This window comes from Diceros bicornis, chromosome 23, assembly GCF_020826845.1.
Source record: "Diceros bicornis minor isolate mBicDic1 chromosome 23, mDicBic1.mat.cur, whole genome shotgun sequence".
NCBI lineage: Eukaryota > Metazoa > Chordata > Mammalia > Perissodactyla > Rhinocerotidae > Diceros > Diceros bicornis.
The window spans coordinates 24,880,736-25,129,688 of NC_080762.1; the positions used below are offsets into that span (position 1 = coordinate 24,880,736).

The 248,953-nt window shown below is 38.2% G+C and overlaps 3 protein-coding genes across 11 annotated transcripts; 2 read left to right on the plus strand and 1 right to left on the minus strand.

The window, feature by feature from the left end:
* The first annotated feature begins 19,085 nt into the window (after positions 1-19,085).
* Positions 19,086-116,559, plus strand: METTL24 (methyltransferase like 24). Its single transcript, XM_058566463.1, has 5 exons — positions 19,086-19,403; positions 50,092-50,190; positions 56,456-56,595; positions 65,520-65,748; positions 113,992-116,559. Exons 1-5 carry the CDS (start codon positions 19,086-19,088, stop codon positions 114,304-114,306), a joined length of 1,101 nt encoding a protein of 366 aa, XP_058422446.1. The 3' UTR covers positions 114,307-116,559.
* A 10,890-nt stretch (positions 116,560-127,449) lies between these two features.
* Positions 127,450-173,210, minus strand: CDC40 (cell division cycle 40). The gene is made up of 15 exons (XM_058566464.1): positions 172,991-173,210; positions 160,427-160,513; positions 153,624-153,753; positions 147,892-147,975; positions 146,259-146,398; positions 144,783-144,879; positions 143,282-143,421; positions 142,122-142,196; positions 140,183-140,228; positions 137,267-137,368; positions 136,153-136,268; positions 135,762-135,895; positions 130,374-130,450; positions 128,731-128,875; positions 127,450-127,719 (listed from the first exon to the last, which is right to left on the minus strand). Exons 1-15 carry the CDS (start codon positions 173,177-173,179, stop codon positions 127,542-127,544), a joined length of 1,740 nt encoding a protein of 579 aa, XP_058422447.1. The 5' UTR covers positions 173,180-173,210; the 3' UTR covers positions 127,450-127,541.
* A 499-nt stretch (positions 173,211-173,709) lies between these two features.
* Positions 173,710-242,031, plus strand: WASF1 (WASP family member 1). 9 transcript variants are annotated; one of them, XM_058566470.1, is made up of 10 exons: positions 173,710-173,845; positions 220,378-220,542; positions 221,146-221,306; positions 228,393-228,527; positions 233,598-233,751; positions 234,881-235,025; positions 236,494-236,666; positions 238,287-238,466; positions 239,596-240,224; positions 241,165-242,031. In XM_058566470.1, exons 3-10 carry the CDS (start codon positions 221,174-221,176, stop codon positions 241,320-241,322), a joined length of 1,707 nt encoding a protein of 568 aa, XP_058422453.1. In that variant the 5' UTR covers positions 173,710-173,845; positions 220,378-220,542; positions 221,146-221,173; the 3' UTR covers positions 241,323-242,031. The 9 variants fall into 9 exon arrangements, with proteins under 9 accessions (XP_058422453.1, XP_058422454.1, XP_058422455.1 ...); XM_058566471.1 differs by lacking the exon at positions 220,378-220,542 and having other exon boundaries at positions 173,710-173,840; XM_058566472.1 differs by lacking the exon at positions 220,378-220,542 and having other exon boundaries at positions 173,710-173,824.
* Positions 242,032-248,953: the final 6,922 nt, after the last annotated feature.

The following is a 248,953-nucleotide window of genomic DNA, read 5'->3' on the forward strand; positions in this document are numbered from 1 at the left end:
GGAAAAGAGTGATGAATGAGACAAAAGTCTTGTCTTCATGGAGCTTATAGTCCATTGGGGGAAACAGAGTACATATGTACAGACGCTAATGTTAGTAGGTGTTTAAGCGCTATGAAGAAAAGTTTTCTAAAAAATAGGGAGGATCTAAGGCTGTTATTTTATATAGAGTGGTTAGGCCTCTCTGAGCAGGAGGCACTTGAACAGAAGTCTGAGTAAAGTGAGGGAATTATGATCCATGTAAATATCTGGGGGAAGAACACTCAGACAGAAGGAACGGCAGGTGCAAAGGTCCTAAGGAGGGAGTAGAGTGTGCTTGGTATGCATAAGGAACAGCAAGGAGGCCAGTGTGGCTGGGTGCAGTGAGCAAGAAGGAGAGTGGGAGATTGGGTCGGAGATGTAGAGCCAGATCAGATTCGGGGCCGTGGTAAGGATTTTGGATTTGTACTAAGTGCAATGGGAAGCTATCAGAGAGTTGAGGACAAAGGAATGACATGATCTGACATTACTCTGGTTGCTGTGTGGAGAATAAACTGAATGGACGGGCAACACAAAGGAAAGCAGTTCTGAGGAGGCCATTGCAATGATCCAGGGCAAGAGGAGAGTGGGTTGGACTAGGGCGGCGGGGGTGGGAAGAAGTCGCTGGATTCTGTGTATATTTTGACAGTAGAACTACAGGATTCGCTAATAGATCTGATGTGAGATGTGAAAATAAAAGAGGAGATAAAGCCAACTCCAAGGTTTTCTGTCTGAGCATCTGGATGAACGAAGCTGCTATGTTCTGAAATGGAGAAGATTGAGGGGGGAGATGGTTTAGTTGGAGGATGGGAGGTACAAATAATCAGAAGTTTTGGGCATGTTACATTTGAGACACCTAGTAGACACCCAAGTGGAGATGTGGAGTGTGCAGTTGGATAAATGGATCTGGAGTTCAGGGACAGGACCAGGATGAGGCAGAGATTTGGGAGTTATCAGCATATTTAAAGTTATGAGAGTTGGTGAGATGGTTTGGGAAGTGACTATAAAAAGGAAAAGAAGAAACCTGAGGGCTGAGCTCTGAGGCCAGTCAGCATTGAGAGAGTGGGAAGATGAAGAGGGGACAGCAAAGGAACTTCCAGTAAGGTAAAAGGAAAGCCTGGAGAATATGGTGTCTCAGAAGCTAAAGGAAGACAGTGTGTCAGGAGCGAGGGAGTAATCACTTGTGTCGAATGTTGCTGAGTAGTGGAATAAAGCAAGGCCTGGGAATTGACCATTGGATTTGGCAAAGTGGAAATCACTGGTGGCCTTGAGAAAAGCAGTTTCTCTAAAGTGGTGAGGGAGAGAGTCTGATTGGAGTAGGATCAAGAGAGAGTGGGAAGAAAGGATGCGGAAATATCGAGTATGAGACAACTCCTTTAAGGAATTTTGCAGAGAAGGGGAGGAGAGAAAAGGAGCAGAAACTAGAAGGAGTAGCTCAGAGAAGTTTGGTGGATGTTCTCCAGCAGCCCCCAGCAAGTAGAGTGGAAGATTAGACCAGTTCGTGGCTGGGGACCATAGGATGGGTGCAGCAAGGGAACTGGAGGCAAAACCATCCAGGGTGCTGCTCAGAGTGGCCAAAGTGAGGCCCCTGGGACTGGGTTGGATGGGCAAGGAGACAAAACCATGACCCTTAGGATGAAAGAAGCGAGGCAACCAGAGAGATCGACACTGTGGTCAGAGAGGAGTATACGAAAATTTAAGATCAAGAAAGTAAAGCAGTTGATGTCAAGATCCACTCTGCAGCACAGAGAATGGCTTTCTTAATTGGAATGTGATCCCAAGATAAATGAGGAAGAACAACCAGGAAACAAGAATTTTAGAAGAAAAAGAAATAGGGGAGAGAGAAAGAAACTGACATGTATGAGGACCTACTGTGGGCTAGATGCTTTTCACATGTGCTATCTCTTTAAAAATTCATAAGTTTGGGATATTAAAATTCCCATTTACACCTGGGGAAATTGCAATTCAGAGGTTAAATAACATGTCACACAGTTAGCAAATGGTCAGAATTTGAACTGGTTCTGCCTGGCTCTGAAGCACGTGCACTTTCATTGTCCCTCCCTCCCTCCTGCCCTCCTTCCTTCCTTCTTTCCTTCCTTCCCTCCTTCCATCCTTCCTTCCTTCCCTCCCGCCCTCCCTCCCTCCCTTCCCTCCTTCCTTCCTTCCCTCCTTCCTTCCTTCCATATAATTTCTATACAGTAAAGTGCATAAATCATACTTGTGTAACTTACAAATTACACCGACATGTAATTATCACCCAGATCAAGATATAGAATATTCACAATACCCCCGCATGCTCTCTCATGCCCCTCCCACTTTACATCCCTCCAAAGATAAGCACTTGTGATAGTTAATTTTATGTTTCAACTTGACTGAATCATGGGATGCCCAGATATCTAGTTAGGCATTATTTCTGGGTGTGTCTATGAAGGTGTTTCTAGAAAAGATGAGGATTTAAATAAGTAGACTCTGTAAAGTAAATTGCCCTCCTCAATGTGGGTGGACATCATCCAATCCACTGAGGGCTTGAGTAGAACAAAAAGGTAGAGGGAGAGAGAAATTGCTCTCTCTCTGCCTGACTACCTGACCTGGGACATCAATCTTCTACTCTCAGTGCTCCTGGTTCTCAGGCCTTCAGACTGACGCTGGAATCTATACCATCAGCTCTCAGGCCTTCAAACTACACCACTGGCCTTCCTATGTCTCCAGCTTGCAGAGTGCAGATCGTGGGACTTTTCCATAATCATATGAGCCACCAGCCAGAGTAGGGGCTTATGGAGGTCAGGTGATCAATAGAGCATTAGCTCAGGTCTGTCTCACAGTGGGCCCAGGGGGTCCCCAAACCCATCCTGTGATCATCTCCCCACTTGTGGAATGTATTATTGGAACAGATATACTCATGAGCTGGCAGAATCCCAACATTGGTTTGCTGCTCTGTGGAGTGAGAGCTATTATGGTGGAAAAGGTCAAGTGGAAGCCAGTAGAACTGCCTCTACCTAGGAAAATAGTAAACCAAAAGCAATACCACATTCCTGGAGGGACTGCAAAGATTAGTGCCACCATCAAGGACTTGAAAGATGCAGAGGTGGTGATTCCTACCCTATCCCCATTCAACTCGCCTGTTTGGCCTGTGCAGAAGACAGATGGATCTTGAAGAATGACAGTGGATTTTTGTAAGCATAACCAGATGGTGACTCCAATGGTAGCTGCTGTACCAGATGTGGTTTCTTTGCTTGAGAAAATTAGCATATCCTCTGTTACTTGGTACACAACTATTGAACTGGCAAATGCCTTTTTCTCCATCTGTGTCCGTAAGGTCTACTAGAAGCAGGCTAGTTTCAGCTGACAAGGCCAGCAGTACACCTTCACTGTCCTATCTCACGGGTATATCAACTCTCTAGCCCTATGTTATAATTTAGTTTGCAGGGATCTTGGTAGCCTTTTTCTTCCACAAGATATCATGTTGGCCCACTGCATTGATGACGTTATGCTGATTGGGCCTGGTGATCAAGAAGTAGCAACTACTACAGATTTGTTGGTAAGACATTTGCATGTCAGAGGGTGGGATAAATCTGACAAAAATTCAGGGGCCTTCTCCTTTAGTGAAATTTGTAGGGGTCCAGCAGTGTTGGGCATGTCGAGATAGCCCTTCTAGGTGAAGGATATATGTTGCTTCCGGCCCCTCTTACAAGCCAAAAAGAGGCACAATGCCTAGTGGGCCTCTTTGGATTTTGGAGGCAGCATATTCCTCATTTGGGTGTGTTACTCTGGACCATTTACTGAGTAATCCAAAAACACTGCTAGTTTTGAGTAGGTACCAGAATAAGAGAAGGCTCTGCCATAGGTCCAGCCTGCTGTGCAAGCTGCTCTGCTACTTGGGCCATAGGATCCAGCAGATCCTTTGGTACTGGAAGGTGCAGAGGCTGATAGGGATGCCATTTGGAGGCTTCGGCAGGCCCCTGTTGGTGAATCACAGCACAGACCCTTAGGATTTTGGTGCAAAGCTCTGCCATCCTTTGTAGACAGCTACTCTTTTTTGGAGAAACAGCTCTTGGCCTGCTACTTGGCCTTAGTAAAGACTGAAGGTTTAACCATGGGCCACCAAGTTACCATTTGACCTAAGCTGCCCAACATGAACTGGGTGTTATCTGACCCACCCGGCCATAAAGTTGAACATGCACAGCAGCATTCCATCATCAAATGGAAGTGGCATATATGTGATTGGGTCCAAGCAGGCCCTGAAGACACAAGTTACATGAAGAAATGGCCCAAATGCCTATGGTTCCCGCTCCTGCTACACTGCCTTCTCTCTTCCAGCCTGCACCTGCGGACTCACGGAGAGCTGCCTGCAGTCAGTGGAAGAGAAGACTCAGGCCTGGTTTACAGAGGGTTCTGCACAATATGCTGGCACCACCTTAAAGTGAACAGCTGTAGCACCACAGCCCCTTTCTGGGACATCCCTGGAGGACAGTGGTGAGAGAAATCCTTCCAGTAGGCAGAACTTTGGGCAGTGCACCTGATTGTTCACTTTGCTTGAAAGGAGAAATGGTCAGTTGTGTGATTATATACCGATTCATGGGCTATGGCTAATGGTTTGGCTGGATGGTAAGGGACTTGGAAGGAACATGATTGGAAAATCGGTGATAAAGAAATCTGGGGCAGAGTTATGTGGATAGACCTCTCTGAATGGGCAAAAAATGGGAAGATATTTGTGTCCCATGTGACCTTGGCAGAGGAGGTTTTTAATAATTAAGTTCATAGGATGACCCCTTCTGTGCATACCAATCAGCCTCTTTCCCCAGCCACCCCTGTCATCGCCCAATGGGCTCATGAACAAGGTGGCCATGGTGGCAGGGATGGAGGTTATGCATGGGCTCAGCAACATGGACTTCCACTCACCAAGGCCAACCTGAATATGGCCCTTGCTGAGAGCCCAATCTGCCAGCAGCAGAGATCAACACTGAGTCCCTGATATAGCACCACTGCCTGGGGTGATCAGCCAGCCACCTGATGGCAGGTTGATTACATTGGATCACTTCCATTATGGAAGGCGCATGTTTTGTTCTTACTGGAATAGACACTTACTCTGGATAAGGATTTGCCTTCCCTGCACCCAGTGCTTCTGCCAAAACTACCATCTGTGGACTTACAGAATGCTTTATCCACCGTCATAGTATTCCACACAGCATTGCATCTGATCAAGGAACTCACTTCACAGCAAAAGAAGTATGGCAATGGGCCCAGGCTCATGGATCTCGCTGTTCTTATCATGTTGCCCACCATCTTGAAGCAGCTGGTTTGATAGAACGGGGGAATGGCCTTTTGAAGACTCAGTTATAGTGCCAGCTAGGTGGTAATACCTTGCAGAGCTGGGGCAAGGTTCTCCAGAAGGCTATGTATGCTCTGAATCAGCGTCCAATATGTGGCACTGTTTCTCCAATAGCCAGAATTCACGGGTCCAAGAAGCAAGGGGTGGAAATGGGAGGGGCACCACTCATTATTACCCCTAGTGACCCAATGGCAAAATTTTTGCTTCCTGTTTCCATGACCTTATGCTCTGCTGGCCTAGAGATCTTAGTTCCAGAAGGAAAATGCTTCCACTAGGATACACAACAATGATCCCTTTGAACTGAATGTAAAGACTACCATCCGGCCACTTTGGGCTCCTCAGGCTCTGAAAATAGGCAAAGAAGGGAGTTAGAGTGTTGGCTAGGGTGACTGATCCTGACTATCAAGGGGAAATTGAACTACTGCTTCACAATGGAAGTAAGGACGAGTACATCTGGAATACAGGAGATCCCTCAGGGTGTCTCCTAGTATTACCATGTCCTGTGATTAAGGTCAATGGAAAACTACAACAACACAATCCAGGGGGGACTACTAATGGCCCAGACCCTTCAAGAATGAAGATTTCACCCCACCAGATAAAGAACCACAACCAGCTGAGGGACTTGCTGAAGGCAAAGGGAGTACAGAATGGATAGTGGAGGAGAGGAGTTACAAATATCAGCTTCAATCATGTGACCAGTTACAGAAATTAGTACTATAATTGTCATGAGTATTCCTCCTTATTTTGTCATGAATATGTTGTGTGCTATTTGCAGCACAGTAATTAATGATTATGGTTAGGATTTGGGGTCATTGAGAAAAAAATAAACTGCAATTAGTCTTTTTTTTTTTTTTTTAACTGAGGCTTGGAAAAGTGGAAAGCCTTGAAAAAATGTTCAACAGAAAATAGTTAAAAGAAAGTGTTTTAATACTTCAAGTTTAGTCTTCAGTTTTGTTGGAACTTCACTCAATAGGAAGACCATGTCGTAGCCTCTGAATGGGTCAACACTTATTTCAAACTCCTTATAATGTGCCTTTTTGTACTGTAGAGTCTTGAAAGCTAAAAACTACATTTCCTGGACTCTCTTACAGCTAGGGTTCAATATGTGATTTAGGTGCCTTTGGACTGATGCATTTGCATGAAACTTGGATTTGGAACTGAGTAAAGCATGGAAAGAGGCAGGGCCAGAAACATCCACTCCTGCTGGAGCAGATGGTGGCAGAGGCATCGTGGTTCAACATCAACCAATTCCTGATTCTGTTCATCCAATAGCAATGACAGCTGCTTCCCCAACAATGGCAGAGGCAGTTGGGAGTTGTTCTCAGTAGCTCAGTCAGCACCTGTTCCTCTACTTTTCCATGATTTAGGAAACCACATAATTGGAAAGAAATACCTTTCTCTGTACATTAACTCAAGTGTAGCATCTGTTGTCTGCAACTGAATGCTATATACCAACCATGCAGGTGAGACACCCTCACCATCATCTCCACCACTCAGTTCTCAGTGCCTGGTACCATGCAGCCCCATAATCAGGGTTGGGTTAGCCTGTAGGTAGAATAGGTAGCACTCAAGTAGAGTGATTTCAGAAGATGCTCTCTGTTCCCTGAGTTGACTGTCCTCAAATTTCACTGGAAATTCCACTCTTAGGATTTCAGTTCTTTAATTTAAGGCCTTTTTCTCCTTCCTCCAAACTGTTCCCAGGTACATTACACCCCTGTTGGACTATCTCTTGTTATATACAGTGATTTTTAACCGTAATGGAATTTCTCTTCTGCTCTGCTCACTGTGGGTAGGTTGTTGGAGAGAGTATGCACGAAGGGTGGGGAGGGAAGGTGTATCGCAGTCCAAAGAAGAGGCATAGGAAGTAAAAATATTTAGGAACATGTAGCTGCTTAAGCAGACACTAGTGATTTACACCTTAATGTGAATGTGTTGCAGGTCTCAGTTGAGAGTTGGTTTTGATAATGTAGAATTGGGGGTGCGGAGGGTTGTGGAGGAAAAGGTGGAAATGTTTGGGAAATCCACATATAATGGGTCTGTGCTGGAGTTGGAAGTGTTTGTTGCCAAGTGTGGTGGTGTGCAGAGCAGGGGGGTATTGAAGATACGTTTTGCTGAGGGTGGGTCATGCGTTTACCCGTTAGAGCTTAACTGAAAGAATAGAATACAGTCACGTGTCACTTAACAAGGATACCGTCTGAGAAATGTGTCTTTAGGTGATTTTGTCATTGTGTAAACATCATAGAGCACACTTACACAAACCTAGATAGTATAGCCTACTACATACCTAGGCTATATGGTACTAATCTTATGGGACCACCATCGTATATGCGGTCTGTCATTGACCGAAACGTTGTTATGTGGCGCGTGACTCTATGCTAATATGTACAGTTGTGAGAAGGGTGTCTAAGCCATTGCTAGTTTTTATATTTGGAAGGAGACAAAGGAAAATGTGTTTAGAGGATAAGAAAGGAGAGCGTAACAGGAATAGTTTCACTCCTAGATAAGGCAAGACTGCTGGAATTTCTCTTCTGACTAATCCAGAAAGCATTTGGAGGGGTGGTGCAAATCTTTTTTTTTTTTTTTTTTTGTGGTCAGTCATGTATTAAATACTTTTGGGCTCCAAGTGGAATGATTTTAAAGAGCTACTCAGAGACAAGGGAACTGACTGTGTGGTCAGCAGAATCCTGGGCTTTTAATGGGAGGAGTCTGTGAGATGGGATCATTACAACTGTTTTAAAGTTCCCAAGAACAAGGTTATCCACAAAGCATTTCTCCAGTCTTTCCTGGGAGAATTAGAAACACTTTCACAACTATCTAATTTTAATCTTTCCAATATCCTGGTGAGGTAGGTAAGAAATATTCTTACACTTTTTTTTTAACAGGTCATAAAATTTCATGACAAGTAGTTTCCAAAGAAACCACGTGGAACCAAAGTGTGAAGCCAGTCAGAGCAGCCTGTCTTCTGAGAGCAGAGCTGTTATTCTTATTACTGAAGCATTTTTAGTGTGTCCTTTCTTCTTTCTATTCTGATCTTATGGCTATTGATGGCCTTTAATGTAGTAATACAGGGCTTAGCACTGACCTGTAACGGATTCATGAGTGTTAAATATGAAGGCTTTCCTATGGTTCTGAGAGTGGACTGTGCATATAATATGCTTTTTTATTTTATTTTATTTTATTTTATTTTATTTTATTTTTTTTGTGAGGAGATCAGCCCTGTGCTAACATCCGCCAATCCTCCTCTTTTTTTTTTTTTGCTGAGGAAGACGGCCCTGGGCTAACATCTGTGCCCATCTTCCTCCACTTTATATGGGACGCCGCCACAGCATGGCTTGCCAAGCAGTGCGTCGGTGCGCGCCCGGGATCTGAACCAGCGAACCCCGGGCCGCCGCAGCGGAGCGCGCGCACTTAACCGCTTGCGCCACCGGGCCGGCCCCTTATTTTATTTTTTTGCTAAGTGCTTAGAGAGGTTTCAGATTTGCAGAAAATTTCCCTGATACATGAATCTGTTGAATTTTAGGAGCTGTCTTCTGTTCAGGAACTGAAAATGCCTTTCCTGGAACATAAACTGCTAATGAAAGGCAGAATTTTCTTTAAAAAAGACATTGCCAATAATTATCTTCCTACCTTCAATTGTCTGAGGAGAGAAATAGTCCTATTGATCTGCCCAGCTAAGTTTTACCCCTGTCAGTAACAAAGACTCAATTTCTAACAATGGTGGATGAATAATAGAGGAACAGCCAATTTACCCTAGGATGTTAAAGGCTGAAAGATAATGGAACTTCTCTCCCTTGTTTAACATGGGATTTGAAACAGGCTACATAGAAACAGTTGTATTTCATTAAAGCATGGTGGTCAAACCTTCTTTGTGTTAAAGAAGGTTTCTCTGTTTTAAAGAGATCTAATTGTGACAGATTGTGGATTTAGTTTTGATCTTTATTTCTTATCAATGAAACCTTTAAATATTTCATTTTCATATTTAATTTCACTGTTAAAAAAAGCTTAGGGCTGGAGGACGCTTATGAAATCAACACCATTTTGCTTTTAAACCAGAATTAGGCAAAATGAAGGATTTGATTGGTCATATAAATGCCCAATGCTCACTAGGTGTTCCCTTACGCTGGAATTAAATGCTGGGAGATGACTGTGTGGCTGGCAAACTATTTTCATTATTGTCTGCCAAACTTAGGAAGGCTCTCATCTAATGTAATAAACACACAAAATCAAGATTCCCTTAAAATTTCACCAGTGTATCTTTTAAGAGCTTCAAGAAAGACACGTTAGACGTATTTTAGCAGACCTGCGAGTCTCTTCTCAATGCCTTTGTGAGGTTGCAGAAAAAGTGAGACAATGTATTCTGAAATAATTATGCTACACCATTATCTAATTTTGTGTGAAGAACATGCGTAGTTGGACAACGACCACTTTGTTAAATCTCTGTGTTCAAACCTTTTAAAATTCTATAAGTTTCTGGGAGCATGTTCTGCAATAAAGAAAGAGATCCATTTCAGTCTTGGGGGGTCAGGAGAAGTGGAGAAAGGCCTGGAAAAGGGCTCTTTTGCACTCAGAATTTTACATTCAGAAGATGTAGAATCAAGCTTTATCAATGTCAGCATATCTGATGTTTTGTGTTTTAACGTTTGGTACTGTTTTTATTTTGAAATATAGAAGGTGGGGTTTGGGAGTGCCACATCTGCATTCTTAGGGTCTATAAAAGTCTTAATCAGGCTCTACCTTGAATTACGCCAGGGTCTTCTGCTCGAAAACCATCAATGACTCCCCATTGCCCATCAACTAAAATCGAAACTGCTTAGCTTGCTCTTTTCCAAACCTGCCCAGAACCTTCCCATCTCCAGGACAGAGCATAGTGTTCCTTTCAGGCAGGGAATGGCATGAGCAAAGGTCCAGAGGCAGTAAAGCACAGTGAGTGTTTGCGGTACAGCCATTGGCGGCACCTGACTGGAATGTGGGGTGCCTGAAGGTTGGGTCCATATATACCAAGCCCAGCATCGCAGTGTTCTTGAAATCCTCGGTTGGACAGAGGATTTTACTGAGCTTCTCTCCACACCAGAGACCGGTTACCGCAGGAGGCAAACATGAACAATTCACATCCACATCCCCATCCCCGCATCTGCTGTTTAGGCTGGTAAACAATGACGCAGACGCAGTCAAGTGCGTGATAACCGAGGGACCAAAGTTATGGCAATAATGGGAATTTGTTTCCCGATTTTTACATACGATTTCCCCACATTAAAGGCCAAATTAAAAACCCACAAAGACATTAAAATAAGAACGGCAGCTATTAAAAACCTATTCCGGTGATCTCATACTTTGCGGTTGAAGCAGCTAATGGCAGCCACACACCCGCAGTGTTAGCAAGACACAGAAACTCATCCCCATTCTTCTTTGTCGTCCAGCCTAGAGCCGCTCTTCTCCAGGTCGCCCTTTGTGACGGGGAACTCTTTCTCCTGCTTCTCTCTTAGCAACAGCAACATTCTTTCAGTCAGTGCGTCTCCCTCTCTGAGCAACCCCCTCTAAGTCACTGGGGAAGGTGGAGAGGGCCGAGGAATGAGAGTAGCTGCAGGCCTCCTGTGCCCCTCCGGGAGGGAGCCGCTCTCTGGAAATTCCCAGCAGTCTTCCGCACTCTGAACATTCCTGAAAGGGGTGTTAGGGGTTGTGTGCTCTGCGACTGGGGTTGTATCTAATTCTGACGGTGCAAACTCACAGTCAAGTGATTAGGGCTGTGGCTATTCTAAGGGGTGGGTGGAAAGGAATCAGAGGTGACGGAGCTGGCACAGCATGAAGAGCATGCTTTAAAGAGCAAGCATAAAAGGGAGCACAGCAAAGAAGAAGAGAGAGGGAAAGAAGAGAAAAGCGGCGTGGTTACACGGCACACAAAACCCCTAGAAATCAGAAGTACAGGGAAGAAAGGACATGGTTTAGAATACTGAGGGTCAAAGGGGGAAGGGAAAGATCCGATCAATGTGCTTTCCCAGAAATAATGGAAACCTTAGTAAGATACGTCCTGACATGTGATGAGTCTAAAGGAAAAAGAGTATGGGCTCAGCAATCACACCAGAAGCCAAGACGTGGTTTCCATTTCCCCTCTAATGTCAGTCAAGTCAAGACCCAGTAAGTCCAAGTGCCAAACAAACAGTTCAACCTGAAGGCAAGAGGAATACAAACTAAAGCAAAACCAAAACAAATGTCCTTTCTGACCTACAGCGAACAACAAGAACACATCACACCTGATGACACACGCAATGGGCCAGGCCCACTACTCGGAGTTCTTTAAATACATTGACACGTTTAATCATCACAACAACTCTTGAGGAAATTACTGTTATTATCTCTGTTTTACAGATGAGGAAACTGAGGTTCAAAGAGGTAAGGTCACTTGTGCAAGGCTGCACTGCTAGTGAGTAGTTTAAGAGGAGCGAAGCTTAGACTAGGCTCTTCTGCTACGCCTGACCTTTTGGCTTTGTTTCCTTAATCTGCCTTCCCAAGTCCATGTCTCCTTAACATTCTGGGGTCCTTTGGTGAGCTGAAGGGCGTCACATCCCAGGGAGCACTGCAGATTTCCAGGTGGTATTACCTTACTTAGAGTAAACGAGGAGCAGTGCTGGCCATATGATATACCTGTGGGAAACCCCAACTCCTTCCCTTTCCATTCTAGAGCTCTGGGAAATTCCCAGAGCAGATAGAAGAAGGAGGGAAGGGAGGAAGGATGGGAGGGAGAGAGAGAGGAAGGAAGGAAGGAAGGAAGGGAGGGAGGGAGAGAGGAAGGAAGGAAGGATGATCTCCTCTTCATATTCCCTTCACCTTACTGTCAAGTATCATGGGGAAGAAGAGAATGGCTGCCAAGTGGGCTCCTGAACTTTTGAATATGAAGACCCCTTGTTAATGCCTAAAATGTTGTTAGTAATTGTATTTAGAGGATTGAGATAGAATGTTTGCACCCATGGATACATGTACACCTTGTAATGACTGCTTCCTATATCCCTCCCCCCTCAACCATCACCATGGCAGGGGAACCTCTACACCAAGGCTTCTATAAGTTTGATCCAGGACCACCTGAAACTTGTTAAAATAAAGATTTTGGGGACTCACCTCTGACAATCTCTGGAGGTGAGGCTTCTGAATCTGCATTTAAAAAACTCCCCAGGTGATTCTTATGCACACAAGTTTGAGAGTCCTGGCATTATGATCTGAAAATAATATAGTTCTTATGCTTCCCCTGGGGCTAGAGCAGTAATGTGATGAGAAAGCAAAGTGGCTTTTGACCTCAAGATTTTTAATGTATTCATGAGCTAAGTTGAAATGACAGAGCCCTGAGATTTGTGCCTTTGGGCATGCTGTGCTTCGCTTTATCCTGTCAGTTCCCTGGTGATCTTCTCTGACCTTAAAAGGTTTTTTTTTAAGCCCTTGACTTTGGCAAAGTTTCAACCAGCAATGTTTTTGACTTCAAGGTGATCTATAGCTGGGAGATTATTTCTGGGATGTGTCATAATGATAAGACGAGTTGAGGGTGAGGGAGGGGAACGCTCCATAGGTGGTCCTATGAAACAGGCAATGTTTTGATCATTCTTAACCTAAGCTGCTTTATAGTCATAGAATCCAGGAATGTCTCACCGTGGGAGTTAATGTCTGTAAATAAATCTATCTAACAACGCCTCAGGTGTGTTTTCAGAATCCAGGAAAGTGTGTGTGTTGGGGCCTCTTTTACGAATTTCCTTTCCAGTCCTAGGGTTTCCCTAAGAGCTACCAGCCACCATAATTTTCACCTTGTCTGTGTAGTTCTCTCCGCACTCACATCTTTCACCTTAATTCTTTTTTCCCAATGGCTTGTGTGAAGCATTCTCTGATCCTTCCCAAGTTCCTTGAGGGAAAAAAGGTACCAGGTTGGAGATATCGTCTGTGAGCCATCCAATACAGGTTGGAGTATGACTTTTTTGGTTAGGATGGATGAGCAACATAATCTGCTGGAAGAAATGTACTAACTTGGGTCTGACTTCAAAGGGTTGGGTGTGATGTCTGTTTGTCAGCAATTCCAGAGACATGATTGACACCCATCCCATGCAAGGCATTGCAGGGGATCCGGAGATGAGTAAGACTCCATCCCTATGCTTGAGAAACAGCCCGTTAGAGGAAGGACAAAGCAAGTCCACAAATGTTACAGTAAGATAAACACCAAGAATGGAGAACACAGTATTAGGGGATTCAAAAGAGGCAGGAAAGGCTCATGCTCTCTCTCAAGCAGGCCGGGGCATGAAGACATTCCCCAGGCATTTTCCATAAGACCAGCCCAGAGCCAGCTTTATTAGGTTGTGGACTAGGCAGTGGTGTGATTCTAGGCAGGGCTCCCAGCCCCAAATAGCAGTTCCAGGGTCTGTTGTTCTATTATAACTTTGTTCTTCTAGGTCTTGAAAGCTCTCATCTTGGTAAGGTCTTCCTTTAACACGGATACTTCTGATGGGGCCTTAAGTCAGGTTGAGCTAGTATCTTAATATTTAGCTACATCCTTAGGGTGGGGCGGAGGAAACTAATTGACAGTCCAGTGAACACAATTCCATCTAGAAATTCTCATCTGTGGCTTGCGATGAGCATTTGAGGGGAAATCAAATGTGAGTTCAAGTATAGTGATAGAAAGGGTAGGAGGGAACTAAAAATAAACTGCTTAGTTCATCTGTCTGTCAGAGGCTGGCTCAAGCTATCCTTTGAGGGTTCCTACTGATAACAAAGGAGTATTTGATGGGCTTTAAATGGGATTAATACAGCCTTTTTTGGTGGACTGAGAAATTAATACTAGCACTTCACACTGAAAGACTTACAATTTTTCCTCAATTTAGCAATTCTACCCTTAAGAATTTAACATGATGAAATAATTATGAATGCACACAGATTTGATTCATTCTTCACTCTTTAATTCAACAATTATTTATTATGTACGTACTACATGCCAGGTACTGTTTTAGGAACTGGAATTACAGCAATAATCGAAGCACACAAAGTCCCTGACCTCATGGAACTTAACGTTCTGGTTGGGAGAGACAGATAATAGACAAGGCATCGTGCTACCAATCTCATGGGCAGTTTTCAGCCCACATTTTATTAGACCTCTCAGTCTCTTCCTTCTAGAAATGTTTTCTTCACTTGTTTTCTTCTGGGACACCACATTCTCTTACTTTACTATCTATCTATCTTGGTAGCCTTTGTTGGATCCTTCCTATTTTTAAATTGGTGGACCCCAGAGCTAAGCCTTCTAAAAGTTCTTCCCTCCTTCACTCAACATCAACATGCTGATGATCCAAATTTATGTTTCCAGGCTTCACTGCTCCCCTGAATTCCAGTCTTTTAAATCCAACTGCCTACTTGACATCTCCACTTGGATGGCTTCCCAAACTTAACATGACCACCAAAATCAAATTCTTCCTTTTCTACTCCCAACTACTCTTACTTGAGTCTTTCCTTTCTCAGTTAATGGCGATTTCATTCTTCCAACTATTCAGGAAAAACTTTGGAATTATCCTTGACTTCTTTCTTTCTCTCACAGTCCATATCTGATCCAGTAGATTTAGCGACAAAGATGTCCATCACAGCATTGTTCATAAAATGAAAACTTGGAAATAATCTATTGTTCAAGAGTGGAAGATTGGTTAAATCATGGTACATGTGGCCATTAAAAATAATGTTGTAGCGGGGCTGGCCCAGTGGCATCGTGGTTAAGTTCATGTGCTCTGCTTCAGTGGCCCGAGGTTCGCAATTTCAAATCCCAGGTGCAGATCGACACATCACTCATTAAGCCACGCTGTGGCAGGCATCCCACATACAAAATAGAGGAAGATGGGCACAGCTGTTAGCTCAGAGCCAATCTTCCTCAGCAAAAAGAGGAGGTTTGGCAACAGATGTTAGCTCAGGGCCAATCTTCCTCACCAAAAAAAATAATAATAATAATGTAGATTAATAGGTTACTATTTAATGAAAAATGTTAAACAACTTAATGATAGAGAGCTGTGAATCCTATCACTCGGCTACAACAATTAAAAACTCATGGCCATTCTTGCTTAATTTATAGCCCTAGTTCTCGCCCACCTCCCCCATGGGATTGTTTTTAAGCAAATCTCAGGCATCATAGTATTTATTATGTAAATTATATAATAATATATTATGTTACAAAAGCATATTATAAAGAAATACATATAATATGATTTCATTTTGTAAACTATATATATGCACAGAAAAAACTCTGACAGGATAGCTGTCTCTGAATCGTGATATATGAATGATTACTGATATCTTCTTTTGCTTGTGTATATTTTCCACAATGAACATGTATTACCTGGAGAAAAGATGATGGGGGGTTGGAAGAAGATGTTGATGCCAGACATTCTAGGTCTATTCCTTTCTAAATTTGATTCCTTTAATTCAGGCTGGGTACTTCACATCGTGAAACAGAAATAACCTCTTCATGGAGGTGAGGATCCTCGACTGTCTGTTTTCTCTTTGGTCAGTCTGTAATCAAAAGTTGCCAGATTAACGTCTATGGTTATAGCACGGTTTCTCAATTTCAGCTCTATTGACATTTTGGGCTGGATAATTCTTTGTTATGGAAAGCTATTCTTGGCATTGGAGGATGTTTTGCAGCATCCCTGTTCTTTACCCATTAGATGCCTGGTAGCATCCTCCCCCTACCCTCACCTTATAACAACCAAAAACATCTTCAGAAATTGCCAAATGTCCCCCTGTTCGCAAAATTGCAAAATCACCCCCTTTTGAGAACCACTGCACTGTAGCATGTGTGCAAATTGAAATGTATGGTGTCTGGAAATTAGCAGTAAAAATATTCTTTCACTCATTTTGCTGGCTGAAATCTCAAGGAGAATGTAATTTGTGATCTGATGAAAGCTGCTTTTGTGGTTTACTGACCTGCACGTTTAATTAACCAACCTATGACTCAGCGGTTAATGATTATCTGCATTTTTGAAACATATCCAGAAACAACGGAGACAAGTTCAACTCTATGAGAAAAGCAAAGGTCGTGAATGAAAGATTGCTTGTCGGCTACCACAGTGATCAGCTAGATTTGCCCCTCCAGCCTACCAACTGACCCAGTTCACTACTTATTATCATGCATGACACAGGGAAATATTGTGTGGAAGTTAAAAATGGGAGGTTTCTTCCTAGAAAATTAACACTGCTACATATATATAAATAGTTCCTTTTTATTAGTAATAAACACATAGAGACAGTTGCAGAAGATAAAGGGGCATTTAAATATTGCATTTTATTTGGATTTTTTCCCCCATAATGGAAACATTATTAGAGAACCATAGAAACGAGATAAGAGAAAATATGAGGTCATCTTGCCCATTCTCTTCAAGAGCTACACTGTTCTGTGTGCCCCACCCTCTACTCCCAGTCCAGAGTCTTATTAAATATCCCCATTTTAATAATATATGATACTCCTCATGTTTACCCCCTGGAGAGTAACTCAATAGGTAAGCAGAGGACATAACATGAGGAGTATCATAACCTTCAAAAGATTACTTAGTGGCACTGTGTTGGTTGCATAGAAAATAAAACTCCTAGTAAAGTCTACATAAGACATCTGTGATCCAGGTTTATCAAGCACAATACAAATCGTGTCTTAAACAGCTTTACACAATTATACAACTTAATAGAATGCATGTGTGGGATCTTGAGTCTCAATGGTTGTTTCTTGCAACTGTTGGGTACTCCTACTTCCAGAGAACACTGTAGAAGATATTTATAAACATCCTTATACTTTCTCATGTTTACCTACGTTGGAGTCAATGCTTAAATTTTGTTTTTTATGATAACATCCACAATTTTCTTTAATGGTAAATAATAAAAATAATTACGGTCATGCGCCACAAAACAACATTTCATTCAATGATGGACTGCATATACGACGGTGCTCCCATAAGATTAGTACCGTGTAGCCTAGGTGTGTAGTAGGCTATACCACCTAGGTATGTGTAAGTACACTCTATCATGTTTGCATAATGATGAAATCGCCTAACGACACATTTTTCAGAATGTATCCCTGTCATTCAGGGACGCAGGACGGCACTATTAATTGAGTACTTTCTGTTATTTCAGGTATTATTTAGGTACTGAACATATAATATTTTATGCAATCTTTGTAATCCTCCCAGACACACAGGTCTATTGCACACGGGAAAACTGAGGCTCACAAAAGTTAATTAGTTTGTCCAAAGTCTCACAGCTTCTGAAAGGTCTCACAACTTCAACACACAGTTCAAGTCTGACACCACAGTTCCTGTTTAAATAGTTACAAGATGGGAGGTTCTCCTAAGAGTTTGCGTCAGGAAAAACGTACTTGCTTGGATTCCTTAAAACAGAGCCCATCTGCAGTAGCCGGAGGGCTGCGTCTAAGAAAAAACCAGAAGTCAATCATAACGAAACACTGAGGAGAATGGACTAGATTGGGTTGAGTTTTGTTACGCGTGGAGAAATAGCCCAAGTGCTTTGTACAGTGACGAAGAATAAAGTGGGTCTTTCTCAAGCCAGGGGGATTTTAGAGAGGAAGACTCCTTATGGAAGATTCCGGAAATTCAAGCAGGGAGTGGGGGAGCGGGGCTCCGTATTTGGTCTCTGTTGTCGTACAGGCTGCAGGCCGTTAGGGGGAGAGGGTGGGTCAGTAGGGGTAGTCTCACATAGGAGCGCGGAAAATGCAAGCGCGGAGCAAGAAAAAAATGTGGCACACCTAAAGAAAACAAACCTACACTCAAGCCCAAACCTACAACCCGAGCCCAAACCTCAAACGGGCTGTGGGACAGAATTGTACCAACAATTGAAAACGGAACAGCTAACACTGGACTTCAGGCTGTGAGCGTTCAGCCTGATTAATTAAGGTCAAGGTGGCGATGGAAATACCAGCTGGGGAGCATTTTGCCGAGAGATAAATTTGTCCCTCTGTATCTCTGCAAGACAGCAGGGAGGTGTGTGTTTGGAGCTAAATTGATTTACATCATGCCATGGTAACTTCTGTTCTCTCTCCCTGCTGTCAGCTGTCTTCGCTGGCTTTTTCCCTCTCCTCCTTCACCCCCACACATTTCATAACACGGAGAGAAAGCACGGATGGGCTTCAGGCGGAATTTAGAAATGGAATAACTCTCATTTGATTATTCTGCATTGAGCACTGGTCTCCCCTCCCCCTCCCCCTTCTTTCTTGAGGGAGAGAAGTTGTAAACCAGAGCACAAGCGCGATGTATTTTTATATCGCGTTTAATGGCGCAAACTGCTTGACAATCAGGACTTGTTCCTTGTAGCAAAATCTGGCAGCTCACCTAGCCTCCTCCTGTTTCTTCAACAATACTAATGCTAGAAAATGAAGTTACGGCCCAGCATCCCGTTAGGAATGCGCTTTTTCTGGCCTTGTAGTTTTCAGCTCCGCCAGGCTCTGGAGGCCCGGGGGGAGGGCGCTGCTCAGGGACCCCCGAGGTGGGGCTGGGCTGCGGTTCTCGCCCGGCCGAGCCGCCCGCACAGCCGGGCCCCCGCCCGGCCCGCCGCCCCTCGCCCCATCCCGCGGCCGGGCAGGATAAGGTTACGCCGAGGCCTGCTTGGACGGGAGGCAGGGAGGCGGGTCCCAGCCCGCGCCCCGGCCCGCGGGGGAGTTCGCACAGTTGGCAGCTCGGCCCGGAGGGGCCGCCTCCCTGCTGCCGGCCGCCGAGCGCACCCCGGGGCCGGCCCCGCCATGGCGCGGGAGCGGCCGCCCGGCAGGGGCTGCGGGGCCCTGCGCCGGTGTCTGCTCGGCGCCGCGCTGCTGCTCGGCCTGCGGCTCTGGGCGGAGCTGCGGCGCGCCGGGCCCCGGCCGCCAGCCCGCAGCGCCCCGCCGGGCACGGCCCCCCGGCCGCCCGGGCCGCACCTGCCGCCCGCGCCCGGCCCGCCGCGCGGCGCCAGCAGGAGGCAGGTGACCTACGTGCGCAGCGGGCGCCGAGCGCCGCCGGGGGGCGGTGGGAGCGGGACGCCGGAGCCGGGCTGCTGCGCCCCGCGCGGGCGTCCCCGACGGAAGGTCAGTTGCAAACCGTGCCGTCTTGGGCCTTAGACCCGAATCCTCCTTCCCGACCGCGGCCGCCCCGCTGGGACCTTCAGAAAAGTCGACCGCTTCTCTTACCCCTGTGCTGTCTTAGGCGGCTCCACTGGTCGCATCCTTCAATGCCCAGATATGATGAAGCGGGACTGAGCAGAGCTCATTCAATATTAACCAGCATAGGCCGAGCGTTCACTGTGTGGAGGCCCCCTGCTAAGCGGGCATATCCAGCAGTGGAGGACAAAGCCCTGCTCTCACGGGGCTTACATTTTAGTGAGGGGAGCGTATGAGTGATGGGCAGGGAAAAGAAAAGAAAGGAGGTGTGTGTGCTTCTCCCAGTTTTCTCCTCGAGGCCTGGACAAAGCTGGGTGGGTATCCACTGTGAATTGCTTTTCTACTACCCTCGTCGCGGTGATGAAGATCCACCCTCCAGCCCAATTTCCCTTGAATTCCACCGCAGACGTTGGCAGGGTGGCGGGCGCAGGGTGAGAAGTCGAGCCCCCAGCACAACTTAATGGGAAGTTAATTGAAACTTCGAGGACTAAAGTAATCACCTGGGTTTGTCTTACAACCCTCGACAGTGTTGCTCTTCCTACCTCGTTAACTTCTTGGCTCAGCCCTCACTGGGTAATCTAATTTTAACCTCTGATTGTTAAGCCTCTGGCCTCCTACCCTCCTTCTGGAGCTCAGTAATTTACTTGGTACTTGGGAGTGGGGAGATTAAGAACTGCAGGCAAGAGCTTGCCTGGTCCTCACACCCATCCCCCCTAACCGCATCCTCTGGGGCAATTTATTTCCGTTGCCTGGCTTTTCTTTTTTTCTTTTAAACATCCCTCCTCCTTCTTTCTCACTACTGTATCTCTTGGGGAGAGAGAAAAACTCTCCTTCCACCCTGCTGCTTTCTTTAGCTTCCCAGTTCTACCTTACTTCTCAGTATCACACCCCACCATTTCCTCCCCTGCTTTCCTTCCCCCTACTTCCTCTTTGAGCCCTGCTGTGTCTTTCCACACCACTGCTGGTCCTGTCTAGGCCATCAGGGTTATCTTCCTGGGTAAACTCAAATACTTTTTTCTATCTCTGAACCCTCACTTCCTATGTAAAGTCTTAATTTGCTCCCCCAGAAGAATGCACTTCCTTCTCCATGCTCCTGATGCACTCTCCACGATATCATGTTATGCATCCAACACTCTTTTGCCAAGGCCTTACCAGGTCCCAGATGCTGCATCAGGTGCAGGGGACACAAGATGAGTTCAAAGTCTGTGCGGGAGGCCCTCGGCACAGGCCTCCAGAAATGTGACCAGTGCTGTAATTATGGCCTTGAACTCTCCCTGGGGAGTCAAGAAAGGCTAACCGAGAGGGGGTGTTGGACCTCGGACTTGATATTGCTCAAGAGTTCCGATTCTTTTGGCCTCTGGATGTCCTCAGATGTCCCCTCCTTGATACCCTCAACCCCACCCTGCACTTTTCCTTTCACATCCGCTCTCAGCCTCCGTTGTTTCTGTTGTCACCTGTCCAAGAATCACTCTTCAATCTTAGTCTCCACTTCAGACAACAGTACTGATAACTGGAGCCTGTCCTGCAAGTGGAAAGTTTGGAATGTCTAGACTCAGAGGGTCACTGGAGGGGATGTTCACGTCCGCCCCTGTGAGGAGGCTGCTGCAGTGATTCAGGCTGGAGATGAGGTGGCTTAGACGGGGTGGTAGAGGTGGGGGTGTGAGGAGTGGTCCGATTCTGGGTATATTTTCAAGGAAGATGAAAGAAGTGGTTTTGTTGTTGTTGTTTAGTTTTTTGTTTTGGGGGGAATGGATGGAAATCAGGACTTTGGTTTTCAAGATGTTGAATTTGAGATATCCTTTAGCCATCCAGGTGGAAATGTCAAACATATGAGTGTGGAACTGAAGGAAACGTCCAGGCTGAAGATAGAGACGTGGGAGTCATCAGTGTGCAAGTGGCACTAAAGCCGTGAGCCTGTAGGAGATCAACTGGGGAGTGAGGATGGCTGACAAAGACAAGAGAGCCAGGTTTTATTAAACTTAAGTTAGAAAAAAACAAAAGGAAATATTTGCGTAGAGTCTGGCATATCGTAAGCACTCAGTAGTGGTAGTTTTAATTTTCACTAATCTGTCCTGAGTCTTTAGTGTCAGCTGTCCCCCAAATGTAGTTTGTTATAACCTATTTCCATTTGGCTTATGCTGGTTCTTTTGCCTTTGAGGCCCCATCCTGCTTTCTGTGATTCATGCCCTTGCCATCCTTGAACATTCAGGTCAAGGATCATCACCTGGAAACCTTCCCATAGCAATCCTACTTCCGTGCCGATCTTTCCCCAGTTTGGGATGACAACAGAAATGCATTCTGATTTGTGAGTTGCTTTGTACGTGTTGCAACCTAGTAATCCATTTCAGATTGAATGTTTTGTCTCTGCAGTTGTTCTTGATGGAAAAGATCTCATTTCTCAAAGTGACCCCTGGGAAACGCTTACTGCCAAGACACCAATATGTAAAAAATTTAAGAATCTTACTATTTCAACCTATTATATGTAACTCTAAATGTCTTTGGTTAAAAATATGTAAGAAAGAAGTGAATGAATTTATTGCTATTTTTAAAATATTAAGTTTTTAGCCTCCTAGGGAAAAATTTCCCTGGATTTCCTTTTCCCTAGCTATTTAGTTCTTTATTTACTTATTTTCAGGATGTATGGTCTAACTTGCCCAAATTCCTAGATAGTGGAATCTTGAATTTGTTTCATTTTCCCATTATTTCACAGCTGAATTAAAACATTCCTGAAAACTGGAAAGACCAGTTATCTAATCTATTCTCCCACTTCTGGGAACAGAGCTCAATTCTATTATTTCTCTGGGGACAAATCTTGTTCCTTTTTAGCCTCCCATCAAGACCTGATGAAATATGAGCTGAATGCATGGTTAAATAATTGATATAATTAAAGTTTGGACGTTATGTGTTCAACTCCTTGGATCTTATTTTATTTGAATTTTGTTTGTTGAGAATCATGATAAACATGATTTATTTAGGTTCTTGGTTACTTTGCCGTAGCCACCTACCAGATTGGTGAAGGAGAGAAAATTCCAATCTATTTTGAGGATGGCTTTCTGGGTGGATGAAAACCTGCATGAAATCATTGGGGTGCCGAGTGTTTCTTGTCAACATGCTTCTTTTGCAGGTGTTAGAGGCACCAAAATTCAGCAATTATATTGCCACTTTAATCACAGCTTACGCTTCTCTTAAAGAAAATAATCTACTGTAAAAAAGAGAAGTAGGGGCCGGCCCCATGGTGTAGCGGTTAAGTGAGCGCACTCTGCTGCTGGCGGCCCGGGTTTGGATCCCAGGCGTGCACCGATGCAGCTGCTTGTCAAGCCATGCTGTGGCAGCATCCCATATAAAGTGCAGGAAGATGGGCACAGATGTTAGCTCAGGGCCAGTCTTCCTCAGCAAAAAAATAAAAAAAAAAAGGATTGGCATGGATGTTAGCTCAGGGCTGATCTTACTCACCCCCCCCAAAAAAAAGAGAGAAGTCATATAATTCTTTCCCGCTTTTCTCATCCCCTTCTTTCACTGAACCATGCAAGAACTAGCTCTAAATATTAAATCCTCTTTCACATCATGGGTTCTAATCCTAGAGCATTGTGAAATGAGGGCGAATGATACATGATGGGTAAATACTGCCCTTTTTTATTAGGACTGCCCTGGAACCCATACATTTTGGTATGTTACAGAGGATTTAAGCATTCCATCAGAGCTTAGTCTCCAAATTCTGCACACTGCAGATGCATAAAAATATCACTGTAAGTCCTTTCCTTTCCTCTCTCTTTGTTTTCTGTGTTTCTTTCTGTTTTTTTCTTTCTTAAACAGGCATGCATTTACTATGGTTACATGGGTAAGTTCTTTTTGGGAGCTTTTACAGAGGAGTAAGATTTGGTCTCCATGATTTGTGCTTCTGTATGCAGCCTTGGGTAGACGTTTCTCTTACAGGTTGGCAATCCACCTAAAAGACAGCAGCAAAATATACGGCTTATTTGCACAGGAGAGGCACTCATATAGGAGCCAAGAGTCCAGAAGAATTTCTTCTCTCTTATCGGAGATATTTTACTTGACATTTAATACGTTGGATAGAAAAGTGACTTCTGAGTCACAAAGCCACGGAACCCAGCCATGTGCTGGCTTGGTTTGTTAATTACAGATCCTTTGGAACAATGTGTCGGGGAAAAAAAAGCTGTTTCCTTTTCTCCTGAAAAACCATATGGCAAAATTTGGTCTTTCTTCATCACTTCTCATAGTCCTCTTAGTTTTCTAGTTCTGTGATTGTCATCAAGAAGAAAGAGGAAAAATGGTATGGTATGCCCCTCGCTATATCCAACTGCCTTGAAAGTCCTATTCTTTACAAAATACTTGAAGGTAGCATTGAATTGCCTGTAAAATACGGCTCAGCAGTTGTTTCTAGCTTCTTAGGGTTTTGCTGTGTACCTACACTTCTGTCCTTTTGGGAACAGCATTAATCAATCCTCTCACACTGTCCTCAGGCGGCAAAGCATTTTCATTTTAAACAGAGTCATTGAGGGTAATTGCATGCGCTCTAGCAACATGTGGGTGTGAAACAGCAGTTGCTTAGTTTCACAAAAAAAAGCAGGTTTTGATTAAAACTTTGATGAGCTTTAGATGGAGAATAGGCCTCTGTACTCCTTCCAAATCCCGCAGTCCTCAGAGAGCATTCTGTGGGCAAAGGAACGGCTGGTGGAGGCTCCATTGTTTTTCAACAATCGGTGGTGGAGATTTTAGGTTTTTGTGTGCAATTTGTCCAGTCCATTCTCTCCAAGGAAAAGAAAGCTTATCAATTTTCTCAAATTGGATTTCCTTTTTAGTCTGTGAAGAGAATCGGAGCTGGGTGGTTAGACTGGAGACTGTTAAGGGTGGTAGGCATTTGTGCTGTGACACTTTAGGAGTCCTTGTGTTTATGAGGAGTTTGGCTCTTTATTCTGTGATCATAGAAAGTAACAGGAGGCTGATTCATTTACCACGCGGCACACACTAAGGCAGGAATCTACCAGCATTGAGAAGCTTCTTTTGAAAGCAGCCCCTGAGTTCTCTAGTTGCCTCGCATTGGTCCCATTTAATGGCCTGTGGAGTTTTCTGCTAAAAAAGGGTGGGAAAATTTGCTGTCCAAGAAGCATTTTTGTCCTGCTCAAATGATTGAAACAAAATTGAGTTTTTTGAGCCTTACAGTCGAGGACCATATGTAATTTAAATAATAGCGAGCTGGGTTGTTAGTTGATGGTTCAGGAGGTAACTTTGGCCCATGAAGAATTTTGTTTGAGCCACACGGTGTTTTAAGTATTTGAACAGAGATATCTTTAGATCAGCCTTCGAGTGTCCAGTGGACCAACTCAGCAGTCTCCCCTTGCGTCACCTGTCCGATCTCTGAAGGTGTTTGAAGTTGCAACCCCTGAGCCACATGTCAAAGTTAACAATTGTTTTTCCTAAAAAGTGACAAGTGAGGTTAATGCTGCTAAGCTCAATGGCAGCATGGCACATAAATACCAGATACACAGAAGCTGAGGGTCCTTTTAAGTCATTCCCAGTAAAGAAAGATGAGTTACCTAAGGCTGGAGTTGGATATTGTGGAGAGTAAGATTCTAGGGGAGTACACTTAGTTAACGTAATGTTGTTTTGGTTGTAAACAAGAAAGATGGACTCTGGCCTAGCTTAAGCAAAAAAAGCCAAAAAAAAAAAAAAGAAAGAAATTTATTGAGAAAACTTGAGAATGTCTCACTGAATTGGAGGAAGAGTTAAATGACCATGTCATGTGGAGGAGACAAGGAATAGAGCTACTCTGGAAATCCAGCTTTCGGCATTCCATGGCCTTCTCCCTCAAGTGCTACATAACAAGACTTACTTCCCTCAACTCCTGGGCTTTGTCTCTTAGATGTTCACCCCGGGTCAGCCAACTCTAGCCACAGGCCACAGACATAGCCCAAAGGCCCCTCTCCCTGTCCAGGAAGCCATTCTTAGAGAAAGGGGAAACTTTCTCCAAGTTACCCCAAGAGTTCAAGTCCTTGGCAGTCCTTAACTATCCAGTATCATTTTTGTGCAGTTTTGCCCTTAGGTTTTTGTTTTTCTCATATTTTATTCTATTATGTCAACTAGCCCATTTCAGGGATCTTGGACCTGAGCACCTAGAAACAGAGTTTAGGTTTTCTGTTTTTTTAAAAAATAATCTCAGAGCCTAGCATCTGTGCCTCTGTGTGTGTGTATTTCTTTATTGGTTAACTATTTCTCTATCTAGATGTGTTAGAGATAGCCTTATTTCCAAGTGGCATTTGGCAATAAGTTGGCACCTTGTGCATACTTTTGATTTTTTTAATTCAGTTTGGTATATGCCCGCAAGACCTATGTATATGCAATATTTTTCTTCTCTTTTAAAGTTTATTTTTATTTATTTATTTTTTTTGTGAGGAAGATCAGCCCTGAGCTAACATCCATGCTAATCCTCCTCTTTTTGCTGAGGAAGACCGGCTGTGAGCTAACATCTATTGCCAATCCTCCTCCTTTTTCTCCCCAAAGCCCCACTAGATAGTTGTATGTCATAGCTGCACATCCTTCTAGTTGCTGTATGTGGGACATGGCCTCAGCATGGCCGGAGAAGCGGTGCATCAGTGCGAACCGGGGATCGGAACCCGGGCCGCCAGCAGCAGAGCGCGCCACCCAACAGCTAAGCCACAGGCCGGCCCCCTTCTTTTCCTTTTTTAAGTAAGAAGTTATTTGTGAGGACTTTTAGGAGAGAAGGCAAATATCATCAGTATTTGGCCCATGATCCCAATTAAGGTTCTTGAACCAAAGTTAGAGTTTTATGTTCTGTGTTTGACTTTTTTTCTGTCAATGCGGAGAGTTACTTTGCAAAAAAAAAGATCTGAAAAATTCTTCAGAGCATCTGAATATTTACAGCCTCGTTTGCAACTGGCGAGTTTGGGATTCTTTATTGTATGGTTACTCCTTTATTAGGACTCTTTGGGTTGCAAGTGACAGAATCTAAGTGAAACTTGTAAAAACAGGGGTTCATTGGAAGGGTACTCAGGTGGGACTGAAGGAAGAGCTGCAGACAGCAGGCAGGCTCTGGGAACTTGACTGTGGACTGAAATGAGCACTGAAGACCTTAGTTATCCAGATCACCCGTCATCACAGATGTAGTGGGTATTTATCATTCTTTTTGACCATACCTTTGAATTTGCTTCCTGTTTTTGAGGAATTCTCCACCTTTGTAAGAAAAAAGCCAAAAAATAATTTTCCCACTTTTCCTTGCACCTAAAGTGCATTCGTGTGACCTGCATGAGAGTTTGAATTGTACCTTAGAGATTCGAAGAAGCAAGTGGCACGAGGACCGTGGGGTGGCACGGTGGCCGAGGTTCTAGAGGAGGCATCCAGTGCCTAGGATTGGGAAATGAGCCATGGTGTCTATGCCCAGTGGTGGGGCAGTGTAGTCTACACTGGTGCGTACAGTGGTGTTCCTGCCTTTGAGATTCTGTAAGCTAATAAATCTTTAATCAATTCCTTTTCTACTTAACTAGCCAGAGTGGTTTCTATTGTTTAGAGCTAAGAACCTTGGCAGATCAATAAATTAGAACTGGCAGTTCAGAAGGTTACAACTGTAACTTTCCCTCTTCAATTTTGCTTGGTCTATTTAATTCAGATTTTGGAACGTGATGATTGGGGTCCAAGTGAACTATGGGCTGAGGGACCTTTTCCTGACAAGATAATAACATTTAGCTTCAGATACCAAATTACGCAAATCTGCTAACTTATCACTAGAGACACCAAACCATTTTTCATGGTACCATTTGTCTGGGGTATAGGGCAGGAGGGGCCAGTTTGTGCTGTGATCACAAACAACTCTCATATCTCAGGGCTTATACTAACAAAGGGTGTTTTCTTGCTCTGCTGTGTATCCACTGCTGGTTGGCAAGGGTTGGGGTGCTGCTTTGTGCTGTCCTCATCCTCTCTCTGGACACCAGGCTGCCAGTGCAGCCACCATCTGGAACATTGCCTGTCACCTTGGCAGAGGGGTGAGGGCTCTGGAGGGTCTTGCATGACATTATTAAATGCCCTGGCTAGAAGCCACACACAGCACTCCTGCTCACAACCCAATGGCCAGAGCTGGTGGCTGGGCCCTACCGAATGCAGGAGGCTAGAGGCCTGCCATGTGCTCAGAAGCCAGAAAGCTGGAAATGTTTGATGAGCAGCATTGATGGCCACCACAGTATGATAACCCTTCAGTCATCCATATCTAGATGGGCATGATCTAGGTCATGGTTCAAGTTTGCTGATTTGAACGCCTTGCTGAATACCCCCATTCGACAGTATTGAATAAAGCAGGAGAGGCTCTTTTCCGGGGCCCTAGATCTAAAATGAAGCAGACATCCAAATTTAGCAGAACAGTGAAATAAAACAAAACTCGATTTACATCGTATAAACAGTGCTGTGGCGTGTCCTGGAGTTTGTTAAATACAGTGATTCTCTTGGACATTGCTTATGTTAGATTCTTTGCACAGAGCAGTGACGGGATGATGGTCTGCAGGTCTTTTTTTCTGGGGGGAAAAAAAAGCAAGTTATTTGAATAAATAAAGCCATGAGTGTAAATGAGCCAAAGACTTCTGGTGAGATGAATCAAACTCTACGTTTAAATCCATCTTCATGGTGATCACTTACTCGTTTTTAGTGGGAGCAAGTTGAAAGACTTCCAAACGTGTTTTCAGAATCTGGCCACAAATCAGAGGCAATATTCATGTTGTATAGTGTTTGCTATTGTGCACAATATGACAGCAAGTATTTTTAGTTTATTTTTCATCTATTCTGAGTGGAGCACAACAAATCACTTAAAAATGCTAATTAGTAAAATACATGCCCATTGAGCACAGATTAGATCACATGTGGAAGGAGGCTTCGTCATTCAGCAGTTTTGGGGGAACAATATAGAAAAAGCCAGTGGAGGTAACACATGAGATCCCTGGAGACCTACTTACAAATGTCATGAAAATACTTCATGATGATGCAGCCCCACTTATAAGACGGGCTCATCTGTTTACACTTGAGGTCAGAAGTTTAAATTCTGCTGCTCTACTCACCGGATGTGGACAAGTGCTATACCTTGTCTAAACTTGAGTTTCCTCCTCTATAAAAAAGTAGTAGGGGGGCCGGCCTGGTGGCTTAGCGGTTAAGTGCGCCTGCTCCTCTACTGGCGGCCCGGGTTCAGATCCCGGATGCGCACCGACGCACCGCTTCTCCGGCCATGCTGAGGCCGCGTCCCACATACAGCAACTAGAAGGATGTGCAACTATGACATACAACTATCTCCTGGGGGTTTTGGGGAGGGAAAAAAAAAACGGAGGAGGATTGGCAATAGATGTTAGCTCAAGGCCAGTCTTCCTCAGCAAAAAGAGGAGGATTAGCATGGATGTTAGCTCAGGGCTGATCTTCCTCACAAAAAAAAAAAAAAAAGTAGTAGGACTTAACTCACAGGGTTGTTGTGAAGATTAATCGAGAGCATGTAGGTGAAAACAGCTGGCCTGTGGGAAGAGCTCCCTAGATGGAGATTGTCTCTGTTCAACCTTGTGTTACGGGCTGGGATGCTGACCTCTGAGCATCAAAAAGGCATGTGTGTCTGTAGGGTGCAAAGCCCAATATTCATTGGAATTTTTAATATTTCTTTTATTATTCTTGAAATTTAAAGCATATATAATATGCTCAGTCATCAGAGGTGCTGGAATATTTTTTTTTTTTTTATAATTTATTTATTTTTCCCCTCAAAGCCCCAGTAGACAGTTGCATGTCATAGCTGCACATCCTTCTAGTTGCTGTATGTGGGACGCAGCCTCAGCATGGCCGGACAAGCGGTGTGTCGGTGCGTGCCCGGGAGCCGAACCTGGGCGGCCAGCAGCGGAGCACGCACACTTAACTGCTAAGCCACGGGGCCGGCCCTGGAATATTTTTTTAAATCTTAAATAAAAGCTAGCAGTAACTAGTAAATTTTTGTTAGTATTTTTATTATAAATTTATTCTCTGTATAACTCATTTATTATAAAATTGTTAAGGCCTACCTGTTCACATCGATTTGTGATTTTTTCCCCCTCAAAACTAATTACAAATATGTTTTACAACATGCTGTAAAATAATTTTGGTGCGTGTTAGGGTTGTATAAATGTTTCCAAGCTTTCAAAATATAATTTTCACTCAAAAGAATGTTTACAAATCTCCTATTGACTGTGCCACTTACTATAACTCTGTTACTTCTCCAGTTCAAGGGAGGCCAGCAGAGTAATCGTGGTTTAAACAGCTAATTGCTAAATTGTTTTTTGGGTCTTGTTTTCCACATTTTAGTCAATTAAGTGCATATTATTATACTTGGTACTTTATATGCATTTTAAAGATAAACTCAGTTTAACCAACACACTAAACAAAATCTAAGTACTGATCCTGGACATGGTATTATGGAGACCATGAGGCCTCAAGAAGGTTACTATTTAAGAGTAGGGTGAGAGGGGCCACTGAGCTGGGGGAGTTGTATATATTCTTTCATTTAATTCTCACAACAAACCTGTGAGATAGGAATTGTCCTCACTTGGCAGACAAGGAAGCCGAGGCTGAGACATTAATCCATTTGGGCAAGACAGCTGTAAGGAACGGAATGAAGGTTTAAACTCGAAATCCATGACTTGTCAATTTGCCCACTGGGACGGGCAGCTGACAACTATTTCTCACATCAAGTAGATTATTTACCAGATATTTGCCAGCTAAAAATTAAAATCTTGGAAACAAAAGACACCACAAAGTTAAAAGACAAGTCACAGGCTGGGAGAGGATATTTGCAACGCATACCATCAATAAAGGATTAATATCCAAAATTTTAAAAGAACGTCAACAAAACAATAAGAAAAGACAGACAACCAAACAGAAGAATAGACAAGGAATTGACCAGGAATGAACAGAAGAGGAAACCTGAAAGACGAAATATATATATATGGAGAGAGAGAGAGTGTGCAGAGAGATGATGAGGCCTACCAATAAGCAGGGAGGCAAATCGAATGCAGTGGGATTTAATTTCACCCCATCATATGGAAAAAATACAATTTTTTTTGGATTTGGATTGATAAGAATGCTGAGAAAAAGGAACTCCTGAGTAAACTACTTTCTCCAAAGCAGCTCCCTATCCCAATCGCTCTTCTAACACCTTCTCTTATTTTCTCCACGGTGCTCCCACTCTCTGACCTTCTTTTCTTTCTTTAACTTGTTTGCAGTCTCATCCCCTATTAAGGTAGGGAGTTCATCTGTGCTACTCCCCACTGTATCCCTAGTGACTATGATAGCACCAGTGCATAGTAGGTGCTCAGTAAATACTGCCTGAAAAAATGGTTGTTTCAATCACTGCGGTACTTGACTGTTGGGTTTGAGGAACATCTGAATCTTTGAAGAGCTACTCCAAAGTCACTTTTAGGTGTCCAATTTCTGAATCAGGGTTTTACACAGACTCTTGGAACGGAGCACCCAGCATTGACTTTGCCTCAGACAATGGTGACTACACCACAGAGGTCATGAGCCACATTTGGCCTGTACCCGTTTTTGTATGGCCCATGAGCTAAGAATGGTTTTCATAGATGGATATTTGCAATTGATTTCATGTTAGGAGACACTAATTTTGAACCCCAATGAAGCAAAATGCTATCCAAAAATAAAATTCCATTGTTCTCATTAGCAGATCTATACTACAAAAAATTATGCACAAGTATTATTATATTTTGAATTTCATAATAAAAATGTTGTGGAAATTTGTCTTTTCTCTTGTTTTATAAGTACCTACTTAATATCTTTTATTTTTCTTCTTGGCTCACAAACATCATGCTAAGTGGCTATCCATCTGGCTCTTTACAGAAAACCTTTGCCAAGCCCTGCTGTGGAAGTGGCCTCAGGGCCACCTAACTGTGACTTTTCCAAGTGGGGGGTAACCACTGACCTTCAGTGGACACAATGAAGTCCACGAGACTCTTGTGCTACAGTTTTCCCATCTGCAGCCTGAGAAGAATGGTCCTAGACTTCCAACAGAGACACAGAAAATGATTGGGTCCTCTCTAACCATTCATGGGGATGTCAACATAAAGTCTTCAAGAGCCAGCCCTGATGGCCTAGTGGTTCAAGTTCAGTGCACTCCACTTTGGCAGCCTGGGCTCGGTTCCTGGATGTGGAACTACACCATTCGTCTGTCAGTAGCCATGCTGTGGTGGTGGCTCACATAGAAGAACCAGAAGAACTTACAACTATACACAACTATATACTGGAGCTTTGGGGGGAAAGAAGGAAGAAAAAAAGGAGGAAGATTGGCAACAGATGTTAGCTTAGGGCGAATCTTCCCAGGCAAAAAAATAAATAAATAAAAAGCCTTCAAGGTCTTTGTTTTGAGGCCATTACCACACAATGAATGTTAAAGTGCTTTAAATCTTGGTGTTTGCTTACTACTCCCTGTTACTCACCTTTTCTAACACAAGTACAGTCATGTGCCACATAACAACGTTTCAGTCAGTGACGGACCGCATATACAGCGGTGGTCTCATAAGATTAGTACCATGTAGCCTAGGTGTGTAGTGGGCTATACCATCCAGGCTTGTGTAAGTACACTCTATCATGTTTGAACAATGACGAAATCACCTAACGATGCATTTCTCAGAATGTGTCTCCGTTGTTAAATGCTGCATGACTGTATAGGATTGCTGGGCAGATTATATTATGACAGTCAGATGATCCCACCTTTTCCAGCTTCTAGGGTCACCCTTTACCTTCATACTTAAGTTGAAATGGCTTGAGCCTTGTGCTATGAGAGGTCCAGTACTTTTCCTCCCCTCAAATAATCTGATAATGTCTGGGGCTTCCATTTTCTGGGCACTTTCTGTGAATTCCTGCTCCTAGCTCAGGGTTTCGCCTCTGGCCACTGCTTTCCCTTCTCCTCCCTGCACTGCCCACTTCTTTTATCTGCCAGAGTGACACCAACACAGGCCTTACTGAAGGTCTTAGGGTAATCGAGGGAGATATCAATGCAGTTCAAAACAGAAATCAACTTAAAATTGATTACTTAAAGTTTTCTTGCCTTTTGGGGATTTCTGACTGGCTGTATTTTCTTCTTAGACTCCTGCCTTCTCTTATCTACACATCAATCCCTTTCTTCCATTTTGAAGCCTTCAAACCCCCACTGCCCACCTACTCTCTTGAGCTTCCAGCAAACAAATCCCAAATATATGTCATTTTCTTACTCAGGCAATTTAGCTTCCTCTGTTTTCCCCTCTCCTTCCAGGTCTGGCCTGGAGATGAATTATGCCACTCTGGTAGGAAGGCACAGTTGGCTGCAATCAGTGTTTATTTTCAAAAATCGTGTTTCCGCATCCTCTCTACCGTTAGACAATACATGTAATGTGCTCAGCACAGTGCTTCAGATGTAGTAAACACTCATTACCTATTGATTGTTCTTGTTATTAGGAGGATTGTACCAATTGAGGTCCAGCGCTGGTCCCTCATTCCAGCTATGGTTACTGCTGTCTTATGGTAGAGAGGAAATATATTGTTAGAGCATTTTGGAGGCAGCAATATATTGCTTCACGCAGAACCCCTTTTTCCTTCATACATGTCTTCATTTCCTCCTTTGACTTTTGAGATTCCTGGTGAACTGTATTTCCTTCTGTCTGCCATGGAAATGAGTTCACACAGAGGGTGCTGACATGAACATTAGGGTTCAAGAGTGCCTGGAAAGGACCCAGCAATTGCACTCCTATGTATATACCCAAGAGAATTGAAAACATATGCTCATACAAAACTTGTACATGAACGTTTATAGCAGCATTATTTATAATAGCCAGAAGTTGGAAACAACCCAAATGTTCATCAGCTGATGAATGGAGACACAAAATGTGGTAAATTCACATGATGGAATATTATTCAGCCACAAAAAAGAATGAAGTCCTGATACATGCTAATGTGGATGAACCTTGAAAACGTTATGCTAAGTGAAAGAAAACAGTCACAAAATGTGACATATTGCATCACTCCATTTTAATGAAATAACCAGAATAGGCAAATCTGTAGAGACAGGAAGGAGATTAGTGGTTGCCAGGGGCTGGGGAGAGGGGAGAACAGGGAGTGACTGCTACTGGGAATGGAGTTTCTTTTTGAGGTGATGAAAATATTCTGGAATTAAATAATAGTGATGCTTGCACAATCTATGTATATATAAAAAGCCACTCAATTGTTCACTTTAAAATGATAACTTTTTTTTAAAATTTTATTTATTTATTTTTTTCCCCCAAAGCCCCAGTAGATAGTTGTATGTCATAGCTGCACATCCTTCTAGTTGCTGTATGTGGGACACAGCCTCAGCATGGCTGGAGAAGAGGTGCGTCGGTGCATGCTCGGGATCCCAACCCCGGCCGCCAGCAGCGGAGCACGCGCACTTAACCGCTAAGCCACGGGGCCGGCCCAAAATGGTAACTTTTATAGTATGTGAATTATATCTCAGTTAAAAAAAAAATGCCCAGAAGCCCACGGAATGAATGACAGGTGTGAAACTACATGCTTTGCTCTGTTTAGGTAAAGAGGAATTAACCGCAAGAGAGCCCTGGGACCCCAGCCTGATGGTGCTCACTAATGGGCATGCGCGTGTTCAGCACAAGTGTGGAGGCCACGTGTTTGCTTCTCTAGGATGCACTAGGCTCGGCCTCTCAGCACTGGTCACCCGGCTACTGGTCAGACGCACACAGCCCTGCATTAGGAACCCAGGAGCTTGCTGTGTGCCAAATAAGGGAGAACCTCACGCTGTGGTCACTGTGAGCTTGCTGGCCTCCTAGTGCATCAGCTTTCAGCTACAGCACTGACACAGAGCACCAGGGGTTTGTCAAAAGATGTGGCCAGGCACCTGTCAGCCCATTACACCTCTTATATGAGTGGGTTTTTCTTCTGCTTAGGACTTCAGCCACCTTGGTTCATCTTTCTTGCCTTCATTCTCACCCGCATGACCCTTGTCACCTCCTTCATAATGACTCCTGTGCAGGGAGCATCCTATACATTTTGGAGGGCATTTGTGTTAAAGGGAACAGTAATTATACCAATACCTTGCTTTTATACAACCCTTCCCAGCTTACAAAGGCTTGCTCTGTTGTCATCCCAAGTGGTTCTTATAATAGCCTTATGAGTGAAATAGGTGTTATTTCCATTCCACCAAGAGGGAATCTGTTAAATAATTGGTTCAAGGTGAATAGAAATTATAACCCAGGTCAGCTGAGGTCATATTTCATATTGTTTCCAGTGTATACTATGGCTATCTCCATGCTGAAATCTGGATCTCAGATAAATATGTTGATTACTATAGATTTTAGGTTTGATATTAAGGCTTCTTAGACATTTTCTAAGTCAACTAATATATTTTAAAGCTTAATTTTAGCTATTTTGTCAGGTTGGAATTTCAAGCATGCCTTACAGTGCTTAACAAATTTGAACTGATTGTATAATTATGATAGGGAATGTTCTTTTGAATAGTGAATATTCATTTTGTACAGAAATAGTAAAAAATGACTTATTTAACTAATGTGCACTTAGAGGACATTAACCTCAATCAGGAGCAGACAGCTGTATCAGTTTTGAAATTGAACTGCTTGAATCTATTTGGGTACCCTGGATACAGCGAATTGTTTTGGAAAATCTGAATGCCTGGTCCTTACTCCTGCACAGGGAATGTTCTTATTTATAAAACCAAACCACCAGCACAGATTGGAGCCTGTTTAACACTTACAACATTGTATCCTTCCTTGTTATGGTGATATGTTAAGACAAGGAATAGGGAAGAAAGAATACTATATCTATAATTTGTTATTTTAAAAAATATAGGCAAGCCAGGATGCTGATAACTAAAATAGAGGCACTATGTTTGGTCAAGTCATTCACTTAATAGGAAAAACAGATCAAAAGTGCCCTTAAGGTTTTTTAAAAAGATGTTTTAATAACAAAACCATATAGGAATGGGAGAAGGGGGTAAGGGAAATTGGAAATTTCATTTTCTGTGTCTTTTATCTGAAGAGTTCTTAGATGATAGTTATTTTGAAACCAAAATTTTTCATCTTAAAAATAGAAGTGAAGAAATAGGAACAGATTGGAGTTTGGAGGAAAAAAAAATCAGAGTGAGAAAGAAAGAAATACACCAGGAAAGCTGTGTATGGGGAATGTTTATGTTAGCTTCTTCTCAGATTTTCTCTGGACTGTGTAGACAACCAGGGTGGTGAAGACTTGAACCGATTTCAGAACAGTAATTCTTCACATTATTTTGAGTTACAAAAATTTGATGAAAACAATTTGATGGAAGCTATGGACAAGCGTTCCAGAATACTGAACATCTGTTTGTGCACACATTCATTTGCAGGTGATTTCAGGAGGTTCGTGGACCTCACGAAGCCCTAGATTCTTAATCCAAGAGTGGATCACAGTCACTCATAGGAGTTTTCAGAATACAGATGCCTCAGCCTCCCCGACCCCAGGTCTCTTGTGAAGGACCACTCAGGGAGGCTTGAGTGCTGGGTTAAGACACATCAGTTATGATGGGGGTGATTGATTCCTAAACTTGGAGTAGATGCTTCAATAGCTAGTGTTCACCTTTAACTGAGCGTTGCCCCAGTTTGATGGGCTTGTCTCTCCCGGAATCACCTCGCTGTTAGCTGGGCTGAGCCCTCAGGTGGTGGAGCCCAGAATCTTGGCCAACAGCTTGTAGAGTCGGGACCACCCCAGGCCTGGCCCAGTGCTGAGATGTGGTGCCAAGATGTGCACTCCTACTGGTGGCCAGTTCTGCTCTCCGTGGTCTCCTGAAGCTACACGTTGAAGAAGAGCCGCGTTTTGTTTTCAGAATAGTAGCCAATGGTTCCTCCTTGCTATTAATTTTTATTTCATTTGTGAAAATGTGCTTGTTTTATGCTATAAAAATGTTGAATGCTAAGAAGAAAAACTGTAAAGGCGGAGAAATTCATAGCTTCTTAAGAAAATAAACATAAAGGAAGTTATGGGTCATCTCTTCCAGTCTCCTGCCTTGTCCACAGTCCTGTTTCAGGTTGCTATTTCTCCAGCTACGCACCGACTTTAGTCAGCATCTAAGCTGATTGATAACATTGCACTGTCTCTAACCACACTCTGTGGAATCTCTACTACCATATAATTAGCGAGTTGAGTAGAAGCCTCTTATCCAAAATCACCGATTCCCAGTAATTGGTCAGTTACGTAGAGGCAGTTAAAATAGCAAATCGCAAAGAGTATACACACAGTCTATTTTAACTTAAAACATAGGCCTGTACATTCGTTTGCCAGTCTTTTGTTGTGAGTATGGCCCCTGGCTGGAGTTCTGGTCTTTCTGGCAAAAACCCATCTGAAGTGCATCACCCACCATTTCCGGTTTGAGCTTCTTCAAAGTGGAGCAAGAACTTGACACTTGCAAAGCAATCTGAGTGCAGAACACCTCCAGAATTTAGTGATTTTGTGATTCTCTTTTACAGTTACTTCACCGATACCTAACACAGCAGTATTCAAAAATAGCACCTAGCTTTTAATTGACTTGGTTTTTATAGAAAAGAGAACCTGCTTTTTTCTGTGCACAGATTTCATCGGTTCACCTAAATTTTAATTAAATTATAAAATTTCAATAACTTGTACAACTGATAGAAGCTGGTTTGGGAACAAACCAAATGACTCTTGGTGAAAATATGACTGAACTGGTAGCATCAGGAGTACACAGGGAGAGAAGATGCTGAGTGTCAGTTAATCTGACAAGTTGGTTTTGTAGAGACAGGTTGAGTGCTTCTATTGTAATACATGTCAAAGAAAATCAAAATTTTGCACCATGTTTTAAAGAACCTTGGAGTTACTTTATTTTATTTGTAAAATAAATTTTACAAGGAGGAACGCATACACTTACCTTTAAGAGAATCTGCACAGCATTGTTGTACAGATGGAATGAGTAGAACTAGGTCAGGGCAGTTGTGATCAGAAAGTCAATCTCTACAAGGCATTGTGGGATTAACCTTCCATGGTAAACGTAGTTTCATCTCTTCCTGAACAATTCATTTTTCTGCATTTAACAAATAAAAGTTATAGTAACAAATATTTATAGTTTCAAAATTACATGCCAACAGCCTTTGGAATTATGAAAACAAACTTTCAATGTTATATCAAAGCTCTGTACTCTTCTTAACAAATAGATCTGGATAAAACCTAACTTTGCAATTTCAAGGTATAGAATATGTACAGATTTAGCTTAAATTTTACAGCTGGCATGTAAATATTTTTAACCTTTTTTTTTTTTTTTTTTTTTGGTGAGAAAGATTGGCCCTGAGCTAACATCTGTGCCGATCTTCCTCTATTTTGTATGTGGGTCGCCACCACAGCATGGCTGGATGAGTGGTGTATGTCCGTGCCTGGGATCCAAACCCACGAACCCCAGGCTGCCAAAGCGCAGAGTGCTGAACTTAACCACTACGCCACCGGGCCAGCCCCAACCTTTTTCTCTATCAAAACACATGTTAATTTTGAATAAAATGTTTTAAATTCTCAACAATGCTTTCTTACAGTTTCTCTCAGGGTTCCTGCTAAACTACTTGTCATCTCTGGTTTTATTTTAATTTGAATAAAGCTGGATCAAAGACATTTAAGGTTTGTAATAATTTATTTCCACCTAAATAAATAAATGGTATTTACACTTAGCTAGATTAAGGTATTACTATAAAGCCCAGCTAGTGAATTTCCCTATTTCCTTCCAAAGTAATAAAAAAATTGTCCTCAATCCCAAGAATTATATCATGTTCTTTCCTCCTTGGCATTTAAATCAATGTAAAAATGTGCCTTGAATCATTTCTGTGGGGGACTGTCAAAGAAGTGCGACACATGGTGTCCTCACAAGTCTTCTAGTCTGGTTAAAGAAACAAGATTGCCACATTTGAAACAGATTATTCCAAACATTTGATTCAGTATCAAATGAAAAGTACAAGCAATAATTGCTGAAGCACCTGCTTTGCGTAGTTTATTTTGTGCACAGTAGAGGCTTGAGTGATTAGGAAATTTGGGGGAAGTCTGTGGGGCTAAAACCGGACCCTGAAGAATAAGTAGAATTTGAACTGACCAGTGAATAAGGGAAAGAATTCTGGGGGGGAGGAAAAAGCCTGGCACGGTATGTCAGGGGTAGGATGCTTTTAGGAAACAGACCAGAGAGTAGGATTTGTTTTGTAATCAGAATGTCCTTATGGTCTTTGAGCACTTCCTAACTACTCTGGGTCTTATCTTGGCAGTGAATTGTCTTTGGTTACACTTCTTTTCTTTCCCTATCCGAGAATCTTCATAGGACCAATGGTCTATTCTGGCCTACCATCCAACCTCTGGTGGTGTAACATTGGGAAATTTCTGTGAGGATGCGTTTATGCTAATGATAGCCATCTTTTACCCAGTGCCTTTGAGGTAACTTTATCAGTCAGGATAGGCTAGTAGTAATAAACATCCTAAAAATATCAGTAGATTAAAATAAACTTTTATTTCTCACTCGTGCTACGTGTCCAGTGTGGGTTGGTGGGGGTGAGAGGCAAGATCTCAGCTTCTTGCTGTCATTCAGGGACTCAGGCTGACCCTGCCTCAACTTAGATATACCACTGACTTTGATCAGACAGGCCTGAATCCTTTCCCCTGACACATTCTAATCCTCCTTTTTAACTCACTGAAGATTCGTCATCCGTGACATTTTCAGAGCCACTGGTGAACTTTTTAGTGTATTCCACATCTTATGGATAAAAAATTTATTCAATTTCATAAATTTTTTAGTGCATTGATGAATGTGTCAGTGCAAGACAGCCATTGTGGTTTTTACCTAGGAATCTCTTCTGAAGTTGCTATTGGGCATATAATGTGTGTATTAACAGGAAAACTAGGTATGGAGATGATGAAACTCTGAGACCTGGGATGGAGGCAGCATGATATGGCAAAGCAAGGATGCGACTAGCTAGAGGTCTGGGTCTGAGTCACATCCCTGTCTCCTCCGACCTATATGACTTTGGTATGTCATTTCACCTCTCTGAGCTTCACTCTCTTTCATTATAATGTAAAGGAGTTGGCCTAGATCGTCCTTAAGTTCCCTTTGAATACAATGATTCTCTATAAGCATGAAACAAGTAAAATTTAAAGCTAGAAATAGTTTCTGTCTTCTGGATTCTATAACCTGCTTGTTTTTTAAGCTCTTCCTTGTGGAAGGAAGTTTATTTTTCTTTAATGCAAGGAATGTTAGTCCTCCTTTCTCATGCAATTAAGAAATATGGTCAAAATTTTCATCAGCTTGGATCTGCTATATTTATGTGCAGTGTGTCCTCTTTACTCTTGTTATTTCCAGTCTGAACTGGGGAAAGGGGACTGGGCCAAGGTCAGCTGCCACTCTGGCAGCTTCACTTCTAACCTTGGAGAGTCTCATGCTCATTCACTCAAGAACCCTGAGTCCAGAGAGTTACACAGCGGCAAACCCAATAATGATTGACCTTGGCAAAGGTCTGCTTCCTTCTGCAATTCTTCATGGTCCTGAAAAGGACCACTTAGTGATAAAGATTGTAGATCTTTCCTCCCATTTAGGTTTGAGGCTTAAGTGCTTTTGGTTACCGAGCTGTCCAGCCAGCTCTCTCTGCCTTGTTTTACAGTGCTGGCAGCTTCCCACAGAAGAAAAAGAAACATTTACTGGGCTGCTTCTGCGTGTCAGGCACTATAACTTATAGTGCATTCAGACAGGAGAATGTTCTATAAATATAAAATCATGCGAGGAATGTCCCAGAACCAGAGTCTTATCTCTAATGGTCAGTAGGATTCTCTCAGGCAGCCAAATGCTTTATCACAATCAAAAGGGCCAGAGACCTGGCAATATGGACAATATGAAAATGACAAAAGAGTTAGTTACTAATGAGTAAATGCATACTTAAAACTGAGAAATCCATGCATACATAATTGTGTGCAAGCATTTCTAGAACTGAAATACGTTCCCTGTGAAACTGCTCAGCAGCGCTGCGCTTTACCATCGGCAGGCTTTCTGCTCAATGTTGTACGATAGAACCTCCTTAGAGGCTCTAGGACTGAGAGGATAATGGGGTGTCTGCATGGATGTGACAGGCAGCCTCAGGACCACTCCTTGGGGAGTCTTGTGGTTTGGCATGATGTTTGGGGACTAACGTGGGCTGAGAGCCACCAAAGAGGCCCTGGTACCCGTTATGGACAACCCTGGGTCCCAGGTGAACTTCGGGGAAGATATAGATTGCTATGCAGGTATTGGGGAAGCATCCCCCTCTTCCTCTCATGCCCCCTTTTTTTCCTGTTTCCCTTCTCCATTCCTCTGTCTCCATCACGGTAGTTTTTCTGCTCTCCCCACCCTCTGCTAACTCCACTTTTCCTTTGGCTTTGGTAGCTACTCAGGTCCAAAGATCTTTGAAATGGTTTATAGGGGTGCTGCAGACCTTCCATCCCAAGAGGCTGATAGTTTGGGAACTGGTAAAGGTTTGGGGGATGTTAACTGGCTGGAGTTTTCTATCTGAAGTAAGTCTATGAACTCATAGTAGATTGAGGTTGATTGAGATTGATGTTGATTCAGATGATCTTTTCCAGGATTCTGAGTCCCAGAAAGTCTGGGTACCTTATATGTTTTGAATAGGGTGTGCATATACGTGGAGATGTGTGTGTGTGTGAGAGAGAGAGAGAGAGAGAATCCTTAAAAATGTGGTTAATGCTGTTTCTAAATTCCTATTTGCTTTCTTAGGCAAACGTTCTTATATAATCTCACTTTCATAAGACAAATGAAACCCCTCCGTCCTCTCGTGGTTGATGTGTTACCCCAGTGAGATCTATGATTTGACATTTGAGTGCCTACTATGTATGCAGATGCTATGTGTTTCTACATCATGAAAACCTCTGCATTTCACCGGATCTACTCCAGAAATTTGGCCTCTCTTTCTACTGTCTATGATAAAAACCTAAAATACAGTAAGTTTTATTCTCTTCGCCATCCCCTTGTGTGTTTCATTCTCACCCAGACTTGAACAATTTTGACACACACAGAAAACGTGGTGAATTTAAAGTCAGTTTAAGAACAAAAAGCAACTCAAATTTGTTTGGCATTTCTTTCCAACTTACCAGGATAACTTAGAGAATAAATTTAGAGCTGAGCGTTTATTCCTCCTTGTCTTTTGGTTTTTTTCTTCTTTTCTTCCTTCCTAAAAGTTATCCGGGCCTGCTTGAATTATGGTGCATTTTTTTCTTGTCAGAGTTGATTTGATTTCTGGTTCCCTTGCCTCCCAGCCTACACTCTGTGTAATGATGCAGAGGCGGCAGATTGATGGGGGAAGAATTCAAAATGCTGCTCTGGATTTAGGTTTCAGCATGCATGCTGTCTACTGCCAGAGACATTTAGCAGATGGACTTGGAGAGGTGGGACTGGGCCTTCACAGGGAGGGAGCTTCAGGGTTAGAGGGCCCCTATGGGATGGGCTGGCTCTGCCTTTCCCAGCTAGCCATTTTGACCCTGGACCACTATTGAGTCTATCCCAAGACTAACAGAGACTCAGCTTTTCATCGTTGTCATCCTTGGTTTTCAGTAATTTGATTCTGATGTATATGGCCATGAATTTCTTTGAGTCTTTCTGTTTGGGGTTTGCTGAGCTTCCTGAATCTTTAGGTTTACGTCTATGGTCAAATTTGGGAATCTTTCAGCCATGATCTCTGTAAATATTTTTTTCTGCACGGCATTCTTTCTCTTCTGCCCCTGGGATTCCAGTGACTGAGTGTTAGACTTCTTGATATTGTCTCACAGTTCCCTGAGGCTCTTTTCATTTTTTTTTTTTAATGATTTTTCCTCTTTGTTGTCCGGATTGGATACATTCTGTGATCTATCAAGTTCTGACTCTTTCTTGTGTCACATTCATTCTGCTATGGAGTCCATCTACTGAAATTTTTATTTTGGTTATTGTATTTTTCAGTTCTAAAATTTCCATTTGGCTCTTTATACCTCCTGTTTCTTTGCTGAGACTTTCTACATTTCCATTGGTTTCAAGAATGTATGCCTTTACTTCTTGGAGTAATAGTTGCTTTTAAGTTTTTGTCAAATAATTCCAACATCTGTGTCATGCCTGCATTGGCATCTGTTGATTGTCTTTTCCCCACACTAATTGGGATTTTCCTGATTCTTCATATGCTGAGTTATTTTGGATTGTATCTGGACATTTTGTATATTATATTATGAGACTCTGAGTTGTGTTTAAATACTATAGATAATGCTGATATATTTGTTTTCACAGGCAATTGACCTGGTTGGGTTCAGGCCTCAAGTTCCAGCCAGGCTTCTGTGGATTGTGATTTCAGTATCAGTTCTGCTTTCAAAGCCTTAGCAATGTTTTTCAGATCTGTCCCACATACATGTCACCCAGTGGCCACTCTGGGATCCAGCTGGAGGTCTGTCTGTTAGCTTGGTGCTTAAAGTCTTTGATGTGCTAACCAGGATCAGGTCCATTTCCATGCAGTACAGGGGTGAACCCAGGACTTCATAAACCATTTTATGGGGTTACTTTCCTTTTCCGTGATTTTCCCAGTATCCAGTTCCTTGTGGTATCTGAACCTCTGGCCAGAAAGGTTGGGCTTTAGTTACCCCTGCTCTGCCCATGCTTTGTCGCTCACTTCCCGTGACTGTGCCTGAGTCCCTGGCCAAGACGCAGGAGAAGAGAGACAGAAAATACTCATGGGGGGTTCACTCCACCCTCTTGGGGCCAGAGCCTCAGATCGGAGAGGAAGCTTCCCTTCTCTCAGAGTTTTAGGTGTTTGTACCAGCTGTGGCTTCCACTAGCCCAGGGGGATTGCCTAGCAGTTGTAATGCAAGAATGGAGAAAAGGAAAAAAAAGGAGGGGAAAATGGGGGACTTGCGCTGCTCTCTGTAAGCGTTAGGACACCCCTTCCCTCCTTGAGCCTGGACTAGAGGGCTTCTCCTGGAGCTCTCGGTTGGCGCCGATGGCCACTTCCAGTGTGAGGCTGCCAGAGTCGGGGGCAGGAGTGGGGATTGGTTCAGTGGTACTTTGAATTCTAGTTTTTTCCCCTAGTTTGCCTGCTAGTATTTACTTTTCTGATTCCTCAAATAACTGCTCTGTGCATTCCATCCCAGTTTCATTGCTACATTCAGAGCGAGACACAGAGTGGGGGTGTGCTTATCCATCTCACCCAGGACAGCAATCCAGATTCTCTTTTTTTCTTTAGTGCCATTTTTGCATGGGGTACCTAAGTTTTAAATGTCACCACACCACATGTGTAACTGATGCTGCTCTTTTTGAAGCAGGGCTGACACTGAGAAAAAGGCCAATTACAGGAGCACGCTGAGGGGAAGGCATGTCAGCTTCCACCCCAGAGACTCTCAGAGCCCTAGTCTCACTCCAGCAAAGGCCTAGAAACCACGATTATCTACGGGTATTACAGAAAGGTAGTGGCTGATGCTCACACGCTCTCAGCTGAGCCTGGATTCCTGTTTTGCTTGGGGAACCATTTCGTGCCTCCTCCTCCCCCATCAACTTCCACAACCCCCCCTTCTAATCTAAAAAGGAATAAACAATTTCCTTCAATCATTGTTTCCTGCCCACAGATGCTCTTAATTAGCACAAAATTGCAGCAAAATTGCTAAATAAATATATTTCGCTTGCTTTGGGTTTGTTTCTCCCAGAAAGCTTAGGCTTCCCCAACATCAACATATCAACACACGCTCAGCAGATTGTTTAATTTGAGTCAAGGAGTCACAACCTGGTTCTTTTCCACAGGCACGACCATAATGCAGAGAATCAGTTGTTAGCTATCTCTCCCAACAGAAAATTGCTAGTTCTAAAACATCTCAGGAGTTTGCTCTCTGTGGGAATGCGCATTTGGGGGTATTGAAACTTTATAAAAATATCCCAAACACTCTACCAATTATCCATCAAAATAAAGAAACTGATCATTTAAATCACTCATCATATGATTTCATCCCCAAAGAACTGTAGCTGTGAAACACAGAAGAATGGACCATTTGACTCCTTCTTTTGGCTTATTTTATATTTGGTTTCTATACCCCCCACCAAAAAAGTAAAACAGTGCTTGTACAAAACTTGCTTATACAACCGATGGTGGCACTGTTCTTAGTTCGACGATTTCTGTGTAGGCTATGTGAGGTCATTCATGGATGTGGGGGAAACTGCCTGTGAAGAAGGAAGCTGTTATTCCAAATTTCAAGACAAAGAAAGCTTTTGCACAAGGCAGAATCGATGGCTCTCTTTTCTAGGTCATGGGTGGGTCTGCTTTTTTTCTATAATTTTTTTTTTTAATGCAACTAGTTTTGCTTGGGGCTATGGTCTCGAATTAATTCTATTATGTGAGTAAGGGGAGGCTGGTAGGTAAAAGTATTTTAAAAGATTAGTTTGTTTTTAGCATTATCTTTTCATAGTAAAATTTTGGAATTCAGTTTCTTTGGCTTGGAAGAATCATTTTCTTTTTTCAAGAAACAAATTTAATGCTGAAATCATAAATTATAAAAATATCCGAAAGCCTCATGGCTGTGCTTGCTGCAGTCTTTTTGAGCCAGATCCATTATCTCTGTGCACCAGCTTAGACTGAATCCAGGATCACTTTTTTACCCTTTGGGAAGCAGAATGTCAGATGTCTGCAAAATAGCCCCCGAACAACATGAGTTAGTTGTGTGTAGAATATTTTGCCGTCATTAATCTTAATTTTTGGAAAATTTTTTCTATGTGATCAAAACATTTGCCCCTCGTTAGAAGAAGCCAGCTCACTTTTCAATACACATTTCCTAGAAAAAGTGCCAGATAAAGCCTTCACAAACAAAAGGGGGGCTGCTTCCTTTCCTGAGAAATTTGGGACTCTGCCTTCCCTGAGATGCTCATCCGTGCTGGGGGAGGGGCTCCTTTGTATGAGTGGCCTGGTGGTTCAGGGGGCAGGATGACAGGTTGCAAAGGAGTAGAAGGGCCCCTGTCCCTGCAGGGGCTCAGGAGCATGGCTGCTTCTCTGTGGTAACTCATTGTATACGCTGCATTTGACATTTCAGCTCATGCCTGCTGGGGACAGGCAGACCAGCCCCAAATGACAGTACCTCCACCGCCTTCTGCTTGAGCTGCTCTGTCCCATCTGAAGAGGAAGTGGGGGCAGCAGACAGCACTGGAAATCCACATTCCCATCTTCCCCTGGGAGTCATGGGGGTAGCATCATTCTGGCCACTTGATATTTGCAGCACATGGATAATAGTGTACTCTGGCATTTAGGGAATTGTTTGGGGTAAAATCATAATGATAATTTTTTTTTAAGTAAAAGATGTTTTTTTGCCTTGTTCTATTAAATACCGGCTGTTAGTGTTTTGAGGTGTTCAGATAATTCTGTTTGTGGGATTTTTGGAAGGACAAGTATTGATGTGTGCACTAGAGAATTAAGACAAATGATAATTGAAAGAGATGATAAAAACTAGTGGTTTCCTTGGCGAAATAATCACAAACTGCTGTCAGACTGATTCCAATAAGAACATTGCTTTATGTGAAATGTTTTTTAAACAGCTCAATCAAAGCATTAAGCCAGAGCACTTCTGAGAGCATCTCTTTGCTGTGTGTTTCTATCATGTCCCCATCTGAGACCCCTCAACTTATATTGTGCTCTATTCCAGCTGCCGTGTTTAGCTTCCTCGTGGTCAGTACTCAGTTGGAAATGAGAATTATTAGATTGCAAGAAGGATATTTTTAATGGATCTTTAAGATAATTCTGTAGTTTCACCATATGGATTCACCATTATTGATCTTTGAGGTTACTTTTGCATGTTAGCCCAGGTTAAGTGCTTTGATTGTGTTCAAGGTATCTCTTTAACGAAGTTTGTGGGCTTCTTGCAGTGGAGACTGCTTCCCACAATCTGCATTTGTATTTTCTGGCATTTATTTTGGAGTAATACTTGAGTCCTCCATATCTTTGTGATCCCATTGTACCCTACAGAGATTTCTATCAGAGCCCTTATAGCACTTCATTGCGTTTATCGGTTTACAGAGCCTGGCGCGAGGCACATTGCCCACTGAATGAATGAATGACTCCCTTGACCAGTGGTCAAGTCTCACTGCCTCTTTCCAAAGGATGCGGTGCAGGAGACCTTCCATTTGCCTCTCGATATCCACTCTCAACCCTGCTCCCTCTACTCTGCACCCAAGGAGGCTGACCTGCATGGACCAACCATAGCCTCCCTCTTTTCTCCCTTCCCCTTGGGTTAACAGTTAGGGTGGGTATGTAATAGGACTGGATGTGATAGGATTGGCTGTGTTCCTCTATTAAAGGCCTTCTCCATACACTTACTGTCTTGGGTTTCACAAATTCCTCCTCTTCCTTGCTCCTTCAGGCTTGGAGTTTGAGAGGGCTCTCTGGTGTTACTAGTCACAGGTATTGCATTATTCCTTACAGGTTTCCTTAAACCCTGCCCACACCTTTGTAAATAACCTCTCTATTAAATGCTTTCCAACTTAGCCAGTTGGAAGGAGCCCACTGTATCCTGCTGGGACCCTGGCTGATATTTGCCCAAGTCACCCAGATAACAAAGTCGGTTATAATCTAGATATCATAATCTGTCTCTCTTGCATTACTTCAAGTAAACACTCTCTTTTAGGCCGGTCTACTCCAAATTAGAATCAAATAGAGCAGGGGTCAGCACACTACAGCCTGGCGGGCCAGATCCAGCCCACTGCCTGTTTTTGTAAATGGAGTTTTATTGGAACACAGCCATGACCATTTGTTTACTTACTGTCTGTGGCTGCTTTTGAGCTACAGCAGGAGGCGAGGAGTTACAACAGAAACTGCACAGCCTGCAAAGCCTAAATTATTGGTGTTTTGACCCATTACAGGAAAAGTTTGCTGATCCCTGATTTAGAAGAAAACCGTAACGGGTGAACTTTATTATTTTCTTCAAGAGGCTCCTGGACCAGATACTGGGGCACTTGTGAGTGGTCCCCCGACAGTGACATGGGGAGCTTTAAACCCCAGGCCTAGACAAGCTTGCGTGAAGCATTGTGCTGCTGTGCTGGCAGCAGCAGCAACCTGGGAAGGCACTCTTTGTCATTTGACGCAAAAAGAATGTGACCAGGCAAAACTAGGAGGCGTTTGTCTTTAAATGTGCTTATAATTTATGACTTCATAATTAAATAGTTTCCCAAAAAGAATGGCTCTCCCTAACGTTTCAGCATTCTTCTATCAAAGTTATTCTGTAGTGTCCGTCTCCTCCACCAGGCTGTGAGCGCCTCTGGGGAGAGTCCAGGTTTAATTCATGTCTGTGCTGACCAGTGCCTGGCACAGAGTGGCTGATGCTCCATAAATATGGTTTGACCAAATGGTAATCAACATCTAATTTAGAGAAGGAAAAAAGAAATAGGGGGTGGAAGGCGTTAACTGGGAAGATAAATGAGTTAACGGTCTCAGGCTCTATCTGACTAGAGTCTCTTGTCTTTTCAACCTTCACAGAACAAGAACAGCTATCTGAAAAGGTGGTTTTCCCAGAAAAGGTGCCCCTTAGGGCAGACTGACTACATAATTTATGGGGTACAGTACAAAGTGAAAATGCAGGGCCGTTGTTCAAAAATTATTAAGATTTTCAAGATAGTGTCAACAGAGCATTAGGGCAAGCACGGGCCCTTCTAAGACTGAGCAGGTTGCATGCCCGTGAAACTGGCCCTGCCTTAAGGATTCCTGAGAAAAAGGCAGCCTGTGGGAAATCCATGAGGGTTCTTTAAGTCTAGAGGACTGCAGGGCGCTCAGCTGCTACAAGGCAGGACAGACCTGTCTGGACGCTAAGACTGGGTTGTCGGGACAGTGATGAGTCTGATAATGCCTAACCTGGAATAACCCTCTATCACAGAGAGTTTGCATTTACCTCAGACCCCCACGCCAGAGCGTACTCCTCCTCCCCAAGCCCACACACCTGGCTTCACACTGACTAACCTGCTTCTCCTCACTCCTCCTTGCCTTCGGTTCAACCCCGAGTCACCTAGGCCACCCCATCCAGGAGCAACAAACCACATTTGTCTCAGGTCTAGCCTGTTTACATGGTTCTTTTTTTTGGTTGACAGTTCATGCCATAATACCTGTCTTAGTCCATTTGGGCTGCCATAACAAAATACCACAGACTGCATGTCTTATAAACAACAGAAATTTGTTGCTCACTGTTCTGGAGGCTGGAGGCCCCAGATCAGGGTGCCAGCATGGTTGGGTTCTGGTGAAGGCCATCTTCTTGGTTGCCGACTACCTTCTTCTGGCCATGTTCTCACAATCTGGCGGAAGGGGCAAGGGAGCTCTGTGGGGTCGCTTTTATAAAAGCACTAATCCCATTCATGAGGGCTCCACCCTCATGACCTAAGCACCTCCCAGAGGCCCCACCTCCTATATAGACACCTTGGGCATTAGGATTTCAACATATGAATTTGGGGGAACACAAACATTCAGACGATAGCAATGCCTAACTGAAGAACAATGTGTATACATGAACAGTCCCTTTATCTTGTCCCCAGAACCCTCCCCTGCCCCCTTCCTCGCCATAAAAGGGGGTTAGGGACTCATCCCAACCACTCTGCAGGAACCCCATGTTCCAAGACACCCAAAGTCTTTCCTGATACTAGACATTCACCCTGCCAGCTGCTGGGGCTTCTCCTGGCCCCAAGCCCTTCCCCAGCCTACACCCTGAGCCCTACTCTCCCCTTGGAATCACAGTGTGCCTCCAGGAGGTTTCCAGCTTGTAACTTTGAGCTCTAGCAAGGACTTCATGACTAGGGCTTCCTTTTGACTGGAGGTGTCCCCATTTCGGTTTCTTCCAGACCACTGCCTTCCCCCAACCCTTCATCCATTCCACGACCCTTGCTACAAAAAGAGGCTTAGGGCTCATCTCTAACCACTCTACTCATGGGAGCGCCTCATGTGCTCAGCTGAAAGGTGGGGGCTGCCTCACAGTGCTACGAGGCCACTCTTGCCAGCCCTGGTGGCGACAGCTCCAGGGTCCTCGGCTGCACGGGTGCAGTCCCAGAAGCCAGGAGATCTGGAACTCCGGGTGGCGCTGCCAGGTTGTCCCGCCGCCCATTTCCCTGTGTTGAGGAAGGTGCCCAAGTGCCCAGAGGATTTCAGGCATTACGGTACTGTGACAACAAAACCGGTCCTTAGGGAGGCACATATTTCTGAAGCTCTAAGCTCTGGAAAGCGTAGTAGTAGACAGGGGAGTGTTTCTTCCGAATGGGGAAGCGGCACCGTGTAATACAAAGCCTGGGTTGAGAGCCTGATGGGGTCAAGCAGAGTTTGCCTTTGATCAGAAGCTCCCCTCAGACATCCCCAAGCCTTTGCAGTCTCCTGCTTAACCTGGTATCTGGGCTTTCTCAGGCCTCATTTGTCTCCCTGGGACTGATGTGGCCTTAATGACAGCAGCTCCAAACCAGCTCCCTGCTGGTGTGCAGATGTGTCTGTTTTGCAGGTGGCTAAAGCAGTCTCACCCCTTGTCTGATAACTCTACGTCCTTCCCGCCCCCGACCCCAAGCTCCTCCTCCTACACACCGACCTATGTTTTCTGTCTCTCACAGGGTCCCCGGCGGCATATAGATCTCCAGCCTTGGGCAGGCCCTGCTCAGTCCCTGGATGAAGAAGCCTTGAGATTCCTGAGATATATCAGCACCACCCAGGTTGTGGGTTTGGAGATGATGTAAAAGATCCCGATGGCCTCTTTTAAAGAAGGATTTGTCACCAAGAGGGTGGAGAGCTTCCTGATAGGGACTTGATAGGGACGTGGTTTCTGAGGCCTTGCTGCTTAAATTCATCCACTCACTTAGAGGCAGATAAGATGCCTTCCATTTGCTTCAGCATCTGCTCCCTTCCAGGAGTATCGGCATCCTGAAACGTTTTAATGATGCATCCCGACGTGTTTTAAAGATCCACTTTAGAAAATTGCTTTGGAAAACCATTTGAAGCGACAGATTCGTGCCCGTGAGTAGGCAGTCAAGCGTTGTCACAAAACAAAACAAAATCTGGAGGTTCAAGCTCCGTTTTGTATTTGGAGGAATCTGCTTTTTCCCTTTTCTGCCACAGATGCTTGGTGGACTGGGACGCGCCAGGCCAGAGAGCAGGGGAGACGTTGCAGGCAGTCTGAGGAGAAGCTAGTGAATCTGAAGGCTCTCTGTTCTTGGGGCACTCTAAATCACTCCTGAGCACCGGCCTTCATTAGTGACTTAACGCACTGTGGCAGCTCGTGCCCAGCTCCGCAGGCTGAGTCAGTGCCCCGAGCAAGCAGAGAGGCCGTCCATTAAGGAGAGTCTATGGCTCTTGACACATTAATCAGGAGGTTCTATTCTCCAGTAGCCTGATCCTGGGCAAAGAGAGACAGAAGAGGAAATCAAGGCCCAAGGGAAACCTCACCCTGAACTGAGAGGTGCTAGTAAATTAACAACTCAGACTGCTTCTGAGGCGCACACAGCCCCACTTGGGACACTGCTCTGTGGAGCTGGTCTGACACTGGGGATCCTGGGTTCTTCTGATCTCCCTTCAGCCCACTGGCTCTTGGCATCCCACTTCTCCTCCCAAATCTCTCTGGCAGCAAAGCTCATTTTTCATCTGCGGGAGAGAACATATTTCTAGATCTGTAGAAGGCTGGTTGAGGGGTACAAGAAAGTCCCATTTCTCATACGATGCAGTCAGACAGTCAAGGATTTCAATACTTGTCACCTAGGCACGCAAGTAAAAGCTTGTTGAATGAATCATGAGTAATAGGATAAATTGGTCCCTGTACTTTATAATTTCTTCTTATTTTGCTGCTGCAAATTAATTTGGTAGACTTACACAGACTTAATTAAAATACTGAAATTTTAATTTTATAGTTTGGTTTTACAGGAAGACTAAGAAGCTGGACCTCTTAACTGTGACTTTAAGAAGACCTTAAAGGCCCCAGAGGAAAATAAGAGGTGTTAAATTTATGAGTTGAATTTGAGGACTATAGGCTCCCTCCCCAAAATAAATTCACTCAGTGAGACCCTCCAAATTCCATTTTACATGTATTTCAGGTTAATGTTCTGCACCTTATAAAAGGCATATTTACTTCGAAGAAGTTCTTTAGGTGTGAAAGGGTCATTTCAAGCCCCCGTTGGAGCTTTCCAAAGATTTATGAGCTGAGAGGATAAAAATTCTAAAAAAAAAAAAAAAAAAAGAAAAATCATCCTACGATGTAGTCTGATGTTGTGACCCTGGGCAATTTATTTTGCTTCTCTGGCTCTCGCTGTTCTGATCTTGAAAAGGAAGATGTATAAATTATTTCTAAGGTCCCTCCTCGTTCTCTGAGCTTATGCTGTGCTCACAGAGTAGTGTAGGATCATTATTAACCAAGTATTTCTGAGTACCTACTACTTTGCCAGGAACTGTGGTAGGCCCTAAGGAGACAGTCTCTGCCCTCAAGAGCATAACAAACTAGTTGAGAAGGCAGAGAAATGGACATAGAATTATTATTCAGCTTGATGAGTGCAATAACAGAGATCTGGTTGTTAAAGCTCACTAGTTTCTGTCCTCCAGAAATGAGGAGATAAAATTCCAGACCTCCCCATCAGGGATCGTTTTACCTGGGTAAAGTCCTATGCTTTTATGTACTTCCGGGTGATTAGGAGGCTAGCAGGCGGGAGCTTATCAGAGATGACACTAATTGGTTATTAATCAGAATCTTTTACTAACCAGTGCTCCCTCCCCCTTTCTATGTAACTCAGAGCTTTTTGGCTGCTTTGGGGGCTTCTGCCTCATTTAGAACTCACTTGACAACGAAAGCCTACGAAGCTGGCAGAATATTAAAGGCACTATTACCTAAAATTTTCACAGTTAGCAGTAGTGAGTCATAACGGGCAAGGAAAAAAAATAAAACCTCTGAAGCTACTGAAGCAAATTCCACCCCCACCCTATTATGCTGCTTTTTAAAATTAAAAAAAAAAAAAAATGTATTTCCCTGAAATTTGTGTTCAAGCTTGTACAGCGAGGCCCAGTATTCGATATGCTCATCATTGATTTATTCATTCCTCATTCAGCAGGCATTTGTAGAGCATCTGCTTTGTGGCTGGCACTGTGCTGGGCACTGACTGGGATATCAAGCCTGAATTAAATACTCAAACACACTGCTAAACAGCTGGGGTGCAAGCGAGTTACGTGTTCTCTAACAGGGTGGACAGACGGATGGGGAAGCTTCCCCAGGCCAAGGGAGCTCGGGAACAGAAGCGCAGAGCATGGGACAATGTGGCTTTAGACTGCAATGGATATGGCACCCCTGGACTTGTGCACCGTGGAGACCCTGATGGCATGGTTGGGGCCCTGCATTTTTTAATGAAACACCAGAGAAGACGGTGTTTGGGTAGAGTGTGCAGAACAGCAAGCTCTGTTTAACTAGGTATTGTTTTCTAATGTGAAAGACCATGATTACATCTCAGAGTTCTGGAGTCGATGATACGCTGTCTGCTGCTAACAAGAAACAGTTAAATCATAAACACAGTGCTCTGTTCTCGGGGAAGGCTCCAGATCCAGCTTTTTATGGCAACCCCCGAACCATATGCCTCCAGGAAGCGTGTGCTGCAGTATAAAATTAATCTAAGCAACGGTTGCTGTTTTAAAAAAGAAAAAATGTGTTTTAAAATCTATCTTCTATCTATCTATCTATCTATCTATCATCTATCTGATTATCTGCCCATCTATCTATTTTTAAGAACAACACAATAACCCAAGCTCTGGAGATACAGACTTTACAACTTTATAACAATAGTATCTATTATATTTATTGTTGCACACACACATACACACAAATTGGGACAAAAGCAACAAATACAAAACAAAAATACAACTCTTTCCTTGAGATTGTACCTTTCAAAATAATGGTATTACAGAAGCATACAGTTGATCACTGCAGTGATTCTTGCCAAAAGTCCCAAAATTTTAAGGGCTCCCTTTGCCAGGTTCTACTTATGGGTTGGCAGAAATGCTATTCAAGCTTTTGGGATCCAAAATAAAATTAAAATAAATTAGATCCCTTTAAGTTAAATAACTCAAAATCAATTCAGAAAATATTTTTTTCTTGGAGTCTATTTTCCTTCGTCCAGGCCTAATTCACTATATATGGCTAAAATTACGAGGAGAATTAGAGAGAGAGAGAGAGAACATCATTACCGGAGTTGGAGCTTAGCTAGGAGTTACTGCCCTCACTTATTTTGCTTGCGAGAGAGTTTAGTGAAGCCCTGGCCATAAATCTTAACAAGAAAGTTTGAAAAATCAATGTTTAATTAATTTTTAGGAGCTGAATTTTACCAAGTACTCCTAGTTGTTTTCAAAAGCTAATGTCTATCAATGAGATGGTTAATAAGTGGTTAAAATGGAAAAACTGTTGCTGTATTTGTGAGCTAGGAGAGGAAAGGGGAACATGAGCAGAGAGATTGAATGGAAAAGAATGTCTTTCCAACAGGGATAGATCTGTGCAAGAAGAAATCTGTGGAAGAAGAAGAAATGCTTCAAGTGTCGTCTTTAATAGAATAAAACCCTACTCCTCAATGTTGGTCAAGGAGCAGCTGAACCTCCAAGCTCTGAATCTTGACCCTAAACACTTTCCTGACTCTTGGCGGCCTCTGGCTAATTGCTCTGCCTGCCTCTCTGGCTCTTTGTTAAGGATGTGGTTGGAGGGGCTACTGTTTTCAGCTTAAAGCCCTGGCCCAAGTGTAGCCTCTTCTCTCAGTTTGCTAAGGCACAGGTGAGGCCGGGCTGGGACATTTCAGTGGGGCTTTACAAAAGGCTGCCAGGAAACTCACAGGACCACCTGCATAAGAATCACCTGGTGAGAGCTTATTAAAATGCATGTTCCGAAGCATCAGCCTCAAAGATTCTGATTTTACAGATATGGAGTGGGACTCAAAAATCTTTTTAAGTGGCCCCCCAGGTCCATCAGAGTGTAGGTGGACCACACCTTGAGAAACACGGTGGGAGAGGCAAGAGTTAGGTTTTAATGGCATTAGGAGGAAATTATCAACAAGAACCTGTGAATGTCCATATCCTCATCTGTCATTATGGAGGTTCTTAGGGAGAGGTACACACAAAGAACAGTAGCAAATTGGAATCATCATACTGCTTGAATAAAGATACTCCAGGAAGCTGCCCTAGAGTGTATGACTCAGGCTTACTAGGTCCAGGCTTGCTTTAGAGGCCCATAGAACTGCCCTGGCTTAACTAACTAACTGTAGGAGGCAGGCCATGGAACAGAATGCCAATGAAGGTGGGGATGTTTAAGGCACAGTAACTTGCCAACTAGTAAAACAGGCCCAATGAACACAATGAGCTTTGACTAATTAGATTAGCAACTTCTCCCTTGGTGGGTGAGTGGGGCCTAGGAGGTGGGCAGGCAGAGGCATAATTTCTGTTTACCTGTGGGATAATAGTAGGAAATGAATTAACATGTTGATGCACCCAGTTAATAAATGTATTCTGTACTAGTTGCTTGAGAGAAGATTCAATTCCATTTATTATTACAATTATTTTTTACCTTTAAACAGTGGTTATGGATAAAGAAGTAGAATGATACTGGGTTGAGGGAAAAGAAAAAATATATAGAGTTTCACTTTTTAAGCTTCCCTCTAGAATTCCAAATCCTAGCAGAAGACTCTCTCATCGTCACCGACAAATAGTGCTAGGATGATTTGCCAGGCCCGCCCTAGATTATAGCAAGAGTAAGGGGGATGTTGTATTCGTTGAATAGGCTCCACATGATATGCTCTTTTTGGATTAAAATTTTGGAAAATCAGTTAAATAAAAGCATTGGGCAAGCCTAGAATATTTCAAGAAGAAAATTATTTACTGTTACGTTTTCCAATGAATCAAAGCAACGAACCTCAAAACACCCTTTGCATCTGGAGTGGTCTGTTGTCTGTGACGTGACATCGAGAGCTGCTACATGATTCATGGAGCAGCGTGATGACTATGAGAGTTTTGAGGGATTAGGGGGAAATACTGTGCTCAGTAAGGTAAATAATTTGGCCACTGAACTTGTGTTCTTTGGTTCCAACAGCCTCAGCTGTGCACCTTATGCCGGCCTCAAACACAAGTCAGAAGTCCTTACAAAGTATGTTTACTTGATGTGCATTTGAAATTAGAGACTTGCTTCTGCTAGATTTAGATATGTGTTCCCTTTGGTTTTCTTATCTAATTTTGATGGATGACTTAGAAGTGCTTTGGTTAGCTCAGGGAGAGCCTCCTTCCTGCCTGGGGCTCTTGCCCTTCTCCCTTGGGGAGGAAGCTCATTAGAACAGTGTATCACAAGGAGGACTGTCTTGTTAGCAGGGGCTACAAATTAATTTCACTTGACTCTGATCAGCTGTTTACCATGGATAACACATGCTACCTTTCTGGACCATGGTGGCCCCACCTTACCTATCTGAGATAAGGAATAGATCATATTGTATCCTTCTGAGATCTATGCCCACAATCATATCTCCCAACTTCTAGTAGGAATGTTGTGGGTAACGGACCTCTGTTTTGTCAGTACTGTTCTCCATGTCTGGAATGCCCTTCTTGGTCTCAGCCTCTTGGTCAACTTCTGTTCATCCTTCAAGACTATGACGTTTCTGCCAAGCCTTTCCTGACCCCTCCTCCCGCCATCGTTGCTCCTGACTTGTTCTCCTCTGCATACTCTGTGCGTGTGTCTATAGCAGCTCTTAACTTTCCCTCCAACCTGCCTATACTCTCCACGAGGTGCTTTATAATCTGGTATTTGGAATTCCTCCGAACATTTTACAGCACTCTTGTGTTTCCCTGGGGAGGGGAGTAGTTAGCAGTGGAGAAGGACATAACTCTCCCCTTATGGTTTCCAGGGACCAGGGAAGCAGAAAGTCCCTATCTGCCATTTATCATCCAACGCTTTAAATTATTCACATTGATTTCCAATCCTTGCAGATTGCATGTGATCACATGAGCACCGACAGCCTGGCTACCGACTCCAGCCCTGCAGAGAAGCCCTGGTCAGTCTGTCTTGATGACAGGTTTGGCTTAGCTCATCAAATCCGCAACAAGCAATGCTGTCTCTACTCTTTAGGGTAAGTACATTTTACGCCAGAAGAAACAAAAACGCTCTTGCAGGCGGCCAAGGCGTTTTCAGCGACACAAAGTTATGCATGGTTGCAGTGTGTGCCATCGTTTCAGACTCATCTGTCTGTTATGTAACTGTGGGCACTTGCAGATCACCAAAAGTAGCCAGGGCTGCTTTCTCTCCCATTCTGCTAGTAGTAAGTTGGCAACTTCAATTTGCAGCATGATGGTTAGTGCTTGGTGAAGCCAGTGATTTCCAACTAGAATTAGAGCATCTTTATTATAAAGACAGAGAAGAATATGAAGAATTCACCCAGAAAAGAAACAGTGAGCATATTAGAAATTTTATATGCGGTTATGATGAGTGACCCAAGACAAATGGCACTGTTGGATTTTTTATGTTTTGTGCCCATGGTAAATCTGTGTATACTTTTACATTAAAAAAAGAAAGAAAGAAAAGGGAACTCTTATGAGAACCACGTCATTTTATCAAAACTGTGGGAAATATTGCTATTCAGTTATTCAGGCTGAAAATGACCTAAATGTACAAATGGATTTAGAGATCTTTTTGTAAAAGGGTGAATATAAAGTAGTGAGACTATTTCACCCAATACACCAGTACTCATATAAACAGTCCTGACCTAACAAATGCCTCAAAAAAGGCAGGAGAGAGTTATTTTTGTTTGGAACACCCTGTTCTGTAGATTCTTTGTAGAAGTTGTGTGGTCAGATTCTCAGGCAAGATCCCTGAAGTCCTTTACAAAAGTACTGGAGACCCTAACAAGTGTCATATGCTTGTTCCTCACCAGTAGGTTTCATCACCTCTACACTTTACACTCAGGCCCATGAGTGACAACTGCCAGCCAGAATCCTAGATGGTACAGGTTAGGGGCAAACATTTGGGTTATGTGGAAGCCTACTCAACGCTGTCAAACTTTACCAAACAAGAATTCTTAGTTATAGTCATCGTGGATTTTTTGTGAAAACAAAAGGTTAAAATAAGAGTTTCAGGATAATGGAAACAGTCTTCTATGGGTTCAATGAAGAGTGATGGTATCTATCAGTGGAGCTTGGTATACAGTAGGCACTCAATATATATTTGCTATGTAAGTGATTGCTCATGGTAAGGAGACTAGGGAGGGAAGCTGGTTAGGCTATGATTTAAACTAGGAGGCTGAGGATTAGGAAATTAGTTGCTCAGCCAGTTGATTAGAACAGAGCTCTCTGGGATCCCACCAGCTATGCTTCAAGATTGTAGGAAGAATGGGAAGTTGTGACAGTGGAGTTTGTTTTATATTATATTAAAAATGCATGAAAGTAGGTCATAAAAATAATTGCATAGTACCACATGCAAATTGGAGATCTCAGCTTGGTCCTATTTTCTTGCTCTGAACTGTCTTTATATTTTCTGTAATATTTTACACCCTGGAATAATTTCATTTAAAGCATATAAGTGAGTAAAATGAAACTGGGAAAGCTGAATTTGGGGAAATTTTTAAAATTCTCTTTTGCTTTCCTTATACTTCTGAGCCATTAAATAAGATAGTTCTGCTGTAAGATTTCAGATTATTACAAGTAAAAAGGTAGTTTCTCATTTTCATTAAATGTTCACACTATTCAAAATCAGCTTTGTAAAGAGCAGATAAGAACAGTTGAACTCCACTGGGAACAGAAATGAATATGTTATAAGGGCCAACATTTGATTAAAAACATGAAAATGCTTAATTGAAAACTGGAAACTAAAGAAAATATTTCTTATGGCTAAGAAAAGGATGATTTGGGTTGTGGATGTACATGTTGATTGCTCTGTTACTGAGGATTGAGGATCCGACAAGCATCCTTCCTTCTCAGGTGACTTGCTTGCCTGGGGGGCAGGTAAATTTAGCTGGCTGACAACATTTCAATTGATGCTAAGGGAAGAAAGAGACCAAGGCCAGAAGTAGTGGTCCTGAAATGAGGCACGAAAACAGGGAATGTGGGCCCTGGATTCCCAGCGTTTGCGAGTGTTGGGATAGTGGTGAGATAGGCGAGGAGGGCAGGTGGCAGGTGGGTCGTGGGGCCCCTACACCCAGGCAGTATGTGCTCCAAGCCCCAGGGCTGTGGCAGCAACAAGACCATGCCACTGCTGTGCCCAGTCATTCCCAAGCAAACCCAGGATGATGGAAAAAGCTGCAACTGGGGGTAACCATCCTGGAGGGAGAGGAAGGAAGGGATCTGAGGACATAAGGATCAGAAGACCAAGGCTGAATGCCCTTCCTTCTGATCTGTTTCCTACCTTCCCTCCACCTACAAGAACTGAAGCAGGTATCACCTCCTCCTTCTCTGATGTCTGAAACTTCTTAACTAGGAATCAAAGCTTTTTATTCCACAGTTAATGTAAAAGATATTTTTGTAGGAGAAGTTCAGATGAAAATTAAAATCGGATCCTTTTCAGTTTTGAAATGGGGTAGAATAGAGCAATTAAGATGGAGAAGGCGCTGAAAGAAAGGTTATGTTATGGAGAAGGGGAAAGAGAAGAGAAAGGAGAGGCTGTGAGTTCAGATGATAATATCATTTACCTCACAACTTCAGATGAGGCCTGCCCTGGAATCTTCTTGTGTAGTGGAAGCGTGACGGTAGGGTGATGGTGGGGAGACGGTGGGGTGATGGTGGGGAAATGGTGGGGTGATAGTGGGGTGATGGTGGGGAGATGGTGGTAGCTAAAGTGAATTGGGAAAAATTGCCTATTTTATCTTTCCTGTCGAAGATTGTATTTCAGGGGTAGGAGTGAGAGTGGAAGAGAAAACTTGAGAAGGGAGAATACATAGGTAAATATTTTCCGTCTCTTGTTTAGTTCTCTGGTAGGTGGCACCATTTGGTTTCAAGACATAAATTCTCAGCGTAAGACTGAAGAAAATTTGATAGATGACACATGGTTAGGCAACAAGAGTCAACATCTTATACAGAAAATCTGGGACTTCTGGTTGCTGTAGCATTTCAAGAGGTATGAATGAGCTCCAGAGTCAAAAATTTTCATCTTATAATAGTTTAATGACCAGAGCAGGAGCTCATAGTGTTATGAATGAGGATCAAAAAATCATGGACCCAAGGACCCTTTTTAGACAATTTTTTCCAATCGCTCCCCCCATTAAATTTTAATACCATAGATACACTGTATATCTATTTATGTAATGTATGTATCTGTGCATCATATGTAAAAACAGGAAGGTGTTTTTGTCCCCAAGAATCGATTTTTGCCCCTTAGGGGTGATATTATCCCTATTGAGAATATATGTTTTAGATGATATATAGGCATTTCATGCAATGTTACTTAATAAAAATTAATAATTATGAAATATTTTTTATCCACTATTCAGTGTCATTTGTAATAATTTTAATCGCAATAATCATAAATCATAATAATTTAATCAAATTATTAATTTAATAAATAAGCTAATTATCTATTAGATATCATAATAGATAGTCATTTGGCCAAATTCTCTGGTTCCTGCTGGGATGAAGACTTGACTACTGAAACTCCTGGTGAAAACACTAATTGCCTTACTTCTTCCAACCTTCTGCCTTCAATGGTGAGGGTTAAAAACTTTCCTTGTATCTGCTCTGATTTTATTTTAGTTTTTTAGTTTTTTTAACAACTAACAGTAAACTCAAGTTTGTTGATATATAATTCATATACTACACAGTTCACCCATTTAAAGTGTATAGTTCAATAGTTTTTGGTCACTACAGTCAATTTTAGAACATTTTCATCACCCCAAAAAAGAAGCCCTGTACCCAGTAGCCATCAATCCCAATTTCCCTCCAACACTTCTCCCTCATCACCCCCTAGTCCTAGGCAACCACAAATCTACTTTCTATCTCAATAGATTCATCTACTTGGACATTTCACATAAATGGAAGCATACAATATGTGGCCTTTTGTGACTAGCTTTTTTCATTTAATATAATGTTTTCAAGGTTCATCCATGTTGTAACATGTATCAGTACTTCATTGCTTTTTATTGCCAAATAATATGCCATTGTATGAATATACCACATTTTATTTATCCACTCATCACTTGATGGACATTTGAGTTGTTTCCACTTTTGGCTGTTATGGATAATGTTGCTATGAGAATTCATGTACAAATTTTTTGTGGACATAAATTTTCATTTCTCTTGAGTATATATCATTTTACATTCCCACCAGCAATATATGAGAGTTCCAATTTCTCCACATTGTCGTCAATACTTATTATTGGTCTTTTTGATTGTAGCCAACTTCCTAGATGTGAAGTGGTATCTCATTATAGTTTTGATTTGCTTCTCCCTATTGGCTAACGATCTTGAGAATTTTTTCATATGTTTATGCTCTGAGTTTTTGATTCCTGGGGAACATAAAGGACACTCACCTAATACTCTCAGGAATATTTTTAAAAGAATAACCAAGGACCTGAAACAGTGCCACACTCATCCCTTCTACCCTTCAGTAGCACTAAAGGGCATGCAATTGTCAGCACTCTAGCTAGTCCAAAGGATACCTTTATATAACTTGGGAACGACCCCTTCCCTCAAGAACTGTTACTGCCATCTGCCAAAAAATCATCGTTATGGTGACTATGGTGTGAGTGGTGCCCTTTAGAGTTATTTAGTCCACAACCCACACAACCACACTTAGGGATCCCGGTTGTTGCTCTCTGAGACAACAGAGGGCCAAGATGGTTACTCTGTTATTCTATTACCTTTCAAAATTTAGCCCTGTAATTCACCCTCTTCCTATTTCTTCAATAAGTCTTGCAGATTTGGTGGCCCTTCTTTGCCAAAGAGTTTGTTGTGATCTCAAACCTCTGCATTAACATATGCAGAATAATATTCATAATCATGAGTTACATAATTTTCTCTTTCTCCCATATAGAGGGATCCGTTACAGTCTTCATGGAGGCTTATACCTTTGACTATACATATTAACTGCTTACCTATTTCAGAAATGGGTTACAACTGAAACTGCTAGTTGCCCCCCAATATACATTCTCCCCTTCTTTCTTGGGTGACAGACTCTTGAGTTGAGCAGGGCACATGGCCACCTTGCTGAAGACTGCGTACCCTAGCCTTCCTTGCAGCTACAAGCGGCCACATGACTAGCTTTGAGCAATGAGAGATGAGGGCAAGTGATGTGTGCATCTTCTAGGCCATGCCCCTAAGAGGAGAGGATGTGACTTTCACTTCTCCTTTTACTTTCCCTGATGGCTGGAATGCAGATGTGATGGCAGGAAATGGAGCAACTATCTTAGATTTTCCACAGTGAATTCTTTTTCCAGTTAAATAAGAGCAAAAAATGGTTTCATTATAGACTAAATACATTTTTGCTATAAGTAATAGTTTATTTTGGTTATTTAGTTATTTTACTATAGTTATTTGTTCAAGTCTTTCTTCATTACTACTCGTGAGCTTCTTCATGTCAAGGATCATGTTTAATTTACCTATTTGCCTCTGGTGTCTAGTGTAGGGCCTTGCACAGATAAAGTGCTCTATAGATATCTGTTTATATACATGAACAAGTCAGTGAAATGTAGCCCATCCGTGCCTTGTTGGATGTATATTCTGGGACTTCCAGACCCTACCTAATAGTTTTCTTTCACTAAGGGCAGCATTTCGTAGATTTGTCTGTCATCGTTCATCTATCTACCCAGTACTAGGGATTCAGAAATAAGCAAGATCGACACAGCCCTTTTCTTCATGGAGCTTTACTGAGTAGTAACTGACAATTTCCTAGATCCTCCGGATCACAAATGTTCGTTCCATGATCCTGTGTCCTGTGATCATTTGTGGTGAGCTAGAGTGTGAAGAGCACGTGCTTTGGAACTACATGGATTGGATTTGACTCCTGGCTTTACCACTTTGGGCCAAGTTTGCAACCCCTGTGTACATGACACGTGCTCTCCCTCTTGCTTTTCACACCTACCACAAACTTGACTGATTTAAACTAAGCTTGAACAAGTACCGTTCTGAATAAATGAAAGTAAGAATTACAGACACTGATTAAATGAATACAGTTTATTACTTTCCAATATAGTACGTATTGTGTATTAAGATTAAGTGGATTTTATTTGAAAAAGTAACATAAGTTAGCCAAAAAACCTATAAATTTCAGTAGTTTCATGTTATTTAGTATATCATACAAAATAGTTCTTCACTATTTAATGATTAACTTATAAATTTATGTGCATGCTTATGATATTTCAGAACACTTGTACACGTGTAGAAATTTTCTGGACGGATACACAAAGACCTGCTAACTGTGATTATCTTTGGAAATTAGTAGCTTAAATTTCTAGTGGAAGAAAACCTTTACTATTCATTTTATATACATCTTACAATTTGAACTTTTTCTATATGTATTTGTTATTTTTTAATTATAAGAAACTGGTTTAAGTTGAAAACGTATCAATATATAATAAAGTGCATTACTAAAAAATTCATTACAGAACTGGTTAATTTAACTCTTAAATTTTTTTGAGATCTTGATTAAAATACTTATGTATTAGAGTAGAGAATGTTTTTTTGAAAACAGTATTCTGAAAATTCACAGAGAAAGAATTTATTTACATTTCTTTACCTAGAAAGTTTATATACAAATTATATTTAGTGAGTACTTTTTTGACATAGAGTTCTCTTAGTACAGCTACAAAACTGCCATTCTCCATTGGATGACCCATGATAACATCGGTTTGCTCATCCGAGTTTCAATAAATTTAGTTAAGTGAAAAATCCCTTGGGGCAGGTGAATTCTACAACCTTCTGATCTATACAGAAACAAATCTGTCTACTAAAAAATGCTTTGTAGTTTTTACTGCAGCTCTTGGATTTATGTTTAATGCCAAGTTTATTGGTTAGCTATTGCTGTGTAACAAATCACTCTAAAACTCAGTAGCTTAAAACCATTATTTATTATTGTTCATATGTCTACAGATTACCTGGGCTTCAGTTGATCCAGGCTGAGCTCAGCTGGGAGACTTTACTTCAGGCTCAGATGGCTAAGGGCAGCTCTGTTTTTCATAGAAAGCCGGTGGATTGGCTGGGCCACCTCTGTTCCTCATGTCTCTTTTTTCCTAAGACCAGCAAGCTATCCAGGGTCCACTTTTATCATGATGATGGTAGAAGAGAGTGAACAGAAGCACTTAAAGCCTAGGATCAGGACAGGCATACTGTCACTTCCTTCCAAAGAGGAAGTCACATAGCCATGCCAAAATGTCAAGGGGCAGGAAAGGATACTCCACCCGTGATGAGCATGGCAGTAGAGTGGATGCAGGGGTGAAGAATTAGGGCCAGCAAGTCAATCAGCCACACCAGGTGGTGGAAAATTTGGGGGAAAACTAGAATAGAGATTACAATGGTCTGAGCCTGTGGGTTCAATAGTAGGCAGAAAATAGGAAACAAGTTTTCTTGGGCAGAAGGAACGGGAACGTTTGTGAAAAGAGTGCTGAATCTTTTTCTTGCCAAAAGGGTGTACAGAATTATAGCTGAGGGACAGCAGAGAGTTGACATGCCGTGGGTCCAGTGAGGAAAAAAGCAGTGTCGTGGGAGTGAAGGGAAAGAACAAGGCAAATAAGAGTATTAAGAATGTCAAGGGCCGGCCCAGTGGCTTAGTGGTTAAGTGCGCGCGCTCCGCTACTGGCGGCCCAGGTTTGGATCTCAGGCACGCACTGACGCACCGCTTCTCCAGCCACGCTGAGGCCACGTCCCACATACAGCAACTAGAAGGATGTGCAACTACGACATACAACTATCTACTGCGGCTTTGGGGAAGAAAAAAAGGAGGAGGATTGGCAAAAGATGTTAGCTCAGAGCCGGTCTTCCTCAGCAAAAAGAGGAGGATTAGCACGGATGTTAGCTCAGGGCTGATCTTCCCTCACAAAAAAAAAAAAAAAAGAATGTCTAGATGGAGGATATCCATACTAAAGATATATTTTAGTTAACTAAAACCAGATGAATAATTGTTACCCAATGAGCTTGTATATTTCCAAATTATGAAATAGTCTGGAATAGTAGAGTTTAAGAGAATGAAGCATTTCTGCACTGAGTTCAGGTTTGGCCAATGTATTATAGATACTCTGTGAAGTTTTGGTATTTAAATCTCATCTAATTATAGTATTTTGGGCAGAGAACCTATAACCACCGTTTAAAAAAATCATCCTCTTGGTTAATTGCATGTTTTTCATTCAAATTGATGCTTTAATCAAAGTGATGAATCTTACACCACTAAATAAGGAATATTTCTGAGTAAATTAAAAATGTTCCATATGATATGCTACCTACTGGTTGCTAAAGTATAATTAATTAATAATTCCTTGCTCCTATCGATGTGAATTTAGGTGAAGTACCTCTTCTGCTTCTTGAGTACTAGATCCAGTAGAGCCACATACATTTGCCTTTTTTCTTTAACTGTACTACTTTAAGATACATTCCATTTCTAAGGAGATAGCTATTGTCTTTAAGTCAAACTGCATGCACAGCATCATGGCCATTAGAATACAGACAAGTTGTCTATTAGGAGAATGCACCTCTCCCAAAGGGAACTGATCCTGGGGCTTATATTTTTGACACATTCTGAGAAAACCTCTTAAGACTACTGGATCATCTTTGTTTCATTGCTACTGTGGTTTATATTTTTTTAAAAAATGATTTTGATATGCTTCTACATGTTTGAGCATATGATTCCCTGGTCTGCATTTAGCAGATAATTTCTCTACTTTTTTTAATCCAGAAGCTTTTAGCTATAATTCTTTCTGTGAAAGAAGGTTTATTGCATGTGTACAGTTAGCCAAGTGTTAAAACAGGAGCAGGCTTGATATGAATAAGAAAATTGGCTTTGGAACTGTCACTTTTTGTCAATCCAACACTTTGTGCTTCATTCTATATTTTTGTTGTTGATTTCCATCCTCTTTCTTTACAGGCTGGGAAGTGATGATACCCATTTTGAGGTTCGCATGGCCAACAATGGATGTGAAGTACATCGTTTTGATCCTAGCATTAAGTCAGCTCATGTTCTGGAGAGTCAGCGCCTTTGGTTTCACCGCTTGTCCATCGACTGGCGGGACCCCCATCCAGCTGTTGCTGCCCAAAAACTGCATAGCAACACCAGAAAACTGAGATCCATTTTGAATGAATTTGGGCATCACAAGGTGAGATTTTTCACTTGATTTCATAATTAAATGAAGTGAACAAACTCATAAACAGTTTTTTTAATGCAAACTAAGAGTTGGATAGTTGAAGATCCAGTTTTAACCTGGATCACCCATCATTATTTATAGAGTCAGCTCTGTAGACATAAAATTTTGGCAAGGATAGAGCTATTTAAATTGATTTGAAGATTTTAGTTGCTGTTGAGTAGTGCTAAGGTTTTGGCCAAGACTGGGCAAGGAGACTAAGAAACCTACTTCTGGCATAGACTCAAGAGTACTATTTCCATCTGGCAATCGATTTACAATGTCCAGACAGAGCAAACTACTTATGTCAGCCTCAAATACAAAAAGTAATCGGAGCCATGTTTATCTTTGATAAGAGATTGCTTGTGTATCGTATTTCTCACTGTTGTAACAACTATTTTGAGCCTCCAGGCTCTTAAAGGTCAGAAAATATGTGTAGCTTTGATTAAAATGTACTTCGTCAAATTGAATGGACATTATGTGTGTCGCAACTGATATAATGATGTCAAAGGATGTCACATCTCTACAAATATTTTATGGTGAATGGATAGCAAAAAAGAAACTCAATCTTTGAACTGTGTTCCTTGAAAGCAATTTTTAGTGTAGACCTGAGATAACTGCATTCTGTAGACAGATACTAGAGAAAGTCTCCTAAGTATAGTTGGCTTGCATTTGATCTCCAATCCTTCTTGGGCTTGGCCTATCTTGGCCTATCATATCCAGCCAGAGATGGCATGTAATTTAGCATACGCCAGAATGGGTGTTTCTGAGAAACAGTGTACATGGAACTCAATTGTTGGCTGCTTGATCTTTAATAAAATGGCTTCTCCTCTGTATTCTTCTTCTTCCTCTTCCTCTCCTACTTCCTCTTCCTCCTCCCTCTTCCCTCCTCCTCTTCTTCTTCTTTTTTTTTTTAAAAAAAAAACAAAACCTTTAATTGGACAGCAGGAGTTTCTTCAAGACCAGCTTCAAAGAATGCTTCTCTTTTAACATGTGGTTAACCATTGATTTATATTTTGCTTTGCCATTGAGAGTAACTAGCATTTAATAGGAGCCTTAATGAAACATGTATGGGATTTTTTGGGTAAAATCTCTGAACAGAATCTGAAGAAGTGAGAGCATTTTTCAGAACTTTATTTTGCTTTTGCCACTCGTTAGCTTCATAGACCTGTTTTTTTACAACTGAAAATTACAGACTTGATTGTCTAATATGTCAACTCTAGATTATTCAAAGAAGTAGCTGCTGATTCTTGTATTCATTTAGGAGTCTTATGGCTTCTCCTTAATGCTCTTTACATCCTGGCCCTCTCCACCCCCACTTTTCAAAGAAAAGATTGAGTAGAGAAAAGAGGTGAAACTCAAAGCTATTTTGCTTTTTCTATAATATTTTAGCAAAAGATTTGGTAAATGTGAGGATATAATAAGACTTTAGAAAATGATCTGTGGAAATAATTTATCTAAGCCACACTTCATATGGAAAATGCATTTTCAGATAACCAGGTATGCACCTGAATTGTGCTTGTTTAACTCCATGGGAGCTGCAGTGGGCAAACCTTTATGCTGAGGATGAAGCCTGAAGCCTCTTACAGCACTGCTCCTGAGACTGCAGAAATATTGACAGGGATACCGAAAAAGTATAAATGTTTTAAAGGATTTCTTATATTCCTAAGGCTACTTATTTTTATTGAAAAGACTAATAATCACACTTTAAAATGGTTAACCTGGTAATTTTGTGTTATGTGTATTTTACCACAATAAAAAAAAATTAGGAAAAAACCCATTAATAATGAAAGTGATCTGGGTCAGAAGAGCCAGGTATGTATTTGCCCCTTTAAAAAAATCCCTTGTGGAAAAATTTAAGAGATACTGATATTCTTTCATAGAGGTTTTTTTAATAAATGCTTTAAAACAAAAACTAAACCCGTCAGTGAGTGATTGCTTCCTTTAGGAACATGCTTCTAGGAGCTATGGGGTGCCAGATAAAAGGAAACCTCGTTTCTGGCCTGTATCAAGCAAGATCTGTTTTCATTTTCTGCATGTGTACAGACACGGGTAAATAGGATATGGCTCTGGCGGGGAAAGCAAATAGAAAAAAAATATATACTAAAAACTGTCAGTGCTTTTGTGCCTGGTCTTCTTCACTCATTTTTTCTGAAAGCAACTATAGAAACCAAAGGAGTTGTAGTTGTTTCGTTTTCCCTTCATGACTTTAAAATATCTCATACAGTTTTGTGATGTTTTCCATGTTAAGCTGTTATTTTTCTTCTTCTCTTTATCCATACCTAGATTCCAACCACTCAGGCAAAAATGTAGGCAAAAGTGAAAGGCAGTATTCTGACATGGTGACAGAAAGATACATATGGCTTTCGTAATGCCTTTAAAACTCTTTGGTAATTTTAACTTCAAACTGTAAATCAAAAAATCCTTCTAAAGCATCCAACCAGAGCAGCTGCATCAGCAAAAGCGTGTGATCCAGAAGCGCAGGCTGCCGGGGGATGATAGCACCTGGATCCAGCATTATTTGAAATGATTAACTGTCCTCTCTGTGCTGAAGTGCTTATTGCTGTAACTACGCATAAGAATTTTTCCAGAATGTGACTAGAAATATCGAGTCTGAAATTTCTGCTCATATTAATCATAATGTATGCTTTTTTTCTAAAGTCTTGATTACACAGAGTATCTTAAGTGATCTAGGCTGGTTAATGAGAAATTATTATTTTCAGTCTTAACCATGCTGATGATAATATGAATAACAGGACTGCGTTAGTGTTTACCTCTATAAGCTCATTAATCTAGGTTTGAGACATGGGTCTTCTTGTCAGTTTTTTATTTGGGGCAAGCTATTTAACCTCTCTGGCACTCAGTTTGATTGTCAGTAAAATGGGGACAATGAGATGGCTGTCCCCATGTCCTAGTGTTAAGTTCGGCGCCTTCCACTTTTGGGGGAGGGGTTTGGTTCTGGGTGCGGACCTACACCATGCTGTGGCAGCGACCCACATACAAAATAGAGGAAGACTGGCACAGATGTTAGCTCAGGACCAATCTTCTCAGCAAAAAACAAACAAAAAAAAATGTGGGGACAGTGATTCTACCTAAATGGATTATTTTTGAGAATTGGATCTGAGAACATAGTGTGAAAGGCTCCAGCAGAGTGCCTGGCAGGAATTAGTCATTCCATTGCAAATTCAAAGAATTTTTATTAACACTTTCAGTTAGCTTTTACTAAATTTTATAGAAAACATTTTCTTTTTATTCTTTCTTTGTTTTCAGGGAAAATATCTCAGAGATTTCTCTAGAAATTGCTAACTGCACTTAATTCTAGTCAAGAGTTTTTAAGGAAAGCTTTGTGTGAAACGGAAGGGCAATTGGTTCTTATTGTTTGCTGCCTGGGGGCACCGAACAGCTTTGCTGGCCATTTTATAGAAAGTAGATACTGTGCTGTATATAAATTAAGTAAGCTGCTGGGAATTAACACAGAGACCAGGGAGGCTGGGGTTGCTGGACAGACAACCCGGGTGGAGTTGGACTTCCCGCCCGCTCAGCGCCAGGGGGCGGGTCCTCCTCACCCGGATGCTGCCCCCTGTCTGTGGCTGAGCGTCCGCATAGACCCTCAGAGGATGGGCAGTTTCTGCTTCCCTGGGCGAGAGGGGCTCGGCCCTGTTCACAAAACATGAGTTCTGTTGGGTGGTTCCTGCTGTGTTTGAGAGAATGCAGGCTTTGAAATTAAACTACAAAAAGAGTCCTTGTTCTTTTTGCTTATCAAACTGGCAAACATAAACGAGATATTGATACTGCCTTACACTGGAATGCTTGTTGGGAATCATACGCATGCTTTGCTGCTGGAAATGGAAAATGATAGACTCTCTCAGGAAGAAAATTTATCCATATGATGTCACTTTTTGTTTCTAGAATTGTTTTTTGCCTTAAATTCTGTTTTGTATGATATTAGTTCTGTCATACTAGCTTTTAAAAAAGTAAGTATTTATATGAAAGGCCATTCTAGATTTCTTTAATTTCCTTTTTTTGATATAGTTTTAATTTATGTGTAGCCTGTAAGAGCAACATATTCGGTATGTGCTTGGATCGTATTTTTAAATCCACCTGTCTTTAAACAGATGTGTTTAATTCATTTATGTTTATATTTGTTGTGATTACTGGCACATTTGGACTAATTTCTACTCTTTTAAATTGGGCTTTTTTGGTTTTCTGTACTTTTTCTCTTCTCACCAAAGCTTGCATTTTTATTCTTTGTGGTTATCCTTAAATTTTAGATGTATATTATTAACTATAAAATTTTAAAACAACATGAAATTATTCAGTATTTCTGTATTCCTCGTAAACACTACAAGGATCATAGCAAGTTAACTACCCATTGAACATGAGTTCTCCCACATTGTTATCATCTGAGGTTTTAGTTTTACCTTTTTTTTACATTTTCTTTTGAAAAAATTTTAAACGCAAAAGTTGCAAGTTGCATGAATAATACAATGAACTGTCATCTATTCTTCCCTGAGATTCACCAATTGTTAATATTTTGCCATATTTGCCCCCCTCTCTCTCTGATTTATACAAATATATATATTTGTATTGAGGTATTGTCTCTGCGAGTAAAAAAAAAGACTCAATGAAAATGAATGGATGGATATTTCCATAGCATATCTATCTGTATATGTGAGTGTAATCCATTTACAGGCATACCTTTTTTACTGCACTTGGCTTTATTGCAATTCACACATATTGCATTTCTTACAAATTGAAGTTTTGTGGCAACCCTGCATCGAGCGAGTCTATCGGCACCGTTTTTCCAACAGCATTTGCTCACTTTGTGTCTCTGTGTCACATTTTGGTAATTCTTGCAATACATCAAACTTTTTCATCATTAGTATATTTGTTATGGTGATCTGTGATCAGTGATCTTTGATATTACTGTTGGAATTGTTTTGGGGCACCACAAACCATGTCCACATAAGACGGCAAACTCAATTGATAAATGTGTGTGTTCTGACTGCTCCACCCACTGGTGGTTCCCCATCTCTCTCCCTCTCCTCGGGCCTCCCTATTCCCTGAGACACAACAATATGGAAATTAGGCCAGTTAATAACCCTGCAGTGGCCTCTAAGTCTTCAAGTGAAAGGAAGAGGCACTGTGTCTCACTTGAAATCAAAAGCTAGAAATGATGAAGCTTAGAGAGTAGGGCATGTCAAAAGCCAAGGTAGGTCAAAAGCTAGGCCTCTTGCACCAGACAGCTGGCCAAGTTGTGATTGCAAAGAAGTTCTTGAAGGAAATTAAAAGTGCTACTCCAGTGAACACGTGAATGATTGAAAGCAAAACAGCCTTATTGCTAATAGGGAGAAGGTTTTAGTGGTCTGGATTGAAGATCAAACCAGCCACATTCCCTTAAGCCAAAACCTAATCTAGAGAAAATCCCTATTCTCTTCAATTCGGTGAAAGCTGAGAGAGGTGAGGAAGCTGCAGGAGAAAAATTTGAAGCTAGCAGAGGTTGGTTCATGAGGTTTAAGGAAAGCAGCTATCTCAATAACATAAAAGTGCAAGGTGAAGCAGCAAGTGCTGATGCAGAAGCTGCAGCAAGTTCTCCAGAAGGTCTAGCTAGGATAAGTAATGAAGGCGGCTGCACTAAAAAATAGATTTTCAATGTAGATGAAACAGCCTATGTTGGAAGAAGACGCCATCTAGGACTTTCGTAGCTAGAGAGGAGGAGTTAGTGCTGGCTTCAAAGCTTCAAAGGACAGGCTGGCTCTCTTGTTAGGGGCGAATGCAGCTGGTGACTGTAGGCTGAAGCCCATGCGCATTTAGTGTTCTGAAAATCCTAGGGCTCTTAAGAGTTATGCTAAATCTACTCTGCCTGTGCTCTATAAATGGAACGACAACACCTTGATGATAGCACATCTGTTTACAACACGGTTTACTGAATATTTTAAGCCCACTGTCAAGAACTACTGCTCAGAAAAAAAGATTCCTTTCAAAATATGACTGCTCATTGACAATGCACCTCGTGACCCAAGAGCTCTGATGGAGATGCACAATAAGATTAGCGTTGTTTTCATGCCTGCTAACGCAACGTCCGTTCTGCAGCCCATGGATCAAGGAGTAATTTCGACTTTCAAGTCTTATTTTTTAAGAAATACATTTTGCAAGGCTATAGCTGCCATAGATTATGATTCCTCTGCTGGATCTGGGCAAGGTCAATTGAAAACCTTCTGGAAAGAATTCACCATTCTAGATGCCATTAAGACGTTCATGATTCATGGGGAGAGACCAAAATATCAACATTAACAGGAGTTTGGAAGAAGTTGATTCCAGCCCTCTTGGATGACTTTGAGGGGTTCAAGACTTCAGAAGAGGAAGTAACTGCAGATGTGGTGGAAACAGCAAGAGAACTAGAATTAGAAGTGGAGCCTGAAGATGTGACTGCATTGCTGCAATCCCATGATAAAACTTTAACAGATGAGGAGTTGCTTCTTACGGATGAGCAAAGAAAGTGGTTTCTTGAGATGGAATGTACTCCTGGTGAAGATGCTGTGAAGATTGTTGAAATGACAACAAAAGACTTAGAATATTATTACATAAATTTAATTGATAAAGCAGCAGCAGAGTTTGAGAGGATTGATTCCAGTTTTTAAAGAAGTTCTACTGTGAGTACAATGCTATCAAATAGCATCGCATGCTGTAAAGAAATCGTTGGTGAAAGGAAGAGTCAATCGATGAGGCAAACTTCATTGTTGTCTTATTTTAAGAAATTACCACGGCCACCCCAACCTTCAGCAACCACCAGCCTGATCAGTCAGCAGCCTGAGGGCAAGACCCTCCTCCAGCAAAAAGATTATAATTGACTGAAGGCTCAGATAATGGTTAGCATTTTTTAGCAATAAAGTATTTTTTAATTAAGGTATTTACATTGTCTTTTTAGACATAATGCTATTGCACCCTTAATAAGCTACCATATAGTATAAATATAACTTTGATATGCATTGGGAAACCAAAAAACTCATGTGACTTGCTTTATTGCAGTGGTCTAGAACTGAATTTGCAATATCTCCAAGGTATGCCTGTATATTTATCATGGTTGCTGATACAGTTGGATGAATTGCTTCTTACTTTGGTATATTTCAACCCAAGAGCTGGCATCAGGATTAATGTGGAAACAATGGCAATATCCTTATTAAAGTCAAGGAAAAATAAGGATGTCTGTCATTATCATTTGTAAAAACGGAATTAGAGCTCTTCAAAAAAAATAAACTTCTTATTTTGGGACAATTATAGATTCATATGCAGTTGTAAGCAATAATACGGAGATTCCATGTGCCCTTTACCTAGTTTCCCCTGATGGCAAACCTATAGAATGATATCACAACCAGGATATTGACAATGATACAGTTCAGATACAGAACATTTCTAGGACCATAAGGATCATGTTGCCCTTTTATAGCCACACCTACCTTCCTTTCCCACCTCTTTCCCTAGCCCCTTGTAACCACTAATCTCTTTTCCATTTCTATAATTTTGTCATTTCAAGAATGTTATATAAATGGAATCATACAGTGTGTAATCACCATTGTTATTTCACATAGTTCTTAAGATAATAGCTAACATAATTAGAAAAGGCAAAAATTTTAGGTATAATATTTAGGAAGAAGGAGGTAAAAATTTTACTATTGTATGCATATGTATTATTTATTATTATTATTGGAACACTCATTGTTGGCAGATAATATGATTGCATACTGGAAAACTTAAGAGAACCTAATGAAAAACTATCAAACGATTAGAGAATTTATTTATTTATTTGTTTATTTATTTATTTATTTTTGTGAGGAAGACCAGCCCTGAGCTAACATCTGATGCCAATCCTCTTCTTTTTTTGCTGAGGAAGACTGGCCCTGGGCTAACATCCTTGCCCATCTTCCTCTACTTTATATGGGATGCCGCCACAGCATGGCTTAACAAGTGGTGCATCGGTGCGTGCCCGGGATCCAAATCAGCGAACCCCGGGCCACCGCAGCAGAGCACGTGCACTTAACCGCTTGCACCACTGGGCCAGCCCCCTAGAGAATTTAATGAGTTGTCTGAGTGCAGTATACAAAAATTTAAAACCTACACTTTTATGAATAACCAGTTGGAATATATAAAGAAAGAAAAGACACCATTGCAAAAGCAACAAAAAAAAAGATAAAAATAAACTTAAGACATGTGCAAGATCTACAAGAAGAAAAATTTTAACTGTTCAAAATTTAAAAGAAAACTTGAACAAATTCAGAAATATAGCATGTTCTTAGATAGACTTATCATAATGACTTAATCTTTCTTACATTAGGCTATTCATCTAATATGATCCCAATAAAATTGCCAGTGGAATTTTATTTTATTTATTTATTTTTTTTGTGGAACTAGATAAGCTGATTCCAGAGTTCATGTAGAATTAACAAGCAAAAATAGCCATTCAAATTCTGGCAAAGAAGAGTAATAAAGGAGGTTGACTAGCCCTATGAGGTATTAAAAATTTCTTGTAAATCTATAATAATTAAAGAAAAATGGTGCTATTGCATTAGAAGATTAACTGATTAATGGCCAGAATAAACAATCCAGAAGTAGATCCAAATACGTGCATATTTGACAGACGTTAAAGTTGTCATCTCAAATCAGTGAGAAAAGATGGATATTTCAGTAAAAGTTTTGTGGACAACTGGGTGGGCATTTGTAAAATAAATTAATCTTGATCTATATTTGATGGCTTCTACCAAAAAAAAATCCAAACCAATCATATAATAAATATTTTAAAAAACTGATACTATAAAAATACTAATAAAAATTGTGGGGAATTTAAAAAATAATCCTGGAGTAAGAAAGTCATAAAAGAAGGAATGATTAATTTGATTACATATAAACACAAACTTCTTCATAGTACAAGTACCAAAAGCAAAATTAAGAGACACATAACAAACTGGGAAGATATTTACAACTCACTTCATAAGCAGATATCTAATTTCACTGATATATAAAGAGCTTCAACAAATCAGTAAGTAAAAGATTAGCAACTTAATAGAAAATTGGATAAAGAGTGAACAACCAGTTCACAGAAAAGGAAATACAGATGTCTTATATGAAAAGGTACTCAAACTTGCTCATAGTAAGAGAAATGCAAATGAAACTTCACTTAGATACAAAGTTTTCACCATTAGATTATCAAAGATAAAAAGTGGCATGAATGTAAATTGGTACAATCTTTATGGGCAAGTTTGGCAATATCTACTACATTGCAAATGTAGTGTACCCTTTGATCCATCAATTCTACCTCTATGAATTTGCTGTATAGTCATACTCCCATATATGTGAACTGATATATGAATAAAGTTATTATTCTTGCCTCACTGTTTGTAATAGCAAAGGATAAGAAATAATCTACAATATCTACCACTGTGGAAGTGTTTAAATACATTATTGTACATCTTTCCGTGGATTACCCAGAATGCTCCATGATAAAAGGAAAAATCAGATCTTTATGTACTGATATGAAACAATTTCTGAGATATATTTGTAAGAAAAGGAACTTGCAATGCAAAGCAATTGCTGAACAATTTTGAAAAAGAAGAACAAAGTTAGACGACTTACACTACTTAGAGGACTTACACTACTTGATTTCAAGACTTAATGAAAGTGACAGCAATAAAGAGATTATGGTATTGACATACATATAGAAATATAGATCAACAGAACACCAAGAAAATTTGCAAATAAAAACACAAGTGTGGTTAATTGATTTTTTACAAAGATGCCAGCATAATTCAAAAGGAGAAATGCTAGTCTTTTCAACAAATGGTGCTAAAACAACTGGATATATGTATGGAAAAAATGAATTGACTTCTATCTCATATCATCACAAAAATTAATTTGAAATGGAACATAGAACTAAACATAAAAGCTAAAATTATAAAACTTCTGGCAGAAAATGTAGGAGAAAATCTTCAAGACTGTTGACAAAGAGTTGTTAGCCGGGATACAAAAATCATAAACCAAAAAATTTTTAAAAAGATAAATTGGACTTCACCAAAATTAAAACATTTTGCTCATCAAAAGACACTGTTAAGAACATAAAAACTGGGAGAAAATATTCAACACAAACATATCAGACAAAGGACTTGTATCCAGAATGTATAAAGAAATCTTAAAACCAAAAATGAGACAAACATCTCAATTAAAAAATGGGCAAAAGATTTGAACAAACACTTCACCAAAGATATATAGATGGCAAAGCACACGTGAAAATATACTCAGTATCATTAATCATTAGGGAAATGAAAATTAAAGCCAAAATGCAATATCACTGTAAACACCAAAAGGGCTAACATTGACAAGGTTTATGATACTAAGTGATGGCGAGGGTGTGGAGTAACTGGAACTCTCAAACATTTGTGGTGGAAAGGCAACCTCTTTGAAAAAGTGTTTAGTGATTTCTTATTAAGTTAAATGTACATTTACCAACTGACCCAGCAAACCCACTCCTAGATATTTACCCAAGAAAGTTTAAAATGTATGCCCATACAACGACTTGTACTTTAATGTTCATAGCAGCTTTATTCATAATAGCCCCAACTGGCAACAACCCTAATGTCCATCAACAGGTGAATGGGTAAAGAAGTTGTGGTATGTGTGTACCATATACCATTCCATCCGTATATGATGGAATATCACTCAGCAATAAAAAGGAGCAAGCTTAGTGATACATACAATATGAATGAATGAATCTCACAGACTTTATATTGAATGAAGGAAGCCAGAACAAAAGGCTATGTATTATATGATTCTCTACTTAAGTGAAGAGGCAAAACTATTCTATGTGATAGAAATCAGATCAATGGTTGCCTGAGGCAGGTGGCGGGGGAATAGAATAAAAGATTTACTGAAATGGTCACAAGGGAACTTTTTGGCGTGTTGGTAGTTACATGGGTGTATACATCTGTCAAAAGTCATCGACCTGTATACTTAAAATGTATGAATTTTATTGCATATAAATTATACCTTAATAAAGACAAATTGCAGAAGAATGTGTGTGGATTTCTACCATCCTACCATTCACGTAGGTAGGTTGACCCTAGGAAGAACTGGGTGGCTGAGGAAGGGACTCTGCTTTCTGTATCTTTTGTACCTTGTGAATATTAAAAATATCAAGATATTTTCAACTGCTTCTCCTCCATTTCCTTTATTCTCTACTTCTGGAGTTCCTTTTAGGTGGAGACCTAAAAGGAACCTCTCAGTCTATCCTCCTTGTCTCTTAATTACTTTTTCATATTTTAAAATGTTAATCGCTGTCCTGCTTTTGGGTGAATTCCTAAGTACTGGCTTCCAATTCCTTAATTTTCTTTTTAACTATGTCCAGTCTAGAGTTTATACCATTTCTAGATATTTTTTAAAAATTACAATGACTATATTTTTCACTTCCAAGGTTTTTAATTGGTATTTTCCCTGTCCATCTGTTCTTTTTTAGTTCTGCATGCTTTTATTTCAAAATGTGTTGCCACTGCTTGTGTTTGTGAAAGTAGATATTTCTTATTGATTGCTCTGAGCGTCCTAAACATACTTATTTTAAACTTTTGTCAGACTGTTCAACAAAAATATGTCGGAACAAAGTACTGTTCCAATTATTGCTTTGGTTGGCTGTTTCTCATCATTTGATTTCTGTGTGTATTTTGAAATTTTGTTTGCTAGCTCATTTTCAGTGGGAGGTGTTTGGTTTGGTTTTGCTTTTTTCTTTCCTTTTTGGTTCACTCTTCTCTGCCTGGTGATTTTATAGCAGCCCTCAGGGCCTGGTCTTGTATAAGCATTTGGGGCTTCCTGCTTCTCCCAGTGATATTGGGAATATTCAGTTACTGAGCCATCTGGGGTCTGGCTCATTTACTGTTTACAAAGGTGAGTCTTTCTCCTTCCATTTCCTAGGCCACTGGCTGGTTTTAAGCAATAGCCCCAGGCAGCGGTTGTCAACGGTTTATTTCAGGCTCCTTTCTGGACCTAGAGAACTCCATCCAGCCCTTGGTTTTAATCAATGAATGCAGCTCGTCTGCTCTCTCATGGGAGCACTTTTAGTTCCTGTTCCCTGCAGGAGGTGTACTCCCAGGACCACTGCCACCTGCTTTAGGATGGGAGCCCAGCAGGTCCTGGCTTCAGTCCTGCTCACTGCTCTGTGTTCCGGTCCGTGGAGATGTTCATCTTGTTTTTGAGCCCTGTTTGTCCTTTTTGTTTCTCTCTCTCTCTTTTAGCATTCTTTCCTTTTGCTTTGTTTTTGGCATGAGGGGAGTGCATCTTGCCTTCCTGCTTTTCTTTAAATCAACTTTCAATTGATTCACCTTTCCTCCTTAGAATTATCTGGAGTGATAATATCCATGGACTCATGAGTCAACTGTCCTAGTTATATTTTCTAATACATATTAAAAAATACCTAACAAATGAAAGGTTTTGAAATGTTTATTTATATTGCTCCAAATCATATTCTATACCAATATTGCTCATATTTAATGTGTTCATATTTAACCTACAGAATCTAATTAAAATGTAGATGTTGATTTAGGAGGTTCGGGGTGAGGCCTGAGATTCTGCATGTCTAGCAAGCTCCCAGGTGGTGCTGCTGCTGCTGGCTGGGGAACCATACATTGAGTAGCAAGGTCTGTACCACAGTCTGAGAAACACAGAAGCAGAGGATATTAATGGTAATTGGCAATGCTGGCACTTGAGCCTGGGTGGTGTCCCCCTAGAGGCCCAGCACTGAGCCACTTTGTGCTCTGCTGATGTCCTCCACACTCAGCCTGAGTCCCTAGGAAGGGTGGTGTGAGGCACAGATGCTGTGCTGTGCTCCAGGGCATTTTTCCATTCCTGTGTCAGCCTATTGCACCCGATTTCTGTCCTAGACTTGCTGTTTTCCTGGGACAAATTTTTTCTCAGGAGGGACGCTCCTTTATAAAAATATCCCCTGGTGGTCTGCCACACACCCAGACATGCCTGAGTCCTATCTAGGACAAATGGTTTTACCCTCCAGCTGGACCCCTGCTTCTCAAATGTGTGTTCCTAACTACGATGTGTGTGGCTCAAGGCCAGAGACCTTTTATTGTATAGAATCCCATCCCAGCTACCCAGCGAAGTGCTGACAAAATATATGACACTTGTCTACCTGACTTTCTCCCCAGTACCTTCCTAAATAAAATGTGCAGCATATCAAAGTTTGAATACTTTGTCTTTTCATACAACATACTGTGGAATTAATAGCATCAGCTTGAGCATCCAGAGGCCCTAGTCACGGATATTTCGGAAGAACATTTGGGTGGAAAGCTTCATGGAGACAAGATATTCTGTGGTAAAGTTAGAGAAGTCCAGGTGATTCTTTTAGGACCCAGTGCAAACTTCTATTTACACTTGTTTATATTCCTTTTCAAAGAGAAGTATGTATCTTTCTGTGTATTTGAAGGCAATCTCGTCTTGCGGAATGGCTATTTAATCATGACGGTGCTGTGTTTCTGTGAAATAAGCTAGTGACAATTTAGGACTAATGAGTCATTCACGGTCCTGAATTGCAATTTGAAATGCAGAGACATCTTTCGGTCTCCATCGACCTACAGTGGACCCTAAAGACAAAGTCATCTTGAGAACATGAGATGAGAACTGGAGTCAAGAACTTGTGCACTCCACTTTTAGGAAATGAGTTTTGGCTTTTTACCCTATTTACTCATGGATAATGGTGAGCTTTGCTGTGAAGCAAAATGTCTTGGCTCTTCTTAATGATTTTCAGCCCATTCAGTATTTAACTTAGCGTGTAGACACAGCAGATTATAAAGCCCATTTGAAGAAAGAACTACATGCTTCTGGATTTAGCTACAGTTTTTGTTTTCTTTGATGTGTTGTCCCCTCGGTTTTCCTTGGGCAGAAGCCATGACTGGCAAGGTTGTATGCAAAACGTGCTGGAGATCCACTCCCACCTGTACAACCAAGTGGTTCTCAGATTTCAGTGTTAAAATTTGCAACACCGGAAAACAAACCAAAAATAACAGCAACATACCACAGAATCCAATCCCCTAGGGAGCTTGATTAAAATGTCAAACCTAGGATCCACGTCAGAGATTCTGATTTAGCTGGTCTGGCATGGAGCCCAGAAACCTGCATTATTAACCCACCCCACCCCACTCTAACCCAGGTGATGTGAAGATCACCTTTGAGGAACCTCAGTGCGTAGAGAGGACTTCAGTGGCTCAGCCTTCCATTTGCAAAATCCCACTTCCCTTGCTATGCATAAAACCCTTTCAACAAGGAGAGGATCCCAAGCCTGGCTGTCAGCTTCTGCAGCCTCCCTCCCTGTCTCCTCACCAAGTCACTGTGTCCTCTGTGCCTCGTTTATAAGCTGTGTGATACGAACCCCTAACATTTGAGAAGGTTGTACAGGCAAATAAACTCATGTTGGTGAGAGAAATGAATGAGGAGTTTTTGTGAGACCAGAATTGTGATTTTCTATAAAACAAAGCATTTTGACCGACTGTAGCTTCGAGATTTTCAAAGGTACCTAGTGTTATTATAAAAGAGGAAGATTTCCCATATGGAGGAAATTAGCCTCCAGGGAGCTGTCATTTGTTTTTCTTCGTTGCTGTGTACCGGGAGTGGGCGTATTTGTCTGAGAATCTCTCCATTTTGACAAAGTTTTGGGAATGAAAGCCATGTGAATCCTCAGGGCGCAGAGGGGCTGTTTGTTCCAGGTGTCCATAAAGGTTTGTCTTTGTGTGACTTCCTTTCCTAGAGGAGACTATGGGTCGATGGAAGGATGTTATGTTCAGTGATCCGCAGCTCAGATTTGCCAGGTCATGCAGCTCTGCAAGTTCCTTTATAGGTGTTAAAAAATGCTTAATGCCTTTTGACAGTAAGAGCCCCCAGAACGCGCTATCATAGTAGTGAATCTTCTGAGGGAATGTAGTCCTGAGCAAATCCTGTGCGGTCACACCCGGGCCGGCCATTTCTGCCTGAGCCATGCCAGTTCTCTGAGATGCCCGTGCATAACAACCCCCCAATGAAATGGCTCCAGGTGCTTGGGAAAAGGTGATCATCGTTTCATTTGGAGGTAAAACCAGATTTATTTTCCAGCCAATGAAAATATCAGAAAAGAAAGGTTTCATTTGCCACTTTTTAGTTAAAAACATAAGGACTTTTTAAAAAACACAAATTTCCTAGCGTGGAGTGGCGTTCAACGGTTTTGCAATTAAAATGATAATAAAACATTTCTTACAAGAACTTCTCTTTAAAATCAGTGCGGTGGGTTCACAGCACACCATTAGAAGGAATTATGTAAAGCAGCCTCTCTGTTCCAAATTTTATTTTAAGGTTTAATTTATTCCAGATTCTGCAGGAAAGAAATTGTCCATGTGACAAGCCTGCTAACAGATGTCAATTTAGTTTTATAGCACATGCCTACACTTCAGAGTCAGAAAATGGAGATTATTCTTTTTGCCTGCTGTTTATTACATGACACAGCTTCATAACACTATGCCCCAGAGGACAGCTGATTAATAACCTGTGGGCAAGCCAACTTATCACTGCTTTCATCTCCTGCAGTGTTGAGTGTAAACTTCATTTAACATTACCCTTCTGAATTAAGAGAAGTACTGGAGGGTGGGCCCCGTGGCTTAGTGGTTAAGTGCGTGCGCTCCGCTGCTGGCGGCCCGGGTTTGGATCCCGGGCGCACACCAATGCACTGCTTCTCCGGCCATGCGGAGGCCGCGTCCCACATACAGCAACTAGAAGGATGTGCAGCTATGACATACAGCTATCTACTGGGGCTTTGGGGGAAAAATAAATAAATAAAATTATTTAAAAAAAAAAGAGAGAGAGAGGTGCTGGAAAGAACAAAGGAGTCAGAAAATGGATTTCTCTCTGTTTTAATAACATCTAGGTCAGAAGACAGATTATACTCTAGATGAAGGGAAATAAGGGAAAAAATAAGAATTATTCAACTAGATAGAACTAAATCTATATTAAAAATTTTTGTCGTGTTGGTGGGTAAAAGAAAGTAATTCTATATGATAAATATTATGTCAAAATCAGCCATGACAAGAACTCTTCACTTCTTCATATTCACAGGGCCCATTTCTCTGTGTTCACATGGCATAGTAGTTATTGGTTTAAATGTTTCTCTTCTGTTCACGTTCCCATCTGTCTGTCTGGTCTGTCCATCCATCTACCCATCCATTCCTTCATCTATCTATCTATCCAATAAATATTTATTAAGCATCTTCCATATGCAAGGATTTGTGCTTAAAGAATAAAGATACAGGGATAAACAAGTCTTTTTTTAATTAAAAAATTTTTAATTGTGGTAAAATACATGTAACATAAAATTTACCATGTTAACCTTTTTTAAATTTTTTTATCTTTGGTGAGGAAGATTGGCTCTGAGCTAACATCTGTTGCCAATCTTCCTCTTTTTGCTTGAGGAAGATTGGCCCTGGGCTAACATCCGTGCTAATCGTCCTCTATTTTTTGTATGTGGGATGCCACTATAGCATGGTTTGACAAGGGGTGTGTAGGTCTGAGCCCGGGATCTGAACCCGCGAACGCTGGGCTGCCGAAGTGGAGTGTGTGAACTTAACCACTATGCCACTGGGCCGGCCCCTGTGTTAACCATTTTTAAGTGTGTAGTTCAGTAATGCTAAGTATATTCACATTGTTGTGCATCCAATCTCTAGAACGTTTTTATCTTGCAAAACTGAAACTCTATACACATTAAACACTAATTGTCCCCTCCCCCTAGCCCTTGGCAACCACTATTCTACTTTCTGTTTTGATAAATTTGAGTACTCTAGGTAGCTCATATAAGTGTCTTTTTGTGACTGGCTTATTTCACTTAGCATAATTTCCTCCAGGTTCATCCATGTTGTAACGTGTGACAAGATTTCCTTCCTCTTTATGGCTGAATAATATTTCCTTCTATATGTATACCACATTTTGTTTATCCATTCATCTGTCAATGGACAATTGGGTTGCTTCCGCCTCTTGCCTATTGTGAGTAATGCTGCTATGAGTATGGGTTTGCAAATATATTTTCAAGACTGCTTTCAGTTCTTTTGGCTATATACCCAGAAATGGAATTGCTGGATCCTGTGATAATTCTATTTTTAATTTTTTTGAGAAACTGCCATGCAGTTTTTCATAGTGGCTGCACCATTTTACATTCTCATAAATAAGTCTCTTAAGATTTAACATGTAGCTAAAAAGACAGAAATGTGATTCTGCATTGAGTGCTACAGAGAAGAAGTATGATGTGCTGTGGAGGTGTTTAATAGAGAAATCCAATCTAATATGACATTTATTTTTGTATTCCTGATGCCTAGTCCATAGGGGGGACTCGATAAGTGTTGGGTGGGTGAGTGAATGAGCCGTCCAGACCCTTGGTGATTAAGACCCCTTTCCTTTGTTTCCTTCTGGCTGTTCAGCTGCCCTCTATTCTACAGGCATGGCACTGGAAGGCAGTGAGAACACTTGTTAATAGATTACTAGCTTTTCTTTGGTTGCCTCTATTGATCTCTGGCGAGATTATGGAAAACGTCTTTCCAGTAATGTTCTTCTTCTTATTCTGTATATCATCTAATATTCAGAAACAGTGAGATATTTCCACCAGATATGAACCTGCCTTTTCTTTGGGGGGAGAAAAAGGAAAGCTGCCTGCAGATACAAGATGAAAGTGTAGTGATAGGGAGTCGTGGGGGATTCAGGGAGAAAATGTTTTTTCTATTCTTAGAACACTGCCTCTATTCCCTGAAAAATTTAGTTCTATAAAGATAGCAAAAGGGCCTCTTGCTCATTTTCTCATTTGGCTTAAATCAGTAACATTTTGCTCAATTCCATACTATTTAGAGATTTTTAAATTGAAATTTCATTCTTGAGATTTTTAAAGGGAATTTCAGATATTTAAAAGATATAGGCGTTATATTCAGAGACTTAAACTTCTTGTTCCAGTTTTATAAAAGGCATTTGTTTATCTGATCCCCAGACCAATGAAAGACATAGTTATTATTCTGTCCAACTTTTTCTTTTGCTAGCAGTTGAGGCAAAGAAAGAGGCTGGCCACAAAAATATCTGGCACAGCTCTTTCCTTAGAAATTTTTATTGGTTTTGCTCTTTGCCACGGCATTATTATTCTGATCCATTAGAGAGATCTAGTATCTGTCTGAAAGGAGTCCCCAGGGTTTCTCACAGTTGCTCTGATCATCATATTGGCACAGGAAAACAATATTGATGATATTTTCAGAAAGCTGTTCATGGGGCAAGTGGCAAGCATTGGGCCATGTTGCCTAGTGGAAGGGTCACTGGCTGTCAGCCAAAAAGATCCTAAATAGCAGCTTTACCTCCCGTTAAGTGTGTGAATAGCATGGGTGAATTAAGCCTTCTGAGCCGTGTTTTATTTTTCTGTAAAATGGGGATGATAATACTTTTTGTGCAAGACTGATGAGATTAAAGACAAAAAGGTCTATGAAGAACCTAGCACAGTGCCCGGCCAGTTGCTCCCCAGATGGGAGCTGTTTATTAAATAGTTATTGGGTTGGATTGATTTGAATTGTTATAGGCCGATATTCAAATACATGAAATGGAGTATTATGGTATGGACCATTTTACATAGTTTATTGCTTTTCTGCTTTTTTAGTGATAGCAGGGAATTTCCATTAGGTCAACTATTTACTCCAGAAAATGTTAAAAAGTCATTATGCACTGAATATTGGAGGTGTTTAGAACAGCAGCAGTGTAAGTCTGATGTCCAGACACCCCTTCAATGTCCTTGGGATCAGTCCTTCTGCAGTGACAGTCATAAATATAATTGGTGTGCATTTCAAATAGTCCACCTGCTTCACGGCCTTGGTAGAAACCTTGTAATTCAGTCCTCTTTCCTGTGTCCGTCTCTTGAGCATAAGTACTTAAAGAGTTTAAGCTTTATTGACTATATTGTTGTGAAATCATTTGGGTGGTGAGTATTGGTGTCTTTGAAGGTATTTTATATAGTAATAATTCTTTTCTTTTTTTTTTTGTGAGGAAGATTAGCCCTGAGCTAACATCTGTTGCCAATCCTCCTCTTTTTGCTGAGGAAGACTGGCCCTGGGCTAACATCCGTGCCCATCTTCCTCTACTTTATATGGGACGCCGCCACAGCACGGCTTGACAAGCGGTGCGTCGGTGTGTGCCCGGATCCGAACCGGCGAACCCCGGGCCGCCGCAGTGGAGTGTGCGCATTTAACTGCTACGTCACTGGGCCGGCCACTAGTAATAATTCTTTAATATTTTTCACTACATTTGCTTTATGATATTATAATTCCTCTAGGATGAACTTTCTCTCTGATACTCTCTGTTAGATAATTTTGACTCCTTTTCAGAGACATGTCAAGTATAGTACCAACTGTTGGTGGAATTAACTGCTCAGGTATATTCTGGATAACTAAATTTTCAGACTAAACGAAAGAAGTGCTGTTGCTCACCTCTGTCTTTATTGTTCCTTTCCTGTGCTACTTAACTGTGTTAAGTACAAACACCTCGTCTGATGTGCAAGGTTTCAATTCAGTTTCCTAACCTCTTTATTTTCCACCACTATCCTACAGATATTTTATGCTCTAACCTAACTAGACGGCTTTACTTCCAACTTGCCTAAACTTTCTCACCCCATGTAGTTTCAGTCACAATTCCTTTTATCACGAATATTTTCTCTGTAGCTGAACAAGTCAAAATTTCACCTATTCTTTAAGTCCTATTCCGAATGCTGTCTTATCCACAAAGCCTTTCTTAAAACCGTTTATTTTAATGTTTTTAATTATATAAGTGATATATGTTCACTGCAGAAAATTTAGATACTTGAGAACACAGAAAGTAAAAGGATGAAAATTAAAATCTTTTGTAATTCTACCACTAAGATAACTACTATTAATATATATAGTGTTTCCTTTAAGACTTTTTCCCTCTATGGTAAATATATTTTGATGAAATTAAAATGACATCATATTGTATATGCTATTTTATAATCTGTCTTTTTGTTATTGACTTTATTTTTTTAGAGCAGTTTTAGGTTCAGAGTAAAATTGAGAGGAAGGTATAGAAATTTCCATATACTTCCTGCCTCCCCGCTCCGTGCATAGACTCCCCCATTATCAACGTGCCTCACCAGAGTGGTACATTTGTTACAATTGATGAAGCTATGTTGACACATCATAATCACCCGAAGTTCATAGTTTATGTTATGGTTCACTCTTAGTGGTGTACATTCTATGGGTTTGTACAAATATATAATGACGTGTATACATCATTATGGTATCATACAGGTATTTTCACTGCCCTAAAAATCTTCTGTCTCCACCTGTTCATCTCCCTCCTACCCCCAGTTCCCCAACTGCTGGCAACTATGGATCTTTTTACTGTCTCCATAGTTTTGCTTTTCCAAAGTGTCGTATAGTTGGAATTATACCATATGTATCCTTTTCAGATTGGCTTCTTTCACTTAGTAATATGCATTTAATGTTCCTCCATATCTTTTCAAGGCTTGATAGTTCATTTCTTTTTAGCATTGAATAATATGCCATTGTCTGGATGTACCACAGTTTATTTATCCATTCACCTACTGAAGGACATCTTAGCTGCTTCCAAGTTTTGGCAATTATGAACACAGCTACTATAAACATCCATGTTCAGGTTTTTGTGTGGACATAAGTTTCAGCTCCTCTGGATTGTATGCCAAGAGCATGTTTAGTTTTGTAAGAAACTGCTAAACTGTCTTCCAAAGTGGCTGTACCATACCATTGCTGCATTCCTGCTAGCGATCAATGAGCATTCCTGTTGCTTCACATGCTCACCAGCATTTGGTGTTGTCGGTGTTTCAGATTTTGGTCATTCTAATAGGTGTGTAGTGGTATCTCATTGTTGTTTCAATGTGCATTTCCCTGATGACATTTGACATGGAGCATCTTTTCATATGCTCTTTTGCGATCTGTATATCTTCTTTGGTGAGGTGTCTTTTAAAGTCTTTGGCTCATTTTTAATTGGGTTGTTTGTTTTCTTATTGTTGAATTTTAAGAGTTCTTTGTATATTTTGGATGACAGTCCTTTATCAGATGTCTTTTGCAAATATTTTTTCCTAGTCTGTGGCTTATCTTCTCATTCTCTTGACATTGTCTTTCACAGAGCAGAAGCTGTTAATTTTAATAAAAGTCCAGCTTATCAATTTTTCTTTCATTAATTGTGCCTCTGGGTTGTATCTAAAAAGTCATTGTTAAACCCAAGGTCATCTAGATTTTGTCCTGTGTTATCTGTAGATATTTTATAGTTTTATGTTTAGGTTTGTGATCCATTTTGAGTTACTTTTTGTAAAGGATGTATAAGGTCTGTGTCTAGATTCATTTTTTTTTTTTTTTTTGCATGTGAATATCCAGTTGTTCCGGCAACATTTATTGAAAGACTGGTTTTTCTCCACTGCTGTCTTTCGCTCCTTTGTCAAAGATAAGTTGACTATATTTGTGTGGGTCTATTTCTGAGCTCTCTATTCTGTTCCATGAATGATCTATTTGTCTATACTTTTGCCAACAGCACACTGTCTTGACTACTGTAGCTTTATAGTAAGTCTTGAAGTTGGATAATGTCAGTCCTCCAACTTTGTTCTTCTCCTTCAATATTGTATTTCCTATTTGGGGTCTTTTGCCTCTCCATATAAACTTCAGAATCAGTTTGGTGATAGCCACAAAATAACTTGCTGAGATTTTGATTGGGATTGCATTGAATCTATAGATCAAATTGGGAAGAACTGACATCTTGACAATATTGAGTCTTCCTAACCACAAACCTGGAATAGCCAATAAATATCCATTTATTTAGTTCTTCTTTGACTTTGTTCATCAGAGTTTTGTAATTTTCCTCGTATAGGTCTTGTACATATTTTGTTATATTTATCCTAAATATTTCATTTTTGGGATGCCAATGTACATGATATTGTGTTTTTAATTTCAAATTCCACTTGTTCATTACTGGTATGTACGAAAGCAATTGAGTTTTGTATATTTACCTTGTATCTTGCAACTTTGCTATAATCACTTGTTAGTTCCCAGAATTCTTTGGCCCAGAATGTGATCTGTCTTAATGAATATTCCATGTGAGCTTGAGAAGAATGTATAATTTACTGTTGTTAGATGAAGTAGTCTATAGATATCAATTATATCCAGTTGATTGATGATGTTGTTGAGTTCAACTATGTCCTTACTGATGTTCTGCCTGCGAGATCTGTCCCTTTCTGATAGAGGAGTGTTGAACTCTCCAAGTATGATAGTGGATTCATCTATTTCTCTTTGCAATTCTATTAGTTTTGCTTCACATAGTTTGACACTCTGTTGTTAGAAACATACACATTAAAGATTGTTATGTCTTCTTGGAGAATTGACCCCTATATCATTATGTAGTGTTCTTCTTTATCTCTGATAACTTTCCTTGCTTTGAAGTCTGCTCTGTCTGAAATTAATATAGCTACGCCTGCTTTATTCTGATTAGTGTTAGTATGGTATATTCTTATCTATCCATTTACTTTTAATCTATATGTGTCTTTATATTTAAAGTGGATTTCTTGTAGACAGCATATAGTTGGGTCTTGTTTTTTGATCTACTCTGACAATCTTTGTCTTTTAATTGATGCATTTAGACCATTGACATTCAAAGTGATTAGTGATGTGATTGGATTAATATCTACCATATTCATTATGTTTTCTATTTGTTATCTTTGTTGTTTGTTCCTATTTTTGTCTTCCATTCTTTTTCTGCCTTTTGTGGCTTAATTGAACATTTTATATGATTCTACTTCCTCTCCTTTCTTAGCATATTGATTATACTTCTTTTTTTACTTTTTTTAGTGGTTTCCCTAGAGTTTGCAATATACTTTATAACTAATCCAAGTGCACTTTCAAATAGTACTATGCCACTTCCTGGGTAGTGTGAATTCCTTACAATAATAAAATAATCCTAATTCCTCCCTCCCATTCTTTGTATCATTGCTGTCATTCATTCTACTTATATATGAGCATATATATATATCTTTGTTAATATTGTTATATATATGTTATATATACATAAGCATTCATAATCAAATCCATTGTTGGTATTATTATTTTGAACTATTGCCTGTTAGATCAATTAAGAATAAGAAAAATAAGTTTTTATTTTACTTTCACTTATTCCTTCTTCGATGCTCTTCCTTACTTTATGTAGATCCAAGTTTTTCTGACGTGTGTTTTTTTTCTTTTCTCTAAAGAACTTCTTTTAACAATTCTTGCAAAGTAAGTCTACTGGCAACAAATTCCCTCAATTTTTGTTTGCTTGAGGAAGTTTTATTTCTCCTTCACTTTTGAAGGCTTTCTTCCTCTGTAGGTAAGGTGTTTTTTTCCTCTGGCTTCTTTCAGAAATTTTTCTGTATCTTTAATTTTCTGTAGTTTGAAAATGATATGCCTCGATGTCGTTTTTTTTTTTTTTTTTGTATTTGTCTCTTCTTGTGTGCTGAAGAGGGCTCTTCTTGTCTGCTTAATCCATTAGAGCCCTTAGCATGTTAATCATAGTTGTTTTAAATTCCCAATCTGATAATTTCAACATCCCTGCCATGTCTGATTCTGATGCTTGGTCTGTCTCTTCAGATTGTGTTTTTTGCCTTTTGGTATGCCCTGTAATTTTTCTCGATAGCTGGATATGATGTTCTGGGTAAAGGAACTGTTGTAAATAGGCCTTTAGTAATGTGGCAGGGAGAGGTGGGGGGAGGGGAAGCTGTCTATAGTTCTATAATTAGCTCTCAGTCTTTTAGTGAGCCTATGCCTCTGAACTGTGAACTTCACAAGAGTTTCTCAGTTTTTTCCCTCCCCTTAGGTGGGACAGGGTGGCTAGAGTGGGCTGGAGTCAGACGTTTCTCTTCCTCCAGGTCAGTTAGGCTCTACAAATACTCCAACAGGTTAGGCTCAGGTTAAGTAGTTTCTCCTGAGAGCAGGCATTGTTAGGAATAACAAAATGCTCTGGTATATTTTAAAATGGTTCCTTTTCCCCCCGCCCCCTGCCGGAAGCCTGAGGGGGTTTTCCTCTGATATTTACTGTGGGAATGTGGTTGAACTCCTAGGGGTAAAACTCACAATGTTGTGGGAGTCCCCCATGACTGGGTCCCCCTAGAGTTTTTAACTCTCAGACTCATTCACACTGAGCCTCCAGCAATTTGCCAAGTACAGTTCAGGTTTTCCTGCCCTGGCACCCGTTCCTGCCGTGATTTCCACTCCTGAGTCTCTGCTCTGGTCAGCCAAGACTCCCCGTATTCTCCCTGTATTTCCTGTCTCTCCATTCTTGGGGGCAGCGGCTTGCCGGGTGTCCTCTCCTCTCTTATGGATCTAAGAATTGTTGAGTTTTCAGTCTGTTCATCCTAACTTGTTAGGATGGGGGTAGCGACTTCCAACCTCCTTACATGTGGAACTGGAAACCAGACATTCATCTGCCTTTATTTTTACTTACCAAAATATCTTGAATTTTTTGTTTTTCTGTTTTTTTTTTTTTGGGGGGGGGGGGGTTGAGGAAGATTGGCCCTGAGCCAGCATCTGTTGCCAATCTTCCTCTATTTTGTGCGTGGGAACCACAGCATGGCTTGATGAGCAGTGCATAGGTCTGCGCCCGGGATTCGAACCTGCGAATGCTGGGCCACTGAAGTGGAGCGTGCAAACTTAACCGCTACACCACCCGGCTGGCCCCAATATCTTGAGCATTTTTACATAGTATTAAACATTTCATCTAGATATGTTGCAGCATTGTTTGTAATAGCAAAATTCTGGAAACAATATAATTGTCCTTTAATAGGGAATTGAATAAGTAAAATATATTTAAAACCCATACAACTGAGTACTCTCTGTTAAAGAACATGCTATAGATCTATATTTTGCTGATATGAAAAATCTCCAAGATAAATTAAGAGCCCCAAATGAAGTGCCAAACAGTGGGTATAGTGTGACGCCCACTATTTGAATAAAAATAAAGAGGTGTACATACAAATATATGTTGTGTGTACTTTGAAACAGTGATGTCTTTGGGGAAAGGTACTGGGGGTTCTGGGGTGGGAGAAAGACACTTCATTGTCTGTCCTTTTGAAAGGTTTGAACATTTTTTTTACCATGTGTATTTTATATTTTTTCCATACAATCTTATGAAATACCTATCTGCAATGTAATTTTTAAGAACTGCGTATAGTCTAGTGAATGAATGTATCATAGTTTATTTAACCACTCCCCGAATGTTAGACATGTAGATTATTTCCAGTTTTTAACTACCGTGAACTGTGCAGTCATAAGGCTTTTCATACACATTGCTAAATTACCCTCAAGAGAGTTTGTACCATTTTACTTTACTGGGCTTCTTCCAGTGAATGTATTGCTTACTTCTTTGAATTTCCATAAAGAAATTCATGTTTGCATGTCTTTTATGGAATATAGCTAGTTCCTTGTGTCATAATTACCTGGTACTTAGTGTATGTCTGTGATAACACTTTGTATCTCTATGATACACTATGAAATTCCTGAGATAGTGCCTTTGTCATATTCGATTTTCTCCACTGCAGCACACAGCGTAGTGCCTGGCCCATGTGAAATGTGTAGTAAATAAATACCAAGTGCAGTGAAATGTGTTAGTTTCTCATGTTAGTGAGCATCTTTCTAAAATGATGGTAGTAAAACTTGTTCAGCTGTCTGAGTATCCTGAGATCATAGCCCTCCTTATCAACCACTATACTCTTTGTGGAACATCATGAAATACCAATATTTGTAATTGAATGATTTGAGCTAGGGATGATTTTACCGGGAGAAAATGTGACTATTTATATGTATGTAATATAAAGTCACAACAAAGACCACGTGTAACCAAGCTGTAGGACTAAGCAGAATTGACTACTTCAGGTTTCCCCATTAATAATTGGTTGCCGCCTTTCATTTATTTTTCTTCTATTGGCCCTTGGTGGCAGATAATTAGCAGACAGTATGAAGGCTTAAGAAACACTGATGAGTTTTGTCATGTGGGAAATTTTGTTGCTGCAATGTAGCTTCCAAATATACTACCAGGTAAGCTATCCCATGGGTTATGAATCACAAATTAAGATGCTTGAATCACAGGGTTTATTGAATCAATTAAAAACACATAGTGAGAAGTAAGGGGAAAGAGATGGAGTAGGCTTATATACTTAGGATTGCGAACAAGCTAGGTTGAAGGAGTACGCTACATGAGTCCTGGTCAGCTGCTCAGTCTCCCTCTCCCTCCCCTTCTATTCCTTCCTCCTCCCCCTCCCCCTCTTCCTCTCTTATCAGCCTTCCCTGCTGATGGTGTGATTATAAGGAACAGAGTTGAGGTTTGGAGCAAGGAGGCTCAATTGGAGAGACACAGGGACAAGTATGTCTGGCCACAACTGTAAGCTCACCAATTAGTCTATGAGCAGCTATGGATTTTATATGGCAGAGCATCTGTGGGGCCAGGATGGCTATAACCAATGGGTGGCCAATTTAAAACCTCATAAATGTTAAGTGACTTGTATACCTCATGTATATTTAATGTTTAGTGACAATTTTAGTGTTTACTCAGCATTTTTATCCCTTTCTATGTTCAGCACACATATATACTACTTATTTTATTTATGCCTAATATGTCTCCTATGTTACTCATTTATCTATACTTAGCACATCTTACAAGTTTCACCTATCCCATTTGATTTTTCATTTTGTATTGTAGAACTGAATATTCTCAAATGAAACAACAAATGCACATTACCAGTTTAAAACTTAAAATTGGTGAGATTGTGTTGATTGACTTTGTTTTCACTGTTAATCCACTTCAGTGTTCAAACACCCCCATCCAGTGTTCCACTGGAGCCTACAACAGTCGTCAAAAGGTCCTGGTTAATAAAATACAGTGAGCAAAGGGAGGCATTTGACAATCCTCTAAAGTCATTCTGACCTTCCCTCTGATGATACAGTAATTAGCTGTAGAAGATAGAACTGGGTATGCTCTTATCTGAGGACCTTTCCTGGAAATTGTTTTCATTTTTTAAAAACAAGATTTCTTATATGAATCTGTTCTCTTATCATTCAACTCCCTTAAAATTGATCCACAGAAAAAAATTATTTTGGCATATTTTTAAGCTCCACAGTGCCCAAGACAGTGCTTTATGACAAGTAGTAGGAATTTTTCTCCTATGACAAGTAGTAGGAATTCTGGTTAATTGAGATTTAGTTATGCAACTAGTCTATCATTTCAGAGATGGTTCTACTAGAAGATACGTATTTGAGGTACAAAGTCTCTGCTCTCAGGCACAGGACAGCCAGGGTCCTAAAACAGAAAATTAAACTCACCAAATCACATATTACCCCCTCTTTAGCCACTGTTCTCAGTTTCTTCCCCTGATCTAGAGTTTTGCACAGGCTGTTTCAAAAAGGAAAGTGAGGAGATAAAGTTTGGCCTCTTCTAGCTTCCTTGTGAAAAGTGGTAATGTGTAGAGAAGCCAAAAGCATTAGCAAGGAATATAAACAGAAGGAATATTCTACCCACTGTAGTGTCAGCTCTTGCAGTGCCCTTTTTTAAATTAACAACACAAGGGGATGAGAAATGAAAGACTTAGCATGTTCAGTGAAATAATTACTTTGGCCTGATCGAATTACAGGAAGTAGAAAGGATAGGAGTTTGGTGAGCAGTGTTGTTTTTATATAAAACAAACATGTGCTAATATCATTGATGGCCCTTTCAGTAAGCCTCCCCATGACGGTTACCCAAACTTATCTCCCTCATGGTTGGGCCTATAACAGGCAAAAGTTGAAGAACATTTATCATGTACAGAAAGCCAAATATCATTCTTTTTGCTTCTTACACACTCTGTTATCAAGGATAGTCTTTCATTTACGCTTAGGAGAAAGTCAGAATAATTTTACATGGCTAAGTTCAGACTAGAATATTCCTATTTATATTTTTCGACATGCTAAGATGAGTGTGTTTAATCAAGACAAATTTACTTATTTATAGGAAGACTCCACATTCAGTAATCAAAATGAAGACTAAGTTATTATGGATAAGAAAATCTCCTATCCAAGTAGAAGAATGTTAATGTATTAGGACAGCAGGAGATGTTAAAGGAGCTTTAGCTTTCTATAACATTTTCCTGACAAAGATTCCTGTACTATAACTTAAACTGCACTTTTTGAAGAGCTTTTCCATTTGGAGTGAATTTAACAATCATAGATATAATTTAGGGTAGCAATTTCCAAGATTATTGGATAGCAGAGGATAAATGACTGCTGTTCCCTAGGCAACCACATAGCCTTCCATATAACATCCCTCAAGCTCCTAAAATGAAGTCTAAAGTTGCTACTATTTTTGGTTTCGGCTTCCTCTGAAAATGGTTTTTATCCCTTGAAATTATTTTTTTATATAATGAAGTTTGAGCCCTTTGCTACTCTTCTCTCTGTAACATTGGTCTTGTATGTAACAGCCTCTCCATCCTTTGATCTCAGCATGTGTGGCTATAAGAGGAATGCCCGCCCTGGAAATAAGATCAAATTGGGGATACAAACTAATATCATGAGAAGCGAGGGGCGAGCAGAGACATTTCCAGCCATCCAGTAGGCTTTCATGATTTCAGGAAGAAAAGTGCTCTGCGGTTTTCTGGCTCACTCACTCATTGTGAATTTTTTTTTTTTTTTTTAGCAAGTTATGTGGACACTTAGCTTCCTTAGGGGAAAAACATTTTAAATAGAAAAAAATGCTGGGATGGGTACATTTCTGATTCTTTCAGTAGGCTTTTTGTGTGAGCCCATCTATTTGGGCATTGTATCTTCTATGTGGTTCCCCCAATATTGACACATCTCTTCTCTCAGCCTGTTTTTCCTCCTTTCTCTCCTTGCCCTAATTCTGTTTGTTTTTTAGTGATTTCTTTCCACGAGGCCAAAAGTGTATACCCTGAGTGATTGTGATCCTCTGAGTGCTGTCCCTTTAAGGAAGGGGCACTGGGGAATCCCTGCAGACGTGCCAGGTGTGGGCAACCTTTCAGAAATGGGGGGTCTGGTTGCTGACACCATCTTTTCCATCTTGGGGCTGGTGGTATCTAGTGACCCAGAAAGTCCAGGGGACTTCTAAAAGGCCTTCTAATAAAAATATCTCTTCAGTGTATTCTGCAAATTAGATTCATTTGAGTTAATTAGCTAATCTTTTAAGAAGATATTCCTCTCTGGAGGATTGAACTTATTCTTGTCTGAGCATCAACTGTTTAAGTCATACAATCTTGTTCCTTGAGTAGATGTCTCGTGATACTTGGCTGACGAAGCAGAAGTTGGCCCAAGTGGAAAAGGGGGACATTTTTGTGTATGGCTTGGTGTACCTTCTATCATAAGGAGTGTTGGCCAGCCAGAGGGCATCTGAGAGTGAACGTTGTGGGTGCGAAGACACCGGAGGTGAGACAGGACAGCAGAAGGAAGATGGGAAGGAGAAACAATTGGGTATAGTTTGCCTTCTTTGCTATTTCCACTGAGGCTATGGAGGTGCCGCCCATAGAGTTTCATGGCATGCTTTCCTTCTACAGGTCAGTCATAGGTTGTTAATGCTGGTTAGGTACTAACTACTTCAAATATTTCATATTCCACGCTACAGATGAAGAAGACAGACTGGATTTTTGTTGTTGTTTACTTTTGCTGGATACTATTGAATGCTCTTTAGGTATTCAGTAAACTCTTTTTGAGAGCCTCCTGTAAATCAGGAATTCAATCAATGACACGGAAGCAATGCTGAAGGTCTTTGACCTCACATACATCATAGTCTACAGGGGGAGACAAACATTTTTACAAAAATCATAGAGTAATGTACTAAGTGCTCCCACAAGAGAAGCGGAAGAAGAGTAGCTCCTTTTTCTTGGGGGGTCAAGAAGGTGGCAGAGAGGAGATGATATTTCAGCTGGCTCTTGGAAGCTGAAAAGTTGATCAGAGGCAGAGGGAGAGGAAATAGTAGATGCAAGGATGCAGATGTGAGAAAGACAATCGCAAATTCCAGAAAGGTAAAGAATTCAGTGTGGCTGGCACAAAAGGTGATTTGTGGAGAGAGCAAGGGCGTGAGGCAGAAAAGGGAGGTCGGGCCCAGGCTGTGAGGACCTGGGGACCCCTGTGAAGGACTTTGGATTCTGTTGTGTAGCTGTGGGGGGCCAGCAGAGGCCCTGAAACAAGGGACTTAAATAATTAGGTTTTAAATTAGGTGGATAATTCTGGAAACATTGTGGAAAGTGGACAGTTCAAGGCTACCATCTCTTGAGGGTAGGCATAGTTTTTTAGAAATATTGGGTGAGCAAGCATTAAAAAGATTGGTAAGAGCCAGTGTTGGCGAAAGTGACATTGGTCACCGTGGCATTCTGGTAATAGCCGTCACATCTATCAGTCTCTACCAAAATTTAAAGTGTGTGCAGGAACAAGGGACTTTTACTTTTCATTTTATACATTTCTTTCCCAGTTGCATTTTTACAACCAACTTTTTAATGAAACAAATTTATTTTTTAAAAAAACTCAAATCCCACTGCAATAAAATTAAAGCTACAGCACAAAACATTTCCAACCTCTATTTAATAATTTATCTTAAAAAGAAATATTCACTACTAAAACATTTTAAAGTTCCTCTGGGGCCTGAGATAAACAAATTTGAACTGGGTTTTTGCCTACAAAGAGAACAGAAATATGTCACATTCCCCAGAAAGAATGAAAGCTGTTTTTGCACCATCAGCAATTTATTATTTTCCTCCAGGGATCTAGTTAATCCAAATTGTAGATGACTCAAAATAAATATTTGATATTTAGCTGTGAACCGTGCACTTATAACTGCTTTTGAATATGGGTTTGGAAATTACCCCATAGATAACTGAGAATTGACTTTTTAAGAAAATATAGACTATATAGATTTTTTACATGGATTATAGACTCTCTTTTGTTGCTCCTTCCCTGTAAATTGTTTTTTTCAAGTTCAAATGTGTGTCTGGGTGACAATTTCCAGCACATAGATTAAGAAGCTCAGAACTGATACAGTCTAGTTCACCACACTCAGTTTTTTGGAAACGACAAATTGAACTCGTAACGATATTCAGAAGCTGTTTTCAGCATGAATTCATTAGTTAAACATCCAATTACCAAGGAACTCCACCAAATTTGGCAACTCACTTCAGAAGAACTAAGATGGTGCTGCTTTTCGTCCCCTTATTAGAAACAAGACAATTAAACTTGCTGGTATAATGTCTTGCAAGAGATTTGGCTTTTCAGGAAGTTCAGATGTCATGACGTTATTCAGGGACAAAGCTGTTAGGCTGGGAGGTCACAGTTCTCTTTCTATTTGACATAATTCAGAGCTATCCCTGGTGCCTGAAAAATGTCTGCCTGAAGCCACCCACTCCCTGAAATGTAGAGCATCCATTTTAGGGAAGGTGTTCATGGCGACAGGTTAACAACGGACAGGCTGCTAAGCCCCATAAGCGGTGTATGCACGTTAGTGAAGCTGCGTCCTACCCCTTGTTTCTGTTGAAAAAATACCATCTGGAAAACTCCTCCAGCTCCCATAAAACTGCATTGCCTGGTGGCTGAAGCCTCCCAGGCATCAGCAATTCTTTTAAAGAAGAAAGATGAACAAGAGGATAGAGAATCCTGAAAACCTCAATTTAAAAATTATAAGAACAGCCACCACTGAAATCAAGCAAGATGATGAAGTCCCTGGTTGACAACCCATAAAACTTTCATGATTACCTCCACTCTTTCTATTCTGGGCCAACATACAGACTTAAAAAAGAAAATCCATTAAGCATATTGATCTCTATGATTCGGTTAGAAGTGTATGGATTTGGATGATTTTCAATGATAATTATTTGTCAAAACTCCCACATGTCAATTCATATCAAACTAAGCAGTAAAAGTATCTTTTCACTTTAGCTGTTGGGCAGCCATCCGACGGCCATCCATTTTTGCTGTGGGACTGAGGAATTGGGTTTTGGGCAGTAAGAGAGGAGAAAGCTCAACCAGAGTCCTTTCCCAGGCACCGGGCAGTCGGAGGGCTAGCTGAGTCTCCTCTTCTGCCTCCTCCTTGTCAAATGAATTTTATCTTGTCAAATGAACTTTTATCTTGATAAATATCTTAATGACTCCTCCATATGTACTACATCCCTTCCTTTCTTTTGATTTGCAATCTTTCCTGCTTGTGCAATTCAGAGGTTGCCAGGTGTCAATCAGTAGATGTTGTGAAACATGAAAAAGATACAAACCTCACTGAATTCCCAATAGCATGAAAATATAACGACAATGCATATTTTTCAGGAAGGTCAGCTTTCATCTTGTCATGTAGCTCTGTGTTGGGTAAATTATGTGGGAGCATCTTCGCTACTATGGGATCAAAAAGACCCAGGACAGCCTACAGAATTATGCCTGAGGGAGGGTTGGGCTGTTTGCAGATGTCTCTAGAATGCTCAAGTCAAGATGCTGAAATAATCTTTGCCTGAAAAATAAGAGAGCTGTACGTGAGTATTAAGTAGATGGTCTTTTAAAGTGAAAAAAACAAAAAACCCCCACTAGAAACAGATTTCAGATATATATGCACTATTTGATCTCAATTATTTTCTAAGGTAGATAAAACACTGCAAGAAATGTAACCAAATGTTAATAGTCATTTCCTCTCGGGATTAGGATTTTGGGCAATTTTTTTTTGTTCTTCTCTGTATCTTTTTGTACTTTCCCAATTTTTAACAATTCCCTGTCTTTTTTTAATAAACAGAAACAAACAAACCCACAGCATCCCAAATTGTTGTCCCCTTCTAGAGAATGGAGAGGCCTGGAGTGGGAGAGGGATGTCATATATTTGTTTATTGGTACGTTGAGTCTGAAATAATGTTTTTCTTTTTGACAATTTAACACGTGGTATGGTGTTGGCTGTATCCCTGGCCCCTCCAATTGGACCTGAACCTGAAATTAGAAATTGAAAGGAATACCTAATCCATTTTTGGTGTGGAGGGGATGAATTAGTGGGAGAAAATCCTTTTATAGCAAGAACAGGCCGTTATTCCAGCCTCCACAGATGCAAATGGTGGTTTTCTTCTTATGTATTCGTATTAATATATACATGGGACTTTATAAAATATGAAGTGGCAAAGAAAATGTCCCAGTCCCTAATTGTGCCTTTTGGTCATACAGAAGCTATGAAATGGATGTAAATGACAATGTTATTATTCTAGAAAAAGTAGATGGAACAAAGAAGAGAGGGCACTAGTTCCAATGATCAAATAAGCTACAACTGCTAACGTGTGTGTGCCTTGTCGGAAGGCTGGCCTGACTGCTGCCTTTCACCCCCAAGAATGGCAGCAAGTGGGCTGTGCACATGCTAGGAGCTTAACGAAGACTGAATAAATTAATAATTAGTCCACATTTGCTTTTCTCCCATCTGTCATTTTTGCAAAAGGAACTGTAAGTCCAGAAGCCCTCGGCAATGTCATATTTTGTGCTTAGGTCTCTTACTATCGTGAGGGTATAAGAACGTAATGTTAAGAACGGATGTGTTGAAGTCAGACCCAGTTAGAATCCTGATTCTACCGCTTAATAGCTGTGGGATCTGGGTTGGTTGGTTACCTTCTCTGAATCTCAGGTTTCTATGGAAACTTCTTGGGTTTGGTTTTGGCTTCATCTCTCATAGGCTATGTGAACTACTAGGCCTCTGTAGTTTCCCCATCTGTAATGTGAAGATGATAAAACACTTATTTCATTTGTTTGTTGGGGGGTTAATTGGGGCATTGCCCGTAAAGGGCTTACCGTACTGCTTGGCTGGACACACAGCAAGTGCTTAATTCAAGTTGGCTATTAGTTTTTTATTGCCAGTAGATACAAGATAAAAAGATAGATGTTGTGGTCTGAGGGATGGTGCATCCAAAGCAAATGTTAGGAACTTTTAAACAATATTCAGTGAGAGACAATGAATGGTTATTTCTGCAAGTCATTGTCTTAACACTTTCCATAAAATGAGGTTTTTAGATATAATCTATATCTGACTATCTAGCACATTTCTTTGAATATTTTATGGGTGATACCTGTACGTGGTAGTCAGTACTGATCTTTTTGTGTGTAAAGTTTTTTTTCTCCCCCCATTGTAAATTAAATATTAAATGTTAAATAAATTTAACAGGAGGTTCAAAGCTGGTACTACTTGTATTTTTTCTTGCAGGTTTTTAAGAAAAACTCTTTTCACATTTTTCTTATTTTCTGGCTTTTAGCCATACGTCTGTTTACAGTTTGCTTTCACTTAATCATCTCTTTTCTTCTGGGTTGGGATTTGTGCATATGTCTTGATTATAAGCAGAAGTGATTTTACCTAATTCTGTATTTGTAATTTTGTATTCTTTTTCTTAAAGAAGTCCCTCAAATTAAATGAGCTTCAAGCTCCACAAAACCTGGATCTGCTCCAGTTATAAGTTACATTTATTTTGCAGGTGAAAGGCTTGATGCATTCAGCTTAAAGTTGTCTAAAGTGAATGTTATTATGGGAGCATTATGAGACGGAAGATATTTTTATTTTCTTGTTCCACTTGAGGCCTGACTGAATTTTGCTTTGCTTCTTCAAGAAAAAGCATCCGTGCTTTCAGTAAAAATATATAGACATGTAGAATTCACTGAGTGGTCAAAATAATGTCAGTATCTGGCTTCTTAAGTATATACTAGAATTTCAAATGTATGGAATAGATAAATAAGAGCCAACTTCATTGACATGATGCCTCAAACCTAGAGTTTTCAGGCTAAAGGAACTGACCTAGTGTGATTTTGCAACCCCATTTTGTTAATGCATTGTAAATTTCTGGGCTAAGAAAGGGAGGGAGGGTGCAGTGCAGTGGTCATGAGAATTCCGGTAGGAGAAGAATTGCCATGGCTCTGGAGCAAAGGAGGAGGAGGCAAGAAAGAATGATAAGGAATCTAGAGGAAGAGTAGCGATCTCAGAATTGGAGAGTTGCTTACCAATTCAGGATGTGCTGAATAAGAGCAGTGAACTTTTAAGTGGGAACTTGAACTGCCAGTAGGCATGGGTTGCTGGTCTATTGCACTGCCACTAACTACTTCTTCATGGAAGGCTTCAACTCTGAATAACTTTTTCAGTAGGGACACCACTCTTTATAACTAGTTAAGGATACTAGAATATGTTGAATATATTTAAAATTAGGTTGAGTTACATGTGAAAAAAAATTATAGTGGCTTAAACAATGGAAAATTTTTCTTTCTCTCACATAAGAGAAATCTAGAGGTAGGTGGTACAAGTGTTGTACAGAGACTTCATAGTCATCACGGACCCAAGCTCCATCCAGCTCTCCTCTCTTCCATCCCTAGGGTATAATCCTTCTCCTCATGGTTCAATAATGCTGCTGCAGCTTCAGCCATCCATCCTCACTCCAGGCAAAGGGATGGAGGAAGCAGTAGATACAACCCTTTCCTTTAAGGAAGCTTCCTAGAAATCCCACATGACACTTTTACTTATATCTTATTGGTCAGATTTTAGTCACGTGGCCACACAGCCATAAGGGAGACTAGGAAATATGGTCTTTTATTTCTGCAGCAATATCTAGCAATGATCATCTAGAAATCAGGGTTTTGTTATTGAAGAAGAAGGAAGAATGGATATGTGGGAAAGCCATACCTCTGCCATGCTACATTTGCCTTTAAACTAAACAATAGTATATGTTGCTATTTTCCTCTTCTAAGAACCAAGAATTTTATAGGATCTGAATTTGTATTAATGTGCTTAGTGGTGAACCAGTATTGATCAGAGGTAAATTTAGAAAACACCAGATTGTGCTTTTCTGGGCACTTCTGGTACAAAGAGATTCTTGGCAGAGAGGGATATTGGGAGAGGAAAAGGATCATGCTTCTTTCTCAAGTATCCTAGCAATCCTTAAATGGAACACCTCGCTAGGCCTTGCGTCTCAAGGAGAATGCATCTTAGAGTTGTAGACTTGCCTCAAAGCTGTATTAGTATGTGATGAATGTTAATGTGTTGTGTGTGTATCTAAGACTCAGAGCAGAGGAGTGATATTGGAGATGTAGGATATCGGCCACTAATGAAATAATTTGTGATTTTGGGCAAATCATTTAGCCTATTTAGGCCTCAGTTTTCCTTGTCTATAAATTAGGAAGCTGAAGCAGGTGTTCACAAAGTCCCTGCTGGCTCTAATCTCCCATAACCTGGAACCTGGGAGGTCCATTTAACCATCTTCCCATCCATCCATCCACCTGTCCATCTATCCACCCATCCACGTATCAACTATTTTTGTTAGAGCCTGCCAGTGTGCCCCTTACACCCCAAAAATAAATGTTATCAAACCCCGGAAATAAAACCTCACATCTACAGGCAGCTAATCTTCGACAAAAGAGCAAAAAACATACAACGGAGAAAGGAAAGTCTCTTCAATAAATGGTGCTGGGAAAACTGGACAGCCACTTGCGAAAGAATGAAAAGTAGACCATCTGCTTTCACCACACACAAAAATTAACTCAAAACGGATCAAAGACCTGAAGGTGAGACCTGAAACTGTAAAACTCCTGGAAGAAAATGTAAGCAGTACACTATTTGTCATTGGTCGTAAAGGGATCTTCTCAAATTCCATGTCTACTCAGACAAGGGAAACAAAAGAAAAAATAAACAAGTGAGACTTCATCAGACTAAAGAGCTTCTGCAAGGCAAATGAAACTAGGATCAAAATTAAAAGACAACCTACCAGCTAGGAGAAAATATTTGCAAACCATATATCCGACAAGGGATTAATCTCCGTAATATATAAAGAACTCACACATCTGAACAAGTAAAAAACAAATAACCCGATCAAAAAATGGGCAGAGGAAATGAACAGACATTTTTCCAAGGAAGATATACAGATGGCCCATAGGCATATGAAAAGATGTTCAACATCACTAATCATCAGGGAAATGCAAATCAAAACTACACTAAGATATCACCTTACACCCATGAGAATGGCTATAATCACCAAGACAAAAAATAACAAATGTTGGAGAGTTTGCGGAGAAAAGGGAACCCTCATTCACTGCTGGCGGGAATGCAAACTGGTCAGCCTCTATGGAAAACAGTATAGAGATACCTCAAAAAATTAAAAATAGAAATACCTTATGACCTAGCTATCCCACTTCTGGATATTTATCCAAAGAACTTGAAATCAACAATCCAAAGAGGCTCATGCACCCCTATGTTCATTGCAGCATTATTCACTATAGCCAAGACGTGGAAGCAGCTCAAGTGTCCATCAACAGGTGATTGATAAAGAAGATGTGGTGTATATATACAATGGAATACTACTCAGCCATAAAAAAGACAAAATCGTCCCATTTGCAACAACATGGATGGACCTGGAGGATATTATGTTAAGTGAAATAAGCCAGACAGAGAAAGACAAACACTGTATGACCTCTCTCATGTGTGGAATATAAACTAACACACGGACGGAGAGAACAGTTTGGTGGTTACCAGGGGGAAGGGAGTCGGGGGATGGGCACAAGGGGTGAAGGGGCACATTTATATGGTGACTGACAAATAATAATGTACAACTGGAATATCACAATGTTATAAACTATTATGACATCAATAAAAAAGAAACAGCCTCCCTCCCCCAAAATGAATGTTATCAGTCTTCATGGAGCTAAGGCACAGGAATATACCTCTTGTCAGATGGAAATGAGGTTGAAGAAACTCTTGTTTTCAAATTTCCCTGCTGATGTGCTGTATGGAGATGGTTCTTGGCTATCAAGTTTGAAATACTTTTGTATATTTCCTGTACCAAATTTTAATTCTGCCCCTGAGTTATCTCCCAAAACATAGCTGCTAGGGTGCAGAGAAGGCACATTTTGATATTAGCTTAAACAAAATAATCTTAATTTTGGGGGGGATTACGGACCTCATTGAGAACTGGTGAAAATAATAACAGCCAAAACTGATGGGGCACTTGCTCTGTTGGGCTCTGTGCGTGGTGCCTTATGTGCATTCCTCTTTAACCTCAAGATAGCCCTGTGATAGGAGTTCTGTTGTTTTCCTCTAAGTCACTGAGAGACTAAACAACCTGCCCCAGACCCATGTGATGAGACAATCGGCCCCAGAACCAAGGTCCCAGAGACCACAATGTTCTTAGAAAAGTGCTCATGGACACAAACCCACATTTTTGCACACAGTTCCAGGGAATACAAGCCTCACAGACACCTTGGTAGTATGTTTAGGACACTTTAACATAACCGTATCCTAATTAAGAAAATTAGGTGGTTAGAAAACCACCATATACCTTCCCAGGCCAAAAATTACTAGTGTGTAGATACTTTCTGCATCTGCTCATAAGAAGGGAGAGAACCCAGCCTGTACTAAGACTGAGAGTCCTGTGCATACACACCATAAAAACCTCACCCAGTCTCATCAGCCAAGGCCAGTGGTTCTCAAAGTGTGGTCATTGGACCAGCAGCGTCATCATCAGCTGGACTCCTGGTAGAAATGCAAATACTCAGACCTCACTCCAGATCTACTGAATCAAAAGCTGTGTTCATAAGCCCTCCAGTTGATTCTGATGCATGTGATATTCAGAGCACCGCTGTCCAATGGGACGTTGTATGATGATGGAAATGTCCTATGGCTGCACTGTCCAATATGGCAGCCACTAGCACAAGTGGCTATTGAGCACTTGAAATGTGGCAAAGGAACTGAAATTTCAATTTTATTGGATTTTAATTAATTGATTTAAATTTAAATACCTACACATGGTGAGTGGCTATGTATAGGAAAGTACAGCTCAGCTCCATGCATTCCTAAACATTCCTATGCCTTTACATCTGAACAATTCACTACATTAAACACAACACAACAACAAGACTGAATGCCATATATAGAATTATGTGTTGATATTATCTATTTCCTTATTCCAATGTTGATATCACTAGAAAATGTTTGAGATGGGAGCCTTGCAGTTTAATGCCCATGAAATAGTTCATAAGAGAAAAACACTTTGTACACAAGTATTTCCAAGTTTTGTCAGAACTTCTGGTAAGTAGCACTTTCTTAGAAAATTATTTGTGCTTTAGATCCTGAGGGTAAGAATTTTAGAATAACCCCAACGACTCAAGTTTCTTAAACAAAACGAAATTCAGCCAGTACTTGAAGGACAGTTGTGGTGCTCTATATGTTGGTAGAGGGGAGAGGTGGTGACTAGCAGAAATTTTTGGTGTTCTACACAGAAGAAGTACCATGAATAAAGGAACAAGAGCAGGAAATTTCATGGCATTTTGAGGAATAGCAAAGAATGACATATGGCTGGGGCCGGCCCCGTGGCGTAGCCGTTAAGTGCGCATGCTCTGCTGCTGGCAGCCTGGGTTGGGATCCCAGGCACGCACTGATGCACCACTTGTCAGGCCATGCTGTGGCGGCTTCCCATATGAAGTGGAGGAAGATGGGCACAGATGTTAGCCCAGGGCCAGTCTTCCTCAGCAAAAAGAAGAGGATTGGCATGGATGTTAGCTCAGGGCTGATCTTCCTCACAAAAAAAAAAAAAAAGAATTACATATGGCTAAAGTGTAGGGTCCATAAAGTGTTGAAAATCAGGACCCTGACACCATTTGTGCAGAGTGAGATGATGGACTTCAGTGAGCTGTCCTCACTCCTAACTTCCAACCCTTGACCCCTCTCTCCTCCCTTTCAATCAGTGAGGTCTTAAGCAAGATGATCAGGTGGTGGATGTGGAGGGATAGAAAGGAGGGCCAGGTATAAGATGTTACGGAGGGGCCAGCCCGTGGCTTAGCGGTTAAGTGCACGTGCTCCGCTACTGGCGGCCCGGGTTCAGATCCCGGGCGCGCACCGATGCACCGCTTCTCCGGCCATGCTGAGGCCGCGTCCCATGTACAGCAACTAGAAGGATGTGCAACTATGACATACAACTATCTACGGGGGCTTTGGGAAAAAAAAAGGAGGAGGATTGGCAATAGATGTTAGCTCAGAGCCGGTCTTCCTCAGCAAAAAGAGGTGGATTAGCATGGATGTTAGCTCAGGGCTGATCTTCCTCACACACACACAAAAAAAGATGTTATGGAGGCACAATGGACAGGACATGTTATCTGATAGGATATTACACCCACTGCGTGACAGGAACTCGCATAGAAACTTGATACCTGAAGAGGAGTTAGGTCCTGGCCTGAAGGAACTTACAGCCTAGGTAAGGTAAGGGAGTCAGACATGTCAACAGGTGAGTGCAAACCATGGTATATCCTTCCCTAGAAGTCTGCACAGGGTCCAGCAATGGAGGACATCAAGGTGACTGACATACAGCACACACCCTGAGACCTCTTACTGTTCCCTCATCGCTTCTCGTTTCTGGCTTCTACCACTTGACTTCACTCACTGCTGATTCTTTCATAATTTTCACCCCTAGGACAGTGTTCCTTCTCACTCATATATCAGTATATTAAAAAAAAAATAACTGAACAACCCAATGAGTTTATTTTGTGTTTCTCTACATTAGTGCTTTCTTTTTGCATTTGGACCGTGTTTTATGTAGCCTAAGCCACATTGCTGGCCCCTCCATGCTCTGAGATGGCCTTAGTCCCACATGTAAAGGTAAATATTCTCCTATTGAACCTCAATAACATGTCTAGCTGAAGACTATTTTATTTGGATGTTTAGTTGGTTATTTATTTGTTTGTACATCTATTCACTTAGGAATAATTTATACATGTTTGTGTTTTATGTTCCCTCTCTTTCCAGAAATACTTGAGAATGCTTGCATAAATACAATAAGGCCAGAAACATAAATGAACCAGGTGATGTAGCTTTAAGGCACAGAGTTCTGATCTAAGGTGGTTTGCAGCTGCCCAGGGAAGTGGGGTCTAAATAAAGAAATTAGAGCAGCTGCCTGACGCTGTCCTTGGTCCTGCCACTGCCTTCCTGCCTGACTCTGCCCTTGGTCAGGTGCCTCAATGCTGCCTAAATTTGCACTTCTTGGTTCCTTGCTGTTGCATGTCACCAATAGCCCTGCTGACTTCTTAACCTGTCGCCCGCTCACCCACCACTTGTTCCTGACCTAGGTTTCCAGGGCTACATATTACATCACCTCACCCAGCCCTGAAGATTCTTGCCCAGCATCTTCAGGTTAGATTCGTTGGAATAGGCTGGAGATCTGGCAAAAAAGTCTTTGTTTGTAAATGTTTCCCTTATTTCTTTTTAAATTCATTGGCAGAGTGTTGCTCCCTGCAGAGGTCATTTCTGTGAGCTGATTACTACAAAAATTATTGTCTTTTATTATTAGTTCTGAATTGGTCCTACATTAGCTTAAAGTGACCCTTCGTATTTCTCATAATACACAGGGCAAACCTTATCTCCCTCTCCCCGGTGGTAGCAGAAGTCTTATAATGTTACATTTCTGCCAGCCAGCGGTGATAATGGGGCCTGATTTAGTGTGTTTAAAGTCTAAGGCTCTTAAAGAGACTTTTAATCCTCTTGTTCATTTAAGGTAGATTAATTTCTTCAGTATTTTTACAAAACTAAGATCCTCTTTCTTATGTGTTCAGCTTTTAGTTTTGTAGGTGCAGATATATCTTGCTTTAAGTAGACTTGATATATAAAAGCCTGGATTTACTTCACTTGAATCATTAAATAACAACTTTTTGTAATTAAACAAAAAAGCAGGAAGAAGTTGTATTGATACAATTATTTTAAAATTATGACTGACTATTGACCCAAACTATAATGAATATGGAGAATGAATATAGTTTGATTTATTGGGGTAGTAGGTAATTGATGATAATATAATTTTTAAAATATTCATAAATGACTAGATGAGTCAAATAAATAATACTTAAAAAATATAAGTCTAATTACAAAACTCAATTTCCACATTTCTTTTCAGGAATCTTTTACATAATATGAGCTGTAGCAGTAAGTGCTAGATAGTGTATGATTCTGGCCCAAAATCCAGACAGCTGATATTGAGGCAAGCAGCTGTGTTTGTAGGTCAATTACAGCCTGAATGGGAAGCCCTTTGTTCTGTGTTAGTTCATTGATAAGTTGGATGGTTAATATTGACATTGTATTGGCATTACTTATGTAGCTTTGGCTCTTAGCCAGGGATTTTGGTTAACAAGCTTTATAATTGATGGTAATAGCCAGTTTTAAGCTTTAATACACATTTTCTGGGTGGAAAAGGAATCTATATCCTTTTAAAGATTTAATATAGAACAATAGATAAAGCATTTTTATTTATTTTCTTATTTTTTAAAAGTTTTTATTTCTTCTTCTTTTTTTTTTTTTTTTGGTGAGGAAGATTCACTCTGAGCTAACATCTGTTGCCAATCTTCCTCTTTTTGCTTAAGGAAGATTCGCCCTGAGCTAACATCTGTGCCAATCATCTTTGTATGTGAGTCACCACCACAGCATGGCTTTATGAGCGGTGTAGGTCTGTACCTGGGATCTGAACCCCGGGCCGCTGAAGCAGAACATGCCGGACTTAACTACTATGCCATGGGGCTGGCCTGATAAAGCATTTTTAAATGTTTTAAATAAAAGTCATATAAAGACAACTCAATGTGTACTTAATTAAAACTGATTTGTCTTCTTTACTCTTTCTTTAAATGGCATGCAAGTTTTTGTCTAATCTAGAGAATCGTTCAGACATAAAGGCATAGGTATGTTTAGGAATATTCCAGAGTATCATACAGCTTCGGGGTAAGAAAACAAGCAGTGTTGACCTGGATGGTGACAACGGAAGAGCCTTTTGTGGTGCATCTGCACAGGGCTTACAGCCTTAGCACGACCTGGTTTGTCCTGTTTCTCAAGAGCAGAGACAGGAAGGGACTACAGGCTAGTAAAATTATTAAAAGTTATAAATGGTGCCTATCCTTTGAACCTGCTACTCCACTTCTAGGAGTATTCTTATTCTAAGAAAATAATAGAACACACTTAACTATTTAGCTACAAGTTTGTCGATCACATCAATTTGTAATATCATCCAATTGGAAAGAACCTAAATGTCCATCAGAAGGGAGATTGGTTAAGTAAATTAAACCAATATAAGAGTTGTTAGAAAACAAGTTATAGATGGAGGCTTTCAAACTTTTTTTCTTAAGCAAGAAAGCTCTTTTTCAAGCAAAAATTTGTGAGGGATTCCAAATATATAAAAAAGAGAAAAGGGGAGCTGCTCCTGTTGAATTGAGGTGGAGGATCTGGGGTCTCACCCACATCTCCCTCACTCCTGCGGGGCCCTCATTCACCTTGGTCACATTCTTATGAAAGCTCCGAGGGACATTGGTAAGGAGAACATTTTAGATGAAAGTTTATTGGCCTGGAAAGATATTTATGGTCTGTTACATTAGAAAGCAGATTTGAAAACACAGTGTAATTCTAATTTTGTAAAAAACGTGTGTTTGAATTATACCCGTGTATGTCGTAATCTATGTGTTTTATGTGTGTGTGTGTTTATGGCAAAGAAAAATATTTAGCAAAAATACACCAGCTGTTCAAGAGTTTACTGTTTTTACACTCTGGATTATGGATATTTTAATTCCTTTTCTTTTTGCTCATCTGTAGTTTTAATTTTTAAATAATGATCGTGTTTTAGTTTTTTAATAAGAAAATATTTTTGGTAAAATATAGATTAATTTCTAGAAATCACAGCTTTGGAATATATAGTATTTGACACTATAGAAGTAACTTTTAATTAAAAATATTCGCATAAACAGTACTTGGTCTCTGTTCTAGTTATCTACATAATGAGTCACCCCCAAAACTTAAGTTTCTTGAAACAACAACAATGGATCATTTTATCATCTCTCACAGGTTCGGGGGGTCAGTGTCTGGGAAGGGCTTTGCTGGGCAGTTTTGGTTCAGGGGCTCTGGTGTGGTTGCAGTCAGATGGTGGCAGGAGCAGCTGGGATTGGCCAGACATCTCTCTCTTCATGTTGATTCAGGGCCTCTTCATGTGTTGTCTCTGCTAGGGCTAGTTTGGACTTTCTTACAGCATGGTGGCCTCAGGGCAGTCAGACACCTTGCGTGGTGGCTGAAGTTGTCAGCAGTGAGTGTACCCATGACCAAAGTAGAAGCCACATCACCTTTTATGGCCCAAGGCAATGCTGGGCCTGGTTGTGTGGCTGAGAAGGAGCCCAGGGAATGGATCACAGGGGTTTCATGGTGGTGGCTTTAATTGGCCTTGGAGGCTTGTTGACTTGTCCTGGGCTTGACACTTAGCAAACTAGAGCTGTCAGTGTTGGCTGATGTAGGGACTAGTAGGACAACATCCGTAATTGCCTCAGATAGTTGCTGGCCCTTGGATCTCTGGTACAGGACACTTTTCCTAAAAAGGCCTGTGTATTGGCTCCCCAACATACAGACTGCCTTGAAAGCTCTATTGAGATAGCTACCTTGAACACTGTTGTGGGTTGAATTGTGTCCCCCCAAACTTCATATGTTAATGTCCTAACCCCTAGTACCTCAGGGTGTAACCTTAATTGGAAATAGGGTCATTGCAGATGTAATTAGTTTAAATGAGGTCATACTGGTGTAGGGTGGGCTCCTGGTCTAATATGACTGGTATCTTTATAAAGAGGGGAAATTTGGACACAGACATACAGGGATAACACGATGTAAAGATGAAGAGGGAGATCAGAGTGATGCAGAAGCCAAGGAATGCCAAAGACTGCCAGCAAACCACCAGGAGCTAGGAGAGAGGCATGAGACAGATTCTCCCTAATAGCCCTCAAAAGGAACCAGCACTGTCAGACACATTGATGTTGGACATCTAGCCTCCAGAGTTCTGAGACAATAAATTTCTGTTGTTGAAGTCACACAATTTGTGGTACTTTGTTACAGCAGCTCTAGCAAAGTAATATAAATGCTGAGGCCCCTTCCCCCCTTTCTCCTCATCTCTGCAGTTCTGGGTGGATGAACACAGGGATAAACTTGTGCCCATGATGAGGCAGCTGCCAGATGGCTTCACATCTTAATCCAGTTAAAATTAAAATTCTCTTTTCCTCAAAAAGCTCTGTGAAAGGTAATTTATTGTATATTTCAGGAACAAGGAAAAGGAGATAATTTTTGATAGGAGGACCCCTTTAATATCTCTGATCTTATACAAAATAGGTTGTTTCATCTACCTTCTTTGAGACCCTTCTGCCCAAGAATATGCCTTCAGTTGTTCCCGAGTTTACAAGGAGTTAGCACTTAGTTGTTTTTCTCAAGAAACCTGATTTAACCTAACTGTATTAGAATTGGCACTTGATTATTCCGATATAATCATTTGCATGATTTTTAGTGCCTTAATTGTTGAAAGCTGATATAAGAATCATAAAAGTGGCCTATCTTATGCAGAGATGTTTAGTGCCTTATAACAACAATAATATTGGGTGCCTCATGCAGTAATAATGGAAATTACATGTGCAAAATAGTTGTGGTAGTAGCACCTTCTGAAATGCAAGAAATAGAAAAAGCACAGTGGAAAAGAAAACCATGTTTTATTCACAGCATCTTGGCTGTCACTGCTCTCAGGCCAGAAGGCGGGGAAGAGCTTATATGCCCCTCAGAGCCGCAGCACCTGGGCTGCATGATTGAGATGAACTTATACAATTCTGACTGAAGTGAGGAATTTTCAGTCCCTGGAATCAAAAGGGGGTGGGCTGTTGTCTTGTTTGAAATCACTTTTTGCTCTTTAGATAGGATAGCATTTTGTAAATGAAAATTGAATTTCCAAAGAAAGCATATTATTTGCTATGATTTAGCCTAATAACTTGGTTCTTTTCCAGTTGCTCATAACTTCTGATTGATAGCTTATTTAAAAAATATGTTTGGAAAAAAATACGTAAAGTATATTGCACTATTTTTAGGTCAATTTTAGGCTACCTTTTCCCTGTCCTTTTAATACATTGACTTATTGATCACATTCAACATACGCAAACTCACAGAAAACCGTGGGAAAAGTGGATCTGTAAGGAACCCAAGAAATTCTTGACTATGTGAAGTGACACAACAAATGTTGATTTTCAGTTTTGGATAGTTTCTGTACCAGTTAGAAAATTTGGTGAAGTTTTGATTAAGTATTCCTTTTGGTAGCTTCATTACGCTAATTCAGGAATATCTGCTTAAAATTTCGAAGATCGAACAAAGCCAAGGAAGTGCCAGGGCAGCAGAGATGAAAAGAGCGTGAATTAATTCCACTGTGTCCAATTCACAAGACACGTTTCAGCCTTGTTTGTGTTCACATGGCGCCTACCTTTGCTCAGTTCCTTTCAGAAAAGAAAGTTGTTGTGTTTTGTTCTTTTTTTGTTTTTACTTTTTCTCTTTGATTTTGGAACCGTTGAGCCAACAGACTGGTTTATAGGTACCTGGCCTTTTCTGTCCTCTTGCTGTTCTTGGGTTGTTATCATCCCTCTTTCCCTGGTGGACCAGGGGCTACTCTCCAAGGCAACAGAGTGAAAGCATCTCCCACAGGATCTCAGGACACTGGGCAAGGACCATTTTCTTGGAGTGATTGTGTGTAAATTCTCTGTATCTTCTCCTCCACCCAACTCTGAACTCACACAAGGAAAGTTACCGTTGCCCTGAGAGCATCACATCTCAGCCGCATATGAGAAACTTATCAAACAGACGTGCCTTGAGAGAGGGGAGAAGCTGGGGTGGGATTAGCCTGAGTGCTTATCCACCCTTCTGAACAGGCAAAGATACTTCACTTTCATGGGCAGCATGTTGGTGACTTCAGTTGGCAGCTTCCTGAAGAGCTGTTGAGGGTTCTGCTGTCACCTCTTGGGAACTACAGCCTTGGCTCAATCGCAATGATTCCCTCCATCCTAATTATTCCACTTTGTGGTCTGAATGCTGTCAGCCTTCCTCTATGTGGTCAAAGTACCTCCACCCTCCTCACTCCATTTCTTGGCTGCAGAAAGTCATTTTTACCAAATCCTTGTCTGCCTATGGGTCTGTTTTACTGAGATTGTGTATGTAGAAAGCAATTCTTTAAGCTGGAAAGTGCTCTGCAGATATAAAATGGCGATATTGATAACAGTACTTCTACTCACTGACCCTTATTCACTCTCCAATAGCACCTTATTTTCCCCACCAAAAGCCTTTTAGGGACTCTAAGTTACCATTATTCCTCTTGCGGTTTATGGAGAATGAACATCGTGTCGTGGTTAAGAATATGGACCATGTAGTTCAAATTTCACTACTGTCTCTCCAGCTGTGTGACTGGGGATGGGTTACTCTCTGAGTGTGGTTTCCTAAACTTTAAATAGGGATACTAACAGAATCACCCTTGCAGAATTGTTGAGAGGAGTAAATGGATATTGCAAGGTGAAGCACTTAGCAGGGTGCCAGGCGCATGTAACTACTCGGTAAGTAATTAGCTTTCATTGCTTTCTGGAGGTATTTAGGGTTCTGTTATTCTAATGGATTTTGTGCAAAGCCAGCAAAAAAGAGCTGATTCTCATAACTTAATTAATTACAAAATCTCTCCCATCCTGCTCTTCTTCCTATATTTCATCTCATCTGGAATGTGAACTTGTAAACTTGTATTCATTAAATGAACAGAGAATGATGTTGCTTTTTTTTTCGTTAGAATGCAGTGATGGTAAATATTTTTTAAAGAATTCATGGCATCATAATAATAATAATAATAATAATTTTTTTACAAGTCCAATATTCGGATACCTGAGAACTCTTTCCCTGGCTTCCAGTCCTGATAAAGTTGAAGGGGAGTAAGGTTTATGAGATGGTCCTTGCAGGCAGTGACCTTCTGTCAGTCTTTCCCTGCAGGCCACCATTCTGTCAGGACATAGCGGGCTTCCTTTGAGCAGTGTACAGGTGGCTGGGGAGAGGCTGTGGGCACGGAGCTCTGTAATATACACACTCCATCATCTCCTTCCCCAGCATCCATTCCCGTTGGGCAGAAAGTAAGAGGGTCCATTATGATTTCGACTGGAATTTCATTATTTGTATATTAACATTTGGTGTGGAGTGAGGTTAGAAACTCATGTCATAAGTGGCCATTTGAAAAAGACCTGTAACTCTAAAATTTGAAAAATTCTTTCTTGGGAGGTAGTTATACAGTGATGCTCCTGATATCAAGACGGTATTTTTAACAACGTTTATTGAATCTGCTAATCTTGTTTCATCATTTTGTTACAGATTGATGTTCTCAAAGCAGATCTAGAAAGTGCAGAATGGAAAGTTTTGGAAAATCTTATTCTGGAAGATGTTCTTGAACAAATTGGACAGCTCATCTTTGAGATCCATCTCCACTGGCCCGGGTTCGAGGTCAGTGGCAGCGACAGCAGTGTTGTGCGGTTCTGGTACAGCCTCCTCAAAGAGTTAGAACTAAAGGATTTCAGGCTTTTTCATAGTTACAAAGATTTATCTAAACCTCAGCTATTCCTGAAGAAAGACATTTTCAATGCAAGTAGCTCTTATACTCTGAGTTGGGTGAATACGAGATGGAAATAGGATGCAGAACCTCATCAAGAACTCAAGGAAATATTTGCAGAATGGAGCATGTCCATGATTCTAATTATCGGTTTACTTGTCCAGTCTCCCACTAGCCTATTACCTGCTTGAGGCCGGGATTGTGTTACTGCCTTTGTAGTGCATGTAGCCTGGCGCCTGCCACATGGAAGGGGCAGAATTAATGCTTGTTGGACACGGGAGTGCCACAGGAATCCACCTCCATGTGCCCACAACCAGGCCCTTTGCCTGTTTGCCTCTGACAGCGTGTGGATGCTTCTCCTCCTTCATTTTAACTTGGAAGACAATCTCCCACTTATCTCAGTTTTCTCTCAAATTCATTTTGTATCTATAATCCAAGAATTCACCAGCATGAAAAAGAAATTACATACATTTTCCATTTTTACTGAGCTGATGAGATTCTTAACTTTGTAGCCTCCTGTTTAAAAAAGCGCCCTTCATTTGACTTGTACTCACCTCTTTCAAGGTTTTTCTTGTTCACCTTGTCAATAACATTCTTTACAACCTTGTAGATGTCAATCATTCCTCTTCAGCAGAGGCTGAGGCCATGCTGTAGCTTTATAGGAACCATTAATTTGGTTTCTGGGAACTCAGACACACCAAATTCTGTCACTATGTGTAAAAGCCTAGACTACCAAAAACTTAAACTCAGGATTCTTTTCATACTCAGCCTTGAATCCCCTTCTGTTCCTATGAAACTAAGCACAGAACAGAATTTGGGTGTCTTTACTGTTGCCTTTTCTGACTTGAAACCTGATTTCTCAACCACAGACTTGCCTATGCTGTCAAATCTTTTTTGTTGTTTAATACATTATCACAGAGATTGAGTTTTTCTTTACTGCCAGTTGGCATTCGTTACACGCCTGTGACCTGAGGGCCAGAGTCTCTTTCTTTCCTGGGATGGTTACACAGTGTTTCAGTAGTGCCAATCCTTTTTTATATATTTTTTTAATTAAGTAAAAAATGCAGGTTCTCAATAGTTCAAATGATCTCTATCATTTCTATTTACAGGATTATACATTTACCCCTATAAATGATTTTCAAAAATCCTATTTCAAATAAATTAATTAAATAGTATAAAAATACATCAAATTATTACCTCATTATAAATTAAGTATATTTTCTGGCATTTTTTACACCCTGAGAGAGCGGGAAAACTATACATACACTGTTTGTTCAAGAAATTTGGGGAAAGAATTGAATACTGATTCCTACTAGACTTTATTCCTTTTCTCCATTTTTTACCTCTTTCTACCCCAGAGATTCCCTGGGTTGGCTTTTTGTTTCTTGCTGTGGTTTGAAAATATGATTCCTCACGTGAGAAACCAAAATATATTAGAGTTAGATGGTCTCATTAACTTGGGTTCAAAAGGGAACAAGACTTTCTGAATTAGTGGTGATGATTTTTTAACATATAAATGAGGTTTTTATTTTAAAACTCATAGTACACTAATAAAAGTCATTGAGGTGGGTGGACCAGCTTGAATAAGTGTGACTTGAAATAGCAGATCAGTTGCATTCAATGTCTATAAGTATTTCAAAAGTCATAAGGGTCCACAAAACTCTAAAGTGGTTTATACTGTTAGTTTGCATGGTGTAGCCTCCAAAACGAAGTTAACATTAGTCCAGTTCCTGTTTGGATTATATCACAGATTCTTTCTCTTTTGTTTTTTAATAAAAATTTTATGCACTGAAGTATGTATAATAAACCTTTTTATACAGTAAACCTTTTAAGCTTTCTTATACACTAAAGTATGAAGTGTACTAATCTGCTCAGGTTTTAGATATGTACACACCCATATCAAGATTTTTAATTCATGAGATTGAAGATTTATGGCATTCCTGAAAGCCCCCTTTGTACAGGGCAAATTACCATTTATTCCAGACTGGTGGTGCAGAACATTGACTTCATCACACTATATATATCTGAAGCAAGAATGGGTGTACCGTCAAGAAAAAAAAAAGACAAACTCAAAATAAATCACAAACACACCCACCCACACCCACCTACTAGGCAGCCTGTTCAATAGTTATTTCTACTTATTTTATGCTTATTTCTAAGACTGTCCTTCACTCCCTTCATGGATTGAAATGTATGACGAATATTCTGACTGTTGCTATGGTTTCCCTGCCTCTAGAATTTATTATGCTTATTGTGTAGGCCAGGATTTCTTAACCTCAGCACTGTTGCCATTTTGGGCTGGATAATTCCCAGTTAGGGGAGGGAGGGCTGTCCTGTGCATTATAGGATGTTTAACGCCAGGAGCACCTCTCCCTCCACCTCCCTCAGTTGTGACAACCAGATGTGTCTCCAGACAGTGCCAAATGTCCCCTTGGGGGCGAAGTCACCCGCTGTGGAGCACTACTGGTGTAGGCCAAGGGCAAGGGTCTAGGCTACCACAGCACTGGTGTTTGGGGAGATCCTGCTGGTGAAGGGCAGGCAAAACAACAACCATCACCACCATCACCACCACAAAGCAACCCAAACAAAACACAAAAACAAACAAAAATCAAAGGCTACTGTTTATTGAGAGCTTACTATGTGCCCCACATGTGCATAGATTATTCCTAATTCTCCCAACGACCCTACAAGGAAGTGTCATTTTCCCCATTATACAGGTAAGGAAACTCTGAGAGGTTAGGTAGCTTATTTAGATTATTCAACTAGTAGATGGTGGAGCAGGAATCCACATCTCCCAGATCCAGATCCCAAAGCCCCTGCGGGTCCCCTCCACAATGCTGCCTCAGTAGCCTCTAACAAATGTAAGATGCTCCATCCAAAGGACATATTTTTCCTCACTCTTAGTAAATGGGGGGGAAAATACCTACAAATGTACTGAGACTTGCAAAGCTGTTAGAGTTGGGATCATTTTTGTAGCATGCAGGTTTAATTGAAACAATCTACTTAATTAAAATATGCCTGCCAAATGGAGGCTTACTGAAAAAATATGAGGACCCAACAACTTCTCTGTTAATATATTCAGGGTGTCAGAAGAGCTCTTGCGAGGCCTGGAAGCGACTCTTGGCCACGGCTTATCCCAATACACGGCACTTTCCTCTGGGCTTTTAGAAAGGGCAGTCACTTAAAGTGCAGTGTGAGTTTCCTTTGTTTTGAACTAGTCTTTGACCTGCAGACACGTGAGCTCAGACGTGAATATCTGTGACATACATCTCTTAATTAACTCTCACCAAAGCGATGCTCATAAATGAATCTCAACAAATTTAATAATCTTCTTATCAAATGATACAAAAAACCTGTTCTTTTTTAGGTGAAAGACATACGAGGATGTAAGAGATTCAGAGGTCACCTTTTAGCACAAACTGTGTCACAACTTGAGATTAAAGTCAACGAAAAACCATTTTCCCTTTCGCCTATTCTTAGAGTGATTGTATTTGATGCAGTTATAATAGGTTATCATATAAATATTTGTAACTATTTGAGAGGTTCAAATGAAGACAGCCAGGGAGAAGTAAACACATTTCGGTTAGAATTGAGGGAAGGTCCACTAATATTTATATCTACAGGGTAGAACAAAAGTAAATTCATGAATTTACAGTGTTTAATCCAAATCAGTTATTCATGTAAGCATTTCTGCCTTGGCTATAAGATTTTAGTATACAGTAAATACAGGACAAGATTTGCATTTCCTAAGTATTCCGTGTTTGGATTTTGCAAAGCTTGCATTAGCACCAGGGAGCCAGCCTCATCATATTTCACCAGATTAAAAATGAAGGCCTCATTTAAACAGATTATTATACCTGACAATATAATAGTGCCTCCAAGCTCAATTAATATAATTGTTCTCTTTTGCTGGAGATAGATTTATGTTTGCCTTTTAAGCAATAACATAATTCTTTTTGTACTAGCCAGTTGCTGGTTATTGTGAATTCAGTATTGCATTTAACCTTATGCTAAAACATCTTCCTTTTTCTTACATTGAAAGAGGTATTTGAACTTTACTTATCACATGAAATTGTAGACCAAAGATTCAATATATTGTTAAACTGCGTAAATTTAGAAATTATTGAAATTCTTTAAATTTTATTGTATTTGTCCTTAAGAAAAATAAATTAAGTGAGCTTAATGTTGTCACACTTTATGTTTAGCACAATATAGAAAAATGCTAGTTCTTAACATTCATTAAAATTAATGCTTTGTCACCATGTCTGACCGGGCGAGAGAAACAATAGAAAAAATAAACAAATGGGACTACATCAAACTAAAAACCTTTTGCACAGCAAAGGAAACCATCAACAAAACGAAAAGACAACCTAACAATTGGGAGAAGATATTTGCACATCATACATCTGATTAGGAGTTAATATCCAAAATATATAAAGAACTCATGCATCTCAACAACAAAAAAACTAACAACCCAATTAAAAAATGGGCAAAAGACCTGAACAGACATTTCTCCCAAGAAGATATACAGATGGCCAACAGACACATGAAAAGATGTTCAGCATCATTAACTATCAGGGAAATGCAAATCAAAACTACAATGAGATATCACCTCACGCCCGTCAGAATGGCTATAATTAACAAGACAGGAAACAACATGTGTTGGAGAGGATGTGGAGAGAAGGGAACTCTCATACACTGCTGGTGGGAGTGCAAACTGGTGCAGCCACTATGGAAAACAGTATGGAGATTCCTCAAAAAATCAAGGCTAGAACTACCATATGATCCAGCTATTCCACTGCTGGGTATTTATCCAAAGAACTTGAAAACACCAATTTGTAAAGATACATGCACCCCTGTGTTCATTGCAGTGTTATTCACAATAGCCAAGACTTGGAAGCAACCTAAGTGCCCATCAAGGGACGAATGGATAAAGAAGATGTGGTATATATACACAATGGAATACTACTTAGCCATAAGAAACGATGAAATCCAGCCATTTGTGACAACATGGATGGACATTGAGGGTATTATGCAAAGTGAAATAAGTCAGAGGGAGAAGGTCAAATACCGTATGATTTCCATCATTAAGTAGTAGATAATAACAACAATAAACAAACACATAGAGACAGAGATTGGATTGGTAGTTGCCAGAGGGGAAGGGGGGAGGGAGGAGGGCGAAAGGGATAATTCGGCACATGTGTGAGGTGATGGGTTGTAATTAGTATTTGGGTGGTGAACATAATCTGTAATCTAAGCAGAAATAGAAGTATAATGATGTACACCTGAAATTTATACACTGTTATAAACCAATGTTACTGCAATAAACAAAAAATAAACAACAACAAAATAATAAAAAAAAAACTAATGCTTTTTAAAACTAGCAACTTCACAGTCTCATAAAATATTTTAAGTTTTTCTTAGTGATTGGTTTTGCACAATAAGATAGTCTGAAATAATAAGGGATTTTTTTCCTGTCAAGTTTGATTCTAATCTAGACTATTGCAATAGAGAAGCCCAGTATACATAAGACAGATATGCAACCAATGTGTACACGTGAGCTATAGTGGTTGGTAAATGGCTGTGGTCCTGAGTCCCCTAGTGGTTGTCCTCCACTGTAGCCCCTCCCACAGGACCCCCAGACCTCCCCAAGATCAAGCAATTAATGCACAGCACAACAGGCAGCCTCCAGGACCCTGCCCCAGCACTATGGTTAGCTTCTATTCTAACTGCTGTGTGTCTTGCCTTACCAGGCATTGGATATTTTGATATCATTCTTGGGTGGCTATATATAATACACAAAGGTCCAAGTGGGTTCTATAACATTAATGAGAAACCACAATTATGTATCAATAAAAACAAGCTATTAATTATTTGCACAAGAAAATATGATATCTCAAGGATTGATGTCAGATTAAACATCGTTCCCTCAGGGACCCCCCTACTTAAGCCCCCAGCTATGTGTCCCTATGATGCATTCTATTCTCTGCACCTTCACACTCCTTATATTTAAATGTATCTGCTTGTATAATGGCTGTTTCCCAGCAGACTGTGAGCTCTATGAGGGTGAGGGCCAGGTCTCTAGCCCCAGGGCCTAGCAGGGAGCCTGCTGGGTAAAAGGTGCTCAGTCAATATTTGTTGAATATGAATAAAGAAAGCTGTTTCACATAGGATTTTTCACTGAAATTATTTCATCGTCATTTGTTATTGTGATTTTTTCTGCCCTAAAAATATCTTTGGAATTTAGATGGCTCACTGTCTCTCATTTTGGTTAATTTAATTTTAGGCACAATTTGTCCTTTTCTTGACATGGTTGTTTATTGCACTGCTTGTGGTAGCCCTCATTCCTGATTAAAGGATGCTAGCCTGGAGATCTTACTTGACCTTAGGGACTTGACAGGTATATAATTATTGAATCGAATAAATACAATAATAATTGGAGGCTCAATTATTATTATAAGATATCCTAGTATATGCAACCTCAGTATTCCTTTCTCATTCCTCATTGTCCTTTCTTTGTGCCAATTCCCAGACAAGCCACTTTTTAGAGTCAGTATATTAAATCACAATTCATAGTAGCATGGGGAATATTTTTCAGTGTACGAAAGAAGGTGTGATGATGTGAGGCCATTTCTTTCATTTGGTATTTACAAAAATGATTAAAACCACATTGTTTTTATAGGACAAAATAATACAGTTTTTCAAAGGGTAAAAACAAGGTGAGAAAAGGTATTCTTTTCTCAAAACTATTTTATTTGAAGTATGACCAAAAAACGTTCTCATGGGCACAGTTATGAGAGAGAGAGTGACGGGGGCCCAACTCTAATGGAAGAGGCCATGAGAACGTCTTTAGCTACAGTTTCTGTTTTACTAAAGGATGAAATAAACACGGTCCAAATAGCTGAGTGTTTCTTTTAAACTACCTACCTCAGAGAGAGCAAGCTGGAAGCCACAAAGACTATGACACAAATCTCACAACTTAAAAAATACACGCTTAAGTGGCATTATGTAGAGGAGGCAGGAGAGTAGGATGAAAGTAGAAAGATTTTGATACTGCTGCTAACTAGCTGCGTGATATCAAGCAAGTCATCACCTTTATTGGCCTATTTTCTTAGGTCAGAATATTTGATTTCTAAGATTTCTTCTAGCTTGAAAATCTCATTATTCTAAGATTTTTGTGATTAGCGAAGGCTTAGACAGTGGTAGGATAATTTCTTGATTTGTGTGCTATAAAGGGATGTCTTAGGATAAATTCAGAAGAATCCAAATGATGTACTTATTCAGAAGAAAAGGCCCAGATGAAAGATGAATCCATTATAATGGTTCTCCAGTCATCAAGTGAAGTGCCCTGAGGAAAAGCATCTTTTTGGATAACACAAACTCACATGGTTCTAAAAACCAGAATGTTTCAGACTGCAGTCATTTATACTTCTGTGTTTTAAGACTATCCTGACAAAGTGGCAATATGTGAAGATAAAGTATATCTATATCTATGGTGGTCCTTCTGTATTTATGTGTGTGTGAATATATATGTATGCATATATATATATAATTATGTGTGTATGTGTGTGTATATATATTTATATATATATGAACACCCAAGAAAGAAAAATCTTCAGACACAAAAAACTAAGAGGGAGCCAGACCTGGTGGTCTAGTGGTTAAGATTTGGCGCTGTCGCTGCCATGGCCCGAGTTCATTTCCCAGTCGTGGAACCACACCATCCGTCTGTCAGTTGTCATACTGTGGCGGCAGCTCACATAAAGAACTAAACTAACAACTAGGATACACAATGTACACTGAAGCTTTAAAAAAAAAAACCCAAAACCCCAAAAAATCAGAGGGAGCCTATGTGTATGTGTCTGTATGTACACATAACACACACATACATACATGTCTATGTATGGCTGAATGCCCAAGAAAGAAAAATTTTAGACACAAAAAGCTCAGAGGGAGCCTAGAGCCAGAGAGGTAGACAGGACTCTACACTGCTGTAGTCCTAGGAGTTCATACCAGTGATGGCTAGGGGCCTGAGCACTACAGATATGGTCTGTGTTGGGGGAGAGGACTGGGACTACCTGCAGCACTGTGACCCTTGGAGGGCTACAACCTCAATGCAAAGGGTCCTAAAAAATCTACCGCCCAGCACAAGGAAGCCTATCGTTGCTGTAGGTCTAGGAGAAAATAAAAGTTTCTCATGAGAATTTGAACACTGCAGCCTATATAAGGGGTTGAATTTATACTAATCATATGGTGAGGCAAACCATAAGCTGAGAAATGAAGATAAAAAACTGGTTCTAGGGGTATCAACCTCAGGGGTACATGGCAGAGCAAATGTAAAGCCACTCGGAAGGGACTCTTCAACTCAGGCTACAACAGATTTCCTCAAAAAAAACAAGATGAACTCCTAATAAAAAAATTACAGCTGACAAGGAAACAGCCCACCATGAGGTAGAGTTAACAGACACAATAAACACTGGGATTTTCAGCCCAAGAACTTGAGATCACAGAATACCAATCTTAAGGAAAGTATAATATAAATTGTTTAAAATGATTAAAGGCATAAAAGACTGTACAGAAACCATAAGAAAATAAGACATATTAAGAACAGGTCGATATAAAAAAGTACAAATAGACCTTCCATAAACGGAAAATAGACATTGGAATAAGTTTAATGGATTAAACAGATTAGACACAGCTGAAGGGTCTGTAAAGTGAGTCGGAAGATAAACCGGAGAAAACTACCCAAAATGTAGCACAGAAAAATATGACCATTTATATTCTTTATATGAGATATTTTATGAGTAGTTTGAACCTTAGAATGCCTTTCAGATGAAGCAGTCAAGTTCAATATTTGAGCCACTATCTGTAAAAAGTGGTACCAGAACTCTATGTGCAATATGGCAGCCGTTAGCCACGTGTTGCTATTGAGCACTTAGAATATGGCTAGTGTGACTGAGGAATTTTAAATTATAGTTACTTTTAATTAATTTAAATTTTAAAAACTTACATTTGATTCAATTATTAGGAAACTCTTAGGTATGTTTGGAACAACTTGGGCATGTAAATCTACTTTGTGTGGAAGTAGATAAAATATTTGATGAAAATTTAGTGTCTGAATTGAGATGTGGTGTTAAGTAAAATATACACCAGATTTCAAAGACTTAGTATGAGAAAAGTAAAATGTTAATTTTAAAAATAATTGAATGCAGAAATAATACTTTGGCTATATTAAATGAACTATATTAAAATTAATGTCCCCTAGTTTTTTTTAATGTGGCCACTAGAAAATTAAAAATTACATATAGGGCTCCCATATTTCTATTAGCACTATACTAGAACATATACTTAAATCAAAAATGTTTGAGATTTGAGTTAGTCCCTCAGATCTCAAATGCTGAAGGTTGGAGAGTAGGGCATGGGGAGCTAAAAATTTCATCTGAAGACAGCTACTGCAGTTATAGGAAGCTCTACAAGCAAAGGAGTTACCTCCTTCTTTCTCACTAAAAATAAAGCCACTCCAAGTATTCTGCCTGCAAGTCGTGACTTCTTTTCCCTTAAGTTCCAGATAAAATTGCAGTGTTTAGGTTGAGAAAGTTGTTTCTACAATTATTAAAGTGACTATGAGCATGGAAGGCATACATATAAATATATAAAATGTGTATAACATACATATATTTACATACATACATGCATATACATACATATATACACACACATGCACACACAGGTGTACATATTTTTGGTTAGCTAAATTTCTCTGAGTTTACATGTACTAAACAGTGTCGTTTCTGAAATACTCAAGATAAACTCAGATTCTACTTCATTCATTCTCATCCTTAGCCTGCATATGATCCAGGGACCTTGTTAAGAGTGCCGACTTTGACTCAGTGAATGAATGAATGAATATATATATATCTCTCTCTCTATAAATTGCAATCTTTTGGGCCGGCCCCGTGGCGTAGTGGTTAAGTGCGTGCGCTCCGTTACTGGTGGCCCAGGTTCAGACCCTGGGCGCGCACCGACGCACCGCTTGTCGGGCCATGATGAGGCGGCGTCCCACATACAGCAACTAGAAGGATGTGCCACTATAACATACAACTATCTACTGGGGCTTTGGGGAAAAAAAGGAGGAGGATTGGCAATAGATGTTAGCTCAGGGCGGGTCTTCCTCAGCAAAAAGAGGAGGATTGGCATGGATGTTAGCTCAGGGCTGATCCTTCTCACAAAAAAAAAAAAAGGGCTATAAATTGCAGTCTTTTGTTAGTTCATTCATTTTATTTACCCAATGATCAAATAAACATTTGATAACGTGAATTTTGAGCCAAGTGTGCTGTGACAGAACCTTCTTTCCATTGGATCTTCTCCTTCTTAGGTCCCTTGGTATTTGCCTTGTTTATACTATATTTCATCAATTATTTTATGATCCACTAAGGAAGAAAGAATGCTGCCAATCAAATTATGACACATCATTGATTTTATGATGTAGTCCTATTTCAGAGATGTCAAAATGTGAAAAACAAGCATCTTTGGTGAAATACAGCATCAGCGTTCCGTAGATCTCACTTTGATACCCAAATGTTAATACTGCTGCTGGCTATCTTGACCTGGATGGCACTTCACACTTCCCTTCCCCATACCTGAATTCATTATGGCTCCCCCAACTAACCTCTACTTTCTTCTAAATTCTCTATCTCAGTAAGTGACACCATCTCCAGGTGATTCTGATGCAGATGGTTCTCAGTCCACACTCTGAGAAACACTGTTCTTCAAGGAGAGCCTCGATAATTATTGCCAGTGTTGGCAGTCCTTACAGCTGCCATTCAAATGGGTTCGATATTTCACTGTCAGTGTTTTCTTTCAGGTTATAAACATGCTAAGGACATCAATTGGCCTCACAATGCTTCCTCAAGAATCACTCTATACTTTTCTACTTAAAGAAGTGCCTGTTTGAGGTTACTCTCTGTTCCTTATCTTAAAACTGTCTCCTTATTTAGGACAAAATATTTCCAGCTTGTGCTTCAATATTTAAATATTCATTTGATTAAAACTTTCACTAAAGCATCATTTTTATTCTAACTTTTAGGAAGGAAATCTGTCCTGGGTGTGACATAAAGGTTGCAGTGAGGAAAAGGAGCCAGATGATAACCACTAATTCCAGTAACATGACCTTGAGATTTTTTAATGCTGGAAAAAACCCCCATTCATTCATGTACCTGAAATGGGTACAATCATGACTCAGTGCCACCACTAAGTGAAAAAATACGGAATGTGTTAAACTTAATCTGTGCGCTCTGAGGGCACTGCCCTGTATTTTTATTATTTAATTGGAATAAACCTATAAATATACCATACCCACCTTTAAAGCATCCTTTCTCCCCATAAAATCAAAATGACCCATTTAAAATCTGCAAATGGTTTAATTTGGTGTCTCAACAGAGTTAAGACTTAAAAGGAGACTAAGAACAAAAATTTTGATAACACTTTCTACAAAAAATGCTTTATTTAAAAATACCTTTTTAAAAAAGAGACAATTTTTATATACAGTTACTTAGTTTAGAAACAGTCAAAAACACAATAAAATAAACCCAGATTTCGAATTGATTTGTAATATACACAAGACTGGTGCTGAGCAAGATAGTTTAAATGTATGATTAATTCTTTTTGTCCCATCACATTTCAGTAATTCACATTTGTTAAAACCAGTGGTTGGGACTAAAGAAAAGGTCTTGTCTGAACTCTTTCCTCTTCAGGAAATGGTGGCCATCCTTCCCAGCAGACACAGAAATGGCAGCAGCTGGGCAGTGTACTCTTATTTGAGTGGCTCCTTGATCAAAAATACATCTCTACCACTTTTATTCTCTTCTTCTATTTTCTTCTTTGAAATTTATTTATATGTGGCTATAGTGCCTGGTCATCTATACCACGTCTTTTTTTTTTTTAATTTAAAATTTTAAAAATGAAAGTTCTAAGGGCAAGAAGCATGAACTGCTATTGATAGCACAGAACTCGGCATAAATGCCCTTAGGATATCAATACTCAACATGATTTTGGTCTCCAAGTCAGCATTCTGAGCACTATGAACCAATCTTTTTTTTAGCATGGTACTGAAATATTTCAACTCACATTCAAACATCTGATACAGATTTGTAATAAAACAGGAGAAATGGCTTGTCAAACTAAAGTGCCATTAGCTACTATATTCAAGAGGCTATCTTGATTTCACAATTTGAAGTTTTTAAACTTTTTTTTAACCAACCACAGACATTGCTTCTCAAACTGGGGAACCCTAGCCATTTTCCTAGAGTGTCAATTTTACTCAAAGATTTGGAAAGAAGTTTAAAAATTTTCTAATCTTAAAAAGTTCTGTCGAATATATTCACAAGCAAAATCAGTAATTTTAAAGATAAACCATACAACTTCAAAGAAATTGCAAGTTGACATTTTGGACTATGCCCTCACACCCTGTCTCCTATGAGGAGTATCTCAGTAGTAACATCTGTGAAGCAATGACCTAGGAGATCCTGATTTCTGAAAGTGTAGCCAGGTCCTTACAGATAGTAAATACTAATAAAATTCCAAGTCTTGACTCATTCTCTTGAGTTCCATCTTCAAAAATAATGTAATTCTCTGATTGTATATAGTCCTGTCATACTGATCAGGAAGACAGTCAACGAAAGAACTCTGGACTGATTTTTATTTTACATTGTTTAATAATTAGAGGAATGCTGCAGTCAGAGAAGATTGCTGGCTTACAACTAAAAATATACAACATATGTCATAAAAAATAGCGGAACTCCTGAATCCAAAAGATGAGAACTTGACCCACTGAAAATAATGGGAACAGTAACTGTGGGTAGTTTTATCCTTCTTTCAGATTCACATTTAATTACATCATCCCTGTTCCTTACTTCCCTCTTTGTTGAAGAGGTAAATACATGGTACCCTTCTGAGTTATTTGTCATTAATTATATTACCTCCTTTAGAACCCCAAACCCACTTGGGATTCTTTCAGTATGTCATGGGGGTAAACCCAAACTGCCTGCCAACAATAACTACTTGTCAATTAGAAAGTCAATGGTCATTTTCTGTATAAATAACATCCATAAAGAAGAAAGTGAAGTTACCAATGAAATTATATACGCCAAATTTACAAAGGATTTTTTTTTTTAAAACAATTGGTCAACTTCATAAGGCCATGTAAGGAAATCATAATCTGTAAATCAAGTTGTCATCCAACACATTTAATAATTAAATATAGTTAAATATGATATTGGATCAAAAATGATCCTAGATAGTTTAAGGATTAATCTCTTTAATCCCACAATTTAATGAGACCATCCCAACCACATGTTATGACTTTAGATGTTTCATGAGGATGCCATACTGCACCTATACACACTTTATCATGAGCTTTAAACCGACTGTAGAGTTTTGTGGTCTTCCAGTCCCAGATATTTAATTTTCCATTTCCATCTCCTGAAATCACATAGCTACAATGGGAAGAAAAATAAATTCAAATTATTCAAACACCTTAAACTGGTAAAGTGAACGAGGAACAGAAAGAATTTATCTTTTTCATCTTAATATAAAAAAAAATCAATGTGAACATACAATACTCAGTGAAAATAACAAGGTAGAGCGTACAGCAGTCTATAATTTAAACTTCTACCCCAAACTCTCCCCATTGAGCTACCAATCTACGAGTAAAAATTTATTTTTAACTTGCAACATTGGGAGACCCAGGGGCCACAATGAATGCAGTATCACAATTAATCTCTAGATAGAAACAGTGTAGATACCAAGTTCATATAAAGCCAGAGGACACATTTAGACCCATTCTACTGTATTAGACTCTACCACCTTCATAATTATTTTTTGGCTCCACCATCTTCTGAATATGTCTAAGACTGACTCAGAGGTAGGAGTCTAAGGCGCAATTACCAGGCTAAACATACTAGGTTACAGGGATTTCTGAATTATTTCTACCTATATATTTTAGCTAAGAAATGGGGAATGAATGCAGTTTCATTCTTAGAAAGACTCTGGGGATTCACAAATCTAGTGTGACCTAAAAATATTCAGAAGCTGGATTTGAGGTGCCAGCACAAAAAAAGCTATAGTGAAGTTGTTAACTTCAACAATGCAATACAGAATGAATTCTTCTGGAGTTCATTCAATCACAGCCACATAGTGATTACAGTCCTCCTAGCCTTGCTTAGAAAAGCAGAGAGAAAATAAGGCATTGCCTATATAGACAGGAATTTATTATGTGGGTAAAGGCACAGGACCAAGCAATATAAGGAGATATACTGAAGAACTTAAAAAAGCAAAATGTAGTTTTCGTAACTTGTTTTTGCCTTTTTATCTGGTATTTTGACATTCTGCACAGTTCTCATACAATTACATATGGGAAAGTGATTTGTAAAGTGGTGTTATTTGTACAAGAATAGTTAATATTATCATATTTGAATATAAGAATACATGAGAAGATTTAAACTTACCTCATGTCTGGTGAAAAGTCCACCTGACAAGCATAGCCTGCTACCATATGGCCCTTAAAGATTTTTTTCTTATTTAATCTAAATCTGTTCTGTGCTCCAAAAATTAAGATTTGGTTGTCCATTGACTGGCATGCTAGCCATTTCCCTGCAAATTCAATAAATGATACATTTTAGAGAAAGACTGAAAATTTTAACAAGATTTTTTATTTTAAATATGTTCAGTCATTAATATTTTGATCCCAACTATTTTATAACAATAGGAAAATGAATTTACCATGCCACCTGTAAAGTGTTACAAATATGTCACTGGCAAGAGGTATTTATACATAAAGTAATGAATTTTGCCCATACAAGCATATAGCATTGAGCACTCTCTATATAAAAGCTTTTTTTGTTTAAATAATGATATACAGAAATTCTGAGTTTAGCATTAATAGAACTAAGCTAAAATTTTAGGAAATGAAATTAGTTTGTAGTAAGTACAGACAACAGAACCATGGGGAGAAAGAGACTTACCTATGTTAATTATGGGAAAAAAAAAAGATTAGGTGAGAAAAACTAGGATTATTAAATAAAACTGTACGAAAAAAAGAGATGATTAAAAAAATTATAGTAACTGTTGCTGAAAGGCCACATTGCCTTTATCTACCCAGGATTCACCAAAGCCCCTAGAGCCTACACTGCAGTATCCTCTTGCATCCTATATACTTGTAGACATTATTAACCAAGGGAATGATCCTAACAATGCTCATAGTCTGAGCAGGTAAATGGCCTTGTTCAAGATGGGCACAATGTTTGTAATAGATGATTTAAAAATACACTGCATGAGGTGTAGATGCACAGTGACAAATGTGACAAAGTATACAAGATGGTGATTATCAAAATAGGACCCAGTTAGGTTGTTCTTCTCATAAAAATCACAGGGCATTTGACAAATGATCACTGATTTCCCTGTGGCAGATGCCCTGATGGAAAAGCAAACTATGTCTTGCCTCCTCTTCCTTGCTCCACATTCACAATAGCTACGCAAGTTAATTGCCTTTACGACAATACTGCCCCAACATCAGTTCCTCTACTTTAATACCCTCATGTCAAGCTACAATTGTATCAGTATACTGTCAGTATGTCTTCTGTACAAATTACCTTGTACTTAAAAGGCAATGGTTTATTGAATAGAAAACAGTATTAAATAGATTTATCTTTTTTATTTTTGCCTGAGAAAATCTTTTATAGTGAATTGCTGAGGTGTTCTCATTATGGCGAATCAGACCAAAATTTTCTATCTCCTGAATGAAAAAGAGCTCACAATAAATCACTAAATGAGTTGTTGAACATGATTCTGTTGGAAGGAGAATTATTAAAAAAAAAAAAACCTGATTCTCAGATGCGAATCCTTAGATGCTCAATGTTAGTTGCAAATCATTGTTTCTTTCATTTTTATTTTTTTTAAAAAACAAGAGAATGGGTGAGGTGACTCACATATGAAAACCAGTGATTATTTCTAATATTGAAAAGATTTCCTTATATAAGTACTGCCCACTGACAGACTTCCCCGAGGAGGGAATGGCCAAGGTTCTTTGAATACAGAAATCACACCATGTCCTAGAAGCGCATTTAAAAACACATGCTATCTACTAACTCACCATTTGGAGACAAAGTCACTGCAGGCATTGAGTGCATACTGGGTTCTGCTATATACTTGAAATCCACAGGGATATCCCTAAAAATTAAAAATAGCATATCAGAATAAGTAATTTTAAAAAGTACCTTCAGAAGAATTATCTTTGAAACAAAAGTGATACTCTTGAAATTATACATTTATTAAAATTTTCATGAAACTTCTTGGAGGAAGGACAATCACAAAATGACCTTCTATTGATTATAAATCTTTTACTTCACAAATGACTTTCCATGACAATTATAAGAGTGTCAGTGATTTAGTTTTCTAACTCTATTTGATTTAAACTTTGACCTTTATGTTGAAAAAAAGTTTGTTACTGGAAGTTCTTTAATAATGATCTCATCTAAAAATGTACCATGGTAGGCAGAAGCAAGATGTCTGAGGCAAGCCTACAGGGAAGTATTCCTATTTTACCTGCCAGTCAATCTTGTTACTATGCAAGCAGGTGACAGTGCTAAAGAGCCTTCAGCAATGCAAGTGGATGGCAGGCAAAGCTGTAAAGGGATCTGCAAGCAGATCGAGCCCATCCAGAAATCTCAGTATTTCTGGACGGGTAAGAGAGATTAAGTGCTTGGTACCTGGACATCTTCTGTTTTCAGTTTACATGTAAAATATTCCAAATGCGTACAGTGCAGGAGAAAGAGCATTAAAAAAATTCTCATGTGAGTAATACAAAGGAATAAGCAAAAAGAACAAAAATCCAATGCTAGTCACTTAAATCTAGAAGCATCAAAGGTTGTAATTGCCTTTTCATTTTTAGTATTGTCCATGATAAAAAACTCTTTAGTAGTTCTGAAGGATTTTGGTCTTGTTGCTCTTCATTAGAGACCAGAAATGTTTTTTACAGAGTAATGTGTGGGAAATGTAATCTGATAAATAACACAGAATACAAAGCAGCAATTTCAATTTCAAACTATGGTTCAAGTTCTAGTACTTTGATTAATTGGAAAATAATAATAATAATAATTATTATTATTATTTGCCTTTAAGTAAAGATTTTCTCTATCCATATATCCATCCATCCAGAAGAAGGAAGAAATGGTTAGAAAAAACTTCCATCAGGGTCTTGGTTAGAGGAAAAAAATTTCAGGTATAACCCGGGGAACAGTATCATTTGTCAAATCTTCAAACCTTTAAACTTCTAAAGTACCCATGAGAATTGACATTCAGAATGACCCAGATATACTGAAAGGACCCTCAATCTGAAAAATTTTTTCCCTCCTCATATTTATTATTAGCAGCTAGTAGTTTTATAACATGGATCAAAACATAAGAACATTTTCTAAACTAAATGAACCATAGTCCAGGTTCATATCGATCAATGTTTTACTAAAAGTAAACAAAAAATTTTAAACAGATCCCTTATTTCAAGGACACTTGGTACAATGAGCTCCAGAACAAGAAATGAATTTGAACACCTTGTGAACGTCATTATTTTTAGTAAAAATGTCTGCTAGGCATAGTTATATTTAATAAACACAACACTATTTTTTAATTAGAAACTGTAATTCAGTATAATAAGCTAATAACTTATATCTAACAAATAATCTTCAGTCTGGAAATGAAACCATTGAAAAAACCCTAACAAAAATCTATGAAATTTTAAAGATAAAAGATAAATAGTAGTGTCAACTGCTGTAAAATTTTCTTTTAAAAATATTTTAACAAAATAAATACCTTTGGGAGAAAACATGTCTATGACATGTCATGAATGTAACCGATGAGAATACCAAAGGCTGCTCAATATCTAATTATAATCTCTTAATCTCCTTTAAAATTGTATAATAGTTTTAGTTTGTATAGTAAAGCTTTTCCTTTAAGATCAGGAACAACACAAGGGTGTCCACATTCACCTCTTGTATTCAACATAGTACTGGAAGTCCTGGACAGAGCAATTAGGCAAGAAAAAGAAATAAAAGGCATCCAAACTGGAAAGGAAGACATAAAATTGTCTCTATTTGCAGATGACATGATACTATACTATATATAGAAAACCCTAAAGACTCTACCAAAAACCTGTTAGAACTAATAAATGAATTCAGTAAAGCTGCAGGATACAAAATCAATATACAAAAATCAGTTGTGTTTCTATACACTAATAATGAACTACTGGAAAGAGAAATTAAGACATACAAATGGCCAACGGGTACACGAAAAAGTGCTCAACATCACTAATCATCAGGGAAAAGCAAATCAAAACCACAATGAGATATTACCATACACTTGTGAGGATGGTTATTATCAAAAAGACAAGAGATAACAAATGCTGGTGAGGATGTGGAGAAAAAGGAACCCTTGTGCATTGCTAGTGGGAATGTAAACTGGTACAGACACTATGGAAAACAGTATGGAAGTTCTTCTAGAAATTAAAAATAGAACTACCATATGATCCATCAATCCTACTTCTGGATCTATATCCAAAGGAAATGAAATCACTATCTCAAAGAAATATTTGTACTCCCATCTTCAATGCAGCATTATTCACAACAGCCAAGGTATGGAAACAACCTAAGTGTCCGTTGATGGATGAATGGATAAAGAAAATGTGGTATTTATATATACAATGGAATATTATTGAGCCTTAAAAAAGAAGGAATGCTGCCATTTGCGACAACATGGATGAATCTGGAGGGCATTTTGCTAAGTGCCCTTAGCACTTAGCAGACAGAGAAAGACAAATACTGTATGGTATCACTTATGTGTGCAATTAAAAAAAAAAAATAGTCAGGGGCCGGGCCCGTGGCATAGCGGTTCAGTGGGCGCACTCCACTGCTGGTGGCCTGGGTTTGGATCCCGGGCGCGCACTGACGCACCGCTTGTCAGGCCATGCTGTGGCAGCGTCCCATATAAAGTGGAGGAAGATGGGCACAGATGTTAGCTCAGGGCCAGTCTTCCTCAGCAAAAAGAGGAGGATTGGCATGGATGTTAGCTCAGGGCTGATCTTCCTCACACACACACACTAAATAAATAAATGAATAAATTAAAAAAAAAAAAAGTCAAACTCATAGAAACAGTAGAATGATGGCTGCCAGGGGCTGGGAGGGTGGGAAAATAGGGTGAGGCTAGTAGAAGGGTACAAACTTAGTCGTACGATAAATAAGGTCTGAGGATCTAATGTATAACATAGTGATGATAGTTGATAATACTGTATTGTATAATTGAAATTTGCGAAGAGAGTAGAACTTAAGTGTTCTCACTAAACAACAACAACAAAAGGTAAATATGTGAGCTGATGAATGTGTTAATTAACTCATGGTGGGAATCTTTTCACAATGTATATCAAATCATTATGTTGTACACTTTAAATATATTACAATTTTGTTTGTCAATTATACCTCAATAAAGCTGGAAAAAAAAAAGAACTCAAGCTTTGGAATCAGTTTGATCTGAGTTTGAATTCTGGCCCTTTCACGTCTCATGGAACCTTGGGCAAATTACTTAACCTATCTTAGTTTCCTTATCTGTAAAATGGGAATAACAAGCATACCTATCTCATAAGATTGCTCTGCATATTAAATGAAATAGTTCACTTAAAATGTTTAGCGTGGCTTGCACATAGAAAGGGCTCAATAAATGTAACATTATTCATAATTATGACAATAGTGATTTCCTTAGATATTCAGTGCACACTATAAGCCAGGCACTGTGCTGGTCCTGGGGACAGATGGAGAGCATGACTGACAGTTCTTTCTCTCATCGTTAAGAACTTGTCAGGGAAGAGCAACAAATAAGCAAGCCCTAAAAAGCTGTGGAAAGCAAAAGGTTGTGTGGGATGATAGAGAAGAGTCCCCTATCCTCATGTGAGGATTGGTTAGGAAGGCTGCAATAGCAAGTGAGCATTAAACCGAAATCTACAGGATGTCATCATTTATAATAAAACAGTATTACGACTCAGAGTATTTCTTAAGCTCTGAGAAGGAAAGAAAAAGAAACATGCTAACATCACTCTTTGATTCAATCAAAATATTTTGCTGACCACTGCTCTATTTTAGAAAACACACACAAGTGTTCTTCAAGTCCTATAATTGGTGCTTCATTTAAATATTTACCAATTTCTTTTATACCACTCCAGATTTTAAAATGGAGCTAAAATATCATCTGAAGATAGAAACATCTGAAAGTTTAAGTACAATCAAATCGTTAAAGTATAATTAACACAAGTATATATATGTTTATTCTCTGGAGTATTGTGCAAATGATCTCAGGTGGCTCATATAAAACTTGGTGTCCATATCAGATTCTCTGCATGTAACACAATTTCCAGAAGTAAGAAAGATCTTAGTTATAAGATAGTCTTAAATCATGGACCTTAAAGATGATGCTAAGACTATATATAAAGTATAGTCATCTCTCCATTAATTGGGGGTAATCTAAAGGGTGTACTGGTGGTGAGTGTGGAAGAAATTATAGTTAAATTACATTATACCTTTAGTTACCCAAATTGCCCTGACAATGGTTACGGACCTACTCAGCTCCCCAAAGTGACTCAGTTTCAGAAGGAAATTACTGGCTGTAGTTCAAGGCTTCCCACTTCTTAAGGCAGAACAAGTTCTGGAGGTGGGAAGACACAGTTTCTAGTCCCTGCAAGGCTGTAACTATGGTTGAGCTGTGCTTCATAACTGACTATAAAAACAAACATTCATTTAAACAAAAAGATTACTATGTACTTTTTTGTAAATAAATTATAAAACATGATCTATGATACTTGGTGAAACTAGCTTTAGTATTTCTTCACTTTAGAAAAGTAGTTTTTCTTTTCTCTAGGAAAGCAAAATTAACCAATATATTCTGATTATATTCTACAAGTAAAACATGTGTTTTTCACCATTATGGGCTATGAATGGCAGGAGACAGGGGTGATGATAGGGGGCAATTTTCAGCACTGAATAATCATAATGCAGACATTTAAAAAAGTAAGAGATTTTTCAGTATTTTCTTTGGGTTGGTTCTGAGGCCAGGATCTTATACTGAATCCCTGGAGTAACCAATATAGTCTATACATATGTGGCCTGTACTTCTCATCAGCCATTTGCAAAGACATATAAGATACCTAGTAAAGAATGTAAAACAACACAATACAAACTTTTCACCACTGCAAGAAAAATGACTCAAAATATATATCCTTTAGATAGACTATCCAAAGACTATGAAAGGTAGCGTGAATATAGAATATAGAATATAGAATATTTCTATATTCTGCGTACTTAAATAGTTAAACAGTTTGACTGGCAAGCCAGAGATCACAGTTGTGAAAATATTCAAATGGTTGCATATTATCAGGCTTTGTCTTTGGCTACAAACTTTTAAATTGCTTGCTATATATAAATCAGATTTTCTGATAGAAACTCACCATTCCCAAACCCTTAGGCTCTTATCATCAGATGTGCTCACAAATCTCCTGTTCTCATCAACAAAAACAATGGTGTTGACAGCTCCCAAATGTCGATCATATTCCTGCACAATTTCTCCACTTCGAATGTCCCACTGTATATCAAACAAGAGAAAAGGTAAAGAAAGAAGTGGAGCAGATTTATGAAAACGAACAAAGATCATAATTATGGTAAGTGAAGAAGGAAAAGATCTCCAATATCATATTTTTATGAATTTACTGTTTTCTCCCAAGAATAGAGCATCAGCAGTCCCTAAAAGTAACAAACATTACATAAGTTACTATTCCTTATTCCATCCTGACACATCATAACGCTCAGGAATCTTAATGAAAATACTGGGAAAAGACTTACTTGCACAATCTTTTTATCAGACATCCCAGCCACAAAGAGATTTTGCTTATCTTCATCAGGGTTAAATTTGACACAATAGGGTACTTTTCGGTTTGTAAATCTTGATATACACTGTCCTAAAACCAAAGACCCAAGTTAAAGAAGGTAAAATAAATTTAAACACTTGAAGATTAAGATCCAGAGACCATCTGCTTAATAAATTTTGAGGCTGTAAGGGCAGCCTGCTTGTTCTTTATTGTAAATGACATTGTTTTCTTTTCAGGGATTTTTAATGATTAAAAACAGTTTTTTCAGAAGTAAATTTGTGTCCTCAACTGCAGAATAGATGCAGCTCTCCAGGTGATTACAATGTGCAGTTAGAGTTGAGGAGCACTGCTGAAGAGGTTAAGGGAATGGGCTTTGGCCTTAGAGAGACCTTGGTTTGAACCCCCTTTGACCACTTACTAGTTGTGTGACCCTGGAAAAGTTACCTCTTTGAGCCTCAGTTTTCTCATCTATAAAAATAACAGTACTCATCTCATAGGGATATTTAAAGGATTGAATGAGATACTGCACATAAGTGCTTAGCACAATGCCTGGTAAAAGTAAGCGTTCAATAAATATCAGCTATTATTTTTACCCTTAAAATTCAGTAAGATGAAAGATGATTCTCTATATAAGATTATATTAGCCACAGTGTACTGATTAACCTGTCTGTGAATATGTAAAACCAACTGGCCCACGGAACTTGAGACTGACAGTTTAATCAATTTGAGAAATTAAATTTAATTCTGTTCATCAGACATTTATTGTGCTTCTATTATGTGCAATGCAGTATGCTGGGTGATGTAGGGAAACAAAAAGATCAATTAAATGGTCTACGGAAGATTTCAAATTTGCTTATCTATCAATACGTTTGCTTTATAAATCGTATTTGGTGGAAACAAAGTTTCAGTGAAAGAGCTACTTATGTAGCTGAGTTTCAACTCGACATTTTGATATTAGCTGACAGCCAATGGTATGAGAATTAGCTGTTAGAGAAGTTACCATTTTGCCACAGAAGACCACTCACATTGTTTCATTTATAAACGATAATTTATAAGATAAACATGTATGAGTAGAAGTGAGCTCTTACCTGTCTCAGTGTCCCAGAGCTTAAGATACCTGTCATAAGCTGCACTGAGGAACTGTGTTCCTGCAGTATTAAAGCAGATGTCCCTAACAGCCTTACTGTGACCTAAAGGCAGAGATGACAGAAATAGAGTTGAGGCGAAGTATCTTCTCTTAAAACATATGAGAAACAGCATGAAACAATGGTTTTCAAGCTACTCTATGAGTCAAAATCACTAGAACCCCATTCCCTGATTTAATGACTCAAAATACATCATGTGTGGGCTTGGGAATGTAGGTGGTTCCCCCCCAACCCCCTTCAAAACGCAGCTCAGGTAATTCTGATGCATAACATTTAGGTAAGAACACAGAGAAAAGATCTAACATTTTCTTTTTAAAGTCTGTTGTGGCAATCTCTTAATATGTAATACATACAACTGATGACTACACAGCCAAGAATTTAGAAAACATAACAGGCCAATTATTGCCAATGAAAGAGAAATGACTGCTGACATTTTGGAGGTTCATTCAGATTACTCACCAAGCTGGAAGTGAAAACAAAGTGACCTTAACCTAAAGTTCATGAAAACTGTAGTCCTTGTTCAATAACTGTATATTTCTGTGATCACATTACCAAATTTCATAGAAATGGATTTAGAATCTCAGAGACTAAACCTTTTTTTTTTTTTTTTTTTTTTTAATTTTTTTTTTTTTTTTTTTTAGATTTTTATTTATTTATTTTTTTCCCTCCAAAGCCCCAGTAGATAGTTGTATGTCATAGCTGCACATCCTCCTAGTTGCTGTATGTGGGACGTGGCCTCAGCATGGCCGGAGAAGTGGTGCGTTGGTGCGCGCCCGGGATCCGAACCCGGGCCACCAGCAGCAGAGTGCACGCACTTAACCGCTAAGCCACGGGGCCGGCCCGAGACTAAACCTTTTTGAATACAAATATTAACTTCTATTTTAAGATAGCATTCTGACAATAAATTAATTTTAAGGTGCTTTGCTTGGAAATCAGTCTTGCCAGACCAATCAACTCTTTAGAAAGGTTGCTGTTTGTTAGTGCTGAGAAGTTGATTCTGACTCCTAGCGCCCCTGTGGACAGCAGAGTGGAACTCAGCCCGGTCTTTTTGCGCCATCCTCTCACTTTCTGGTGCTGTATCAGACAATGCTCCGGTGCTAATCACAGGGTTTTCACGGCCAATTTTTCTGGAAGTGGGTGGCCAGGTCCTTCTTCCTAGTCTGTCTTAGTCTGGAAGCTCTGGTGAAACCTGTCCACCATGGGTGACCCTGCTGGTATTTGAAATATGGTGGCACAGCTTTCAGCATCACAGCAACAGGAAGCTGCCACAGTGTGACAACTGACAGATGGGTGGTGTGGTTCTCTGACCAGAAATGAACCTGGGTCGCAGGAGTGAGAAGGCCGAATCTTAACCACTAGACCACCAGGGCTGGCTTTTGAAAGTTACAACGACAAATAAAATGTGGCTAAATGAAAGCAAAAACTTTCCTATTTTTTACCACCCCACCATGACCAAGACTGCCCAGTACAATTGTGCATGGCACAAACTGTCAACCACACACGGCAGCCCTGAACAACCACCACCAAAGAACTCTAGTCAGGCAGTATGTGCCATGGCAATTAGGCATTCTTTTCTACAGCAGGAGTCCCGGTCAGAGCTGCTATCATCTTCCTAAGCAGGAAATTTTCAGTTTTCCACTGAAAAACTGTCTGCCAGTATGGGGGAGACAGATGGGGATCAAATCCACTCCATCTGCAGGAGCCATTTTGTTCCCCTGGACCTGCTGAGAGCCTTCCCACAAGTGTTCCTGTGGGCTGCTACAGCGTCTTCGGCAGTATTTGTGCAGTGAGGCCCTAAAATCATAACGAGGCCCTGTAGAATGGACTCCTGTTTGAATCTAAAAACAGAGCCACTCTGATTCACAAAAATAGTATTTCAATGTGATACAGTTAAGCTTAGAAACCTAACTAGCCTTCACACGAAATCTGACAAAGATAATAAACTATTCTCTACTGAAAAGCCTTGCCTGCCACAAAGCTGTCCTCTCTTTGTGCCTCTTCTTTCCTTCAGCAGTTCTCTCAATCTCATCCTTTTATATGCTTTAGTTGCCAATTCTCAACCTTTCTTCAAAGCTTAACATCTGGCTATCTAATTGCTTACTGGACATTTTCATCTCAATATCCCAAAGGCAGCTCAAATTCAACGAATCTGAAACCTCCCCATCCTCTTATGCTCCCTCTCTTGGTGAATGGGACCACCATTCATCCAGCCACCAGGGCGTCACCCTAGATTCCTGCCTCACTCTCATCCCTCACATCCAGTTACTCAGTCCCATTGATTTTAACTCTTCATTGTTCTTTCCTTTCTATCTCTGCTCCTGTAGTTCAGGCTTTCATCATCTCTAATCCAGACCAATGAAATAACCTTGTAATTCATTTCCCTGCCTCCAGGCCTGCCACACCAAAGCATCCTCCATACTGCCATTGTGATCTTTGTAAACTTCAAATCTGATTATGTTGCTTTCCTGGAAGAGCTATTTAGTAGCTGGCCTCCCAAGGCCCTCAGGACAGAATCTAAACTCCTTATTAATGACACACAAGTTCCTCCATGCCCTGCCCCCACTACTTTTCTCCACTTTCCTCTCTCACCATCTCCCATACCCTGGCAATTCTGAAATATACGTGGCTCCACCAGAGCAGCATGCTTTCTCATACCACTTTTGCTTTTGCTCTGCTGCTGTCTCTTCCTAGTTCTCTTCCTTCGTCTACATGGGGAGACTTACTCCCCCTTCAAGACTCAGCTCAAGTCTGAGAAGACCTTCTTTCATGTCAGTGTAGTGAAATTACTGTCAATGATATTATCTTGGTTTAACAAGTCTTTCCAAACAGATTTATAGCCAGAGAAAAAAGAAGTATTACCAATAAATGTTCGCAGACAGCGCCTGTCTCCATAAACCTCCCATAGCTGGGGAAAAAAACAACACATGGAAATATAAATTTAATATAAGTCTTTGATAAAATCACAACTTTCAATCAATAACAACAGTCATATGCTGGCTAGGTGTGTGCATATCTGTGTGGGTATAGGGGATTTAACGAAAGGCATTACACATCATTAAACGTGCTGCTAGTCTGTGTTGCACTATGTGGATCACACACACACAAACTAAACTTTGAAATCTGATATTTAAAGATACATCAAAATATCAAGAGAACTTAACTTAGATGGAGCTAATACAGGTGATTTTCATTTTCTTTATGTTCTTTTCTGTATTTGATATATTTTCTATGATGAAAAGTTTCTACTTATGTAATATTATGAAGTACTCAAAAAATTAAATGTTATTAAAACTGCCATGTTTATAACATTTTGGTACTAAAAGGTTTTATTTTTAACTTTTCTGAAGTAACAAGTATTATAGAAGCTGTATGAAAATGATGATCTAGACTAAAATGTAACAGGCTCACAATTTTCTTCACATCTAAAAAGAATTAATACAATAGCTTCAAAACCTTCATTTTCGCCTGCCTCAAACCCAGCCCTCAACAATGTTGCTAGTGCTCTCAAATAGAAAGCATTTCCCAGCGCCAAGAGGATAAAGTCTCCGTTCCATACCAGGCAAGGACCTCCAGGACCTGGTTCCCTGCCTATGACTATAGTCATTCTGTGTCTCTCAGATTTTAGACTCCAGCAACCACAAAACTTGTAGTTCTCAGCACAACCATGCTGCTTCATTCTCTTGACTCTTTTCAGACATACTCCACTCTCTATGCGCCCCCCACACCCCCCTTTACTTAGCCTTCCTGTTAAGGTAGATTTTTTCTTTGAAACCAGAACACCTTGTGCCTGCCTCTACAAAGATCACTTATACCATAATGAAATGATCACCCTAAGGGCAAGGGTAGTGTCTTAATAATTTTTTATCCTCAGCCCCTTACACATAAAATGTTTATAGAAGTGACCTAAATTGAATTCTATGCTTTGTTTAACTGTTCAAAGAGAGGACCATAATCTCAATTAACAAAGTGAAAGTCAATGGAAATAAGAGTTTTTACTCAAAACTGTTGGCCTGTCATTTTAAGCTACTAGACACAAATGCCTAAATGGCTGCTCTCATAAAAAGAAGCTGCCTTATTTATATATTGTTAATATCCATGAATTATTTACAAAGAATAAAATTTTAACGATTCAACCTTCCAAGCTCCACCAGCACTATAGGGTTGATATTTATTGACCATCATAACGATGTGGACACAGAACACACAAAACAGATAACTATTCTTCCAGATTTAAGATTTTTAAAAGGCTTTCTCCATATTCAAGTTGACATGCATTGGCAACTGAGTTTTTTCTATCACCCACTCTATGGCTGAACATCAGCTAAAGGTAGAGCTTCCCAAGACTATAAAAAGTGGGAGACGAGCCCTAGGAGCAGCTCTACTTGGTGCCTACTTGCATTTAGAAGAAAAAGGATGACATATTATCTACTCTCTAAAAATGGGGTTTCTATCACACGTCCTCTCTACCTCATAAGGTTCTGAGGAACAAACGAACTCAGTTACATATTCAAAGCCTCTATAAAACGCATTATTAGTGATTAAATATTTATGTGTCTAAAGCCAAAGTGATTGATTACGTTGTGGAAGCTTACAAAAGAGTGTAGCCAATTGGACCACAGAGCCATATTTTGAATCAACATGTCTGGAAGCAGTTCATAAACTACTGCATTCACAGGGCCTAAGAGAAAAAAATTAGCCTCTAATTGCCTAACAAACCCAAATTTATATATAATTAACCAAATAGATTTAACCAAAGCACTAGCTTTGCAGCACTCCTACTCTGTTACTGAAAACTCACCTTAATTTTACAGTCCATGGAACAAGACAGCAATAAATGGCCAGAAAGAGGAAATAATCTGACAGCACTGACGCCCTGTAAAAAGGTATTAGTTATCAATCAGAAGCATTCTAAAATCAGCTGAAATTAAACATAAGAAAGGGCAGTATATTTTCAAGCAACTTAATTTACTATTTCTTCTTTCCAAAACACATGCGACAGAATCACCTTCATTAGCAGTCTTAGAGAAGTCTTTATTGACATTAAGCTTTTGAAGATTTTTTTTTTAACCTTTAATATTGACTTCCTCGCCCAAGGGAATTCTTAGTCAATCAAGTTGCTAACACCCCCACTCCTCTCCTTTTTTTTTTTTTTTTTTTTTTTGTGAGGAGATTAGCCCTGTGCTAACATCCGCCAATCCTCCTCTTTTTTTTGCTGAGGAAGACGGCCCTGGGCTAACATCCGTGCCCATCCTCCTCCACTTTATATGGAACGCCGCCACAGCATGGCTTGCCAAGCAGTGCGTCGGTGCGCACCCGGATCCGAACCAGCGAACCCTGGGCCGCCACAGCGGAGCGTGCGCACTCAACCGCTTGCGCCACCGGGCCGGCCCCTCCTCTCCTTCTTTTACTTAGTCCCTTTGCTCTCTGCTAAGAGCTGGAAATTGTCAGTTGGAATAGTGCAGATGACAAAGAATGTCAACATCCAAAGTCTTCAAGTATCTTGTCTCTGCATTAGTTTAAATATTACCATAGTTTATAAACCAGGGAGCATCTAATCTTCTTTGAAGTGTGATAACCCCAAGAACTGAGGCAAAATTACTAAGGCTTTGGTGCTAGTACCAGCACATTATTCACTGACTTGGTGTCCAAGGGTGGCAAACTGTAGCAGAAACTTGTGGGGAGAGGCCTGGGCTACCATAAGGAGTCAGGACACCAAATCATGAATGCTTATGTCATGGCCAATCCAGATGACCTTGAAGACTGAGTAGTCACTTGTGACTGATATGTGTGAGTACCTCCAAAGCCTAACTCAGGTTTACCTTCAATTTGGCTTCCTTGCTCTACCTTGACTTCCCCACATCTTTACCAGAAACACTGAATGTTCCACAACAATAGCTGAAACTTTATGTTGGCTTCATTATTATGCATTACAACACACAAAAACAACCAATTGCTTACTTTTGTGTGTCCAGACCACACATGAATTTGTTTTTTGGGAAGATAACACTTCTCAGGTGGCACAGTTGACCGTAGATTAACACCAACATCCTGAGGTATGTGAAGATAGGACCTGCCTTGATAGTCATACATTTCTTTAACTGAAACAAGAAGGTAAAGGAAAGCAGTGAACAATACAAGCCATAGTCATGAAATCTATATTCTTAAAATGACAACAAACATTTTATTCTTAGGGCTATCATTCCATATCAAGGTTTAGGTAATAACACTCTGATGATAAAACCAAGAGTCCGTTAAAATTTAGTTGCTTGAAATCATTGCTATTATTTACAATCAGAGACAGTATTTTGGAATTCCTAAATACCCAGAGAATATCAGACCCAAAGAATATCAGACCTTTAAATAAGATCTATACTTCTTTTACTCTATTACACATTTTAGTGATATATAAAAAAGACTTGACTGCAGCATAATTACAGCGACGGAAGAAAAGACAATACTTGGGCCTCATGAGTCACTGGCAAAGAATCAGAAGCAAAATAGGATAAGAAGGAACTTAAAAGAAAAAACACCAACTATCCTTTTCCCCTGCTTTCCTCTTTTCTGCTCTTCTAGGTTCATTTTCCATTCTATTTTCTACTTTCAACACAGACTTTACAATAAAGTCACTTGTGGGAATGAAATGACATAGTATATATAAAGCATTTAGTAGCATGCCTGGCACAGAGTAAGTCTTAATAAATGGTCGCTGTTATTGTTATTAGGGCTGCAAGCACCACAGCACTAAATACACTTCTTGAAGATAAAACTGGAGCTTGAGAAACCAAATACAGCCTCATCAAACCCAAATATTTGACATGTGACATTATTAGAATAATCAATACTATCAGTGCTGAATTACTCTTTACAGTTTCAGATAATCACTACACACTTTCCTAAATAAAACTATTTATTAATGAACCAGGTACATTCTAGAATATTTATAATTTATTTTGGTGAATATGCATTTATTTCCTTCCACAAATCAAAATAAGTATGAGAGTCTTAATCTCCAATCTATTCACATGAAAAAACAAAGTTCATTCTTTTGAAGTATAATTTAGTCACAGTTATCAACTGTGAGGATACCTTGAAAATATTTCATTTGGGTTAAAAACAAAAGGTTAAAATGACTAGAGTACTATTAACACACCGAAAAAGTCAATTTCATCTTAGGAAAGAACATGTGGACCATTCAGGTTTCTTCTTTATCATTTTTTTTAATTCTTCAGCACTAAAAAAATTATCTGTGGCTATCATTAATTATGTGATTTTCTCTCCTTTATTAGAACATAGAAGAGTTGGCTATAATTTCTTTGGGATCCAAACTGTCCAATATAATTCTTAATATAATGAATTATAGCAGCTGATTAGTAAGGACAATTGATATTATATGAAGAGAGGACAGAGTAAATATCTGCAAGTTGACCATAAAAATCAAGAAGTATAAAAAATACATTACCATGTAAGATGGTCTTTTCCTCTCCAGGTTTCTCTTCTTCCTGTTTGCCTTTTTTCTGCCTCTTTGCTGTAATTTCATCCAATTCTTTTTGTTCTTCCTAAGGAAATTAAGGAGTAAACTTTAAAATGGATGTTCTAGAATGCCATCATTGCCAAAGTTGGTTATAAATTTTTTATAATGAGGTCCACTTTTTGGCGAAGTAATATCTTCAAGTCAACAGATGATGTCTCAGGATAACAATCTCAACTTTTCTATAGATCACAAAATGGCATTAAATACATATGGGTACTGGTTAATACTTTTCAACTCATTTTACACAAAATCTATCCTTCTGGAACACCTAGAAATAAATTTAACATATTATGCTAATTATGCAAGTGAAAAGACGAGGCAATTAGAAAATCTAGTACCAGAAAGGAAACTAAATTTTAGTACACAAGGTTGTTCTTCAGTAAATAGCTTTCACATATTCATAAGGATATATGCAATGACTATAGATTTGTGACACAATTTTTATGGGAAGAGCAGTGGAAGGAAGGTGGGGTAGTAGAAAATATCATTTACAGCAACAAAGAAGTCAACAGATGATGTCTAAAATAAATAGCAGCCTATATATATTATTGAGATATATGAATATAAGATACAGCTAGAATATAAGCTTTCATGAACACAGAATTTTCTTGATCTTATCCATTGCTGTATCCCTAAGACCTAGAACAGTGACCGGCTCAGAGACAGTGGGATTAGGAGGTGGGGAGGAACAGGATAGGGTTCTATAGTTTTACTTCATATACTTCATGTTATTTTTTTTTAAAAAAATAATATAGGGGCCGGCCTGGTGGCGCAAGCGGTTAAGGGCACACGCTCTGCTGCTGCGGCCCGGGGTTCACCGGTTTGGATCCCAGGCGCGCACAGATGCATCGCTTGTCAGGCCATGCTGTGGCGGCGTCCCATATAAAGTGGAGGAAGATGGGCATGGACGTTAGCCCAGGGCCAGTCTTCCTCAGCAAAAAGAGGAGGATTGGCAGATGTTAGCTCAGGGCCAATCTTCCTCACAAAAAAAAAAAAAAACAACAATATAGATATATTACTTTGTTAAAATTTTTAAATAAATTAATCAATAAATAAAACCATGAATTCTAAAATCACAGACAGGCTGAGTCTATAGCTACTATCTGAATATCTGGTATCAGAACGGCAGCTACCATGACAGCTTAGTAGCATTATCAAGGTGATTTTTATTAAAGATTGTTCACTATTATATTTTAATATAAATGTATGGAAGAAAATAAATCAGAAAAAATATAAGTAAAAATATTCTAAAGAAATCTTACTGTATTTTCTCAATCAACCAAAGCAGAGAAATTTTGATGAGTCATTTGGTTCTCTAAGGAAATCTCAAATTTATTAATAGAGATATCCTTCATAGAGATACAGCATACACCTGAATTGACAATGAAAAACATCAAAGCTTACTTCTGAAGGTTTGGCTACATCTTTTTCATCCACATATTTTGCCCACGGTCCCAAGAAACCATCAATATTAGAGGCATCATTTTCTTTGAACTTTTTCCTCTTTTCTATTTTCTTCTGACCAGTTTCAAACACAGTTAAACCTACATGAAAAAAAAATCCAGAGGTCACAAATACAGATTTTTCTAAAAAAAAAAGCAGCATATATATAATTTTATTTTATATGGTTAGAGAAAGGTGATTGTTTACTTGACCAAAGATTTATTAAAAAACACAAAATAAAATCTATATGAATATGCCAGATACACCAATGCATGTTATACAAAAAGAGATTCAACCTTTTGGGCAAAGAAGTTTTCTATTGCAATATTTTGCAAATTCTAATATACATAAAGAAAAGACCTAGCTATATAATCCTGCAATGGTATACAGTCCTTTTAATGAATCATAGACCAGATCAGTGAATTTTACCACTTTCTAAAAGAAACTTAGCAATTTAGTATTACTAAATAACGATAAAGCTACCTCTGAAAGCGAGAACAAAAGAAAATTTATCATCTAAAAACTGCATTAGATTAAATTACAATAAGTAATAGCTTATCTCTGATTTGCTTGTAATGCAATAATATATAAATGAAATACAGTTCACAAGAATCTGGTAGTTTTTCTAAGTGATCTCAAACTAAACTTGACCTCTAATATCATAAAACTTAACAGTAAGAAGAAAAGAGGAAAGAGGATGTTTCTGGTTGAGATTTTGACTTGATCAGTAGGAGGTGGCATACTGTGTGTAGTTGTTAAATTGGAAAAAGAAAGGTTAATGGGAGTCATAGTCACAACTTAACTGTTAACTGAGAATCTAGCTACATAAAGATGTGGCTTGTAGAAGTCTAACTTAAAGAAAAAAGCTTACCTATGTGAATTCAACTCAGTTTCTTTTAGGCTGTGTGTTATAACAAAAGCTTGTTAAAATGCCATTTTAACAATATTCTAGTCTATACATCAAAGGCAGCTTGATCATACAGGGTCTGTAGCTACTAAGGGTTCTTGTACAAACAGCATATTCTGTTTTTAACGAGCATTCTATGAGTAAGAGTCCAATGGGCTGATGAGCTTTGTGACAAGTTAGCATTTAAAGTATGATGCTTTGTCTTATAAGTACAAAATGAATATGAGCACAAACATATATTTTAAAACACATATTCAAACTCAGTCTTCAAAGCAACCCTTCAAAGACAATCTCCACAGACACGCACAATGAAATCTTTTTCTGCTCTGTTAAAATGTAGCTTGACATCAGTATTGAGAAATGCACTGCTAAAATTAGCTATACATTAATCATAATTTATTGAATGAGTTCTATGAGGTTGGCCTCATGCCAAGTACTCACTACAACCCCTGAAAATAGGTAAGACTACCTTTCCTACCAGGTTGCACACCTAATAAGTGGCAAAAGCAAGTTCTAAACGGTAATAGTTCCAAACTATATTGTTCTAAACTCTATCACTATTGTCTCAACTTAAAAAAATCAAGAGCTAAATAAAATACTAGTTTTTTCCTACTGTCTAAAGTCAATCTGTAAGACAGTAATTAAAGATAAATATATATACGATATTAAATATTTCAAATAAATTACCTTGATTTTTTTCAGCTTCTTCTACAGAACCAATATATTTAGTAGACACTTGATGATTATCTAATGAAGGGTCCAATGCATAACCTGAAAGGAAAAAAGTACAAATTATTCACTCAATTTTTGCCATTTACAATTCCTTTTAATTCTATGCAAATATACTCATTTCATGTTTTCCTTCCCAGATGTTGAAAATGGTCTCCTTAACTTAGGACCAATCCTTCTTTCCTGAGCTTTGTTTCTATTTAGAACAACTAACCTAAATCTCAGGCTTCACCACGAATGACTTCAGCAAAATAAGAAGAATATTATGGGATGAATCTGTATACTGACATTACATTACTAAGAGCCTCTCTGGCCAAGATATCAAACTGTAGTCTTAAATTTTGTAAGAGCTTAAAAATATATACATTAACATATAAAAATATGCATTCAGAAGCTTAGAAACTGTTTTCTTTTTCTTTTTAAGAGATGATACATGGCTTAGTTTATCAAATTATATAAACTATTAAATAATAAAAAAATAGGGTAAGAAGAACTAACTAAAATCTAGCTATTATTTTGAAAATGTCATTCTCAGTAAAGACAGTCTTGCCTCCCAATTTTAAAATAATATATTTCTCCTTCATAAATCATTATTTATATTTCCTTGGTAAGAGAAGTAAGTAAGGATATCTACTAGCATATGGATACACTCCTTTAACTAGTGAAAGAATATGTAGCTACATATAAATGTGGTTTTCAGTGATCTATGGGTACTTAAGGAAAGAAGGTATATATTAAATCAGTTTTTTCTCAAGTGGAGTACAAGCATGATAAATGTTTGATAAAATCACTTTTTAATAATAATACAGCACATTCACAAAAGACAGCTAGATCATTAGTCAGTCTAGGGCCTACAAACCACATGAACAATCATGGAATACATAAAAGTATTAGCCGATTTTTTTTTAAGGGGCATATCCTAGTGGATATAGTTAACATTTTAATTTTCCAGCTAAAGATTAAAAGGAACTTCTTTTGGGGAACAGAAAAAGATTTGTCATCAAACATACTTTTCAAACGAGCTAAGGATGTAGGCGCTCAACTCACCCTTGTGATATGCTACAATAGAACCAACCACCGGCTATTAGCTCATTTGCATATAGTTTTTTTCAGTATTAAAATATGTTCTTAGCCAGAGGAGAGAGCCTGATGGCAGAAAAGCAGCTTTGGAATAGAATCTCTGAAATCACAGGTTCAAATCTCATGAGTTATTTTATCTTTCATCTCTTTGATATACAGGAATAGTGTTTTATAAATGATTTTTCTTAAATGAGACTATATAAGGCTCATATAAAATTTAGACCAAAATACCCTGTTAAAAATTCTCATCTCAACCATAAAAACTTATCTAATATAATTCGATCTTGAAGGAGATTCCTTTCTATATAAATGGCATTGCATTGTGCGTCTGGAGAGAGGGATAGGAGGCAGAGAGTGAAGAGAGATCCCTGGTCCTTCTGGTGTTATCTGTGTGAGCACCAATTCCCAACTCAGCTGGCCATAGTCTTGTTTCTGAGGAAAGGAACTTACGCTCTCCTCTTTTCCCACATCCTCTGTGGTAAAATCTTTACTGCCACTATCACCATTACCCCTGCTGTCTTCCACCCCAGGTAATTAGGGGATAATAGTATTTTCCCTTTACAAATAAGAGCAGTTAAATATTTAGCTATATGTCCTACTAGAAGTCAGCCAGTGGCAGAACTAGATATAACTCCTAACACTACAGAATTTCAGTCCAATTAGTTTTCTACTATTCTATGTCTCAAACAAGTGAATACATCTGCATTTTAGTTCTGAAATACTCTCATCTATCTTTCTGAAGCTTATTTTCCATTTTATCTGTTTAATGGACTTAATGTCTACTTTCTTCCTTTGTAGTCCTATTTGAAATAGCTCTAATAATATCAATTTTATTATTAGCTCCTTAAGATTATTAACACTAATATCCCAAAAGACAAATGAAAAGAGACTATAAACAGTTTGCAAAAGAATGGTCACAAATATATGGAAAAACCTTCAAACTCACTAGAAGTCCAAAAGAATAAAATTAAAATAAAGAGATATAATATTTTGATGATCAAATAAACAAAGGAAAAACAATCACAGATCTTGAGTAAGGACAAATAGGACTTTCACACATGGTGGTAGCCGTATAAGTCGGCAGAATGCTTTTGGAAAGCAATTTGACAATATATAACAAAAGCTTTAAAACATTTATATTCTTAGACCTGCTGCTGGGAACTCATCTTAAGAAAATAATGAAAAAAAAAACCCCACAAAGTTATATGCACAAAGATATTCACCGCCACATTTTAAAAAACATTTTACTGCAGTTTAATATATACTTCACCACATTTTTAATAATGAAAACCAGAACCAACTTGAAATCTAAATGATATAAGAAATGTTTACATAAACTACAACATCTTCAGCAGAGTATTTTAAAAAATTATTTTAAAAGGTTAATAAAGAGTTTCTAATATTGAAGTTAAAACTCAGTTAATGACTATGGTAAAACTAAAGGTGTTTACTTTAAATTCTATTTTTCCTGGTATAAAGAAAATTCTGGGTGAAAGTAGAACAAAGGGAAGAAACCTCATTGAGAAGCCCCAGTAAGACCAGCAAGGGAGCAGGCCAGGAACCCATGACAACAAGGGAGGAACACAGGACAAAAGAATTCACACAAACCAACGAGAGACGGAGAAGTCGGCTGAAATACCATAAATAGGAGCTAAAAGCAAAACTGTAGAATAAGTAAACGGGATGATACAGCAAATGTGCCTATCTTCACTGATAAGGACTCTACAGGCGAGTTCTCTGATAAAGTAAACGTACTGTACAATATAAATCTTCCAGAAATAATACACTTAGATTATAACATTGTTACAACTACTTAAAAATGGGAAGAGTGTTTGTTCTATACCCTAGCAGAGTTACACAGTGATAAATAGGAGACCGGTAAAACTGTATTCATGTGCCCTCTCCTTTATGTCTTGTAGGTAACACTAGTACAAGACATAAGGTTTGCTCTCTGGTACTCTGCAAATGAGGGAAGGTAATAGAAAGTTCTCATAGCCTTACCTTCCACATATAAAAGTCAGAGAAAACTCACTCACTTGCTGAAAAGAATCACTATCTGAAGTTAGACAAGAACTTTCTATGAGAAAATTTTAAGACTTTTAATTAACAGTAGCTATACTTGCTTAGTACTTGGGGGTAAAGACAAAAGAGACTGCTAAACCTGAGGCTGGTTAACTAGTTTATTGATTTAAATTCAAACAGATTGCTCTCAGTTCTAAGATTATCATAAGGGAGACAGACCACTATTTTCTTAGTTTTGCAACTGGCCACTCCCTTTATTCCAGGCTGCCTAACATAGTATAGCCTCATAGTCACTTTTTGTCTTTCACTCACTAAATAGTTCAGCCTCTGTCCCAGCCCACCACCTCCTAACAGGAGAGGCAAAAAAACATTGGTTATTAAAGAAAAAGCCCATTTCTGAACCCAAGTCTAAATTTCATTGGACTGGAAGTGTCACTGAAGTCTTTTAGGTGATTTTGGAGTACAGACTCAGCTGTGACTTTTGGTACAGAGTAAGTCAATTATAACCTTGCCATGGTGAAATGTGACTTAATATATGACAATCTTTTTAGAACTAGTTTCCAAGAATAGACTGTGAGAAATAGCTAAGACTATTCGTACTAAACCTCTAAACTAATTTACAGTGAATCAATTTGCATCACTCACTAAAAATTAGAAAAAAGTAACTTTCCAACATTAGATTATGTAAATTATGATACAACCAATCAATGGATATCATATAGCTCTTAAAAATGAAAAGCTTTCAGATTATAAAGTAACACTAAAAAGTGTTTATGATAAAATATTGAATAAAAAAGTGAGATGCCAAATGTTCAGTTTAGAAAGAGTAAGCTGTGTAATACAAATGTGAATAAGAAAAAAGACTTGGAGTGACAAAGACCACAATGCTAAGAGTACATATTTTAGTATAGTGGCATTATAGGTAACCTTCTCTCTTTCCTAAATTTCTAAAATTTGTTTATATTACTTTTTAATGAAAATAACTATTATTAAAAAGTATCACTTGGGGCCGGCCTGGTGTCATAGTGGTTCAGTTCACATGCTCCTCTTCAGCGGCCTGGGGTTTGTGAGTTCGGATCCTGGGTGCTGACCTACACCACTCGTCAAGCCATGCTGTCGTGGCAACCCACATACAAAATAGAGGAAGACTGGCACAGTTGTTAACTCAGGGCTAATCTTCCTCACCAAAAAAAAAAATAAAAAAAACTAATCAAACCAAAAAACACCATCACTGAACACATACTATTTCACATGATACTGCTTTCTTAACTTTTTTTGATCCTATCATATAATAATGGAAATTAATGGTAGAGAGGATAGAAAAATTTATTTAAAACTTAAAAAAAATTCTACCATAAGAAATAAAAGGAGAGAGGTATTGGGGCTGGCCCCGTGGCCTGGTGATTAAGTTTGGTGTGCTCTGCCTTGGTGGCTCAGGTTTGGTTTCAGGTGAGGACCTACACCATTCGTTAGTGGCCACGCTGTGGCAGCGACCCAAATACAAAATAGAGGAAGACTGGCACAGATGTTAGCTCAGGGCAAATCCTCCTCAAGCAAAAAAAGAGGAAGATTGGCAATGGATGTTAGCTCAGGGTGAATGTTTCTCAGCAAAAAAAAAAAAAAAAAAAAGGAAGAAGTATTAGAATTCTAATTGCAAAGAAAACTAAAGCAAAAAAGAGAGAGACAACACTGCTGATGTCCAAAAATGTGATTATTAAATCTGTTGTAAAAAACAAATTCAGTTTTCTTTTTCAATTACTCTTTTGAGAAAGAAACATTAGCACAAGTAATTAATTCATAAAGAAGATCACAACTACAACAGGCACAAAAACATTCTCCTTTACTTTGCTCATCCACCCCTACCAAAAAGCTCTTTAAAGCAGAAGGCGATCAGTGTGTCTGTCTACCTACAGATGTGGATTATAGGAAGAAAAATGAAAGGCACCACCAAACATGGACAAATCTGATACAAGTGACCAGACCAGGACCTATGATGGGTGGAACTATTTTTAAGGACGTTATAAAGACCATCTTCTTTTAGAGGGGATTTCCAGCCTTGTATGCATATTAACTTTCTTATATTCTGCCATTGATAGGATGTAATTATTTTACACAATGAATCTGTGGCCATTCTATTTACTGATTCCCCTTAGTGATCAACAGAAAACTTTTCCATGATAAGATTTGAGAAACAGTAAAGTCAACTAGTCTATAAGATAGAAAATGTAACCTCTTTATCTTGCCATTTACTAACTTCAACAGCAGTCTGCACATGATGGACATTCAATAACAACTATTCATTACCAAGTACAACAACAGAGAATATTCTGTTTTTGTACCAGAATATTTCTAGTACTCAGAAATCATAGCAGATTTAGAATGACAGCTAAAAATAGTAGTTCACCTTCCTATTTGTATAAGTAGCTATAGATGTGTATAAGAAAACACATTACCCTTTTTGAAGGAATCTAGATTAATAAATTAAAAAACCAGAAGATAAAATAAATCACACATACACACACACACACACACACACACACACACATCACTTCTAACAAAGTCAAATTTGAAACTGTAAGTCTTCTCACCGTATGTGGCAAAAGTTCTTCTTTGCTGTTCAAACATAAAATCATTGATATGAGCTGGTTCAGCATATCCAGAAAGCATATTTCTAGGAGCAGCCATTTGCTGTGTCCGAAAGGGATTTTCTGGTCCAAACTGCAGTGTTATAAGGGGGGAAAAAAACAAAGAAAAACTTAAATTCTGAGTGTATAAAGCTTGAATTACTAGAATAATATATAATGTACAATGTATTTTCAACTCTAAATCATCAGGGGCTAATTAACCTATCAGGGAACATGCTCACCTCACATAGTTCAGACGAATTGGGCTGATTAGGACTGTTTGTCAGCCCCTAGGACAGAAGGAGAGGAACGTAGTTCACCCAAGTCTACATGTAGCTATTTAAATTTAAGTTAATTAAAATAAAATATTCAGTTCCTTGGTCACAACAGCCATATTTCAAGAGCTCAACAGCCACATACGGTTATCAGCATCTACATTTCCATCGATCAGGAAGTTCTATTTGACGGTGTTGCTCTAGATAATTGAGACTTACTATAGTTTTCTCTAAACCATGATTTGGGGGATTTTGTGTGACTTTTATTATCGATAACAGCACCATGATGTGATTTTTTAAAAAAATACATGTTTCTCCTCTACTAGATTATAAGTTCCTCAAAGGTAGAGACTTAGAATCCTCAACACTTACCATAGTGCTTGGCATATAGAAAGCACCAATGAAGGAAAGATTAATCAGAATCCCATGGGGGGCAGAAGATAAGAAAATAGAAAATAAAAGCAAAGTGTTGAAAAAGTCCCTAGGAAAGACATTAAAAATGTAAATAAAATTTCTCCACTCTGAAAAGTCACACTATGAAAGTCTTACACAAAACAGTACCACCATTATCTATTTGTTTCTAATGCTTTGAGTTTCCAGAACGGCTTTCCAAATGTTATTTAATTTGATCTGCACAAAAATCCTGGAAAGTTTAAGACGTATTTTCCTTTTCATGTTAGAAATGAAGGTAAAAGCCAAGGATGATGTATTTTACCTGCCTTAGAGTAAAAAGATCTTTTATTTAGTAGAACCAAGGCTAGAACAAACCCTAGTCTAACATTCTATTGCATCATAACATTCCTTAAATGCACAATTATAGTCTGTAACTTTTTAAAAAATTGGGTAAAAAAGTACTCGAGTATATTGTGTCAAGTGCTATTAATTTAATGCTATTATAAAAGGTATTGGGAAAATCCAACTCTTTTCTTTTTCATTTTAAAATAAAAAATAAAATAAATTTCCTACTTTGGAAATAGTGGAATTAGATAGGATATTTTTATTTGAACTCTGGAAAGTCTACTGTCATGATGAAATATTTTGACATTAGAACATCTTAGGTCACTACCATTAGAAACCATTTTTTCTATGATACATTTCCAGAGCCATAAATATAAATTATTCATCTCTTACCCAGAATGCTGCCTTCTCTAGATATCAATATTATACTATGCATGAAAATCTGAATTTAAACGTTAGATTTGCCTTACATTTTTTTCTGCTTTAGAAGAAAATAAATTACTGCAATATTCCTTTCTGCCGACAGTTTCCATTTCTATGTTTAAAATGATTCAATCTTAAAATATCTGATTTATACATAAAGCTCTTATTACTATTTATTCTAAGTTATAATAAAGGACAGTACAAGACTTTGTAGCCCACATTAGTTCTTCCTGTGCTGATGGATGGAAACGTAGGAAAAAAATCTAGATTGCTGAATGCTGGAAGTTACAGTTAACTTCATTCAGTCATGAAATTTTTTATAGAAACAAGGAACATCCATAAAGTTAAATATAATAAAATGATTTAAAAGTTTCCTAGATGCTCTACCTGCTATAGTCAGCTACTATCTGCAAAGCAGCATCTGATATTTCTGGGGGGAAGAAACCGAAAATGATAAAAATCGCCATTGCCCTTATTGTCACTCCTATCACATATAATAAATTAACAATCATTGTGCTTATACTTTATAAATTAAAAAAGAAAAATATAATTTCCATAGTCTTATTTTATGAAGATATTACAAAAAGAACAATTCTTCTATAGGCCATACATATTAAATGTATGGTCAGCTCCAACTTTTAAAGAAAAATTCTCAGTATTAAAGAGCTTTGATTTCTACATGAATACAGATCCATAAATTACAGCTAAGTATATTTTATATACGGTGCTGTTCCTAAGGCAGTCTAAAAACTTAAATGTGCTTATGTTTTATAGAGATTTAAGCTGAGACAACAAAAAAATCTTCTAATGATATAGGAAGCCGTGTAGGGGGAAGATCCATCTACTTCCCTCTCAACTTAACTGACCAGTTACTGGCAGCTATTGGAGCTGACCTCAAAGACATTAAATGCCAACAAAGAAAGGCAGACAAGTTATTCAGCAGAACTCAGCTGAATTACTCAAAAAATGTCTCCCTGATGTTTCTGGTCCCTGTGAATATGCACCACTTTTAATTCTACGTTAACTATTAAAAAAAAAAAAAGCATATTAAAAAAACACACAAACTGATTTCCAAATACTTCTTTTAAACTTTTGATAATTAAGTTTAACAGTAAATTTGTATTCAAGTGATTTTTAAAAACACATATTCAAGTTAATTAGGTATAAGTATTTAACAGTTTTTAGCTAAGACAATATTGAAGTACACCATGTCAATTACAACTGTAATCTCCCTATATAAAATATACACAATTAAGTATTAATTCAGATCCCTGCACTCAAAAGAATGTATGATGTTCCTGAGAGAGGTAAGGATCCCGACATCTTTAACCTGAGTGAAGCAGTCATTTATTTATAGAGTTGGGAGAAAAGCATTTTTAATTTGTTAGGACGTTGGTCGATAAATCTAAAAGATCTGTGGCAGTGGTTCTCAAAAGTCTTCTGTAGGTAGAGTACTTGAGGGTCAATCTCTTAGAAGTATATCATAGCATCACAGGAATTAACAAAATTTATACTAGTAAAAACTGACTATATGAAATCATAACCATAAGTTCACATATAGAAAAAAAACTCCCAAGTTATTGAACTAGTAATTGTATTATACTTCTTATTATTTTTTTTTGTGAGGAGATCAGCCCTGTGCTAATGTCTGCCAATCCCCCTCTTTTTTTGCTGAGGAAGACTGGCCCTCGGCTAACATCCGTGCCCATGTTCCTCCACTTTATATGGGACAACTCCACAGCATGGCTTGCCAAGCGGTGCGTCGGTATGCACCCAGGATCCGAACCGGCGAACCCTGGGCCGCCGCAGCAGAGCGCATGCACTTAACCACTTGTGCCACCGGGCTGGCCCCAATAATTGTATTATACTTAGACCGCTGGTAAGTTTTTCTTTAATATTTATTGCAGTCATCAATGTTTAAAACAGTTACAAAGAAATTTTAAGGTGAGAAGAGTCTATTGATTAACTTAATTTTATTTCCTACAAATTTGGAAAAGACCACCAACATTCAATTTTATTGGCAGAATACCTCAATCTTGTAAGACATAAGCACAGTTTAAATATTACCAGTATAAGAATATTTTTTTAGTGCTGGTTCTATGACCTTGAGCCTCAGTTTCCTCATCTATAAAAGAGCTGAGCTATGATTTCTGAAGTTCAATCTAACATTTATATTTATAGCAGTCTTTATAGCTAGATCTTTTAACAGTAAGTAGCATTTTTTCCCTCAACTTTTATATTTTTTTATTCCTGAAAGTACTACTATTTTAAGGAGTCTGAAATTCTCCCTGAGGTTTATGGGTTTTATATAAGTCTAGAGAAGCTAACAAATACACTTTTCTCTGAGTAGATCCAAAAAGGATTGAGTGAAATGAAGAAAAGCACTAAACTGAAACAATGGCTATTCCATCTTCAAGCTCCATCTGTAATTTCAGAAACCTTATCTGGTTATCTATAGCTAGGTAGACTATTCAGGAAAAGTCCTTGGTTGAGAGGGAGAAACAATATTTTATAAAATAAAATAGCCAATTCAGTTAATTTACTGAACTAGCGAAGTCAAAGGCATAAGGCTGTACCCTGAAACTCCACAATGGCCTCCAAACTGGTCTTCCAGTTATACAGCGATTGTTGAGTGATCTGGACTCAAATCCCCAAATATGCCACTTGCTGGCTGTTTAATCTGAGACTTGGTTTCCTCGCTATAAAATAGGGCTAAGGTACTTACTTCATGGGGTTGTAGTGAAGACTAAAGGAGACAAAGTATATAAATATGTAAATCCCTCCGTATGGTACCTGGCATACAGTAATAAAGGGTATTTTTATTTCATTCGTCTCTATCCCCGATCTTTTCCATTGTGTAAACCCTTACCAAATTCCCTTCCTAAAAATTCAGCTTTGATTATGTCATTTCCCCATTAAAGAACCTTAGAAATCTATTTATCATCTATCAAATCTACACCAAACCCTTCACCTTGGCCCCCCGAGCCCTGTGCAATATTATAGAAAGTACCATTCTAGTCATTCTAGTCCTACCCTGTTCTCCCCTACTGATAATGATAAAACATTCCTGTTCTTCAGCTCTTTTATGACTTGGCTTATGCTGTTCCCTTCTGCCTGGAATTTTTCCTCATAAAAGCCTACCCAGCCATCAATGCCAATAATATTAACATAAATACCAATAAGGGTTACCATTTATTATATGCTTACTCTGTGCCAGAGAGCTTCCTAAGCATATCACACATTATCTCATTTATCCTTATGACTCGGTAAAGCAGAAATTACCTTCATTTTACCTATAAGAAAACTAAAATAATCCAAGGTCACACAAGAGCTAATAAGTGGTCTGTTTAACCTCAAATCTCATGTTCTTAAACTGCATTGTATTGCTCATTTCAAATACTACTATTTTCCTAGAACTTTTTCTTATCTTTACAACCAGATGCAATCTCTCCTTAAACTTGAATAGTAATTTAGAGGCATTAAAGGAAATAGTCTGCTCTCTATCTTTTTAAAAAATACACTTAGTATAGCCTCTCTGGTAAACACCAGCTTGAGGAAAGGGATTATATCTTGTTTCTAACAATGGATTCTCAAAATATGGGAACTTGAATTTCATCTAGCAAAGCTCCTGGTAACGTCTTTCTAGACTTTTCCAAGTTACACAGATCCAAGTCATAAAATTCTCAGTTAATAATTTGTTGTATCACAGACAATTCATTTGGCAACCAGGAAAAATTGTAATTTTTCTTCACTTTTTAGTCTCATCACTTTTTGTTAAATTGCTGACCACAAGCATCGAAGTGTTCCTAACATAAACTAGTTCATATATTTAATGTGAGGCTTCCTAACATGGGAAAAAAAGAACAAAACATAAAAGGATTGATAATCCCACAAAGATGGTGATAGGCCTACCGCCTTGTCAATAGCACCACAAAGATTTTTGATCTTTTAAATTTTTCTTGAAAGTTTTGAAACTAATTACACAGCAATATATTAGATATGCATAGGATCTAAAAATTTAAGAAAAACAGATCTCATAGAAAATACACTGACACAGGAATGATTCACACTGCACTACTTTCAAATTTTCTTATTTTCTGGATTCAGTGGCTCTATGTTACTGAAGTGTTTTCATTAAAAAAAAATCATGAAGCATATATATATATAACATACCACATCTCTTCAATGTGCTGGCTAAAATAGTCCCAAGGGATAAAAGACAGCCTATTGTTTGACAGGCTAGAAGGATTTAAGAAATAATGGAATAAAATTAAAAATGTGTCACAGTCTCAGAGGATGAGAATGAGATTTTTACTTACTGTTCACCCAGAGAACAGCCAGAGCCCTGTCTGGACACTAACACACACTGGCTGTGCTACACATTTCAATTGCCATATTTTAAGTGACTATGGAAACCTAAGCAGGCAAATAACATGAAATAGTTTTATGATTCTGATACATCAAAAAACAAACAATGACAATATGCTAAAAAATGAAAAACATTAAAAAGTACTTCTTTCTCCACCAAGATGCAGCTCCCCCTCATCTCCATCTAATGCTCTTAAAGATCCCGCTACTGAAGCTTATTTTTTTTTTTCTTACGGTGACCATTTTCTGGCATCTCTACTTTGGCAATCAAGGATTCTTTTCTTTTTTTAAAAAGCAAAACATTTAGAAATTTAATCTTTTCTATAAAGACTTTCTTAAATGGACAATTTTCACTGTCTGTGTTTTTTTTCCTTCTTTATCTTTTGTAATGCTTCCATTGCCATTTAACAGCAAAAGATGTCTTACTCAGAGCAGGCAATGAACACTGCAACCACTTTCAAGCACTGACCACGTCAGTACAGCACCTTTTTTTAGCGTTCAGCACAGCAGCATCTGTAACTAGATGTTTCATAATACACTATACATTGATGACGCTAATAAACCAAAATTTTTTTCCCTTATGGTTAATTTGTAATACTCCTTTATCAACACTGAGAGGAAGATGTTAATTAGGTTCACATCTAAGAATCAGATATTTTAAGATTTCCTTTTTCAAAAGACATAGTTCCATGCTATCAGATAGTTGTATGTAGGTAGATAAACAGCTAGTGAATTTTTAAAATATTGTCACAGGAGCATACTATTTAAACTTTTGGAGGATAAAAGAATATATTTTGTTTTTTTTAATTGAGATATAATTGACATATAACAGGATACATTTTCTAAAAGTTTAAATAGCATACTTTTGTGAGAAAACTTTGAAAAATTCACCGTTTATCTACCTATGTATAATTTAAATACTTTAACAAAAGGCAGAATCTTAAATACAGTATGTTTTCTTACCTCAGGAGCAAACATCGTCTCATAGGTAGGGTTATACTGAACCTCTTTGACAGCAGGATCAAGGTGAACTCCAGTCTCCAAATCTTCCTAAAAGAAAACCAAATGCACATTAAAGATCTGACAAGAAATTATTTTATTTTAGGAACTACATTAAGGTCACACTAGCCATTTTAACACCAATTTAATGACTATTACACTAGTGCCAAATGATTAATAATTCTAATAATCAAAGACTAATAAAAGTAATGTATATGGTTACAGAAGTTAGAATGCATAGCAAAAATTTTTTCCTTTCAAAATACCGACTTTATCCCATCTGAACAAATCACAAATTTCTAAATAAGTTAACACTACTCAAAGCCTTAACTTAAGAGAGTCCTATTCTTCTTGCTTATTAACTCAAAAGACCTGATCTTCTGGTCCCAAATTCAGGAGAAGCACTCCTCTGTTATTCAGCAAACCTTACTAGATATGTATCCAGAGGGTACCCGGTTAGGGACTGTGGAGGAAACAAAAGGAAGTGGCAGGGCCCGAACCTTCAAAATCTAAAGTCTTATAATCTACGTCAATGTTTCAACCTTCCTAAATTCATCCCCCAGGGTAATGAACATAAAAATCTCATCTCCACTAGAGAATCACTGATAGGCTATCTTCTGTGTAGCTCCACCACTTACAAATGTAACAATTCCCTAATTGGCTTCTCTAGCCTGAACCTCTCCCTGGAACTCTGGAGACTTACATGTCTATGCTTCAACTTGACATCTTTTCTCCCAAGATGTCTAACAGATGTCTCAAATTTAATATATCCAAAAGGGAACTTCTGGGCTCCCCTTCCCCAATGACTCCTTCCAGTCTTCTCTATCTAAGTTAATTCCAATTCCATCCTTATATTTGCTCAGGTGAATATTCCCAGAGTTATCCTCGACTCCTCTTTTTTTCACATTGTATATCCAATCCATCAGCAAATCCTCTAGCTTCTATATATATCCAGAGTTCAACCACTTCTCAAGTCCTCTCTTCCTAACACCTCAGTCTAACTTACCATCTGGCACCTGGATTATTCTAATAGCCTCTTAACTGGTCTCCCTGCTTCTGGCCTTGCCCACCCACAGCCTCACTCCACACAGGAGCCAGTGCAATTCCTTTAAAATGTTAGATTACGTTACTCCTTTGCTCTAAACCCTCTGATAGCTTCCCACTTGGAGTAAAAGCCAGATAAAGGCTTAAAAGACTCATTATTAGTTGTTCTCAAGAAGTAAGTATGGTTCCCTAGGGTGGCTTTACAGGGCATTTTTGTCTTCCTGTATTGTCCTGCCTGAGCATTTACATATTAAAAACATGTTATTCATACATATTTAATTTACATATTAAACATGCTATAAATACCTTTCCTTTAATTTTATTAGGGCATTCAAGTTACATTTTGAAATTTTTAAGGAAGCTATATACCATCTATGAATTATATTTCAATAAAGCTGAAATCACAAAATTGCTGTTATAAAATGAGGAAGTCGAATCTAATTGGTTCAGGATTTAACCCTCCATCATCTGCCTTCTGCAGCCCCCAACCTCCATCTTCATCTAGCCCTGGGCCTGTGCTCACTTACTGCAGCCTCACTGGCTCATTTACTATTCCTGGAATTCATCAAAGGACAATCCTGCCTTAGGGTCTCTGTACTTACTGTTCCCTCTTCTTGGAATGTTCTTTCTCTGGATATTCACATGATTGTTCTCTCTTCTTTCAGGTCTCTGCTCAGTTTTTCTACTTTCCCCTTACCTTGCTTTATTTATCTCCATTATATTCATCATCATTTGACATATATATTATCTACCTCCCTCTACTAAAATATAAGCTATATATGTTGCATTTTGTATACACAAATGTGTTCTCAACCCCTAGAACTATCCCTATCCTATCACCATATTTATTCTGTTGGCCTCTTGCTGATGGCTGGATATATCCGTCAACATAATGCAAAGACAATGTAAAGTAACATTGCAAATTTTACAAAACAGGTGGGATATCATGACGTTGACAGTGATGTTGGAGAAAAAGCAATGCCACTGACAAATGAAGATCTTTTAGAATTAGACCAGCTAATGACCAAAGACCAGAAAATTGACAAGAAAAATAATAACACAGACACAACTTATTGTTCCAAAATTTTAGCACTTTTAAAACACCCTTCACCAAAGCAGACAACTTAGTTTCTTTACTTCTCAAAGATAGAATCCTTCAGGTATGACTCCCTTAACTTCCTTCCTCTCTAGTTTCAAAACTGTCCATATCTTTAATTTATCTCATCCTTCTCATTTAATTTCCACCGCCAATTTTTATCTGCAGCCTCGACCACACTTCTGGCCTCTGGATCCACATATTTAACTGCCAACTGAACTTCATTATATGGAGGTTCCACAGCATCAAACACTTTGCTATGTCCAAACAGAAGGTTTCATCCCCCATGACTACATTTTCACTCACTAACAAATCAGGGACTCAGTCTTCCTGATTCCACCTTGGAATTATTTCTCTGGCAACCCTACTCCCACCTTCCCTTCACATCCCAGCCACTACTGTCCTACTTCAGGCTTCATCATATCTTACCTGCTCTATTATAATACCTCCTTATGTGGTTTAATATAGCCCCACTTTTACCATCTTAGACTAATTGCTGATTTTAAAAATATCAAGCACTTTCATGCTTTCCATACTACTGGCAATGTTACTGTCTATGCATATCCGTTTACTATCTGATAATCTGTTATCTTCTTATCTTCCCTGATACCTTCCCTCCTCCTGGCTCAAGAAAACTGCTTTTTTGTCCACAGTCCTACGGAATGTTGTACCTAACTCCTTACAGCAACAGTAATAGTACATTATTTGTTGCACATGACTTTTAACTACATTTTATATTCTCACTGCCTAGTAAAATGCAGGACATTCAGTGCATGTTCAATAGATATTTGTTAAGCTAAATTGAAGAAAGAAAAGTCAAATCCATAGAGCAATTAAAAGAGGACGAAGGCTGACCAAAGATCACTGAATTTGGCAATTATGTCACAAAAAACCCTTCGCCAGAGTGATTTGGGTAGTGGCGTGGAGTATGGAAAGCCAGTTGCAAGGGGCAGAGGTATAACTGAGGATTTAGAAAACCAAGACAGTAATAATTTTTACTCTTTCAAGACATTTGGCTATAAAGAAGAAGAAATGGGATGCCAGACTGAAGGGTTTTCAGTGTAAAATTAAGTCTGTTTTTTTCCATCCTTAAGAAGACTAAGCCAAAGATTAGTCAACCATAAGCTACAAGAAAGGATCGAGTAGGAAGAAACACATGAAAAGAATGAGGAGATAATCAAAGGTATGGTTATCGTGGAAGAGGTGGGAGGGGAGAGAACCCAGGACACAGTTGGAAGATCAGCCTCTGAAAGAGGAGAGGTCTCTCTGAGCTGAAATAGAGATGATGAAGACAAGAATGGGTGACAGGCGAGAGATGTTTGGAGTGGGTGGGAGATGCTGGGAGTCACAGTTGATCTTTTTATTTTCTTTGTGTAGTTAGGAGCATAAGCATCTTCACAAAGCAAGTATGGTAACTTCAGATTGATTTATTCATTCAAGAAATATTGACTGGATGTCTACTACGTGCCAGGCACTGTTCTAGGCCCACATAAATAGACAAAACTCCCTGCCGTTGTGGAGCTTATAGTCTAGTGGTGGAGACAGACAATAACCAATATAATAAATTAGTGATTTATAGAGTTTGCTAGAAGAGGGTAAGTGCTATGAACAAAAATATTTAACAACATTAGTTGCCAAGACCAGGGTAGATACATTATTTATTATCCTTACAACACCTCTGTGAGGTATTAGCAAGATTAAGTCACTTACTCCAAGATACTAATAGAATAAATGAGAAGGGGAAGAATTTAAAGTAACCATAATGAAGGATATTAAAAGAGACCCCATTAGCAAAAAACAAAAAAATTGCTGGCAAAGTATCAGTCAGGATTTTTAGTCGCAAGCAAATGAAAGCCTCCCACACTGATTAAAGCGCGTTGAATCCTTTTGAGTTTCTTTTAGCATTGCCGCGAAGGGTGGAGAATCAGCTTGGGGAAACAGGCAGAAACAAAGGGTGAGTATACAGATGGAATCACAATTCAAAATCAATCATATCACAGAACCAGCCAGTGAGGACAATAGTTCACCATCACTAAACTCCTGTGGCTGCACTGGATGCTGCTGTTGAAACTACTGGCCCGAGAAACTAGATACTGTTGGCCACCACTGCCACTTCAAAATATTTCCTTGCTTCTTCATGGATTAGCTTTAGATTACAATTTAGGTGGGTACACTTGTCTAGCTGAGCACAAGTGACAGTCCTGAGCCTCAGCTGATAGGGAGCTGGGAGAATGAAAATCTGGGTTTTCAGCTTCTGATGGTAGGGGGCAGGGAGGGATGCTCTTCCTTCACATTAAGACTCTTAGGGAAAAGGCTTCAAATGCTGGGCCACCTAAAAGATGACACATATATATTACCCTAGAATGCACACTATAATCTTCATTGATTAGAAATAATATCTTGCCTAGGGCTCAGTCGCAAAACCCAGTACCATAAAGTTAAAAGGTTACATACAAATTTGCTTAAACTGCATAAAAACTAAATTATATGCTTTTCTCTCCTTCCACTCCTAGCTATAAACTGCTTAAAATAACAAGAAGCTTAGCCACATTCATACCTCCCCAATGGATTTTACAGAATACAGTTGCTAGAACCACTTTATAATATGGCTTGCCAGATCTTTCTGATTAAGGGTGTTTTAAATATTCTAAATTTGAACTATTTTGAACAGAGTATCATAAGACACCACATTTTAAACGCAAAGTACAATTTCAAAAGAATCACTCTTTATATAAGCAACAGTAGCAACTAATAAAAAATACAAATAGGTCCCAGTCTAGCTCCTGCTAAAATTCTAGAACAAACTGAACAACCCTCCAGAAAATGAAAGGTTATTAATTTTACATTTAATTAGAAAAACTTGGACAATACCACAACCTTGTTTTAATACTCACGAGAGAGGAGTTCAATAACAATTAGGTATGCAATTGAAATTACCACAGAATTACAAAGGATTTCTATTCAGTTTTAATTATCCATAAAAACGAAAGTGCAGTAAATGAAGGGCATCCTATGGGTCAAATAAGTTTAAAAAGTTTGCCTTTTGTTGATTCAAAAAATTTGAGAGTAAAACTAAATAATATTTACTTTTTAGTCCTTTTCACAATTCTTAGTGTTGTACAAATAAGACAACAGATGTGAAAGCACTTTGTAAACTATAAAACAGAACACAAATATTAATCATTATTATAAACTATTTATCAATCCGTGGTATAGTTTTTTTTCCCCAGAAAGTAGAAATGAATGAACTTCCTAAAATGGGAGTCTAGGTGGATGAGATAAAAGATTAGACATTCATGTAAAGATATCCTTTGAGTGTGGCCCTTAAGAAATGCAGAGGAAAACGGTGATCCATTTGAAACTCACAAGTATGAGACAGGCTGCCCAGGAAGAGGGAACTTAAAAATATGCTCAAAATCACAGACAGAATTTTCATTTTACTTAAGTTGGCTATGCTAAAGTAGAGAATACGTTGGGGAAAAGTAACATAGTCACTGAGCGGAGTAAGAGAAAGCCAGGTCTGCTTTTATTTTTTTAACTTTAGAGTCAATTAATAAGCAACTCTTGCAACCCAATAGGGTTCATTACATGATTTCCCAAGTGCCAAATCTGACAATGTTGCATTAAAATAAATTTTTGTGTGTGTGTGTGTGTGTGTGTGAGTGTGAGGAAGATTAGCTCTGAGCTGAGCTAACATCCGATGCCAATCCTCCTCTTTTTTGCTGAGGAAGACTGGCCCTGAGCTAACATCCGTGCCCATCTTCCTCTACTTTATACGGGACACCGCCACAGCATGGCCTGACAAGCGGTGCATCGGTGTGGGCCCGGGATCCGAACCTGCGAACCCCGGGCCGCTGAAGCAGAGCACTCACACTTAACCACTGCGCCACCAGGCCGGCCCCTAGAATAAATTTTTAACCAGAAAGTACTCAATCATTGTCATATATTAACGAACACAAATATGTTTAATTGGAATTCTAGAATAAGAGAAGAGAGAACAGGACCAAAGCAGTCTGTGAAGAGATAAGAACTAAGAACTTTCCAGAAATGTTGAAAGATCTATACTCCAAACCAATCAAATCACAATTAAAGAAACCTAACAAATTCTGAGCAGGACAAATAAAAAGAAATCTACCCCTGTGTATCCCATAATGAATAAAGAATGAAGCTACACCCCAAATAAAAGGGGGTGGGGGTAAAGTGTCTTAAAAACAGTCAAAAGAAAGGAAAACAGCTACACTGACAGCTGACTTATCAGTAACAATGATAATCAGAAGATAGTAGAATACTTTATTTTAAATACGCCGAGAGAAAATAATTGTCAGCTAAGCAAACTAAACCCAGTGAAAATATTCAAGAAAGAGGATTAAATAAAAACAGTTTAAAGACAAACTAAAACTGAAAGCAGGGGCCACCAGTTAACCATCACTAAAGGACGTTCTCAAGTATGCACTACAGCAGAAAGAAAGCAATCTCGAGTAAGAGATGCAAGAATCAGCATCATTCACCACCATCTTGTGAGGTTTAAATATATATAAAAAACACAGGACAATTATAGCTAAAGTAGGGGTGGGAGATGTCAATAAAATTGAAGTGTTCTAAGGTTCTTGCACTGTTCAGTAAGAGGCAAAGATATTGATTAATTCAGACATGTTTCAATTTCTAGGGGGAACTTCTTAACAGAAACTGAGGGTATAATTTATAAATGAGCACAGGAAAAGAATAGAATGATAAAAAAATAATCAATCCAAAAGAATGGATGCCTAGCATACCAACTTTCTGTCTTTCTTTTCTACTGCACGTATTTAAGACTATACTTAAAAAAAAAAAAGGAATGCCATGGCTGCACGTCACAAGTTCTGATGAAAATTATTTTCCTTATTGTTCACTTCAAAATATTTTCTATTACGTTTCTTTATTTTGGCCCATGGGTTACTGAGAAGCACAATTTCATAGTTTTCAAAAGTGGCAATTTTATAGTTATCTTTTTGTGACTGATTAGCTTAGACGCACTGTGGTCAGAGAACATGATAACATGATTTAAAATTTATTGAGACTTACTTTATGGCCTAGTATAGAGGCTGGCAAACTGTAGTTTGTGGACCAAATCTAGCCCACGTCTGTTTTTGTACCAACAAGCTAAGAGTGGTAGTTACATTTTAAAGGGTGTGTTTAAAAAAGACAGACAGACAGACAGAAAGATGATGTGACAAAGACTGTACGTGGCCAGCAGTCTAAAATATTTACTATCTGGGCCTGTAACGAAGTTTGCTAATCTTTGGCCTAGTATATGGTCAGTTTTTAAAAAAATGTTTTAGTAGTGCTTGAAAACAATATTTTGCATTGAGTGCTATATTCTTTATACCCTTTATTTTTTAAAATTTTTTGTTTATTGCAGTAACATTGGTTTATAACATTGTAAGAATTTCAGGTGTACATAATTATACCTCTATTTCTGCATAGATTACATCATGTTCACCACCAAAATACTAATTACAACCCATCACCACACACATGTACCGAATTATCCCTTTGTACCCTTTAGATAGAGTTTGCTAATTTGGTTATTTAAATTTTCTGTATCATTACTGATATTTTTTGCTTCTTCTATCAATTATTGAGAGAGGTATATTAAAATCTCCGACTGTGATTGTAGACTTGATAATTTCTCTTTGCAGTTCTATCAATTTTTGCTTAAATATTTTGAGCTTACATTATTAGGTGCATACGAATTTAAAATTGTTATGTACCTCTTTGTGAACTGAACATTGTATCATTATGAAGTGACCCTGTTTCTGTTTTAAAGTCTATTTTATTGATCTTAATACAACCAGTGCCACATTCTTTTGCTTAGAATTTGCCTATTATATTCTTTTTCCATCTTTCTATTTTTGATTTTTCTGGAGATCTTAGCAAGCATGACAAGGCAAGAAAAAAATAAAAGAAATAAAGGTTGAAAGAAAGAAAAAAATACTGTCATATTTGCAGCTAATATGACTATGTAAGGAGTAAGATCAGTTAGAAAATTAAAGAATCAGAGAAAATAATGCTATTTATTAATATAACAGCATAAAATTAAGATGCACCTAGAAATACCTACAACAAAACTGTATAAGATATTGATGGAGAAACTTACAAACTTTGGAAGAAATTAAAAACCTAAAAAAGACCTAAATGAATGAATACATGTAACACTGTGTCCAAGCTACTGAATCTATGATTCAATGCAATCTTCAAACAAAATCCCACCTGGGTGTTAGTAGTATTTTACAAGTTAATTCTAAACTGTATATAGAATTACAGGGGCCAAGAATAGCCAAGATATTCTTGAACAACAACAACAAAAAGAGGGGAGAGGGAAGAGCCCTACTAAAGATCAAAGCATATTACTAAAAATGTCCACCCCATACACAAAAATTAATTCCATGTGGATTTATGACTGACATGTAAAAAGCAAAGACATAGTGCTTTCAAAAGATAAAATGGGAGAATATTTTTATGATTTTGGGATAAGAAAGGATTTCTCAAACAAAAAACAGGAACCACAATCTGTAAAAGAATAGTTCGATAAGTCTAGACTAAATAAACAACTTCTGTTTATCCAGACAGTGAAGAGAGTGAGAAGACAAGCCACAAACTGGAAAAGATATTTGCAATACACATAGTTGACAGTATCCAGTTATATAAAGATCTACAAATCAAAAGGAAAAAGATAACCCACCAGTTACACTAATAAAAAAAAAAAATCAAATCACCAATAACATATATGAAAAGCTGCTCAGTCTCATTAGCGTTCAGGGAAATGGATTAAAAACACTGCATAAGTTTATTCTCTGCCAAAATGCTTGCTATTAGTCACAATGCAATTAGTCACATACAGACAGACGTATCTGCATGCTTCACATCTCCTCCCTTGGTCATTTTTCCACCATTACATTTACTATGTGTAAGCTTTTTTTTTTTTCTTTTTGGCATATAAGCAGGTTTTGGTTCACAAACTAGCGGTGATCAACGTCCCTTACTCTCTCATCATAGAACCTAGATCACTGGGGGGTCTAGCCCCAGCTCTGCTTCTAATGGACCTCCAGGACCTTATGCAACCTCTCCTTCTGGAGTACCTTACTTATAACTTGAAGTAATTGAACTAACTGAGTTCTAGAGACATCCCCCACCCCTACCCAGTCAACGTACACTGATTCTCTATGTACATGCCGTTTCAAGACTTTTTCACTCACTCTTTCATTCGTTCTCTCACCAAATATATTTTCCTTAATCTTGTACTAGGCTTTGGAGACATGAAAAGGAATAGACACAAGAATTTCTGGTCCCCAAGGTCTCTCAACAGTCCAGGGGAAAGAAAAAAAGTAACAAATGACAGCAATGTGGCAAGTGCTAGAAGAGAGGTGTGAAAAGGGGGTTAAGGCAGACAGAGGAGGAAAGTGAGACTGGGGACAGCAGAGGTTTTTTTGGGGGATAGAGGGGGCGTGGCGCAAGGGATTCCCAGGCAGAGAGACTAGTATGGGCAAAATCTTGAGAGGAAAAAAAGAAAATAAGGCTTTTGGGGGTTTGTAGAGAGTTCAGCATGAAAGAATGTCAGGCCTGACCTGTTACATAAGGAACTTAGAAATTACCCAGGAGGCAACATAGTGTCTTTGGGCAGGGAATCGATATGATAACACTGGAAATGAGAAAGATCGCTCCGGGGGCATTGTGAAGGAAAGAATGGGGTATGGAGTGGGGAGACAAGAAAGGAGGAAGCAGAAAGGCGAGTTAGAAGGTTATTATATTTGTCTTGAAGAGAAATGGTAAGGATCTGAACTAAATGGTGGCAGCAGAAAAGGAAAGAGAGATTTGATAAATATCACTGTGTCACAATGGACAGGTCCCACTACCTGGAAGTAGAGGTTAAGGGAGGAAGAAAAGTCAAGAATGACCCCTGGGAGAAGTAAGGAAGACAGGAAGTAAGGCTGTGTCAGTGAAAATGGAGAGGAAGGAACTGATTTGAGAGAAATTAATGAAGTAGAAATGTTAGAACCAGCTGAATGACTGGCTTCAGGGGCTGAGGAAGAAGGAAAAGGAAGACCTTTCTGTTTTTGGCTGGACTAATGGGTGGGTTGTGGGATCATTAATCAAATGGGAAAAACAGGTGAAGTGGATTTTGAGGGAAAGAAAATGTGTTAATTTTTCAGCACACTGGATTGGAGGTATCTGAGCACCAGCCTGGGAAAGAAGTTTAATAGTTCCGGAGCTGGCAAGGAGTTTAGAACTGGGAATAACAAGGATAGTGTGCCTGGCACTGTTCTAAGTGCTTAACATGCTTTATGACAAGTCCTTAACTCCATGAGATAGGTACCAGTGTTACCCCTACTTTACAGATGAGAAAACAGGCACAGAGCACTTAGGTAACTCAACCAAGGTCACCATTTGGGTAAGTGCTGGAGGCAGGATTTGAATCCCGGCAGTCTTGAGTGTGAGGGCGATCTGGCTGCAACATCTGTCAGCCCATTGATCGCCAGGGTTGATTCGGCTGATCTGGCTGGCTCCCTCACCGCTCCATGTGCATCCCTCCCGAAGCTGCACGCTCGGTCGAACAGGACGACCTTCCCCGAGAGAGGAGGACTGTTCTTCGGTCAAGGGTATACAAGTAGCTGCGCTCCCCTGCTAGAACCTCCAAACAAGCTCTCAAGGTCCAGAGCCTGTGTGAACCACCTCACGGTGTTCATCTGTGAGTCATCAGAAGCATAGACTGAGGCTGAAGGCATGGAGAGTATGAGGGGTGCAAAGGGGACTCAGGACAGTGTCCCAGGAAACACCAATATTGAAAGTGAGGGAAGAAGAACAGGGGATCAGAAGACTGAGGACGGCCCCTTGGAAGCCAAAGGGAGACAAAGTTTCAAGAAACAACTATTTAATGGCATCATTTGATGCAGATATTCAAGTCAGACGGCAGAACTTGACAACTGGAAGGCCAGCGACATTACTCAGGGAGACTAAGTAGTCTCCCATGAGGCTTGGGCCAGGCTGCATGGATTGAGGAGAAAATGAGATGAAGTGAGAGAGCTCCAAAAAGCTGAGCTATGACAAAAATGAAGACTCAGGAGGTTGCTGGAGGGATGTAAGTTTGGAGAGTTTGTTCTGTTATAAAGATAGAAAGATTCTAATCATTCTTTCTTACCAGATGCCGTTTAGTAAAAAGTAAAATTCATAAATAGCTCACTAAAAACCTGTAGATGACTTAAGTTGTAACACTAGTCTTGGGCCTATACTACCAATTGGTGGATGCTCTCATGGGGCTCTAGACACACCAACCTTTCCTTAGTTCTTCAAACACATCAGGCTCTTTGCCATCTCAAGGCTTGCTGCCTCCTTTGCCTGGAAACTCTTGCTTTAGTTTGCACATGGCTGGCTGCTTCTTGTTCTTTAAAGCCTCTTTTTCAGAGAGCATGTTCCTGACAAACCTACAGAAGTCATGCTACTACCTCATTCTCTATAACCGTACTCTGTTGTTTTCCTTCCCAGTACTCAGCGCAACCACTTTATTTTCTCATATTTTACTGGCTGCCTCTTCCAGTAGAATGTATGCATCATGACGGCAAAGATATCTGGCTTGTGGGCCTCTGTGACTTCAGCTCTTAGAGCAGTTTCTGGCAACTAACATGTGTTCAATAAATACTTGTTAAATGAACTATATAATCCAATTTCTCCCTCTATCACATTCCTCAACTGGGATCATGCAGTTTCTTGATTCCAAGGCCCTTTTCTTACTTATTATGTATGTATTGACTTATCTAATCACAAGAGCTAACTTATTAGACACCAGGCTCTGTGCTATATATAAGCTTTATTTGTATGATTTCACTTAATTTTCACAATATCCTTTCATAGAGATAGGTGCTTTTAAAATTATCTCCATTGTACAGGTGAGGAAACAGAGGAACCGGTATAACTTGCCCAAGTTCACACAAGTGGTGGAGCCGGGATCAGAATCCAGTTCTGAGTTCAAACCAAAACAAAGCCAGGCCACTGCTCACTTAAGGGAGCGCACATACTCTAGCTTGGGAAGTCCTGATCTAGCTTTATTTATGTTCTGAGATTACACTTGTTCTATCCACACCACACCCCAATCCATAAATTCGAATTTCACCCCCTCTTCCCACTTGCTTTCTGACGGCGGGAGGCAAGAGAAGGGAGCAGTGGACGGCTGTCCTGAACTTCCAATTCTCAGCTTCTCCGGAGGAAGATGACCGTAGAAAGGAGAAGTGAACCAAGAGTTAGCAACTTATTTCACAGCACTAAGGAAGAGATAACCCAGGGTCTAACAACTGACTGCCGGATTCCGGGGCAGAAGCCGACAATTCCCGCACCGCATCAGCGGCCGAAGCGCTTACCTTAACTGCCACCTCCGGAGCTGAGTCCACCGCCACCGCCAGAGAGGGCTTGGCCGAAGGAGATTTAGACAAGTGCATGAGGGAGTCGGCGGCTGGCAGCGGACACCGTCCGCCCTCACTGTCCGAGTCTGATTCGGACCCTGAACCCGAACCATAGGAAGCTGCCAGAGCTGCAATCGCAGCCGACATGACGGCAACAGATCCTCTGCGGAGACCAGGCCCCGGCGGAAGAAGAAGGCTCCCAGGTCCTGGCCGGTTGCCACGAAGCACATTATTTACTTCCTTACAAGTCATTTATAACATTTCTAAACAACCAGTTAATTAGCATTAGAATAAGTAAAACATAACTGAGAATTTGGAAACACTTATCTAGGGAAATAGAGAGAATTATAATAGCTTATAACTTTCAGGACCTAGTTGGCTAGATTAAAGACTACGAGTCCCGAAATACCTCGAGGCCATACACTCCCGGCGTGCAGCGCGGTGGGAAGTGAGAGAGGCATTATGGGAAGTGTAGTTTGGAGCGAGGGGGAGGGGCAGAGAGGACAGTCCTGCCTTTGACCCCGCCCCTGAATGGATGGTTCATTCAATTGGCTATCATCTTCCCTCATTCCCTGACCAAGCACTGTTCTCTCCGTCCCCCTCCCCCAAACTGAGGATTGGGCAATACCACAAAACCTCAGGAAAGGGGGGGAAGAGCGATATTCCTCCCCACGGATTGGTGAGTGGGCGGAGGCTGAGTTTCGCACCGCGGTTGCACCTGGGCCCTGGGGGCTGAAGAGGAAAGCGAGAATCTTCAGTTGGAAGACCCTGACTGTCGGGGAATAGCTCCTGGTGGGAAAGATGGGAGGTTAGGTGGCGAGAGTCCAGCAGTCCCCCCTGCTTCAGGCGCGGGTCCCCGCGCCCGGTTGTGGAGCGTCGCTCGCGGGGAGGGGGCGGTGGGGGGCGGCGGCAGCGCGCGGTGTTGTTCGCTCGCGCGTCGAGCACCCGGTGGGTCCGGCGACCGACGGGTGCCGCAGGCGGCGTTCCCCGTGGCCGGGTGCCTCGGCCGCTGCCCGGAGCGGGTCCCACTCCGGAGCCTGACGTTCCTGGAGGCTCTAGGTGGAGTCCCGGGAGGTGAGGGGGACCGGCGGCCGCCGCCGAAGCATGAAGAAGGGGTAAGGCAAGAGCCCCCCAGGATCTCACGGTGAGCGCGAGTCCCTCAGGAATGTGTTCGGGGGGAGAGGTGATGGGAGGAACTCCCTCCCTAGCCGGGGCGGAGAGGGGTGCGTGCGGAGCTCCGGTCCGGCGGAGCTGGCGGGCATGGGCGCGCCTCCCCCGCCGCGGCCCCCGCCCCCATTCGCAGGTGCCGGAGCTCCGGCCGCCCACCCGCGCGCCGGGCTGGGAGCCGAGGAGACGGCGTCCGGCGGGCGTGCCCGGTCTGGGTTGCGGGGACCGCCCGAGGCTGCTGGAGGCGGGGGACTGCGGGTCTCACCTGAGGTGCCCCGCCTGAGCGGCTCCGGGGGGCTGCAGGACCGGGCGGCCGAGCCCCGGCTCCGTGCCGCCGGCTGGGGCGTTTGCGTGTGTGCGCCGCGCGTCCGCGTCCTCGGACATAACGGTCCAGCGAGTCCGGGGATCCCTTTTTTCGCTCGAAGAGGAGGCGAAGCGCGGCGGTCGCCTCCAATGCCTGTTAATGGGGTGGGGGTACCTCGGGCAGAGTTAGGGAGCCGCGCGCTCGGCTCCGATGTCGGCCGGACTCGCCCATTGTGCCACCGAGATAATTATTCAACTATGCAGCATCCATTGCACCTTTCCCATTTTTCTTCTCCCCTTGCTACAGCGTGCCCCCTAGCTTCGGTCCTCTGACGCCTTCTCTTGCACTTGCGGGTGATGAACTGGAATAATGATGAAAAGAAGGCACATCTGAACATTCGCAGCCTGTCCTATAGCCGACTAATTAACTAATCCGCAGCTAGACTAGATACTTTAATACGACTCCGTCTAATCCTTTCCTTTTCTCTATAAGGTGTGTCTTGGATTATGTTTTAGTTTTTTGTCCGGTGTTAGATTCACGTATTAACTAAGTCTTATTTCTGTCTGGTAATGGATGTAATTTAATTGATTTATTGGTTATTCAACGCATCTCATGTTCTTAAATTTAATTTGAGTGGTAGGTAACTTTCGTTTTTCTCATCATCGATAGCACCATATCATAATTACAAATGCAATCTCGGTCTTTGAACTCTCAGGAACAGTTTTTCCATTATGCTCTAAGTTTCTGTTAGGAAAAGTATTTTTATTTATATCGAAGATTTGAATAAAGTACTTGATGTAAAATTTCTGAAGTTTTGAATAAGAAAAGTTTTGTGTTTCTTCATTTTTCAGTCACAGAATGTTTGGTTGCTAATCATAGGCTTCAGTTGAATGAAAGGAAGCATTTAATATTTAAGATGGGGTTTTAACTACCATAACGAGCATTCTCTAGTTTATCTAAATTTTGTTTTTTTTCACTTCTTTACTTTGTAATATCATGTATTTAATTACTTGTTGCAAATTTTTTTCTCATTTTTCCAAGTTCTGCCTACAAGGAAGGGTAGGCTCCAATTTTGCATGATCTACCTGAAAGATGAAATATTTTTTGAAAACGGAAGAAACAACTGTTGGTTACTTATTATGTTGAAAACTGTTTACATCTCATTATTTAAAAATAAATGATTCACTACCGGAAAGAAGTGTTTTCCTTTTCTTTTCGTAATCCTCCCTTTCCAGCTTTTCTTGTTTAAGCTCGTTGCCATAACCCTCTTGATAGAATGGAAATGCACATAGGCATTGCAGAGGCAGTTGTTTTAAGGTACGGTAATTGTTTTATGGCACTTGGAAGTGGCGCACATATAATATAACTTGATGGTGTAGAATCAGTTGCTTGGTTAGGAAATGACCTTGCAATTTACAAAATGGACACCTTTGTGCCTTGGTTTCCTTATATGTAAATGGAGATAATACCCATTTATACCATTAAATAGTATGCATAAATTCAGTAAAGATGTTTTCAGAATGCTTTTAAAGAAAATTTAAATATTTTAGCTGATGAATGTTGAAAATATTTCATTGTAAAATACAATGAAAAAATGTCGTTAGGATTTTCCGGGGCATGTTAGAATGGCTGATTTACATAGAATTTTGCTTTGGAGACATATGGCTCTAAATTGAAGAATGTTTCTCATCCATCAATGGTTTTTAATAATTGCAAATTTAGTAGGTATTATAGTTAATAGCTATATGTAGTTATAAATATAGGTAGAGTTAACATTGATGAAAAAAGTTATGAGTTGGTAATAAACAAGTAGAATATTGAATTAAGTTTGTGAAAAATAAGATCTTCAGAAAACATTATAGCCTTTTTCATTGAAAAATTTGCAGATGACAATCCAAAATACGTAAGTGTCATCATTTGTAAGGTATGATATGGACCTACTTTGTTTATTATTCAGGTTTGTAAATAACCATATATTCAGAGATAATGTATTAATGTTGTATAATACTATATTTAATTATACAGTTTGCTTTATTTTCAGAATAATTTAAGGTATCATTTCCAAGTGCTTGATTTTCATTATCACAGTAGATAGTAGCTTTTGATTTACTTATTGGAGGATTAACTCAGTTAATTTTCATAGCAAAAACTGCTGTTAAAATATTAGACTATTAGAACTTTTACCAAAACAGTGCTTTTGGTTGCTTTGTGGGGAAACTTCATATAGATGATGAGACTATTGAAATGTCTTTAAAATTACTATTGTATAGTTTCTTTTTTTGAGAGTTAATTTGATTACATTTTTTTAATGTTTTCTTAAGTGACCGACTAAAATTCAACTGGCATTATCACTTTGGTAAATATAGTTAACTCGAGGCTTTTCCAAGTTCCTTGAGGATGGCAACTGACCTGATGCTTATTGTCATAAATTCCAAGTTACTAGCATAGTGTTTAGCAAATAGTAGGAGCTCAATTTTTTTTGTTGGACAAATAAAATGAGTGAGTGAAGAATATCTATTGATTTAATGTACTGAGTAGAAATTTTTAAAAATAGATTTATCAAACATTAATTTTAATTAGTGAAACATATAGCTTTATCTCAAGAGAAAAAAGAAACATGTATTTGGAGGTTTGAACTTCATTTACCTGTTCAGATATAATTCCTTTACCCACACACTTTTCAAACTAGCACTAGATACTGTATAATGTATACATTGTCAGCCTTTCATTTATGAAATAATTTTCTTACCTCTGACAGCTCACATCATGAAAATGTACATTAAAGTTTTTTTGTTTTTCCTAAACTAGATGAGTATAGAAATGTTTGATTCTTTTCGACTTACTTTCGTTTTCTACTGAAATATTAATAAAAAGATGTGTGTAAATCATATTCTGTGCTAAATGTGCCTGAATACCGAATTTTAAAAGTAACCCCTGAGGTGGAGCTTTTTATAAAATGAAGATTTTTATGAAATGTGTTTTTAGTTTATCATATTCAGTTTATAATTTTGAGTCTTTGTGTATTGGTAGTTCATAACTTAGAATGGGATTGATTATACTTTAAAAACTTGTAAAATGGTTTAGAACTTGGAACTTAGTTTCTCAGAAACAATATGCTTGGTGGTTAGATTCGCAGACAGCCCACCAAATTTAACCCATAATATACCTAAATTAGAGGATTCGGCTAATAATACTAGAGAATTATAAAATTATATTAATAATAATTAGTATAAATGTTATATTGAAAATACCTATAATACTGTGCACAACAGTCTTTCTTTCTATGGGAAAATCAATCCAGAATCTACCTTGAAATACTGGAAATACATTTCTCTTGTGTTAGACATGACAATATTATTAGGAACTTGTCTTCATACCCACTGGACATGAAGAGGAGGATCTTTAGTTCAGTGAGTGTTGCAGCCTTACGTCATCTGGGGCAAGAGGTCAGAGAAGGAGAGAAATTGGAAGGAGCTAGAGTCATCTGTGTAACATTGGGCAAGTCATTTTGCCTCTCAAGGTCTTTGGTTTTCTCATTTGTAAAGTGAGAAGGTTGAAGTAGATGACCTCTGAGTTTCCTTTTACTTACAAATAAAATTCAAAGGCACTTCGAAGCTCAGTGTAACCCCCTGTTTTTTTCTGAGAGTTCATTTTCCCTTTCTGGTATTACTGCCTATCAGTATAGTGCCTAGTATACTTCCTATCAGGGAATTTATCCTTTCTGGATCCACCCCTGAAAAGATTATAGTCTTAATCTTTTTCTCACATGCCTATTCTTGGAAGCAAGACTTTTTAGGTTTTTAAAGGAGTTTTCTTGTTATGGTGATTGTTTTGTTTTGTTTGTTTTTAGTTTTATCCTTTTTTTTTTTTTCCAACTTCCAGCACCACCAAGAAACAGAATTAAGATGATTTCTTTTGTTTTCCTCTTTTCAGTTTTTTGCTGACAGCCTATAAGTAAAATCAAGGTAGATTTTATTTATACTTTCGAGAAAGATCATACATACCCAGTGACTCTCAGAGAAATTTTTTGATAAGGAAAAATGTTGGAACTAAGATTGTGCAATGGTGTATGAAGGTAAAGAAATGGAATATGGCCTGGGGATAGGGTTGGCAGATAATGTGTGGGGTATCTTGTATTTTTATTTGCTCAATCTGGCAGCCTTACCTTGCATGCTGTGGAACTTTGGGTATGGCAGGAGTATGGGCATGGTGGGGTTGGAGGCAGAGTGAGAAAGTGAGTTTATGAGCTCCTTGAGGACAGGGACAGTTTTATTATTGTTTTGGTTGATTGATTTGTTTTGCCTTGCTTCATTTTTGTGTTTCCAGTATTTGTTCTTATAGTTTAAGCTAAACGGATATTTGTTTGGATACAATTACTGCAGACTAGCAGGTAAGTAATTCTCTTAGGAAGGTGAAAACATCAGGATGCTGTAAGAAAAGGGGTCATGAAAACAGCTATGTTTGTCACATATATTGGAGTATTTTGTAGGTTTTTAATTAACTCCTTACTTGGAGGTTAACATTCAAGAATAACAGGTAACATGGTATCCTAAGAGGAAAAGAAGTAACATTGCATGCTTGCTATATGTGCAAGTCACTGTATAGGTACTGTAAAATTTATTATCTTATTGAATTGGTATCATAGTCCTATGAAGATTTTATGGGAGGAGGGGGTTAACTAAATTAAACAAGTTGCTTATTCTCAGCAGAAGCACAGGTTCTCTGGGAACTACTTGCTCTTCCCAGTAAGTTACTGCTGGAGCAGACATTTTAATAACTTGATAACAGTAATTCTGCCTGCCTGCTACCCTCCCCCTCCTCTGCAGTTGGTCCATCTAGTGGTGATTACCCCCATCCCATGCTAAGCTGTTATTCATTCAGCACATAATTATTGAGGGTCAGCTAGGTGCTAGAAGGATACAATGGGGAGCCACACAGATCTCTTCTCTTGGAGTTAACAGATTCTAAAAGACACACATTTATAATTAGAAATTGTGGTGAGTGTTATAAAGGAAGAGAATGGGGAGCCTAAGTTAACCTTGAGAATCAGGGAGGGCTTCTTTGAGGAAAGATTAGTAGAAGTTAACTAGAAGAAAAGAGGAGAGAGTGCAAGCAATACGTGTAAAACACTTTTGAGGTGGGCAAGAGCTTGGTAGGTTCAAGGAACTAAAAAAAAGGCCAGAGTGGATAAAGCTCAACTCTATGGCGAGCAAGAGGGATTGTGGCTTGATATGAGGCTGAGGGAGGTAAACAGGAGCCAGACCATTGTAGGCCCACATTAGTTTTGGTTCAATGAGGGTTATGGATTTTAGTGTATTGGGGAAGGCCATGAAGGATTTTAATCAGGTTAATGACTGGATCAAATCTGTCTTCTAAAAAGATCACTCTGGCTTGGAGGGAGCCTGGGAGATCAGTCATAATTCTGCCCATTTCTGTAGTTTATCGGTCCAGTTCTAGATACCTGGTGCTAAGCCAGGCCGCTCAGAGCTTTTCTTGGATGCTAAGTGCCCAGAGGGTTGAATAATTTGTTTGCTCTCCAATGGCTGAAGCTATAAGATATAAAACTCAGAAGCTTAATGGCCTTGTTTCTAGCCATGTGAACTAGATAAGCAGGGGCATCTGGAAGAAAGAGCAAGAAGAGAAGAGGCACAAAAAGAGTCCTGACTGTATTCAAATGTCTTTGTCCATGGTCCTGAGATTGGGTTCCACGCGACACCCTAGTATCTTTGTAATAAGTTGTCTTTTTTGCATAAACTAGTTGAAATTGTATTTCTGGTACTTGGCAACCAACCAACAGAGTCTTCTCATAGATTAAGTAATTTGTAGATGGTCACATGACTAATAAAAATGATAGAGGTGGAACTTGAACACAGATATCAGTATCCCATGTTTTCTTACTACCCTATGCTACCAAGATACCACTTCTTGAACGGGTCTAAAGGAATTCTAAGGAGGTGGGTGTTGGGTGTGGTAATACCTATTGGATGATGATGGCAGCAGTGCTTTATTTTGGGTATGTTTAGCAATGGTAGAGCTTCCTGCCATTCTTTCCTCTTGAGTAACAGTTACTCAGGTCTACTCTAATAAGTTAATGTTTCTATATTGACTAACTCATTTGAAAAGAAAAAGAAAAAGCTTGCATGTCAGGGCATGGGTTAACTTATTTGATTCCTCCACTAAAAAGTATGAAGTCTGTCATGTTTTCACATTATGCTACAAAAGTAAGCTTTTTTGTTTACCACTCTTTAATAAGACATCTGTTGTCCTATATCTGTCTTTTTTTGGGTAAATTTTTGTGACATACATCTACTAGAGATCATGCCAGAGAATTGTGGAAAGGTTAAGCAAAAGGGGAGGAACAGGAGAATCATTTCGTATTTTGGTGAGGGTGAGGACTAGCACTTATTTATTTTAAAAACCAAAACAAAAGCTTTGTGTGATACATCATGATACATGGCTAGAAATTTATCAATTTTGTTGATATTTTCAAAGAACCCTCTTTTGGTTTCATTGATTTTCTCTGTTGATTTCTTGTTTTCAATTTCATTGATTTCTGCTCTAATTTTTTTTTTTACTTCTGCTTGCTTTAGGCTTATATTCCTCTTCTTTCTTTAGTTTTCTAAGGTGGAAGCTGTGATTATTGATTTTAGATCTTCTTTTCTAATATAGGCATTTAGTGCTACAAATTTCCCTCTAAGCACTGCTTTTGATGGATCCCACACATTTTGATAAGTTGTATTTTCATTTACTTCAAAATACTTAAAAATTTCTCTTGCAACTTCTTTGACCCATGTGTTATTTAGAAGTGTGGGTGTTTGATCTCCAAATATTTGGGGATTTTCTAGCTCTCTTTCTGCTGTCACTTTCTAGTTTAATTCCATTGTGGTCTGAGAGCATACACTGTATAATGTCTCTTCTTTTAAATTTTGGGAGGTGTGTTTAATGGCCCAGATGTGGTCTATCTTGGTAGATGGTCCATGTGAGTTTGAGAAGAATGTTCTGCTGCTGTTGGGTGAAGTACTACATAAATGTCAGTTAGATCCAGTTCATTGATGGTGGTGTTCAGTTCAACCCTATCCTTACTAATTTTCTGCCTGTTGTGTCTATGAATTACTGATAGAGGGGTGTTGAAGTCACTAACTATAATAGTGAATTTGTCTATTTCTCTTTGCAGTTCTATCAGATTTTGCCTGACATATTTTGGTACCTTGTTGTTAGGAGTATATGCATTAAGGATTGTTATGTCTTCTTGGAGAATTTACCCTTTATCATTATGTAATGCTTTTCTTTATCCCTGAAAAATTCCCCTGCTCAGAAGTCTGCTTTCTTTGAAATTAATAGAACTACTCCTGCTTTTTTTTTAATTAGTGTTAGCATGGTATTTCTTTCTTCATCCCTTTACTTTTAATTTACCTGTGTCTTTATATTTAAAGTGGGTTTCTTGTAGACAACATATAGTTGGCTCTTTCTGTCTTTTTTTTTAATCCACTCTGACATTCTCTCTCTTTTAATTGGTATATTTGATCCATTCACATTTAAAGTGGTTATTGATGTAGTTGGATTAATATCTACCGTGTTTGTAACTGTTTTGTATTCATTACACTTGTTCTTTGTTTCTCTTTTTAAAAAAAATTTCTCCCTTTTTCAGCCTTTTATGGCTTTGATTGAGCATTTTATATGATTCCATTTTTCTTTCCTCTCTTAGCATATCAATTATACTTCTTTTTAAAATGTTTTTCGGTGGTTGCCCTAGAGTTTGTGATATACATTTACAACTAATTGAAGTCCACTTTCAAATAACACTATGCTGCTTCACAGGTAGTTCAGGTACCTTATAACAGAGAATTCCCAGTTCCTCCTTTCTGTCCCTTATAACAAACATTGAGGCCATTCATTTCACTTATCTGTATGCTATAATCACCCAATACTTAGTGGCTGTTATTACTTTGAACAAACAGGTATCTATTAGAATCAGAGAGGAATAAAAAAAGATTTTATTTTACCTTCATTTATTCATCCTCTCTAGCTCTTCCTTTATATAGATCTGAGTTTCTGACCTATATCATTTTCTTACTGATCTACTGGTGACAGATTCCCTCAGTTTTTATTTTTCTGAGAGTGTCTTTATTTCTCTTTCACTTTTGAAGGATAATTTCTCTGACTTCAAAATTCTAAGTTGGTGATTTTTTTCTTTCAATGCTTTACATATTTCACTCTGCTCTCTGGTGTGCATGGTTGCTGACAAAAGTTCAATGTAATTCTTAGCCTTTTCCCTCTATTGGTCAAGTGTTTTTTCCTCTGGCTTCTTTCAATATTTTCTCTTTGTCGTTAGTTTTCTAAAGTTTGAATATTATATGCCTAGATATAGATTTTTTAGTATTTTTATCCTGCTTGTTGTTCTCTTAACTTCATGGATTTATGGTTTGGCTCCTGTCATTAATTTTGGAAAATTCTCAGGTATTATTACTTCAAATATTTATTCTACTCTTTTCTCTCTTCTTTCTCCTTCTGGTATTTCCATTATGCATATATTACACCTTCTTTAATTGCCCCACAGTTCTTGGATATTCTGTTCTGTTTTTTTCATTCTCTTTTCTCTTTATGATTTAGTTTGGGAAGTTTCTATTGATACTTCTTTAGGCTCACTGATTCTTTCTGCAGCTGTGTCCAGTTTCCTGATGATCCCATCAAAGGCATTCTTCATTTCTGTTACAGTGCTTTTGATTTCTAATATTTCTTTTTGATTGGTTCTTTGAGTTTCCATTTCTCTGCTTACATTACCCATCTCTTCTTTCATGGTGTCCATTTTTTTCCATTAAAGCCCTTAGCATGGTATTTATAGTTATTTTAAATTCCCAGTCTGATAATTACAAAATCTCTGCTGTATCCGAATCTGGTGCTGATGCTTTGTCTCTTCCGACTGTGCTTTTTCTTTCCTTTTAGCAAGGTTTATAATTTTTTTGTTGAAAGCCAGACATAATATATAGGGTAATAGGAACTGAGGTTGTTTTTGTTTCCCTTATTGTCTTTGAGTTTTCCTAGAAACATCTTAAATAAAGTCTGAACCTTGCAGTTTTTTCAGCTATAGTCTTGTTATTGTATAGGAAACCTGTTCATGTGGTGGTAAGGTATGAGGGGTTGGGAAGTGGTCTATGACCTCCCCCCCGCCCCCCCCCCCACACACAATATAGGTATGTCAGTAAGGCTAGAATGGGCATGAATTGGGTAATTTTTCTTTCCTCAAGTTAGGTAAGACTTTGGTGAAGTCTTTTCCTTTGCTGAATAGGCTTTTGTTGTGGAGCGCTCTCTGGACTTACTTCAGATGGGTTACTTTTTCTCTTTGCTGGCCAAATAGGAGATTTTTCTTTGATCGTCACTGTGAGAGCCCCATGGGGCATAAAACCCAGGAAATTGTAGCAGTTCCCCTTAGACTAGACCCCCAGGAGTTTCTAAGTCTTGAACTAGTCCACAGTCAGCCTCCAGCATCTTGTTGAAGTTGCCTTTTAAGTGTTCATACCAGGTTTTGGCTCCTGTGGCTTCTGCTTCAGTTAGCTAATCTGTATTCTCTGTATTCACCATTCTCTCTAGTTTTTTGGGTGACAGTTTGTCCTGTGACCTCAGTCTCTGATGGATCTAAGAAAAGTCCATTGGTTTTCAATTTGTTCAGCTTTTCTCTTGTTGTGAGAGAAGGAGTGATGACTTTCATGCTGTTAGAGTGGAACCTGGAAGTACCTAGATGACTTCCATATGTCGAAGTGGAACCTGGAAGTACCATATTTAGGGGAAAAAACCCTGCATAGTATCCCATTGTATAGATATACTCAAATTTATTTCACTTGTTCTCCGCTGTTAGATGTTTAGGTTGCTTTCTTTCTTTTTATATGACAAGCCATGCTCTAATAACTCTCTTTGAATGAACTGCAATTTTTATTTTAATGACTGTTTTCAGTTATCTATATCTCCTCCTGCCATGTACCCAGGAATTAATTAGGAATTGACTGTATTTAAATCAGAGGACTGGTTTTAATTCTTAGTACTTTCACGTATTATGTAATCTTGGACCATTTTACTTCTGATCAGTTTTCTTTTTTGTAAAATGTGAATGATAACCACCTTGAAGAGTTGTTGTAAGGATTAAATCCTATATTAGAAGGCATTTGTAAACTATAAAGCACTATATAAAGGTTAGATGATTTAAATATATTAAATTGTGATATAACCTATGAGGCTTAGTAATCAAGCACCTTGATAATTAAATAGCTTGAGACCAGGCTGCCTAGTACAATATTTTGAAAGAAGAGATTTTAAATTATTGATAATTGTGAGAAAGGGGGCATAGTTGATTCTGAGGGAGATAGCAGAATAACAAGTAGACCTTAAAAACTTAATTGAGGAAATGATATGTTGATAGGAACTGATATAGAACACTGTTAAACTTATGATAGAATACATTAGGTTTTATGAAGATAAGAACTCAAAAGAATAAAGCCGTTTTTACGTAGCTCTGCAACTGGGCAGTCAATATATGTTCTAAAACATTTGATAAGACTGTTAATCAGGTAGAATTTAGATTTTTCATTTATTTCAGTATTCTTCTCCAAAGTGGTTTAGTGATTTTTGAGGTAATATAGTCTTTCGTGCATCAGTACTCCAAAGTGTGATCTGTGGGTGCTGGCCCAGTGGCGTAGTGGTTAAGTTCGTGTGCTCTGCTCCGGCGGCCCGAGGTTCACAGGTTCGGATCCCAGGTGTGGACCTACGCACACTCAAGCCATGGTGTGGCAGCATCCCATATACAACATAGAGGACGATGGGCACAGATGTTAGCTCAGGGCCAATCTTCCTCAGCAGAAAGAGGAAGATTGGCAACGGATGTTAGCTCATGGCCAATCTCCCTCACCAAAAAAAAAAAAAAGTATGATCTTTGGACCATAGTGTCAGCATCATCTGAGAGCTTGGTAGAAATGCAGACTGTTAGGCCTACCCCAGACCCACTGAATCAGAATATACTGAATCGTTTTAACAAGATCTGTGGGTGACTGGTATGTACATTAACATTTGAGAAGCTCTTACTTAGTGTACATAAATCTGGCAGTTGAGGAAGACGTTTGTCAAGGTTTTCGGCTGTAGTCATGTGTTGTTTAATGACGGGGATACATTCTGAGAAATATGTCCCAAGGCAGTTTTGTCATTTTGTGAACATCATAGAGTATACTTACACAAACCTAGATGGTTTAGCCTACTACACACCTAGTCTCATGGGACTACCATTGTACATGCAGTCCATCATTGACTGAAATGTCATAATGCAGCACACGATTGTACATAGTATCTCTGAATGGCTTATGATTCTTAAAGGGAGAAATGGATATTGGGTTAAGTGTAACTTTACCGGTATTGATAGAAATTGTGCTAAACAGGGGGATGTACTAATCTATTTTTAAAGTGTTGCTTAACAAAGATGAGGATGGGCTGTTGGTAAGCCTAATGATCTACAGGTCAATAATGAAATTTTTTTAAAAGAAAAATTAGGTTAATTTTTAAACTTATGAAATGTAATAATGGTTCCTTCATCTGACTTTATTGGGAATTGAGAGATTCCATTTACATGTCTTTTCCAAAAAATTATAACTTCTTCTTTTAAAAGTAAAACTTGTATTTTAATTACTTTCCATGGAAATAGTTCTAAAAATGTTATGCAGTTCTCTGCTTCCTTAAACAAATTATATGGGACATAATTTAAATTTTTCTTAATGATAAAGATTCCTCTAGCACCTACCAAAGCCTTATACATATATATAGATGCTCAAACTGATGAACTGACTTATTATGAAGACCTACTGTTATTGTTGTTTGTTGTAATACAAAGGTGTTGATTATTAAAGGATATAGAATTGTTGATCCGTATAACAAATGATCCTACATTGTTGGCCTGCATTACTGTGTTTGCTATTTTGAATTTTCTCCATCTTTGTTTAGTTGACAGCTTTCGGTATTTATATGCCTGCTTCTAGCAGCTTCCCTATCTAATTTGTTGCTTCTGTTGCTACTGCACTCTAAGAAACCATGTGAGGTTATACATCACATGGGGGTCTTGGTCTCTCCATTCATTCATTAATTAGTATTTATTGAGCACCTATTATGAGCAGAGTATTCAGTAGAGAACAAAACAAAATCATGTGAAGCTTACATTCTAGTGGAGGAGATAGGCAATAAACAAATACCTATGTAATATAATGGTGGGTGGCAATAAATGCAATGAAGAAGAATAAAGCAGGCTATAGATACAGAAAATAATGGTAGGAGCCACTACGTTGTCGTTTTGTAAGGGAGAGTGAGGGGAGGAGAGACCTGAATGAAGTAAAGTGAGATATAATATTTTTAAAAGAAGGGTGCATAAAGTTAGTGCATAGACTGTGGCTTCTACTTTGCCTAGAATCCTTGGGTGTTTACTTAAGGTATAAATCTTAAGTATTTCTGCAGAATGCAGCACATTTGCATTTGAATTTGTTACATAACATGGAAACCAAAAGTATGGTTACTATCACACCATCTCAGGACTTTTATGCTAATTCAAGAGATAAAAGGCAGGCTGAAAGATGAGGTTTAGATGGCAAAATGTGGAATTTTTGGAACATTTGAATGGTTTGAAAGAACAGTGGAACAGAATCAAAATTAGAATTGTTCTAGAAAATTTGGGGCATAGATTGCTTTAAAATAACACTGTAACAAAGATATGCTGTAAGCAGTCCCCTGGAGAAGCAGAATGGCTTCACATGTGGCCATAACTGCTCCTGACTTAATGGTGGCACCAGTAATAACAAATAGCACCGTTTTTTGAGCACCTGTTATGTGCTAGGCCCTGTACTAGGCATATGTGGTGTAACCCTCCAACCTTGTGAGGAGGTATAATTCTCATTTTTATGAGGTGGAAACTAAGCTTTAGTTTAGACTAAACTAAATAAAATAGACAAGTTTATTTAGATAAAAAATAGACTAAATATAGACTAAAATAAAAAATAGACTAAATAAACTAATAGAGTGCTACAGAATTTTTCACAGTACTAGCCAAAATTTAACTGCCCAGTCTCTTATGCTTACTCCTGACACAAGCTTTCTCTAGATAAAGGGAAAAAATGGAATTATTTTGATTTACTTGTTAGGTAGCAAAACTAGAGGTATGTGCTGGGGGTTGGTTCCAGATTTAAGCCATGTGCAGAGTAAAAATAGTGTACCATCAAAGGAGTTGAAAGAAAATGGTTGCATCATATCCTTTTGATGAGAATGCAGTCATTTTGCCAGCAGTTTTCACACAATCAAAAGTTTACTGAATTGATTAGTAGAGAATGCAGTAGTTTGCTTTAATTTAAAGATGCTCTCAAATCCTAAGTGATTTGGTGCTGTTACTAGAAATAGAGAAGTCCAGAGAAGGAGTAAATTTTCATTTTGGGGAGAGTGGGGAGTCGTGGATGATGAGTTTGATTTTTGGATATGTTTTGGGTTAATGAGACATTCTTGTATTGCTGTCTATCAGACTGATAGCACAGGACTAAATATTTACAGGGATGTTAGGGTTGTTTGTATAAGTAATTTAGAGGTGATAGTTCAAGATTCTGGAAACAGATGGATTTATGAAGAGAAGAGAGTGTAGACAGAACTGGGGTATAACGAAAATGTGGACTCCTGACTTAATAGTCTCAGAGTGGGAGTTAAAAGGAGAGCTGCAAGAGGATGCTGCAAGTGTGATCAGAGAGCATATATGTGTTGCATTCTGATAGGACTGTTCTTTTGGGACCAGGGAGTAAGGCCTTGTGGTCTGGGGCAGTTCTCCTTTGAAGAGGAATCTGAAATGCTAGTGAGGTAGGAAGGGAAGCAAAGCCAAAAGTATGTTGATGGTTTTGAAAGTAGAGGAGAATGAAAGGATTACAGGAACTTGGTAAAGACAAAGAAATTTTATAATGAGGAATTGTAGGGGTAGGATAGACTATTTAGGTCAGAAAGGGACATTTCTCCAAAGATGGAGTTCTTGGAGTAGAACTGTTTGAGTGTACAGACACTTGGTGTGCTTAGTAGTAGAAGAAACGTGCTACTCCTCAGTCTTCAGGGTTGGAAGTACTGATGATGGAGCCCTCAAGAGAGGTGGGGTGCACTTTAAAAAGCCTTACTCTAGGTCTCTATGCTTCTGACATTTGCCCTGGGGTCATCGGGCAGTACATGCCACATCATTTGAGGTAGGAATCTTGGAGGGAGGAAAGGGGTCATGCATTACTCATGAGTGCTCAATTATAAATGTATTCTCCTCCTTGCTTCCAAAACTGAGTCTTTTTCATTGTGATAGAGGCAGCCAACAACAGCGTACCTCATATATAGATCAGTGTTAATATCATAAAAATCTTCATTTTCATTGTCAGTCTAGTCATAGACGTAAATAAAGCATGTTTCTTAACTGATGTGTATGTAAAGGATTTAGTTTCATTCATTAGCCTTAAAAAGAAAATGTAAATTTCTTTTTTGTAATGTTATACCTAAGTACAGAAAGATGACATTAATGACCTGTCATCAGTTGAACCCGAATTTTAATATATATTTCTTGTAGTAGGGATGGATTTATGAGTTCTCCAATGAATTTTAAATTCATTGAATTCACTCATTAAAAGCCTGACTGTTACGTGAGAGGTCATATTAGGAGCAGACACTGCCGGTTAAAATAGTATTTACTGTAATATCCTATGGAGTCTTTTTTAGGATTAAATGAGATAATTATTATAAAAAGGCTTTTGAAACAAGTCTGTATTAATATAAGATGTTACTGTTATATTATAGGCCCACGGGACTAGGACCATAAATAACGCCATGATTTACATTTTTTACGAACTCTTTAGTGTGGTATTTAAATGTTTTTAATGTAATAAATGACTAGAATAAATAGTAAGTATTTGTTTTGGTATTCATCAATTTAGCTTTGTTATTTTTAATTTTTAAGTAACTCCCTATACCAGTAATATTGAACTTAAACTAAAGAAAGATGCTGATGATTTATTGAAAGTTAAGTCACTTATTTTTCTTTTTAACTTTTTTGTTTCTGTTTAAATCTGTTTTTCATGTGCAGCTGTGTCCCCAAATTATGGTAGAATTATCTATAATTAACTGTATTTGAGGATGACAGTGAAGCAAACAAGTTCAAGTTAGCTATAGATGTATGTCACTTGTAGAAAATTGAATATGAATTCATTAATGGAGTGAGTACCAATAAAAATAAGAAAGATCCAAAGCCTAAGTATTGGAGTACTTGAAGATTTAGAGGTACAGAAGATGAGGAGAAGGAAGTAGGAGGAAGGCTAGGAAATTGAGGTCTCTTGAAAGCCAGTTTAAGAAAGTGGTTTCAGGGAGTGAACAGCTGTGTCAGATGCTGTTAAGAGGTTGAGTGAGAAGAGGCCTGAGAATTAACCACTGGATATAACAGAGCTGACCTTGGTGAGATGGTTTGGTACAGTGCTGGAAGTGAAAGCCTGCATAGGACCGATTTAAGTGAGAGTTGGAGGAGAGAAATTAGAGAACTCATTCAAGGAATTTCATCATAAAGGAGAGCAGAGAAATCAGGGGGTGGGGGGTAGAGTGGCTGGAGGGAGAAGTGGGTCCAAGAGAGGTTTGTTTTTGTTGATGTTAGTGTTTTGTTTTTTTAAGATGGATGAAATTATAACATGTCTCTATGCTGATGACAGTGATCCAGTAGAGGGAAAAACAGTGATGCAGAAGAAAGAAGATAATTAATACCTACTGCTTAAATAGGATTTGGGAAGTGGCCTGGAACTTTGCCACCATGTGAAATGGTTTCTGTGGAGAAATTTTTGACTTTGATAGGCAAATTACAAATGCCTAATCACCCAGCTCATCTACTATTTTATAATTGTGAATTATTTTTAGTGATGGGATGGGAATAGTTAAAGCCACATACCAGTTTTCCATTGTGATAACTACATTTATTTTCAAGTCAAGAATAGGATTGTAATGTGTTGACAGAAGATAGCAAAGCTCACTGATTTATCTGAGCTTGTCTGAATTTGCATTATGTTTTAATCAATTAGTCTTTAAGATTTTTTGCTTGCATATTTCCAGAAAGATGTTTGAAAAACTGTACCCTCTTGCACATTGAAGTTGATGTCTAACATTACTATCATAAGTTTAAATCATTTCTTTTTTGGTCACAAGTGGCAGAAAATAATAAGCATTTTATAGCATAATGTGAGTATTGATTATATTGAAATAAATAGTTAATGCTGTTTAAGTGGATTTTTGAGAGTTTTATTGAAATATAACTGACATACAATAAATTGTACAGTTGGATAAGTTTTGACATAATGGATGCACTCTTGAAACCACCATGGCAGTGAAGATAATGAACACCCCCCCCCCAATTTCCTAGTCTTCCTTTGTAATCCCTGCATCCTACCTCTCCCTACTCCGTCTATCAATCCCAGCTCCCACCCAGGACAACCACTAATCTACCTTCTGTTACTATAGATTAGTTTGCATTTTCTAGAACTTTATGTGAATGGACTCGTATAGTATATACTCTTTTTGGTTTGGCTTCTTTCACTTATCATAATGATTTTAATTTACCCATGTTGTCACATCCATCATTAGTTCATTTCATTGCTGAATACTATTCAATTGTATGAGTACTATTCCAATAGATAACAATTTTGTTATTCATCTGTTGATGCCGTTTGTGTTGTTTTCAGGTTTTGGCTATTACAGATATAGCTGCTCTGAGCATTCATGTACAAGTCATTGTTTGGACATATGCTTTCATTTCTCCTGAGTAAATACTTAGAAGTGGAATGTCTAGATTGTATAATAGGCATATGTTTAACTTTATAAGAAAGTACCAAAGTATTTTTCAAAGTGGTTGTGCCATTATATATTGCTATAAGCAAGGTATAAGTTCAGTTGCTCCACATCCTTGCCATTCTAATTTTAGCCATTCTAATAGGTATGTAGTGGTATCTCATTGTGGCTTTAATTTGCATTTGACTAATGATGTTGATCTAATAGTCTAAGACTAGTCTAAAACTAATGATGTTGATCATCTTTTCATATGCCATTTGTGTATTTTCTTTTGTGAAATATCTGTTGAAATCTTTGGCCATATATCTATTGGGTTATTTGTTTTCTAATTGAGGTTTTTTTTTTTTTTTTTAAAGTTGGACTATTTTTTCCCCCCCTTTTTCTCCCCAAAGCCCCAGTCGATAGTTGTATGTCATAGTTGCACATCCTTCTAGTTGCTGTACGTGGGACGCCGCCTCAACATGGCGAGACAAACGGTGCGTTGGTGCGCACCCAGGGTCTGAACCCGGGCCGCCAGTAGTGGAGTGCGTACACTTAACCACCAAGCAAGGGGGCCGGCCCCTCTAATTGAGTTTTAAGAGTTAGATACATGTGCCTTATCAGATATGTGATTTGCAAATATTTTCTCTCAACCTGTGGATTGTCTTTTCATTCCTTTAACAGTGTCTTTTAAAAAGCAGTTCTTAATTTTGATAAATTCCACTGGAACGATTTTTTCTCTTATGGATTGTGCTTTTGGTGTTATTTCTAAGAAATCTTTGCTTAACTCAAGGTCACAAAGATTTTCTGTTTTCTTCTAGAAGTTTTATAGTTTTACATTCTACATTTAGGTCTATGACCCATTTGCATAGGGTGTGAGGTAAGGATTAGAATTTTTTGGTTTTGCTTTTTTAATGTAGATATCCAGTTGTTGTAGCACCATTAAAAAAAAAGAATATCCTTTCTCTACTCAATTGCCTTTGCAGCTGTGTCAAAAATCAATTGACCGTATATGTGTGGGATTATTTCTGGACTCTCTATTCTTTTCCATTGACTGTTTGTCTCTATTTACACCAATACTACACTACCTTGAATAATGTAGCTTTATAATAAGTACTAAAGTCAGGTAGTATAAATCCTCTGGTATTGTTTTTATTTTTCAAAGGGCTATGTATTTCTTCTTGAGTGAACTTTGGTAGTGTCTTTTCAAGGAATTTGTCCATTTCATTTAAGATGTTTAATTTATTGGCATATGTCATTTATAATATTCCCTATTTCAATATCTATAGAATCTATGGTGATATCTCATTCCAGATATTGGCAATTTGTATCTTTTTTTTTTTTCGTGATTAGTCTGGCTAGTGGGTTTATCAGTTTTATTGGTATTCCCAAAGAGCCAGCTTTTGGTTTCATTGATTTTTTTTTTCCTTCATTATTTTTGTTTTCTATTCCATTGATTTCTGCTTTCATCTTTACTATTTCCTCTCTTTTGCTTACTTTGAATTTAATTTGCTTTATTTTTTCTAGTTTCTGGAGGTGAAAGTAGTTGAGGCCATTCATTTGAGACCTTCTTTTCTAATATAGACATTTTAGTGCTATAAATTTCCCTCTATGTACTGCTTTAGTTGATTCTTTCAAATTTTGATATATTGTTTTCATTTTCACTCAGTTCAAAATAACTTCTTTCTCTTTTTATTTCTTCTTTGACTTGGGGTTATTTAGAAATATGTTTTCTATATTCCAAATATTTGAGAATTTTCCAGATATCTTTCTGTTATTGATTTATAATTAGATTGTGGTCAGAAAACACACTTTGTGGGACGTGAATCCTTTTAAATTTATTCTCACTTGTTTTATGGCACAGAATATGGTCTCTCTTGGTAAATATTACTTGTCTTAAAAAGATGTATATTCTGCTCTTTTGGGGTAGGATGTTCTATAAAATTCAATTAGGTCAAGTTGATTGAGGGTGTTCTTCAAGACCTCTATGTGCTTATTGATTTTCTGCCTACTTGGTTCTATCAGTTATTAAAAGAGCGATGTTAAAATTTCTGACTATAGCTGTGGACTTTGTTTTTTCTTGTGGTTCTATTAGATTTTACTTTTTTGAAGTTTTTTATTCATAAGGTGCATAAACATCTTAGATTGTTGTCTTCTTGATGAATTGACTACTTTATTATTATGAATGATCCTCTTTATCTCTGGTAATATTCTTTCTCTAAAATCAACTTTGTCTGGTATTAATATAGTCACTCTAGCTTTTTTCTTATTAGCATGGTATATCTTGTTCCATCTTTTTACTTTTAACCTATTTGTGTCTTCATATTTAAAGTAGGTTTAAATATGTAGGCAGCATGTGGGTGGGTCATGCTTTTTTAAATCCAGTCTCACAATCTCTGTCTTTTAATTGGCATGTTCAGATCACTTATGGTTAATGTGATTATTGAAATGGTAGGGTTTAAATCTACCATTTTGCTATTTGTTTTCTTTTTGTTTTAATGTTCATCAATTCCTTTTATCTCCTTTTTTTCTTTAAGATTTAGTAGTTTTTTTAATGTTCCATTTTCTCTCCTTTGTTGGCTTAATAGCTATAACTCCTTGTTGTGAAATTTTAGAGTTTGCTTTAGAGTTTGTAGTGTATACATCTTTAACTTGTCTTAGTTTGCATTCAGGTGGAGTAGTGAGTTTTTCACAAATTAGTTTGTTCAGCTTTCAAATTAAGGACTTAACATTATGTCACTTGGGGCTCATACTCATTTGGACTTTGGAGTCATATCCACCTGGATTCAAATCCTAGCCATGCTACTTACTCACTGTAGGATTGCTTATACTTTCTATGCCTTAATTTTCTCATCTATAAAATGGAGTTAAACTCTTTCATAGTTTTTTGTGAAATATAAAGCATTTAGAATGTTACCTGACACACAGTAAGCGCTATATTATTAAAAATCACGTTGATGAAAATGTGTTATGGATTCTAACTATCTTGGCATCATTCTGCTTCTCCCACCACCCTGAAGTACTTATGACTTCTTTAGATTAGTCACTGGTATGCTACTCTTCGGCCTTTCCCAATTTGAATCAGTCCTCCTGCCAAGTTAATCGTTCTCCATTGTAACACCAATCATTTCACATCATTTCTCTGTTCAAAACTATTTCCACCTGACTGCTCACTTCCTCCAGGATTATGGCCAGACTTCATCCTGACAAGCAACATTGCCCATTGTATCTGTCCTCAATTTATCTTTTCGTTCTTTTCTTTCACTGTTCTACTTTTACTCTGTATAGTTCACTCAAACTGCATTTCTCTTTCTTCCCCAAATATGTACTGTAGTTTCCTGTCTCCGAATTTGTTGTTTTTGTTTTATATGTCTGTGAAAAGTTTTGAGAACAAGCATGTCTCAGAATTACCTTTTGTACTAGTGTTTGCCTGTCATAATCTCTTGCATCTTTGAAGGCTTTCATCAAATACTATCTATTTCATAAAGTTTTTCCTTGTATTTAGCTGGTTGTGGTCTTTCCATTCATTATATAATGAATTATCCTGTGCTGTTCGTATGTTGCTGGCCTTACACTACCTTGAGTTATACAGGTCCAGAATTCCTTATCTGTAGTTCTAAAGTCCAAAGGACTGAAAACCAGAAGTTTTTTTGTTTTTAAACTTATTTGGTGGCTATGGTGAGCAGAATAATGGACCCCAAAAGATGTCCCTGTCCTAATCCCTGGAACCTGTGAATGTGTTACCTTACTTGGCAAAAGGAACTTTGCAGAGGTGATTAACGTACTATAGATGAAATTAAAATGGCATATTAGGTCCTTTCAGATTGTAAACAAAAGAAATGCTCAAATTTTCTTAAGCAGTGGAGGTTTACTCCGGAGTAGACCTCTAGAGCAGGAAAGTAAAGAGGCTGAGCAGACATAGAGCCCCTGGGTCCTAGTGCTTACAGGATAAGGATTTACATCAGGTTGTTCAGAATGCAGTTTTAGTGACCAGTTTTTCAGTGTTTATATTGCATTCATATTACCTAATAAAGGGGATTTGAGTTTGTCACTATCTTCCATGAAGTTGTTTACTGGGGCAGAATTTTGTGCCATGTCATTTTATAGGTGATAGTCCTTTCCTGTGTCTTGTCATATGTGGTTGCTTTTAGATCAAATACCAATCCAGTGGTTGTGATCAGATTAGCAGGTTTGATTTAATTGAAAGCAAAATAGTATAACTCATTAGTTTTACTCTATGCAAAAATAATTTTATTTCTTTAGAAAGAGGTTGTGGGCTTGTATCTGTTATCTCTTACAGGATAATAAATCAACCCAAACCTTAATGGCTTAAAACAACCATTTAATTTGTTCATGATTCCGTAGGCCAGCAATTTGGGCTGGGATCAGCTGAGCAATTCATCTGCTGATCTTGTCAAGGTCACTTACATGGCTGCAGTTATCTGGCGGCCCAGCTGGGGCTGGATAGTCTAAGAGGACCTCCCTCATTCACATGTCTGGCATTTGATTGTGGATATTGACTGGGCCATGTATCTCTGGAGGCTAGCTGAGCTTGTCTGTGGAAGAATTCTAAAAGAGCAATTATAGGAGCTTGAGGTCTCTTGAAGCCTAGACTTGGAAGTCACACGAGTGTCACTTCCACCAAATGATATTGTCAAAACAAGCCACAAGACCAACCCATATTCAAGGAGATTGGAAATAATGTATTAAAGAATTGCAAAGAATTTGTCGCCATTTTTAATCTATAGGTCCTGAGGCACTTAAGGTTGCATAAATTGGATAATACCTGTGGGTAACAATGAAGAGGTATTAAAAAATTACCACAAAAATTTGACTTGGGTTATTTGGTAGACTAAGCAAGGGAGTCATAGCCGTGGGAGAATGTGGAAGGTGATAAGAGGATGGAGACTAGGGTTTTTACTTTCCTTAAATGGCGTGGAATAGCGCAGAGAAGTGTTATTTGAAAGAAAGGAGCCTCACAAAAGAATAGTTTTACAGTTTTTATCTTTTTTAGAGGACATTACATGCAAGTGGATGTTTATAACTCTGAAAACTAGATCTCTTTTTTCTACCCTTCTTCATCTTTTGGTATTAAAAAAAGGTGAAAGTGTATCACTGCCTTCTTACTTTATAGCCTCTAAGGCAATTTAATTGAATGTACTTTTGGACTCTTAGGAATATAGACACAAGAATAAATGACTAAGATCTGCATTTTTATAACAGAATTGCTTCTTGTGATACTGTGATATAATAAGAAACATATAGTTGTCTTTGTCCCTGGTTCCTGGCACAGAACTCCTAAAACCTTTGAATCTCATAGTGGTGAGTGGCTTTTTTGTATGCTAATGAATGACTGGTGCCTGGGGTTCCCTAGATACCTTCAGGATATTGGATGGTGGCCAGAAAGACCAAGACTGACGAGAGGCTTGGAACTTTAAGCCTTACTCCCCAACCTCCAAGAAAGGAAGAGGGGCTGGAGATTGAGTTTTTCGCCAGTGGCCATTGATTTGATCAATCATGCTTATGTGATGAAACCTCATAAAAACCCCTAAACTATGGGGTTTGGAGAGCTTCTGGATTGGTGAACACATCAAGGTGCTGGGAGGATGGTGTCACCAGAAAGGGCATGGAAGCTCTGCACTGACACCCCCCACCCATATACCTTGCCCTATGTATCTCTTTCATTTGGCTGTTCTTGAGTTGTATCTTTTTTTTTTTTTTTTAATTTTTTGTTTATTGCAATAACATTGGTTTATAACATTGTAAAAATTTCAGGTGTACATCATTATACTTCTATTTCTGCTTAGATTACATCATGTTCACCACCCAAATACTAATTACAACCCACCACACACATGTACCGAATTATCCCTTTCACCCTCCTCCCTCCCCCTTTGCCCCCTGGTAACCACCAATCCAATCTCTGTCTCTATGTGTTTGTTTATTGTTGTTATTATCTACTACTTAATGATGGAAATCATACGGTATTTGACCTTCTCCCTCTGACTTATTTCACTTTGCATTATACCCTCAATGTCCATCCATGTTGTCACAAATGGCTGGATTTCATCGTTTCTTATGGCTGAGTAGTATTCCATTGTGTATATATACCACATCTTCTTTATCCATTCGTCCCTTGATGGGCACTTAGGTTGCTTCCAAGTCTTGGCTATTGTGAATAACGCTGCAGTGAACGCAGGGGTGCATGTATCTTTATGCAATGGTGTTTTCAAGTTCTTTGGATAAATACCCAGCAGTGGAATAGCTGGATCATATGGTAGTTCTAGCCTTGATTTTTTGAGGAATCTCCATACTGTTTTCCATAGTGGCTGTATCAGTTTGCACTCCCACCAGCAGTGTATGAGAGTTCCCTTCTCTCCACATCCTCTCCAACACATGTTGTTTCCTGTCTTGTTAATTATAGCCATTCTGACGGGCGTGAGGTGATATCATTGTAGTTTTGATTTGCATTTCCCTGATAGTTAATGATTTTGAACATCTTTTCATGTGTCTGTTGGCCATCTGTATATCTTCTTTGGAGAAATGTCTGTTCAGGTCTTTTGCCCATTTTTTAATTGGGTTGTTAGTTTTTTTTGTTGTTGAGATGCATGAGTTCTTTATATATTTTGGAGATTAAGCCCTTATCAGATGTATGGTTTGCAAATATCTTCTCCCAATTGTTAGGTTGTCTTTTCGTTTTGTTGATGGTTTCCTTTGCTGTGCAGAAGCTTTTTAGTTTGATGTAGTCCCATTTGTTTATTTTTTCTCTTGTTTCTCTTGCCTGGTCAGACATGGTGTTTGAAAAGATGTTGCTAAGACCGATGTCGAAGAGCATACTGCCTGTGTTTTCTTCTAGAAGTTTCACAGTTTCAGGTCTTACATTCAAGTCTTTAATCCATTTTGAGTTAATTTTTGTGTATGGTGTAAGGTAAGGGTCTACTTTCATTTTTTTGCATACGGCTATCCAGTTTTCCCAACACCATTTGTTGAAGAGACTTTCTTTTCCCCATTGTATGTTCTTGGCTCCTTTGTCAAATATTAGCTGTCCATAGATGTGTGGGTTTATTTCTGGGCTTTCGATTCTATTCCATTGATCTGTGTGTCTGTTTTTGTGCCAGTACCATGCTGTTTTGGTGACTATAGCTTTGTAGTATATTTTGAAATCAGGGAGTGTGATACCTCCAGCTTTGTTCTTTTTTCTCAGGATTCCTTTGTCTATTTGAGGTCTTTTGTTGTTCCATATAAATTTTAGGATTCTTTGTTCTATTTCTGTGAAAAATGTTGTTGGAACTTTGATAGGGATTGCATTGAATCTATAGATGGCTTTAGGAAGTATGGACATCTTAACTATGTTAATTCTTCCAATCCAAGAGCACGAAATATCTTTCCATTTCTTTGTGTCTTCTTCAGTTTCTTTCAGAAATGTTTTATAGTTTTCGGTGTACAGATCTTTCACCTCTTTGGTTAAGTTCATTCCTAGGTATTTTATTCTTTTTGTTGCAATTGTAAATGGGATGGTATTCTTAATTTCTCTTTCTGCTACTTCGTTGTTAGTGTACAGAAATGCAACTGATTTTTGTATGTTGATTTTGTATCCTGCAACTTTACCATATTCGTTTATTACTTCTAAAAGTTTTCTGGTGGATTCTTTAGGGTTTTCTATATATAAAATGATGTCATCTGAAAATAGTGACAGTTTCACTTCTTCCTTTCCAATTTGGATCCCTTTTATTTCTTTCTCTTGCCTGATTGCTCTGGCTAGGACTTCCAGTACTATGTTAAATAGGAGTGGTGACAGTGGGCATCCTTGTCTGGTTCCTGTTCTTAGAGGGATAACTTTCAGTTTTTCACCATTGAGGATGATGTTAGCTGTGGGTTTGTCATATATGGTCTTTATTATGTTGAGGTACTTTCCTTCTATACCCTGTATCCTTTTTAATAAATTAGTAATAGTAAGTAAAGTGCCTTCCTGAGTTCTGTGAGCCATTCTAGCAAATTATCAACCTGAAGGAGGGAGTCATGGGAACCTCTGACTTAATAGCTTGTTGGTGAGAAGTATGGGAGGCCTGGGACTTGCAGCTGACTTCTGAAGTGGGGTCAGTCTTGTGGGCGTGAGCCATTAACCTGTGGGGTTGTGCTAACTCTGGGTAGCTAATGTCAGAATTGAATTGACTTGTAGAACACCCAGTTGGTGTCTACAGAGAATTGGAGAATTGCTTGGTGTGGAAAATCTACACATTTGTTATCAGAAGTGAAGTGTGGGTTAAAACAGATCATAGAACTTCTGTTCTGCTGGGTCTTAAACAAATCTGAAGGTTAGTTTTTATCGATTATGTTAAAGACCAGAACAGTCTGTCTGAAGATTGAACAGGGGACTTTTCTACAAGAATATACATAATGGATTCTGTGGTCATGCTAAATAGTAGGTCATAGAAGGGAAGGTGGCAGAAATCCAGACTACTGCTGTTCCCTTTTATTCAAATATTGTCTTTTAAAATGAGGGAAATTCCAATTATATAAAGATAGGGTAGCCCTCTATCTTTGGAAGATTCCTCTTTAAGAAATACTTTCAAAATTTTTTCACACAAATAATAACACTTTGGAGTCTTATTGGCTATGTTCCAGGCCTTATGCTAATCACTTTATCTCATTTAATTATCGTAAACAACCCAATGACGTGTAGGTAGTATTAACCCCAGAGGCACAGAAAGGTTCAAGTCCTTAGCACAGTTTGTAAGTGGCAGCGCCAGATTCAAACCCATCTCCTCTGTGATCAGACTGTGCTCCTAACACTATAGGGAACTGCCTTTTAAATTTTACAGATTAAATACAACTAGCAATATTTTTCCTAGAGGAAAAAGTAAATAAAAATGTTTCATCCATTGCTAGAGTATAAAATGCCAGGATTAATGTATTATTTTAATAATGTATGTGACACTAAAATTGAAAGAGGTTTCATCTCATGTTGGTTTTCTGGTGTCTCTGGTTATTCTCTGAGCCTTGCTTTCCATAAAAGAGGAAGCTAACTATTCTCTCTTTAATCTGGATATTCTCTGTAAAGACTGTCCTTTTGTTCTGTAATTGCAAGCTGAGAAGGACATTGGTATTTAAAAACATTATAGTCTTAAATCTGTTCAGGGTAAAAGGGTTCAGAAATATTTTGGTCAAAATGGGGAGAATTCAGAATAGGAGAATTATTGTAGGGCATCATTTTTTCTCATTAGTAAACCCTCTTTTTAGACATTCTCCCTGGTTTCCTGGTCCATCAGACTTTTTCTTTTCATAAGCGTTCATCTATTTTCCCATTTTCCTTATTTCCTCATAATGACTTATCCCATTTTGGCTCGGTATACCACCAGTTTTTCTCATGAATGTTTCTCTTTTCCCAACTACACCCTTGATGCCCTTTTAAATTTAATTTTGTACTACTGCATCCCTACCCCTTCTCCTTTTATAAAAACCTGGCCTATCCATTTGACTTCTGTTTTACGTTGCTTCCTTTATTCCTAGAATTCATGCCTCTCGCCAAGAACCTAAAGGAGGAGGTAGAGGGGGTGCATAAGAGCCAAGTCTTCCAGAACACTGTGCTCATACTTTATTGTGCATCCTAATTATCTGGGAATCTTGTTAAAAAGCAGATTCTGATCAGAAGTTTTGGGGTGGGACTGAAATGCTGTACTTCTTACAACTTCCCAGGTGATGCTAATGCTATTCCTGATGCTGGTTTAAGGATCACGCTTTGAATTAGCACTGCTGTAGAAGGTCTAAGCCAGAAGAAAGTAGTGAGAAAAAAATATCACCTTAAAGGAGACTCGTTCTTAAATGATGATGTGATTATAAAAGCTGTCTTGCTTCTTCCGTCATGCAAGGACACAGTGAGAAGAGAACCATCTATGAACTAGGAAGCAGGTCTTGACGAGACATCTTGATTTTGGACTGCCTTGATCTGCCTTGATCTTGGAGTTCCCAGCTTCCGGAACTGGGAGAAATAAATTTATGTTGTTTATAAGCCACCCAGTCAATGATATTCTATTATAGCAACCTGAACAGACTAAGACAGTAGTTTGAGTAAGAAGAAATGGAGAAGAGACAGACATCTGAATAGAATACCTTTGTAGTTCTTAATATGGCTAGAACCCTCTTATGACTTTTTGAAAATTGTGGTAAAATATACTTAACATGAAATTTACCATTTTAACCATTTTGAAAGTGTACAATTCTGTGGCATTAAGTACACTCACATCTTTTATGACCTTTTTTAAGGGACTTTTTAATAGCAGTTTTAGGTTCACAGCAAAATTGAGCAGAAAGTACAGAGTTCCCACATACCCCCTCACCCTACACCTGTACAACCTCCCCCGCTATCAACATCCTGCACCAGAGTGGTACATTTGTTACAATCAATGAACCTACATTGACATATTATTACCATTCAAAGTCCATAATTTACATCAGGTTCACTCTTGGTGTTAACGTATTCCGTAGATTTTGACAAATGTATGATGACATGTATCTGCCATTTTAGTCTCATACAGAATGCCCTAAAAATCCTCTGTGCTCTGCCTATTCATCTCTTCTCTCTCCCTGAAACCCTGGCAACCACTGATTTTTTACTGTCTCCATAGTTTTGCCTTTTTGAGAATGTCATATGGTTGGAATCCTACAATATGTAGCCTTTTCAGATTGGCTTTTTTCTCTTATTACTATACATTTAAGGTTCTCCATAGCTTGATAGCTCATTTCTTTGTAGCACTGAATAATATTCCATTAATTGGGTGTACATACTTTGTTTATCTATTCACCTGCTGAAGGACATCTTGGTTGCTTCCAAGTTTTGACAATTATGAATAAAGCTGCTATAAACATCCATGTGCAGGTTTTTGTGTGGACATAGGGTTTCAACTCATTGGGTAAATACCAAGGAACACGATTACTAGGTCATATGATAAGGGTTTGTTTAGTTTTGTAAGAAACTGCCAAACTCTCTTCCACAGTGGCTGTATCAGTATACATCTTCACCAGCAGTGAATGAGAATTCTTGTTGCTCCACGTTCTCATCAGCATTTGATATCGTCAGTGTTCCAGATTTTGGCCATTCTAATAGGTATGTAGTAGTATGTCATTGTTTTAATTTGCAGTTTTCTAATGACATGTGATGTTGAGCATCTTTTCAAATGCTTATTTACTGTCTACTGTATATATCTTTTTTGGTGAAGTATCTGTTTAGATCTTTAGCCTAATTTTAAATCAGGTTGTTCTTACTGAGTCCTTTGTATATTTTGGATAACAGTCTTTTGCAAATATTTTCCCCTAGCCTATGGCTTGTCTTCTCATTCTTGTGACAGTGTCTTTTGCAGAGCAGAAGTTTTTAATAAAGTCCAGCTTATCAATTATTTTTTTCATGGATCTGGTGTTATATCTAAAAAGTAATCGCCAATCCCGAGGTCATCTAGATTTTCTCCTATATTATCTTCTCGGAGTTTTATAGTTTTGCATTTTACATTTAGGTCTGAGATCCATTTTGAGTTAATTTTTGTGAAGGGTGGAAGGTCTGTGTCTAGATTGACTTTTTTTTTTTTTTTGCACATAGATGTCCAGTTGTTCCAGCACCACTTGTTGAAAAGACTGTCTTTGTTCCATTGTATTGCCTTTGCTCCTTTGTCAAAGATCAGTTGACTGTATTATGTGGGTCTATTTCTGGGCTCTCTATTCTGTTCCATTGGTCTGTTTCTCTCTACTTGTGCCAGTACTATGCTGTCTTGATTACTGTAGCTTTATAGTAAGTCTTGAAGTCAGATAGTGTCAATCTCCCAACTTTGTTCTTCTTCAATATTGCATTGGCTCTTCTGGGTCTTTTGCCTTTCCATATAAATTTTAGAATCATTTTGTTGATAGCCACAAAATAACTTGCTGGGATTTTGATTGGGATTACATTCAATCTGTAGATCAAGTTGGGAAGAACTCACATGTTGACAATATTGAGTCTTCCAGTCCATGAATATGAAATCTCTCTCCATTTATTTAGTTTTTCTTTGATTTTTTTTTTTAAATTAGAGTTTTGTAATTTTCCTCATATATATGTTGTATGTATTTTGTTTTTTTGGATGCTAATGTAAATGATGTGTTTTTAATTTCAAATTCCAATTGTTTATTTCTGGTATATAGAAAAATAATTGAGTCTTGTATATTAACCTTGTATCCTGCAATCTTGCTATAATTGCTGCTTAGTTCCGGGAAGTTTTTTGTTGATTCTTTTGGATTTTCTACATAGACAATTATGTTATCTGTGAATAAAGACAGTTTTGTTTCTTCCTCAATCTGTATACTTTTTAGTTCCTTTTCTTGTCTTATTGCATTAGCTAAGACTTTCAGTATGATGTGGTAAGAGGGTACATCCTTGCCTTGTTCCTTATCTTGACAGAAAAGCTTCTAGTTTCCCACCATTAAGTATGATGTTAGCTGTAGACTTTTTGTAGATTTTTTTTTTTATCAAGTTGAGGAAGTCACCCTCTATTCCTACTTTGCTGAGAAGTTTTATCATAAATGAATGTTGGATTTTGTCAGATGTTATTTCTGCATGTGATATGACTGTGTGATTTTTCTTCTTTAGCCTGTTGATATGATGGGTTACACTAATTGATTTTCGAATGTTGAACCAGCCTTCCGTAACTGGAATGAATCCCACTTGGTCATGGTGTTTAATTTTTTTTATACATTGTTGGATTCACTTTGCTAATTTTTGTTGAGGATTTCTGCATCTATGTTCATGAGAGATTGATCTGTAGTTTTCTTTTCTTGACAAGTCTTTGGTTTTTGTATTAGTGTAATGCTGGCTTCATAGAGTTAGAAAATATTCCTTCTACTTCTACCTTTTGTTTTATGACTTTTGGAGCAAGAAATATGCTGTCTGCCTGACATATCTTAGTTTATATCTTGCTTGTTTTGAGAATACTGTACATTGAAAAAGTTAAAATGTGATTAGGTCAGAGTAGACTCTCACAGAAGAGTAATCATGAAAAAAATAGGGGAGGTGAAGCAGAATTCATCTCCTTGTGTTCTAGGACCTGTCTCCCAAAATGGAAAGTTTTTTTCATAAGTAATTGTTTTTGATGTTCATATTACTTTTGCTCTTCAAAAACACTTTGAGTGTATATATTTACTGAAGTGCCCAATAACAACTTCAGGTAGGTCAGTGAGACAGGTAGAATTCTGAATTTCACCGCTTGTGCTCTTTCAGACTTCTTAATAAACTTTAGATTTATTAAGCTCAGTTGGTGGTAACAAAGTCTCCCCCATTGTGTGTTTTGTTTTAGACCTCTTTTCTTTATTTGCTTATGTGTATAATACTTATCAATAGAAGACTTCCCATATGGGCTGGGTTTTTGCTGAAACGTGGTCCTTCCATAGAAGTCAGGTTAAGGCTGGGCCATGGTTCTTGCTGTCACATAGCCGGTTCATAGATGACAAAGTAACTTTGGTCATTGTAGTAAATAAGAAATCTGGAATGCAGACATCTTTGTAATAATGCATTGAAAATGCATTAAATGCAATTTGTATGATATTGTGTTTTATTAAGCATATAGACAACAAAATAAAAACATTGAAAGATATATTGGAAAAAAAGTAGAATTTAGAAAGAAGAGACTTAAGTCTCTGCCTATCAATCCGTCTTCCTTGCTATCAAACAGTTTGTAGAATCCCACTTTCACTAACATTTTTCCAGATACAGAAGAGGAGATTTCACAGCTTTTCCTAAAATTTACTCTTGGAACTCAAATGAATTTCTCTCCTGTTTTTGCTCCAAAGTACCTTAATTATTTGCCTGCCCCCACCCCCCACCCCAGGCCCTTAAAACAAACATATATGTTCTTTACCCAAGAAGAACAAAAACATATGTCCACACACAGACTTATACAGAATGTTCATAGTAACTTTATTTGTAGTAGCCAAAACCTGAAAATAACTCAGATGTCCATCAGCAGATGACTGGATAAATTGTGATACATCCATACAATGAAATACTACTATTCAGTCATAAAAATGAATAAATTATTGATATATGCAACAACATAGATGAATCTCAAAATCATTAGGCTGAATGGAAAGAAGGCAGGCAAAGAAGAGTAAATACTTTATGATTCCACTTATGATTCCACAGTTCTATAACAAGCAAACAAATCTATAGAGACAGCAAGTCAGTGGTTGCTTGTGGACATGGGTAGAGAGAGGAATTGCCAAGGGGTACAGAGAAAATTTAAGGGGTGATTGTTGTGACTTCTAGTGTTAAAACTGTTTTAAAACTGACCACTATACGCTTTAAGTATGTGCAGTGTATTAATTTTCTGTTGCTGCTTACTGAGTTACCACAAATTTAACAGATTAAAACAACTGTTATTAATTATCTCACAGTTTTGTAGGTCAGAAGTCTGGATAGCTTGGCTGGTTTTCTGCTTAGGGTCTTGCAAGGCCAAAATCAAGGTCTTGACTGGGCTACATTCCTTTCTGCAGGCTAAGGGAAAAATCAACTTCCAAGCTCATTCAAGTTGGCAGAATCCAGTTTCTTGCAGTTGTAGAAGTGAGGTTCCTGTTTTGTTCCTGGCTATCAGCCAAAGGTTGCTCTGAGCTCTTAGAGGCTACTCTCAGATCCTTTCCAAGTGGCCCCCTCCATCTTCAAGACAGAAATGATACAGTTAATCTCCCTCATGATTTGAATCACTGACTTCCTCACTTGCTTTCAGTTGGGGAAAACACTCTGCTTTTAAAGGGCTCATGTGATTAGATTACATATAATCTCAGTAAATTAAGGTCAGTTCATTAGCAACTGTAATTACATCTTCAAAATCTCTTTTAACATCTAATATAAACATAGGAGTAGCACTAGGGGCTGGAGATCTGGGGGCCATGTGTAGTATATTGTGCTTCAATTATACCTCAATAAAGTTTATATATATTTTTTCTAAAAATAGGACAAAAAGACCTAATAATAACAATAATGATATTAATAATAAATGCTTGCAAAGCAATGATTGTGAGATTCAAATAAGATATAGATTCAGTGTTCTCACTGGTTTGATTCAGCATAGCATTTCCACGTCCAAGTCAGGGAATGTAACTAAAATGTTAATAATATACTTAGCACCTTTTCTACATTTGTATTTTTGTTCACCTGTGATGAAAGGAAACTGTAGAAAGGTGAGGAAGTAACTAAGAATCAAACATAATAGAAAAGAGGTGATTTTGTAAGTTTCACAAGTTCTTGACTCAAAATTGTGATTAATGAATATTGTGATTTAATATATCTACAAATCTAAATTTAATATTTTTAAATCCCTATTCATTATTTAAACTTGTACAATAGATGAGTTAGTGTAGCTGTGTATTTCATTGATCTCATTATTTAGACCAATCTTGGAATTCTTGAGTTTACAGAATTCTTACATTATGGAATATAGGGAATACTGTTTCTGTAGCATTGAAGAGGTTTTATCTACTCATCATTTACTTTCTAGAAAGGATTAAATCAATAATAATTCACTTAATATTTTATTATAATTACTTATTATTTAATGGCCAGAGATTTTAAAAATTAAAATTTTTGATAGGCTAGATGAAATTTTAGAATAAAATTTGGTTAGTTTTGCTTGGCTCATCAAATTATTAGTGTACAAAACTAAGTGTTAGCAAGGATGTCACACAACTGGAACTCTCATAAATTGCTGGTGGGGGTGTAAATTGGTTCAAGCACTTTTCTAGAAAACTTTAGCAGTATTTAATAAAGCTATACATATGTATCTGTATATATTCCCTGTAACCCAGCAGTTTACGGTTTCCACTTGTCCCACATTTACTCCGTAGTAAACAGTAAATCTCTTTAAAATTCTTTAAAATCAAATGTTTGTGATCTCTTACTCCTTAAGAAGATTCATGTCTTCATTGAATATCAAAGTTCAAAATCTTCATTTTGATTGCATTCTTTGTTTATCTTTTATTTCTACCTTCGTGTTCCATTCAAGCAAGTTTCCTTATTTTTCCTCTCTCATTCCTGACTTGAAATTCTTGTCTCCTTGTCATTTTATCCGTTGTGGACATCAGTGCTGGCCAATAGAAATTTCTGCAGTGAGATCTGTAAATCTTTGTTGTAACTGCATTGTCCACTGTGTCAGCCACAAGCCACCTATAGCTATTGAGCAGTTGAAATGTGGCTAGTGTGACCGAAGAACTGATTTTTAAATTATTTATTTAATTTTAATTTAGCTACGTGAGCCTAACAGTTAATGTATTGGATAGCACAGGTCTATATCAGTATTGTCTTCCTTAACCTCTTTAGCTTGTTTTGATATCATTCTTTCTGCGTACCTAATAATTTGTCTTATCCTACTTTTAGACCTTAGCCATATGTTAATTTTTATTGTTTTTAAATTTTTGGCATATATCCTTCCTTCCTCATCTTGTGAGCTTCTGGGTAGTGAAGGTGTTTTACTTCTTTTATATCTCTTTCACCACCTATCTTTTTATCAGAATATGTAATCTGAAAATATTTGTTGAAGGAGGTAGTCATCTGGGAATTGAGGAGCTTCTAAGATACCACTGAAAATCTTTTAGGGTATTGTGAAATTTGGGAGGCTGATTTGTCAAGAATACAAAATGGAGTTCAAATATAGTGACAGATTAAGAGTAAAATAGTAGATTAAAAACCTGGAAACTAAAATCTAGTCTTAGCTCTACGTTAATTGTGTGAATTTAGACAAGTTTCTTAACTTTTTCAGATAAGTTTGCTCATCTACAAAAATGAGAGGAAAATTAGTTGATTTTTAATATCTGTTCCAGCTTAAGGTTCTTAAAATAGGTAGGCTTTTCTGAATTGAAAACTATTAACAGTGGGGATTAATGTTGCTACTGGTTTTATTTTATATTTTTAAAGTGTTCAAGAAGAGAGAAAGTACATGTTGAAATGCCCAGGTTTGAAATGCCAGAACACTCCTCTGTGTAGTGAAATGCCAAGAAGAAAAACTATGTGAAATTCTCATGAGACTATGAGTGGACGGGAAAATAGCAAATGAGCTTCTTTGTAGCAAACAGCAAATACAACTAAGGAAAAATAAAGCTATATTTAAATGATTATGTATTCCAAATAATTAGTTAACAAATCCAGGAATAAGATTTAGGAGAAAGTAACAACATGTTATAATGAAGGAAACAATGAATTGGAAGTCAGAACTGAGATTATTATCTCTGCCAATACTTAGCTGTATGACAACATGTGGTAGAGTTTCAAAGAGTATTTACTTCTGTGTGACATAGCATCGTCTCTTGACACCTTCAAGACCATAGCATAAAGGAAAGGGAGTGCCCCTACTCTTTCAAAAGACCTAGAAATAATTCCATTATGCCTCTTATCACGATTTATCTGAGTCAACTGGCAGAAGTACATGTCTTCTTTGTTTTCTGTTATCTTCTGAACTCACATCTTCATACTGCTTTGAACAACTCCTCATTTGACCCATTTCTCCAGCTTTCCCACATCCTTCCACTGTGTTCTGAAGAGCTTCTGCCCTGTATATAGTTATTTTGATCCTCTTCTCCAAACTTGAACCTTCCCTCTCCTTGCCTTAACTGATAACTGGCTGGTCTCTAAAATTAGTTTCATTCACTCCCCTTATGTGCGAGTGCTACGTACATCCATGTATCCCACATATATTAAGTTTGGAAAAGATATGGGTCGGTATCTTCTTTGCTTCCTAATGCTGCTTCCATATCATTTTTTCCCACTTTAAAATGAGTCAGAGAGTACTATCAATTCTATCTCCTTACAATGTTGGTGAGAAATCATCATAATAGTAGTAATATTTACTGTGTACTGACTGTGTGCTAGGGACTTTTTTTTCCAGCTTTATTGAGGTATTTGACATATAACTTTGTGTAAATATAAGGTGTACTACAACATGATGATTTGATATACATATATATTGCAAAATGATTACCACAATAAGTTTAGTTAAAACATCCATCGCCTCACATAATTACCTTATTTTTTGTTGTGAGAACATTTAAGATCTACTCTCTTAGCAACTTTTGAGTATATAATACAGTATTGTTAACTGTAGTCACCATGCTGTACATTAGATCCCCAGAACTTATTTGTCTTATAACCGGAAGTTTGTACCCTTTGACCAGCATCTCCCCATTTCCCCCATCCCCTAGCCCCTGGAAACTACCATTTTACTCTCTGTTTCTGTGAGTTCAGCCCTTTTAGATTCCACATATAAGTGAGATCATACAATATATTCCTTTCTCTGTCTGACTTATTTTACTTAGCATAATGCCCTCAAGGTCCATCCATGTTATCAAAAATGGCAGGATTTCCTTCTTTTTATGGGTGAATAATATTTCATTGTATATATACACCACGTTTTCTTTATCCATTCATCTGTCACTGGACACTTAGGTTGTTTCCATGTCTTGGCTCTTGTGACTAATGCTGCAGTGAACATAGGGGTGCAGATATCTCTTCGAGAGAGTGATTTCATTTCCTTCAGATATATATCCAGAGGTGGGATTGCTGAATCATATGGTAATTCTGTTTTTAATTTTTTTGAGGGAGCTCCATGCTGTTTTCCATAATGGCTGCACCAGTTTACATTCCCACCAGCAGTGCACAAGGGTTCCCTTTTCTCTACATCCTCACTAACACTGTCACCAACACTTATCTCTTGTCTTTTTTTTTTTTTGGTGAGAAAGATTGGCCCTGAGCTAACATCTGTTGCCAATCTCCCTCTTTTTGCTTGAGGAAGGTTGGCCCTGAGCTACCATCTGTGCCATCTTCCTCTATTTTGTACCTGGGTCACCACCACAGCATGGCTGATGAGTGGTGTAGGTCCGCAACTGGGAACCAAACCCACAAACCCAGGCTGCCAAAGCGGAGCATGCTGAACTTAACCACTGGGCCACGGGGCCTGCCCTCTGGCCTTTTGGTAACAGCCATCCTAACAGGTATGAGGTGATAACTCATTGTGGTTTTGATTTGTATTTCCCTGATAGTGATGTCGAGCATCTTTTCATGTGCCTGTTGGCCATTTGTATGTCTTCCTTGGAAGAATGTCTGTTCGAGCCCTCCGCCCATTTTTAATTGGATTGTTTGTTTTCTGCTCTTGAGTTGTATGAGTCAAGTGAACTCAAGTTACAGGGTATGGAGAATAAGAACAATGTAGGGAACCAAAGAAAAGTGGATTAAAGATTTCTCCTTTGGGGCTGAAGTAGGTAAAGTAGGCATATGTCATATAGGAGAATAATGAAGTATAAGGAAAAATAAAAAGAGAAGAAAAACAGAAAGCCACTAAATGCTCTCTTACTTTCTCAATTAGTCTTGGCTTCAAAAGCCATCATTCCCCCACAACCCTCTGCCCCAAAATACCATTAAGTTACTCTCTCCATGATTCCAGTGACCTGGTTATACTTAACTATGTTGGTCATAAATCTCGTCCTAATCCCATAGATTTTCTGGATAGGGAATAATATATTGATGTAATTGATCTGCTTCAGAAATAATTTTGAGTTTTTGGCTGACCATAGCAAGTTTCTTATGCCAAGAATTTGGGCCTCACCCCTACATCTAATCCATCATCAGTCCTGTTGATTATGCCTTCAGGATATATCTTGAATTGACATGCTTCTGTATCACCATCACCTAGTCCAAATGACTGCCTTCTCTGTCACCTGGATTACTTCAGTCATATTCTAACTGGATCTTCTAACTAGTCCACCTGCATCTGTTCTGCCATTGCCCACCCTCTAAGTTATGCTTCATAGAGTGATTAGAATGAGTAGCCATTTGGCTTCCCATTAGGTTAGCATTGAAAATCTTCAACATGACCTTCAAGGACCTACTTGGTCTGATCCCCTGCTGCCTCTCAGTCTCTACTCATTACACTTCTGTCCACTGGCCTGCTCTCCTCTCTTCCAGTGCATCAGGCCCCTCCCCAGTTCAGGGCTTTTGCATATGATGCACCTTCTGAGTTAGAATGAAAACACACACACACTCTCCAACTTCCCCAACCTAGCTAGCTAACACCTAATAATTCTTTTGGTCTCAATTTAAATGTCATTTCCTTAAGGAAATAGATCTTTTTATAGTGCCCAGGACTTTTACTTCATTGCACTTATCATAAGTATAATTAAATACTAGAGTCTAGTCCATGGGAGACTCTTTTTGCTCACCTCTTTATCATCAGTACTTAACGCAGTGCTTGAGTCGTTGTTCAATAAATGAATGGCTAGATGAATGGATGGATGGCAGTGTGTCAAAAGTGCCATTTTTTATATAAAGTACAACATATTTGATAGGTAATTATTGTTTTTAGAGGTATTACTTTTTAATAGTAAAAAGAAGAATTGGTCTTTTTCATATAGTTTAATCTGCATTTGTAGTTTACATACCTCAAATTTCAAATTAACATTCTTAAACCACTAAAAATAACATTGGAGCGATATTATGCGAGTGTAATTTGGCAATTAAGTTTCAGTAGTGGTTGTATTAATTTAAGAGAAATATATATTTTCTTTGAGAATAAAGTGGAATCACATAATTACTACTATCTAGTGGATCTTATTACTAACTTGATCATACTGAATCTCATTTCCAGTCTATAGGTGTTGAATGCTATTTATTATTTCATTAGTATCCAGTTTTCTTCTTGAATCTAACAGGAATGTCTGTAATGAATTGCAGAGTGGGTGGCTTATTTCTTCATTCCTTTTGTACTTTAGTTCATATAGCAATGTGTTCTTTTCAACCTTAGCCTATCAAAATGTAATAGTTTGCTATTGTGCCTTGAGATGAAAGATACAATTATCTACCTATTTTTTTTTTTTTTTTTTGGTAAAGATAGCACTGTTCTTCGGGCAAATTCTTTAAGCAAGGGCCAGAATACCTCAAAGCAATCAAATAACTAAAGGTGTTCAGCGTGATTAATAGTTCTTTAGTCCTGTGAGTGGCTAATTTGGCTTTGTCATCAGTTTGTATGTAGAATTTTAAAAATTCATGAGTAGTGAGTAGTTTTAAAGTTTACTGCTCATAACAAAGGGAAAATTTATTATTTTTATATGTTCTTAAGATGGTTTTGCACAAGTTTATATTGTTTCACTGGTAAGTTCAGTTATTTTCTATTTCAGTTGTTTATTTACAATAGTAAAACAGCTTGGGATATATGCATTATAGATTTGGGGGGAAGGAGATTTTTAAAAATTCTGGTTTTGATATACTTTTAAACAATATCCTTTTTTATATTTTTTAAATTAAATCACTTTATTTAAAGACCTATAGTTTTGCATAATTGAAATAAATATTTTTTAAAAATTAGATTTCATATATTTGTTAATGTGAAATTCTTATTAGAGTATTTAAAATATTGAAGTTTGTTTTTATTAGAATATTTTATTCTAACCTGTTCCCTTAGGTCACACATATATGTAGTCTCAATTTGAATCAAACAGAAGACATTCTTAAAATAACTTAGAGAACGTATTGATATTAGCAATAGTCACCAAAATATATTTTTGATTTAGAATTCTATCAAACATTTTGCTATGGTTCGATTTCAATAGTTTCATTTTCATTACTCTTTTAAAAGAGGGCTTTCTTTTTTTTTTTTTTGTATTGTGGTAACATTGGTTTATAACATTGTATAAATTTCAGGTGTACATCATTATACTTCTATTTCTGCATAGATTACATCATGTACACCACCCAAATACTAATTACAATCCATCACCATACACATGTGCCTAATCATCCCTTTCATAAAAGAGGGCTTTCAGTATACTAGTTTAATAAACATGATGTTTTAAGCACTATTGTAGCTAATTTTACTTTTAATTTTAAAATCTATATCAAGATTTAAAATTAAACTCATGAAAAAGTTTTTTAAATTAAGAAACAGATTTATTGAGATTTTATTTAAATTATTTTATCTTAAGAAATAATTTTAAAATCTGTCTCTTTAGAGGATATAGTCTGTAGTTCTCATACTCTAACAGTGTCTTGATGTTTGCTTCAATAATTGACAGTTTAATTGCTAAGAAACCAGGACTATATGAAGAAACCTAGGAATTCTTTTAGTTTTTTTGCATTGCTGGCAAACTCGATTACTTTTATAACCACACAGGTTATAAATAGTTGGAATATTTTTGTTTGTTCTGATAGTATCTTTTGTTGTGACCTAAGAGAACAGATTAACAATTTTATAAAGTAGTTATTTTATTTTTTAGCATAATGTAATTTAGCTTTCTTGCTAAGTAAAAGATTTTTACCCTCAAATGGGCAGGTTAGGCAATGGTGGATTAAACGATGTTAAAATATATGTAATTGGTTCATTCTATGCAATATTTTTTGATTGCTTTTAAACAGAGAATGTATCGTATGCAGTATTTAAAAATATTGAAATGAATTTGATTTTATTTTTGCTTGCTAAATAAATTATAACTTTTAGCATTTAGGATGTTTCTTTCACCCTTTACGGATCTGACAAAGGATTCTATTTTAAAGATGGTGCTGGCAGCTCTCTAAAACAGTCAGAAATCAGGCAGTTTTCTCAGGATTTAGGAGATGAGGTTGTTAGGCTTTATTTTACTTTTTGCCACTAAGACTTTGATAGTTGAGTTAGATAAATGATCATTAGAGTCACCAAGGAGTAAGACAGAGAAAGAACAAAAAGAATCTACTGTTGACATCAAAGTGAAAGGAAAGAATGAGGAGAGTTTTTCTCCAAAAAACTTTTGTTTTTTACCTAAAGGCACTATTTTAATCACAACAAAAGCCATTTTTCTTTTGAGATCAGGATAATATTTTGAAGCTACTTTGTATGCTGTGCAACATTCCTCTGATCAATATTTGTGTGACTGCTGTACCCCAGACACTGAGCTAGCCACTAAAGATGCAGAAATGAATAAGATATGATCCATGCTTTCTCTTGGGAGAGCAAAACAAGCAAGACCTGTGATTCCACAATACAAATAGTAAGGTATTATTTTTCACAAATGTATTCCTTTTCTGTGCAGATAGAAAAGAGCAGCACCTTAGAATCATAATTAAATAGTTGATTTAGAAAGGTAGGGCTGTGTGTGTAGGGGTGTGTGTGTGTGTGTGTGTGTGTGTGTCCCCTCTCTGCTCAATAACCTAAAGAATTTTTTTTTTACCTCCTTACAGTTCATGGATTTTTCCCCCCTGTATTTATCAATCAGCTATTGAACATCTACTGTTTTCTAGATCTTGGAAACACAAGCTGAGTAAGGCAAGATTTTTGCCCTCTAGGAGCTCTCATTCAAGCGTAGATACGTAAACAGATGGGTACAATACAGAAGCTTGTAATTGTTGTATTTAGGTAGATGCATATATGGGTCAAAGTTGTGGGCCCCAAAGAGTAGATGGTTACATCTGCCTAGGAGATTCAGTAATGCTTCAGAAAAGAGGTAATGCTTTAGTCTAGTCTTGAACAGTTAAGTATTCTCTGTGAGGACAGGAAGAAAGGGAAGGGCATTCTAGACAAAGAACAGCATGAGAAAAGACAGGACTGTAAAACAGCAAGGTGTGTTCAGAGTGATTAGAGTATAAGGTAGGAGTGTAGTGAGAAATGAGGGTAGGAGACATAGGGAGGGGCTAAATCCCGAAGAACTTGGTATGTCATGTTTGGACTTTTCCTGACAACAGGGAACCATTAAAGTGTTTGAATTTGCTGAATGACATTATCAGATTCAAAATTTTGATAATATTCTTAAAGCTGTGGTGTGGGGTGGATTGGTGAGAGTGGTGATACAGATGGAATGGCAAGGAGGAGCTGTAAGACTCGAGATAGAAGGTCTAGTCTAACCAAGTGAGAGATGACCAGGGTTTGAATTAAAGCAGTAGAAGTTAGAATAGAAAAGGAAGGTTAGAATGTGAGAGATGTTAATGAGATAGAATTAGTAAGCCTTGATCTCCTGTTGGATATAGATAGGGAGGGCACAATTGAAAATGATGCCTAGATTTAATGAGAAAATATGATGAGTTTAGTTTTGAACATACGGAGTTTGAGGGATCTTATGGAACTTCCAAGTACAGATGTCTAGGAGATAGATGTCTGTCTAGTCTCCAACTTAGGAGAGAAGTTTGAGCCGGAGTTAAGAATTTTTGAGTTATTCAACAAGTATATGTTGAACATGTTTTTATATGCCAGGCATGTACCGGGCACTCAGCATACTATGAGGAACATAATAAATGAAAAAGAAACACCTAACTGTATGCTATGAAGTGACATGTCTAAAACACAGGGATACAAGAAGGTTGAAAGAATCAGGATGGGAAAAGCTATATCTTGTAAACAAAACCAAAAGAAAGCTGGTGTAGCTATATCAATATCAAAGTAGACTTTTAAGCCAAAAAAACACAAACCCATATTATTAGAGATAAAGAGGAAACTTTATAGTGATAAATGTACTTAATAACATAGTCTCAAAATATATAAATCATATGGAGAATTTGACAAATCTGTAGTCATAGTGGGAGACCTTAACATGTCTCTAATAGAAGACCAAAAAATCAGTAAGGCTGTAGAAGATTGGGGCACAATTAGCAAATCTAACTAATGGACATATGTAGAATATTGCAGGCAACAACAAGAAAATATACATTCTTTACATATAATTGACAATATGCTGGGCAATAAAATAAGTGTAAATAGATAAATCTTAAAGGATTGAAATCATACAGAGTGTGTTCTCTGACCACAATACCATTAAGCTAGAAATTAGTAACAAAAAGATAGCTAGAAAATCTCCCTGTGTTTGTTAATCAAAATAATATACTTCTAAATAACCCATGAGTCAAATAAAAATTACAGTGCAAATTAGAAAATATTTTGCAATGAACAGTAATAAAATTATTACATATCAAAATTTGAGAGATACAGTTAAATATATGCTTAGAGGGAAATTTATAGCTTTAAACCCATATGCTTTAAATGAAGCTGAATATCAATGAGTTAAGCATCTATATCAAGGGATTTTTTAAAAGAGTAGCATATTAAACACACAAAGCAGAAGGAAAGAAATCAGCAATAATGAAATTGCAAGCAAACATAGTGAAATTCAATAAAACCAAAAGTTCTTTAAAACGATTAGTAAAATTGATAAACCCTTTGTGATGAAGGAAAATAGAAATGCAAAATTAATCAATGTAATAAATGAAAAAGGATATTTTATAATCTTATAATCATAGGAAAATCATAAGGAATTTTTGATGTCAATAAATTTGAAATTTTAGTTAAGTAGATAAATTCCTAGAAAATACAGCTTAACAAAATTAACAGAAGTAGAAAATCTCAAAAATTCTATGGCAATTAAAGAAAGAATCCATAATTTTAAACCATCCCACAAAGAAAACTTGAGGCTAAATGGTTTCATAGATGAACTACACCGAAGATTTAAAAAAAAATAACGTATATCTTATACAAATTCTTCCAAAGAATAGTGAAAGAGGGAACATATCCCAACTTGTTTTATTAGGCCAGCATAGTCTTAATACAAAGCAAACAAAAAACCTCTCAAGGACATAACACGAAAGGAAGAGAATGGACCAATTTCTCTCATGAACATAAATGCAAAAATTACTAAACATAGTAACAAATCAAAACCAAATCCAGCAATATATTAAAAAAAGACATATAATCTCTCTATTTTGAGGTCAGCTCATTAGCAACCTTAATTACATTGCTGTCTTAATTTCCTTTTTTCATGTAATATAACATATTCACAGATTCTGGGGAATAGAACATGGATAGCTTTGGAGGGCCATTATTCTGCCTACCACATACATCTCAATCAAACTGAGTTTATTTCAAGTATGCAAAGTTGTTTAACATAAAAAAGTCAATCAATGTAGTTCACTACCTTAGCAATAAAAGAAGAAAGTCACACGATCATCATAATAGATGTAGGAAAAACATTTGATAAAATCAGTGTCGTTCATGACAAAAAAAAAGTCTTAGCAAACTAGGAATATGTAGGACCTTCTTCTTCATCTATTAAAAGATGTCTACAGAATAAAGCAACAGTAAGGACAAAAACCTTTATAGCAGGCATCTTGTGAAATGTTGAAGGCGTTCCCTTTCAGTTCAGGAAAAAAGACAAGAATGCTTGCTATCATCACCTCTATTTCACATTATATTAAAGATTCTAGCTAGTGTGATAAGGCAAAAAGAAAAAGAAAAGATATAAGGATTAGAAAGATAATCATTATTCACATATGATAGATTATGTACATTTAAAAGAAATTAGAAAAGTCTCTGGAAATAGGGTCAGTATACAAAAATCAATTTATTTTCTATATATACAATAAAGAGAAAATAAAACAAGCAATTCCAGTATTATCAAAAAATAATCACATACATACAAATAAATCTAACAAAGGATGTATAAGACTTCTATTCTGAAAACTGTAAAACATTATTAAGAGACATTTTAAAAACCCGAAATAATTGAGGGACACATTATGTTCATGGATAGGAAGATACAGTGTTCTGTAGATATCAGTACTCCCTAATATGATCTATAGATTTAGTATAGTACGAGTCAAATTTCCAATAGGTGTGTTTGTGTGTGTGTATATAACTTGATAATCTGATTCTAAAATTCACCTCGAAATACAAAGGGCCAAGGATGACCAGGACATTTTCAAAGAACCGGGGGCAGGGCTTGCCCTATTGGATATCAGGACTTATTGTAAAGCTCTGTTAAGATAGTGTGTGATTAGCTCTAGGTAGATAGGCTAGTGGAATACTATAGAGCCCCAAAATGGATTTAAAAATATATAGAAACTTGATTTATGACAAAAGTGCCACTGTAGGGCAGTGAGGAAAGAATAGTCTTTTCAATAAATGGTGCTGAAATAATATATAAGAAACTTGACTGTTACCTCACACCATTCACAAAAGTTAATTCCACGTCAATTATAGATTAAAAGTGCAAGGCAAGACAGCAAAGCTAAGAGATAATGTAGAAGATCATATATGTGATCTTATTATAGAAAATGATTTCAAAACATATGCTTTGATACTAAACCTAAAAGGAAAAGATTGATAAATTCCACCATATTGAGTATAAAAGCCTGTTCATTAAAAGACATCAAGGTGAAATAGCAAGTGACACGAGAAGATGTTTGCATCATATATAATCTTCAAATGGTTCATATCTAGTGTTCTACAAATCAGCCCTAACACAACAAATGATAAATAGAAAGTGGGCAAGAGCATTGAATAGGCACTTCTCAAAAGAGGAAAATCCAAGAGATCAATGAATATATGAAAAGGTACTTAAACTCCTTAGCAATTGGGGAAACAAATTAAAACTATGATAAGTTACCACAGCATACTCGTAGGAATCTAGAATTTTAAAACTGACAGTATCAAGTGTTGTGAGGATGTGGAGCGGTGGCAGCGTCTTAAACTGCTGGAAGGAGTATGGATTGGTATAGTCACTTTTGGAACAGTTCGACATCTACAGTTGAAGCTGTGCATGTCCTTAACCTAGCCGTTCTCCTAAAGTATATTCCTAACAGAAATGTATACACTAGGACAAATGTATATGAATGTTCATAGTAGTGTTTTTCATAATAGCCTCGAACTGGAAACAGCTCATGTATATCAACATTAGAATGGGTAAGTAAATTGTGGTGTAGTCATATAGTGGAATATTACACAGCAATCAAAATGAACATCCTATCCTACATCTACACAAAGCAACATGGATGAATGTTATAAATGCAATATTGAATAAAGAGGGCAAGACAAAATAATAATACATACTGTATAATTCCATTCACATAAACTTCAAAAAGCAATCAAAACAAAACTCTAGTTTTAGAGTTACCTGCTTAAGTGGTGAAAGTATAAAGAAAAACCAAGAAATGCTTGTTATAAAAGTTAGAATAGTGGTTACCTTTGGGGAGGAGGAAGGCAAGGGTGATTGGAGAGGAGACCAAAGTGGGAGGGTTCTGGGGTCCAGGCAGTGTTTTATTTCTTATGTGGGGTTGCCTGAGTGTTTGCTTAAATCATCAAGCTGTACAATTTTGCTATGTATGCTATGTATGCTATGTATGCTATGTTTCTGTGTTTTGCTTTGTACAATTTAAAAAAGGTTTCAAAATATAAAAATGCTGAACAAACAGGTAAGAAGAGACAAATTTCATGCGAAAGTTTGTTGTTAAAGAATATTGATAAGTAATACTTCAATGCAATTAGATTTATCCAAAACTTTTCATTTGGTAGTCATTAAAGCTCAGTAAATAATAAATTACTTGCTTTAGTAACCATTTTTTAGCAGTAGGTAACTATAGGCAGTCCTCACTTTGCGTGGTAGTATGGGATCCAAAAAATGACCATACAAACTAAAACTGTGCAAAACAATCTTAATAATCATTGGGAAAAGTTACAGTTGTTCCATAATCTTTAAAAAATTTTGTCAAAACGTTAAAAACTCTACTATGTTAGTTATAAATGTATAGGGAAATGAAAAATTAATAAAAGTAATATTAATTTAGTACAATGTAGTATAAAACATTAGAAACAGAATTAGTGTTTTATTTCTTTGTAAAAAACTTATCAGGAGTAGTTTGAACAGTGCTTTGCCTTCTCCTTGTATAACTTAGAATAGCAGGGCTAGCAGTGAGCATCTATTCTGTGCCATTGCAAATTGTCTTACTCCTCTCTACTTAAATTTGGATCAGTTTTCAACATTTCATGCTTTGCACTTTCAATGTCCATGAAATGTCTCTGAGAGTTCCTTTAATGTGAAGTTTTCTGTTGGCGTCACTTCCTCTGGGATATCTTCCTTTTTGTCACAACTACTTTCCTCAATTATGTCAATAAGTTCGCCTTCACTAATTCCTCTAGCATTATCATTTTTTGTTCCTTTTGTTTCTTAGCATTTCAACTTTTGTTCAGAGAAAATTTGTAAAGTTTCATGTGAGTTTGTTACTTATTGGCAAGAAGGTAACCGAGCTACATGCTTTGTGGTCTGTAGGCAGTTGAATAGCAGCTGAGGAGTGACCAATCACCAACCGACTTTGAAAAGAAATGACGTGATCGGTCACTGATCATGACGTGCATCTCTAATTAACATAGTGATTTGCGGACTGAAGTGCTAGCAAAAAGTTTGTGTTTATGCAGTTATTCACAGTTAATATACTGTGGTAAGTGAAATTGTAACCATGTTGTTGGGGAACTGGTGTTATTTGTGCATATGTGAAGCCTGGGATGTGAGGACTGCCTGTAATTCAAAGAAGGTTGAACTCTTTAATCAATTAAATAAAGGTGTGGTCGGTTTTGATGAGGTTGAGAATGTAGGGCTACTTGGACTCTTTGATCTCTGAGCTATTGAACGCCTGATACATTTTTATGTGGAAATATAAATTTGATGCTACTCTTTTAGCTTCTTTAATCCTCTTAGGCACTTCCTTAGAGAGGACCTTTCACACCAGCTCCCTAGAACAAAACCTCTAGTTGTAAGTAAAAACAGTGGTTTTAGGAGAATAATAGTGACGGTGATAATGAATTCATCATGAGGCAACTGACATTGAAAGTAGGTGGTTTTTTTAATGTTTTATGTAATATTGACATGCTAATAATTAAAGATGAAAGAAGGTTAGTAAATAAATTTTGATTTGTTCAATCAGGTGATTTCATTTTCATCATTTTACACTAGCAAATATTTTATTATTAAATGTGGAAGATAAGGTCTGACTCTGTGTTGGTTGAAATTGAGTAATGTTAATTTATTGTTTGATTTCCTTTAGGTGAATTGGCACAGAGGTTAATCTCAAGATGCCGTTAGTGAAAAGAAACATCGATCCTAGGCACTTGTGCCACACAGCACTGCCGAGAGGCATTAAGAATGAACTGGAATGTGTAACCAATATTTCCTTGGCAAATATAATTAGACAACTAAGTAGCCTAAGTAAGTATTTTTATATCAACTAAAATTATTACTCCCAAACCAGAATATTATGCTTTAGAGTATTAAGAAGATGTTCTTGTGATTAATTTTTTTGGGGGGGGCTTATATTTGGCGAGAAGAGTAAAAAATTATCCTGAAAATTTAAGTAAAATTAATGAGTTTTAGAATCGTTTCTTCTTCCCTTGCATGTTTCCTCTGGAAAAGGAAATATGGACAGAGTCCTTAGGAACAAAATCACATGATGGATAAGAATTACTGAGATTGTTTTTAAAATATGATTTGATCTATGAAAAGTAGGGCCAGAGTTGTGCTTTTGCCTGCTTGTTATTGCTGTTTACTTTTTTAGAGGCTTCAACTATTTGTGTTTTGGGACACTAGTATCTCTCTCTTTACATATATTTTATTAGCATAGGGAAATATTTTTATATTATCAAATATTTAAAAGTGAAAGATGTGGGGTAGTCACTAATCAGAGGACTGGGTTGGTCAAGTGAGTTGTTTAAAGGACATTAGGATATCAGTCAAGAGTCTGATATGCACCATGATGTGAACCTGGCTTCTGACAGACGAAAGGCAAGCAGTTTGGCCAGATAATAAAGGCCAACGGAAGGGGCAGGTAGGGGAGGAGACAGGCAGTGTGTTCCCATTATAAGATTACAGAACAGAGCTGCTAGGTTAAGGAATTAAATAAATTATTTCCCATTATTCTAAATTTAATGTTAGAAAATTAAAACAATACATCTAGTCTATCTTTTGAATTGAAGACGTAGCTTTTTAATAAGACATTTATATTTCATTTTAAGGATAAAACAAGATGTTCTTCGCTTAGATATATTCTGTAAGTGGTCTTAGATTTATCTTCTCATCCATACCCTGCCACATAGATTGTCTTTATAGGCAGGACTGGCTCTTCTTTTTAATTTTTGTCCTTTGGTGTTTTTTTTAATGAAATTAATTTTATTAATACATTTTACTTTTTTGGTGAGGAAGATTGGCCTTGAGCTAACCTCTATTTGGTATGTGGGACGCTGCCACAGCATAGCTTGATTAGTGGTCTAGGTCTGCCCCAGGATCCTAACCTGTAAACTCAGGCTGCTGAAGCAGAGCATGCTGAACTTAACCACTGCGCCACCGGGCCAGCCCCTGTCCTTTCTTTTTATAATGGAGTACTTAGCACACGATAAAGAGAGGTTGTTAATCTAATTTGTTTTAAGTGAGAGAATTTGGACATACACATATATAGCTGGAGCAACATAAAAATTTACATTTGAATGCCCTTGATGAGAGCACTGAATTTCTACATTGCCTGTGAAATTTGTAAGAATAAATTAAAAGGCTGTTTAGAGACCAGCACCGTGGCCTAGTGGTTAAGTTGGATGTGCTTCACTTCAGTTCCTGGGCGAACTTACACCACTCGTTGGCAGCCATGCTGTGGTGGCGACCCACAGACAAAATAGAGGAAGATTGACACTGATGTTAGCTCAGGGCGAATCTTCCTCAAGCAAAAAAAGATGAAGATTGGGGGGGCCGGCCTGGTGGCATAGTGGTTAAGTTTGCATGCTCCACTTTGGTGGCCCAGGGTTCGTGGTTTTGGATCCCAGGCATGGACCTACACACTGCTCATTAAGCCATGCTGTGGTGGCATCCCACATACAAATAGAGGAAGATGGGCACAGATGTTAGCTCAGTAACAATCCTTGTCACCAAAAAAAAAAAAGAAGGAAGATTGGTGGCAGATGTTAGCTCAGGGCGAATCTTCCTCAGAAAAAAAAAAGATTGTTTATTTGAATTTAAGTGATTTAAGTGTATTCCTTGCCCCTTTTGATGGTTCTTTTTTTTAGGTTAGTTGCTGGCAGTGAATCACTAACATATTATATTGTTTATTTGTTTCTTCCTTGTGAAAGTCAATATAGAATGTACTTGAGAGACAAGTCAAAAGAGTCCTAGATATTGTATTAACATGATTAACTATATTGTTTAAAGACATTTGCTGACTTTTTTTTGCAGTCTAGCACTAATTGAATCTAACATGTGAACGACTTCATATAAAATTTACATATACTACACGTACATGAGTATATCAGCATGTTAATATTAAAATACACGTTAAGAACATAGAAATGACATTAATAAATTTGGTTAAAATATTTCTTAAAATTAAAATGAATTTTGGGTTTAGTACTGGCATCTTGTTTTAGGTATATTCCCAGTATAGAATTTAGAACTAATATAATGATTAAGGCTGTTAATTTGCAGTACTAACTCATTTCTTACATAACCTAAAGGTGAAAATTTAAGGAATTTTCAAGTCTGATGGAGTCCATACAAGCACCATTTATCAGCAAGCACATGGTCATGTTGTAGCTAAACTCTGAAAATAGAAATACATTGTAAAAATATGACTGAAGTAGGTTTTGGATGCTCCACGTTTGAAATCAGACACTATATATGGGCATTTTGTAAGCAGTTTGTAGAGATGAGAAAACCCATAAAATATTGTAGCAAGGTGTAACAATAGTTTACTGCCCTGGAATTAAGCTCTCTGGCCGCTTTCCCACTTCCCATAGTTGAGAATCGGGAATTAAATTTAAAAAGCCTCTAGATAGCCAGAATAAACAAGCCCATGCGCTAAAGACTATGCACATAAAAGAACCGATTGATCCCTCTCTCAGAGCATGTTTGCTTTTACTTTGATAGTTCATGCAGGTTTGATGATGTGGTTTACAAACATTTATGCTTCAGAGCATTTAAAAGAGGAGGTTTGAGGAGAGATAACAGGGGCAGGCATTACTGAAGCCAGCCAAAAGAAGTAGTTGATACAAAGGAAGAAGTGACATAAGGGAAGAAGCAACATAAAAACTGGAAAGAGGCTATTTGTAATGTAAAAGCAAATATTCTTATACATTTCAAGGTTGTTTTCTAGCCTAGGACATTAATTGATTTTCATAACCAATTCATGACTGTGAATCCTCAAGAAAAGTTAAAATTAAGTTTAATTTTGCATTCTACTTAAGACAGGGAAGCTTAGAATAGATTTTATATCCGTTTCCATCCAAAAGAGTTAAAATAATAATTAATGCATTAAATAATGTCTGAATTACTTTGAGAACTTGGCTTTCAAAAATAGTTCTAGGTAATTGAGATTTTTACTTTGGTGCCATTAGCACCAGAAGTGCTAGAAAACAGAGCAATGAAGGTAAACCGCAGGACTCAGCATTGCTTGAGCCTGAACATCCTCCTGACCTCTTCCTCAAAAAAATTTACATCCCAGTTTTTTTTCATAGTAGAACACAATCTGTTTTATAATAGATAACTACTGAAAACCTAGAATTCACCTTATGTAAATTTCTTCTGCTATACCAAGATTCTTTCCCATTTTATTTTTGTCTTACTTAACAACCATTGGGCCTCTAATTACCTGAGGGATCTCTTAACCATTCTCTCTTCCCAAGGCCTTCCTCTTGTTGAGTATAGTCAGTTCATGCTGCCAAGATGAGCTGATAGAACCTACTTCTTGTTCGCAAATGTAATAGATAGACAGCAAGGTAGATGGGTAGGAGGATGGATAAATAGATTGACTCGATAAGACATTAGATACATAGACAGACAGTGGACAGATAACGCTGAATACTTTGCTGTGTGATAAAGCTTACATGGTTCTTGTCCCAAAAGAACATACCCCACTTAGTTGAAGAGTTGAATATGATGAATATTGAAACAATTCTGAATAGTGTGAGCGTGTATATAATTAAAATCATGAGTTTTAGATTATAGGAACTGAGAAAAGAGAGAGAAACATAAGATGAATTCATTAGAGGAGGGTTGCTGAGTGAAATGTGAATTGAATTGGGCCTTTAAAGGAACAAAAGAATTTGGAAAGTGGAGAGGGAGGAGGAAGGAAGGCATTTCAACTTGCTTGAAGAATTAGACAAATAGAGGCAAAAATAAATATATAAGGGGGATTAAAGCGACAAACGATACTGGATAAATATGGTGGAGACTGATTATGGAAGACACAGAATGTTAGATGAGAGGATTTAGATTTCAATGTCATAGATAATGAGACCTTGTAGGTTCTTGAATAGAGAAGTAATATAATAAATTTAAGATGAGTTGAAATTCAGATACATACACAATCAATTTTACATTGCAAACTTTCTTCTTGTCACCTCTCTCTGGGAGGGAAGGAGGAGGTACATTTGGAAAGTAAGAAGGGATATGAAAAGAGAAAGGATAGGATGTTTATCGTATCCATTGAAGTACTTTGGCACTTAAACTTGTGGCAGGGGGTGTATAGACTTTTTAAAAATCTATTAAAAAACTATGGGCCCTCTCTCCACAAAAATGCAAATGCGTTTAAAAATCCACATATAATTTCAGGTGGTATACAGACTATAATAGGATCCCTGTTTAAACTAAGCTCTTTTAGGGATGAAATTCTCTCTACCCTCTCTGTATCCCTAGCATTTGTATCCCTAACATTCTTTGAATAAATGAATAACTTTATATCTGCGTTTTCTTCCACTTAGGTTGCGTCCCTTATCTGCCAGAGACACTGTGTGCCTCTGGAAGTATCTTGAACACCATCCCACACCCAGAAGTTAGGTGCTTCTATCTCTGTGCTCTGTGGCTCTTACTTCATATTGTAGTAAGAGCCACCTGTTGTTGAGCTCCTTCCCTGTATCATGTGCTCTACCAGGCCCGTTGTTCACTGTGTCTCCTTTTCTTATACAGTCATGCATCGCACAACGACAGGGATAATGTTCTGAGAAATGTGTTGTTAGGTGATTTTGTCATTGTGTGAACATCATAGAGTGTACTTACACAAACCTAGTTGGTGTAGCCTACTGCACACCTAGGCTGTATGGTACTGAACTTATGTGACCACCATTGTACATAACGTCGTTATGCGGCGCTTGACTGTAACTTTTCTTTGAAGCAGATATTTTTATCCCTATTTTACAGGTGAGGAAATTGATACCAAGGTCTCAAAGAAAATGGAGCAAAGATTTGGACTTATTTATTAAATTGCTTTTCATATTTGTTTAAATATCTTTTTCCTCTATTCAAAACTCATCAATGGCAGAGACCTTCTTCTCATGATTTTTATGTCTTCAGGGTCTGGTACAGTGTCTAGTACATAAGACGTTTTCAGTTCGTTTTCAAGAATATATTTGAGTGAATGAGTATATATGAGTATATATAAACTATCTTTTTTCTCCTGATTCATTATAGAGAGATGAAAGTTCTGATTTTTTTTTTAAAGATTATAAAATCTTCTAGAACAGGAGTTTTTTATGTTTTACTTTTTGGTGTCTTGTAGGTCATACACCTACCTACCTGGCACAGAGTGAGCTCTCAGTAAATGTTGGTTGATTTAACTGATAATATATTGAAATGCTTTGAAAACAATGCAGCATTATTCAAATATAAACTGGTATGATTAAGGAATTCATTTAACAAATGTTTATTACTTCTCTGTCACAAGAACTGTCTCAATAGAGATTACTTTTGAGCTAGATTTAACCTAGACAGTATGCTTGGGTCTAAAATGTCTTGATTTAGGAAAACCATCAATTTTTTTTAATTCAAAGGTATAGATAGTAATTGACTCATTTTTATGTTTTATGTATGCGTTAATGTATATGTTCTAAATACACTTGAAAATTTTTTCATTATAGGTTGTCTAAAACTTCTCCCTGGCTTATTTAGTAGATAGAAATTTCTATTCTTTTTCTCCTTTCAGAACAGGATTATTTTGGCTTATTCTTTTCAGCAATGGAAATTTACATAACTGGAGAAATACACTGATTTTAGATTTATGATGATTTTTTTAAGAAACCGGAACAAGAGAGAATGTAAAATAATCTCATAAATTTTCAGAATGTTTTTGGGCATACCTGAGACAGGTCACCTATTAGACTTTTGAAGAATGTGGGATTCTGCCACTTGGCCTGAGATTAAGTTCTAGTATAAAGTCTATTTATGAATGCTAATTTGGGATTATTATTTGTATGTACTTTTACATCATAATCTTTTCTAACCCTCAACAGATGGGTAAAGACAGTGTAAAGCAGGTAGAGTATTTCCATTTTAGACACGTCATCTTGCAAGAAATGGTAGAACTAGTATTTTAAACCAGATTTCCCTGGGTTTGTGTTGTTTTTTCATTCTGTCACCATTGGATTACTTTAGGCTAGGGTTTAAAGTTTAAACTAGTTCCAAATACAGTCATGCACTGCATAACGACATTTCCGTCTACAATGGACCACATGTATGATGGTGGTCCCATGAAATAGTACCAGATAGCCTAGGTGTGTAGTAAGCTGTATTTTTTAGGTTTGTATAAGTACTGTAGGGGAGGAAGAAATTTTCCTCTGCCCTTCTAGGTAATTGACATAAGACCTATTAACAGGAGAAAAACAAACAAAAGTTTAATAACATGTATACATGGGAGAAACTCAGGAACACGGAGTAACTCGACAAAATGGCCGAAGCCCTCACCTTAAATGCCATCCTCAGCTACAGAGAAAAGAAGATGTTGGGGGTAGCGAGACTCAGGGACTTCAAAGGAAAGGAAGGCAATTCACAGGTAGGTGAAAAGGAGCAAAGGTTTGAAAAACAAGCGTTTGGCCACACAGAAACAGAATAACGCAGAGGGGAGCCCAACAAACAGGCTCTTCTAGGTTCCTCCCTGTCTACTACCCAGTTCATGTTATACTAAGTTGATAGCTTGCTTTCTGACACAGGTTTTTTAATATAAATTCTTTTAGGCAGTTAACGGGGAGGCAACAAGAAAAACTTTCTGAGTCTTTTATTTCTTAAAAATAATCAGCCTAAAATAATTCTCATGTTAAAGAGACACATTTTGAGGTGGCAAATTTTGTTCTTCTTTAGTACACTCGGTGATGTTCACATAAGAACGAAATTGCCTAATGGTGCGTTTCTCAGGCCGTATCACCATTGTTAAGTGACGCATGACTGTAAATGCCAAATCCATCAGGACAACACTTGTAAATGTTAAGTTGTTTGATATTTATCTCTGATCACATTAGATTTTATGGTACGTGTTTTATTTTTGCTTAGGTAAATATGCTGAAGATATATTTGGAGAATTATTCAATGAAGCACATAGTTTTTCCTTCAGAGTTAATTCATTACAAGAACGTGTGGACCGTTTATCTGTTAGTGTTACACAGCTTGACCCTAAAGAAGAAGAATGTAAGTTTGTTCATATCATATTTTCTTTCACATACATGCTTTAGGTTGGGCGAGATAAGTGATATATTTAAGAACAGTATTAAACATGAATTTATTACAAGTCTTTTTTTACCCATGACCTTTGGTGTATATGTTGTAATGAATCAGTGAATTATCTATAAATGCCATTAGCATGACTCTCCTGGCTTTTCTTTTCTGCTCTTTTTGTCTTTTTTTACCTCTCCTTTTGGTATACTAAATAGCTCTTAGTTTTTTGGCGTAAAAAAATCTTTAGCCAGACTTTTTTTCCATTCTCTTTCTTTTTTCTTTTCTCCCTTACAATTTATTTGTATACTTTTGTCGTAGAAATAAAAATTATTTGAAGATTACCTGAAATTCTTAGGATTGATTCTGTAAGAATGTCCTTTTTTTTTTTTTTAAGGAAGATTGGCCCTGTATTAACATCTGTTGCCAATCTTCCTCTTTTTCTTTTTTCTTCCCAAAGCCCCAGTACATAGTTGTGTATCATAGTTGTAGAGTTGTAGCTTTTCTATGTGGGATGCCGCCTCAGCATGGCTTGATGAGCGGTGAGTAGGTCCATGCCCAAACCGGCAAACCCTGGGCCACTGAAGTGGAACACGTGAACTTAACCGCTGCACCATGGGCTGGCCCCCTGTAATTCCTTTTAATATGCTTTTGTGTGCGAATATTTTTAAATTGCTAAAATCTGATCTAATTATTTGCATGTTGCTTCTCACTTTAAATGAACATTTCCAAAAGAACCAAATTGCCAGTATGTAGGACAAAAATCTTCTGTACTGAGTATTAAACTAGGGATATCAAGTTAAAAAACCACATTACAGGCTGAAGTAATGGTAGAAACTTTAGTAGTAAAACAACATTTCATGCCTTGATAAAATACATTGAATGCTGAAGTTTCTCAAACTCTTCTTTCTGTATTTTTTTTTTTTTTTTTTTTACGAAAAGAAATGAAACTACTAAGAACATAATTTTCACTTATCTACCCTAGAGAATTTTTTTTTTTTGGTGAGGAAGATTATCCCTGAGCTAACATCCGTTGCCAGTCCTTCTCTTTTTGCTGAGGAAGATCGGCCCTGGGCTAACATGTGCCTGTCTTCCTCTACTTTATATGGGATGCCGCCACAGCATGGCTTGACAGGTGGTGAGTTAGTCTGCGCCGGGGATCCGAACCTGCAAACCCTGGGCTGCCGCAGTGGAGCACGCGAACTTAATCACTATGCCGCCGGGCCAGCCCCTACCCTAGAGAATTATTGGATGTAAATCTGCTATAACCCTCTCTTCAGAGTATTTTTTTGTTGAATAACATTTTTAGTATAAATGCAAGTTATATAATAGATCTAAACTTGGAACAATAAAAATATTAAAGGGTATCACTGGAAGAAGCAAGAAGAATGTTAATGATAGATGTCTTAGTGATTGAACCAACTTCTTTTGACATAACCTGATTTAAAGCCTAAATAAGGAAAGACAAATACTTACCATGCTAAGCGTCTACTGCTTGCAAAGATATAAACGCACATGCCTGGATGTGAAAAAACCAAAATAGTACTTTTTTTTTGATCAGCTTTATTGAGATATATTTCATATACCCTACAATTAACCCATTTACGGTATAAGTGTACAATTCAGTGGTTTTTAGTATAGTCAGAGTTATGCAGCTATCACCACAGTCAGCTTTAGAACATTGTCATCACTCCAAAAAGAAACTGTATACCCTTTAGCAGTCACTCCCCATCTTTCCTTCCCCTCAGCCTCTGGCAATCACTAATCTACTTTCTGCCTCTATGGATTTGCCTATTCTGGACATTTTATATGAATGTAATCATACAATATGTGGTCTTTTGTGACTGGCTTCCTTTACTTAGCATAAGGTTTTTAATGTTGGTTTATGTTGTAGATGTATTTGCATTTCCCTGATGACTAACGATGTTGAGCATTTTTTCATGGCTTCTGAGCCATTTAGAGGCAAGTCACCCAGCAGGAAGTGGTAGAGCTAAGATTTAAAACCAGGGTTTAAATGACTTAGCAGCCATTTGTGTATCTTCTTTGGAGAAATGTCTATTCAGATCCTTTTCCCATTTTTAAATTGGATTATTTTTCTTTTTATTGTTGAGGTATAAGAATTATATATTCTGGTTCCAAGTCCCTTATCCAGATATATGATTTGCAAATATTTTCTCCTATTCTGTGAGTTGTTTTTCTTGGTGGTACCATTTGAAGCATGTACATGTACATTAGTTACACTTCATGAAATTCTTGAAATAAAATCAGTGCTAGTGATGAGAAGGTATTTATGGCCATACTCTCAAATATATCATTTATATCCAAAATTTCTTTTTAAAATAACTCAAACATTTAAATTATAAATATGTCATCTAATAATACAGAAATACACAGGCAGTTCAATATATTTACAGAAATAAAAATTAACATTCAGTTTCAAAATACTGTTAAATTTTAACAGATACCTTAGCACTCCCATTAAAATTGAAAACGAAAATATAGATACGAGTAAATAACTTAAGATGTGGTTAAATGTTTAAAAAAACTTAAAGTACCAGCAATTATCAGAATTGTTTATAGTTTCCTTTAAAATTATATGGAGCATTGGGGAAGAATTCACAATCTAAAAGCTGAACTACTTAATTTGAAATTGTTTTGGGGTTGTTGAGTGGAAGGAATTTCAAAGTTATTTAATCTAGATTTTTAAGCTCAGTAAGAGTTCAAACAAAATAACATTATGACTACAATACTAAATTACAGAGTGTAATATCAATATTTTTGGGTTTTTAGTTACCATTAAATAGTAAGTAATAGTGAGAACTACCAATCTAATTCAGAAAGTATATAAAAAATGAGTTTTTGAACAGACCCATACAATTATATTTAATTCGGTTATGTTTACAAACATATTGTGCTAATTTATTGTGCTACATAATACTGTTCAAATAATAACAGATGTCATTGTTGGCAGCTGGAAGGGGTTTTGTCACAGTGGTCTGTTAACAAATAAGACAAATGATAAATGAGAGGAGTTGAAGATAGAAAAGTGCTTATTATCTTACATGGTCTTTACATCCCTTACTAAGAAAGTTTTTGGAGATTAAACACTAGAGTCCATCTGGTTACGTACTTAGGGTTAATAAGTGGGGTGAGAGAGTGACAAAAATTGATCCATTTTGATGGTAGAAAACAGAGGCCATTTCTGACAGGAGCCAGAGGAACAGCATGTGGTATTGTGGCAAAAGGGTCAGCCTCAAAGGGAAACAGATCTGAGTTTTCTATTCTGGCTTTACTGCTTATTAACTATTTTGCTGTGGCCAGTTATATAATGTTTCCTACCCTTGGTTTTCTTATGTTTAAAAATAGAATAATAACAGGGCCGGCCCAGTGGCGTAGCAGTTAAGTTCGTGTGCTCCGCTCTGGTGGCCTGGGGTTCGCAGGTTCAGATCCCCGGTGCGGACCTATGCGCTGCTTATCAAAGCCATGCTGTGGCGGCATCCCATATAAAGTAGAGGAAGATTGGGACAGATGTTAGCCCAGGGCCAATCTTCTTCAGCAAAAAAGAGGAGGATTGGCGACACATGTTAGCTCAGGGCTAATCTTCCTCAAAAAATAAAAAATAAAAATAAAAATAGAATAATAGGGCCGGCCCCATGGCTTAGCGGTTAAGTGCTCGTGCTCCACTGCTGACGGCCCAGGTTCGGATCCCGGGTGCGCACCGACGCACCACTTCTCCGGCCATGCTGAGACCGTGTCCCACATACAGCAACTAGAAGGATGTGCAGCTATGACATACAACTATCTGCTGGGGCTTTGGGGGAAAAAAATAAATAAATAAAATTGTAAAAAAAAATAGAATAATAATTCCCATCTCATTAAATTGTAAAGATAAAATAAAAATTAAAGCATCTAGCACATATAGTGTGTACTCATTAAATATCTCTCATACTACTCTTTAGTGATAGAAAAAACTTTTTTCTTTTTCTGAATATTAATTTAGTGTTTTTAAGTGTGTTACAAGTCATGGAGCAGTGGGATTGCTGGTACTGCAGTCATGGTGTGGCCATTGCATAGCCAGCCTCGCTGCTCTACCTATTCCATAGATCCAAACATTCATGTTTAAGTCAGTTTTACTTGCGAGGATGATAAAGATACTATTTTAGGGAGAAGAGTAATTTAAGAATTATGACTGTTTAGTACTGACCTTGCTATGGTATAAAGCATTTATCTGTATTCTTAAAGCCATGATAAATATGTAAGAAGTCACCTAATTTTTTAATATCGAGAAGTTACTCTAAGAGTTAAGAATGTAGTATTTTGGTACATTTCTTAGTTTTAACATGCTACATAGTCCAGAAGAAAATGAGTAAATGAAGTCATTTTAAGTCATCATAGTGTAATAGGGCTGTGCTAGTTACTGGAGATACTAACGTACGAGACAGTCTCAGTCTTCAAGAGCTTATAGTTAAGGAGAGATCCTTATAGTATAAGATAAAAGATAAGTGAAATAGACAATAATATAGATTTCCCAATACTTGAAAGTATTTTCTTTAAAGTTTAACTTTATAGTATATCTACAATATTTATAGTCTATATAGCATAAAAGTCAACAGTGTGTTTAGCTCAGAATGCCACTGATAACTAATTCCTTCAGTGTTGTTGGTATAAGCTAAATAAAAGCAATAAAGGGTGATGAGAAAGAAAGATTATAGAAACGAAGAGATCGTAGGTTGGTAGGGACTGAGGACGGCAAGTAGAGAAAAGAAAAAGGTATATTTGGTGGGAAATGTAGATAGGCTTCACATGTCATTAAAGCCTTCTGAGCCTTAGAAATCGAAGATTGCATTAAAACCCAGCTGACTGGGAAAATTAGGCACAAAATGATATGGCATAGAGCGTTTAAAATATGGTTCCTGATTCATAAGCCACTACGGTCACAACCTCCTGAGCCATGCTGAGTTTTAAACAAATGCAGTATGTGAATTTGTCCTTATGTTAAATCATCTTAGTAAAATAAACAAAATACATTTTCGATTTTTGTTTTAGTGTCTTTGCAAGATATAACAATGAGAAAAGCTTTCCGAAGTTCTACAATTCAAGATCAGCAGCTCTTCGACCGCAAGACTTTGCCTATTCCATTACAGGAGACATATGATGTCTGTGAACAGCCTCCACCTCTCAATATACTCACTCCTTATAGGTCAGTAGGCTAATAAATAAGAAGGCTGGTTATTTATCTCAGACTTCAAGTTCAAATGGGTAGCAGTCTACCTTCAAATGCTAAATCCCCAAACAGTATTTATTGGATAATTTGGGTAATGGATAATTTAAATAATTGGATAATTTATTGGATAAATTGGATAATTTCACTGGGCTTCTGACCAACACAGAGAACCCTCCTTATCCATCACTTTTAGAAAATTTTTGCTTTATTTACTAGGTGAGTTCCCAAGGTTCTGGCATGCAAAAGACGAGACTTGTTCAAGGGAGTTGTTTTGACAAGTATAATTAAGAAAAGCCAATGGCAAACTTATTAATATGAAGGGACAAGGAATTGTTACTGTCTCTTTAATTTCTAATCAGATGGAAAATAAAAAATAAAGAGCTCAAAATTCCACCACACTAACAAAATTATTTTTGCTTGTTCTTGTCTACTCTTGATCTATATGCATTAAATTTTTACATAATGAGAGTGTAGTATCTGCTTTAAAAATGCTTTTTACCATTTAAAATAAAATCTGGAATTATTCAGCCTTTCTTTGGAGTCCTTTCACGTGATTTGTTAAATGGTAATTTAAGATGCACAACATATGTCCTGAATAAAATGGTATTCAGATAGTTGTTTGAAACTGTCACTATGCAAGTCATTGGATATAACTGTTATTACAAGAATGATTTTTTTTTTGTAAGATAATAAGTAAATTAGAGTATTGGCAGAAACCCTGAACAATTTCTCTATTCTAAATGTTTTTATTTAGAATAGCCTTTCAGGCTTTTACCTTTAGCAGAACCATTTGTAATTATTGAAATTTCCAAAAGGACTTTTAGAAAACTTGGTATTTAGCAAAAGTTAGGGATGAAAATAGTCCAGCTGTACTTTAAATTATTAACACCAACTCTGAAAAACATCTAGTTTTCCATTTCCCTTAGTTTCCTGTCTGATTTGTGAGAAATATTTTCTTGATGTAGTATTCTAAGTTATTTTGCCAGTATTTTTACACATACTGTATTTTATTAATGTAAGAGAAAAAACATTTCAATAAAATTATTTCTATTCTGATTGCCTAAGTCTTACTAATGTATATTTTAATTGATATTTTATATTTCAGAGATGATGGTAAAGAAGGTTTGAAGTTTTATACCAATCCTTCATATTTCTTTGATCTATGGAAAGAAAAAATGTTGCAAGATACAGAGGATAAGAGGAAGGAAAAGAGGAAGCAGAAGGTATTACAAGAGATTGAAAGAATTGAAGTTAGTTTTTGTGTATTTGTGTTTTATTGCATATGTGGAACTTTATTAATCCTGTATTTGGACAGTTTTATTTTATTGAGTCCATGTAGTCAAATACTGAGGTCTTTATAACCACACAGAAAGATCACAGTCTAATGGGGAGCAGATGAGCAATTAGATTATTAGAATATGGTATGATGAGTGCCATAACAGGGGTATGCATGGAGGGTTTGGGTAGCACAAAATAGCACCTGCTTTAGACAGAGGACAAGGTTGGTAAACACTTCCAACAAAGCTTGAGGAACAAACAGGAATTAAGTGGACCAGGGAGGAGAAAGGCATTCTGGTAAGAAGGAACAAAGGAATATTGTGCAGATATGAGTAAAGTAAATTAAGCTAATATTTTCTTACCACAGAGCATATCCTAAATGTTTTGGAAAAGTTGTTATTTTATCACTAAATTCCTTTTATCTGTCTGCTGTATTGTCATTTTCCACTTCTAATAAAATTCACTTGGATTTGCTTTATTCCATGTTAATGATAACTAGAAATATAGAAGGAGGAAACAAAATTGGATTTAGGCAGAATTATGATGGAGACAAAGTCTGTCTTCATCATCCCTCTGTTTCTCTTGTAGCTATCTCTACTTTTGCCCCTCTTCCCCATAATGCCTTCATGTTGTTATCTTCTACACTAAACGGTATCCCAGTGTTCTAGCTAGAGTTTCCAAACTGGTGACTGGCAGCCCAGATTACACCTGCAAGTAGTGTTTTGTCCAACAAACACAGTGGTGTTAAAATTTTTGAATTGGTATGCTTCAAATGGACATGCCTATCTAGTTCACTGCAGTCCTCCTCTTATACCTGACCCTTCATTCATGTATGTTATCTGCTTGGCCCCTTTGGGCATTTGACTTGGTTACACCTACTCGAGATCTTTCTATACTTTCTTCTACAACTGGAATCACTTTTCGTTTTATTTTTCAAATACCCTGTTTTCTATTGACAAGAGTTATTATGGGTTAATTGGACGATTGGATTTTCTCTAATGTATTGGCCAGCTAATTGGTGGCTTCCCAGATAACTTAACCTTAGTAAATTTTTCAGGTTTTGATTAGAGGTAGACAGTGCCGTTAATGGTAGAAATTTCACTCATTACAGCAAAAACTAATAGATGTGGTAGCAGAGTTGGTGAATCTCTTTTCATCTGAAAGGACTTTCTGACCTCAAATTTTATTACTTAGGCATACTATTTTTGTCTCATGCATCAATGCAATTAGAGGTTAAGAAAACATGACAAACGGGGATTACAAGCAAACTAGCTAAGATTTAGCTCTAAATGTACAAATGAACCGTCTCTGTGTTACTTTATTTACCATATTATGATGACATTGTCTTTCTCAATATTGATGTTAGAATTTTGATTGTTAACCTCTTTTTAAAAACTTAGCACTTCAGCATTTGGCTTTGTTTTAATACATCTGTTATAGCAGAAAAATCTAGATCGTCCTCATGAACCAGAAAAAGTGCCAAGAGCGCCTCATGACAGGCGGAGAGAATGGCAGAAGCTGGCCCAAGGTCCAGAGCTGGCTGAAGATGATGCTAATCTCTTACATAAGCATATTGAAGTTGCTAATGGCCCAGCCTCTCATTTTGAAACAAGGTTTCTTTTCTTTTGTTTGTTTTTTAACAAAATGAATGATAAAACACTGGCTTTATTTCTAATATCTGTGCCTCTAAGTCTTAGGTCCTGAACTGTTGAACTGGCAGACCCTGTTATAAGTATAGAGATGATTTCGAAACCCTGACCACTGTGAGCCTACTGAAGTCTGGTCCTGGGCAGGTCATTTTCATACCTGGGCTTTAGTTTTGTCATCTGTAGAAAGTGGTGATGGTTGGAGTAGATGATCTTGAGGGTTATTTTAGCTTTCATCTGAAGTCTCAACTCCCTTGCAACGTTTCAGTCAGAGTCTGCTAGAATTTCATAGTAGAGGAATAGGGTCTCAGATTTTTTTGAGGTGTTATTGATTCATTACATATAAAATAGGAGTTGAGAAAGGGTTATATTTTGTTCCTTTTTCTTTCCCCTGACTTCCTTTCTATGCTACATCTCCCACCTCAGATATATCAGGACTTTCAAAAAAATTACTCATCCCCTTTTGTAGAAATATAGAATAGGTTCTTTTCCTTTCTCAGTAGCCAGGTGCCCTAAGTATTATACTTAAATATATATTATGCTTATACATTATACTAGCATCTCTCTGTGAAGAAGTTTGTGTATAGTTGATTGATGATAGTTATTATATATTTTATAGTTATTGATTTTTGAATGGAAAAGAGCTTAAGGTTTTCTTTTGAATAATACATGTAAATTATTGGGCCATAAGTGTGAAATATCTTGGCCTATTTCAGGAGTAATATATATGTAAGATACTATTTATCTTTATGCTTTACTGAAAGAAAGACTGAAGAATTGAGACTTTTTAAAAAATTAATAATCTATAGACAAACATTTATTTCTACTACTATTAAGGTATTTAGCTCACCCGGTAGTGTAAGTACAATAATTTCTAACTTGCTTTGTGCACATCTTTTAAATCCAACTTTGTCCCCAGCAGGCACTACAATTGGTATGTATTTATAAACCTTCACATGCTCAAAGTATCTAATATTTTGCTTAAATCTGATCTTAAGTCACATGTTGCTCAGCTATTTTCTGAGAATCCCAGCACCTTTGAAAACACCAAAAAGACGAAAACAATGTAGTTTGCCATCTTTGTGGTGCTAGCATCAGGGAGGCCTTTCTCCCTGGGTACAACACATTTGGAATTCATTTAGGTGTAAGAGAGCAGCAAGATATCCTGCTGGTAGAAAATGCTGGTTTTCATCTTGTAGCTTTTTGTCATTGGCATCTTGTTGTAAAGAAGAAATGAAAGAGGGGCAGATAGCTTTGAACACAATTTGCTAAAAGTTATTTTCTTTTCTTGTTTATAAGATTCTATGAGAAATACTTTTTAACCTTGTGAATTGAATTAGTATTATAAAGTAATACAATAACTGAAGGTCATTATAATAATAAACCTGAATCAGCACGGAAAGGTTGCATTGTGAGCAGCATTCTTTGTTTTAAAAGCAGGATGAATGTAATAAATTTCTGAAAGAAGTTTCTTAAAAGTGGTTAAAATATTGGCATTCAAAGGATAAACCTTAAATATCTCATGTAGAACACTTCACTACACCAGTAATTCAAGAAAAATACACTGATATTGTGTATTTTTTTTAGACCTCAGACGTATGTGGATCACATGGATGGATCTTATTCACTTTCTGCCTTGCCATTTAGTCAGATGAGTGAGCTTCTGACTAGAGCTGAGGAAAGAGTCTTAGTCAGACCACATGAACCACCTCCACCTCCACCAATGCATGGAGCAGGAGATGCAAAACCCATACCCACCTGTATCAGGTATGTTGGGACAAGCACATGATGTTTTAGCTCAGGGCTTGGTAACCTTTTTCTTTAAAGGACTAGATAGTAAATATTTTAGCCTTTGGGGATGTATGGTTTCTGTCACAACTCCTCAACTCTGCCGTTGTTGTGTGAAAGCAGCCATAGAGTATACATAAACAAATGAATGTTTGTGTTTCAGCAAAAGTTTATTTACATAAACAAGGAGCAGATCAGATTTGGCCTGTGGGATGTAATTTGCCGACCTCGGATAAAAGCAGACACATTCTTTTGGGAAAATTTAGCTAATGAGAATTTACTTTAAAGATTAAAATGTATTTCATTTTATTTATAGCTCTGTTATCAAGCACATGATATGTAGTATATTAATAAAAATTAAGAATTTTTGGAATGTGTAAGAGACTAAAATGGGAACCAAAGATGTGATTGTGTTAATTGATATTAGCGGAAATAGTCTAAGAAATTGAGAGAGAATAGGCAGTTGCTCATAATAATCTTTGAGTAAAGCTATTTTGAAGTTTTTGTCCATTGTTATCCAAATTATAAATTTTTTAATAGATAAATAGAGATCAGCTTTACAATTTACAGTTTAAAAAAATCAACCTTCTATCGCTGACTCATTTGATGATCCATCCTCAGGAAGGAAGAGGGCCATAAGTTTCCTTTGTGGTTTGTAATTAGTTGTCATTGATTTAAATGAAATCATTGATTTAACTGAAGCTGTATGATGAGTCTTAATAGCTTCAGTATAAATATAGCATTGCATTGGCCACAGATATTGTTACAAATATTGTAATATAAGTGTTGATCTTTACCAAGACTCATATCACAGCATAAAATTGAGCATTTTATTCATCAAAGTAAACATAAAATGCTTGAGTAGATATGAAAGTTGCATGAGAGGATGAGACCATTTAGGATATTACAAACCAAAGTACGACCTATTAATTTTCTTGTTGGTGTACTTTTAGTTGTTATTTCATTCTAAATACTGCTGAAGAATTTTTTGTTTCAATAGGAACATGTTAATGCATCTATCTTGATATAATTACTGATAGTCATTTATACTTTGTGTGGTTAGTTTTTTCCCTTTTAATAACTTGCTAGGATCTCTTTATCATTTCAGTTCTGCTACAGGTTTGATAGAAAATCGCCCTCAGTCACCAGCTACAGGCAGGACACCTGTGTTTGTGAGCCCCACCCCCCCACCTCCTCCACCACCTCTTCCATCTGCCTTGTCAACTTCTTCATTAAGAGCTTCAATGACTTCAACTCCTCCCCCACCAGTACCTCCCCCACCTCCACCTCCAGCCACTGCTTTGCAAGCTCCAGCAGTACCACCACCTCCAGCTCCTCTTCAGATTGCCCCTGGAGTTCTTCACCCAGCTCCTCCTCCAATTGCACCTCCTCTAGTACAGCCCTCTCCACCGGTAGCTAGAGCTGCCCCAGTATGTGAGACTGTACCAGTTCATCCACTCCCACAAGGTGAAGTCCAGGGGCTGCCTCCACCCCCACCACCGCCTCCTCTGCCTCCACCTGGCATTCGACCATCATCACCTGTCACAGTTGCAGCTCTTGCGCATCCTCCCTCTGGGCTACATCCAACTCCATCTACTGCCCCAGGTCCCCATGTTCCATTAATGCCTCCATCTCCTCCATCACAAGTTATACCTGCTTCTGAGCCAAAGCGTCATCCATCAACCCTACCTGTAATCAGTGACGCCAGGAGTGTACTTCTGGAAGCAATACGAAAAGGTAATTTTCTCAGCGCCATTAAAAACATTGGTATGGTAGCATTAGAAACTTTCTAAATATTTGAGACAATAATGTTTTCCTCATTTATAAAATTTTAGATGATCATGTTTTTGTACAAGTCGTCTTTAGAAAATAAAGCTATGTTCAACTTACATTTTAAATCATTTTCCAGAAAATGTGTCACATTTAATCATTTTATTTTCGTATTTAGTAGGGATTCTTAAAATGTTTATTGAAAGAATGAGAAATTAAAAGTATCAGGCTTAAAGATATAGAAAATTTAGTTAAAACCCTTTATATTATGTTTAGTATGTATATTAACTCCTTTCTAAATAGTGTTTTTTTTAGTGTTAAGGCTGTCCATTTGGTGTATCAGTGACACTTGCTTTACCAGATGCCTTTAAAGGATTAAGTTTCCTCCCTTAGTAACAAAGGAAAGACGCTCATATTCATTCATTTATTCACTCAGCATTTCTTAAGCACCTACTATAGGCCAGGCACTAACAGTATAGAATGAATAATAGTGCCTTTCCCTCAAGTACTGGGGAGAAATAAAGCCACAGAAAATATACTCAACAATGTTTAATTTATTTCACCATAGAGGTAACAGAAGAAGTGTATCACTTGGTTAACTTTTTAGGGAGTAGCTAATAGACCATAATAGCTAAATAAACTGGATATCCACTGGGGTTATCTGGTAAGTTTTACCAACTAACCTCACAGAAAGAACATAACACATTGAAAGACTTAATGTCTCTCTAAATATGAAAGAATTAATGTCTCTCTAAATATGATTCCTTCAAATTCTTTTTAATATGTCTTGCTTTTTATTTTCCTATTAGTATTTCTCTTGTGTTTTTGATCTTATTCCAGAAAGATTGATAATATCTAGTATTTAGTATTTTGGTTTACAATGAATGGTTTGGATTTACTATATCAGGTATTCAGCTACGCAAAGTAGAAGAGCAGCGTGAACAGGAAGCTAAACACGAACGCATTGAAAATGATGTTGCCACCATCCTGTCCCGTCGTATTGCTGTGGAATATAGTGATTCAGAAGATGACTCAGAATTTGATGAAGTAGATTGGCTGGAGTAAGAAAAATGCATTGATAAATATTACAAAAATGAACGCAAATGTCCTTTGTGGTGCTTGTTCTTTGAAAATGTTTGGTCATTCCAGTGTTTTGCTTTCTTTTCCTTATGATAAATAACCGTTTTCCTCCATAATTTTTGATTTCTAAGAAAAATATTAGCATACATTTCAAACTAAATGTTTTACAGTGGCTTATCTTTTTTATTTTTCCCTGAAAAGACATAATTTGGGCAAATAAACCACTAAGTATTAAGCATGGACAGCTGTTGTTAGAGTAGCAGATTCAGTTTTTTGATATATCTTAATTGTGCACTTTGTGAATTTTAATTTAAAGAAAGCAATTGAGATTGAAATTTTGAGGGCAGCTGTATCTATTAATGAGCCTTATTCCATTTCCTGATGTTTTAAAAGAAGAAACACTGCCTTGATTATATGAATACACTCAGAAAGTACATTTAGCTTGTAGTATTGAATTCTCTTAAAGGAATGCTTGAATTTTTTTTTAATTATTGTTTTATTGTTTTTAAATACTTGCCTTATTTGAATGTTTAGCACTACCCCCTTCCCACTTATATATTGTGTGGTACGATTTTGCTTGCCTATGAGAGTTTAAAAAATTTCCATGTGAAATACTCTGACATAAACATACATGTAAGTTACATAACTGTTAAGAATAACAGTCTGATTTAATAAATGGTTCATTTTAAAGGTTCATGGGTGTTGATCTTTTAATAAAACTGTTTCTGATAGTTTATCAAATTATATAAAGTAGGCTCTAAATACATAGTAAACAAAAATTTTAAAAACCAGTTCTATATAATTTCCTCTTAATTGTACACGTTCATATTGTCTAGTGTGTAAGGTAGCTTGTATATCATTTTTTTCTAACATCACAAAATTAGTATTTTTCAACTCCTTATACTCTTAAATTAAAATCTCAATTTACTGTCTAATTTCAGCACACCTTGACTTCAGGTGAACAGCATTGTTTAAGTTATATTTTGCAATGCTAAAATGAGTTGTTAGTGTTTACACAGTACAGATTTAGAGGTGGAGGGGAAGCAGCATTAATATCAGATTATTTAGTGTGAAGTTATGGTAGTTTGAGTGTAAGAGTGACTGCAGTCTGTATCCTTACCTCTGTTTATCCCTTTTTCAGTGCAGTTTCCAGCTCCTCCCATCAAGAGATGGGTTCTGATCCCACCTCCTTGAATCTGAGGGTCCCTGAGACTTGTTTTGGCCAATAGCATGTGGCAAAAGTAAGCTCAGGCTAGCCTGCTGGAAGATGAGAAACTTCATGCAGAGAGCTATCCCAAGAGAGACCACCATACGCCAGCCAAGCACAAGCTCCCCTGCTGGCTGACTGTGACAGATGAGCAGGCCTAGCTAAGATTAGCCTAGCCTGGAAAAACTGTTCAGCTGACCTATAAATTTATGAGCAGAAAAAATAATGCTTATGTCTTACATCTAAGTTTTGAGGTGGATTATTTCACATAGCATTATTGTGGCAATAGATAGCTGATACATGAGGTCATTGGTAACTTGATAATTTAGTGATTATTTAGGCAGGTAAACTAATGACCTATAATCTTGTGGATAAGAATGATGAACTAAATTCTATTGTAGCAATACAGTTTGGACATAAAAAATATTTCCTAATAGCTCTAACAAACAAAAGATTTTATTTGCTCTTTTGGGTAGCTTTGCCTAGAGAAAGAGATTAAATAGAGCCATTTGAAGTTTCTTTCCAACCTTATAAAAATGTATAGTGTTGAATTTAACTCAAGAAAATATGTCACAATTTAAAGTTTGTCTTCCTAAATACGTTTATGGTCAAAAGGCAGTGGCTAGTATATAGTTTTTATAAAGTTCAGTTGTGGCCAGATAACCAAAACATAATGGTACTGGTCTTAGGGTAGTTAAGGGTGATAAAAAAGGAAATGGTTGAAGATTTCTTTTTTTTTTTTTTTTAATTTTTTATGTATAGCAGTAACATTGGTTTATAACATTGTATAAATTTCAGGTGTACATCATTGTACTTCTATTTCTGCATAGATTACATCATGTTCACCACCCAAATACTAATTACAACCCATCACCACACACGTGTGCCGAATTATCCCTTTCGCCCTCCCCCCTTCCCCTCTGGTAACCACCAATCCAATCTCTGTCTCTGTGTGTTTGTTTATTGTTGTTATTATCTACTACTTAATGAAGGAAATCATACGGTATTTGACCTTCTCCCTCTGACTTATTTCGCTTTGCATAATACCCGAAATGTCCATCCATGTTGTCACAAATGGCTGGATTTCATCGTTTCTTATGGCTGAGTAGTATTCCATTGTGTATATATACCACATCTTCTTTATCCATTCGTCCCTTGATGGGCACTTAGGTTGCTTCCAAGTCTTGGCTATTGTGAATAACGCTGCAGTGAACGCAGGGGTGCATGTATCTTTATGCAATGGTGTTTTCAAGTTCTTTGGATAAATACCCAGCAGTGGAATAGCTGAATCATATGGTAGTTCTAGCCTTGATTTTTTGAGGAATCTCCATACGGTTTTCCATAGTGGCTGTACCAGTTTGCACTCCCACCAGCAGTGTATGAGAGTTCCCTTCTCTCCACATCCTCTCCAACACATATTGTTTCCTGTCTTGTTAATTATAGCCATTCTGACGGGCGTGAGGTGATATCTCATTGTAGTTTTGATTTGCATTTCCCTGATAGTTAATGATTTTGAACATCTTTTCATGTGTCTGTTGGCCATCTGTATATCTTCTTTGGAGAAATGTCTGTTTAGGTCTTTTGCCTGTGTTTTACTTGGGTTGTTAGTTTTTTTGTTATTGAGATGCATGAGTTCTTTATATATTTTGGAGATTAAGCCCTTATCAGATGTATGGTTTGCAAATATCTTCTCCCAATTGTTAGGTTGTCTTTTCGTTTTGTTGATGGTTTCCTTTGCTGTGCAGAAGCTTTTTAGTTTGATGTAGTCCCATTTGTTTATTTTCTCTATTGTTTCTCTTGCCTGGTCAGACATGGTGTTTGAAAAGATGTTGCTAAGACCAAAGTCGAAGAGCGTACTGCCTATGTTTTCTTCTAGAAGTTTCATAGTTTCAGGTCTTACATTCAAGTCTTTAATCCATTTGGAGTTTTTTGTGTATGGTGTAAGGTAAGGGTCTACTTTCATTTTTTTGCATGTGGCTATCCAGTTTTCCCAACACCATTTGTTGAAGAGACTTTCTTTTCTGAATTGTATGTTCTTGGCTCCTTTGTCAAATATTAGCTGTCCATAGATGTGTGGGTTTATTTCTGGGCTTTCGATTCTATTCCATTGATCTGTGTGTCTGTTTTTGTGCCAGTACCATGCTGTTTTGGTGACTATAGCTTTGTAGTATATTTTGAAATCAGGGAGTGTGATACCTCCAGCTTTGTTCTTTTTTCTCAGGATTCCTTTAGCTATTCGGGGTCTTTTGTTGTTCCATATAAATTTTAGGATTCTTTGTTCTGTTTCTGTGAAAAATGTTGTTGGAACTTTGATAGGGATTGCATTGAATCTATAGATTGCTTTAGGAAGTATGGACGTCTTAGCTATGTTAATTCTTCCAATCCAAGAGCACAGAATATCTTTCCATTTCTTTGTGTCTTCTTCAATTTCTTTCAGCAGTGTTTTATAGTTTTCAGTGTACAGATCATTCACCTCTTTGGATAAGTTTATTCCTAGGTATTTTATTCTTTTTGTTGCAATTGTAAATGGGATGGTATTCTTAATTTCTCTTTCTGCTACTTCGTTGTTAGTGTATAGAAATGCAACTGATCTTTGTATGTTGATTTTGTATCCTGCAACTTTACCATATTCTTTTATTACTTCTAAAAGTTTTCTGGTGGATTCTTTAGGGTTTTCTATATATAAAATCATGTCATCTGCAAATAGTGACAGTTTCACTTCTTCCTTTCCAATTTGGAGCCCTTTTATTTCTTTCTCTTGCCTGATTGCTCTGGCTAGGACTTCCAGTACTATGTTAAATAAGAGTGGTGACAGTGGGCATCCTTGTCTGGTTCCTGTTCTTAGAGGGATAGCTTTCAGTTTTTCACCATTGAGGATGATATTAGCTGTGGGTTTGTCATATATGATCTTTATTATGTTGAGGTACTTTCCTTCTATACCCATTTTATTCAGAGTTTTTATCATAAATGGATGCTGTATCTTGTCAGATGCTTTCTCTGCATCTATTGAGATGATCATGTGATTTTTATTCTTCATTTTATTAATGTGGTGTATCACGGTGATTGATTTGTGAATGTTAAACCATCCCTGCATACCTGGAATAAATCCCACTTGATCATGGTGTATAATCTTTTTAACATATTGTATGCGATTTGCTGGTATTTTGTTGAGGATTTTTGCATCGATGTTCATCAATGATATTGGCCTGTAATTTTCTTTTTTTTGTGTTGTCCTTGTCTGGTTTTGGTATCAGGGTAATGTCAGCTTCGTAGAATGAGTTAGGGAGCTTCCCCCCCCTCCTCAATTTTTTGGAAGAGTTTGAGAAGGATAGGTATTAAGGCTTCTTTGAATGTTTGGTAGAATTCACCAGGGAAGCTGTCTGGTCCTGGACTTTTATTTTTGGGGAGGTTTGTGATTACTGTTTCGATCTCCTTACTGGTGATTGGTCTATTCAAATTCTCTACTTCTTCTTGATCCAGTTTTGGAAGGTTGTATGATTCTAAGAATTTATCCATTTCTTCCAGATTGTCGAATTGGTTGGCATATAGCTTTTCATAGTATTCTCTTATAATCTTTTCTATTTCTGATGTGTCTGTTGTAATTTCTCCTCTTTTATTTCCGATTTTATTTATTTGTGCCTTCTCTCTTTTTTTCTTGGTGAGTCTAGCTAAAGGTTCGTCAATTTTGTTTATCTTTTCAAAGAACCAGCTCTTGGTTTTATTAATTTTTTCTATTGTTTTTTTGGTCTCTATTTCATTTATTTCTGCTCTGATTTTTATGATTTCCCTTCTACTGATTTGGGGCTTTGTTTGTTCTTCTTTTTCCAGTTCCTTTTGGTGCATTGTTAGATTGTTTATTTAAGATTTTTCTTGTTTGTTGAGATGGGCCTGTATTGCTATAAACTTCCCTCTTAGAACCGCTTGCGCTGTATCCCATAAATTCTGGCATGTCGTATTTTCATTTTCATTTGTCTCCAGGTATTTTTTGATTTCTTCTTTGATTTCTTTGTTGACCCAGTCATTGTTCAGTAGCATTTTGTTTAATTTCCACGTATTTGTGGCTTTTCTGATTTTCTTCCTATAGTTGATTTCTAGTTTCATACCGTTGTGGTCAGAAAAGATGGTTGGTATTATTTCAATCTTCTTAAATGTATGGAGACTTGTTTTGTGGCCTAATATGTGATCAATCCTGGAGAATGTTCCATGGGCATTTGAAAAGAACGTGTATTCTTCGGTTTTTGGATGGAATGCTCTGTATATATCTACTAGGTCCATCTGTTCTAGTGTGTCATTTAAGGCCAGTGCTTCCTTATTAATCTTCTGTTTGGATGATCTATCCGTTGGTGTAAGTGGAGTGTTAAAGTCCCCTACTATTATTGTGTTACTGTCTATTTCTGTTTTTATGTCTGTTAATAATTGCTTTATATATTTAGGTGCACCTACATTGGGTGCGTAGATATCTACAAGTGTTATATCCTCTTGTTGCATTGTTCCCTTGATCATTATGTAATGCCCTTCTTTGTCTCTTTTTACAGTTTTTGTTTTAAAGTCTATTTTGTCTGATATGAGTACTGCCACCCCAGCTTTCTTTTCATTGCCATTTGCGTGGAGTATCTTTTTCCGTCCCTTCACTTTCAGTTTGTGAGTGTCTTTAGGACTGAAGTGTGTCTCTTGTATGCAGCATATATATGGGTCTTTTTTTTAATCCATTAAGCCACCCTATGCCTTTTAATTGGAGCATTTAGTCCATTGACGTTAAAGTAGCTATTGATAAGTATGTACTTACTGCCATTTTTTAACTTTTCTTTTTTTCTCAGTGTTTTAGTAGTCCTTTTCTGTTCCTTTCTCCTTCTGTACAGAATTGATGGTCTCTTTAGTTTGACCTCTGTCTGAAAGCTCTACTCTTTAACTCCCCTCCTCCCTCCTTTTATGTTTTTGATATCATATCTAACCTCTTTTTTGTGCATTTGTATCCATTTCCCTCTTATCATGGAAATAGATAATTTTTCCTATTTGCGGTCTTCTCTTTTTCCCTTAAATCAGTCCCTTTTAACATTTCTTGTAGCACTAGTTTCTTGGTGACAAACTCCTTTAATTTTTGCTTGTCTGGGAAATTTTTGATCTCTCCTTCCATTTTGAATGATAACCTTGCTAGGTAGAGTATTCTTGGCTGTAAGTTTTTTCCTTTTAGCACTTTAAATATATTGTGTCACTCTCTTCTAGCCTGTAAGGTTTCTGCTGAAAAGTCAGCTGATAGCCTTATGGGGTTTCCTTTGTATGTAACTTGACTTTCTCTTGCGGCTTTTAGGATTCTCTCTTTATCTTTAATTCTGGACATTTTGATTATGATGTGTCTTGGTGTGGGCCTCTTTGGGTTTATCTTGTTTGGGGCTCTCTGTGCTTCCTGTACCTGGATGTCTGTTTCCTTCCTTAGCTTAGGGAAGTTTTCATCTATTATTTCTTGAAATAGATTCTCTGCCACTTTGTCTCGCTCTTCTCCTTCCGGGACACCTATAACACGGATGTTAGTGTGCTTGATGTTGTCCCAGAAGTCCCTTAGACTGTCCTCACTCTTTCTAATTCTTTTCTCTTTTATCTGTTCAGCTTGGGTAATTTCTTCTAGTCTTTCGTCCAGCTTGCAGATCTGTTCTTCTGTATCCTCTACTCTGCTTTTGAGTCCCTCTAGTGAATTTCTCATTTCCAGTATTGTATTCTTCATTTCTGATTGGTTCTTTTTTATATCTTCCATTTCTTTGTTGACATTCTCACTGAGTTCATCTGTTCTTCTCCCCAGATCAGTGAGCATCCTTAACACTGTTTGAACTCTGTCAGGTAGATTGCTCATTTCTGTTTCACTTAGTTCCTTTTCTGGGGTTTTGTCCTGTTCCTTTACTTGGAATGTATTCCTTTGCCTCCTCATTTTGCCTCTTTCCCTGTGCTTGTGTCTACGTATTAGGTAGGTCAGCTACGTCTCCTGCTCTTGGATAGGTGACCTTATGTAAGTGATGGCTTAGGAGGCCTGCCCTGTGCTTCCCTCACTTCTCAATGTTCCAGGGGTGACCCTATGTGGGCTACGTGTGTCCTTCTCTTGTGGCCTGTTTGCTCTCCCTGTAGGCGCCCAGGGAGGCCGAATATGCTCCTGGCCAGCTGTTGTAATGCTCAGCTGCTTGTAGTTGTTGTGGGCCCTTCAGTCTCTTTATCAGGTGTGGGGAGCCCCAGCACAGTTGACTGCAAGTTCCAATACCACATTTGTGTTGCAGTATTTCTTTTAAGTTAGTAGGCCCCCATCGTGGCAGGTTGTTAGGCTCAGGGTCTTACAATTGCTATAAGGCTCCAGCCTTTAGGTCTCTTGTCAGCTCCCTGAGGACTGCAGCTGGGTGGGGCTGGCCTCAGGCACAGGAGCACCCAA

Bases quoted from the DNA above. Each gene is read 5' to 3' on its own strand.
- CDC40 (XM_058566464.1), bottom strand. From the start codon at position 173,179: ATGTCGGCTGCGATTGCAGCTCTGGCAGCTTCCTATGGTTCGGGTTCA. The intron at 160,514-172,990 runs GTAAGCGCTTCG...GTTTTCTTTTAG, and splicing joins CTCCGGAGGTGGCAGTTAAG to GAAGATTTGGAGACTGGAGT. The intron at 127,720-128,730 runs GTAAGTTTAAAT...TTCCCATTGTAG, and splicing joins GACTTTTCACCAGACATGAG to CTATGTGATTTCAGGAGATG.
- METTL24 (XM_058566463.1), top strand. From the start codon at position 19,086: ATGGCGCGGGAGCGGCCGCCCGGCAGGGGCTGCGGGGCCCTGCGCCGG. The intron at 56,596-65,519 runs GTAAGTACATTT...CTTTCTTTACAG, and splicing joins TGCTGTCTCTACTCTTTAGG to GCTGGGAAGTGATGATACCC. The intron at 65,749-113,991 runs GTGAGATTTTTC...ATTTTGTTACAG, and splicing joins ATGAATTTGGGCATCACAAG to ATTGATGTTCTCAAAGCAGA.
- WASF1 (XM_058566467.1), top strand. From the start codon at position 227,757: ATGGGAGAAACTCAGGAACACGGAGTAACTCGACAAAATGGCCGAAGC. The intron at 228,528-233,597 runs GTAAGTTTGTTC...TTTTTGTTTTAG, and splicing joins TGACCCTAAAGAAGAAGAAT to TGTCTTTGCAAGATATAACA. The intron at 238,467-239,595 runs GTATGTTGGGAC...TTATCATTTCAG, and splicing joins CCCATACCCACCTGTATCAG to TTCTGCTACAGGTTTGATAG.